Genomic DNA, 288,358 nt, shown 5'->3' on the forward strand with positions numbered 1-288,358 from the left:
TCAAGAAGCCTGCCTTGGACCCAGCTGTATTGAACAACTTTCGTCCTGTCTCCAACCTTCGCTTTCTTGCGAAGGTTGTTGAGAGTGTGGTGGCACATCAGCTCCCTCTGGTCCTGGATGAAGCGGATTATCTAGACCCGTACCAATCGGGTTTCAGGCCCGGGTACAGCACGGAGACGGCATTGGTCGCGCTGGTGAATGATCTCTGGAGGGCCCGGGACAGGGGGTATTCCTCTGTTCTGGTCCTATTAGACCTCTCAGCGGCTTTCGATACCATCGACCATGGTATCTTGCTGCGGCGTCTTGGGGGATTGGGAGTGGGAGGCACGGTTTTACAGTGGTTCTCCTCCTATCTCCAGGGACGCTCGCAGTCGGTGTTGGCAGGAGGGCAGAGGTCGACCGCGAGGTCTCTCATTTGTGGAGTTCCTCAAGGGTCGGTCCTCTCGCCTCTCCTGTTCAACATCTATATGAAACCGCTGGGTGAGATCATTCGTGGTTTTGGAGTTGGGTATCATCAGTATGCTGATGATACCCAGCTTTTCTTTTCGACCCCAAACCACCCCAGTGATGCCCTCACCGTGATGTCCCATTGCCTGGAGGCGGTTCGGGTCTGGATGGGGAGGAACAGACTTCAACTCAACCCCGACAAGACCGAGTGGCTTTGCATACCTTCATCCCGGGTTTATTCGGACATTCCACCTCTTACTATGGGGGGCGAATTATTACCCCCCGTAGATAGGGCTCGCAACTTGGGAGTCCTCCTAGATTCACGGCTCACCCTGGAAGACCACATAGGAGCTGTGACTAGGGGGGCTTTCGCCCAGGTTCGCCTGGTGCGCCAGTTGCGGCCCTATCTAAGCCGGGATGATCTATGCACAGTCACTCACGCGCTTGTGACCTCTCGACTAGACTACTGCAACGCTCTCTACATGGGGCTGCCCTTGAGGACCACCCGGAGGCTCCAACTGGCACAGAATGCAGCCGCGAGAGTTGTGTTGGGAGTTTCCCAATACTCCCATGTCACACCTCTGCTCCGTGAGCTGCATTGGTTGCCAGTTGTCTTCCGGGTGAGATTCAAGGTACTAGTCATGGTGTTTAAAGCCCTACATGGCAGGGGTCCGGAGTACCTCAGGGAACACCTGCTGCCGGCGTCAACTTCCCTCCGCCCTGTGCGTTCCCACAGAGAGGGCCTCCTCAGGGTGCCACCGGTCAGAGAATGTAGATTGGTGGCCCCCAGGGGGAGGTCTTTCTCTGTGGGCGCCCCGGAGCTATGGAACCAGTTACCGGTTGAGCTCCGGACGGCGCCCGATCTTCGCTCCTTTCGCCGCGATTTGAAAACATACCTGTTCGAACAAGCCGGCCTGGCCTGAGGGGGGATTGGTGGGGTTTTTACTATCATTTTATTGGGGTTCTATTAATGTATTTATTGTTTTTTATGGGCATGTATTTAATTACTTTTTAATTTTTGTAGCTTTGTGTTTTATTCTTGCCCTGTACACCGCCCTGAGTCCTTCGGGAGAAGGGCAGTATAGAAATATTAATAAATTAAATTAAATTAATTAAATTTCATTGAGGGCCGCATCAGCATCGCGGTTGCCCTCAGGGGGCCAGGTGGGTGTGGCCTACTGGGTGGGCGTGGCTAGAGTGTGTATGGCCTACTGGGTGGGCGTGGCCAGCTCTACATCATTCGCATCAAGGGTGCCTATGGGAGCCTGGGCAGGAGTGAGACAGATCTGAGGGCCTCTGGCAGAAGGAGGATCTCTGGGCCAGGGCCAAGGCAGTGGGGGCCATTTCCTCACTGTTTCCAGGATGGCTTCGTGGGCCGCATGAAACCACTTCGCGGGCCGGATCTGGCCCCCGGGCCTTGTGTTTGACATGTCTGAGTTAACAGAAAGGGAATGCCTACAGAATAATCAACCCTGAGATGGTCGTTTTGAGTGGCAATGTTGGTGATAGAGTTGAAGTTGAGGCCTAGACTTCAGGGCCAGCCTCAACACTGCTACCAAGTGCTGCTTTTCAGGGCGGTTTTGGAGAGATAGAGAATTGTTTCTGTTTTATGCTGGGGGGTACACACCAACAGAATCAAGTTGGGCATTTTCTGAATTTCTGATCTCCAATTTCTGATCTCCAAACGCCAACACTGATCTAGGGCAAGGTAGCAATCTTTATTTGAAGAAAGTAACCAAATTATCTGCAGGATGGAAAGCATGCTACTCTTATGCATTACTAAAAAGACAGGATGTCTTTCCCCAGCTTAATATGGTAGTAATTACTGGGCAAATTCTAGGAACCCTCCTGTAGTCATAGACATAGAATATCAGAGTTGGAAGGGACCTTGAAAGTCTTCTAGACTAAGCCACTGCTCAAGTAGGAGACCTATACCATTTCAAACAGGTGACTGTTCAGTCTCTTCTTAAAAGCCTCTAGTGAAGGAACACCCACAACCTCTGAAGGTAAGCCATTCCACTGGTTGATTGTGTGTTCCAGATCATGTTTAGTGATTATAGCCCTGAGATTACCTGCACTAATGTTCTAACTAAGTTGACTGGAAATTTACCAAGCATTCTGGAGCTTTCTGGTTCTGATATGTGGTCTGATAAAGCAGACCTGATGGACTCTTAGCTTGGAGAACCAACAGTTAAGTACTCAAGAAGAGCCATTTGAATATAGTGGTGAAGATATCAGGCTAGAAACCAGGAAACCATGTGTCCTAGTCTTGTGTTAGTGATAAAGTGACCTTGTGCCAATTACTCTTTCTCATTTCTAGGAAGCAGATGAAGGTAAACCACTTGCAAAATCTCCCCCCCCCAAGTCACCAAAACAATTCCAGAACTGCAAGAGCAGGGCCTGGCTCAGATAACAAACAGGTTGTGACAGAGGACTAAGCCCAATAACGAAGTAACAACTGAAGAAGACGGAGCAGAGGTGATCAGTGAAGAAGATAGGGAAGCAACTCTGGCTACTTGAGCTGTATGAGAGCAATATCCATGTTGCCTCCCTTTGATGGACAAAGTTCTCTGCTTCAGAAGCCCTACCTCTCCTTCTTGTTCCTTTTTCTGGGGTCATGTTCCCAGTTTGACTCTTGGACCAAGTTTGTGGATGTAGATGTTCAGATTGCATTGAACTATCCTCATGTTTCTGCCTCTGAACACCTCTTCTGAGTAATTTGCAAATGGTTCAGGATACAAAAGAGCTAAAAGTCTTTGAACACAATGAATCCACCATTATTATCTGCCTCAATATTTTCCTGCTCAGTAGCTGCCCTCAAAAGATTTATCACATGGTGAAAAAGACTCCCAGACTTGCCAAGACCTTATTTTGTGTTTCCATCAGCTTGCAAACACCAAGAAATTGCTTTTCACTGAATCAGACAACTTGGTTCAATTATTCTCAGTTGGCTGTGAACAATTCTCCAAATTCTTTGGTATGACATTTGATCAGCTCTGTTATCTTGATAGATACTTACCCATCACACTTCACAAGCCAAAGAATTGAAGAATGTGTGATTAAAAAAAGAAAATAGAGTTTAACCTAGTTTACACCATGTTATGTGGCTGCCAAAAAGGCAAATGTAGATTGGGGTTGCATCAAAAAAGACTTTTTTCCCCCTAAGCTATGGAAGGAAATAGCTGAAATTCTATGCTGCACTGATCAAACCACACCTTGAATACTTTAGATTCTTAGAAATGATTCTCCAAAACTTGAAAAAGATTTAAAAAATTGGAACAGAGCTAGAAAATAGTAACACAGGAGTCATCATTTAGTGACCATAATTGGAACTTGCAACTTGATCATTAAGAAAACTAGTCAGTAAGTGAAACTATGATTCTACTTACAATCTTACTTCAGCATTTCTTTCCTTCACAGATCTACAGTTGGTTGCAAAGTTCATTTTTCATTGCATCTATAACTACAAACAGTTACTAAATGAAGCAGTCGCTAAGCAAGAACTACCTTTAAATCTGAAATAAAGACTTTCTAGAAAAGATTTAAAGAATCTAGGATTATGGGAGGAGGGAGTGGAGAGCAGAATATGACAGCATTGTGTGGATGTACCTGAAGGGACATTACATAGAAAGTAATGCTGTAGTCTCCATTTGCCCAAAGTGTAGGAAATGGAATTATGGTTTTCAGTAAAAGGAGTACAGATTCCAGCTTGGGGTGGGTGGGTGGGGGTATCTCAGTCATAAAAGCAGCTATACAGCAATACTATCTACCTAGGAGGGAAGGGTATCCTTATTTGTTGAAGGTATTAGTCTAGAATTTTTTCAATCTTGGCAACCTTGACATGTGGTCTTCAATTCCCAGAATTCTACAGCCAACACCTCTTCTGTGTCCCCTGCAATGAGGACATCATCAAAGTAAGGGCATACCCCTGGAATGTCCTTTAGAGTCCGCTCCATTACCTCCTGGAATATTCCTGGAGCTACACTGACACCGAACTGCAAACGGTTAACTCTGAAGGCTCCTCTGTGTATGACTATTGTTTGAGCATCTGCTGTTTCCCGGGTAACCGGCAGCTGCTGGTACACCTGCGTGAGATCCAGCTTTGCGAAGATGGCGCCGCCTTAGAGGGAAGCAAGAATGTGGCTGACCGTTGGAACCGGGTAAGCGTGCTGATTAAGGGCCCGATTTATTGTGCACTTATAATCAGCGCAGATTCTCACTTCCCCATTGGATTTGAGGGGGGTAACTATGGGAGTCTCCCACTCTCCCCTTTCTACTGGCTGTAAAAACCCCTGTTCCACTAGCTTATCTAGTTCGCTCTCAATCTTATGTTTGAGCACGAAGGGGACTCTCTGGGGTTTGATCCTCATGGGTAGGACGTTGGGGTTCAGTTTAAAGGAGATGGGGGCCCCAGTGTACCTGCTTAATTTGTCATCAAATATGTCTGCAAACGCTTTGAAGACGGCTTCGATGCTGTTGGCCTGGGTGCTGTGGATGCCTGAGATCCCTATGCCTAGGGCCTTAAACCAGTCCAACCCGACTAGGCTAGTCCTCTGGCCCTTGACCACGAGAATATCCAAGTGCCCTTGGAAGTTCTTGAACCACACCGAAAGGGTGGCCTCCCCCTTGATTTTTACGGGGGCATGTTGTAAATCGGTTAAGGTTATGCTGAAAGGCCTCAATTTGGTCCAACACTTGCTCCGGCCGCACACACGTTTAAAAGTCTCATGTGAAATTACTGAGACTGCAGAGCCGGAGTCAAGCTCCATTTTGCAGGGAATGCCTTGCAAATGGATGTCCAGTTTAATTTTGGTGGTGAGCAGCCGGGGGACCCCTGTTTTGCAGATGGCCCTCCGGCTTTCAAAATAGTTTATGGTAGTGCACTGATGGTCCCCAGTACCTTTCAGCGACGTGTCCTCTGGATGGAGCTCGTGTAGGCCGTCTCGGGAATGGTTATGGCAGACCACTGTGATGTGGCCTGTCTTCCCGCAGGCACAACACGTGGCTGTCTGGAACTTGCAGGTCGCCCTCACGTGGTTCCCACTGCAACCGGCACACTTGGGGAAGGTTGCTGGCTTCTGCTGGGCCCCCTGGTTGCTGTGACGTTGCTGTCGATTTCGGCCTCCCCATCTGCTTCGCCATCCCCGCCGTATGCAGCATTCGTCAGGTGAATGGATCCTTCTGGGCTGCTGGGTCGGGGGGGTTGGACCGCATGTACTGCGCTGCCGGCTGCCTTGTTGGCCAAGACCTCGTCCTGAGCATCTTGGAGGGTCAAGTTGGGCCTCGCAAATAGTCGCTGTTGTAGGCGCTTGTTGCATAGGCTGCACATGAGCCGGTCGTGCAGCCTCTCGTCCAGGTTGCTGAACTTGCACAGGCGTGCGGCCTCTCACAAGGCCACGATGAATTCCGATGCCGACTCGCCCAGCTGTTGAAACCGCATTTCGAACTGGCCCCATCAGGCCAGCTCGGACATTTGTGGCTGGAAGTGAGCATTCAGCTTCTCAGCTAGGTCTCGGTATGCGACAGTCTTTATCAGTGTTGGCGCGAACAGGCTGATGGCCAAATCGTAGGTTGCGGGGCCACTCATGCAGAGCAGGGCTGCCGCTTTTCGGCCATCTTCTGTGATCCAGTTGGTCCGGAGGAACCCCTCGACCTGCCCCAGGTGTGAGGCCCATCATTCGGGGTGGTGGATGTCGAATTCACGGATTTGGCCAATCTGTGCCATTTTGCTACATCTGGTTCAGGAGTCCTGCTTCGGAGGTGGCCCCTAGCGTGGTGACTAGACAGTCGTTGATGGGGGGGGGAAGATGCCTCTTTCCTCCAGCAAGCGATGCCGTCCCCGAGTGAATTCAGCTCTTAGGTGAAGCAGGATCTCATCCTCGTCGCCATTATTGTGTAGTGGGTTCTGGAATGCAGGAAAGATGCCAGGTCGATGAGTACAGCATAGTAGCTCTTTATTGGTGGTAGAAACTGTACTGGGAAAATAGGGGTTACCTGTACCTTTATATACCTGGCCAGGTACGCTCTCAACCAATCAGTTTAAACCTTAGTTTCCCACCGAAACTAACCGGCCACAGCAGTTTTGGTACAGTGCCACCTGGTGGTATCGGCTATGCCACGGCTTACTGTATCTCTTAAACCCCCATACATAACAAGCACGCTGACTGGAAAATTCTGGAAATTGACGTCCACATAACTTAAAGTTGCCAAGGTTGAGAAACAATGTATTGGGGGCTAGAAAGACATTTGAAAGGCTTTGGATTGAGATGGCAATTGAATTGAGTACCTCAAATTATTTAGAGTCTAGCACTAATCAAGGCCAAGGTCTCAATTGCCTACATGACCTCCCATTCAACCTATTACTGTTTTCATAATTCTATGTTTTAATATAATTTTTATTAAATATTTTTTTAAAAAAAATAAACACAGTACAAATTTTTAAAAAGAAATAAAGAAGTAAAGAAGAAGATTAGAAAGAAAAAAGGGGGAGGAAGGAAGGAAAGAAGAAAAGAAAGAAGGAAGGGAGGGAGGGAGGGAGGGAGGAGATTGGTTTCTAATTTTTTTAACAGTGGTTAGAAATGCATTTATATTTTACCTTCTTTCCCTGATTACATCACAATTTCCTTCTTTCATAATCTATCCCTTTTAACTGTCACATCAGAAGTTGATCCTTGTGAGGTTCGTGAGGAGATTCCAGCCCCAATGAATATATTTATTGTCCCTAATCAGACAAGTCAATTTTGTCAGCTGTGCTAATTTTGTCATCTTTAACAGCCATTCCACCACTGTGGGTATCTCAGAGTCTTCCCGTTTTTGTGCATATAATACTCTGATAACAGTTATCATATGCAAAAATGATGTACCATAGCTCTTTCCTAACTCTGTATCAGGGGTCTCCAACCTATAGACTGCAGGTCAGTACCAGGCCATGGTCTGTTGGCCACCAGGAATGGCTGGTGCACTCCCACACACACTTGCGCTAGGACCACTGTTTGCACATGCATGCGGGCACTAGTGGCCCATTTGCAAATGCGCGTGCAAGGGCATGCAGACACACATTTCCCTGCTTCTCCCTTTTCCTCCAGGCCGCCAACTCGGAAAAGTTGGGGAGCTCTGCGCTATATCCATTAGTCCTAGCAAGAAAAGTTCTGTTTCAGTTGATCTTCAAAATTCTTTGTATTCCTGTGTGTATTTGAATCTAAAATTTCCTGGCTTTTTTTACAAGTTCACCAGGCACGAAAATGATAATTCTCCCTTCATGAATTCATCATTCTGTTATAAAGGCTTCCTGCTAGAAGGACCAAGAATTGAAATAGTGGCTTCCTTTGTCCACGGTTGGTGGTCTCCCAGTATATCCTATGCTGCAATAGCAAATTAGCCTCTAATCATTTCTATGGCAGACATTTTACATCTTTATCCAACTGAGGTCCAGAGAACAAATTTGATAATTGTTCAGACACAAACCCAGATTTATAGCCACATGCTATTAGAACATACGAGCATTTGACTGGGCCAGCAGATGTAGATGTATATCAGGGTGAACATGTACCGTATAGTAGTCCTCAACTGGCTTCACCAGTGACTTTGCTTGTCAGAAGGTCACAAACGGGGATCACAGGACACTGCAAGCATCATAAATGTGGGTCAGTTGTCAAGTGTCTGAATTTTGATCATGTGAACGTGGGGATGATGCAACCATTGTAAGTGTGAAAAATGGTCATAAGTCACATTTTTCAGTGCTGTTGTGACTTTGAACAGTCATTAAATGAACTGTGGTAAGTCAAGAATTACCTTTATTTGCATTAATATTTTTCCAGCTGGCAACATCCTCAACACTCAATAAAGTGGTAGGAAAACCACTTTGAGAAGAGGCATACAATATGTGTATATTCTAATGGAGACATTCACTCTCAGTAAATGGGATGGAATGTAGTAAGGAGCTGGAACCCCTGGAGAGAGGGAGTGCAGTTCAGAGGAGTAAGAGGCAATGCAGTATGATGTTAAGTGTGAGAGAAAGAGGGCGAGGACAGCCCCTCCCTGATATTTTTCAGAATATATGGTAGATGCAGATAGCAGAGTGCTTAGTCTGGCAAGATTTTTTCTTGGTATGAAGCAATAATAAATTCAACTTGGAAGAATCATCACATGTCATTCTTGATTTTGGGCCTGACAATCACTCAGCCAAAAGAGACTGTCCATCATCATATATGCCATGCAGTATCTCAAATGCCACATCATGGATATTTGCTGCTTCCCATTCCAAAATGGTGGAGCTGGGTTTTTGTCTTGCCTCTTGCAAGCCAAATACCTCTATCTCTTAATCTCTTTGCATACATGAAATGTTTATGAAATATGTTATAAATATTTCCTCCTCCCATCCCCCACCCCCAATTTTCTGGTTAAAAACAAGCTGCTATTCCATTTGTTCTCTACTGAGGCAGATACAGTGAACCAAGTTTTGATCCAAGTTTATGCCTGTCAGTCTATCTTTTTTCTTTTCTTTTTTTTTTTAAAAAAAAGAATTTTATTTACAGGCCTGTCAGTCTCAGAAGAAACACGAAGTTCATATTATTCTTTTCAGGGGGTGGGGAGGGGAAGACTACACTTAAAATTGTATTGACACAACTATGAGAAACTCTTGCAGTGTTAAATAGCATCCCCCGTGCATTGTTTATGTTCTTTGAAGCGCATGGTTTATTGCCTCCCAACTTCAGAAACAGAGAGATTGTTTCCCAGGGTCAGGCTAACAAAGCTTAGCTTGATTTGGCTGTGCATTGATGGTTTTTATGTCTTGCTATTTTTTAAAAAAAAATCATTCACATTCTTGCAGCTTGTTTCCTAAAAAGTGGCTCAATGTGTTTTACACATTACCACTTTACAAATCTCCCACTGTAACTCTGGGAAGTCAACTCCCCATAGAAGGAAATATTAAAAGGGCAGAAAAATATATTTCCTCAAAGGACGCAGGAAAACATGCCTGGTTTTTCTTGATAGCCGCAGGTCTCCTTCCCCCAAGCATAAACCAGCTCTGTAGAAATGCAGATGTAAATCCAGGATGGTTGCAGGCCCCATTTGGGAGATTAAGAAGACAAAGACACCTAAAATCTGCATATCTTACTGAAACTCTAAGAGTCATCAGCCCAGCCCCAGGAAAGCAGGACTTGACTTTTGGACATAATAGGATTAACCCATCACCATCAGAATACCAGAAAGGCACACTCAGACTCAAGTCAAAAGTTCATGACACAGGAAATAGTCTCAAACAGGAACAGGAAGCAGCTCCAAACAAAAGGCTCCAGAGGGTATAAAAACCCACTCCCTACATGTGTTCACTCTCTTTTCTGCCAGCCATCTTCCTGTCTGGTTGTCCTTTTCAATGAACTACAACCTTCTTCTTAAAATAGTCGCCATGTTTATTCCCAGCTTGGATGGAACCATGATGAAGACTTTTCTTCCAACAGTAACCTAGTTGGGCATTGGTATTTAAACTTTGTCATGTGATTAGTTAACAAAAGATGTTTAAGAAATCAGTTTATTTTTTTAATCCAATATTTCTCAACCTTGGCAATTTTAAGACATGTGTACTTCAACTCCCAGAATTCTCCACCAGCAAGGCTGTCTAGGGAATTCTGGGAATTGAAAACCATGTGTCTTAAAGTTGCCAAGATTGAAAATTCAAAGAAGCTCAGCATTTTCCCCACATTATAAGAATAGACTGATCTGATTTCATTCTGATAACATTTGATAGGAAGCACATTCAGATGGAACAAATTCAAAGTTTCAGTTTCAATTTTTTTTACTCTAGATTAAAATGGGACACATCCAAATGCCTGCAGGTTTATTTTTGTTTTATGTAGAAATAGATAAAAGTAGGAGAAACAACCAATGCTTTGGGGATCTGATCTTTGCAAAATTTCAGCCATAGGGCCACAAATTTCACTTTGATAAAGTCTTGAAATATTCCATCTGCCTGAGATAAATAGTTTCCAGATTGTCCAACAAACAGCCTGTAAAATAAAAATACACATAAAAGTATTGTTCGTGAACTGCAAATGTATTAAATACTTAATTGTCTTAACAGACATTTCTCAGACTTTTTAAAGGTTGCAAAACAGCACATAATACATCATTAACCAAAGAAGCTAACCCAACCAAGCTCGTTCAGAAAAGAAACTGGTAACAGGGTGGTTCATTCTTTGAACTTTACTAACAGTTTACTTTCAACATTGTGAAGGTTTTATTTTTTTAAAAAAAAATTGCAGGCTACTTCTTTCATTGTTCAGATAAACATTTATATTATTTGTGTATATAACTGCCCTGTGTGATCTGTTCCTGAAATACTACAATTTTCCCCTGGAAAAGTCCAACCTGCACCATTAATTATTTCCTGTTTTGGAACATTCACTTCCAAACTAAGTTCAGAACACTCATATCTGAACTTTCTGTAGGGAAAAAAAACACTACAACCTGATGAAAAGGTTACATTACTTGCACTAAACTAATAGAAGCACACTGTGTGAGAACCGCTCACCCTGTGAATAAATCTGAGTCAATCTTTCCCATCAAATATATGGCCTGACCAGGTTCTAGCAGAAGAGTTAGGTGTAAATAGTTCTTCCCCAATTGCTTTGATATGCAGGATTTGCAGAGAATATAAATATAAAAAAGCTTATCATAGCCTGAACTCAGTCATCAACATTTTTATGCATGCATGGAAGTAAAGCTCCAATATTGTCCAGGTCTGAATTGCTATAAATCAGGAGCACCATCTCCAACTGACATGTTTTATTAAAAGGCATAAGCATCTGATACTATGATTTCCTCCCACCAAAAAAACCCTATGCCTTTTTAATACAATTTGTTACAGTACAAGTAGTCCTCGACTTACAAGCATTCATTTAGTGACCATTCAAAAATACAACAGCATTGAAAAAAGCGATTTATGACCAATTTTCACACCATAACAGTTGCAGCATACCCACGGTCATAGGATCAAAATATGGGTACTTGGCACCTGGTATGTGTTGCATTGTCCCAGCAACATGTGATCACTGGTTGTGTAAGGCACTACCCAACTCACTTTGATTTTTGGCTATTATGTACTGACATGGTTGCCTTCCACAATGAAACACCTGTAGAATTCTCAAATCACTTGCAATACCTTATGGTAGGGCTTTTCAACCAGTGGTACGGGTACCACCTGTGGTACATTGGCACCTGGCAGGTGGTACGCAACCATCCTAGAAAAGTGGTAGTGTGGAAGGGGAATGAGCTGAATCAGTGGCAGCACCGCACAAGCCTCAGCGAGAGATGGCTGGAGCTGCAGGGCTGTCAGGGCTCAGCGGAAGTGCCAGGATCAACGCCAGGCTCCAGTTGGAAAGCAGCACTGATCCTGGCACTTCTGAGCCCAGAAGAAGTGCCAATCAGCTGGAATGTTGCAGCATCTCCAGGGTCTTGCGATTTAAATTCAGATGCTTGGCAACTGATTCATATTTATGATGGTCACAGTGTCCCTGGGTCATGTGAAGTGACCAAAACTTGCTGCAACCACCCAGTAGATGGGGGGGGGGAATAAAAACCAAACACCCCCCACCTCACCCCACCCCCTCTGCCAATCCTCAACAGAAATGCTGACAACAATGGAAACCTCAGACAGGAGGAAGAGTTCTGCCGGACGGGCAGGCAGTTCTCTTGCTCAGCTGTGGCTTGGGGGGTACTTTTTTCAGTGCCATTGTAACTTTGAACAGTCACTAAGTGAACTGTTGTAAGTCGAGGACTAGCTGTACTTCATCACTTTTTTCCTTTTTTTTAAGTCATCAAGTTTTTGACACCTTGCTAGGTGACTTGTGGTACTCGGATGTTGCCATATCCTAAAAGTGGTACAATGGGTAAAAAGGTTGAAAAGCCCTGCTTTATGGTCATCTAATTACATGCTAAAAGGTTCCCCCGCACATGCGTGCTAGTCGTTTCCGACTCTAGGGGCCGGTGCTCATCTCCGTTTCAAAGCCAAAGAGCCAGCGCTTGTCCGAGGACGTCTCCGTGGTCACGTGGCCGGCATGACTAGACGCCAAAGGTGCACGGAATGCTGTTACCTTCCCACCGGAGTGGTCCCTATTTATCTACTTGCATTTTTATGTGCTTTCGAACTGCTAGGTTGGCAGAAGCTGGGACGCGTAACAGGCGCTCACTCTGTTACGCGGCACTCGGGATTTGACCCGCCAAACTGCCGACCTTCTGATCGACAAGCTCAGCGTCCTAACCCACTGAGCCACCACGTCCCTTTTAATTACATGCTTCATGGATTACTGCCTTGTCGTGGCGAAGAGACTTGCGTAATTCAATGAAGCTATGAGCTATGCCGTGCAGGGCCACCCAAGATGGACAGGTCATAGCAGAGAGTTCTGACAAAACGTGATCCACTGGAGAAGGAAATGGCAACCCACTCCAGTATCTTTGCCATGAAAACCCTATGGACAGTTCCAAAAGGCAAAATGATATGACGCTGGAAGATGAGCCCCTCAGGTCGGAAGGTGTCCAATATGCTACTGGGGAAGAGCAGAGGGCTAGTACTAGTAGCGCCAGAAAGAATGAAGCGACTGGGCCAAAGCCGAAAGGACGCTCAGCTGTGGATGTGTCTGGTGGTGAAAGGAAAGTCCGATGCTGTAAAGATTTTTTCTCCATAGGAACCTGGAATGTAAGATCCATGAATCAAGGAAAGCTGGACATGGTCAAACAAGAGATGACAAGACTAAACATCGACATCTTAGGTATCAGCTAACTAAAATGGACAGAAAGTTGGAATTAAGATTGCCGGAAGAAACATCAACAACCTAAGATATGCAGATGATAACACTCTAATGGCAGAAAGTGAAGAAGAAATAAAGAGCCTCTTGTTGCGGGTGAAGAAGGAGAGTGCAAAACTTGGGTTGAAACTAAACATTAAGAAAACCAAGATCATGGCATCTGGCCCTCTCAATTCCTGGCAAATAGATGGGCAAGAAATGGAGGTAGTGACAGATTTTATTTTCCTGGGCTCCAAGATCACTGCAGATGGGGACTGTAGCCAAGAAATTAAAAGACGCTTGCTCCTTGGGAGGAAAGCCATGGCAAATCTAGACAGCACACTAAAAAGCAGAGACATCACCCTGTCAACAAAAGTGCATATAGTCAAGGCTATGGTCTTCCCAGTTGCAATGTATGGCAGTGAAAGTTGGACCATAAGAAAGGCTGAGCGCCAAAGAATTGAGGCCTTTGAACTCTGGTGCTGGAGAAGACTCCTGCGAGGCCCTTGGACTGCAAGGCGATCAAACCGGTCAGTCCTAGAGGAGATCAATCCTGACTGCTCTTTAGAAGGCCAGATCCTGAAGCTAAAACTCAAATACTTTGGCCACCTAATGAGAAGGAAGGACTCACTGGAGAAGAGCCTAATGCTGGGAAAGATTGAGGGCTATAGAAGAAGGGGACGACAGAGAATGAGGTGGCTGGATGGAGTTACTGAAGCAGTAGGCGTGAGCTTAAATGGACTCCAGAAGATGGTAGAGGACAGGAAGGCCTGGAGGAACGTTGTCCATAGGGTCGCGATGGGTCGGACACGACTTCGCAACTAACAACAACAAAATTACATGCTACAAAGGGGCTCACTTCCAGATTTTTTTCAAAACTGTCCCATAATGATCAATGAATTCGTACTTACAACTGCCACGTTCACTTAACGATTAGCATTCACACTTATGACTGGAGTGTTTCATGTAATGACCACTTTAAAAACATTGTAAAATTGGGTTGGTCAAGTCTTTGGGTTTCTCAGTTTTATGACCCTTATGACTTATTACCAGAATGGGCAGGCTCCATTACAGTCATAACTTGAGAACTATTTATAGTTGTTAGAGAATCAGAGAATAGAGCTGGAAGGGACCCCAGAGGTCTTCTAGTCCAGCCCCCTGCTCAAGCAGGAGATTTAAAGGATCAACAATCACTGTGATATCCGATATCAGTGTGATATCAGAGATGGATTACCACTCTGTCTACTTTGTGTCATTCCCACACCTAGGGAGGATTATCATTTTTCTCCAGCAATTTTCTCCTGAACTTTAGAAATATGTGTCTGCCAACCCTTAGAGGTAGCCCAGATGATAACTAGGAAGAATCAGTTCTGAGTTGCTTTCTCAAATTACATTGCCAGTTTGTCTAGACCAGGGGTCAGCAACCTGAAACAGTGAAAGAGCCACTCGGAACCGGTTCCCTCACAAAAGGAAAAACTGGGAGCCGCAAAAAATGTGTGCGCATGCGCGTACATGCGCGCATGCGCAGAACAGGGTTTGACTGAAAAGTGGAGCCAAGGTGAGATATGCACCTACCCTGCATATTTGAATTGATTGGTTGAAATTTTTAGTCCCACTTTTTTGGGGGGACTGCACATGGCAGAGGACTGGAAGCCGCAGGCTGAAAGAGCCGCATGCTGCTCCGGAGCCGCGGGTTACAGACCTGTGGTCTAGACCAGGGGTAGGCAACCTTGGCTCTTTTATGACTTGTGGACTTCAACTCCCAGAATTCCTGAGCCAGCTGGCTCAGGAATTCTGGGAGTTGAAGTCCACAAGTCATAAAAGAGCCAAGGTTGCCTACCCCTGGTGGTCTAGACTGTGGCTTTTCTCCTTTCTTTCAAAATTATTCTCTCAATCTATTACAGTGTGGTAGTAAGAAATTTTACATATGTTATTTTCACCTCATCTTCTCATGAAAAAAGTTTTGCCTGATGAGCACCAAAGTGTTCTATTAAAATAAACTCAAATCTACAATTGAAGATTGGAGAGATTGGATGGATGGATGGATGGATGGATGGATGGATGGATGGATGGATGGATTCAGCCATTCAGATTGTGGATTGGCAAGATAATAATAATAATAATAATAATAATAATAATAATAATAATAATAATAATAATAATAATAATAATAATAATAATAATTATTATTATTATTATTATTATTATTTTATTTATATACCGCCCTTCTCCCGAAGGACTCAGGGCGGTGAACAGGGCAGATATATAAAAATGCAAAAATACAAAAGTTAAAAAAGAATTAAACATGTGCCCAGCTAAAAACAATAAATACATATAATAAAATGAGAATAAAAAACCCAACCCATCCCCCATCAGGCCAGGCCGGCTTGTTCAAATAAGAATGTCTTCAGATCACGACGGAAGGAGCGAAGATCGGGCGCCATCCAGAGCTCAACCGGTAACTGATTCCATAGCTCCGGGGCGCCCACAGAGAAGGACCTCCCCTGGGGGCCACCAATCGACATTCTCTGACCGGTGGCACCCTGAGGAGGCCCTCTCTGTGGGCAGAGGGAAGTTGATGCCGGCAGCAGGTGTTCCCTAAGGTACTCCGGACCCATGCCATGAATGTAGAATTGTCTATCGAGGGTTTATAGGATTGCTTGGATAGAAAATTGTATTTGTTTTCGTAAGGGGAGAGGCAGAAGTAGCTGAGAACTACAGTCATGGATGAAGGGGGGGAAAAAGGAATTGTGTGGCTCATGTTTAGGATGGTATTTCCTTTTATTACTTAATCTATCCCTCCTTTTCATCTTTTCTTGTCAGCTGAGGATCAAATCAAAGAGAAGAGTCTGAATCTTGCACAAAGATTTGACAAGGAAGTCTCATTTCATTCTTTCTGTCTTAAATAAAATGCTATGATTATAGTAATATTTTAGTAGCACTTCTGAGTGCCCAAGCACAGCTTTTCAGCTCAGTTCCTTTGACAGAGTTGGAGAACGAGCTTTCAGACAATCATTTCTTGCACCCCCTCCTCCTCCTCCACTCCTCCCCTATTTCTCTCTGGATTATGGGCATGTTGCTAAGCAACCGTGGTACCTTTCTCCTCACCTCCACCAGCTTCCCTTTACCTTTCTGTTGCTCTGGGTCAGTTTTCCTTCCCACTAAGCAAACTTGGTTGAATTATTTATCAGAAGCAGAAGAAAAAACATCAGCGTGGACCCTTCTTGTAACATCAGCAGATGCAAAACATGGTTAGGGGAAATTCTGGGGCAATATAGAAGTCCTGTTGTACAAGACAGATTGTGCACACACACAAAAAAAGCCACAGAAAAGGAAGTTTATGGAGATGTTTAAAGTGATTGGGAGATCAAAGAATGGTAGGTATTGAACCTCAGGAGAATTCCCATCTGAATCAGATCATAGAGGTAGAAGCCACCCTAACCATCTGCTACAAATTGGGGAATATATAAATAGCTCATCTGAAGTGAGAAGAGAGGCTGAGGGCATATGCTTCTTTGAAAGCTCTATAGGTAATCTTCAAGTTACAACCATAATAGAGCCTGTCCATTGTGGTTGTAAGTTCTCGTGGTCATAAAAGGACCGACCCCATTTTACAATGTTTTTTTTTTCAGCAGTCATTAAGCGAGTGTGATGGTTGTAAGTGTAAACCCATTGTTCCATAGGAGCATGCTTTGCTGAAAACCAAAAATGGCAGTTTTCAGCAAAACCGTCATAACACAATCACATGAATGCAGAAATGGCCATAAATAAGGATGGGTAGCCAAGCACCCAAAGTGTAACAATCCAGGGGAAGGGGTGTGTCATTGGTAGTTCACATCTGGGTTGTAAGTCTCCTTTTTCAGGTAAGCTGTAAGTTGGCTAAGCAACTGGTCATAAATTGAGATCTAGCTGTAATTTTCCAGTCATTACTATGCATTGTGTCAATGTAAAGGATAAATAAGATATGACAAGGCTCAATACAAGCTTATTTGGTTAATTGTGGGCTAAAAGTGCTATGCAAACAACACATTGGTCAGCAGACAGATTGGTGAGAGTCAGTTTTCCTGCTCGGTGAAAGGAAAAGGCTGAGATGTTTATTTATTTATTTATTTTTAATTCCATTTATATCCCGCCCTTCTCCGAAGACTCAGGGCGGCTTACAAGCTTAGCAGTAGCCTTCATTCTATGTATATGCCTGCTTATTAGGGCTTTCACACACACCCCAAGCGGCATTATTACAAAGTCAGCTTAATTGCCCCCAACAATCTGCGTCCTCATTTTACCTACCTCAGAAGGATGGAAGGCTGAGTCAACCTTGAGCCTGGTGGGATGCGAACCTGCAATAATTGCAGGTAGCAGGTGTTACTTAAGGAGGCATTAGCCCACTGTTCCACCAAGGCTCTTGGTGTAATGAATTCTTGACAATATTCTTTGGGGGGGGGGGCTTATGAGATATAGGGGGGGCAGTTCCTGGGAAAAATAAGCAGCAACTTTGTTATTCTCAAGAATGGTAGCTTTTAATGGTAGTTTCCAGAAATATCCATAACATGATACAGGTATTCCTGACTTACAACAGTTCGTTTAGTGACTGTTCAAAGTCACAACAGCACTGAAAAAGTGACTTACAACTGTTTTTCACACTTATGACCATTGCAGTATCCCCCATGGTCATGTAATCAGAATTCAGATACTTATCAACTGACTCACATTTATGACGGTTGCAGTGTCCCGGGGTCACGTGATCCCCTTTTGCGACCTTCTGACAAGCAAAGTCAATGGGGAAGCCAGATTCACTTAACATCCATGTTACTAACTTAACAACTGCAGTGATTCACTTAACAACTGTGGCCAGAAAGGTTGTAAAATGGAGCAAAAAACACTCAACAACTGTGTCACTTAGCAACAGAAATGTTAGGCACAATTGTTGTCTCAAACTGAGAACTACCTCCATAGCTGGGTTGTGGCCAAATAGTATTAGCAAACAAGGCTAAATGATCCAAATTAATTTCATTTCCATGGGTCTTACAGCATTCAGCATTCAAAACATGCACTGCACAATTGGGCTGTCACCAAACCCATTGAAAGGTTGGCTGTTCTCAACTGCCAGGGCCCCAATGAAAATCAATCAAGCTGGGGAAGGGTGAAACTGTTCTCCATCATCCTCTTCAAGCCCTGATGTTAATCATCAATTTCTTTCCTTTATTTTCCTGCACCAGATTAATTTCTGTTTTGCAGAGGACTTCTCCCTTGCTCCTTGTTTAATGCTTAAGTGCTGAACAAAAGAATCTGTAATATTTTGCCCCATTTCAGCCAGACCTATTCAGAAATGTATGGAGGTTAAACATTAGCCTACTCAGAGTCGATAAAAGATGCTCTGGGTTTTATTTTTCCCCTCCCCAGATAATAGCCTGCTTACACTCCAAAAAAATACAGTATATATATATATATATATATATATATATATATATATATATATATATATATATATATATATATATATATATATATATATATATATATATATATATATATATATATATATATATATATATATATATATATATATATATATATATATATATATTACAAAGGTAAGAGAGGGTTTCTGAAACAATAAAGTTGATCATTTAATTAAAAATCACCTGATCCTGAAAGAAACTATATGCCAAAGGGGTTGCAGTTAGAAGCAGAAAGATCAAACCGTTTTATTTCTTCAGCCATTAGAGGCCAGCACATTGCAAAGACATGGCAGTTGCAACAATACAGTAAAATTCATAGAGGCACCCAGGAGATTGCAAACATGAAGTCTGATTTGGCACATCATCAGCACTTCCCATTTTGTCATTGTCCGCCTCCGCATGTAAACCACCTACAATTCCTACATCGTTATTCCTGGCAACAGTCTAGAGAAGAACATTAGGCTGATGGCTGAACTGGATGTCTAGCAGCATCTGAGTCTTGAATTCCAAGACTTTGCTTAATGTTTGTGTATGAATGTTACTTGGAAGTGAGAATGCAGGTGAAAAAAACGGCTAGCTTTTTATTTGTATCCATTCTTATCTCAAGATTTCTCTCTTCCTATACACACGTAGTCCTCAACTTACGACCATGACTGGGGAAAGAATTTCTATTGGTAAGCTGGTTGTTAAGTGAATCATGCTTGATTTTAATTTTTTTGCCACAATTTTTAAGTGAATCACTGCAGTTGTTAAGTCATTTATGCTAACTTTAAATGAATCCCTATTGACTTTGCTTGTTGGAAACCAGCAGGGAAGGTCATACATGGTGATTGCATGATCCTGGCAAGCATGCCAGTTGTCAAGTGTCCAAATTTTGATCATATGACCATGGGGATACTGTGACAGTCGTAAGTATGAAGACTGATTGCAAGCCATTTTTTCACTGCCATTGTAACTGAATACTCGCTAAATGAATGGTTGTAAGATACCTGTATTAACACACCACTTAATTTCCCCCCCCCCAAATAATCAGTGTTAACATGGGAGGCTGAATGCCTTTGCAGGTAAATCGGTCTTTGTGGCTTCTCTCCAAAGGAATACATAACTGGGTAAAAGCCCAATTTACAGATGTACATTGATGCTGAAGACAAACTTTCCGGTCCAGGCTCCTAAGTATAGGAGATAACACTGAATTGGTGGCATGTAATGCTAAGACAAGACACAGAAAAAATATCAAGGATTCCAATAGTTTAGGATAGGCTGCATATGGCAGAATTCGGCTCATTTACAGACTACCAGATCTCATCTGCAAAGCTCAGTTTACTGCAGCAAAGAGATATAGAGATATAGAAAGCTCTCTTTCCTGACATCTTGTGGTCATTTATATTTTTGCAGCTAAGATCATAATGGAGCTACTTAACAACCTCTATGTCTGCTCTCCCTAATGCAGTCATTAAATGAACTTTCAGATCTTTAAGCAAAGCACTTTTCCAGGGCTGGGGGAGGCCCTGGAAACCTAGTGCAAGTTCTACAATATAAAAGAAAGGGAAGACCTTTGTCTATATGTGGGAATGGCACTGCCTAAGAAAAGGTAGATAAGAGACAGCATAGCCCTCAAATAGATAGTGTGTAGGCCAATAAGCTGAGAAAAAAATTCTCCCTAAATTGTCAGGGTGCAAAGGAGACAAGAAGAAAATTGTTCTTGCAGGCTTGAAAGATTCTCCTAATGTATCTTTACTTTACAATAAATTAGCCCATCGGACTGTATTTCCGGTCTGATCCAGATATGATGCTGATACGGTCTAAGATCCCCACTAGACCTGCTGGTTCAAACTACAGCACCTGCACATTCATAACACAGAAATCAGATTTATCTCTGGCTGCTCTTTTCTGACACTGGGAAACCAGAAAGTACAAATCCATATCTAAGTGTTGCAAAGGGGCACTTCTGCTGAAGCATAGTAGAGGGAAAGAACTGCTTTTAACTGTGCTGCATCCTTATTTTTTACAGCAATGTTTTTTCAACCTTACTAGCTTAAGGATGTATGGATTTTAACTCTCAGAATTCTGGGAATTGAAGTCTACCCATCTTCAGGTTACCAAGGTTAAGAAACTACTGCTTTACAGAATTGGGAGGTGTATTTTAGTATACACTTAACCCAATCAGTTGCTAATCCAAAGAGAGCACTTTATTAGAAGTTCTGGTAGCATCCTATCAAACTGGATAGCCACTTCAGGGCTAGCATGCTCATTTCCTGATGGAAATATCTGGTCTAGTGGACAAATTCTGGGAAGACTTCATTATTTCCCCATTGGTAAAATAGAAGCAGTGAGTTTGACTTGGGCACAAAAAAACATACTTAGACATTCTGGAGCAGCCAAGTTCTGCCTTAAATTCTCTAATGAAAAGCTTTTTCAGCGCCTCGGTAGCTTCAACTCTTTTTCTTGGGGAACTAAGTGGCATTTTTTTTTTAGAATTGCTGTGCTTTTTCTTGGGTTACTATTGATTGTACATCAAAAATATTTACTGAATTAGAGTGTTGACACAACACACTTACTGTAAATGCATAGTACAAAATTAGGTAAACTATTGTCCTAAAATAAGAAAAAGGTCCCCAAACCTTTGGGGACCAGGGACTGGTTATGTGGAGAGAGGTTTTTCCATGGACAGGATGGGGCGTGGTTTGTGTGCTGCCTGCATCCTGTGGATGGGGCTTTGCTTGTTTGTGCGGACCAGTTGTTGGCATGTTGCGGCCTGATACTGGTCCACGGACTGGGGGTTGGGGACCCCTGACCTAGACTAAATAAGCTGATTTTTTTTAAAAATAAATAAATAAATAAAAAGAACAAGAAATATTTTGAAATGGCTTAGCCAAATGCCTTCCTAATAAACAAAAGTATAAGAAGGGAGAGGAAATATAGCAAAACCAGATTTGCAAGGTTTTGTTATTGTAGCTATTGCAAAAGTAGTTTCAGCCTTCTTATGAAGTTGTATTCCTGGTCTGGTCAAAACTGATGATGGGACTAATGTTACTGAAAAATAGGAGAAAAATGTATGGTGTTCTTTTTATCTCTGGATGCTGATTTCTTGAAGGGGAGGGTCTTGAACAGAATACAATCTGGGGAGTTTTTATAAATAACCCCTCCTTAAGAAAAGGAACTTGAGTGCATTGAACTTGAGTGCTGGTGATTTCATGAAACACATCCATGTACTTTTCTTGGCAACAGTATAGAAAAAAAATGCTTTCTTTTGGATTGTAATTTTTAATTTTTTAGTCTAGTCTATATGTGATGCTTAGCTTTATGAGATGTATACACATTTCTCTAAAATAATAATAATAATAATAATAATAATAATAATAATAATAATAATAATAATAATAATAATAATAATAATAATAATAATAATAAAGTTGGAAGGGACCTTAGAGGTCATCTAGTCCAACCCCCGGCTCAGGCAGGAAACCCTATACTATTTTGGACAAATGGCTGTCCAGTCTCTTCTTTAAAAACTCCAGTGTTGGAGCATTCATAGCTTCTGGAGGCAGGTTGTTCCACTGGTTTATTGTTCTGTCAGGACGTTTCTCCTTAGTTCTAGGTTGCTTCTCTCCTTGATTAGTTTCCATCCATTGCTTCTTGTCCTGCCATTGGGAGCTTTGGAGAATAGCTTGAGTCCCTCCTCTTTGTGGCAGCCTCTGAGATATTGGAACACTGCTATCATGTCCCCCCTCGACCTTCTCTTCATTAAACTACACATACCCAATTCCAGCAACCGTTCCTTATATGTTTTAGTCTCCAGTCCCCTAATCATCTTTGTTGCTCTTCTCTGTACTCTTTCTAGAGTCTCAACATCTTTTTTACATCGTGGTGACCAAAACTGGATGCAGTATTCCAAGTGTGGCCTTACCAAGGCATTGTAATGTTGTATTAATACTTCACGTGATCTTGATTCTATTCCTCCGTTAATGCAGCCTAGCACTGTGTTGGCTTTTTTGGCAGCTGCAGCACACTGCTGGCTCATATTTAAGAGATTGTCCACTGGGACTCCGAGATCTCTCTCACAGTTAGTACTATTGAGCAAGGTACCCCCTATACTATACCTGTACATTTGGTTTTTCTTGCCTAAATGTAGAACATTACTTTTTTTCACCATTGAATTTCATTTTGTTAGATAGCACCCAGTGTTCAAGTCTGCCCAGATCCTCCTGTATCTTAAGCCTGTCTTCTGGAGTGTTGGCTATTCCTGCCAGCTTGGTGTCGTCTGCAAATTTGATGAGTTCCCCATTTATCCCTTCATCCAAATCATTGATGAAGATGTAGAAGAGCACTGGGCCCAGAACAGAGCTCTGGGGCACCCTACTACATACTTCTCTCCATGTAGATGCGGTTCCATTGAGGACCACTGACCACGTTGAGTATGGCCGGTCAGCCAGTTACAAATCCATCTGGTGGTGATTCTGTCTAACCCTTATTTTTCTATCTTATCAAGTAGTAGTGATCTCCTGGATCACCAAACTAACAAATTTTGTAAGAAGCTGTGGCCTTCCTGTTTCTTGCGTAACAGGAGAACAATCTAAAAAAAGAGTTGCCCAAAGAATTAAGGATATAGAAGCACAAACTGATATAGCTATCCTTAGTAAGGTGGGTAACTTGAAATGGCTGAGTAAATACAAATGTACTTTTCAAGTGGACAGTTATTTGAAGTTACAACTCCCAAAACATCTTAGGGAGATATTTACGAGAGCGAGAGTCGAACAGCTTGATACAATGGTCAGATATGGGAGATTTCATGCTATACCGTACAATGAGCGTCTCTGCATTTGCGGAGCGGCAGAGGTAGAGGACCTGGCTCACATCCTATTTGACTGTTGTCTGTATAAGAGGGTGAGAGACAGGTATCTTGGTCTATATACCAAACGAATGACCCATTGGGATCCCCATATCAAAATAACTTACCTTATGTCCGGCCAGAACTTGAAAATAACATCCAACGTAGCACAGTATTTAAACAAAATGATCCGGTTAAGATCTGCATATGTGGAACTGATTGGGGTAGATTGTAAGGGCGACTCCGAAATATAATGTTTCCATATTTTATCTATATCTTAAATTTGCATTTTATTACTATTTTAACTTAAATTGTATTTTAATTCCATTTTAAATTGTATTTTATCAAATTCCATTTCGGATTGCTTTTATCTAGTTTTGGTGACGGTTTGTTGCTGGAACTTTGTACTTTGATATGGCCCATGGGCTAATCAATAAAGTTGTTGTTGTTATATCCACAGCATTCCTCTGATCCACGAATTTTGTCACTTGGTCAAAGAATGCAATAAGATTTGTCTGGCATGATCTGTTTTTGACAAACCCATATTGGCTTTTAGTAATGACTTTGTTTGCGTCTAGGTGCTCACTGATTCATTGTTTGATTATCTTTTCCAGAATCTTCCCAGGTATTGAGGTCAGGCTGATAGGTCTGTAGCTTCCTGGATCTATTTTTTTCCCTTTTTTGAAGATGGGAACTACATCAGCTCTTTTCCAATCCTCTGATAGTTCCCCAGTGCTCCAGGATCTTTGAAAAATATAGTTCAGTGGTTCTGAGATCACATCTGCCAGTTCCTTGAGAACCCTGGGGTGTAATCCATCTGGTCCTGGCGATTTGAACTCGTCTAGACTGGACAGGTGCTCACTTACCATTTTCTTGCCTATCTTAACTTGTGTTTCTATTCTGTTTTTTATGGCACTGGTTTTGATAGGTTGGTCTGTTTTTTCCCTTTGTGTAAAGACAGGTGCAAAAAATGTGTTAAATAGTTCTGCCTTCTCCCTGTTGCTTGTCAACTTCTTGCCACTTTCACCCACTAATGGACCAATCATTTCCTTCACTTTTTTCTTGTTTTTTACATGTTGAAAGAAGCTTTTCTGTTATTGTTGACTTTGGTCAAAAGCCTTAGTTCATTTTGAGCCTTAGCTTTCCTCACTTCATCTTTGCAGGCTCAGGCTATTTATATGTAATTTCATTTTAATCTGATCACCTCAATGCCAGCAAAATTTATCAGTATGTTTCCATCTGCCCTGCTGGTTTATGAAGGCAGATGTGCACCTAAAGAAGATGGTCAGCATGGTGAGTGAGTGGCACTAACTCTTCAATCTTTCTCCAAGGCTGCGAAGACAAAACTTTTCCATAGATCTCTATGGTCAAATTATTGTTGCTGCTGACCTGGCCTAAGATCACATTTCAATTGTTATTGTTACTGATTTTTGCTTTTAGTTTTACATTTTTTTGTGTATGATTTGTTTAAATTATGCATAATCCATCCTGAATCAATTTAATTATGGCAATTTATACTCTTATCAAGTACTGTAAGTCAATACATAAGCATGGAGTGCAAGTGGTTTCACCAACAAGAACAACAGAGGTGAATCCAACTTGTATGTACCTTTTTACCCATTTTGGCTACTTAGCCTGGCTATTTCTTGGCTTAATTGCACAATTAGAGTTTCTCTTTCAGTTGCTTCCAATAATTCTCCAATTCACCACTGGCATTTCTCTGTTTGCAGTCCAGGAAATCTTTCACATCAAGGTTTTATTTCATCTTCTCCAATGTCCCCAGTGTCATCTGTTCAACCATCATTCTATCCATCAATCATTATCTATCTATCTATCTATCTATCTATCTATCTATCTATCTATCTATCTATCTATCTATCTATCTATCTATCTATCTATCCATCCATCCATCCATCCATCCATCCATCCAGTGGTGGGATTCAAATATGTGACCAACCGGTTCTCTGTGTGGATGCCACTTCCAGAAGTCCATTCTGGGACTGGGCAACAAAAAAATAGCTACTGGTTTTGCTGAACTGGTGTGAACTGGCTGAATCCCACCACTATATCTATCTATCTATCTATCTATCTATCTATCTATCTATCTATCTATCTATCTATCTATCTATCTATCTCCTTTTTGTATGCAACTTTTAGGAAGATTTTTTTATCTATAATGGATGCAAAATATAGATCCTTACAGCATCTAGTTTGTGTTAATAATTGTAATGATACCTGTTTTGAAAATGTGGCAAATACACTTCCAATAAAATCCAGATTTGTTTTAGAATCCTTATTATAGGGTTTAGCTACACCCTTACCTTGTTTGATCAAAACAATATCATGAAATCTTGCAAGTTAGAAGCCTGGTACCAAGTTTAGAAAATCTATAATGGACCAAAATTCATTCCTACTACCTACAGGATGAACAAAGAAATTTCATATTAAACTTTGAGCTTTTTTATGATTCCATCACACAATCACGGATATGACAAGGAAATGAATGGTTTCAAGAAAGACTTCTGCAATTAAAACTATATAATACTAATAATAGTCTTGCAGCCTGACACTTGTTCTGAAAGAAACTTATCAGAAAAATTAATACTCTTAGTTTAGACAGAATTTTGATGAAAGTCTTTGAAATGTATACTGATGTTCAATAAACATCCAATATAACGGGCATATTACAATTGCACAGAATGCAATGTGTAATGTAAATTAATTTATTTTGATTAGCTACGTTGCCCAACTAGTAGTTAAAGATTTGTTGTCGAATCATGTTATTATAACTCTGATCATAATAGTAGTATTCCTGGTTGCTACAGATAATTCCTTATAAAATATTCTCTTGATTTCAAGCATTCAAGGTGGGAAGGAAAGGGAAGTGGGGTAAAGGCCATAGTGATATTACCATGTCAGTGACAAGTTGTATCCTTTGTGACTAATGCAAAGTAATGTAATCCATGACATTGTGCAATGACATCATGATTACTATGATATTGTTGTGGCTCATACCAGATACCTCTTCTTTGGCTTGCTTTAAAAGTTCTTCCTTCCCCATCTATACCACAAGTGCATTTATCCTGCCTTTGTCACTATTCATTTGGACTATTGCAAAACATTATTTTGAACATGGGGCTGCATTTGCAAATCACCTATAAACTGCAGGTGGTGCTGATTAAGCATATTAAATCTGTGCTGTGAGCTTTGTGTTACTCCCAACAGGATGCATATTCAACTAAAAGTCCTGGTTTTAATTTATAAAGCCTTCTAAGACTCAACATCTTTATACTTTTAGGATTATCTTCTCCAACCAAAATGGACCTATCTCATAGAGTGGATTCACCCTGGGGAAATACGTACATACATACATTTTCATGAAGCCTGAACATTGGAGATGGATTGTTCCATTGTGGTACCTGTTTTCTCCAGAGCAGCACTTCTCAACCTTTAAGAAGAGTGGATTTCAACTCTTAGAATTCCCCAACCTGCAATTTTATTTATATTTCTTTGCTGGTCTACTTTAAATTGAGTCAAATTATTTCAATGTGTCATATATTATTATTACTATGGTGGTTTTCCTTGTCGAGGTTATTATTCATCATCATTGGTTTCTTTTGCGTGAACAGCATAGGGCAACAAACTTCTTCCAATGAATCCTATCCATGGCAGCATCTTTGACATCTTCCCTTTGATGTCCACTATCTATAAGTTATCTATAAGTTATATTTTAACATCTGACACCACATTTTGTGTGATCTATCCCTCCGCTTTCCCTCTGGCAGCTCCCATTATGCAGCATTTTTTGGATATCGATGTTCTGGCAAGTGAAGAATATGGCCAGCTAGATGCATTTGATGTTCCATCACAATAGTCTGCAACTTCCTGTTTCCACTACACCTCAAAGTGTCTCTCATTGGTGCACAGTTCTGCCAAGTGACATCCAGAATTCTTTGTATGCGATGTTGATGGAACACATTGAGCTTTTGTGCTGTGCATGCTGTTATTGCCAATGTTTCATTTCCATAGATCGCTGTTGATACAACAATGGCTTATAAAGCTGTAACTTGGTCTTCTATTGTTGGAGCTGACCAAATAGGTAGTAAGCACTGAAACACTGCTGATATTATTATTGACTGTCATTATATATTGTTAAAACATATAGACATTTCTGGAGAATATAACAAAATATATACTTTATTAAAATAATAAATTATAACCAGCATTGCACAAGTCATAATATAGTTTATTTGATTGAATGAATTCCAGCTTTTGTGTATTGTAATAATATTTTTTGGCTTATTGTATGAACCCAGATAATTAAAATTTATTCTGCATGGTTATTATCATGGTTAAGCAAACTTGCTTAGCCTGCTGTGTAAAATATGCATGGAAAAGGTCAACCAATCAATATCCTTTATAGAATTTTTTTAAGTTTCATGGTAAGAATGGCAAAGTGCAAAGAGAAGTAAAAGAAAAAAAATACTAAACCAATTCTACATACCATGATAAAACTAGCAGAGTACAACATCAGTGCAAATAGTAAAATATTAAATATCCTAATAGAAATCTGACACATTTAAAAGCAAAATGGTTTAAGTAATCTATTAAATAAAGTACCAAAACATTAGGCTATTAAAGTCCTAAATTACTAAATTAATAATCTCCTAAATATTAAAACACTTAAATGTTAAAACACTATGCTATTTGTCAATTGATCAACCTGTCAGCTTTGTTGCAATCACAGACCAATATTGAAGATTTAAACTTTCATGAGATCAATATAAAATCCAATACAAGAAAAGGCCACTGATTTCTATCTCACTTGACTTTGTGTTCCACATTGCAGCAATGCTGTATCTGGCATGCTCTCAGACAAATTGATTGATCAATCGATTGATTGATTGATAGAATAGGGCTCCTACCTTCTTAATAGCAATTAAAGAGGCAGGAAGCTTTTTTGTTCTCTCTGGCCACCACATCTACATCACATACTCAGTGATTCTTGGCTAGGATTGTTCTTTTTAGTCCTTCAAATCCCTAGTTTAAATCTGTTGTTGTTGTTTTTAAACAAACTAGCCTTCTTCTGTGCATATAGAGTAGGAAAAAGCAACAGGATCCAGAAATGTCAGCCTTGCAGTTAGTCCAGACAGGAAACACTAGTTCTAATTTTATTGTAAATTTAGATTAACAGAACATTTGCAATTTACAAAGCACATATTTCCTACCTCTTCTTTACAGTCCAAAAACCTAGGGAAAACTAGGAAAATATCTCCACTGAGATGTTTGGTATGCCCACATTTCTTCTGGAGACTAAGTTGCATCTTATTTGATCATTGCCTACTCTGTAGCTTTTTCCTTTCCTTCCTTCCAAGGTCTTTCTCACCAACCAGTACAGGAAGGAAAAACTGGGAAATGCTATCATTAGAAGTAGAAATCAAAAAGACAACATCCTGTTCTAGGATGCGAGCTTTTGGAGTTATTTCTCACTTAACTCCTAATCAATTCAAATAAGAAATACTGCTTCCTGTTTTACAAACACAGAGAGAAAGAAGTAGGCTATTTAACCGAAGTGGCAAGTATGCTGCAGATTACTATGGTTTTGTTACTCAAGTGGGTGAACAAAGAAAGAATATTTGTACCATGTAGAGATGCTGATCCAGAACTTCAAGTATAGCAAGGTCCTTTTCTGATGATTCATTTATAGAGCAAAAGCTCCTTCTTTGTCTACTGACACAATAATGTTTCAAAACTCTGAAATACTTTGGCTGAATTGGATAGAGCTCATTATGTAGACAACCAATTGTCTAGGATGGTATAAGGATTCCTGCCTTGGGCAGGAGGTTAAACTAGAAGACCACCCTATAATTCTGTGATTCTGTATTGATCTATTATATTGTTGTTCCCAACTTAATGAGAAAGGAGTCACTATTTCTTTTTTTTTCATAAATGGCTCTGGGAATTATTGAAAATAATTTTCAGTTAACACAGGAGGAAAAAATTGCTTTATATACGAAAAGTTCTCCTGCACTGAACATATTTTGTCATCCAAACGTTCAGACTAGATTTGGCCTTTTTGTCTGCCTATAAAGTCCTTCCCAAGTAACAACAATAGGGAGATTTGGATGTTTGATGGTGTTACAGATATCCTGGCAGGATGTAAGTTATTCCAAGTAAAGCTGTCTTTTGCAGCTGACTAATGGTCAATTTATCAGTGATCTTCAAGTGTTTTGGGATTGCACCCAGGTAACCTACTACTATTGGTACTATCTTTGCTTTCTTTCTTTTTTCTGGAGTCTGTCCAAGAAAGATTGTTTAGTACACTCCTATCTTAGTGGGACTGAGCCTGTCAACAGCCTTTTATCAAGACTGAGCTTCAAGTTATGTATACTTCTCCAGATCGTATTTGGGCTGAACTCTTAGTTACTTAACATATGCAGATTATTATACTAAAAGTATCTTCTCCTACCTTTTACTAACATCACATCCTCATCGTGATGCTGCTTTGCAGCCAACTGGAATTATTACAGCTGCATATTCAAGGACAAAGTTTGCAGTTCTAATTGGGAAATGGATGGACCAAAAGATTGAGCACCATGATTCAAATCCAGACTTGGTCTTAAGTTGGACATAATGGATTTGCAGGCATCATTATCTTCTGCATAGCAAACTTGGCTCAGTTGACACTGGATAATTAAATGCTGGTGAAAGATAAATACACACTTTTTTCACTACGTGTTACATTAAATAGGAGGGTTTGATGGGTGGAAGTACCAAAAGTTCTATGGTTCCTTTTATAGAATCTTCCTCCTTATATCTAACCATATTCATCTGTTGTTGTTGTTGTTAGTTGCGAAGTCATGTCCGACCCATCGCGACCCTATGGACAATGCTCCTCCAGGCCTTCCTGTCCTCTACCATCTTCTGGAGTCCATTTAAGCTCATGCCTACTGCTTCAGTGACTCCATCCAGCCACCTCATTCTCTGTTGTCCCCTTCTTCTATTGCCCTCAATCTTTCCCAGCATTAGGCTCTTCTCCAGTGAGTCCTTCCTTCTCTTTAGTTGGCCAAAGTATTTGAGTTTTAGCTTCAGTATCTAGCCTTCTAAAGAGCAGTCAGGGTTGATCTCCTCTAGGACTGACCGGTTTGATCACCTCGCAGTCCAAGGGACTCGCAGGAGTCTTCTCCAGCACCATAGTTCAAAGGCTTCAATTCTTTGGCACTCAGCCTTTTTTATGGTCCAACTTTCACTGCCATACATTGCAACTGGGAAGACCATAGCCTTGACTATACGCACTTTTGTTGACAGGGTGATGTCTCTGCTTTTTAGTGTGTTGTCTAGATTTGCCACGGCTTTCCTCCCGAGGAGCAAGTGTCTTTTAATTTCTTGGCTACAGTCCCCATCTGCAGTGATCTTGGAGCCCAGGAAAATAAAATCTGTCACTACCTCCATTTCTTTCCCATCTGTTTGCCAGAAATTGAGAGGGCTGGATGCCATGATCTTGGTTTTCTTAATGTTTAGTTTCAACCCAACTTTTGCACTCTCCTTCTTCACTCGCAACAAGAGGCTCTTTAGTTCCTCTTCACTTTCTGCCATTAGAGTGGTATCATCTGCATATCTCAGGTTGTTGATATTTCTTCCGGCAATCTTAATTCCAATGTTTGATTCTTCTAGCCCTGCCATTCTCATGATATGCTCTGCATAAGTTAAATAGGCAGGGCAACAGTATACAGCCTTGCCAGACCCCTTTCCCAATTTTGAACCAATCAGTGGTTCTGTGTCCATTGTTGCTTCTTGGCCCACATATAGGTATCTCAAGAGACAAATAAGATGGTCTGGTACACCCATCTCTTTAAGGACTTGCCACAATTTGTTATGATCCACACAATCAAAGGCTTTAGCATAGTCAATGAAGCAGAAGTAGATGTTTTTCTGGAACTCTCTAGCTTTCTGCATGATCCAGCGTATGTTGGCAATTTGATCTCTAGTTCCTCTGCCTCTTCGAAATCCTGCCTGTACTTCTGGTAGTTCTTGATCCACATACTGCTGAAGTATACCTTGTAGGATTTTAAGCATAACTTTACTAGCATGCAAAATGAGTGCAATGGTGCGATAGTTTGAACATTCTTTGGCACTGCCTTTCTTTGGAATTGAAATGTAAACTGATCTTTTCCAATCCTGTGGCCACTGTTGAGTTTTCCAAATTTGCTGGCAAATTGAGTGTAGCACTTTTACTGCATCGTCTTTTAAGATTTTGAATAGCTCAGCTGGAATACTGTCACCTCCACTAGCTTTTTTGTTGCTCAGCTTTTCTAAGGCCCACTTCACTTCACATTCTAGGATGTCTGGCTCAAGGTCAGTGACCACCTCATTGTGATTATCAGGTATGTTAAGCTCATTCTTGTATAGTTCTTCTGTGTAATTTTGCCACCTCTTCTTAATCTCTTCTGCCTCTGTTAGGTCCCTGCCATTTTGGTCCTTTATCATGCCCATTTTTGCATTGAACGTTCCCTTCATCTCTCTTTCTGGCGCTACTATTACTAGCCCTCTGCTCTTCCCCAGTAGCATATTGGACGCCTTCTGACCTGAGGGGCTCATCTTCCAGCGTCATATCGTTTTGCCTTTTGGTACTGTCCATAGGGTTTTCATGGCAAAGATACTGGAGTGGGTTGCCATTTCCTTCTCCAGTGGATCATGTTTTTTCAGAATTCTCTGCTATGACCTTCCGTCTTGGGTGGCCCTGCACGGCATAGCTCATAGCTTCATTGAATTACGCAAGCCCCTTCGCCACGACAAGGCAGTAATCCATGAAGGGGATATTCATCTGTAGGGCAGAGCAAATAACATAATGTGAATAATAATGTCAGGAAGTGCACACCACAATTTATGTATGTTTCTCATACATTGTGTCATAAGTACATAACTGAGACAACATGTTCCAGCAACTTTTTTGTGCTGTTATCCTATGATCTTGCCTTTATTTCATTCCAGTTCATCAGTAAGAGAGACTTAGGCAGTGCATAATATTCTCAATGTTACAATAGCGTTTTCCTGAATAAGACAACAGTGTCCAAGAAGAGCAGCAAGGTGTGCAAACTCTATTAAGCTTTGGTGAGAAGCAAAGTCAGCTGACCAGAAGTTGGTGGGATCAGAATGAAATATATCAGCCACTTCAGGCTGATAAAGGCATGTCCCTTCCCTCCAATGTTTGTCAGCCTTAACAGGTAGCCCAGAGAAGAAGCATTGTCAGATAACCTAATTCTATTTTATTGTAAAGCTACATCAACAGAATCTTGCAAGTCTGTAAGTACCATTCTCCCACCATCACCTTTACTGTCCCATAATTTAGGGAGGGTCCACCCACTATGCAGCCATGGGCTATGCACCCTTTTATCTGACCTTATCAGGTCTTATCAGCATCTGCTCACCCTATCTCTCAAATTCATTCCCACGTACCATTACAGTTCTCTCCTAAAGATCTGGATGCAGAAGCACTACCCCAAATAGCCTATTAAAATCATGCAATACTATTATTCTGCTAAGCCAGCAATAATATAACTGCCTTAATTCTATGGCCCTTATTTTTCGACTTTAATGAAAGATGAACTAGCAAAAGAGTGGAATCATGGTGGGAGGACCAAGGCTGCCTAAACAGAACCCAGGAGAATCTGAAAATTAGTATTCCTTGTCTACCTAAACCTTGGAAAAGGACTCCAATACGAGTTTTATTTATTTATTTATTCAGTTTAGCTTCTGATAGAGCTGGGGTAGGAGGAAAGATCCAGAAGAAACCTGAAAATTATTGACAAGAGTTCTACAGCCACACTCTCCGTTCCTCCTGCAAAACGATGCTTTTCCAGCTGGCTGATGATGCATAGGAGGACAGCCAACTCAGACTCAACCCCGCTTTGCTTATCGCACTCACTGCACGTGCAAAATCAAGACAGCATTGTGGTAGTGAATCAGAGCAGAAGCAACAGAGGTGGGAGAGGAACTGATAACATGGGCAGTAAATTTCATGCCTGTATAACATTCTACCCATTCAAAGATGGGAGGATACTTAAAATCAAACACATGGAAAGGCTCATCTTCTCTCTGTATAAACTGACATGACTTGGTAAATGTGTGAATGCAATGCTTGATACTCATGTTAGCTGAGATAAAGACAAGAAGATACTTCCATTATATTTCTCCATTCTTTCCTTCTGAAGTTGCCACCAGGTAGTAAGATTCAGAGAACAGTACTTTTCAGCAGTCTAACTGCCTAATCTCATCAAGGGTAGATTTAGAAAGAAAAATTTCACTGTTCAAAACAGATGGGGAATGTTTCTTCACGTGAGGACAGGAAAAAAAAATAACTGAACTGGGCAGCATAAAAGTATCATAATATATACCAACCAGAAAAGTGGGTCTTGCTAAACGCACCCCCAGAGAATTTGGGGTACAACAAACAAGGAGTCAAACATTTTGTGAAAGACAAAATAGATCCCCAAACTTTCATTCTGTTTTAAAAGTTGCCCACTGAATCTTACTCCAACACTGGTATCTAGGGAGAGTCTCAATCATGGCTGTCCAAAAGGTGTTTTTTTGCAAAAGGCAACTGGACTTTCAGTTCACTTCTGACTGAAGAAGCTTCTTGGATGGGAAGTGAAATGTTTTCAAAGAAAAAAAACCCAAGAAACTCCAGTTGCCTTTTGGAAAAGCACCTTTGGTCCCACACTGGTGATGATATAAAATTTTCCACTCAGCAAAGAAGAGCAGGCCAGCCCAGAGGAAGCCTATGCAAATAGTCCTGCAGCGTAGTTGTTCACACTTTTTGATTTTCATCCTTTTTATCCATTTGAGGCCTTTGCCTTGTTGCATCAGCAGTGGATCAAGCATAAAAGAGTTAAGTTATGTTACCCGAATATGTATTAATTCATGGCTCCAGATTAATAGGGATCATTTCAAGTTTTCCAAAGCACAAGGTCAGTGTTATTTCCTAGAAATCCTTTGAAATGTTTTCCATTCATAAAACTTAAATCTCATTTAAATTCCTCTTAATGATTCTCACATCAATCTGTTAGTGCACCACAGTCATATCAATCTGTTAAAGTATCAGAGCAGAAGGGTGGACACTAGGACAACATCAAATGTTCTTTTCAATATCCAGTCTTTTCCTTAGCTTAAAGCCTTGGTGGAGCAGTGGGCTAATGCCTCCTTAAGTAACACCAACTGCCTGCAATTAGTGCAGGTAGGTAAAATGAGGACCCAGATTGTTGGGGGCAATAAGCTGACTTTGTAATAGTGCCGCTTGGGGGCCCCCCAAAAGCCCTAATAAGAGGCATATACATAGAATTAAGGCTATTGCTAAGCACATTGATTTGTGCTTCTTAGATTGTAAGCTGCCCTGAGTCTTCGGAGAAGGGCGGGATATAAATGGGATAAAAAAAAAGATTGGCTAGGCTAGGCTTAGACAAAAAGAATACAAAAATTTCAAGCCACACTATAGGTCATTATGAATCATATCCTGCTTACAAGATGCATTCTTGATTCAAAAGTAGAAAGCAAAGGACCACAATTCTTCATAAATGACATTAATTACAGACTCGCAATGGACATGTGGAAACATCAGAGGTAGGGAATTAATAAATTATCTGGAACCAGTTGAACCATAATTCTTGCACTTAAGAAGAGTTTATTTTAAAAGAAGAGGCCAGTGCAATTTTGTCCAAATGTCATCTTGGGAATTAAAGGGACAATAAATGACACCAGGTAGAACTTTTGGGGTGTCCGTGGTGCTTTGTCAGAATTACAGAAGATACTCCTGATAAAGTCCTTGTGCTTTATTTGGTGTAGAGATTCAGATTTGCAAATTAACATAGATTATGCAAGTTCTGGATGCCTTCCCATCAGCTACATGGGAACACAGGAAGTCCAAAGAAACCCAAATGCATACAAATCTGGAAACTGTAACTTTTCAGAATTTATTGGTGAGAATCATCAAGTGGATCACAGATCCCGCAGCACTGCTTTCACTTCTACCAGCAGTAGCTACAACCTGCATAGCTAATGGGGCTAAATGTTGGGGGATAGAATTATAGAGGACCACACTTTCCCATTATCCTGTAATCCTCAGGGTTAAGTGTAATCAGCCTGCAACCCTATTAACATATTCTCAAGAAACAGGTATTATTGAGCAAAGTACTTACATATTTTACTTAGAATAAATTGAAAATTGAATAGCAATTTCCCCCGTCTGCTGCCCTCAAGATGTATTTGGATTACATGTAGGCCATGAGTTCCAATTGTAGTCCTAATGAAACTTAAAGGCATCAAAACTAGGGATATAGAAAACTGGGTTCAGCCTTGCCTTATTAAAAGAAGGACTAAGTAGATTTAATCTGAGGAACATAGAAATCCACGTTGTGAGAACTGATTCTGTTCCAAAATGTTCTTGCATGTGTGGATCTATGTTACATCTTTTCTGAAAAATAGTCTTGCACAGAGTGGCACAGTGGTGAATATGGTCTCCTCCCACTCAGAAGATTGAAAGTTCAATCCTAGACAGCGACAGATGTTTCTCTACCAGGGTGTAAAGAGAAAATATCTGTTGTGAATTCTGCATAGGCATCAGGAAAGGCATCCAGCCAATAAATACTCGGCTCCATTCAGTTCCCCCAACTCCAGCTCAAATCAAGGGACTACAGGATGGTAAAACGAAAAAAAATGTCTTGTACTTTAACAGAATAACAGAGTTGGAAGGGACCTTGAAGGTCTTCTAGTCCAACCCTCTGCTCAGGCAGGAAACTTATACCATTTCCAATAAATGGTTGCACAATGTCTTATTTAAAAGTTGTGGAGCAGCACAATTTCTGGAGGCAAGTGGTTCCATTGTTAGGAAATTTCTCCTTAGTTCTAGGTAGCTTCTCTCCTTGATTAGTTTCATCCATTGCTTTTTGTTCTAGCTTCAGGTGCTTTGGAGAATAGGTTGACACTCTCTTCTTTGTGGCAGCCCCTGAGATATTGGAACACTGCTATCATGTCATCCTTAATCCTTTCATTAAACTAGACATTCCTGCAATCATTCTTTATATATTTTAGCTTCCAGTCTCCTAATCATCTTCATTGCTCTTCTCAACCCTCTTTATATATCTAACTCTTTCATACAAATATGCTCTATACCAGGAGTCTCCAAATTTGGCAATTTTAAGAGTTGTAGATTTCAACTCCCAGAATTACCCAGCCAGAAGGAGTTGGTTTAACCACAACTGGATCTGGACGTTAACCTACTTTTATGTTCTCATGACATACTATCGACTTCTACATAAACGATCCACTTAAGGAGGTGCAAGAGCAGACATTGCATTTACACAGTATGATAACCTTGCTTAGTGAAATATTATATATACTCATGTATAAGCCCATCTGTACTTAAGCCAACCCTTGAATATGTAAGCATAAAACTATGAAAAATGCACCATCTACCGATAAGCTGACCCTCAGGGCCTTATAATTTGAATGGCCTTACAATTTGTATGTCCTTGACATACAACAGCTTATTTAGTGACCATTTAAAGTGATTTATGACCTTTTTTTCACACTTTTGCAGCATCAAAATTCAGACATTTGGCAATTGACTTGTATTTATGACATTTGCAGTGTGGAAAGGTCATGTGATCACCTTTTGTGACCTTCTGACAAGCAATGGAGAAGGCAGATTCACTTAACAACTGTGTTACTAACAACTGAAGTGATTCACTTAACAACTGCGGCAAGAAAAGATATAAAATAGGGCAAAATTCACATAACAACTATCTCACTTAGCAACAAAAATTTTGGGCTCCGTTGGGGTCATAAGTTGAGAATTATCTGTATTACTGTATATATTTGTACAGTAGACAATTCTATCTATGGTTAAGTTGATCTCAATGTCTTGGGTGTATTTTGGCTACTAGTATTTTACTACAAATAATAAAGCAATCTCTCTTGGCCTGCTTCTCGCCAGATATTCTTGTACTATAATTGTCAGAAATGGCACTACAAGAAATCTAAGAGAACTCTGACTCATATGATTTTTGTCATGTTGCATTGTGATTTCAACCTGCTATAACCTTATAGAAAAGCTTAACAGTCAAAGTCATCAATATGATGTTGAATTACATTCCTAAAATAAAGTATTTGATATTGCAGGAGAAACTCTCATTATACTGAGCCTGGAGTTCAGTTAACAGAATTATCCATATAGAAAGAAAACAATATAGTAGAAGTCAAGGAGTGGAAATTTGGAAGGTGAAGTTCATATGTCTTAAAGTTACCCAGATTAAGAAATACTAGCAGAGATGAATAGGCTAAAAGATCAAGATAGATAGATAACCTTTATCTTCATTTTTTACTGTGGGCACAATGCCACACATTAAAAATGAAGTTTAGTTGCTTGCTCTCAAAGTCTACAATTACATAACACACATTTAAACATACTATATACAACATATGCATAGACCTACACCCTTACATATAAGTAACATATAAATATCAATCACTGTCCATCCTGAATACATAATGGAAGGAGGAAGCTTTAGAGTTCACAACATTAACACTAGGTGTATATTAGGTGTATATTAATATTCTATATTTTTTCCCCTTAAGTTTTAGTTAAGTTTTTATCACCACATTTTATATACATTTATGCATATAAATTTATCTTTGTTAAATTCCAATGTTAAAAAACAAATTAAAGGTAATTCTTGACATATGACCATAACACAATCATCCCATTGTGATTTTATGACATTTTACAGTGGTTGTTAAGCAAGCACAGTAGTCATTAGGCAAACCAATGGTTTGCAATGGACACAGTTTTGCCAAAGAACAGAAGTAAGTGCCAGTTTTCAGCAAAACCATTGTGAAACATGGCCACTTGTGCATGGTACATGCAGACAGTTGTAAGTGCAGTTGTGTGCCAAATGCCTAAAGTTTAGTCATGTGTCTGCAAAAAGGGGTGGGGGCAATTGTTGGAACTTTGAATCTAGATTGCAAGTCCCTTTTTAATAATAATAATAATAATAATAATAATAATAATAATAATAATAATAATAATAATAATAATAATAATAATAATGATGATGATGATGATGATGATGATGATGATGATGATAAAGTTGGAAGGGTCCTTGGAGGTCATCTAGTCCAACCCCCTGCTCAGGCAGGAAACCCTATACCATTTCACACAAATGGCTGTCCAGTTTCTTCTTAAAAACTTCCAATGTTGGAGCATTCACAGCTTCTGGAGGCAGATCAGTCACAACTTCAAACAATTGCTGACCAACAGGTTGTGAATCAAAGTTTACCTGTAAAAAAAAAAGAACTTCAGCTCCTAAGATTCCTTTCCACCACTCCGCCCATCCAAAGCAAGTTTAGTCACCTGTGGTTCCAAACCTTCCACCCTGATCTGTCCTGAGAAACACTTCTTGCTGTCAGTGTGTACTAGACTTATCAACTGCCCGAGCCATGCGTTCTTATATTTTCCCCTTCATAAAGCATCACTGGCAAGAAAGACAGTATATTAAAATCATTAATAAATGGTGACTGGGGAAACCCATTCACCATATTCATTTGCTCAATGGTAAGGATGAAGCTGTCACTAACAACCAGGGCTTTTTTTGTCATAGAACGCTCAGAACGGAGTTTCGGCACCTTTTTTGGATGGAACCTTGTAGGGTAGGCAAGGCGGGTGGTATGACATGTGTGAGTTCCGGCACCTTTTTCTTTTACAAAAAAAGCACTGCTAACAACTAAGTCAATATAACAAGCCTTTCTTGTAAAGACATTGCTGCTAAGGGCAGGGAGACAATTGGGAGGCCAAGAATTTCATTAACAAGCTGGATAGAGAACAAAGCCTGGTTCTTTACTGTCAGTATGTCCCAGGTCAACATCTACCTTGGTTTACTTACAAGATAAAACATATTGAAATTTCGCCAGGAAAAAAAAAATCCTTCACTGGTAACAATCTGCAGTTAAAGCTGAATCTGGCAATGTTGGCAAGGTAATAATAATATATTCTGAATGCTTTTCCTTTCTCCAGTTTTATTTGGCACTCTTATTCCCCAGGTGCTATTTCTTTAGCATTATTTCCTTCCTTTTTTTTAACGGCCCAGTTCTGGCTGCTTCCTTTCTTCAATAAGAAACATGCTCGGTCCCATCCAGTCAGGATCTTGTTTGAACATCTCAAGCCTCAGGTTTCAGTAACCAAAATCTCTCAGTCAGTATTACCGATGTGAGGGCAAAGGAGGACAAGTGATGGCAAAAGAGAGGAAAACTTGTGCAAAAATTGGTCCTGCCCCCTCCACCACTACCCCCCCAAAAATAAACAATAAAGAAATAAAAAGCAGAAGCATTTTTCAAAATTATGGAAATGGCAGATGTTCCAGATGAATTCCAGGTACAAACTAAGTGCATAATTTGTGGTGCTGAGTTAATATAGAAAAATGCAAATGATGCTACACAAGCTTTAGCTTGGTTGTGGGCTTAGATCAGGGGTGTCAAACTCAATTTCATTGAGGGCCTCATCAGCATTGCGGTTGCCCTCAGGGGGCCGGGTGGGTGTGGCCTGGGTGGGCATGGCCTACTGGGTGGGTGTGGCTAGAGTGCGTATGGCCTACTGGGTGGGCGTGGCCAGCTCTACATCGTTTGCATCAAGGGTGCCTATGGGGGCCCGGGCAGGAGTGGGACAGATCTGAGGGTCTCTGGCAGAAGGAGGGTCTCTGGGCCAGGGCCAAGGCAGTGGGGGCCGTTCCCTCACTGTTTCCAGGATGGCTTCGTGGGCCACATGAAACCACTTCGCGGGCCGGATCCGGCCCCCGGGCCTTGTGTTTGACATGTCTGGCTTAGATGAAAGAGAAGAGAGAAACTGAGGGACTGAGACAAAAATGTTGGTTTTTTTAAAAGAAGGAATTTGAAGGGAATTATCATCACCCAAATTATATTGGGCACCATCCCACAATGTATTTTTTGGCAGTACAGAACAAAGGACAGTCTTTCAGAAAGAAATTTCAGAAGGGGGTTTATCTAATACTTTCAAATAACTTGCATGTAACACCTGCCATATATTGCTAGATGGCATCCTTTTTTTAAAAGAAATTATAATATGTGTCCTGTTATTAGATGTGTTGCCCAGCTATATGTATTTTGAATAAATTGGCTCACCAACTGGCACACTTTGCCCACTGGGTACTTCTTGGAAACAGACTAATTTGGAATAGTGGTAGGTGAGTAGGATAGATATTTCTTACTGATAAAGAAGACTATTTGTAGCTCAGGGTTGAAATGAGGGGTCCTTGGTTGTTTTCTTGCAGACATTTTATTACCATTTTATTACCTATAAAGTATAGGTAGAAATTTCACACAGCGTGATACATAGGGATAGGCAGGTACTACTTGTTGGCTGATGCAATACAAAATATTTGCATTGGCAGGAAAAAGGTTAATAGGGCCAGAGATGGATGCCACTAGGAAGCCATTTTAAACCTCACTGCTCTTAAAGGTTAAGGAGATGAGCTATCTAGTCATAGAAATATGTGTGTTTATGTATTATATATGTACTGGCGTCTTCTGACTACAGGACAAGCCTGTGCAGCTTTCTTGGCAAGATTTTTTATTGCCTTCTTAGTGGTTTATAATTTGGTTTATATGGCTAGCTAATTACAAGAATGGCTCTGGATGACTTACAGTTTAAAGAAACATTAAAACAAGGAAGTAAAGTTGAATATAGTACAAAATAATATAACATTCCATATAACCCTAGAAATAAAGAGAAATTTCCTAATGGTGAGAGCAATGAACCAATGGGATACTTGCCTTCAAAAGTTGTGGGTGCTCAATCACTGGAGGTTTTCAAAAAGAGACTGGACAACCATTTATCTGAAATGACAATCGTTTATTTGAAATGGTTTAGGGTCTCATACTTGAGCAGAGGGAAACCTCCAAGATCCCTTCCAACTATATTATTTTATGTTAAATTTAAAATTCCTTGGAGCATAAAACAACAATAGGATAATGGAATCTAAACTTTTCACAAGTCAGGAAACCTCAAGGACTTCTGGAACTCTATTGTTGTAACAACAACAACTTTATTGATTAGCCCATGGGCCATATCAAAGTGCAAAGTTCCAGCAACAAACCGTCACCAAAACTTGATAAAAGCAATCCAAAATGGAATTTTTTTTAAATCCCATTTATATCCCGCCCTTCTCCGAAGACTCAGGGCGGCTTACAATCTAAAGCACAAATCAATGTGCTTAGCAATAGCCTTCATTCTATGTATATGCCTGCTTATTAGGGCTTTCACACACACCACAGCGGCATTATTACAAAGTCAGCTTAATTGCCCCCAACAATCTGGGTCCTCATTTTACCTACCTCGGAAGGATGGAAGGCTGAGTCAACCTTGAGCCTGGTGGGACGCGAACCTGCACTAATTGCAGGCAGCTGGTGTTACTTAAGGAGGCATTAGCCCACTGCTACATATAAATACAATTTAAAATGGAATTAAATAAGATACAATTTAAGATGAAATAGTAATAAAATACAAATTTAAGATATAGATAAAATATAACATTATATTTCAGAGTCGCCCTTACAATCTACCCCAATCAGTCCCACATATGCAGATCTTAACCGGATCATTTTGTTTAAATACTGTGCTACGTTAAATGTTATTTTCAAGTTCTGACCGGACATAAGATAAGTTATTTTGATATGGGGATCCCAATGGGTCATTCGTTTGGTATATAGACCAAGATACCTGTCTCTCACCCTCTTATACAGACAACAGTCAAATAGGACGTGAGCCAGGTCCTCTACCTCTGCCGCTCCGCAAATGCAGAGACGCTCATTGTACGGTATAGCATAAAATCTCCCATATCTGACCATTGTGTCAAGCTGTTCGAATCTTGCTCTCGTAAATATCTCCCTAAGATGTTTTGGGAGTTGTGACTTCAAATAACTGTCCACTTGAAAAGTACATTTGTATTTACTCAGCCATTTCAAGTTACCCACCTTACTAAGGATAGCTATATCAGTTTGTGCTTCTATATCCTTAATTCTTTGGGCAACTCTTTTTTTAGATTGTTCTCCTGTTACGCAAGAAACAGGAAGGCCACAGCTTCTTACTAAATTTGTTAGTTTTGTGATCCAGGAGATTTGTGATTGCAGTTTTATTTGCTCTAGTAGGCATAATTTGGGGAGTCTATCAGTCTCCATTTCATTAACTTTGCACCAGTAGTTATAAGCTCTAATTTTAGATAATGCCTGAATTGTATAAATTCCCAATTCAGCTCTAACTGCTGCAGCAGATGTTCTTGGATCTACACCCAAAATACATCTCAGGTGTTGGGACTGTGTTTGTTCTAAAACTGTGGTTGAGTAAAGATTCCAAATTTCTGCTCCATACAAGAGCATTGCCGTAACCTTAGCCTTATAAACCTTGAGTAATGGAGCTAGGGACCCTATTGTTGTAGAATAGAGGAACAGAATCTAGAAAGCAATACCCTATCTTAAATTATACAAAACCAAAGCGAGGCTACTTTTAGTCTTTATCTCACACTTCCATTTTTCCCAGGACTGTGTTTTCATTTGTGGTCTCTTATCTGCCATCTTCCATTCCTTTGTCAATATTATGACTGCCTTCTTCTACAAAGAGTAACAGAAATAGCCATCATAACAAGAAGGATAATATAGATGACTGAGACCAACAAATGCTAACTCATTCAAGATCTTACGTTTTAGATGTGGCCAACTCGCTATCTTGGCCCACTGCTTTGGGAAAGAGATAGCTTACAAATGAGATGCCTTGCTAGGGCCTTACAGAAGGACAGAAGAATTGGGTGTGTCCAAACTTCATGGTAATCATTTTCCATAGGGCAAGTGCCTGTAAAGAGAAGGTAAACTTCTTAAGTCCTGGCAGGTGACATTGTTTTGCTCAAAGGTCTCTGGTGCATCTCAGCAGATGTCAGAAATAGTTGTAAAGAGATGGTTGTATAAATAACCTTACCTGTGCCAGGAAAGACTTATAGGTGATAAGCTAGAAATTAATGTTTGTTGTTCTTAGTTGCAAAGTCGTGTCCGACCCATTGCGACAATGTTCCTCCAGGCCTTCCTGTCATCTACCATCTTCTGGAGTCCATTTAGGCTCACACATACTGCTTCACTGACTCCATCCAGCCACCTCATTCTCTGTCATCCCCTTCTTCTATTGCCCTCAATCTTTCCCAGCATTGGGCTCTTCTCCAGTGAGTCCTTTCTTCTCGTTAGGTGGCCAAAGTATTTGAGTTTCAACTTCAGGATCTGGCCTTCTAAAGAGCAGTCAGGGTTGATACCCTGTAGGACTGACCGGTTTGATCGCCTTGCAGTCCAAGGGACTCGCAGGAGTCTTCTCCAGCACCATAGTTCAAAGGCCTCAATTCTTTGGTGCTCAGCCTTTCTTATGGTCCAACTTTCACAGCCATACATTGCAACTGGGAAGACCATAGCCTTGACTATATGCATTTTTGTTGGCAGGATGATGACTCTGTTTTTTAGTGTGCTGTCTAGATTTGCCATGGTTTTCTTCCCCAGGAGCAAGCGTCTTTTAATTTCTTGGCTACAGTAACCATCTGTGGAGCCCAGGAAAATAAAATCTATCACTACCTCCATTTCTTCCCCATCTATTTCCCAGGAATTGAGAGGGCCAGATGCCATGATCTTGGTTTCCTTAATGTTAAATTTCAAGCCAGATTTTGCACTCTCCTTCTTCAACCACAACAAGAGGCTCTTTAGTTCCTCTTCACTTTCTGCCATTAGAGTGGTATCATCTGCATATCTTAGGTTCTTGATATTTCTCCTGGCAATCTTAATTCCAACTTTTGATTCATCTAGCCCTGCCTTTCTCATGATGTGCTCTGCATATAAGTTAAACAGGCAGGGCAACAGTATACAGCCTTGCCGGACTCCTTTCCCAATTTTGAACCAATCAGTGGTTCTGTGTCCAGGTCTCACTATTGCTTCTTGACCCTCATACATGTATAACAAGACACACAATCAAAGGCTTTAGCATAGTCAATGAAGCAGAAGTAGATGTTTTTCTGGAACTGCCTAGCTTTCTCCATGATCCACCATTTGTTGGCAATTTGATCTCTAATTCCTCTGCCTCTTGAAAATCCTGCCTGTACTTCTGGTAGTTCTCAAGCCACATACTACTGGAGTCTAGCTTGTAGCATTTTAAGCATAACTTTACTAGCATGTGAAATGAGTGCAATGGTGCGATAGTTTGAACATTCTTTGGCACTGCCTTTCTTTGGAATTGGAATGTAAACTAATCTTTTCCAATCCTGTGGCCACTGTTGAGTTTTCCAAATTTGCTGGCAAATTGAGTGTAGTACTTTTACTGCATCGTCTTTTAAGGTTTTGAATAGCTCCGCTGGAATACTGTCACCTCTACTAGCTTTGTTGTTGCTCAGCTTTCCTAAGGCCCACTTCAATTCACATTCTAGGATGTCTGGCTTGAGACCAGTGACCACCTCATTGTGGTTATCAGGGAAGTTAAGTTCATTCTTGTATAGTTCTTCTGTGTAATTTTTCCACCTCTTCTTAATCTCTTCTGCCTCTATTAGGTCCCTGCCATTTTGGTCCTTTATCATGCCCATTTTTCAATGAAATGTTCCCTTCATCTCTCCAATTTTCTGAGATCATTCTGTCATTTTGGGAATGGTATCCCAGTATTGCTTTTCCTACTCTTTTATTGACTATGAAGGCTACTCCGTTTCTTCTGAAGGATTCTTGCCTGCAGTAGTATACCTGATGGTCATCTGAATTAAATTCACCCATTCCTGTCCATTTTAGTTTGCTGATTCCTAAGAGGTCAAAGTTCATTCTTGTCATCTCTTGTTTAACCATGTCCAGCTTTCCTTGATTCATGGACCTTACATTCCAGGTTCTAATGGAGAATAGATCTTTACAGCATCGGAATTTCCTTTCATCACCAGATACATCCATAGCTGAGTGTCCTTTCGGCTTTGGCCCAGTCGCTTCACTCTTTCTGGCACTACTAACACTAGCCCTCTGCTCTTCCCAGTAGCATATTGGACGCCTTCCGACCTGAGGGGCTCATCTTCCAGCATCATATATTTTTGCCTTTTGGTACTGTCCATGGGGTTTTCATGGCAAAGATACTGGAGTGGGTTGCCATTTCCTTCTTCAGTTGGTCACGTTTTGTCAGAACTCTCTGCTATGACCTGTCCGTCTTGGGTGGCCCTGCACGGCATAGCTCATAGCTTCATTGAATTATGCAAGTCCCTTTGCCACGACAAGGCAGCAATCCATGAAGGGGAAATTAATGTACCCCTAGTCCATTTCCTTTATTATTTGATTAAACTGATTTTCAAATGAATATTCTTTGTATCTCCAATATGATGCAGATTACTGTAGTTTGCATATGTCAACTTTTAATCTTTTAAAGAATTCATTCTATTACCTACTCAAGAAAAAAAATGCAAGGCATAATTCACATATATTTATCAAACAAAACTTGCTATAATTTAATAACAATGTAATAATAGGTTTTGATTTCACCCACTCACCTCAGTCCAAACAGGGACCAAAGGCTCTGTTTCACACGCTTAATCCTGGCTCTGATTTGCACTGGATTTATGCATAGAATCAGAATCAGAATAGAGCTGGAAGGGACCTTGGAGGTCTTCTAGTTCTGCCCCCTACTCAAGCAGGAGAACCTATACCATTTCAGACAAATTACTAGGCCAGAAATCATGAAATCATGAGCTGAAATCATAGCTGTCTTAGGTATGAAAGACAGCTGGATGACCTCAGGCCAGGAAGACTTGTAAAATGTGCCAAGAAAACTGCAAAGATTGTCCAGGCAAGAGACCTGAAGGCACACACACACACACACACACCCCTTCTTAAAGACTTAAACCCCTTATTTTGTCTCTGAATTCTACTTCTTTCTTCCACCAAAAAAGCAGGGCTGGAAAAAATTCACTGCTATAAATTAGCCTTATGATCTAGAGACAACTCAAACATGAGGTTACAGTAACTTGCAAGCTACAAGTTTGTCACCCTCCAAAGTGATTGTATGGAGTCCTTTGATGTGAAAAGAGACCTGTGATTATAGAATAGAATAGAATAGAATAGAATAGAATAGAATAGAATAGAATAGAATAGAATAGAATAGAATAGAATAGAATAGAATAGAATAGAATAGAATAGAATAGAATAGAATAGAAGAATAGAATAGAATAGAATAGAATAGAATAGAATAGAATAGAATAGAATAGAATAGAATAGAATAGAATAGAATAGAATAGAATAGAATAGAATAGAATAGAATAGAATAGAATAGAATAGAATAGAATAGAGCTGGAAGGGACCATGGAGGTCTTCTAGTCCAGCCCTCTGCTCAAGCAGGAGAATCTATACCATGTCAGACAAGTGACTGTCTAGTTTCTTCTTAAAAACCTCCACTGATGGCGTGCCCATGATTTCTGGAGGCAAGCTGTTGCACTGGTTGATTGTCCTCACTGTCAGGAACTTTCTCCTTAATTCCAGGTTGCTTCTCTCGCTGATCAGTTTCCAACCATTGTTTCTTGTCCTGCCTTCTGGTGCTTTGGAGGATAGTTTGATGCCCTCTTCTCTGTGGCAGCCCTTCAAATACTGGAACATTGTTATCATGTCACCCCTATTTTTTCTAGTAGGGCTTAATCTAGTAGGGAAGAATATTATGGAGTAGCACATATCTCTTCTGGTGGAAAAGGAAAGCAGGGACCATATTGAACTCCAGAGTTCATTCCTAAACAATTGCCTGATGCGGTTGAAATGTTTAGTTGAAATATGCCCTCCATCACAATCCTTCTGCCTGCTGCATTGCTGAATTGTGGCCAAGATAATGCCTGTTTGGATTTGTTATAAGATTGCTGAAGCTGATCAGATGTTACCTGCTATAACAACCTTCAGTTTGCAGAGCTTGTTTTTTTATTTTATTTTAAAAGAAAAATCTTAAGGAAGGAAGTTGACTGCCTAGCATTTTGTCATTGTAAATCAGCTAAGAATTACGGAAGAAGGGGCATGTTTTCTGCATCTTCTTTTTTTTCCCTCTTCCTCTTCTCCTCTTCTCTCTTTCTTTTCAATCCTTGCAATTAACAGCTGAGGTTCTAGAATTTGGAAAGGCCACAATTTAAGGAAAAAAAAATGTGGGTGGGAGGGAATTGGAAGTAAGTGAAATTGTGAAATGATCTGTGCTTTAGGAAGACATCTTTTGCAGCTCATTATCTCTTCTCTCTCCTCTGCCTTTGGAATACTAACGCCTTCAAGGTGTAAATAGCTCTTGCAAGGGAAACAGCCTAAAGAATAACCTGGCCAAGAATATACCCATCTCTTCCTAATAAGCCCCATCTGAGATTCTAGCCTACTTGGGTCTCACCAGCAAATTAGGCACTCACTGAGACCTTAATGCTCTAAGTAACACTGAGGGCAGGCTAATGTGACATAATGCAGTTGCCATGGAAATAGAGTTCACCCACAGCATCCCAACAGCAGAGCATCAATCTGGCGTCCTGCTTAGATGCAACTTAATCCATCTCTATAATTGTGCTGTGGCTAGGATTTGCAAGGAGGTGTTGCCATCTTTTGTGAGCTGCAAATGAGATGATCTTGCTGGAAATATAGTCAGGTACATTCTATAGGACATATAGGGCAGGGAGCCCAAAGTCACACTTGCAAGTTGCCTCTTCTCTGGAATGGTCCTGGCAATTTGGTGTCACCTTTTCTTATGGCAAGCCAGGGCTTTTGCAGGGGAAAACTCTTCCAAGCCTTTGAAGAAGCTGATTGGTTGGGAATGCAGCTGCAGTTCAGCTAAAATCAGCTCAGGGCTAAGGAGGCCATAAATGCACAAATACATAAATACCATGATGCTATGCTGATCTTCTATTTGCAAAACTTGTTTTTCTTTCTTTTATTTTTATTTTTTTAAAGGCCTAAAGGAAAGAGATTGGATGTCTAAAGTTCACTCTTTGGAAATCAACTGAGAGATGTTGGAGAAAGGAATATTTTATTTGGATTGATTTCACCTCTGTGTGTGTGTGTGTGTGTGTGTGTGTGTGTGTCTGTGTGTGTCTGTGTCTGTGTGTCTGTGTCTGTGTGTCTCTCTCCCTCTCCTCTCCCCCCCCTGCACATGGTTAATAACTCACCCAGTCATCCCTATTCCCAGTCAACTGACTCACTTCTTCAGGCAGCAGATAATCTTGGATGACTTGGTTCCTCATTCATCAGCCGTATTTTTTTGCCTTTCTGACCACAGTGAAGGAGGATGAGACGGTTGTCACTTTCCTCCCCATTCCTGCCATTTTTATTTCCCACTTTCTTCAGATGAAAACTAGGTGGTGGTACAATTTGATCAGGTTCTGAGAACATCATGCATTTCTTCCAATTATTACTCTCTTTCCCCCCTTATGGCACAAACCTGGAGTGCCATAGAAATGAAAAGCTTAGAAAAAATAGGAACTCTCTAGGTTTGTACCTCAGTAATGAATGTTGGAAGAGAGAGTTAATCCTTTGGTAGTTCAGCCCAAAGCAAGACCATGCCTTTGAGGCTAAACTAACTCCATTAGTATTCATTGGATGAATTAGATATATCAACATATGAATGAATTAGATATATCAACAGCAACACTATGTCAACACTATAAAATGGCATTTTGTATACCTACTCTGAGATATGTAAGAAAAACTGAATAAGTAGGTGAGTGGATGAGCCACAAAATGTCACACCATAGGGTAGGCAGGAACTTTTGAAGTCTTGGAGAGTTGTCTATGGAGATTCTCAGTCAGTTATCCCAAAGATGATTTTACTCTAGGGGCAACTGGACTTTCTTGTTTTTAATTTGAAGATGTTTCACTTCTCATCCAAGAAGCTTCTTCAGCTCTGACTGGATGGTGGGGAATGGAAAGATTTATTCTCCAGTGCAAAGTCTCAGTCATCCAAAAGCCTCGGTGGAGCAGTGGGCTAATGCCTCCTTAAGTAACACCAGCTGCCTGCAATTAGTGCAGGTTCGCGTCCCACCAGGCTCAAGGTTGACTCAGCCTTCCAAACTTCTGAGGTAGGTAAAATGAGGACCCAGATTGTTGGGGGCAATTAAGCTGACTTTGTAATAATGCCGCTTGGGGTGTGTGTGAAAGCCCTAATAAGCAGGCATATACATAGAATGAAGGCTATTGCTAAGCACATTGATTTGTGCTTCTTAGATTGTAAGCCGCCCTGAGTCTTCGGAGAAGGGCGGGATATAAATGGGATAAAAAAAAGTCTCAGTCATCCAAATCATAGTTGTTTCAAAGGTGCTTTTTCAAAAGGCAACTGGACTGTTTGTTTCCTTGCCAAAGAAAAAGTTTTGCTTCTCATCCAAGAAGCTTCATCAGTTCTGGAAGAATGGTGGTCGTGATGGAAGGATTAATTCAAGTTAGTTTAGAAATAATCCTCCCATCGCCACCACCACCACCCCACACACACAGACACCATTCTGCCAGATCTGATGAAGCTTCTTGGATGAAAAGCAAAAGGTTTTCTTCTTCCTCGAGGAAAAATAGCCCAGTTGCCTTTTGAAAAAGCACCTTTGAGGTATATTGTTGTTCTTATGAGATCAGTGCTGAATGGAAAAGAACAATGCTAGCAAGTGTACTGAAAGACCAAAAAAAAAAAAAATAATCATCATGACTTAACTCTGAGTGTGTAACTAACTCCTGTGCCTTCCAGGAACATTTCACAGACATTTCTTAATAGCACAAAGAGGTTCTGTGCTCTTTTTCCTCCAACAGCCTGAACTTTTAATAAACAGCAAGATGAGCTGCAACAAAGAGGTTTTATCAAAAAATCAAGATGATGGTGGCAACAGTGCAATAAAAACCTTCTCCCTTTATTATATGTGGCAGATGTGCCACTCATTAAAAAAAGGTCACATTTCTATATGACGACTGTGGCCACTATCTTAATATTTTTTAACCCTCCATGGACACACCTCAGCTACTATATGCCTAATGCTGAATTAATCTATTTTCCGACTTTGTGTCATATACTCAATTATAAAGATCCAATAGTCTGAGTCCAGCTTAAGATGTTAAGTTGGGGAAAAAAGGAGCCTTAACTAAATTTAACACTACCAAATTTAGCATGTGCTAAGACTGGTTCAACAGATCTAGCAAAGTGTATTGTGTGACTCTAGCCACAGACAAGACAGATAGCTAAGGAGCAGCTCCCGAATCCCAGACTAAGTCCTTACTCATTTTAGTAGTTCCTTTTCATCACAAATGCAGTGAAGCAGTACAGATTGTTGTAGACATCTTCCTTTAAAGCCTTCTCTGAAACAAGAACGGTCAGACCTAATGAATACAAGCAGACAAGTCAATTCCATCCTTCCTTTTAAGTAGGATCTTGAAACAGTAAAATGGAGTTAATCTTTTTACAATGCAGGCAGGACTGTATTTTTTTAAACATTCTCCCTTTAAGCTGCAAAGAGCCAATGCAGTGGTTTAGAAGTTGGATTAGAATCAAAGAAATCTGTTTTCACAATGGATGATCTTGGGATGCCTTGGCCACACACTTTTTCTCTCTATGTGAGCCTGAAATCCTGGAGAAAAAGTAGGATGATAACCAAAGGTGGGATATAACCAAAAGACATTATTCTTGGATATGTCTTCTAGTTACCAGGATATTTCTTTCTTTTTTTATGAGTAAAAGTGGTTCCACTCTGTACATTCTCAAACAATATAACTCGTTCTATCATTTCAGGACATTATGTTTTGGGATTTGAGCCCTTTATTCCCCAATATGCTGGGTCATATTTCTGCAAAGAGTCTCGTGTGGTCATCTAGTCTTTTCCCAGCTCAACATAACAGGTCTAAAGCCTGACCGATGCAAATGGATTTTATTGCTAAACTGTATTGATTGTCAAGATGTTCCTATTGATGGTCAACTTTCTTGTAACATAAATCCATTGGATCTGATTTTGTATTCTGGATCTTTAAGCATCTTTAATTACGCAGTCTGAGCCTTTTTTGTACAAAAACAGTCTTTTTCTTCTCCAGAATAAACAAAGCTTTATTTTAAATCTTTAAGCATTCCTGAAAGGACTTGTTTTCATTATAACTGGTCCTCTTTGTGACCCATATTTGAACCTGTTTCACTTGTGCTGGATCAACAATTACTGTGTTCACATAACCAGCAAAGTGCATGAATAAAGCATATTATGGCTGAATACAGCAGTGTAGTTCACACCAATATGCTGAAATACGAACTCCCCAACCCCATTTTAGCCTTGTCTTGTACACCCTTTAAACTGAATAAATCTGACGAGGTGTAATTCTCCCTATCCACTGCAGCAGAAAAATGTAAGAGTTTTGCAGCACCTTAAATAGAAATAAATGTATTATAACCTAAGCTTCCATGAATAATAAACTTCATCAAATGCACTATGTGTTCATACTAAGTTATAATTACAATTGGAACTGAGATTGTCAAAGTTAAGGTCAGAAATAAACAAAGTATTAAAAGAGCAGGCAGGAAAATTAGCTTACTAAAAGCAACCATTCACAAAATAATTGTGGAGTAAATAACAACACAAACATCTTGGCATATAAGGCTAATTCTCAAATCACACACTATTTTCCATGCAGCCTTCCCCTATCAGATAAGCTATGTAATTTGTGTATTTTAAAACGCAGTATCAGTTTATTTTAAAAGATGTTATTTTCTCCAAAGCATCCCCTTTAAAAAAGATTTAAAAAACATTAGTATTGTCTTATATGATATAGAAGAGATTTTGAAGAATATGCTGACATCTAGTGGCTATGGTGAGTATGAAGGATATAATATATCTTGCTGTGATCTTTTAATTAAGACACAAGAATTATATATTTCATGACATTACAGCCAGTTTGAAAGATGTTGATGCTTGAATGAAAATCCAAACAACCCTAGCTTTCGTAACTAAATATGGGAAATATCTCACAAACGGAAATTTCCTTATTTAAGTAAACACAATTGGAAAAGGTCTACAGCTCAATGATAAAGCCCATTATTGAACACACAGAAGATTCCAGTAAACCCGTTTCAATCACTAAAAGTGGTCTTTGGCCCAAGACTCACCTGGCTTTCTTCACAGCAATTGCCTTCTAGATGCCCACTCTTGGATGATGATGATAATGATGATGATGATGATGATGATGATGATGATGATAGAAGGGACCTTGGAGGTCATCTAGTCCAACTCCCTGCTCAGGCTGGAAACCCTATTGTTCCACTGGTTAATTGTTCTAACTGTCAGGAACTTTCTCCTTAGTTCTAGGTTGCTTCTCTGTTTGGTTAGTTTCCAGCCATTGCTTCTTGTCTTGTCTTCAGGGGCTTTGGAGAATAGCTTGACTCCCTCTTCTTTGTGGCAACCCCTGAGATAGTGGAATAGTGCCATGTACAATCTCTACCAGTGCCAGAGTGTGTGTGTGTGTGTGTGTGTGTGTGTGTGTGTGTGTGTGTGTGTGGATTTTCAAGGGTACAGGTATGTAGGTCTTGGCATATTCGGGTCTTTTCCCGTGTAAGATTGAGAGTGTATATATACGTGTATATATATATATACACACACAAACACACAAACTAACCAAACACTGGGATGAATTAAGAAAAACTAAAAAAGTTTTTATTGCTGAAAGATCAAGCTTTTGTTGGCTAACTGCCAATGTTGTCAGGATGGAAACGATGGGGTGGGGAGATCGCGTTTATACTGTGGGTGTCTGCACTCTGCTCATGGAGCGCGTCACCGGTCTGTTTGTTGAGGTCGGCTGTATTTCTTTGAGTTGTCGCGCATCCATTTTGGGGGGATGTAGTTGTCTCTGAGTGTCTGTTGTCAAAAGTGGATTGCTGATAGTTCCATGTGTTATAGCCATAGCTCTAGTCATTGCCTGTGTTCTTATACCAGAGGTTCTAAATAGTTGTTGCTCTTCTTTCCTGTGTTCTACAATGCAGAGTGGTTGTGTGTTTGTGCAATCTTGATTTTGATACAATGAGGCGCTCTGTGAATGCTTGCGCTGTTTGCCTTCATATCGCGCACGTCGTTCCTCTTCCCAATTCCTTAGTGCCTGGTATGCAGTGGAGAGGTCTATGTGCCAGTTGATAGAGGAGTGGTTTGAAAATCAAGTGTCCTTAAACAAGCGGCCGCCTTTAGAGTTGTCACTGGCAATTGCCTTGGTCCCTGTTAGATTAAAGACGTGTTTGTGTGTAGCCATGTGTGCCCACACCTGTGAATGTTGTTCTTGTCTTCTAATAACGAGTTTGTGTTCATGCACCCTAGTCCTCAGTCGTTTTGCCATCTCCCCAGTGTAATTGCAATTGCAATTCTGGCATGACATCTTGTACATTACCCAGGATTTTTCTTCATTGGTGAGTGGATCTTTAGGGCACATAACACAAGCTTGTAAAGTCCGATCAGGTCTGTGGGAAACACTGACCTTGTGAGGGGCTAGTATGTGCGCTGTGGCCTCAGATACACCATGGATATAAGGCAGTGTTATCCGTGATGTTAAGGCATTTTCACAGTGATGGCGGGTAGGTTCACCTGGCCTGCTGTGTTGTCTAATGAAGTTGGGTGGGTACCCATTGTTTCTGCAGACACAATAAAGGTGGCGTCTTTCTTCCCTTTTTGCCTTATTCGTGCTGCAATGCATGTCTATACGTCTAAAGAGGGTCCTAATACAGCTGGCCGTATGGGTTGTGGGGTGATTACTTTCATAATGAATTATCCTGTCCATATGAGTGGATTTACGGTAGACCGATGTGTGTAATGAGCCGTCAGGTTGACATCTAACCAACACATCTAAAAAGGCCAAAGCCCCATTGGTCTCTTCTTACGCAGTGAAGCAGATATCAGAATAGATGGAATTGAGCTTCCTCATCAGCCTGTCCTTGTCCTGCCTTTTGAAGATCATAAAGGTGTCATCCATGTATCTTACCCAAAACTTGGGGCGATACGTGGACCTCACCCGGGTCTCTAACTGTTGCAGGACTGCCTCTGCAATGACACCAGAGATGGGGGACCCCATAGGGGTACCCTTCACCTGTTCATAAATGGTGCCTTGAAATGTAAAAAACATTTTCAGGCATAGGGAAGTAAGATGAAGCAGATCTTCATTGCTAAGTGAATCTTGATGCTGCCCCGCTCCCTGCTGTTGCAAGCAGTCCTCAATTACAGCAAATGCTAAGTCTTGTGGAATTGAGGTGAATAGGGAGGTGACATCATAGGAAACCATGATCTGCCTCTCCTCTATGCTGACAGATCTAATTTTCTCTAAAAATTCACTAGAGGAGTTCACAGTGGTATCATTGTTCATTACTAGATATCTTAACCTGCCATATAGCCATTTGGCCAGACCTGAGGTTGGAGTTCCCCTAAACGACACAGTGGGTCTCTGAGTGTCTGTTGTTAAAAGTGAATTAATAATAATAATAATAATAATAATAATAATAATAATAATAATAATAATAATAATAATAATAATAATAATAATAATAATAATAATAATAATAATAATAATTTAATTTCTATACTGCCCTTCTCCCGAAGGACTCAGGGCGGTGTACAGGGCAATACAATAAAAAATACAATGTACAAACTTTAAGAAGGAATTAAATAGTGTAGCCAAAAATTACAATAAAAATTAATAAAATTAATATTAAAATACCCCACTCCCATCAGACCAGGCCAGCTTGTTCAAATAAGTAAGTTTTTAGGTCACGGCGGAAGGAGCGAAGGTCAGGAGCCATCCGGAGCTCAACTGGTAAACGGTTCCAATGGTCTGGCGTGCCCACAGAGAATGCCCTCCCCCTTGGGGTCGCCAGTCGACACTCTTTGACCAACGGCACCCTGAGGAGGCCCTCTCTGTGGGAGCGCACTGGACGAAGGGAAGTTGATGCCGGCAGCAGGTGCTCCCATAGGTAGTCCGGACCCATGCCATTTAGGGCTTTATAGGTCATTACCAGCACCTTGAATCTCACCCAGAGGGCAACCAGAAGCCAATGCAGCTCGCGGAGTAGAGGTGTTACATGGGAGTATCGGGAAGCCACCACCACCACTCGTGCAGCCACATTCTGCACCAGCTGAAGCCTCCGAGTAGTCCTCAAGGGCAGCCCCATGTAGAGAGCACTGCAGTAGTCTAAACGAGAGGTCACGAGCGCATGAGTGACCATACGCAAGGCATCCCGGTCCAGATAGGGCCGCAACTGGCGCACCAGGCGAACCTGGGTGAAGGCCCCCCTAGTCACAGCTCCTATATGATCTTCCAAGGAGAGCTGTGAATCTAGGAGGACACCCAAGTTGCGAGCTCTATCTACGGGGGGGGTAATATCTCACCCCCCATAATTAGAGATGGAATAATCTGAATTTCCCGAGATGCCGGCACGTACAACCACTCAGTCTTGTCGGGATTGAGCCGAAGCCTGTTCCTCCCCATCCAGACCCGAACCGCCTCCAGGCAATGGGACATCACATCGAGGGCATCACTGGGGTGGTTTGGGGTAGAGATGAAAAGCTGGGTATCATCAGCATATTGATGATACCCAACCCCAAAACCACGAATGATCTCACCCAGTGGCTTCATATAGATGTTGAACAGGAGAGGCAAGAGGACCGACCCCTGAGGAACTCCACAAACGAGAGGCCTCAAGGTCGACCTCTGCCCTCCTGCCAACACCGACTGCGAACGTCCCAGGAGTTAGGAGGAGAACCACCGTAAAGCGGCGCCTCCCACTCCCAACCCCCTGAGACGCCGCAGTAAGATACCATGGTCGATGGTATCGAAAGCTGCTGAGAGGTCTAATAGGACTAGGACAGAGGAACAACCCCTGTCCCTAGCCCGCCAGAGATCATTCACCAGCGCGACCAATGCTGTCTCCGTGCTGTACCCAGGCCTGAAGCCCAATTGGTATGGGTCCAGATAATCAGCTTCCTCCAGGAACAAAGGGAGCTGATGCGCCACCACACTCTCAACAACCTTCGCAAGAAAGCGAAGGTTGGAGACCGGACGATAGTTATTTAAAACAGCTGGGTCCAGGGCAGGCTTCTTGAGGAGGGGTATCACCACCACATCCTTCAAGGCGGTGGGAAAACTGCCCTCACTCAAAGAAGCAGTTATCACTGCCTGAAGCCAGCCTCGTGTCCCCTCCCGAGCCGCATAAACCAGCCAGGAGGGGCACGGGTCCAATAAACACGTGGTGGAGCTCAGCTTCCCCATAATCCTGTCCACCTCTTCCAGAGTTACAGGATCGAACTCATCCCAGATGACATCACCAAGACCGCCCATGTCCTCACCTATCAACTATCAACTATTGCTGATAGTTCCATGTGTTGTAGCCATAGCTCTAGTCATTGCCCGTGTTCCCATACCAGAGGTTCTAAATAGTTGTTGCTCTTCTTCCCTGTGTTCTACAATGCAGGGTAGTTGTGTGTTTGTGCAATTCTGATTTTGATACAATGAGGTGCTCTGTGAATGCTTGCACTGTTTGCCTTCATATCGTGCACATCATTCCTCTTCCCAATTCCTTAGTGCCTGGTATGCAGTGGGGAGGTCTATGTGCCAGTTGATAGAGGAGTGGTTTGAAAACCAAGCTTCCTTAAACAAGCAGCCACCTTTAGAGTTGTCACTGGCAATTGCCAGTGTGTGTGGGGGGGGGTGTAAAGAAAAAATCTTCAGCAAATTATTGAGTGTTTTTAATAAAGCAAAAGTGTTTTCAATAGAAGAAAATGTATGTAGCTCAGAGTTGAATTGTGGAACTCTTTGTGCTCACTGAGATTGGTTGTTTTCTTGCAGACATTTCTTAAATGAACTAGGTAGTGATGATGTTGGGCAATGAAATATCCACAGGCAACCAAATTCTGAGAGCACATAAGGATTCCACAAAAGTATTTTGTTGTTGCCCAGTTCCTCCAATATGTACAAGTAGTTCTCAACTTACAGCCACAATTGAGCCCAAAATCGCTGTTGCTAAGCAAGATGATTATTGAGTTTTGCTCCATTTTATGACCTTTCTTGCCACAGCTGTTAAGTGAATTGCTGCAGTTGTTAAGTTAGTGACATGGTTGTTAAATGAATGTGACTTCTTCATTGACTTGCCATGTCAGAAGGTTGCAAAAGGAGATCACATGACCCAAGGACACCACAACTGTCATAAATATGAATCAGTTGCTAAGGGTCTAAATTTTGATCACATGACCATGGGGGATGCAGCAAAAGTCATAAGTGTGAAAAACAGCTATAAGTCACTTTTCCCAGTGCTGTTGTAACTTTGAATGGTCACTAAATGAACTGCTGTAAGTCAAAAACTACCTGTAGTTTATTCTGCTATGGCAGTCTTAAAGCTAGAAACCAATTATCTGAAGAGAGAGACTCTGTATAAAAGGCCTCTCCTGTTATGGTAAATATTCATAAATGGTAAGCCATAAAGTTAAAGGCCAGCTGATTTATGTGCATATACTGTATTAAGAGTCACCAGATTGAAGGAAGATGGATTTTCACCATGTTGAGCTCATTTATGAGAGCTGACATTCAGTACATTGTACTTAAAATAAAATCTCTTTTTAGTCAAACTCAAGTATCTCTATGTTGTCTTCTTAACAATACCACATAAATGGTTTGCTATACCTTCTTCTGGAACTGTTTATCCCACTAGCTTAGACCAGCCCAGAAAAATCAAGTTCACAGGAATTTGGAAAGCTAAAAGCATGGGAAAGTTAACTTTATATTGGAGGTAACAATAGACTCTTGCAAGTCTGATTTGTAAAGTCCAGTAAATAAGGGAGCCATCTACCCAAGACATTTCCAAATGTTATTTTGTTCCTTTGGAACATGACGCTGAGGGTGTTATCCATTCAGTCATGTCTGACTCTTGGCGATTCTATGGACCAGGTCTCTCCACATCTTCCAATCTTGTACTGTTTTGAAATAATAGGAAATATTTGTAGCTTGGGTTTTAGATTTTGGCTGTGGTTTGTTCTCCAAGCTTGTTTTAATATAATTCCTGTTACCAAACTAGGTAACATCATCAGAAGGATGTTCTTGTCCTATTCTCTTTAGCTCATAAGTGTCTTGTGTGCCAGTGTGGCCAGTTGTTTGGAGATATATTTGAATTCCTGGTACTGCTCCTTAGACTTGTTCTATGTTCTGGCTGGTGTCAGCTTTGATGGTACCTAGTATGTGGGCCTTAAAAAATGCTTTGCCCCTTTTTTCCCTGGATAACTATGTATATAGTAGTGCTTGTCTCAATCCTTGCTCATCTTCCTTGCTCTCTACAGGGATGCATTTGACTTTCTACTCCAGTCCAGAGACTTAGGATTTCCTGCTCATCTTCCATTTAACTATGTCTGGCACTGCTTACTCTTTGAGGATCAGACAAGAGTGTCCAATGACTGTCCTAGGGATCCAAGTTGAGAAAAGCTGGCTAGGTACATTATGACTCTTTTTATGGGGTGTCAAAGTTTTCACAAAGAATGCCAGGCAGAAGAATGACTACCAAAATCTCCAGGTTTTTTTTTTAAACAAGCCATTGACACCTTATCTTTTCCAAAGCTTTTTGGGCACCAGTCCAAAAAGCAATTGCTAGTGTGGCATCTCCACATTGTGGCTCAGAGGTTTCAAAATGCAGTGCATTGTTCTGTATGCTGGCTGACTCTGCATGAATGCCACTGCTTTTCGTACGACAGAAGCAGCCTGTGGCAAATCATCACATCATGCCTTGCTTAATTTCATTTCATGTTTGATTACACTGGGCTTTTACTAAATTACATTTAGCAATACCTGATTTATCATGATCCATTGAGATGCAAGTTTCAGCTCCTTGCAATTTTAAGTAGCACTTACTGCTACTGTTCTTTATCTTCTTACAGATGGCAGCACTGTGTCAGATCTAAGATAACTCAGTGGATTTGACTTGATTAACTCTGCTTTAATAAATCCTTACCAACTATCAGGCATATGCCATATTGCAGATTGGGTCTTCTGCAGCCAACAATCACCGACTTATTGTAACCATTGGACAACATCTACTATTATGCAATAGCAGTGATATGCTGGCCAGAGATTGCATCATTTCATCTCAGAGCTGAGTAAACCCCCCAAAAATCAAAGACCATTTGCCCTTGCTTAGCAATTTTTCATATAAATTATAAAGCAAAAACACCTATTATCTTATTTATTTTTTTAAAGGTTGATATACACATTTATTCAATTGTTGAGGAAAAAGGTATCCAAATCCTGCAGATAGATGACTTTTTTTTTTTGCTCAACATGTGCTCATTAGCAATTGTACACTAAGATGCCATTTTCAATAACTGCTTGTAGCTGTTTGGTTAGAGAGATGCCTATGTTTTGCATGGTACCTATCATTCTGTAGGATCTTTTGTGCTCTACCTTGCCACTCAATTTTCAGAAAGCAGATAGCATCGCAAAATAACATCCTATTAAGCTCTTAATGAAAGATCAACCTACTTTCTTTTGCTATTACAGGAAGCAACTCAACTGATTCAGCTGAACTACCGTATTTAAAAAACTAGAACCATGTAGCAAATTATAATAACCTACACACATATCACTGAATCTAAATTAAAACCAGAAAAACATGGTTTAATGTAGCCCAGCTTCACAATAATGGATTCAGAGTCACACTAACATCTCCAGTCAGCTTAGTCTCATAAAAACTGCTGGACACTTTTACAATAATGAAAACTCTAACTTAAATAGGACTTCTGTGCAAGTTGTAAAGCTTCTCTGAATTGATGTATCTGACATTCCAGAAGCATGCAACTTCAAAGTATTCGCTATTCTTTCTGGTGGTGTATCTGAATACACAAGACATTGTGCTTTCCAGGGTTATTTGTTTTAAGGAACTGCTGACCCAGCAGCAAAGAAATTGCTGAATCTTGATTGATTCTACCAGCCAGGTTGTTCACTGGTTGATTCTTAACAAGAAAGAAGAGTGGGGGAGTTCCCTTACACCACCACCACCACCACCACCACCACCACCACCACCACAACAACAACAACAACAACAACAACAACAACAACAACAACAACAACAACAACAATAATAATAATAATAATAATAATAATAATAATAATAATAATAATAATAATAATAATAATAATAATAATAATAATAATAATAATAATAATAATAATAATAATAATGTTGGAAGGGACCTTTGAGGTCATCTAGTCCAACCCCCTGCTCAGGCAGGAAACCCTATACCATTTCAGGCAAATGGCTGGCCAGTCTCTTCTTAAAAACTTCCAGTGTTGGAGCATTCACAGCTTCTGGAGGCAGGTTGTTCCACTGGTTAGTTGTTCTAACTGTCAGGAAGTTTCTCCTTAGTTCTAGGTTGCTTCTCTCCTTGACTAGTTTCCATCCGTTGCTTCTTGTCCTGCCTTCAGGTGCTTTGGAGAATAGCTTGACTCCCTCTTCTTTGTGGCAGCCCCTGAGATATTGGAACACTGCTATCATGTCACCCCTCACCCTTCTCTTCATTAAACTAGACATACCCAATTCCAGCAACCGTTCCCTATATGTTTTAGCCTCCAGTCCCCCAATCATCTTTGTTGCTCTTCTCTGTACCCTTTCTAGAGTCTCGACATCTTTTTTAGTTAGAATCACCAAAGCTTCAGTTGACTAATGCTTTGTGCTTTTGTTCTTTTCCCCTGCCTTATTTTTGAGCCCTTTCCTGTATCTTACTTCTCATCATGATTTGTCTTCAGGATCAGCTTCACTTCAGCAGAAATAGTCAACTAGCTTAGGCAGAAGATGTTAGAACATGAGATGGAAGGCATCCAGAGTATATCTGCCCCATTTGTTTGTTCATTCATTTATTCGTTCATTCATATCCCACCTTTATTGTTTTCATAAATAACTTAAGGTGGTGAAGAACTCTAATAATAATAACCCTTCTTCTATTCCCCCCCAACAACAACCCTGTGAGGTGGGTTGGGCTGAGTCAGTCACTGGTCAAAGTCACCCAGCTAGTTTATGGCAGCCCCACACATCAACTGGGTTTGTACCACATAGACCTTTACAGATGACAATCTGCACCTTGAATTCTACTCGGGAAGCTTTCATTCAATCTCATACCTGGAATTGGTTCTCACAACTGGCAGGTATTATGTTCTGACATAATTTGCTGCCTATTTGTAAGATAGCAGGGATTTACTTACCCTTCTGTTCTGCTGTAATTTAGCTGTTACTGTAGTTGTTTTAATTGTTCTGATTGCTGCTATTTTTGCTGAATGACTGGTAACTACCCAGAATCATTGCAGTGAATTGGGAAGACATATAAATGGTATAAAAAATACATACATACCGTATATACTTGAGTATAAGCCGACTCGAGTATAAGCCCCCCTAATTTTACCCAAAAAAACTGAAAAAAGTTATTGACTCGAGTATAAGCCGAAGCTGGGAAATGCAGCAGCTCACGGTAAATTTCAAAAATAAAAATACAGGTAGATAACAATAAAATTGCTTTAATTGAGGCATGTGGAAAAGAGGGTCAACAAAAACAATATATTATCAGTATATTCAACAAAAACAATATATAACATTAAAGTATTAACAATAACTTTAAATGTACAAAAACCTTAACTCAATAAGCAACCAAGCTAAAACACAAGCATCAAAATCCTTCAAAACTGGATTCCTCCTCCTCATCTGTATCTCCAAACAGAGCTTCAGCTGTAGCTGGTGTGAGGTTATTATCATATACATTGTCACAGAGTTCGCAGTCATCACTATCACAGCTGTCGTCCTCATACAAAGCACTGTCTTCACTGCCATCCATAGCATTACTTATGCCACATTTCTTGAAGGCGTGCTTCACCATGTCCTCTGGAATCTCTTCCTATGCATCACGAACCCACTTTGCTATCAGTTCTATGTCAGGCTTCATCATATTTCCACCTTTTGTTAGTCGGGCTTGACCAGATGACAAAGCTTTCTCAGACAGCTATTTTGCTTTCTTGCATTTCTTTTTCTTTGGGATGGTTTTGGTTGCTACCTCTTGTACAATGTTGTGAACTGCCGTCCATAGTGGCCAAAGTATTTGAGTTTCAACTTCAGGATCTGGCCTTCTAAAGAGCAGTCAGGGTTGATACCCTGTAGGACTGACCGGTTTGATCGCCTTGCAGTCCAAGGGACTCGCAGGAGTCTTCTCCAGCACCATAGTTCAAAGGTCTCAATTCTTTGGTGCTCAGCCTTTCTTATGGTCCAACTTTCACAGCCATACATTGCAACTGGGAAGACCATAGCCTTGACTATATGCATTTTTGTTGGCAGGATGATGACTCTGTTTTTTAGTGTGCTGTCTAGATTTGCCATGGTTTTCTTCCCCAGGAGCAAGCGTCTTTTAATTTCTTGGCTACAGTAACCATCTGTGGAGCCCAGGAAAATAAATCTATCACTACCTCCATTTCTTCCCCATCTATTTCCCAGGAATTGAGAGGGCCAGATGCCATGATCTTGGTTTCCTTAATGTTAAATTTCAAGCCAGATTTTGCACTCTCCTTCTTCAACCACAACAAGAGGCTCTTTAGTTCCTCTTCACTTTCTGCCATTAGAGTGGTATCATCTGCATATCTTAGGTTCTTGATATTTCTCCTGGCAATCTTAATTCCAACTTTTGATTCATCTAGCCCTGCCTTTCTCATGATGTGCTCTGCATATAAGTTAAACAGGCAGGGCAACAGTATACAGCCTTGCCGGACTCCTTTCCCAATTTTGAACCAATCAGTGGTTCTGTGTCCAGGTCTCACTATTGCTTCTTGACCCTCATACATGTATAACAAGACACACAATCAAAGGCTTTAGCATAGTCAATGAAGCAGAAGTAGATGTTTTTCTGGAACTGCCTAGCTTTCTCCATGATCCACCATTTGTTGGCAATTTGATCTCTAATTCCTCTGCCTCTTGAAAATCCTGCCTGTACTTCTGGTAGTTCTCAAGCCACATACTACTGGAGTCTAGCTTGTAGCATTTTAAGCATAACTTTACTAGCATGTGAAATGAGTGCAATGGTGCGATAGTTTGAACATTCTTTGGCACTGCCTTTCTTTGGAATTGGAATGTAAACTAATCTTTTCCAATCCTGTGGCCACTGTTGAGTTTTCCAAATTTGCTGGCAAATTGAGTGTAGTACTTTTACTGCATCGTCTTTTAAGGTTTTGAATAGCTCCGCTGGAATACTGTCACCTCTACTAGCTTTGTTGTTGCTCAGCTTTCCTAAGGCCCACTTCAATTCACATTCTAGGATGTCTGGCTTGAGACCAGTGACCACCTCATTGTGGTTATCAGGGAAGTTAAGTTCATTCTTGTATAGTTCTTCTGTGTAATTTTGCCATCTCTTCTTAATCTCTTCTGCCTCTGTTAGGTCCCTGCCATTTTGGTCCTTTATCATGCCCATTTTTGCATGAAATGTTCCCTTCATCTCTCCAATTTTCTTGAAAAGATCTCTGGTCCTCCCTTTTCTATTGTTTTCTTCTATTTCTTTGCACTGTTCATTTAAGAAGACATTCTTATCTCTTCTAGCTATTCTCTGGAATTCTGCATTCAACTGGGCGTATCTTTCTTTTTCTCCCTTGCCTTTCACTTCCCTCCTTTCCTCAGCTATTTGCAAAGCTTTCTCAGACAGCTATTTTGCTTTCTTGCATTTCTTTTTCTTTGGGATGGTTTTAGTTGCTACCTCTTGTACAATGTTGTGAACTGCCGTCCATAGTTCTTCAGGCATTCTCTCTATCAGATCTAATTCCTTAAATCTATGTGTCACCTCTACTGTATATTCGTCAGGGATATGATTTAATTCATACCTGAGTGGCCTAGTGCTTTTCCCTACTTTCTTCAGTTTAAGCCTAAATTTTTCAACAAGTAGCTCATGGTGTGAGCCACAGTCAGCTCCTGGTCTTGTTTTTACTGACTGTATAGAGCTTCTCCATCTTTGGCTGCAGAGCACATAGTCAATCTGACTTCTGTGTTGACCATCTGGTGATGTCCATGTGTAGAGCCGTCTGTTGGGTTGTTGGAAAAGAGTATTTGCTATGACCATCGTATTCTCTTGACAAAATTCTATCAGCCTGTGCCCTGCTTCATTTTGTACTCCAAGGCCAAACTTGCCTGTTATTCCGGTTATCTTTTGGCTTCCTGCTTTAGCATTCCAATCCCCCATGATGATAAGGACATCATTCTTTGGTGTTAGTTCTATAAGGTGCTGTAGGGCTTCATAGAACCGGTCAATTTCATCCTCTTCAGCACTGGTGGTTGGGGCATAGACTTGGACTACTGTGATATTGAATGGTTTGCCTTGGATTCGAACTGAGATCATTCTGTCATTTTGAGGATTGTATCCCAGTATTGCTTTTCCTATTTTTTTATTGACTATGAAGGCTACTCCATTTCTTCTGAGGGATTCTTGCCCGCAGTAGTATACCTGATGGTCATCTGAATTAAATTCACCCATTCCTGTCCATTTTAGTTCGCTGATACCTAAGATGTCAATGTTTAGTCTTGTCATCTCTTGTTTGACTACGTCCAGCTTTCCTTGATTCATGGATCTTACATTCCAGGTTCCTATGGAGAAAAAATCTTTACAGCATCGGACTTTCCTTTCACCACCAGACATATCCACAGCTGAGCGTCCTTTCGGCTTTGGCCCAGTCGCTTCATTCTTTCTGGCGCTACTAGTACTAGCCCTCTGTTCTTCCCCAGTAGCATATTGGACGCCTTCCGACCTGAGGGGCTCATCTTCCAGCGTCATATCGTTTTGCCTTTTAGTACTGTCCATAGGGTTTTCATGGCAAAGGTTTGCCATTTCCTTCTCCAGTGGATCACGTTTTGTCAGAACTCTCTGCTATGACCTTTCCGTCTTGGGTGGCCCTGCACAGCATAGCTCATAGCTTCATTGAATTACGCAAGCCCCTTCGCCACGACAAGGCAGTAATCCATGAAGGGGTCCTATGACTTAATACACTGCTAACTTAGTGTAGAAGTCTTGTTGATTGAGGTATGGGCAAGCCCCACGTCTTCAATGGGGCTTGCCCATTATAATAGTATGTCATAATGGTTGCAGCAGTCATTAAGTGAATATGGTTGTTGTTAAGTGAGCACGGCAGTTTTAAAGTGAACATTATAACTGTTAAGTGAACCCATTGTATGTTATGTTATGGTTTTGCTGAAAACTGGAAACAAATGCTTTTTTTTGGTAAAAACAGTCATAAAATGTAGATAGATAGATAGATAGATAGATAGATAGATAGATAGATAGGCAGATAGATAATGTTTATTGACATTTTTACTGTGGGCAGAATGGCACACATTAAAAATGAAATTTAGTTGCTTGCTCTCAAAGTGTACACATACATAAAACACATTTAAATATACTATATATAACATATGTATAGACCTACACACTTACATATAAGTAACATATAAATATTAATCACTGTCTATCTTGAGTACATAACAGAAGGAGGAAGTTTTAGAGTTCACAAGGTTAATATTGTATGGAACAACTGTGACTGAATCTGGATGTTCTGCTTTGGATATATAGCTGGAAATCTATAGACTGATGTAAATGAGGCTGTGATACTGAACACCTAAGTGAAGTCATGTGACCACAAGGAAGGGCAACAATCAAAACTTCAGATCCAGGTCATATGTCCCCTTTTTGGGGACCAGTTGTAATTTTTGAACAGTAGCTAAACTATTGATCATAAGCCAAGAACTATCTGTAGATTGCCTTTGATCCTTTGTTGGTGTGGAGTAATGTGCACAACGTTACCAACTAATCCTAGTTTTCAGAACAGTTGAATAAGGATATTGTATCTAAAAAAGAATAATTGGTTATTAAATAAAATTTCAGAACCATTCTTTGCTAGGAGCTGCAATGCTTTTATAACTTGCTTTAATCAGCTGGTTACATCAGACCAGTCCTTTTTTTTGTAAAAGAAAAAGGTGCCGGAACTCACACATGTCATACAACCCTCCCTGCATACCCTACAAGGTTCCATCCAAAAAAGGTGCCGGAACTCCGTTCTGAGCGTTCTATGACAAAAAAAGCCCTGCATCAGACTATTTATAAACTTTGATTAGATTACATCTTCCTTGTAATTAAGGTTTATTTTTAAATTATATTTTTGGGGCTGGGAAACGGGATATTCATAGCATCCAAAGAATTATGACAACTCTGGAGACCCTTTGGGAGTCCTGAGGTGAACTCACAGATGATGTCAAGGTACATTCATTCTGGCAGAAAGCTTATCCAGAGGAAACATTTCCTCTTTACTGACCAATTGGGAAGGAGGGAAAGACAGTTTCATAAAATAATATCCTTAAGATACAGGAAGCTGAATTCCAATAGAATATTAGGGAAAATTCCTATTAATGTGTAAAATCTAATAGTGGAACCAGTAACAAATTCTCAATCACTGATTGCATTCAAAGAGAGGTTGGGCAGACACTGAATGTCAACATTTTCATTGGGATTCCTGAATTTTGCAGGGGGTGGACTTGATAGAACTCATAATTTGGTACTTTGCTTTATAACCAGCCATTTACTATTATGTTATTTTTTTTAGAAAAATGAATTTAAGTAGATACTGTGTTCTGGTGGGCCTCAAAGACATTGAGTTACCTATTTCTGTTTAGAAGCAACACAACATCCATAGTTAAAAGGATTCCACTTTATTACCTGATTTCCTTATTAAGTTCTCTAGTGAAGTCACTCTTCTTTCATTCTGTAACTACGTTTCAGTCACTGAAAGAAGCTATAAAACTGGGCACTGCCACCCCACCTGAAGTGTCCAGTCAGTCATTCTCTGAAGGACTTTCCCAGGTATTGAGGAAATCACAGCAGTGCTTAATATTCCTGAGAAATGAGAAGGTGGCAAGTGTCTGAGAAGGGAAAGACAATTGGGAAGGGAATAGACAGCAAAAGAGGCAGAAGCTGCAAAAGCAAAAAAAAGAAATAACATATTTATTAGAAAGACTGCAGAACACAGACTTCTAGTACAATGCAGTATAAGTAGAAATAATTGTGATCCATCAACTAACCATCTTTTCTCTTTTAGCAAACACAAACAGATCTTTGTTTTAACTCCTGCCAGCCCATGCACTTGTCATATTATATTACAAATAACAAGGCAACCAACCTGATTTAGAAACTGCTATAATGTGATTCTGGATTTTTGGTTACAAAACAAGGCACAGAGTGAGTCTGAGATGCTTACAAATGATGTTGGAATCTTAAGTCTAATCACAAATGAGTCTCTGTTTGTGTGTGCTCTGCAAACAACACATTGCAGGCAGATTATCAGAGCTGCCTGTTTTAATACTGTCTTTTTGGCTGCATACACACACACACACACACACACACACACACACACACACACCTGGAACAGATGGAAGCAAAGCTGAGAGGGGTGAGAATGATACTCCTATAAACGCTAATCTCAGATTCAATTACAATCCTGCAGTACACCAAGTGTCAGACAAATTTACTAAACCTCTCAAGATTCTTGTTTCCTGGAGTAACACACATATTTAGACAGTCTAGCTTTTAAGAAAGATGTCAGACTTGTGTGGTACTTCATTCTAATGAAATGTAATGAACTGTGTCCTTGACCAGTAATGGGGCAACCCCCTAGGTATTTATTTATTCAATTTGTACAGCTACCCATCCTACCAAGTCACTCTGGGTGGTGAACAATTGTAAAATCATTTAAAATCAACATTTCCAGCATAATACAAAAAAAATTAAAACAGCTCAAGAAAATAGTATAATCCATGGTGTTAATACAACCAGGAGAAAGAATGCTTTACACACTCAGGGCTGCAAGCCTGAGGAGATATTTTATTTATTTAAACATTTATATAGCCACCCATGAGGGGTCCTTGGTGCTTTCTGAACTTAGGTGATGAAATATCTGCAAGATAATAACCAAGTTTATTGTTGATGATGTTATAAGAAAACAACCAAGCTCAGAGAGTAGCAAGGACCCCACAGTTCAAACCTGAGCTACAAATATTGTCCTTTATTGATAGCCACCCATATTACCCCAAACTCTGTATGGCTCCCAATCCATATTAAAGTAAATAAATAAATATTAAAACCATAAACATTAAAAACAAAAAAAAACTGGCACCAGGTTTTTGACATGCTGTCATGTCATCCCATCCTAGCACTGAGGGAAAAGACAGGTGTTCAGTGCTTTTTGGAAAACTAGGAAGTGGGTTGCCTGATGAACTTCAGGGGGAAGGGTGCTCTGTAGGATAGGGCTGCCATAGAAAAGGCATGCTTTGTAACTCCCATCAGATGACAATGTTTAAGGGAAGGAACTAGGACAGGGGTATCAAACTCAATTTCATTGAGGGCCGCATCAGCATTGTGGTTACCCTTGAGGGGCCAGGTGGGTGTGGCCAGGGTGGACATGGCCTACTGGTTGGACGTGGCTGGAGTGGGTGTGGCCTACTGGGTGGGCATGGCCAGCTGCACATCATTCGCGTCAAGGGTGCCTATGGGGGCTGGGCAGGAGTGGGACAGATCTGAGGGTCTCTGGCAGAAGGAGATGGGACTGGGGCAAGTGCCAAGGCATGGTCCACTGGAGGAACCTCACTGTTCCTCTCAGGCCATGTGTGTGGGGGGGGCCTGGATGGTGGTGCGGAGGTCAAATGCCCAGCCTAGCCCTCAAGCACCCACAGCACTAAGCCCACCCCCACTTCCCCAAGAGGGTGCCCAGCTGCTGTGCTTGCTCTCCTAAGCCAGGTTGCTCATGATGGTTATGAGGGCAACGTCAAGAGGGAGGCCCACTTCTTCTTCATGTGAGGAGACCTGGCTTTGTATCCAAAGCTTCCTTAGCAATAGGATGGGAGACCACCCAGTTTAGGCCAGGAGGAGGGGGCAAGGGGATGGTGAAAGGGCAGCAGGGAAGGACTAAGGCAGGACTTCCCTCAGACCCTCCCTCTCCTTCCTTCCTTCCTTCCTTCCTTCCTTCCTAAGAACAATGATGGGAAAATATTTGAGATGAGGGAGGGGGAAAAACAGGCAAGAAATGCAGCTGGGGAAGTGCCATTCTTTATGAGGAATGAAGAAATGCACCATCGCCTGGAAGTGGCCAGCACATGGCCCTCCTCACAGCACCGAGAGGCTGAGCCGGTGGCACAAATCTGAAGAGAAGCACAACACTGCCCAGCCCCTAGCCTGCCCGAAGTAGACAGGGCCATGTGCTGGCCACTTCCAGGCGATGGTGCATTTCTTCATTCCTCACTAAGGGTGATACCTCCCCAGCGTGCACCCAGGGGGCAGGGACGATGCGGCAGGGGCCGGTCCCTCACTGTTTCCAGATGGCCTTGTGGAGCATAGATGACCACCACAAAATTGTACATTGGCTCCTGGCTGGCCTGGGCCAGAGCCAAGGCAGCGGGGGCCTTTCCCTCACTGTTTTCAGGATGGCTTCGTGGGCCACATGAAACCACTTTGCGGGCCGGATCTGGCCCCCGGGCCTTGTGTTTGACACATCTGAACTAGGAGTATGCCCACTTATCTGACCTGTTAGGATCTATAGAAGTCCTCTTGTTAAGGAGAAGTAGTCCCAAAGATAATCTGGCCCTAGATCACATAGAGCTGGGTGATCATCTACAAGGGAAGTGGAAGTAGTGCAGCTTGCACAACAGAAATGTTACATGGATAAACCTAGGGGAATCCACCACAGTGTAGGCAGCTACATTCTGGACCAATTGAAGGTGCCAGGTGATCTTCCAGGCAGCCCCATGTTCAGTAAGGAACCCCCACGGAAAGGCGAAAGCCACTAAAAGACCATGTCTCCCATCTCAACCCTGAAGCCACAACAAAAGGATACAATTGTTGATGGCATCAAAAGATGCTGGAAGATCCAGGAGGGCCACTATGGTTACACTACCCAATCCTGAGTCTTCAGAAGTCATTGACAATTGTGTCCAATGTGATTTCAGAATGATGTTGGCTCCATCATGAACTTAGACTGATAAAGGTCCAGATAATCCATATCATCCAGGCTGTGCACCACCACTTTCTTAATAACCTTCCCTAAAAAGGGAAGCCCCTTCATGGATTACTGCCTTGTTGTGGAAAAGGGGTTTGCATAATTCAATGAAGCTATGCGCTATGCCAGGCAGGGCCACCCAAGATGGACATAGCAGAGAGGTCATAGCAGAGAGTTCTGACAAAACATGATCCACTGGAGAAGGAAATGGCAACCCACTCGGACAGTACAAAAAGGCAAAAAGATATAACGCTGGAAGATGAGCCCCTCAGGTCAGAAGGCATCCAATATGCTACTGGGGAAGAGCAGAGAGCTAGTACTAGTAGCACCAGAAAGAATGAAGCAACTGGGCCAAAGCCAAAAGGACACTCAGCTGTGGATGTATCTGGTGGTGAAAGGAAAGTCTGATGCTGTAAAGATTTTTTCTCCATAGGAACCTGGAATGTAAGATCCATGAATCAGGGCAAGCTGGACGTGGGCGAACAAGAGATGACAAGACTGAACATCAACATCTTAGGAATCAGCAAACTAAAATGGACAGGAATGGGTTAATTTAATTCAGATGACCATCAGGTATACTACTGCGGGCAAGAATCCCTCAGAAGAAATGGAGTAGCCTTCATAGTCAATAAAAGAATATGAAAAGCAATACTGGGATACCATTTCCAAAATGACAGAATGATGTCAAAAAATTGGAGAGATGAAGGGAACATTTCATGCAAAAATGGGCATGATAAAGGAACAAAAGGGCAGGGACCTAATAGAGGCAGAAGAGATTAAGAAGAGGTGGAAAAATTACACAGAAGAACTATACAAGAAGGAGCTTAACTTCCCTGATAACCATGATGAGGTGGTCACTGATCTTGAGCCAGACATCCTAGAATGTGAAGTGAAGTGGGCCTTAGGAAAGCTGAGCACCATCAAAGCTAGTAGAGGTGACAGTATTCCAGCTGAGCTATTCAAAATCTATTTGCCAGCAAATTTGGAAAACTCAGCAGTGGCCACAGGATTGGAAAAGATCAGTTTACATTCCAATTCCAAAGACAGTGCCAAAGAATGTTCAAACTATCGCACCATTGCACTCATTTCACATGCTAGTAAAGTTATGCTTAAAATCCTACAAGCTAGACTTCAGCAGTATGTGGACCGAGAACTACCAGAAGTACAGGCAGGATTTCAAAGAGGCAGAGGAACTAGAGATCAATTTGCCAACATATGCTGGATCATGGAGAAAGCTAGGGAATTCCTGAAAAAAACATCTACTTCTGCTTCATTGACTATGCTAAAGCATTTGATTCTGTGGATCACAACAAACTGTGGCAAGTTCTTAAAGAGATGGGAGTACCAGACCATCTTATTTGTCTCTTGAGAAGCCTATATGCGGGTCAAGAAGCAACAGTGAGAACTGGACATGGAACCACTGATTGGTTCAAAATTGGGAAAGTAGTCTGGCAAGGCTGTATACTGTCGCCCTGCCTGTTTAACTTATATGCAGAGCACATCATGAGGAAGGCAGGGCTAGATGAATCAAAAGTTGGAATTAAGATTGCCAGGAGAAATATCAACAACCTACGATATGGAGATGATATCACTCTAATGGCAGAAAGTGGAGAGGAACTAAAGAGCCTCTTGTTGCGGTTGAAGAAGGAGAGTGCAAAGGTTGGCTTTAAACTTAACATTAAGAAAACCAAGATCATGGAATCCGGCCCTCTCAATTCCTGGCAAATAGATGAGGAAGAAATTGAGGTAGTGATAGATTTTATTTTCCTGGGCTCAGAGATCACCGCAGATGGGGACTGCAGCCAAGAAATTAAGAGACCCTTGCTCCTGGGGAGGAAAACCATGGCAACACCATTACTAACAAAGGTGTTAGTAATGACTTACAAAGCCCTACATGGCATGGGTCCAGATTACCTACGGCAACACCTGCAGCCGGTGTCAACTTCCCTCCGTCCAGTGCGCTCCCACAGAGAGGGCCTCCTCAGGGTGCCTCCGATCAAAGAATGTCGATTGGTTAGAGATCAATAAGGACAATAGGGATAGGCGCTCGTGGCGCGTAAATGAGAATTTGTTTAGAAATCAGAGAAATGTGGAAGAATGTAAACAGCGGATGAAGGATTTTTTTGAAATTAATATGAATAAGGATACTTCTATGGACATGGTTTGGGATGCTAGCAAGGCCTACATGAGAGGGGTGTTGATATATATGAATAATAAATACAGACGTACTTTGGAAGCCAGAAGGAAAGAACTGGAGAATGAAATTAGGGAAAAAGAAAAGGTCTTAATTTTGAACCCATCGGATGTAAAGACTAAGGAAGTTATTAAGCTATTAAGAGGACAATTCGATAAATTGATGGCTGATCAAGTGGCAACCAACTTGCGGTTTGCTAGGCATAATACTTTTTGCAATGCTAATAAGCCAGGTAGATGGCTAGCTTATAGACTAAGGAAAAAGCAAAGGGCTTCTAATATAGATAAAATTGAACATAAGGGAAAGGTTGTGTTTCAACAGGATCTTATTAAGGAAGCCTTTGTGGATTTTTATTCTAAATTATATGCTAAGGAAAAGATTAATGAAAAAGACATTGATGTATATTTGGAGAATGCTAGCATCCCGGTTCTTACGCAAGCACAAAAAGAGGAGATTAACCAGTTGATAACAGAAGAAGAAATTCTTATAGCAATTAAGGAATTGAAGTTGGATAAAGCGCCAGGTACGGATGGTTTGACTGCGGTTTACTATAAAAATTTACAAATGGAGTTGATAAAGCCGTTAAAGGAACTGTTTCAGACAATTCAGAGAGGGGGAAAGGTGCCTCCGTCTTGGAGAACTGCTTTTATCTCTTTTATTCCGAAGGAAGATCAAGATGCTACTCAAGTTAAAAATTATAGACCGATATCACTTCTAAATACAGATTATAAAATATTTGCTAAGGTGTTGGCTAACAGATTGATGAGGGTTCTGCAACAGGTGATTCATGGGGATCAAACTGGGTTTATTAGTGGTAGGCAAATGAAAAATAATGTGAGGCATATAGTTGATGTGTTAGAGTTTTTGGAAAGGAACAACCAGATCCCTGCGGCGCTAATTTTATTAGATGCTGAAAAAGCTTTTGATCAATTGAATTGGCAATTTTTGATGAAAGTTTTAGATAAAATGAATTTTGGGGATAAATTTTTGCAATCAATTAGGGCATTATATCAAAAACAAACTGCCCGAATAATAGTTAACAATAGTTTGACTGAAGCATGTAATATTGAGAAGGGCACAAGACAAGGGTGTCCGTTATCACCTTTATTATTTGTTTTAACATTGGAGATATTATTGATAAAAATTCGGAACTCGGAAAAAATTAAGGGTATTCAAATTAGAGATCAGGATTATAGATTGAGGGCATTCGCAGACGATCTGGTTGTTACAGTGACCCAGCCATAAAATTCTGTTGTGGACCTGATGGAGATAATAATGCAATATGGGAGGGTTTCTGGATTTAAAGTTAATGCACAAAAAACTAAAATTCTGGCCAAAAATATGACAGTATCGCAAAAGGCTCTTTTAGAAGGATTAACTGGATTTGAGATTGCTAAAAGGGTCAAATATTTGGGGGTGTTTTTGTCACCCTCTAATACAAAGTTATATAAAAATAACTATGAAAAACTATGGGGTAAAATTCAAAAAGAAATGGAGAGTTGGGAAAAATTGCAATTGTTTTTGTTGGGAAGAATCGCAGCAGTGAAAATGAATGTCCTGCCTAAATTTTTATTCTTGTTTCAAATGATACCGGTTCTTAAGAAAGATTCTAATTTGGAAGAATGGCAACGGAGTATCAATAAATTTGTTTGGGCAGGGAAAAGGCCACGAGTTAAACTTAAGATTATGCAGGATACTCGTGAAAGAGGTGGTCTTAAAATGCCCAATCTTAAATTATATTATGAAGCTGCTGCGTTAGCAGGGATAAGTGATTGGATTAATTTGACACAAGAGAGATTATTAAATCTTGAGGGCCACGACTTGTTATTTGGCTGGCATGTGTATTTGTTGTATGATAAGAAGGTAGATAATGTGTTTAAAGTGCATATTTTAAGACAGGCACTGTTGAGAGTTTGGAAGAAGTATAGATACAAGTTAGACTGTAAGATACCATTGTGGGCAATTCCAAAACACGCAATAGAAAACATAAATGTTGGTTTTAAACATGACATGACTACGTATAAGGAGATTTTAAGCTTGGAAAGAAGTGTATGGTGTTTAAAATCATATAATTTCTTGCGAGATGAGAAGATTGTTCAAACCTGGTTTCAATATACTCAATTACGGGCCAGGTGGAAAGAAGATCAGAAAACTGGTTTTGCAATGACTGATGAAAATTTGATAAAGCAAATTAGAAATCAGGGTCCAGCACATATCAAACGGATATATCTTGCATTGATAGAAATTGATTCAGAAACAGAACTGGTTAAAGACTGTATGATAAAATGGGCCCAGAACATCCAAGAAGTTATTACAATGGATACGTGGGAAAAGATCTGGGTGAGGAACGTAAAATTTACACAAGCTCAAAACTTAAGAGAGAACTTTTATAAAATGTTTTATAGATGGCATTTAGATCCTAAAAAGCTTGCAAGTATGTATCCGAACTATCAGCCAAAATGCTGGAGGTGTGGTGGTGAAGATGCAACATATTTTCACATATGGTGGACTTGTAAAAAGGTCAAGGCTTTTTGGATAAAAATTTGGTGGAATATGCAGAAGATCTTCAAGCAAAAGATAAAGTTTTGTCCGCAATTCTTTTTGTTGGGTATAATTACAGATGCTACTGTTGTGGACACTAAGTTGATGTTAAATTTAGTTACAGCAGCAAGACTTTTAATAGGTCAGTATTGGAAGAAGGAGGAACTGCCGGCTATAGAAGAATGGACTTTAAAGGTTTCTGACCTGGCAGAAATGGCAAAGATTTCGGCTTATTTGAAAGATCATTCGCAAGAACGTTATATTATGGAGTGGGAAAAATGGATTGAATATATCCAGAAGAAATACGGGACTAAAAAGTTTCACTTAGCATTTGAATAAATCTTCCTTTCTTTTTTTTTCTTTTTTTTTATATGTAATATTAATATTGCTTGTAGTTATTTTATATGAGCTAGAGAGTGATAGATTTAAGAATTTATTGTTGGTAGCATATGGATGTTTATGATTGTTCTTTGTTTTTATACCCTGTACTTAGCTCTGGGAAGTCGGGGGGGGGGAGGGGGGAAAGGGGGGGGAGGGGGAGGGAGGGATAGGTTGGGGAGGGGGAGGGGAGATTGTTAAAGATAAAATGTATTTTAAAACTTTTCAATAAAAAAAAGAATGTCGATTGGTGGCCCCCAGGGGGAGAGCGTTCTCTGTGGGCGCGCCAGACCTATGGAACCACTTGCCGGTTGAGCTCCGGACGGCCCCCGACCTTCGCTCCTTCCGGCGTGATCTAAAAACGTATCTATTTGAGCAGTCTGACCTGGTCTGATGGGTTAGGGTTGGGGTTTTAAATATGTTTTAATTATTGTTTCAACCTTGGGCATTTATTTAATCACTTTTAACTTTTGTAACCTGTTTTGTATTTATTGCCCTGTACACTGCCCTGAGTCCTTCGGGAGAAGGGCGGTATAAAAATATAATTAAAAAAAATCTAGACAGCACACTAAAAAGCACTGACATCACCCTGCCAACAAAAGTGCTATGGTCAAGGCTATGGTCTTCCCAGTTGCAATGTATGGCAGTGAAAGTTGGACCATAAGAAAGGCTGAGTGCCAAAGAATTGAGGCCTTTGAACTATGGTGCTGGAGAAGACTCCTGCGAGTCCCTTGGACTGCAAGGCGATCAAACTGGTCAGTCCTAGAGGAGATCAACCCTGACTGCTCTTTAGAAGGCCAAATCCTGAAGTTGAAACTCAAATACTTTGACCACCTAACGAGAAGAAAGGACTCACTGGAGAAGAGCCCAATGCTGGGAAAGATTGAGGGCAATAGAAGAAGGGGATGACAGAGAATGAGGTGGCTGGATGGAGTCATTGAAGCAGTAGGCATGAGCTTAAATGGACTCCAGAAGATGGTAGAGGACAGGAAGGCCTGGAGGAACATTGTACATGGGGTCATGATGGGTCAGACACGACTTCGCAACTAACAACAACAACAAACAAAGGAAAATTACAGACTGGATGTAAGTTGTCTAACATTATGGGGTCCAAGGGTGGTTTCTAGAGAAAGGGGGTGCACCATTGTCTCCTTGCCAGAGCAGGCAGTAGCACTTCTTTCTGTACAAAGAGCCTTGGTGGAGCAGTGGGCTAATGCCTCCTTAAGTAACACCAGCTGCCTGCAATTAGTGCAGGTTCGCATCCCACCAGGCTCAAGGTTGACTCAGCCTTCCGTCCTTCCGAGGTAGGTAAAATGAGGACCCAGATTGTTGGGGGCAATTAAGCTGACTTTGTAATAATGCCGCTTGGGGTGTGTGTGAAAGCCCTAATAAGCAGGCATATACATAGAATGAAGGCTACTGCTAAGCTTGTAAGCCGCCCTGAGTCTTCAGAGAAGGGCAGGCTATAAATGGAATTTTTTTAAAAAATCATTTCTTGGATCCACCACATGCCAACTTGGGGAGGGGCTTGATCAACCATGAGGGTCATGGGTCTAGAACACATGTAGCCAAGGTCACAGCCCCAAGGAACCTGACCATTTTTTTCAAGCACACTGGCTCAGTCTCCTCCCAGAGAATAAGGCTCAAGCAGGTCTCCATCACCTCTAATGGATCAGCCCAGCCAGAGTCAAACTTCAAGCAAAGTTGAATGTTTTATCTGACAGATGCCAAAAATGTTCCTCACAATGATCCTGGTAAGGGTCTCTGGTCCTTCTTTATCTAGGAGAGACTGGGTTACCCAAAACAAAGCTGTTGGTTTGCTACCAGCAAATGCAATAAGGGCAGAGAAGTACTTACATCAACAAGGTAGCAGTAGCAATAGCACTTAGACTTATATACCATTTCACAGTGCTTTACAGCCCTCTCCTCAGAGTCAGTGTATTGCTCCCAACAATCTGGGTCCTCATTTTGCCGATCTCGGGAGGATGGAAGGGTGAGTCAAACTTGTGCTGCTGAAAATTGAACTGTCGAACTGCTGGCAGCTGGCAGTCAGCAGAAATAGCCTGCAGTACTGCATTCTATCCACTGCGCTACCTTGGCTCTTAAGACAAGGTAAGTCTTAATATAGGCTCTTACCTATTTTCTATCAGCCTCACTCTTTGTTTTGCTCCAGAGGCGGGTGCTCTATGCATTTTCTAATTTCCCATAACCATGTCTTTAGGACCTTACAAAAGTTCAGAAGGGTTGGGGGCCATCCTAATCTTTAAAGGAAGGTGGAAAAGGCATGCCTCTTGGACTCTGCCAGCTGTCATTGCCTGGCTGATAGGACTTGGAGTATACCCATTCTTTCAGACCGGATGAGATTAGGAACTGGTTCCTCAAGTACCCAAATCCTGAAGGGCTTTAACAGTAACGATCTGTACCTTGAATTACATCTGGAAGCACACTGGCACCATTGCAGCTCACACAGAACATGTGTAACATGCCAAACAACTGACAGCATTTACCTACCCCTTCAGATGCACCAGGTGAAGTCCTGAAAGCTCTTCAAGGGCAGCCTTGTATAGACAACATTTTACCAATCTAGAAGGGTGATAGTTTCTCTTAGAGTCTCCCAAACTGATCCTTCAAACAAAACATGTTTTAGTTGTTTCTGCTTCCAAAAACTGGTTCCCCCCCCACTTATTTTACACACAAAATCTGTGAACTATAGTTGAATAAATAACTATTTAGAACAATCTGTGAAAGGAAGCCGACACGTGATCTGTGGATTTACACAAATGTGTACATAAACACCCTATTGGAAATATTTTGGCCCATTCTTGATAGATAAAATTTCTTCCTTCTGTTTCTTACATAAGTAGAAACTCATGAAATACATGAGAAAGTTACTTTGGCCCAATTAGCTCTATTTTGTCTGGTCTTTGTAACTGCAAATGTATATAATCTCATGGTTCTTCTGATGTCTCTTTTAAAACACTGAGGCAAAGTTCCACTCTGTTGCAGGAAATACTCAGATGGCTTCATGGTTATTGCATGCACTTTTAGTGTAGTGGTTAAGACACCAGACTGAAAACCAAGAAACCGTAGTTAGCCCAACTCACCTCACAGGATTGTTGTTGTGAGAAAAATAGGAGGGAGTAATTATGCCTCGTCACCATCTTGAGTTACTTATAAAATATATTTATAACATTATAAAATAATATAGTAAAGGTAAAGATTCCCTTGCACATGTGTGCTAGTCATTTCCGACTCTAGGGGCCGGTGCTCATCTCCGTTTCAAAGCCGAAGAGCCAGTGCTTGTCTGAGGAAGTCCCCGTGGTCATGTGGCCGGCATGACTAGACACCAAAGGTGCACGGAACAATGTCACCTTTCCACCATAGTGGTCCCTATTTTTCTACTTGCATTTTTACGTGCTTTCGAACTGCTAGGTTGGTAGAAGCTGGGATGAGTAACAGGCGCTCAGCCATGACTTTAGGACCTTACAAAGGGTCAGCAGGGTTGGGGGCCATCCTAATCTCTAAAGGAAGGTGGAAAAGGCATGCCTCTTGGCCTCTGCCAGCTGTCATTCCCTGGCTGATAGAACTTGGAGTATACCCATTCTTTCAGACCTTAGTGGTCCCTATTTTTCTACTTGCATTTTTACGTGCTTTCGAACTGCTAGGTTGGCTGATTAAAATAATATAGGCAGAGTTAAAAAAAGTCTTTAAAAAACACCAGAAGTAATTGTACATATAATAGTTGATGGGTTTGCTCAGCTATCAGCCAGTTAAGATTTTGTAGGCCTTGTCTGCAAAAAGACAGATGAGTTGATCTTTTCAAGTCTTCTAAACAGAAGAAAAAAACCTTAGCAGAGGATCCCAAAGTTGCTTTTTTCCCCCCACAAGGCAACTGGAGTTTCTTGGTTTTTTTGAAGACATTTCGCTTTTCATCCAAGAGGCGTCTTCACATCTGCTTTTCAATTTCAGCTTCTTGGATGAGAAGCGAAATGTCTTCAAAGAAAAACAAGAAAATCCAGTTGCCTCATGGGGAAAAAAAAGCATTTGGGGGACAAGTATGACCTGGATGACTGAGAATCTCCATAAACACTTGGCAGAGGATTTGTGCCAGAATCAGTAATCAGTCTCGACTCGATAATAGAGTAGCTATCCAACCCATGAGAACAACACTACCAGTGAGTCAAAATCAGAAAGCAGAGAGGCAGTAAAATGCTTGATTATAAGGGTGCATGCCTCAGAAATAGAAGCATATTCAAGAGTAATTCAGTACATCTGAATGACCTTGCAGACAAGTCAGGCTTGATGAATTCCAGCTGAGTAAGGGCAAGGTTGCTAGGCCTCTAATCTAAAGTTTTCTGTTGACGATCAACTCATTGTTGAATACCACAACACCTATTAGTCATGCTTATCCAATTCATCACCCTTGAACCTTGATTTTAAGGCACACCTCCTTAGTATATTGACTCTTCGCTATTAAGCCTCTATTTGTTGTTCTCTGGAGCCTCAATTAGGATATGGGCTAGTTTAATATCTGGTGTGACATCTCTGTCTTTTAGGCTACAGATAGCAATAGCACTTAGATTTATATACCGCTTCACATTGTTTTACAGCTCTCCCTAAGTGGTCAGCCTATTGCCCACAACAATCTGGGTCCTCATTATACCGACCTTGGAAGGATGGAAGGTTGAATCAACCTTGAACTGGTCAGAATCCAACTGCTGGCAGCCAAGAGTCACCAGACGTAGCCTGAAGTACTGCATTTTAACCACTGTGCCACCATGGTCATTGAAATATGTCTATAGTGAACCTTGCCCATTAGGGTTTTATGTCATAAATCAGGTTGTTCATGTGAAACAAATGCTACAACCAATAAGTGAACCCATTTTTTTTGCTATGGCGTGGTTTTGCCAAAACTGGAAGTCAGTTCAGGATTTTGGCAAAGCTGTCATAAAATAATAAAACATGGTCATGTGACATAAATGCAGCCATCTTGCCAAGCATCCAAAATGCAGTCATATGACCTTGGAGGATGTCAACCTAGTCATAAACTCCATGGTTCTCCAGCTAGTTCGTAAGTTAAGGACTATCTAGCTTTGGCCTCTGTCTTTTGCCATACAGACCAGGACATAGTATATGGCTGATTACCCAACTGTTGCTGATCTCAAGACAGTGTTCAGGTCATCTATAAATTTTAGCAGCTCCTAAAGAATGTTCTGAGCTTGTCCAAAGGGCAAAGGTGGAATAAATAGGCTTTGAACAGCATTCAGTCTTCAGAATACTCTAATTTTGATCAAGACAGTGTGACAGCTATTAAAGTTCTGAATCTACATTTGTATTTCAGACCTTGAACTGGTTGTTCCTATCGATGCAGCTATAGGATGTCCTTGTGACTCAGAGGTAAAAGTCCACAGCCAACACATAAACATGTCAAAAGGAAGCTACATTAAACCTACTTTATTACATTGGCACTCAAAGCAGTAACTCGGGAACTGGTGCTAAGGCTGAATGTGGTTTCAGGGTAGACAAATGTACATAAATATACAGCTTTCTTTTCTTTTTCTTTTCCATGGCCATTTGCCATTGACTTCATGTCATCTTGACTCTGACTGGCCTCCTTTTGGTGCAATGTCTCCAAAATTGGTTGACATCATTCTTTTTAAGACAGCTTTTATTACTATTGTCTGGGCTGGGTGGGGGTGAGCAGCATGGTGCAATTTCAGCTTGGATATAAAAAGGAATTTTGTGTGTGTATGTGTGTGTGCTAAAACAATGACAAAGGGACTATTAGCTACAGAAGCAAGAAGAATTAAAGTTGTCAGCGATAAGTTGTTACCCTGAAAACACAAAGGATTTATCATAAAAGTTTGCAATAATTGTTCATTGGGATAGATTACTACATTGGAATGAATTTTCACCTCTTTCTTTACAGGATTTCTAAGCTGGAAAGATTTTAAAATCTTGCATTATGTCCCATTTTGTATTCTGAACCTTCTTGCTGAACCTGTTGTATAGTTTTAACTATTGGGGTATGAATAAGTAAAAATTAAGTGATAAAATCAACAAAGACATGTCTGTCTTCCTCCTTCCTTCCATTATGTTTCACTTTGCCCTTCTGCTTGTAGTGACTCTATAACCTTAGCAAATCATTGTGAGTTGCTGTGTTATTTTGGAGTGAGTTGAATAATGATGTCATTGTGATTTTTAGGCACTTATTTAATTATTTGAATTTAGCAACCCCCTCCATGAATCCCAATGTCTCTTCGAAAGACTGCAGAAAACATTGCAATAAGGATTTGTCAGTCATTATTAAAGTAAGTTTAATAGACCTTCTTGCACAGTCTGTTCCAACTTCATGCTCTCAAGTTGTGTTGACTGGCTGCCATTATCCCTGTCCTTATCCAGTTTGTTCCATTGGATTGGACTGGCTTAGGACAATAACTCCCCTCCTAAATTGTAAGCAAAAGAATGGTAGCCTCAACGCTTTGGCAAAGTTGCTCCCCAAAACATACCTTGCATTATTATTGACATATATTCAGTAGTTAAGTAAGAACATCTAAAGAACAGCTTCCAGTGTTGTGCTTTCTCCATCAATGGAGTTTTTCTAAAATACATTGGGCAAACATTTATCTGGATGGTAATAGGATTCCTGCCTTAAGGAGGAGGACACCTCCACAGTCCCTTCCAGCCTTATGATTCTGTGATTCTATGAATTTAATATGGAAAGTAAAGTTTGCTGTGTGTACATATAATGCTGGAATGCCACCAAACAATCTTAAATGATCTCACCTGTGATATAAATCAATATTGTAATTATCATCTGCATGTTGTATATGAGGAATCAAGGACAAAGGCAATATTATCTTTCTAGTTTGATCTTCTTCAGATCTGTTGTTATTGCAACTCAGAGAATTCCCTACAAAGTATGCTGCAAAGAATTCTGGGAGTTATTCTCCAACCTATGTAGATAGTGGAATAAAGACTAATTTAATGCATAGCAAAAGCTAGAGCTAATTCACAAACTTCCTGGGATCCCTGTAGCACAAGGGTGTCAAACTGCCAGCCCAAGAGCTGGTTGCATCATACGGAGGCTACACCCATCCCAGCTCCGGCAATACAAAGTTGCAATACATTGTGACACGTCACGTGACATGGAGAGTTTGACACCCATGCTATAGCTGAATAAGAGCCCCATCAATTTAGTGGGGTTTTTTCATAGGAATATAGGCCTCCATTCCCACCCAAATAGTATACAATAAGTTCTAACCTCAGATGTTTCTAAAATATTGAGTCAGAAGTGATTGGTTTCTAAGTCCTTCAAAAACACCCTGACAGCAGATGTTCTACATCTGAACTTTAAAGAACTTTTTTAAAAAATGGCTTCACAATATGTTAGTAAGCTTTGTAATTAGCCCTTTATCAACCAAAGTCAGCATTTTTCCTTAAAAGTACTTCTTTTGCAGCACATGTTTCTTTGTTTTTTTCATGTTTCTTAGTTGGATCTTTGGTGAGGCTGACCAACCTTTCTCTTAGCAAAGCAATAACCATGTGTTCAGAGTAAACAATTACAGAGCATCCTTAGTTGTGGCTTTGATTGCTATTTGGTTGTTTTATTCTAGATGAAAACTATATTTTGGAGGATAGGAACCCTTTTAGGAGATATCCTAAATACTGTAAGATTCAAAAGGTGGAACTCAAGGCATTTTGCATTACAACAAACACAAGTTTAAGCAGAATCCACAACAAATACAAAAAAGAGGTGGAACGTTGATCATGCAATCACAATTGCCTTCTTGACTTTTTTTTTGACCCACACATAAATATCATGATAAAATCCCAAACAAACTTCTGTCAGTGGAGACTTCTTGAAACTTAAAACAACAGTTTCCATTTACAAAATTGCTAATCTGGCAATTCTCATAACAGTTGATGCTGTCAAAAAGTGATCAGTCTACACTAGGGATTCCCAAATGCTTCAGCTCATTGTCCCTTCATTAAGTTTCAGATTATTCATTGACCCCCCCCAAACATTTATTTTAGAAAAATAATAAATATTTTAACTAATAGTACTGCAAGTAATTACAACAATAACAATAGATAGTTGCTCTCACTGATATCTATTGCCCTAGTTAACAATATCTCACCATTAGCCACTTCACTCATAAGACTAGGGACTATATGGAGCTCTACAGAGACCTCAACGGATAAATTGACCCCAATTGTCTTGCCATCATGCATCAATCACCTACTGAGCTTCAGACATTTACTAACACCCTTTTTGACCCCCAGCCATTTAACAAACCCTTGGATACTCCCTGTAAGGATCTGCCCCAGTTGGTCCCTCAGGAAAGCAAAACTATTGACTCCATTGAGGTTTAATCAAGAGAAATTTTACTAAGAGATAGTGGACACAGAGAAGTCAGGTGGAATATGAAGGTCCCGCATGAAGCACAAAGCAATTCTTTCATTTTCCTCAAACCCAACCCTCCTAACCAGTCCACCAGCAGGAAATGTGATGCTGTAGAAATGTTATGAGAATGCTGAGGTGCTGGGTAGATAACAGTCACTTTCAGGGCACAACAGCCTTGGAACCAGGCTGGAACTGGCTGGAAGGAGTCTGATTCATTCCCAAAGATATCACCCTCCTAATTTCCAAGTGTTTGTAGCAAAAGCAAAAGCGTACAAAGAATGCCAGAAACCTTCCTTCCTGCACCCTCCAAACGAATGGCAGGACACCAGCATGGTGGACCTAACATTCCCATTGATCCTGGAAAGGGGGGAGTTGATAATGATTACTTTGGGGGATCCCAATTCTACACAAAAGGTGTTCAAGTCAGTTGACTTTATGGAATGATTTTATTGACAGGAACCACTATCTAATGTTGTTAGTTCAATATTTTTGTTTAATTGGAAAATTGTGATATAGTCTTAATTTAACAAAAAGGTCCTTTTTGTTCTTTGAAGTATCCCTAACCACAACCAAATCAAGCTGCACATTTTGACCTCATCCAAGGTGTGATCCCAAGCTATAAAAGATTGCCTTCCTTTCTTCTTTTGAATTCTCTGAATACATCTGAAATACAGAGATCCCAATGGTTGATCAATATTTTACATATAAGGTACCAGAGCTTAAAGGTAAAACTTTCTCCTGTCCAGTCATGTTCAACTCTAGAAGGTGGTGCTCTGTGGTCATGTGACCAGTTTGGTTATATGTCTAAGTGCACAGAATGTTATTACCTTACCACTGAAGTGGTACCTATTAATCTCTTCACATTTGCATGCTTTCAAACTGCTAGATTGGCAGGACCTGAGGCAAGGACGGGAGCTCACACCATCACACAGTGCCTGGATCTTGAATTGCCAAACTTACAGTCAACCAGAAAGGTCCAGTCCAGCATCTTAATCACTACATCACTGTTCACAAAAATCAAAGCAAGTTAGATCTTGATAGCTGGGGAAAAACTAGGAAACACAGTGATGTAGGTTAGTGCCTGGAAGAAGCTAATAGTAAATAATTTCCACATTGTTGCCAAAAGGGGGATCTGTTCATCCAGAGCAGCAGTTCAAATTAGAGAGTCTTAGTTTTTGTTATTATATGATGAAATAATTGTTACTGAACAACACATGGAAGGAAAAGCAACGTAAAAGAAGTAGTGAGCTGGAATCTGAATTCTTCAGTGACTAGGCTCAGTAAAGGCCCACCAGGAGTTCATAGGCCCTTTGAAGCAATCCATTTGCAGCCGCTATAAACCTTAATATGGATCTTTCTGCCACAAACCAGAGGGAGTCAAGCTATTCTCCAAAGCACCTGAAGGGAGGACAACAAGCAATGGATGGAAATTCATCAAGGAGAGAAGCAACCTAGAACTGGGGAAATTTCCTGGCAGTAAGAACTATGGTGCTGGAGAAGACTCCTGCGAGTCCCTTGGACTGCAAGGCGATCAAACCAGTCAGTCCTAGAGGAGATCAACCCCGACTGCTCTTTAGAAGGCCAGCTCATGAAGCTGAAGCTCAAATACTTTGGCTACCTAATGAGAAGGAAGGACTTACTGGAGAAGAGCCTAAGGCTGGGAAAGGTTGAGGGCAAGAGAAGAATAGGACGACAGAGAATGAGGTGGCTGGATGGAGTCACTGAAGCAGTAGGCATGAGCCTAAATGGACTCCAGAAGATGGTAGAGGACAGGAAGGCCTGGAAGAATGTTGTCCATGGGGTCACAAAAGGTCAGACATGACTTCGCAACTAACAACAACAATAACAACAACAACAAAGAACAATCAGCCAGTAGAACAACTTGCCTCCAGAAGTTGTGGGTGCTCCAACACTGAAGTTTGCTAAGAAGAGACTGGAAAACCATTTGTCTGGAATGATATAGGGTCTCCAGCTTGAAAAGGGGGTTGGACTAGAAGACCTCCAAGATCCCTTCCAATTGTGTTATTCTGCTCTTAAATTTGACAGCAGACAGGAATATTGCAGATATGTGATTTCCTGCTAATTTTGCAACAGAAAGACACAGAGGGGAAAAATCAGTTTCTAAGCCTTCAAATTGTGTTCATTTTTGTGAATGAAACCCTTCCCCAATTCACCTGGCCAACCCATTTGGCAAGACCCAATGCCATCTTTGTCCTGGCCAAGTGATTTTTCTTTTAAAGAAATAAAGTGTTATGTACTGGGCTTTTGGTACCACACCACGTGCATTGCAAGAGAGCTAACAGCTCTCCAGCAACCCAGACAGGCCATCTCCAGTCCTGCAATTGGTCAGTCCCAGGCGGCAAGTGCAGGTTCAATCCTATTGGCTGCTACCATAGGGCTTGGCTATATATTGTGGCTGGGTGCGGCCCAAGCTCAAGTACAGTTACAGCAAGAATAAAAGAATGAGCTTCTCTGTACTCAACCGTGTGTCTTCATTCCTGCTCACCAGAGCCCACAACTTAACAATGGCGACGAGGATGGGATCCTGCTTCACCATTTAAAGGGCTGAAGTTAACGAGGGGTTGGCAATACACGCTGGAGGGAAGAGGCATTCCCCCCCCCCAGGCTGGCTAGTAAAGCCACAATAGCAGCTGCATGCTCTTACCATAGGGTCACTTCCTTGGAAAATTCTCAGGTACTCCTGATATTTATGGGAATTTGTAAATATCAAACCTCATAAGACCAAAAACATCAAGAGGTCAATTCACGTTGACACTATTACCATCGTCATGAGCCTAAGAATAAGGATCCAAGAACACAGGAATCGAGGAAAGATGCCGAAGTTTGGCAAACTCAGAGAGTTCGATGTAAAACATCCAGAAGAATGGCCGTCTTACCTCTCGCAAGTGGAGAACTATCTACAAGCAAACCAAATTGCAGAGGAAGGCCTAAAAGCTGCCACGTTACTGTGCATGTGAGGACTAGCAACTTTCAACCTAGCAGAAAACCTTTTCGTGCCGATGCCTATCGAAGCAGTATCATTCGCAGATCTTAAGAAGAAGCTGACTGGGCATTTTCAGCCCAAGATGTCGGAGATGGTGTGGTGTTTTAAATTTGACCAAAGAGTGCAGCTACCCAGAGAGACAGGTTCAGAGTTTATCACGGGCCTAAGGCAGGCTGCACGCCTTTGCAAGTTCTCGAACTTAGAGGAACGACTGAGAGACCGGCTCATCTGTGGCCTTCGAGACAGAACCCTCCAGCAGAGACTGTTTGCTAGACCCAATCTCACATTCTCCGAGGCACAGGACGAGGTCATCGCCGACGAAGTCACCAGGGGTGCAGTGCAGACAGTGCAGCCCACCAAACCTTCAAAGGTTGAAGATTCCGTCCATCTTGAGGTTGCCAAATGCATTGAAGAATCGTCAGAAGATGAAGAACCCAAAATCAACAAGCTCCAAAGGCAACCAAATGTGCAAAACTGTGGAAACCACCAACGAGAGAATGATTACAAGGCAGTTCTCTTACCTAGATGTAAGGGGTGTGGAGGCAACCATCTTCGCGCCAATTTCAGATTTTGCTTAGCCACGTGTAGAGCTTGCGGAAGGACCAGCCACATTACAGTGGTTTGCAGAGCCCGCCAGAGAGACAGGCCACCCAAACACCAGTCGGAGGAACCGAGTAGGAGAGGTACTAGGGCCCAGGGTCCAGTTAGTGTGGGGTTCTTCAGAAGCCAGAGAAGTGTTTGCCGCACCAGGGCTTGTCGTCCCCTCAAGCCTAAACTCAAGCTCTCGGTAGAGCTACAAGGAGTTCCATGTAAGATGGAGTTGGACTCCGGCTCGGCAGTATAAATCATTTTACAAGACACATTCAACTTTGTGTGTAGGCATAGTAACAATTGGGCTAAACTAAGGCCCTCAGATATTATTTTTTACAGATTTTCACGTTAAAGTTAAGGGTGAAGCCACATTATTGGTAAAATTTAAAGGGTTTTGGGGGCACCTGGATGCCATAGTAGTAGAGGGCCAAAGAACAAGTCTTATTGGACTTGATTGGTTTGATGCTTTAGGCATTCAAATTACAGGCATTAATCAGATACAAACAGCAGACCTCATGACTGTTTGCGAGGAATACGCGGAGGTTTTTGAGTCAACCCTGGGGACGTACACTGGCCTGCCAATTTCTTTTAAGTTAGATCCTAACGTTGTGCCAATTAGGATTAAGCCTCGCAGGGTCCCCTTTGCCCTAAAGCACAAAATCGATTCCAAAATCAATAAGCTAGTAGAACAGGGCATATTACAGCCTGTTGATTGGGGGGAGTGGGAAACTCCTATTGTCACCCCACTGAAGTCCAACAGGGAAGTTCACATTTGCGCAGATTATAAATGCACATTAAATAAGGCCCTTAATCAACATGCTTACCCAGTTCCTGTAGTCAGCCATATTTTAGCCTCCTTGCAAGGGGGAACCATTTTTGCTAAACTTGATTTAGCACAGGCGTATCAGCAATTGCCAGTTGATGAGGCCACAGCTGCGGCTCAAACAATAGAAACTCACAGAGGGGCATTCAAAGTCAAACGCTTACAGTTTGGAGTCAGTGTTGCACCGGGTATTTTCCAAGGGATTATGGAATGCACACTTAAGGGTATTCAGGGTGTCTGCCCTTATTTTGATGATGTTCTCATTGCCAGGGAATCCCCAGAAGTGTTGGCCAATAGGCTCAGGGCTGTTTTGCAGAGGCTCCGCGATGTGGGCCTCAGATTGAAAAAAAACAAATGTAGTATTGGAGTCTCATCAACGGAATTCTTGGGGTTCCGTATCAATGCTAATGGAATTCACCCTGCTGATTCAAAAGTGAAGGCCATCAAAATAGCTCCAAGGCCAAAAGATGGCTCCAAGCTGGTAGACCACAAAGTGAGAGGAACTCCAAGGCATTCCTCCAGGCCACACAAAACTCCGGCATATCTCACAGACTATATTGTAAAATAAAGTGATGTATAGTGTTGTGACAATTGTACCACTACCTACAGAAATTGGGGCATTTTGGAACTGCCTGTACTGCTTGTAAGCATGTTCATTGAGACATTTTTTAATCTCTTGTAGTTCTTACTGCATTGGCAAGCTGTTTAGCTGTTGTTTAATCTTATTGTAGTCCCTACTGCAATGGCACGTCTGTAAAGGTCACTTAATGTCATTCTAGCCACCTTGATTTCATAAGCATTATTATTTATTATTTTGTTATTATGTATTTTGGTTGTTGGGAGTGATTCATAAGTCTTGACTGTTGTCAAGTTTATTAAGGGGATTATAGCCTGATTTTAGGAGGGAGGGGTTTTATGTACTGGGCTTTTGGTACCACACCATGTGAGTTGCTGGAGAGCTAACGGCTCTCCAGCAACCCAAACAGGCTGTCTCCGGTCCTGCAATTGGTCAGCCCCAGGTGGCAAGCGCGGGTTCAAACCTATTGGCTGCTACCTTAGGGCTTGGCTATATATTGTGGCTGGGTGTCGCCCAAGCTCAAGTACATTTCCAGCAAGAATAAAAGAATGAGTTTCTCTGTACTCAACCGTGTGTCTTCATTCCTGCTCACCAGAGCCCACGACTTAACATAAAGTATCACCCCCAGCTGCCCTCTGACTCGGAGATGGCTGCATCCGACTGAGCTCTGACAGGCAGGTTGGATGAAATCATCATTACTATGCTGTGGTTTCACAATCAACAGTTCATCTAAGCTTGGAACAGTTTCTTGAAGCCTGACAGAACCCTGGGGGCATAACTCTGACCTCCTGACAACCCCAGAAGCTCTCTTTTTCTCGGTCCATTCCTTGCAATTCTTTAAATGTTTTGTTCTCCTTCAAAAGATATTTCTGTTTCCTGACTGGTTCTCAAAGGGACGGTTTTATTTCTTTTGAATTTTCCTTGGAAGGGAAGTGCTTCTGAGCTGAGTGTACAGGTAATCCTTGACTTACAACCACAATTGAACCCAAAATTTCCCTTGCTAAGCAAAACATTTACATGAGTTTTGTCCCATTTTATTATCTTTCTTGCCACAATTTTTAAATGAATCACTGCAATTGTTAAGTTAGTAACAGGTTTTTTAAAGTGAATCTGCCTTCCCCATTAGCTTTGCTTATCAGAAGATCACAAAAAGTAATCACATGACCACGGGACACTGCAACGGTCATAAATACATGCCAATCAGCAAGTGCCCAAATTCTGATCATGTGACCATGGGGATACTGCAATGGTTGTAGGTTTTAAAAAAAAGGTCATAAGTCACTTTTTCCAGTGCTGTTGTTAACTGTAAATGATCATTGAATGGATGGTTGGAAGTCAAGAATATATTGGGAGAAAGAGAGATCAGCCTTATGGTGGGGAAGGTGTTTTTTCATAGACATCTTTCGGTCAGTAAAACCGCCCAATGCTTTCTGATTTGAAGACGATCCATGGGAAGTCCTTGAAGGCTGGGATTGAACTCAAGGGTGAGAAACCAGGAAGTTTGTAAATAATGGAAGAGAAGACTCAGACACCTTGAGTGTCTTCAAATCAGTCCAAGAATATACATTCTGCTTTCTATCTTGAGTAATTTCATTTGGTCTTCCAAATGTTTAAGGTAAAAGGTAAAGTTTCCCCCGCACATGCGTGCTAGTCATTTCCAACTCTAGGGGCCGGTGCTCATCTCTGTTTCAAAGCCGAAGAGCCAGCGCTTGTCCGAGGACGTCTCCGTGGTCATGTGGCCGGCATGAGTAGACACCAAAGGCGCACGGAACGCTGTTACCTTCCCACCGTAGTGGTCCCTATTTTTCTACTTGCATTTTTACGTGCTTTCGAACTGCTACGTTGGCAGAAGCTGGGACGAGTAACAGGCGCTCACTCTGTTACGTGGCACTCGGGATTCGACTCGCCAAACTTCTGACCTTCTGATCGACAAGCTCAGCATCCTAACCCACTGAGCCACCACATCCAAATGTTTATGAGTGGATAATAAGACAGCAGCTGTGCCAAATGGTCCTTCCTGGACATTGCGCACACTCACTCACCTTCTCCGTTACCTGGGACCCTCTCCTCCACATTCTGTCTATCAAAACCATCTGCAAGCATTCAACCCCTTGCAGAAAAAAATCTTAACTCAACCTTAACTCAACAGTTGTACCCAGCTGTCCATCAAAGTGGTAAATGGATGCCTCTGGTGCTTATTGGAAAGGCAGCGAAGAGTTTAAAATTAGCAGTTGGACCAGTAGAAAAGCAGACCAGCATGCTACTCCCTGCCAAGGTTTCCTCTCTCTTCTGTCCCTCAACCACTGATTTTTCCTCCATTGCTGTGCATATGTAAAAGAGAAAGAGTGTGTGTGGTAGAGTTGCCTAGCAACTGATTGATTTCCCATTTGATGTGATGACTGATTCTTTCAGGGGTCACAAATATAAGCCCTTGGTCCTTATGGGGTGATGGACATTTTGGGAAAGTAGCCAAAAAATATATCCAAAGTGCTAGGTCAGGGCTCACTATCTGTGAAGATTTGGGGGGGGGGCATCTGTGTCGGGGGGGGGGGAGAGGAAGAGACCTTCCTCTCTTGCTTTTTTGTTCCTCTCATCCAATAGTCTTCTCTTGCAAAAGCAGCTGCATTGCACCATTGTAACTGTGAAGAGCATCGAGAGCTGTCCTAAGTTTCATTGCTGTTTGACGGTTGCTGTGGGCCTATGCTCACAGCATCTCATAATGCACAATTTTACGATTTGAAGGCAATAATGTGTTGGCTTTTATAGTTGCCTGTTTTACTACAGCAGAGCTGTCCCCAGAGCAGGGGGAAAAAACACGTGGCTGATTCATGGTGCTAAGTAACCTTGCCTATTATAAATGACTGCCATCGTGTTCTGTAATAGCTGGAAGAGTTGTCAGCCCAGGCGGGTGTATTTGTAGGGGTCTGTGTGTGTGTGTGTGAGATTGGCTTTAGGGGATATTGGAGAAGGAGAAGTGGGTGGATGGGAAGAAACAGCAGGAAAACTGTTATTTCTTCAGAGCGCTGTATATTTGGCACTGTCATTTCTCCAAGGGCAAAATTGCCAGCATAGGTTCAAAAGCAACAAGAACATTTAAAAATATTTGCATCCACGTGCTACATTTAGGATTGGGCTGGAAACATTTGCATCGTTCGGTCACAGGTCTTGCAGAGGTCACTGGCCATCATAAAAAAATTCAATATAATGCCTCTTGAAAATAAAGGGAAGGAGTCCTAACTTAAATATCAAAACAATTAGCAATTAAGAAGATCTAAATTGGAGAACTCCTTCAAGCTTGTGACCCTTTTGTCAGCCCCACTTCTACTTGCAATGCTGAATTATAAAGGTTAAATAACAGAGTTGGAAGGAACATTAGAGGTCTTCTAGTCCAACCCCCTATTCAAGCAGGAGACTCTGCACCATTTCAGACAAGAGGCTGTCCAATCTCTTAAAAGCTTCCAGTGATGGAGCACCCACAACTTCTGGAGGCAAGTCATTCCACTGATTAATTGTTCTGTTAGGAATTTTCTCCTTGTTCCTTCTCTCTTTGGTCAATTTCCAGCTGTTGCTTCTTGTCCTGTCTTCAGGTGCTTTGGAGAATAGATTGACCCCCTCCTCTTTGTGGCAGTCCCTCACATCCAATATGTTATTATTCAAACCTTACCCTTTGTTTGGTCTCTGGATGAAGCGAGCCTCTGTTCTGGCTCTTGTATTAATTTGTATCAGGAAGAAAGTAAGACATAGCTAGCCAGTAAAATGGATGAGCTGAGTGGTAAAATAAATCCATAATTATCACTTGACAGGGAAGTGGTGGAACTGGGGAGGGGGGGAAACTTGGATTAATTCTGCTGACCTTCTACACAGGGTCATTATTCTTTAAGGGGATCAATTGGAAGGGAGTCAGGAAACCATTCTGAAGATGCCTGTATTTTAGGACCGAGCATGGGGGGAAAGCATCATAATCAATTTTGTTGCACTGCCAGGGTTTGCAAAGAAAATAGCAATGAAACTATGATACCTCTTGAAAGATGGAGCTGGAATAGTGACTACTTAAAAAGAAAAATCCCAAACTGGAACATAAAATAGATGCAGGTAGTCCTTGACTTAACAACTCTTTGTTTGGCTACCATTCAAAGTTACAACGACATTGAAAAAAAATGTATATAATTGGTCCTTGCACTTACAACCGTCACAGGTTCAATATTCTGGCTGGGCACTGAAAAATGACTAGGGGGGCCATAGATGATCTCTCTCCTGAGACTGCTCCATTCCTATCTAAGAGACATAATAACTTCAGCAGTATAAAGCAAAACAAAAGAATTTTCTGGAATACTTATGTTCCAGTAAAAATTTACTCTATGTTTTCCAGTATTCAAAATTCCTGGTGAAAAGCATTGAGGCTTTGGATATCCATGCCTTGCTGTTCTTACATGCTGGGTTCTTAAATTTCTACTTGGGTATTTATTGTCATCTCTGTGAGTGTGCTGCTGCCTGCTGGTGATGTGAGAACAGTGATCAAACCAACTTTCATAGGAGCTTAGTGTGAACCTAATTTTTGTTTAAGCTTCCCACAGATTATAATCTGCTCTTTATTTCATTTTTTATGTGGTTTCAAAGTGATAACTACACATTCCAAAGTAATAAACCTAGGCTTTCTTGTGCTCAATGAGTAAGTAGAGTCTGTCAACATTGCTGCAAGGATAAAGGGCATAATTCATTGTCATTATTTTTCTAGTCTTCCTATCCAGGGCTTTTAGTTCTGCTTAGGTCCAGCCCACTATTCCAGCTGTGTATCTAATGACTGGAATTGCCCACATGTTGATTTCCTTCATGGTATTTCCTCCATTGAGTTTAGACTTTAATATCTTCTTCACTCTCTTGATGTATACTCTTCTAACCTTTTTCTTATTATTATTTTAATTACTCTTTACATTTTATTTAATATCCAAACATGTTCCTTCTTGACAATCTGAATTTAAAATCCTAGTTTCCACTTTTAAACTTGATCTTAGATATATAGTTCTTTGTAAGCTTGTCCCATGAATAGATTCTATGTCTCAATATTGCTCAAAACTGACTTCTATTAGAATGGTAGCGCTTATTGAAGGATATCCAGTGGTGAGATTCAGCTGGTTCGCACCAATTCAACAGAATTGATACTTAATTTTTTGTTGAGTTCGGCGAACCAGTTATGATAAATCTATGATGCATGTCACACTAGTGATACCACTGTTGCCATGAGGCATGTTGCGCTGGTGATGACATCAATGTGACATGCATCACACTGATGATGATGTCAATGCAACATGCGTCATGCTGGTGATATCAACACGATGCACGTTGTGCCGGTGATGGCATAAATGTGATGTGCATTATGTCGGTGATGACGACAATGCAGTGATGACAAAAATGTGAGGCATGTCACGCCAGTGATGACAACAGACAGAACCAGAATCCCACCACTGAGGCCATCTATGTAGCTTTTAGATGGAAGCTTCAATCTGTTGTCTGTTTTGTTGTTCTGTAAATTGGAATACACATCTCCAACCATATTCTAGTTCTGGGGATGTTATGCCTAAATTTTCCAGGATTTATTTTTCCTCCTAAAGCAACATTACTATAAATTATGGAAAAAGAAAGAATTTACTGTAAAGTTATATGGCAATGATCTGAATACATACCCTATATTTCACAGCAATTATTTGATCCCGCCCATTTTAAAAAGTGTCCCTTGGATATTTATGGTTAAATGCTTGCTGAAAAATATTTTAATTTGTTGATGAAAATTCTTTCAATGCATTTTGATGTTGTGTTCATTGTTAAAAATGCAGTTGCATGGAGTTTCCCAATACAGAATAAGTATGATAACAACAACACATGAATTTGATAGATCATAACAAAGTTCATCTGTTTCCAATAATGACTAGCCAGAAGTGGCAGAAATATACAGAGGAGCTATTCTTCATTTCTCTCTTGCCATTTGGTATTCAAATGTCCCAAAGGAATCTGAAATGAAATGTTGTAACACAAAGTGCTTCAGTTCAGCCTGTTAGTCATGCCTTGTTGATGTTCTACTCTATTTCCAATCACCCCATTTACTTCAACATTCTATGCCTACTGATCATCCTCAGTTCTTCTTGAGCTATTTTTAGGATGCACCAAAGTTATTTTTTCCGCTAAAGTTGATTTGGCAATAGCAATAGCAATAGCAATAGCACTTAGACGTATATACCACTTCACAGAGCTTTACAGCCCTCTCTAAGTGGCTCACCAAGTCAGCCTATTGCCCCCAACAACCTGGGTCCTCATTTTACCAACCTTGGAAGGATGGAAGGCTGAGTCAACCTTGAGCTGGTCAGAAGCGAACTGCTGAACCGCTGACGCTGAGCAGTCAGGAATTTAGGAGGGCAGAGCAGAAATAAGCATAAGAGGGGCTCAGCAGCAGAAAGTAAAACCTTCATGCAAAAAATCCCAGCTTCCATTTCTACTAACGTTTGATAGATCTGAGAAACTAAGTCTACACATCCTAATGACAACACTCAAGGTGACCACTCAATGGTAGCAAAGTGTACATGTTTTCTGAAGCTTTGCTTTACCACCCAGTGGTAGTCTTGAATTTGCAATTTGGATCTAGCCGCCCTATGGGAAATACTTCTATGTTCTATCTACAGTTTTGGAGAGCAAGAATTAATGGCTTTACTTGTTGACTTTGGTATAGCTTGCTGATAGAGATCAGGGTAAGGGGACTGAGAACTAAGTCTTCTATGGTATGGTTAAAGGAGCTAGACTCATTAGCTTACAAAAGGAAGACTACGGGCAATTATAGCAGCAGTCTATAAATATCTATAAGACTGTTAAGTTCAGGAGGAGGAGGAATCTTTTCTCTGTTGAAACTGAGGAAAACAATTTTAAGACCAATTGGTTGAAATTAAGCAATAACAAGAAAACACCGCTTTACTGTTAGATGAAATTTCCTAGCAAAAGAGCTGTTAAGGAGAGGAATCATTTGCTCAGAACAGAGGTGACACCTCCTTGCTGCAATTTTTCAATAGGAGTTGGATAACTATCTATAGTGATCAGTCCTGAGCATGGTCCCTTTCAGCTCCTACATTCTTTGGAGCTTTGAAAACAAATGTCAGCAAGCATAAACAAGACTCAACCAGGAGTTTGATTCAGCATTAGGCAGCTTCAGATGTCTCTTGCCAACTGTGCTCAAGAACCTTGTGACTGCACAAATCGTTGGCTCCTTCAAAAGTGAATAGTGAATGCCTGTCTCTTTGCAAGAAGCCAAGAGAGAAAGTTGGACATGTGCATGGCCCCAAAGAGGTTAGTAATAATTAACCTTCTTTCATTCATGCAAAGCTGTGTCAAGTGAGGCTAATGGGCTGGACACAATAATGCATAGTGTGTAAAAAAAATAAAATCTCCAATCTCACATTTGCACTTTATTTTGAAGTTTTGTTTCTTCCCCCTCCCCCCTCATGCTAGTCTGCCTCACTGCTCTCTGCTGCCATCTAGTGTGGTTCTATCTGAGCAGACTTCAAGTGTTCTGCTAAGTTTTTCTTTCCCAATTTTCTATTTAAAAAAAGAGGATAACTAGAAGAAAAATGCACTAGAAGGAATTAAATTTGTCCAAGAGTCTGCACAAAGAATCTTCTGGTTAGATTTATTTTTTTAAAGCCATCAACTAATTATGATTATCATAATAGCATAGGTAGTCATTGACTTACAACCACAATCGGGAAATGTTGCTAAGGCAATCAAGTGAATCACAGACAATTTTATGATCTTTTTGCCATGGTTGTTAAGCAAATCACTGCAGCTGTCAAGCTGTTAGGTGAATCAGCTTCCCCCATTGACTTTGCTTATTGGAAATCAGTTGGGAAACCAGTTGCATGATCCCCAAATACTGCAACTGTCATTGCAATATCTATAGCAATAGCACTTAGACTTATGTACTACTTCACAGTGCTTTACAGCGATCTCTAAACAGTTTACCGAGTCAGCATTTTTTGCCCCCAACAATCTGGGTCATTTTACCGACCTCAGAAGGATGTAAGGCTGAATCAACCTTGAGCCGGTGAGAATCAAACTGCTGAACTGCAGGCAGCTGGCAGGCAGCCAAAGTAGCCTGCAGTACTACATTCTAACCACAGCATTACCACAGCTCATAAATACATGCTGGTAGCTAAATGTCCAAATTTGATCATGTGACTATGGGAGGGTGCTGCAACGGTCATAAATGCGGAGATCAGTTGTAAGTCACTTTTTTTCTCCAGTGTCCTTGCTTGAAAAAAATGCTAAGCTAATGGCTGTAAGCTGAGGACTGCCTATGTTGGTTAAAAAGGTGAAGGTAAAGGTTCCCCATGCGTGCTAGTCGTTTCTGACTCTAGGGGCAGGTGCTCATCTCCGTTTCAAAGCCGAAGAGCCAGCGCTTGTCTGAGGACGACTCCGTGGTCATGTGGCCAGCATGACTAGACGCCAAAGGCGCACAGAACGCTGTTACCTTCCCACCGTAGTGGTCCCTATTTTTCTACTTGCATTTTTACGTGCTTTCGAACTGCTAGATTTGCAGAAGCTGGGACGAGTAACAGGCGCTCACTCTGTTATGCAGCACTCGGGATTCGACCCGCCAAACTGCCGGCCTTCTGATAAACAAGCTCAGCGTCCTAATCCCCTAATTTCTAGTAAGCATGCCAATCCTTGCTAAAGATTATGGAAACTGAACTCCAACGTCTCTGAAGAAGGTTGGATAGAGGGCTCAAAGAGGCCATGTATGTCAAAACTGAACAGGTGTCTCTCAACAGAGTGGGAGGGATACGACTCCACCTATCTCCTGTTTACAACACAGTGCTTGTAATGGTCCCAAGAAGGTTCCACACCTGCATACTGTTATGTATGCAGGCATCTGCATAGCAACAGCCCTCAGGGGGCGTTGGCCTGGACAGTTTCGGCGGGAAACCTAGGGCCAACCCCATTGGCTGTTAGCTTGCCTGGCCAGGTATATAAGGAGGCCAGGTAGCCCTCATTCCTCAGTTCACTTCCCCTTCCAATAAAGAGCTGAACTCACACACCGGCTGGCGTCTCTCTTGCGTCAGACCCACTACACAATAGTGGCGACGAAGGTGGGATGCTGCCGACCAAGAGCTGAAGTCACTGGGGAAACGGTCCGCGAGCTGAAGGGAAAGGCATTTTTCCTTCTTCCCCCCACGACCGCCAGCCGAACCGGCAATGCCAAGCGCCACATCCACGACCAACTGCCGCCATGGCTAGAGCCGGACAACCCCGCGAATTCGAGACCCGCCGCCCCGAAACCTGGACCCGTTACCTGGCTCACGTTGAACTGTACATGCGGTTCAATCAGATATCCGAGGACGGTGCAAAGGCGGCCGCCCTGCTCTGCCTTGGGGGACCAGCGCTGCTGGAAGTCGCCGTGAACCTGTTCCCCCAGGAGGCCATCAACAACGTCGCGTACCGAGACCTCGTGGCCAGGCTCAACGCACATTTCAAGCCCCGGCGCTCCAAGGTGGCCGCACGGTCACAATTCGAGAAAAGGGACCAGCGCCCCGACGAGACCAGTGCCGACTTCCTCGCCGCCCTGCGGGAAGCTGCCGTCGCTTGCAGGTTCACAAATTTGGAGGAGCGACTACGGGACCGGCTGATTTGCGGCCTACGCGACAGGCGGTTGCAGGAGCGCCTGTTCGAAAGAGAGGAGGTCTCTCTCCAGGAAGCCGAGGACGCCATCCTAGCCCACGAAGCGGCCTGCGGGGCTGTCCAAGCCTGCCAGGAAACCCGGCCCGGCAACCAGGCAACCAGCGTCCACCGGCAAGGGGCCACAGAGGAGGACGACCTGAGCATCGACCTCCTCCAGCGGAAGTCGACCCCCGACCAGCGAGCCAGACGCCCAGACAGGACCAGGCCTCCCAGCAACACCGCCGTTCCCCAGAGGTGCGCAGGGTGTGGTGGGAACCACGTGCGCAGCCTCTGCAAGTTCCGGTCCGCCACGTGCCGGGCCTGCAAGAAAACAGGCCACATAGCCGCCGTCTGCTGTAGCCGCCGCCCCCGAGAGGAGATCCACGAGCTGCAGCCGGAGGAACCACCGTTCAAAGGTACTGGGGCCCCCACCAAAACAAAAATTGGCTATGTCGAGAGCCGGCTGGCCATTAACCATACGGGTAGCCGCCGGCTGCTCAAACCCAAAATTAGATTAACAATCCGTTTGCAAGGTGTCCCTTGCAGCATGGAGCTTGACTCCGGATCAGCGGTCTCGATTATTTCGGACGAGACCCTTAACCACATAATTAGCCGGAGCAAGCAACGGATTAAATTACGGCCTACTAAATTAACCCTGAACGATTTTCAGAATTCGCCGGTCAAGGTGAAGGGGGAGGCCACCATTTCAGTGGGCTTTAAGGGTCGCGAAGGGCACCTGGATGTTGTAGTGGTAGAGGGCCGCAGAGCCAGCCTGGTCGGGCTGGACTGGTTTGAGGCCCTGGGAATCTCAGTATCCGGGATCCATCGGATCCAGGGGGACTCCGTTGAGGCCGTTTGCCGGGAGTTCGCCGACGTCTTCGACGGGTCATTAGGCAAGTACACTGGGGCCCCCATATCGTTCAAGCTTAACTCGAACGTCTCCCCCGTTAGGGTCCGGCCGCGGCGAGTCCCGTTTGCGCTCAAACACAAAATCGAGCGCGAACTAGACAAGTTGGTTGCCCAGGGAATCTTAGAGCCTGTAGATGGAGGGGAGTGGGAAACCCCCATTGTGACCCCCCTCAAGCCCAACGGGGAAATAAGGATCTGCGCCGACTATAAGTGCTCGGTGAACCGCGCCCTAAACCCGCACGCTTACCCGGTTCCCGCGGTCAGCCACGTTCTCGCTTCCCTCCAAGGCGGCGCCATTTTTGCAAGGCTCGATCTTGCACAGGCGTACCAGCAACTCACGGTCACTAGGGAAACAGCGGACATCCAAACCATAGTAACCCATAGGGGGGCGTTCCGGGTGAACAGGCTGCAGTTTGGAGTCAGCGTTGCTCCCGGCATTTTCCAGGAGGTTATGGAAAAGACACTCAAGGGCATTCCAGGAGTCTGCCCCTATTTTGATGACATCCTGATCGCAGGAGCATCAGCAGAGGAACTGGCAGGGAGGCTTAGGGAAGTGCTGGCAAGGCTGCGCACAGCTGGCCTCAAACTCAAAAAGGAAAAATGCAGCATAGGCGTTCCTTCCACAGAATTTTTGGGGTTCAGAGTAGACGCCAGGGGAATCCACCCCACAGAATCCAAGGTGAGGGCCATCAAACTAGCACCCACACCCAAGAACAAAGCAGAGCTTCAGGCATTCCTGGGTCTGCTGAATTTCTACCATACATTCCTCCCACACAAGGCAGCCATCGCTGAACCGCTCCACAGGCTGCTAGACAAACAGGCAACATGGGCCTGGACGGCCACCCATGATCAGAGCTTCAAGGCCCTGAAGGCATTGCTGTCGGACAAGTCCACAGTAACCCATTTCATCGAGTCCAAGCCCATTTGTATCGCCTGCGATGCATCCCCTTATGGTGTGGGCGCTGTCCTAAGCCACCTTGAGCCCAACGGGGCACAAGTCCCCATAGCATACTATTCTAGGACACTGTCTGGAGCAGAAAGAAACTATGCCCAAATAGACAAAGAAGCCCTGGCAATCGTGGCAAGAATCAAGAAATTCCACAATTACTTATATGGCAGGGAGTTCACTGTCTTCACGGACCACAAACCACTCCTGGGCCTGTTCACCACAGACAGGCAAACCCCCCAGATTCTGTCCCCCAGGATGCTCCGGTGGTCCATCTTCCTTGCAGCATACAATTGCAAGCTGGTACACAAGCCAGGGAAGGAGATGGGCCACGCAGACGGTCTAAGTAGGCTCCCCCTAGACACACACGACCCAGACCCAGCACCAGCCACACAGATCCTAGCCCTGCAGGAACTACCCGAGTGCCCAGTTCTTGCCAAGGACATTGCCAGCCACACAGCCACAGACAACATCATGGGCAGGATGCACTCATGGGTTTGCACAGGGTGGCAGGACAAATCCCCGGGACCAGAGTTTCAGGCCTATTTCATTAGACGCGATGAAATCTCCACACACAAAGGGTGCCTCCTTTGGGGTAGCAGGGTCATCATTCCACCTGCACTACGCGCCAGGGTATTGGACTCCTTACACGAAGGGCACCCGGGGGTGGTCAGGATGAAGGCACTGGCTAGGAGCTACCTCTGGTGGCCCGGGTTGGACAAGGAGGTTGAGGATCGGGTCAAGGCCTGTTATACGTGCCAGAGATCCAGGCCAGAAGTGCCACATGCACCAGTACACCGGTGGGAGGCCACACACACGCCATGGTCCCGCATTCACATTGACTATGCGGGGCCATTCCAGGGTCAACTATTTTTAGTAGTGGTGGACAGTCACTCCAAGTGGTTAGAGGTAGTCCCTGTCCCCAACATGACCTCGGGGAGGACAATCCAGGTGCTCAGAGCTCTCTTTGCCACACACGGCCTCCCCGACGTAATTGTGTCTGATAATGGGCCTCAGTTTACTGCTGCTGATTTCCAGGCGTTCTTGAAGGCGAACTGGATTAGGCACGCCACCTCTGCGCCTTTCCATCCATCTACCAACGGGCAGGCCGAACGGATGGTAAGGACGACCAAAGACGCACTCCGGCGCATCATCAGCGGGGACTGGCCAAATTTTTACTAGCCCAACACACAACACCATGCGTGGCTACCGGCAAGAGCCCAGCAGAACTGCGATGGGGACGGCGCCTCATCACCAAGCTGGACCGCCTACACCCAGACCGGGTAGCAGCCGAAATCGGTAGGGCAACATCACCATCATCACCATCATCACCATCACCACCAGCATCACTACCATCACCATTGCCATCATCATCCACACACAGGGTCCTCAACCTGGGGGACCTGGTCTGGGCAAGGAACTATGGGGCTGGACATCCTTGGGTTCCGGGGACAGTGGTCGGGAAAACAGGACCCCTTTCGTACATTGTAGGGGTGGAGGGGGACAGACGCATAAGGCGACACATCGATCAGCTCAGAGGAAGAGTCCCTGAGCACGTCACACACGCCCCTGAGCGCGTCACACACGTCCCTGAACTCAACGCACATGATCAACAGGAGGACCACACTCCAGGAGGGGTCAACCCAGCTGAGGATGTCACAGGGCAGGGACCAGAGGAGGAGGACTTCCTGATGCCGGCTCCTTGCAGCCCTGCACAAAGGCCTCAGAAACCCACGGTCCAAGCCCAGGGGCCAAGCACACCCAGACGATCCACCCGTCCACACAGGACACCAGCCTACCTGTCGGACTATGTGTGCAAGTGATCCTCACACAAGGACACCACTGTTTTTTTTATATATATAGTCATAGTTATAGTAGTTGCATGTTGTTGTTGTTATGTGGGTCTTCTCTAAGGGGGGAGGGGTGTTATGTATGCAGGCATCTGCATAGCAACAGCCCTCAGGGGGCGTTGGCCTGGACAGTTTCGGCGGGAAACCTAGGGCCAACCCCATTGGCTGTTAGCTTGCCTGGCCAGGTATATAAGGAGGCCAGGTAGCCCTCATTCCTCAGTTCACTTCCCCTTCCAATAAAGAGCTGAACTCACACACCGGCTGGCGTCTCTCTTGCGTCGGACCCACTACACAATACATACACTCTTATTTAGGTGACTCTGAGGATACAGATAACCCCCCCCAAGTGAAGGTTTATCAACGAGTCTCAAAGAGTTAATGCTTATGACCAGATGACTGCAAAGAATATAAATCCTTCCATTCCCCACCATTCAGTCAAAATTGAAGAAGCTTCTTGGATGAGAAGGGAACATTTAAAAAAAAATAAATCAAGAAAGTCCAGTTGTCTTTTGAGACTGAAGTTGGGAGAAATTGACACACATCACTGAACTAACTCATACTTAAGGCAGAGATCTGTGTTTGTAATAGTAACTCTGCATTCAATTTTTGCTGAATTTTGAAAGTAGGAAAAGTGTAGGCTGTCATTATGGCAATTACTGTAAATAACTATGAAGGGCTTCTGTTTCTGTAGCAACTTTATCAGATAGAATATACTGTTTTGTTCACCAATTAGGTGGTTTCTGACTGTGTTATGACCTAATAGATTTAATTTTCCTTGGATGTCTGCTATTAACTTCTTCTTTGAGTCCTTCTAAGATCATGCTTTGTCATCAGTGATAATATCTACTTACCTTGACTTCTGTCAAACTCTTTTTCAGTTGCTTCAATTTTTCCAACTATCAAGGTCTTGTCCAATGACTTTTGCTTCAAAACATTTAAGTGTTAGTTTCATTATTATACACTTATGATTGTGTATCATCTGACCCATCCACTGCGATAATCAAGTTCGCAGATGATACAACTGTGGTGGGTCTTATTACAGGTGGGGATGAGACAGCATATAGGGCGGAGGTACAAAAACTATCCATATGGTGTAGTAACAACAACTTGCACCTAAACATCAGCAAGACGAAAGAGATAGTGTTAGACTTCCAGAGAAAAAAGGAGGAACCTGCCCCACTTTACATCAGAGAGAACTGTGTAGAGAGAGTTTCCTCCTTTAAATTTCTGGGAGTCTGCCTCTGTGAAGATCTGACCTGGAAAGTTAACACAACTCAGGTGGCTAGAAAGGCCCAACAGAGGCTTCACTTTCTTAGGGTCTTGCAGAAGAACAGGGTAGAACAACAGCTAATGACCCTCTTTTACCGGTCTACTATAGAGAGCGTCCTCTCATATGGTATTGTGGTTTGGTATGCTGGTCTGACAGCCGCGGATAGGAAAGTATTACAGAGGTTAGTGAGCACAGCACAAGACATTGTGGGCTGTTCCCTGACACCACTGGATGACATCTCCAGGGCTCGTTGCCTTGGAAGAGTGAGGAAGATTCTCAGGGATGACTCACACCCTGGACGGTATCTCTTTACCCTCCTACCATCCGGTAGGAGATATAGGAGTATAGCCAGTCATACCAACAGGCTGAAAAATAGCTTTTATCCGTGGGCTGTTAGGCTTTTAAATGGGACATAATCTTATGCAGAATTGACTTGGGAGGCCGGTGTGTGGTGTAGTTGGTTCACATAGTGTGGTGGGATGGAGGGTTTGTTGTCACTGTGTGTTGGGAGGAGAGAGCACGGGGGGGGGGGGAGGCTCAGCTAATCTCAATGTACACATGTTGTACTTTGACAATAAAGGTTTATTTATTTATTATTTATTATTAGCATTCTGTGGAACAGTCTGATTTTACTTCAACATGCAGCTATTGGTTCTTCTTCCTATCCAACATACTATCCAAACTTTTCCCCAAGAACACAAATCAAAAGGGAGAAGGAGATGGCAGATGGCTTTTTTTCATTCAGATTTTCTGATGGTTTAGTTTTCACAACCCTATTTTGTAGTTGGAAAACCATGGTCTTGACAACATGTTTGTTGTTGTTGTACAGTCACTAGTTTGTTTCTGAGTCTTTGTGATCCCATGGACCATAGCACATCAGCCTCCCCTGTCCTCCACTGTCTCTTGGAGTTTGCCCAAACTCATGCTCAATGCATCAATGACACTATCTAACCATCTCATCCTCTGCCATCTCCTTCTTCTTTTTGCCTTCAATCTTTCCCAACATCAGCAACTTTTCCAATGAGTCCTCACTTCTCATTAGGTGGCCAAAGTATTTGAACTTCAACTTCGGTATCTGTCCTTCCATTCAGGACTGGACTTCTGGAAGCCAGCGGGTTTATTTATTTATTTGTTTTATATACCGCCCTTCTCCCGGAGGACTCAGGGCGGTGTACAGAGCAATAAAGTAAGAATACAATAAAGCAATAAAGTGAGAAAATTTTTAAACCCAAATCCATCAGGCCAGGCCGGCTTGTTGGAATAGATAAGTTCTCTGAATACAGCAAAATTTAGCTACCAGTTCTGCTGAACTGGTGCGAACTGGCTGACTCCCACCACTGGCTGGATCAGCCAGCTCTGCTAGCCAAATGAAACCTGCTGTGTGGGAAGTGGGTGTTCTTTCCGAGCAACCCCAATTCATTCTTAAATATTGCTATGTGTTGGGACCTCAGTGATGCAGCATTTCCATGGTTGTCCTTTGGACAGTCACCTAAGATTTGGGGTGTCCCCTACATCTTATTAGCCTTCTGGAGGCTGTAAATACTCAGCTCTCCACCCCAGCATTGGGCTAGGATGGAAGTTAGCCCAGCAAAAAGGAAATTTGGAGATACTGGAATGATGCAGCACAGAAATCTTATGGTGAGGTTTTAAAATTAATGTTTATTCTGGTTTTATGGATTGTTGTTGTGAGCTACCTAGGATTTTCATGTACAAGACAGCTGTACAAGTAGTCCTTGATTTAAGACCACAATTGGACCCAAAATTTCTGTTGCTAAATGAGATAGTGGTTAAGTGAGGTCCCTTCCAACTCTGTTATTCTATATTCTGTAAATGAGGGATTGCCGAGGATTCTTTTTATATTTCTGAAACTTGTGGATCAGTCAAGACAAAAACTAACATTTCTTCAGTTTCCCCAAGAGCTTTGTCTGTCTTATCTCAACTGTCCTGCTTTCCAAACTCTCTTTAGAAAAAAAAAACAAGGCTGTAAGGAAAAATTTAACAAACTCTTGCAATCAGTAGGGTATGTTGGCAGAATGCAGTGTAACTAAAGGAAAGCTTAGCGAAATCCCGTCTAACTAACATGGTTTCTGCAGTTAGCCTTTTTTTTCTCAAACAGGATTAACTGGGCTTATAATGTCATGATGTTTTGCCTTCCAGGACTTGAGGGGGTGGAATTTTTAGAAGAGCAGTTGTTCTGAGAAACTGAAAAATTCGGCTTGCTATCTAGATATATTTGCCACTAATCAAAATAGTTTCTGCATTCCTATAGTACTTGCTAACTGTTCAGAAGGGGATTACCCTCCAAATTCTGTTTTTGAAGTAAAGGCACTTTGAATTGATGGGATTTAATTCCCCAGAAAATATTTGAAAATATCAGACAGGATGCTAGATATAAGCAAATGGGTCTGACTAATCAATGCCTACAATCACTTACCTACAAAACAGGGGCGACTATGTATGTACAGTATGTGTGCATGCACATGTATGTACGCATGTATATACATATATTAATAAGGGCCTCTAGAGAGAACTGATGATCTACTGGTTTGTTTTTTTGGTTGCCTAGATACAGGTAGTCCTTGGCTTATGACTACAACTGAACCAAGATTTCGGTCGCTAAGCAAGACAGTTGTTAAATGAATTTTGCCCCATTTTAACAGCTTTTTTGCCAGTTGTTAAAACTGTGGCAAAAAAGGTGTAAAAATGGGGCAAGATTGACTTAACACTTAACTTAGTGTTAGTGACTGTAGTACTTAATAACACAGTTGCTAAGTGACTTTGACTTCCCCACTGACTTTGCTTGTCAAAAGGTCGCAAGAGATGATCACATGATTCTAGGACAGTGCAACTGTCATAAATTCATGCCAGTTGCCAAGTGGTTGCATGACCATAGGGATGTTGCAATGGTCATTAAGTGTTAAAAACGATCATAAGTCAGTTTTCAATGCCATTGTAACTTCAAACAGTCACTAAACAATGATTGTTCCACTGATTAATTGTTGTAAGGCTTAGGAAATTTCTCCTTAGTTCGAGGTTGCTTTTCTCTTTGATTAGTTTCCATCCATTGTTTCTTGTCTTACCTTCAGGTGCTTTGGAGAATAGCTTGACTCCCTCTTCTTTGTGGCAGCCTCTTCTTTGTGGAACACTGCTATCATGTCACCCCTCGCCCTTCTCTTCATTAAACTAGACCAGGGGTCTTCAAACTTGGCCCTTTTATGACTTGTGGACTTCAACTCCCAGAATTCCTCAGCCAGCGTGCCTGGCTGAGGAATTCTGGGAGTTGAAGTCCACAAGTCATAAAAGGGCCAAGTTTGAAGACCCCTGAACTAGACATATCCAATTCCAGCAACCATTCTTTATATGTTTTATCCTCCAGTCCCCTGATCATCTTTGTTGCTCTTCTCCTCATAAAGGTACTTATGACACAGTTTTGAAGTTTCAATGGCTGCCCCCACCGTCATATGACCATATTTTGGGCTCAGCCACAGGGGTCCATTGCTACTGTATATGCAGCATTCTGTGGTTGCATTACTATGATTTACTTCTGACAAGCAAGGTCAATGATGAAAGCCAGATTTGCTTAAGGACCACAGGATTCACTTAGCAAATCACTGCATTGATTTGCTTAACAACTGTGGAAAAAAGGTCATGTTAAGTGTGATTCACTAAACAACCACCTTGCTTATCAAGAGAAATTTTGGTCCAAATTGTGGTTGTAAATCAAGGACTTCTTATATGAGTTTCCTGCCACCCCCAAATACTCCAAGTCAAGTTTGTTCCATTCTTGCTAATCTTCTAGATCAGGGCTTTTCAACCAGTGGTACGGGTACCATCTGTGGTACATTGACACCTGGCAGGTGGTACGTGACCATCCTAGAAAAGTAGTAGTGGGGGAGGGGAATGACAGCACCACACAAGCCTGAGTGAGAGACGGCTGGAGCTGCAGGGCTGATCAGCTGGAATGTTGCAGCATCTCCAGGGTCTTGTGATTTACATCCAAATTCTTGGCAACTGATTCATGTTTATGACGGTCACAGTCCCCCAGGTCATGTGAACTGACCAAAACCTGCTGCAACCACCCAGCAGAGGGGGGGAATAAAAACCAAACACCCCTCCACCCCACCCCTGCTGCCAATCCTCAACATAAATGCTCACAATGATGAAAACCTCAGACAGGAGGAAGAGCACCACTGGGCGGGCAGGCAGGCAGGTGTCTTGCTCGGCTGTGGCTTGGGAGGGGCACTTTTTTAGTGCCATTGTAACTTCGAACAGTCACTAAGCAAACTGTTGTAAATCGAGGACTACCTGTACTTCATCACTTTTTTCCTTTTTTTTTTTGGTCATCAAGTTTTTGACACCTTGCTAGGTGACTGGTGGCACTCAGATGTTGCCATATCCTAAAAGTGGTACAATGGGTGAAAAGGTTGAAAAGCCCTGTTCTAGATGTCCTTCAAAGCCGGGTGAAGTCACCAGGACTGGATGCTCCAGCTCAACATCTTAAGATGGCTCCACTATATATTCACTCTTTCCATGCCTCTGGTTTGTATACCGTATTTGTTAATATATTTTAATTTTTAATAATGATCACGTTATATTTTTATGTTCGTATTTATATAATTGTTTTTATTTCATATTTGTACCCGGCTCTGAATCTATTTTTGTGAAGTGGGTAGTTATGAAAATTTGATAAATAAATAACTTTGCTGATAAAGTTTTACATATAAAATTGAGAAAATAATGATGTCTTTATGTTTGCATTTAATGTTTGGATTTTTTTGTTAAAGATGAAAGTAAAAGCTACCAATACCAAGTAGTGTATTTTTTATTTATTTATATGCCTTTTAGAACAAAATAGGCAGGATAACATGTACTCCAAGAAAGCTCATTATGCATTTTCTAAAAGTCACGTATTTTAGATTTTATCATTTTCTATACAGGAAGAACACCTTTCACCACAAATATTCCAGATAAAATGAGCAGAACAAATTTCGGAGACATGTTTTGTTTTGAACTGTTTTTAAAAGTCATCATATCTCTGTCCCTTTTCTTCCCCCACTGTCCCCCAACCTGAATTTCTTATGATTACAAAATGCTTATTTTTTAAAAAAACAACTGTTTTCCTTTTCTCTAGAACAGGGGTGTCTAACTCAATTTCACTGAGGGCCGCATCAGCATTGCGGTTGCCCTCAAGGGGCCGGGTGGGTGTGGCCAGGGTGGGCGTGGCCTACTGGGTGGGCGTGGGTGGGCATGGCCTACTGGGTGGGCGTGGCTAGAGTGCGTATGGCCTACTGGGTGGGCGTGGGCAGCTCTACATCGTTCCCATCAAGGGTGCCTATGGGGGCCTGGGCAGGAGTGGGACAGATCTGAGGGTCTCTGGCAGAAGGAGGGTCTCTGGGCCAGAGCCAAGGCAGCGGGGGCCGTTCCCTCACTGTTTCTAGGATGGCTTCGCGGGCCACATGAAACCACTTTGCGGGCCGGATCCGGCCCCCGGGCCTTGTGTTTGACATGTCTGCTCTAGAATGACATGCTTTTAAATACAGGACAGGCAAAAGAAGGCAGGACACACTCCTGGTGTATAAAGATAAGTGCAGCAATAAAGATATTTCTAAACACATGGTGCTTGAAGCCATCTGTAAAAGTGACCTTAAAATGGTATTTATAAAGGTAAAGGTTCCCCACACATGTGTGCTAGTCGTTTCCGACTCTAGGGGCCGGTGCTCATCTCCGTTTCAAAGCCGAAGAGCCAGCGCTTGTCCGAGGACGTCTCTGTGGTCATGTGGCCGGCATGACTAGACGCCAAAGGCGCACGGAACGCTGTTACCTTCCCACCGTAGCGGTACCTATTTTTCTACTTGCATTTTTACGTGCTTTCGAACTGCTAGGTTGGCAGAAGCTGGGACGAGTAACAGGCGCTCACTCTGTTACGCAGCACTCAGGATTTGACCCGCCAAACTGCCGACCTTCTGATCGACAAGCTCAGCGTCCTAACCCACTGAGCCACCGCGTCCCATGGTATTTATAACTACTAATAATTCCAATATAGGCATATGCACATAGAACAAACAATATGTTTGGGTTGAGCAGCTGCATTATCATCCCCCAGTTTGAAACACCTTGTCACTTTCAAAACTTTAAGTCCTCGACTTAGAACAGTTCTGTGATTGTTCAAATTTACTGACAAGTGACTGTATTTCACACTTGAAGCCATTGCAGCATTTCCATGGTCACAAGATCAAAATTCAGACACTTCACAACCCACTCATATTTATGATGGTTGCACTGTCCTGGGGTCATGTGACCACCTTTTGTGACCATATTCACTTAACAACCACACTGATTCACTTAACAACCACGGAAAGAAAGGTTGTAAAATGGGATAACATTCACTTAACAAATACCTGGCTTAGCAACAGAGATGTTGGGCTCAAGTGTGGTTGTAAACTTGAGGACTTACTTGTATTAACACGAAAACCAGTTTTAAAGGACTACTCTTTGAAAATGGAAACGTGAACTCATCGGGGGATACCCATTCGTCATTGTCTTTCCGCAAGCAAAGCTCAAGGATCCCGAGTAAGCATGCTGCAGGAATTGCCCCCAACCCAAGAATTAGACCGCGGTCGCCGAAGACAAACGACGCCACCAGCGATCTTTCAAGCACCGGCGCAAAGCCTCGCTCTTTTTTTTCTTTTTTTTAGAAAGGCGGAAAGGGGCGGAGCCGCGCGAGCGCGGAACATTCCGCAACCGCGCTGGAGTAAGCTAGAAAAGGTCCACGCATGCGCTCTCCAGGGGTCCGTCCAGGTCAGAGCAGCAGCAGCAGCAGCAGCAGCAGAAGCAGCGTGGTCGCCTCTGGCTTTGCTTTCTGCCAGGAAGGTCGACATGTGGGGCCTGTGGCTGGCTCGGACGGGCCTACCCCGGTGAGGACAGGAGTAGGAGGGGCTGCTGGCGGGAGGGCAAAGCCTGGCTTCTTCGTGGGACGCCGCCGGAAACCGCTTTGTCCATGCTCAGGGGCTCTTCTTTTCCCTCCGACCCGTTGCTACTTCCCATTTGGGAATGTCCTCAATTTGGAAACGTCGGAGCCGTCCTGGAAGACTGGGGCTTTGGAAACCGCGGTTATGTAGGGTGTGGGGCAAGAAAAGAGGGCTCTGAGCATGTGCAAAGTGCTTTCTGTTCCGACCTGATAAATTCTGCTGGGCGTACGTGCTGTTTAGTTCTGGTGGGTGTGGACAGAGCCTCTCGTTTATTGTTCCCGTAGGTACGTAGAAGAAACTAAAGGGAACTAGTTGGGGAACCACGTTTATAGGCGCTACTTTGTATCTTTTTGCTTACATTGTTTTTAGGCCTTGAGCATTGGCCATACAGACGAACTAGCGAAATGGTCAAAGATTTATCCCTGCACCAAGTCAAATAATAGTCCCCTTGCATGCCCCCTTTGGCTGCAGTTTTCCTTATCTTTCCTGGTTTTTTGAGGCCCTAGAGGTGTCCTCTTAAAGAATAATTTGTAACAAAAGATTCAGGGATGACATGGAAATAAAGAATGCTTTTATGGATAACATCAAGACAGCGGTGTTTTCCTTTCTTGAGGACGGTGAGATGACTTGCTTTCATTTTCTTTGATTTCTTTTGAATTGGCTTTAATGTCATCCCAATGTTTACCTTGTGGTCACCCCACATGATTTATTATCTATTGAATTCTGGGGCCAAACAGGTTTTGAAAATAGATCCTGCTGTGATCCAAATCCAGCTCTACTCTCTTCTCTTTACAAAGCATCATGCTGTCCTCAATATATATCTCATACAACTTCACTTACAAAATAGTATTTCTCAAACATGGCTGGTTTAAGACTCCTATGTTTCAATTCCCAGAATTCCCCAGCCAGATGGGGAATTCTAGGAATTGAAATCTACATGTCTTAAAGTTGCCAGGGTTCAGAAACACTGTCCTTAAAAGCTGACCTTTGTTTTATTCCTCTTTGTTTTTTAAACCTTACACAGTTCTGGGTTGTTTGGGCCAAGATTATGGCGATGGACAAGTGGTTCTGCAAATGAAAGGGCACTGCAATTCAAAAGTGGAGATAAAATCCATGGATTCACTGTAAACCAGGTAAAAGGTTTTGTTTGCAAGCCACCTTCTTTCAACTTGAACTCAGGATTTCTGCTAATTTAGGCTTTTCAGAGCTCATTTCCGTGATAGCTCGCTACCTCAGAAGTTAACACTGATTTCAGCCTTCCCTTAAGGTCTCTAGAATACAGGTAAAACTCGAAAAATTAGAATATCATGCAAAAGTTCATTTATTTCAGTAATGCAACTTAAAAGGGGAAACTAATATATGAGATAGACTCATTACATGCAAAGCAAGATAGTTCAAGCCGTGATTTCTCATAATTGTGATGATTATGGCTTACAGCTCATGAAAACCCCAAATCCACAATCTCAGAAAATTAGAATATTGTGAAAAGGTGCAATATTCTAGGCTCAAAGTGTCCCACTCTAATCAGCTAATTAAGCCATAACACCTGCAGAGGGTTTTTGAGCCTTTAAATGGTCTCTCAGTCTGGTTCAGTAGGAATCACAATCATGGGGAAGACTGCTGACCTGACAGTTGTGCAGAAAAACATCATTGACACCCTCCATAAGGAGGGAAAGCCTCAAAAGGTAATTGCAAAAGAAGTTGGATGTTGCCAAAGTGCTGTATCAAAACACATTAATAGAAAGTTATGTGGAATGGAAAAGTGTGGAAGGAAAAGGTGCACAAGCAGCAGGGATGACCGCAGCCTGGAGAGGATTGTCAGGAAAAGGCCATTCAAAAGTGTTGGGGACTTTCACAAGGAGTGGACTGAGGCTGGAGTCAGTGCATCAAGAGCCACCACACACAGACGGATCCTGGACATGGGCTTCAAATGTCATATTCCTTTTGTCAAGCCGCTCCTGAACAACAAACAACGTCAGAAGCGTCTTACGTGGGCTAAAGAAAAACAGACCTGGTCTGTTGCTCAGTAGTCCAAAGTCCTCTTTTCTGATGAGAGCAACTTTTGCAACTCATTTGGAAACCAAGGACCCAGAGTCTGGAGGAAGAATGGAGAGGCACACACTGCAAGTTGCTTGAAGTCCAGTTTGAAGTTTCCACAGTCTGTGTTGATTTGGGGAGCCATGTCATCTGCTGGTGTTGGTCCACTGTGCTTCATTAAGTCCAGGGTCAACACAGCCATCTACCAGGAGATTTTGGAGCACTTCATGCTTCCTTCTGCAGACGAGCTTTATGGGGATGCTGACTTCATTTTCCAGCAGGACTTAGCACCTGCCCACACTGCCAAAAGCACCAAAACCTGGTTCAGTGACTGTGGGATTACTATGCTTGATTGGCCAGCAAACTCGCCTGACCTGAACCCCATAGAGCAGACATGTCAAACACAAGGCCCGGGGGCTGGATCCAGCCCGCGAAGTGGTTTCATGTGGCCCGCAAAGCCATCCTGGAAACAGTGAGGGAATGGCCCCCACTGCCTTGGCCCTGGCCCAGAGACCCTCCTTCTGCCAGAGACCCTCAGATCTGTCCCACTCCTGCCTAGGCCCCCATAGGCACCCTTGATGCGAACGATGTAGAGCTGGCCATGCCCACCCAGTAGGCCATACGCACTCTAGCCATGCCCACGCAGTAGGCCACGCCCACCCTGACCATACCCACCTGGCCCCCTGAGGGCAACCGCAATGCTAATGCGGCTCTTAATGAAATTGAGTTTGACACCCCTGCCATAGAGAATCTATGGGGCATTGCCAAGAAAAAGATGAGAGACCTGAGACCGAACAATGCAGAAGAGCTGAAGGCCGCTATTGAAGCATCCTGGTCTTCCATAACACCTCAGCAGTGCCACAGGCTTATAGCTTCCATGCCACGCCGCATTGAGGCAGTAATTGCTGCAAAAGGGGCCCAAACCAAGTACTGAGTACATATGCATGCTTATACTTTTCAGAGGTCCGATATTGTTCTACGTACACTCCTTGTTTTATTGATTGCATGTAATATTCTAATTTTCTGAGATTGTGGATTTGGGGTTTTCATGAGGTGTATGCCATAATCACAATTATGACAAATCACGGCTTGAACTATCTTGCTTTGCATGTAATGAGTCTATCTCATATATTAGTTTCCCCTTTTAAGTTGCATTACTGAAATAAATGAACTTTGCACAATATTCTAATTTTTCGAGTTTCACCTGTATACCCAGTTAGAGCTTGCTAATGTAGAGATTGCTAATGTCTGTTGGAGCCTTTGATGGAGGTTTTGACACAAACCTGGATTTGCATGGTGCAAAGACAGAGGACGAATGGGGTGGTCTAGGACCAAGGGTCAGAACAAACAGCATGAAAATTCACTGACTTGTGATATTTTTGCAGCAAGCATCCCTTGCAGAAAAAAACAATTTAAGAGAATTTTGGTATAAACTGCCTTGAGTCAAATCTAGGAAACTAACAAATGCAGATAGTCCTTGTTTAGCAATGGCCTAATTGAGAGATGTTCCCACTTATGACTCAGCTCTGAGACAATCCTCATATTGGCAATTTTTGCAGGTGACAAGATGATATGCCCAATTGTGATTTTTCCTAGCAACTGCTTTACTAAGCATTGCCAATCCCAATTGTGGTCGCTAAAAGAGGATTACCTGTAAATGTAGAACAGTAAGGTGGACAGGGGAATATTCTTGAGAAAGCTCAGGATGCTTCTGAGAAATGATTTTGAGAACCATCATCCTGATGTGCTACATGTGTTTCAGTTTGGGGTACACAACTGGCTTGAAGCTGGTCAGCCAAACATGATTGTCCTTCCAGCTGACCTTCTGGGGCAGTCTGGTTGGGCATGGATTGTGAACTGAAGCTTTGCAGAAGTGCTGGTAGCTTAATTTGTGTTAATTCGTAGAGATGTGTGTGTGTGTGTGTTTATTTATTTATTTATTAGGTGACGGTAGTTCCTGAGTTTTTCTTGACGGCTGTTAAACTCCACCATGACAAGACCGGAGCCCAGTATTTGCATGTGGCACGAGAAGACTCCAACAATCTATTCAGGTCAAGAATGCTGAATAATGGATTTTTTTGTGGATCATCTGGTCTTCAAAGCCTTTGAGGCCATGCATCATATCTGCTCTTAAAATGTCTGGTATTTTTGTTATTCACCTTTGGTTTAGAAGTATTAAGTTACAGCACCAAAGTTTTGAATTCATTGGGGCCTTAAAGTAATTCTTGTTTTCTGTCAGAAATCATGGTTTCAGACATCCACTCGGGAAGCTGACTTTAATGGCATGTTGGTTGGTTCTGCTTCTCGAGAGAGTGGATTAGGAGAGATGTGCGTGAACATTTTTCCTCATGCATTCGGTAGCATGCATATTATAAGCTGTTCGCTTATTAAATTTAAATGCTGCCCATCTCACTATTGAGTGACTTTGGGTGGCTTACCACATCATAAAAGCAACAGTATAAAAGCGTGAAAAGATTAAAATGAACAGAAGTTGGGTAAAACTAGAAAAACAGTATATGCACAAGGGTAGGCCTTACAGCAATATTATGCTGTTGTGTTTTACTAGTGTTTTGCTTTTTGATTGTACACTATCTTGAAAGAAAAGGTATCTGAGAAGAAAAATTAAAACACAATTTTTTTCCCTTGTTTGTTTTATAGTGTTCAGTTCCGGACCACCCCCATGGACAATACAGGGGTTCCCCACATCCTTGAACACACTGTACTGTGTGGGTCAGAGAAGTATCCTGTCAGAGATCCCTTTTTCAAAATGCTGAATCGGTCGCTCTCTACCTTCATGAATGCATTTACAGGTGAGGAAATGGAAACCGGCAGCTTTGTGAATTTTCCGGTCTGTTTGTGGCATCTCATTTGTGCAACAAAATCTGTAATGTCAATTACTTTTTTTCTAAGGTAAATTCTGCATCTTGAATGCCAACAAGACAGTTGTCAAAACAAGGTTGCTAAGATACACACAAACCCTCAAGCTGACAGAACAAAGAAGAGCCTGACTTGCTTAGTAGTTAACAAACGTATAGTGACAATTAGAACTATCAACATTGTATAGGGCAGGGGTAGGCAACCTCGGCTCTTTTATGACTCATGGACTTCAACTCCCAGAATTCCTGAGCCAGCCAAGCTGGCTCAGGAATTCTGGGAGTTGAAGACCATGAGTCATAAAAGAGCCGAGGTTGCCTACCCCTGGTATAGGGTATGATGGACAGCAGGAGAGTAAACTGCTGATTACAAATGACACCTTGCTAAGGCCTTACAGAATAACAGGTACATTGGGAGGGACTTGGAGGTCTTCTAGTCCAGCTCCCAGCTTCAGCAGAAGACCCATTTCAGACAAATAGCTATCCAATCTGTTCTTGAAAACTTCCAGTGATGGGAGAACCCACAACCCACACCTGTTCCACTCATTAATTGTTCTCATGTCATGAAATTTCTTCTTAGTTCTAAGTTGGTTCTTTCTTAATTAGCTTCCATCCATTGCTGCTTGTCCTGCCTTCAGGTGCTTTGGAGAAAAGCTTGATCCCCCTCTTCTTTGAGACAACCCTTTAAATATCGGAAGACTGCTATCATGTCACCCCTGGTCCTTCTCTTCACTAGACTAGTCATGCCCAGTTCCTGTAACTCTTCTTCATATGTTTTTGTTAGACAAGACATACCCAATTTTAACTAGCAGTCCTTGAGTGGGAGGCAGTAGAGCAGGGGTGTCAAACTGCCGGCCTGCGGGCCGGAGCCGCACCCATCCCATTGCCGGCAATGGGAAAAAGTTCCAATACATCGCACGACGTCACGAGTTTGACGTGTCTGCAGTAGAGTGTTCACACTTGCTCCAGCAGCAAGTCATACATAATCTTTCTTGTAGGGTACCATTTTTCTATCCCCTTTCATAATTTTCTAGTGGCATTTTATGACACAGTGAGCTGTGATCTCAGATTTATATCCTGTGGTCTTCCAATCAATGTTGAATTTGATCCTCAGTAGCCCAAGACAGCCTGGGAGCAGCTGAAGGATGCTGAAAGCTGGTACCATCCCCTTCTTGCAGTTTTTTTTATCTCTCTTTTTTTTCTTGCATTTTGTACAGGTAGTCCTTGACTTACAACCATAACTGAGCTCAAAATTTATGTTGCTAAGTGAGACATTTGTTAAGTGAGCTTTGCCCCATTTTACAACTTTTCTTGATGGTTGTTAAGTGAGTATCTGCGGTGTTGTTAAGTTAGTAACATGCTTGTTAAGTGAAACTAGCTTCCCCATTGACCTTGTTTGCCACAAGATCTCAAAAGCTGATCACATGACCCTGGGACACTGCAACCATCATAAATATGAACCAATTGCCAAGCATCCAAATTTTGATTGCATGGTCATGGGGATGCTGCAACGGTCGTAAGTATGAAAAAAGTCGCTTTTTCACTGCTGTTGTAACTTTGAATGAGCACTAAATGAACTGTTGTAAGCCAAGAACTACCTGTATTTATTTCTCAAACTTTCCATAGAATTGGGTCTCTAAGAAATGGCACATGTTATCAAAACGTCAGAAATAACATGAATAACATTGGAATTATTGAACAATTAATTAAAAAAAAAGCCATGGAAGATTATTTTTAGACATGATTATTGTTTCAGGACTATTATATGTACAAAGCTATTATTAACAGCTATTTAATTCTTACAATTTTAATTGTTACAGATTTAAAAATATAAATATCTCATATATTTGTAATTGTTTTTTATTTCTATTTTTATCTTGCAAGACACCAGTGTCCATTTGGGTAGTTAGATGGGCAGCAAACAAACAAACAGACTGTGAAATAGTGGAGGATTGGTTGATGAAGATGATAAATAGCAGACATAGCAAAATTAACTTGTTTGGTTAGAGATTTATAAGTGACTGAAAACCAAAAAACTGAACATCCTTGTGGGCTTTTTGTTGAAAAAAGAAAATGAATTTGTGATTTATGTATTTGAGTATTAGAAAAATAGCTTATAGAAAGAATTATGTAACGAGGGAGAGAGTAAAATATAAACACATTTATAACTGCCATCAAAAAGATCAGAAGTCACTCCTTTATATTCTTTTTCTATTTTTCCTATTCTTATTACCTTTGTTTATTTTTCTAATATGTGTAGTGTCTGTCTGGTTTAAAATTGCTTCAATAAAAATAATACGATAGAGGGCTCTATTTGAAAATGAGATGAAGATTGCAAAGCATTCATCACCCTAAATGAGCTGTAAAACTCATGGATTTAATTTTGAACCATTTCATTTTTTATTTTTGTCATCTTACGCAGCTAGTGATTATACACTCTACCCGTTTTCTACCCAAAATCCCAAGGACTTCCAGAATCTTCTTTCTGTTTACCTGGATGCTGTGTTTTTTCCTTCTTTGAGGCTTCTAGATTTCTGGTAAGATTTTGTGATCCAGCTGATGGGACAGAACTGTGATGTATCATCCAGAAGAATTCTTAACTCATGTTTTGTGTGTTTGAAATCTCTTCAGGCAGGAAGGATGGAGACTGGAACATGAGAGCCCAACAGATTCTCGGACTCCGTTAACTTTCAAAGGAGTTGTATTTAACGAAATGAAGGGAGCTTTTGTAAGCCCTGTTTTATTGTTACACTTTTGGCTTGTTGAAAATTCCTGGGGTGCTGCTGTAAAATAATTATTTGAGTGATGGCAAGCTCAAATGAGAGACAGATAAGGAATTATTATGAGGCTCAAAACTCGCTGAGATGGTAAAGGGTGCAGGATTCAAACGTTCTTGCACTGGTTAACATTTATTTTATAAATGACTTGTTGGGTGAATTCATTTTCAGCCAGCAAGGTGGTTTTTAGGAGTCTCCTCTTTGTTTGGCAGGTTTAGACATGATGTTCCTACTGTGTAGCAAACCATGGCTTGTTTTAAGTATGTTTTGTCAAACACGTTTATAAAATGATACCGAATCCAAATCAAATACAGGTAGTTCTCAACAATCACAACTGAGCACAAAATGTCCATTTCTAAGTGAGACAGTTAAGTGAATTTTGCCATTTTATGACCATTTTTGCCACAGTTCTTAAGTGAATCACTGTGGCTGTTAAGTTAGTAACAGTTGTTAAGTGAATCTGGCTTCCCCCGTTGACCTTCCCCCGTTGACTTTGCTTGTCAGAAGGTCATAAATGGTGATCACATGACCCTGGGACACTGCAATATGAATGGCTGAATTTTAATAGTAATAATAATAAAGTTGGAAGGGACCTTGGAGGTCATCTAGCCCAACCCCCTGCTCAGGCAGGAAACCCTATACCATTTCGGACAAATTCTTAAAAACTTCCAGTGTTGGAGCATTCACAGCTTCTGGAGGCAGGTTGTTCCACTGGTTAATTGTTCTAACTGTCAGGAAGTTTCTCCTTAGTTCTAGGTTGCTTCTCTCCTTGGTTAGTTTCTATCCATTGCTTCTTGTCCTGCCTTCAGGTGCTTTTGATAATGTGACCATGAGGATGATGCAACGGTCATATAAGTATGAAAAATGGTCATAGGTCACTTTTTCAGTGCCGTTATAACTTCGAACAGTCACTAAACAAATGGATGTAGGTCGAGGACTACCTGTATCTTTGCAGCCCTAGAGATCATCAGTCCCCAGAGGTGTTCTGATAGTGTTTGACGATAGATGATCTGTTCATTTATTCTTATTCAATAAAATATTTATTTTAAGGCAGATAATGAGAGAGTTTTCTCTCAGCACCTTCAAAACAAAATGCTTCCTGATCACACATATGCCGTTGTGTCTGGTGGTGATCCATTGAAGATCCCTGATCTGTCCTGGGAACAGCTGAAACACTTCCATGCTACTCATTATCATCCCAGCAATGCAAGGTATTGGAAGGAAAGAGGAAAGGAAGAGAAATTTGGGCCATTAATAATAATTGCACAACAACTGCTTTGTTATTCAGCTAATGACAGAACTCAAGATAGCAAAATAGCTTTGATTTTTGTATTCTGCTATCCTTTTTTTCCTAAATGTGCAGCCCTTCTGATCTAACAAAATTAAGTCAGGAAGTCTCTTATTAATCATAGCTAAATCTCTTTAGAACTGGAAGACCAACTGTCTAGGATATTAAGAAAAGATGAAGATTGTTTAAAAAGTCTGGCCTGGAAGTTAATAAAATTCTTGTTTAGGGAAACTGTGATTAATTGAGACTATTTAATTGCAAGGACGTGGATGACTTGAATGGGCTATTTGAAGAAATGCCAGTACAGAGACAATAAATGGCTTTCTTTTTTTAAAAAAAATAGCAATTAATTCTGCTTTCTCCCTTATACAAAGGGCCACCAAAATTGAATTGGGTCTTCTTACTGTCTTAGGTTAACTCAAAACATCTTTACTTGACCAGCTTTTTCAACCTGCTAATGTGTCCATTTCTGCTTTTTATTATTTCATATATATTTTTCTTTTAATTATGTTGTGATTATGATTATTTTTTACAATCACTTTGCAAGCTATCTAGAACCATTAAGGGAGAGGGAAATGTGTGTTTATTTCTTTTCCAAATGAATAAGTAATGAACATGTTGATTTGTATACGCAAAGATGTTCTGGAATGTCTCTCTGTTCCTTCTGCATGTGTCTGCAGTAAAAAAAGAAGCTGCTCTTAGACAGAGGTCATAGCAGAACTGGAAATTTTTGACTGGCAAAGTATAGCCCTCACATCCCTTCAGCAAGACCTGAAGGCCAAGGGTTTCAGCAGCTCTTCTAGAGGAGTGTTTTAAGATGTGTGGACTTTTAACTCCCAGAATTCCTTGCCCCAGCATGCTAGCAAGGGAATCCTGGGAATAGAAGTCTTAAAAGTTGCCGAGGTGGAAAAACACTGCTTTAGAGCAATATTTAACATGATAGTATAGAATAAGCTATCAACACGCTATCTATCCTGTGATATCTGCTCTCTCCTATATACATGAATGGGGTTTTCTAGGGTTTCCCTCCCTCCTTGGCCAGAAATAATGAATAAATTTACCTTCCATTGTAGGTTCTTCACTTACGGTAACTTCCCATTAGAGCAACATTTGAAACAAATCCATGAGGAAGCCCTGTGTAAATTCCAGAAAATTGAACCCAAGACTACTGTCCCATCCCAGCAAATCTGGGACAAGCCTGTGAGTTTTGTTTTCTTTGCTGTGTTTTGAATGCCCCGGGATTTCTGTGGAATCTCTTGCCAGAGGAGAGTTGGCTTCATTGGTGGTAGATCCAGTCCAGATACAAATGTCTGTGATTCCATCCTTTGTGCGTGGGCAATGTTCTTAAGTTCCATATCTGTAAGTTCAGTTGAGAAAGGTCAAATAGCAAGAGAAGGAAGGAAGGAAGGAAGGAGGGAAGGAGGGAGGTGGGAATGAAAAGGAGGGAAAGTAAGAGGGGAGGAAGAAAGGAAGAGAGAAAGAAAGAAAGGAGATGGGAAGGAGAAGGAGGGAGGCAGGATGGAAGGGAAAAAGAAAGGAAGGAACACACCCCACCCCACCCACCCCCACAGTAACCACAATGCTGATGTGGCCCTCAATGAAATTGAGTTCGACACATTGCTTTTCAAAGATATAATTGTAACATTAGAAAATCAATAAAATTAAAAAGAAAAAAAGAGATTGAGTTTGACACCCCTGATATAAAAGGTTAAGTGAATCTGCCTTCCCCATTGACTTTGCTGGTCAAAAGGTTGCAAAAGGGGATCACATGACCTTGAGACACTGCAGCCATCATAAATATGATTCAGTTGCCACGCGTCCGAATGTAAATCACATGACCCTGGAGATGCTGAAATGCTCATAAATGTGAAAAATGGTCATAAGTCACTTTATTCAGTGCCATTGTAACTTCGAACAGTCCCTAAGTGAACTGTTGTAAGTCGAGGACTACCTGTACTTTATCACTTTTTTTTCTTTTTTGTCATCAAGTTTTTGACCCCTTGCTGGGTGACGTGGTACTCGAATATTGCCACATCGTAAAAGTGGTACAATGGATGAAAAGGTTGAAAAGCCCTGTCCTAGAGAGCCCCACCCTCCTGGGTTTGTCCATCTTATCTTACAGGAAAAATATGCCAGTTGCAATTCAGGGATCAAAAAGACTTGACTACCTGGAATCAGAAATTGGAAGGGGTCTGGAAGTCTTCTACAATAATGTAGAAATACATCATTCTGGACAAATGCCAATCCAGTCTTTCCTTGAAAATCCCCAGTGATGGAACTCCCATAATTTTATGAGCCAGGCTGTTCCGTTGCTTTAATAGTCTTATAGTCAGGAAATTCTTTCTTAGTTCAAGTTTGGATCTCTCAATGCAAAGCTTCTATCCTTACATGCTAAAGTGAATAAATATACTTCCTCTTCTTCCGTCATGTTTTCCCTTAGCCTTCTCTTCTTTAATTTCCTTTAAGCACACTTCATGGGATTTAGCCCCCTTTACCCTCAGGGACGTGGTGGCTCAGTGGGTTAGGATGCTGAGCCTGTCAATCAGAAGGTCGGCAGTTTGGCGGGTCGAATCCCGAGTGCTGCGTAGTAGAGTGAGTGCCTGTTACTTTTCCCAGCTTCTGCCAACCTAGCAGTTCGAAAGCACATAAAAATGCAAGTAGAAAAATAGGGACCACTACGGTGGGAAGGTAACAGTATTTCGTGCACCTTTGGCGTCTAGTCATGCCGGCCACATGACCACGGAGACGTCCTCGGACAAGCGCTGGCCCTTCGGCTTTGAAACGGAGATGAGCACCGGCCCCTAGAGTCGGAAACGACTAGCACGAAAGTGCGGTGGAACTTTACCTTTACCCTCTTTACTGCTCTTCCCTGGACTCTTTCCAGTTCCTCAGTATTGCCTAGCTCTAATGGACTAAAGGCTGGAACCAGATAGGATCATTTCCATGCTTGGCACTTTGAAGTGCCTTTTGGCTAAGAACATACAGTTACAGTCCTCAAGTTACAACCACAGTGGAGCCTGCCCATTACATAGCAGTCATAAGAACAGGTTGATCACGATTTTACATTTTTTGCAGTGACTGTAAGCAAATGTGGGAGTCATAACTCTGAATTTCACAGTTATTAAGTAAACCCATTATTCACTATGGCACAGTTTTGCAGAAAACCAGAAGTAAGTGCTGGGTTTTGGCCAAACCATTATAAAATACTTGGGATAAAGACAATGTCCTGTTTGTTAGTTGTTGTGTCTTTTTGCAGAGGGAACACCATGTGACGTGTGCCGCAGATTCATTGGCTGCTGACTCTAAGAAGCAGACAACGGTCAGCGTCGGCTTTCTCCTAGCAGAGTACGTAACTGGGATTAGCAGAGTTATTTATCTGAACAGAATCATACTAATCTATGCAGCTGAGGATTCCATTCATCATTTTCTGCTATGAAAGAACCTGGAAAGTAGTTAGGGGGATCTTCCTGCCTTCAATTGCATATCCCAACTTTAATCCGACTTAATGCCCTAAAGTTGTTCAACCATACAACTCTCCAGTTCTTCCTGCTGTGTCAGCCATTTCTGTATTCTTCCTAACCAGCGCTGAGTTTCTTGTGCACCCTCCCTGACCCACACTGCATTCTCTCAAACGCACTTTCTCTGACCTAGACTTTCCCTTTCCCTTTGGTTGTGGGAAGCCAGCAAGAAGTTGCTTCGCCTAACAACCATGGGATTCAGTTAACAACAGTAACCGGGACTGCAAAGATTACTGTCATTAAGCAATGCAAGTATACTTTATGACTGCATCACTTAACAGTGGAAATTCCTGTGCCAGTCGCCATTGCAAGTTGAGGGCAACTTGTATATGAAATTAGTACAGGTAGTCCTTGACTTGCAACCACAATTGGGCCCAAAATTTCTGTTGCTAAGCAAGACGTTTGATAAGTGAGTTTTGCTCCATTTTACCACCTTTCTTGCGATAGTTGTTAAGTGAATCTCTGCAGTTGTTAAGTTAGTAACACAGTTGTTAAGTGAATCTGGATGCCTCATTGACTTTGCTTGTTAGGTCATAAAAATTGATCACATGATCACTGGACACTGCCATTGTCATAAATATGAGTCAGTTGCCAAGCATCTGAATTTTGTTCACGTCACCGTGGGGGTGCTGCAGTGGTTATAAATGCGAACAATAGTCATAAGTCACTTTTCGATGTCCTTTTTAACGGTCAATAAACGAACTGTTGTAAGTTGAGGAGTACCTGTAAGGAGTCAAAAGAACATGAAAAGTGAGTAAATGCACAAGATATGTTTTGTACTTCACCAGACTACATTGGTTATATTTAGTCATATCAGGAATTTTCCATATTCAAATTCACTGCCCTCACCAAAAGGCCTTTGGAACACTTAGCGTGCTAATAGCCAGCAACGTGGACTCCCTACACATCATAAGGATCCAGATATCCATGAAGAGGAGAGCTGGCTAACACTAAAAATTTGAGACTCTTAATTCTTCACTTCTTTTATTCTATCAAGTGTTGGGGTCTTCTCAGGATAAACACATTGGATGGGTCAATTCTAACTTAGAGAAGATCCTGGTAAGGTGCCAAGCCATGTTGGTTAAAATCAGCACCTTGAATTTGACCTAGGAGTCCAACGCACCAGGTTTAGGAAAATTATAACGCTATTAAACCTTCTTTCTCTCATTAACTAAGCCGCTCCACTTTGAATTTTGGAGGGAACAATGAAATGTGTTTCTTCTCCAGGAAAACGGTCTGGCACTTTTCTAAAACTTCTGTAACAAGAAATGATATCTCTGCTACATATATGGGTAGTCCTTGATGTATGATTGCCATAGAGACCAAAATTTCCATTGCTAAGCAAGGCAATTGTTAAGTCAGCTTTGCCCCATTTTATAACCTTTTTTGCCAAGGTTGTTAAGCGAATCACATTTAAGTGAAATATGCAGTAATTAAGTGAATCTGGCTTTCCCCCATTGACTTTTGGGAAGATTACAAATGGTGGTCACATGACCTCAAGACTGCAACTGTCACAAATACATTCCAATTGCCAAGCGCCTGAATTTTGATCATGTGACTATGGGGAAATGCTACAATGGGCATGTGAGAACCACTTGTAAGTCACTTTTTTCAGTGCTGTTGTAACTTTGAATGGTCATTAAACGAATTGTTGTATTGAATCCTACAGTATCCAATTTTTTTTCTCTTATGTTTAGTATTACAGATAATTTTGAAACCTTCATGCTAAACTTTTTATCTTCTCTATTGGTTGGTGGGCCAAATTCTCCATTTTATAAAGCTTTGATTGAAGCCGGTCTTGGAACAGATTTTTCACCAGATGTTGGGTAAGTATTTTGCTGGTGGCTTTCTATCTATCTCAATGGTGTAACAGAAATTTACTATGATTTCTTAGATGGGGTGTTTAGAAAAAGGGCTAATCAAGCTTTGGAGATGTGAAATAAATGGAATTTTGTGTGGGAGTTCAGAAAGATTAAAATAACAATAGCATGTAGACTTTGTATACTGCCCCATAGTGCTTTATAGCCCTCTCTGAACGGTTTTCAAATGTCAGCATATTGTCCCTAACAATCTGGGTCCTCATTTTACCAACCACGGAAGGCTGAGTCGACTTTGAGCCCATCAGGATCAAACTGCTTGCAGTGAGCAGAGTTAGCCTGCAATATCGCATTCTAACCACTGTGCTACCACAGAATAAGAACATAGGTGAATGTAATCTTGTATATAAAATTTCTCTTAAGACTTCAGCCCCCCTGCATTGAATTAGGAGACCAAAGGAATGTGTCTGCTGAAATGTGGTTTTGAGCTTTCTCCCAGCAAATTAGCTTCTGTTTAGCTGCCCACTGATCCATATTTGTTGTTTAGCCATATTTGTTGTATAAGTCTTGGGAGCTTGGCTCATCCCTGACACTAAATCATATTAGAGGGTTCCCACATTCATGTTAAGCCACAAATAAAACCCATTGTGGTTTATTGCAAAACGTGAAATGAGCTTTTTCTGTCAAGATCCAGCTTTCCAATGTTTAAATTCTAATAAGATTTTTGTATTCTGTCTGTTTCTAGGATTAACTTATCTACCCGAGAAGCTTATTTTACTGTAGGCCTTCAAGGGATTTCTGAAGAAAGCATAGACACCATAAAACAAATTATTGCTAAAACTATCGATGAAGTTATTGAGTAAGGACAATCAATTTTTTAATTGTTGCACTATTGTAAAAAGAAATAGCTAGGATGCTGCTTACTTTAAACTTGTGGCAGTAGTGATGATGGTTCATAATTTCTGTGCGGGTAAAGGAAACCTCTTAAATTTATACTCTATTCCCAGCTGTTGTAAAAGATTTGAGATAATTTTGCTGTTTATGAACCTCATTATAAAAAACGAATGTGTAAACTTTTGAGTATCCGTTTGATGTACAATTAACACCTAAAAGCTGAAAATTGAACCTTGAAAGAAAAAAAAGAATGAAAGCCAAGATGGAGGAATGCAGATCTTTATGGCTAAAATGTAATATTGAGTAGTTCTCAACTTACCGCAGCTGAGCCCAAAATATCCATTGCTAAACAAGACAGTTAAGTGAATTATCCCATTTTATGCCTTTTTGCCATAGTTCACTGCAATTAAGTTGGTAACATGGTTGTTAAATGAATCTGGCTAACTTTCTTTGTCAGAAAATTGCAGAAGGTTATCACATGACCCTGGGACACTGCAACCATCATAAATACCTGCCAATTTGGAAGTGTCTTAATTTTGATCACGTAACCACAGAGATGCTGCAGTGTTCATAAGTGTGAAAATGGTCATAAGTCACTTTTTTCAGAGCTGTTGTAGCTTCAAATGGTCACTAAATGAATGGTTTTAAGTTGAGGACTACCTGTAAGGTTGTTTTTTTGCTGAAACATGATGCAAGCTTTGGTGTGTCTTGTCTTTTAATGTTGCTGTCAAAATCCATTTATATCCCATTCATAAATCCCTATCTGTATGTTCTAAAATCTTACATCCCTCACTGGATTCTGCCATTCCCAAGGAGGAGAAGAGAAGATGTTAATTGGCCATCCTTATCCATTTGTTGCAAGGGTGTTTATTTCAGCCAGCCTGGAGGCCCCAGGGGAAGAACCTTTGAACTGAGAAGAACAAAGAAAGGGAGGGGGGGAGAGATCTGGTTTGTATCTCCGATTAGAATCTGAAAGGGAGGAAGGAAATGTCCTAAGGGCATGGAAGATCCCTTTTCCCTTGGAAGGTTTTGACACCTGAACCTTAATTGATCTGGGACTGACCAAATGGACTGAGGGGAGGGGGTTTCACTCGGGCACACTTTAAAAGTACCAACCTGTAACACAGTTTTCAGATCCTGTCTAGATTTCCCACTGACAATTATGTTTTAGTAAAAGTTCCTTTTTGGACAATTCTGTCTCCAAGAGTTCTTCTTTCCTAAGACGTGGATTGGGGTGGGACCTTACAGTTGCTATACTTGAGCAACTAGATGGTTGGTGGGGGATAAGTAGGGAAGCACCACATCTGAGTCATCATGTAGTAAGGGAATACAAAATAATCATTACAGGAATTCCTCACTTAACAACCACTCCTTTAGCAATTGTGTTGAGTGAGACTTATGACCTGTTCTCAAAAGTTCTGGCCATCACGACATGTGAACCTAAATCAATGGGGAAGCCAGCAGGAAATTACAGGTTGAGGTCATGTGACATCTCACTTAAGGACTTTGCTTAAGGACGTGAGCTGGAATTGTAGGAACTGCTGTCATAAGCTGGTGTAGTCATGTGATTTTCCCCCCCTATTATTATCACATTGTTTAGTGATGGACTTCCTAGTCCCAGTTAGATCCGTAAATGAAGAGTGCCTGAAATTAATTCCTTTGTTTTTTTTTAAAAAAATCAGATCCATCCCCACCTTCCATGTAATTTCTATAGTAGTTGAATAGTCTATGCCATATGATTAAATTTCATTCAAAAACTTGAGTCCCTGTTATTCTGGAACAAAATTAAATGTCTTCTTTTCATCCTCAGGAATGGATTTGAGAAAGAAAGGATTGAAGCTTTACTCCACAAAATTGAGATCCAGATGAAGCATCAGTCAACCCGTTTTGGACTTGTCTTGGCTTCAGTAAGGGATGCTTCTCCCCTAGAATCAGCCATAACATGTGCAAACAAGCCTTTTGAACATTCCTTGTATGGGAAAGTCCCCGCTGCACACTTCTTAAACATTTACAAAAGGATTTTAGGATGCAAGTCTAGAGTGTAAATAGTAAAGATGCATCACAGAATCTCTTGTAAGACAGTCAAGATGTGTTGGGATCCATGATCGTGATGTTCTTCTCTGTGGAATTGCAGAAATCTCACTAACTTAAGGCTTGAATATAAGGGAAACGCTTCTGAACAAAATGGAAATTTCCAGTCAAGAAGAATAAAAAAGTAGAACATTGATTGACTCAAGCCCATAATAATTACTTCATCTGGAGCATCTAAGTCAATATTTCTGATCTTTTCTGGATTCAAGAACCACACTTGAGACGCTGTAGTTGTAAAGTGGGTTTTGGTGGATTGGGATGAATTTTAAAAGGGAGAAATGGATGCCTTAGATTAGGGGTAGGCAACCTTGGCTCTTTTATGACTCGTGGACTTCAACTCCCAGAATTCCTGAGCCAGCATGACTCAGCTTGGAAACCTCTCCCTTTTCCCTCAGCATAGCTGACTCAGGAATTCTGGGAGTTGAAGTCCACGAGTCATAAAAGAGCCAAGGTTGCCTACCCCTGCCTTAGATGTTTGCAAAAAATATTTTTGCTCCTCGATTACTATCCTGTACCTCAAGTCCACCCATTCTGGAACAGCCAGAAGGGCTGCAGAAGGAATGCTGAGACAATCCTTGCGTTATGTATCCCCAGCCCCTATGAAGCAGCTTGATACTTAAATCAGAGCCTAGTCCTTTTCAGAAGTGTCATCAGTCTGAGTTCTATATTTTGAAAACCTGAGGTTTCCCTTCCCATTTAAAAAGGGTCAGATGATCTGGGATGGGAAGACCCATGACCTAAGGCTTTAGAGTGCTGCTGCTAATTAAAGCTCCAGTTTGTATTTTACAACTCTCTACAGACAAAAGTCTCAAGAGTTCCTAGCCAGCATGGAATTGCATTTAAAACATAGCTGGAGATGCCAAGTTGAGATAATGTTGGATGTTCTCATTTTAGGCCAGACTGTTCCTAACTGGGATTGACTTTGAAATTGCCCGTCTTCACTCTTCTTCCTCTTTTTTGGGGGGAAAGGGGAGCTTTTCTCTGAATTGTTGAAAATGTGCTGGAATGTGTAGCTATCTTTAGGTACCACTAGTGGCAGCTGCTGCAGACAAAAAAAAAACACACACACTAGCTCGCTCTAGAGCAAGCGGTGTCAAACTGGCGGCCCACGGGCTGGTTGCATCTCATGGAGGCCACACCCATCCCACCTCCATGTGACATGACTTGATACATCATATGACATGATCATGTTTGACACCCGTGCTCTAGAGAGACAGTAGTCTTAATATCCTTCATGTGGAATATTTTCATTCTTTTTTCTAACTCTCCTTTTTTTCTGTAAGAATATTGCCTCCTGCTGGAACCACGAAGGAGATCCTGTTGGTCTTTTGAAAATAGCAGAGAAAGTAACTCAGCTCAGGCATTGCCTTGAGGAGGACCCCCATTTCCTGCAGAGAAAAGTAAAACAATATTTCAAGGTAGGACTCAGTTGAACCTGCGTAGGCTGGTTTTAACCCTGTTTCCAACAGTGATTAGCCAGGCAATTAGTAGCCCAACAGCAGTCATACGGAATGGTTTCTCTGCAATCCAAAGCATTGGGGTTTTGCGTTGCATAGAGATTATCCTGAAAGCTTGCGTGATTTCTTGCTTGTGCTAGACTACTCTAGGCATTAGTGATCTTTGGTGCATCTTCTGGTTTTCTTCCCTTTAGTAGAGGTTTTCTTACAAAGGGAAGGCTGTAATTCGGCATACGTAAGTCTTCAATTTACTATAGTGGCTTAGTGACTTCAAAGTTCCAGTGGATCCCCTATAACAGAGGTCCCCAACCTTTTGGGCACCAGGGATCAGTTCCATGGATGGAGGTATTTCCGCAGACTGGAGAGTGTGTGGTTTTGTGTGCTGCCTTCATCCCACAGATGGGGCTTTGCTTGTTTGTGTGGACCGGTTGCTGGCATGCCGTGGCCCGGTACCGGTACATGGACCGGGGGTTGGGGACCCCTGCCTTATAAGATACTTACAATCCTGTTGCAAAATTTTGATTCTCCCACTCACGTGACCCCATTTATGGCCATGGGGCTACCCTTAAAAACCACCTGGAGACTTCAGCTGGTGCAGAGTGCGGCCGCGCGGGTAGTGATGGGAGCAACCCGATACTCCCATATTACACCCTTCCTGCGTGAGCTGCATTGGTTACCGGTTGTCTTCCGGGTGAGATTTAAGGTGCTGGTACTTACCTTTAAAGTCCTACATGGCTTAGGCCCGGGATACTTGCAGGACCATCTGCTGCCGGGAACGACTTCCCATCGCCCAGTACGCTCACACAGAGAAGTCCTCCTCAGGGTACCGTCGGCTAGAGACCCCAGGGGGAGAGCCTTCTCTGTGGGAGCGCCAGACCTATGGAACCAGCTCCCCCCTGAGCTTCGGATGGCCCCAGATCTCCAGTCCTTTCGCCGCGGCCTCAAAACACTCCTTTTCCACCTGGCTGACCTGGACTGACAGGGATTTTAATTATGTTTTTAATTTTTAACTCTAATTTGTAATTTATTTTAATTTTAATTTTTATTTATTCTACAGGGGCCTTTAATTTTAATTTTTATTTTAACTTCTGTACTTATTGTACATTATTGTTGTTAGCCGCCCTGAGTCCTTCAGGAGATAGGGCGGCATATAAGTCCCAATAATTAATAAATAAATAAATAAATAAATAAATAAATAAATAAATAAATAAATAAATAAATTTGCAGAGTCCTGCAGTCACATGACCACAGTTTATGACATTATTGCCAAAGCCTAGATTTTACTTCCAGTTTTTGGCAGAGATGCCCTGTAACAAATAATAGGTTCAATTAATGATCATGGCATTCACTTAACAATAGTGGATTCACTTAGGAACTATGGTGAGTCTTATAACCACCACAAAGAAGGTCTTAAAAATTGGGTCAGTCACATGGTGACCTTTATGATCAGCATGACTTACAAGCTAATTGGGTAAGCTCTATTAGGGTTGTAAGTCGAGGATTACCTGTAATTAATAAGGCAGTTGATGTCAGTTGTTGAACAGCATCAGGCACAAAGAGAAATTGTTTTTACACTGATTAGAATTCTTCTTTCTTGGCCAAAGGACAATCCACACAGATTAACACTCACTATGAGTCCAGACGCGGCTTTCCATGACAAGCAAGCAGCGATGGAGGCAGACAAATTGAAAGAGAAGGTTGAGGCCCTTTCTGAAGAAGAGAAGAAACAAATCTATGAAAAAGGTCTTCTGAGTCATTAAAATGTGGCCTTGTTTGATTGATTAATGTTTCTTTTTCAAGTGGGAAGTGGTCTTCAGTGTCTTTTCTAAGACTTTTTTCTTTTTACTGTTTTTCTATTATCTGGATTCAACACTTGATATCTTGGTCGCTTCACCTACTCTCTAAATGCCTGGTCAGAGCACATAATCCCTTCAGATGACAGAGAGGGGAGGAGAGATTTGAACCTGGTCTCCCCAGTCTTGATCTCTTACAACCATGGGTACACCATATGCTTCTTTTCCCCAGTGAATGCAGAAAGTGGCAGTAAAATTAAATCATTCTAATTCCTCAGATGAATTCCATGTCTGCTTACCGTATTTTTCGGACCATAAGACGCACTTTTTTTCCCAAAAGTGGGGGGGGAAACGAGGGTGCGTCTTATGGACCGAAGGTGATCCGTATGGCCAGCCCTAACCTCTGCAAGTGGAGCACGAATCGGCACGTGCTGAGAAACGCCGATCTCACGCTCCTGCACTCTCCCTCGCTCGGTTTCAGCTTCCCTTGCTACAAGAGAAAGCAGGCTGAAACGGAGTGAGGGAGATTGCCAGGAATGCGAATTGGCTGATCTCGCGCTGCTGCAATCTGCCTCATTTCAGCCTGCTTTCTCTTGTAGCAAGGGAAGCTGAAACCGAGCGAGGGAGTTTGCAGGAGCGCGAGATCAGCCGATTCACATTTCTGGCAATCTCCCTCACTCCATTTCAGCTTGCTTTCTCTTGTAGCAAGGGAAGCTGAAACCGAGCGAGGGAGTTTGCAGGAGCGCGACATCGGCCGATTTGCATTTCTGGCAATCTTCTTCACTCCGTTTCAGCTTGCTTTCTGCAAGAGAAAGCCGGGCTGCAGGGCCGCCTCCACGGGTACTGCTCTAATGCAGAGAGGGAAGGACAAAGAGGGAGGGAAAGAAGGAAGGAAGGAAGGAAGGAAGGAAGGAAGGAAGGGACAATGGGAGAGGGAAGGAGAGAAAGAGAGGGAGAGAGAGAGAGAAGGAGAAAGATTTTTTTTTCTTGTTTTCCTGCTCTAAAAACTGGGTGCGTCTTATGGTCCGGTGCGTCTTATGGTCCAAAAAATACGGTAATTCTATCTGCAAGGGGGCTTTTCCCAACTTGCATCTCCCAGAAAGCATTTCCAACAAACTTGCCTGGAATTCTGGGTCTCGTAGACTAATACAGTTTTGCTGGAAGAATCCTTTTGAGCATTGCCAACCTCAAAACCCGTAGAGATTCTGACCAATTAGCTCTTGATTTTAAAATGGGTTAAAAGCACCATCACGTAACAAAGAGGTAAAAAGTAGGCTTTTAAATGGTTTTACTATTAGAAAACCACCAAAGGTTTGGAAGCCAGTGGGTGCTGTGTCATGCTGCAGCCTAAGTGTTGTTCCCCCCCCTCCTCCTCTTCTTTGGGTACTTAGCTGATTCTTGAACACCCTGCAGCTATATTTTTCACTTGGTCTTTGACATAATCAGTAGCCTTTTTAAAGACCTGAAATGGGTCCCTGGAGGACATTATCAGGTCCTTAACTAATGCTACAAGGCGGGGGAATTTGAGTAACTGGTTTTGTTGGAATTGCTAAATTGATGTTCCCTTTGATCTGCTAGGTTTGGAATTGCTTGATCTGCAAAGCAAACCTCAAGATACTTCCTGTCTTCCTGCTCTGAAAGTTTCAGATATTGAACCAAGGATTCTGTATACTGATCTGGAGATGGCGTTTACAGGTTAGGGGAACTGAAGTATGGAGGCTGAGGGGATGAAAATAAAATGATCAGATCAAATTCCCTTAAGTAGAAAATGGAGAGCCTAGACTTCACGAACTCCTGGGTAGATTTCGGTTCCAGTAATCCCCAGCCTCCAATTTTTACACAACATGTGCTAGTGTATCAGTGTAGTAGAGTTATAAACAGTCCTTTGAAAGTATGGGTAATTCTCACCTTAACAACTGTTTGTATAGCAATAATTCAAAGTGGTAAGGGACTCAAAAACTGATTTAAGACCCCATCCTCACCCTTACGACCATAGCAGTGTTCCATAGCGACATGATAAAAATTTCGAGCGCTTGGTAGCTAGGATGTATTTGTGATGGTTATAGAATCCCAGGGTCACATGATGTTGTTTGTGACTTTCCTAGATGGCTCTAAGAAGCAGTGGGAAAACCCAGATTTAATTAATGACTGCTTGATTCATTAATTGTTTGCTTAATCTTGGCAAAAATGGTTTTAAAATTGGATGTGACTCATTTAGCAACTGCCTTGTTCCCAGTTGGGGTTGTAAGCTAAGGACTATGTGTGTATCATGATCATTCTTCCATATATACAAACCAGCCTAGAAGGACAGTGCTCAGACATTCTTACCAAGGTAATCCTTGATTTTAACTCAATTTGTTCAGCAACTGTCCAGATCTGCATAGGCACACTGGGGGAAAAAAAGGATGTACAACCAATCCTTGAAATTCTGGTAATCACAAGACCCCTACAATATCATGATTCTGATCCAGGTGCTCTGATGCCAGGCTAGCAATTGTGATGTCTCAGGAAGCTGTGGTCCTGTGACCTGCATTGGTACTTCCCTGGCCTTTCACAACTCGCTTGCATTCAGCCTGTGCCAGCCCTCTTAGGCCCTTATCCCTCCTGAGCATACTTGGGTTCCTTACCTGAGACTCTCAGGTCCTCATCCCTACTGGGCATACCTGTGTTCCTTACCTGAGACTCTGGCTTCTTCCCTCTTAATAACTCATGCATTTTAGAGTTACAACAGCAACCTGGACTGCCCAAATTTGCTCTCCTGGGAGGTACCGTCACGTGATTTTGCACTTTATGTTTGCATCTTGCCCTTTATGCCTGTATCACTTAGCAAGGCTAATCATGGCCCCAATTGCCATCATAACCCAAGGGAGTTACCTATACTGGGAAGTTCCATCACTTTGTGCACCTGTGGCCCCTTTCCCTCTTGTTGGATGATAGATTTGAGGGATAGGAAAAAGAACATGAATGGCAAAACAGCTTAATGTGAGTTGAATTAGTTCTGACATCATTTGATGAAGTTATCTCTTTTCTCTGTAGGTGAGGATGTCCCTGTCCAGTATTGTGCTCAACCTACAAATGGCATAGTTTATTTCAGAGCCATTTCCAGCCTGAATACACTCCCTGAAGAGCTTCGGCCTTACGTTCCACTTTTTTGCGGTGTCATCACCAAGTAAGAGGGTTATGTCTGAAGCTTTTTCAGCAGTCTTTGCCTCTGTCCAAGAATTTTCCTGCACTTCCACCCAAATCATACTCTCCATCAACTTATTTTGTGCCAGAATTGTCAGGAGTGACTTGGCTTAGGAGCTAAGTTGGATTGCCAATTCTGGCCACAATTTGTTTAGAGGGATAGCATCAAAATCATGTGAAGTGTTGGTACCACTTTATACTGCACTGGTAAGACCAGACTTGGAATACTGCATCCAGTTTTGGTCACCATCAAAGATACTGTGACCCTAGAAAAAATGTATAGAAGAGCAATGAAGATGATTAGGGGCCTGGAAGCTTAAACATATGATGAATGATTGAGGGCCAGGTATTTCTAGTCTAATGAAGATAAGAACTTGGGGTGATCTGATAGAAATCTTTCAATATTTGAGGGGCGGTCACCAAGAGGAGCAGGTCAACCTATTCTCCAAAGCAACTGAAGGCAGGACAAAAAGCAATGGATGGAAACTAATCAAGGAGAAAAGCAACCAAGAACTAAGGAGATATTTCCTGACAGTGAGAACAGTTAAATCAGTTTTGCCTCCAGAAGTTTTGGGTACTCCAACACTGGAGGTTTTTAAGAAGAGATTGGACAGTCATTTGTCTGGAATGGTATAGGGATTCTTGCTCGAGCAGGCGCTGGACTAGAACTCTAAAGTCCCTTCCAACTCTGTTATTTTGTATTTTTAGTGCTACCACATTTGTGTATCTGCACTATAACTGACATGGCTCTGTCACACTTCACATAAGAGCCAAAGTGCTCTGAGCGTCATCTCATCAGTCAGAATCCAAAGATCTCTGTGTAACTAGGAGTTGCTTCTCTTAGCAAAAGCACAAGACAAAGGGAGGCAGTTGAGATGCCGAGCTCCAGGGAAGACTGGATTATACAGGGCCACGTACGGCTGCCTTCTTGCCATTAGAATGGGTATAATTTATTTATTTATTTTATTGGATTTGTATACCGCCCTATTCCCGTAGGACTCAGGGCGGTTTACAGGGCAGTTAAAACCATGAATACAATACCTAGGATGGAAGCCCAGTTATCTAGAGTGAATAATTTGCAGACCCACACAAGTCTGTATGAGAACCCAGTTTCTTTTCTCTTTTCATAAGGATGGGGTGTGGAGCACTCAACTACCGAGAACAGGCTTTGGAAATAGATCTGAAAACAGGTGGCCTTTCTGTTAGCCCACATATCAATGTAGATGACTCCCACCTGGACATGTATGAACAGGTGAGTCCATCTCTAGTTAAGGTCTGGTCAGTTGCATAGGTAAAGGTTCCCCCGCACATGTGTGCTAGTCGTTTCCAACTCTAGGGGCTGGTGCTCATCTCCATTTCAAAGCCGAAGAGCCAGCGCTTGTCTGAGGACATCTCCATGGTCATGTGGCCGGCATGACTAGACGCCAAAGGCGCACGGAACACTGTTACCTTCCCACCATAGTGGTCCCTATTTTTCTACTTGCATTTTTACGTGCTTTTGAACTGCTAGGTTGGCAGAAGCTGGGACGAGTAACAGGCGCTCACTCTGTTACGCGGCACTCGGGATTCGACCCGCCCAACTGCCAACCATCTGATCGACAAGCTCAGTGTCCTAACCCACTGAGCCACCGCGTTGCATTTATAAAGGCAAAATTAAATCTTCAAAGTATTGGTGTCTAAATTTTCCTCAGACAGAATTACTAATTAGGAAATTTCAAGACTAAATTCTTACTCTAATTTAGGGGTGTCAAACTCATGTCGCGACATATTGCGACTACTCCCCCATTGTTGGAGGTATGCCCGGGCCAGCAGTTTTGACACCTCTGCTCTAATTCAATAAGTGGCATCCTTCTCTAGCTAGCTAGCTCTTAACCTTTTCACTTGCTTTTTTTCTCTCTCTTTGTTTTCTAATCCATTCACTATTTGAAATATGAGGAAAATAACTCCGGTCCACCAGCCAGCATTGTTATAACAATTATTTTGTAAATATATGGGACAAATGCATTTGGAATAGAAAATACAGTATCCGTAGATGCATTTCGGTAAAATCAAAAAAGTTGAAGGGGAGTGTTTTAAGTTCTTAAGACTCAAATGCTCCTCTAGGCAAAAATTTTAAGTTACTCTTCCCTCCAAATCCAAGAAGTAAAGGACAATTCGCCATTTATCTGAATAATTAGTTCTATTGCCAGTTCACTCTTACAGGTAGGAAAGCAAATAATAAATGGTGTGGAATTGCTTTGATTATTATAATACTGAGAGAAGAAAATATTTGTAGCTCGTGTAGAAATGAAGGGGTTCTTGGTGCTGCCTGAGCTTTGTGGTTTCCTTGCGGATGTTTCGTTGCCCAAACTTGGTGCACTGATGATGTTACCTATTTTAGATAATGAAACATCTGCAAGAAAACCACAAAGCCCAGGCAGCACCAAGGATCCCTCATTGATCATACTTTTCTTAAAGCTGAGATGTATAAAAGGAGAGAAGAAAGCTGCTTTTTGATTATAAAGAACCTGATGCACTTGTTTTCCAAAATGCAAGCTCTACACTCCAAAGGCAAAATTTCAGAAGGACAGCTTAGCCCAGCACAGACTTTTTGCTGCCTTTTCCCCTAAACTTAGGAAATAGTACCAAGCAGGGAAACTTGGATCAAAGTTGCTTCCCCCCCTCTCCAACTGATGGATCCAACACGTTTTGAAGAAGTGGGGGGAGGGGGTTTCAGGGCTTTGGGAGATTGGATGTCAGTTTCAGGAGATGAAGTGACTGACACACGTTAGGCAGAAACTGTCTCTACTCTTCATTAAGATCTAAGCTGAATTCCTATTGAAATACTGATGATTCTTTATTAGAATTTGTGTATTGAACTGGGGAAACCAGAGATTGGACTTGGTGTAAATAAACCCTTCCAGTTTTAAAGGTGGAGATGTTCTAAAGGTGTGAAGTGAAATATCTTAAAGTAAGTCACTAGTGGATAGGAAATTTGCATCTACAAAGTACATCTACAAAGGACTAGTATCTTTTTTTGTGTGCTTTGTTGAGTTGGATTTCAGTTTTGGATTTAATTTCACAACTGCCATTGACAATTTAAAAAAAAACCACCAAGAATCCCATGTCAGTGTTCTTTAAGTAATTTCCCTTGGTATTAGCACTTTGCCTTACTTTTTTCATTCATTCCTACAATTTTTCTTTAGGGTGTGATCTTCTCTTCGTTGTGCCTGGACAGAAACTTGCCTGACATGATGCATCTCTGGACTGAAATATTCAACAAGTATGGTCCATTTTAGGGAACAATATTTTGAAGATGTATATTTCCTTGTTTGTATATTTGAATTTATGAGCTGTCCAGCTGCAATGGATAGCTCCAATGGCAATACTAAAACACCTTAATAAATAATTTCATATTGGTTAATTGGTTAAAAATGCTTTTGGCTGATGTTTTAATTAAGAGGAAGAGAAGGCCAATAATTGTCTTGTATGGAGAATTGCTGGTGCTTTGAGCTCCTTTCAAGACTATATAAAAAGAATGAATGGAATTAGATCTCCATTCATATGGCTCCATCCATAATGGCTATTAGTTTGAGAGATATGGTTCGTAAACATTTGAAGAACCCTCCCAATTTACTCCTGCATCTTATTTTAACAGAGGTCCCTTTTTTTCTCCCTTTTCTCTTCGCAGCCCTCATTTTGAAGATGAAGATCATTTCAAAGTCTTGGTTAAAATGACAGCTCAAGAGCTATCAAATGGCATTCCTGATTCTGGACATCATTATGCCTTAATTAGAGCAAGCAGGACTCTGAACCTTGCAGGAGAATTACAAGAAACGTTTAATGGGATGGAGCAGGTGAAATGACATTAAAAAGTGGGAAAGTGCCCTTATTCTGTGTTGCCCAGTTCTGCCCATTAAGATTGACCACTCTGAGATTGTTTCCAGTGCCTGGTTTTTTATATTATTGAACTGGAGATGCTCAAGATTGAATGGACCTTCTGCATATAAAGTGGATCTTCTATCACTATATAATAGTTGAAGCTTAATAAAACGCTCCAAGTATCCTCATAGAGATACAGTGATACTGTCTCCTTTACACTATAATTTCTCTCTCGGATAGGACAGGGGTGACAAACTCAAAACGTCATGTGACATATTACAATGTATCACAATGGGGGTGCGGTTTTGGCATGATGCATCTGGCCCGCGGGCCAGCAGCTTGACACCCCTGTGATAGGGGATGTGTTGCTGATCTTTTCAGGGGAAATCTAAAGTCTCAGCTGCTAGTCAGCCCAATGTAGGCACGGAATTAGTGATTAAGGTCCTCAAAACATTTAAGCATTCACTGTAAACATTAGCCTTGCTGTGATAATTTTCCTTGTATTGATGCAACACAGATAGTCCTAAGCCTACAATCATTCATTCAAAGTTTCAGTGGCATTGAAAAAAGTGACTTACAACTGGTTCTTAGACGTAACAATTGTTACAACATCCCCATAATCACTTGAACAGAATTCATTTACTAGGCAACCAACACACTGGGGGTCATGTTACCATTTTTTCCAATCTCAGTGGGCTTCTGAAATGCAAAATCAGTGGAGAACTTATCTAGGCTTTTGCTCTTAAATCCCTTCCAACCTTTTTCTATTCAGGTGAAACTGATGAAGCGAATTGCAGAAATGGCAGACATTAGGTCTGTGCTCCGAAAACTGCCACGCATCAAGAAATACCTTTTAAATAGTGACAACCTGCGGTGAGTCTGGATTCATCCTTGTAATCCTTGCAGGCACCACTGAATATGCATGATTTCTAACTGAATACTAAAAACTAGTTTTTAAAGAACTAAAAAAAAATCACTGTCTTGTTAAGTCAGTACCACAAATTTGGAGTCATCATCATTGGAGTCTGTGCCTAGATGATAAAAGCTTGGTTCCTAGACTTCAAGTTTCAAAAACTACTAATTGATTGTAGATCACAATTGCATAGCTGCTTTATGCCCAGATATTTCCATCAGTGAAAATCTAATATCTAAAATAAAATTATTTGACTAAAGCTTCTGAAGAAGCTTCTTGTGTTGTTATATGTAAGACTCCAGACTGAAGAGAAAATAAACTCAGATTCCATTTTAAGATTATTTCCTTGAGAATGTAAATGCCAGAGGTCTACATTTCTAGGCAGACCTTTCTAACTAAACTCAAACTTCATGACTTCCAATTCTGCTGGCTTTCTGCAAAGACATATACTCATTTAGGAGATGAACTATGAGGACTTGAATACCATCAACAATAGCTTTAGCCTGTCTGTCATTCAGTCCACTGGAATTTGCTCTTTTCTGGAAGCAAGTATCCTTGGGAGTATGTTTGTTGGCTTTGAAAATGTTGGCCTGTGTATTCAAGGCTTTTTGGGAATTTTGGCCTCAGAGCTGCCAAGTAATCTCTAGATGTGCTTCTTCCTTTGGAACTTAAAAATAACAGATATATCTTCCTCTCAGTCATCCTTGTTCTTTGCATCTTTCAAGATGGAAGAAAAATTGGCTTCTCGTTATATTCACCAGAGGCCAAGTTGTACTCACAATGGCAGGTATGGCATAAGGAATAGTTGAAGCTTCCCTAAGATTTGAAAGAGCCACCATACTTACTTGGAATCCATAATTTTACATGTACAAAGGTGTTTGAAAGAAGCCTAGAAGCCCTCCAAGTTTCAAAAACAGACATTAAAATATAAACTAACATAAAGAGAAAAAAATTGAGGGGAATAAAAGAACAAATTTAAAAGTGAAAAAATATATCAGATATAAAACAAAAATGATCAGCTTTTTTTAGTAGAGATAATTAATATGGCATTTTAAATTTAAATAAATAATATTAAAATACTAATAATACATTAGTGTATTAGTACTAATTAACGTTAGATAAATGCATTAGATAATATTAACCAGTACCATTAGAAATACACCATTCTAAGAGACCAATATTGATAATACATTTCTCTTAATTTTAATGTAGCTCATGGTAAATTGTCAAATATGAATAAATGTTTATTTGAGTATTTGTCTAATCAAATCAGATGGCTGCATTTCTTTAGTGAAAATATGCATTCCTCCTACACAGATGTGCGGTGAATGCTACACCTCAGCAGATGCCAATTGTTGCGAAAGCTGTGGAAAAATTTGTCCTGGGAATTGCCAGAAGTAAAAAGGAACGGAAGCTTGTCCGTCCCCGCATAATTGAGGTAACGGTGGGAACTAAATGAAAATATGTTTATGCAAATGTGAGATTTATTTTTATTTATTTTTATTTTAATTCCATTTATATCCCGCCCTTCTCTGAAGACTCAGGGCAGCATACAAGCTTAGCAGTAGCCTTCATTCTATGTATATGCCTGCTTATTAGGGCTTTCACACACACCCCAAGCGGCATTATTACAAAGTCAGCTTATTGCCCCCAACAATCTGAGATCTAAAGGGAATGGTAGTAGGAATATCAGAAATAAATGGCTATGCCTCTGTGATAAATTTCAGCAGTTTGCAGGAAGCCCCTGGTCCTACATCTCTAGTCAAAAGTAGGAGTGCTATATTGGAAACTAGTTTTAATCCATATTTACTCAGTTTTAATCCATATTTACTCTGATTAATACAGAGACTTTTAAAACAGCCAGGGAAAAGTGGTTTTGTCACTGATTTTTGCTTAAAATCAATGAGAAGAAAACACCTCAGTCAAGTAGCTTTTGGAAAAAGGGCAGAGGAAGAGAATGCTAATGTAGTACTTGTGTTTTTACCAATAGAAGATAATATTTGTACTTGGGGGTTGAATTGTGGAGTCCTTGCTGCTTTCTGAGTTTGGTTGGGTGTCTGTGTTTTTTTTTTTTTTACAGATATTTCATTAGTCAACTAGTTAACGTTATCGCTTTCTAGAAGTACTGATGGGTAATGAAATGTCTGCTAGAAAACAATCAAGCTCACCAAGGACCCCATTTGTGTTTTTCCCCAGCAATGTTAATTGTCAGTTTTTATAAATTAATAAGTAATAGACATTTAGCAGGAAAATTATGTAGAGGTGGGTAGTTCATTAAGCATCTGCTACTTTGATCAGGCACAGGCCACTGCTCCCAGTTGTATTAAGATTAAATAATGAAGGAGATACATGAACATGCTTCTTATTTCCTTTCCCTACAACAGCCTACTTCAGTTTAAGGCCTATGGCCTGCTGCTTTGAGGGTATAGGACGGGTAGGCAACCTTGCCTCTTTTATGACTCATGGACTTCAACTTCCAGAATTCCTGAGAAGTCCACCAGTCATAAAAGAGCCAAGGTTGCCTACCCCTGGTCTAGGACAATTCCCTGGCCATTTCACCATGGCCAGTTCGATGTGGCCATTTCAATGCAGCCAACTTGCCACGGGAAAGCTCACTCTGGCCAACTCGCCACAGAAAATTCCACGCAGGATAACAGTGCGATAAATATTATGTGCCACTGTTTCTTTGACATTATTTCCATTCACAAAAATGGAATGGACAACATTTATTTTGTTGAGTTATCCCCCATGGAATTTTCTGTGGTGAGTTGTCCTGTGGCAAGTTGAAATGGCTAAGCAAGGCACAATTTTGTCATAATTGTTAAGGAATCACTGCAGTTTTCATGTGGTCATTAAGCAAATCTGGCTTTCCCCCCCCCCATTGATTTTGCTTGTCAGAAACCAGTTGGGAAGGATATAAATCATAATCACATGACCCAGGACGTTGCAGCTGTTATAAATTCATCACAGTTGCCAAGCACATGAATCTTGATCGTGTGGCCATGGGGATGCTGCAACAGTCATAAGTGTGAAACTATAACTCATTTTTTTCAGTGCCACTGTAATATTCACTAAACAAATGGTTGCAAGTCGAGGACTGTCTGTACAAGTCCATACCTGTCATGGAGAGTCTTCATCTTTAATCCTAGCTATAAGGATGTCCAGATCTTGGAAGACTAATCAAGGTTGCACACAGTTCGTATTTGAGTTTGAGACCACCAGGCAATCTCGCGGCTGTAAGTTAGTCTGGGAAGTTAAAAAGCCAAACAAAAGCTAAAATAACACTGGCAAGCCAATTCTCTACTGCTGTGGAAAAGGACTATGTGATGTGTTGATATAAGGAACCAAGCTTCACTTGAGAGAGACTTTTGCTAGACGATCTGCTTTCCTACAGGTGGAAATGTGAATCAGATAAATTGCTCAGTAGGACTGGATTGTAGCTATACCATTTCAACCAAGTCTTGTATTTCTAGAAACCTTCAGATTCCAAAACTGCTAGCAGTGAAGCAAGGGCTGGTTCCCAGATCACAAGGAAGCTAATTACGGTGAGGCTTTTTTCTGTGACCTAAGTTATAATTACCTGATCCTTTGGGGGAGAGAGGTAGGGATTTGCAGAGAGGATATGCAGCTGGTCTTGCAACAATATCTTGATCAGTAGTATCTGTAAAACCTGCCATTTCTTTTATTATATTTCTGTGCCACTTTCTTATCCTGTCAAGGGCCTTCAAAGTGGCCTTAGAGGCTGACAAGCCTGATGGATGGCATAGAAATTTGGTAAATAAAATGTAAAATATTTACATGTTTATATGAAACATGGGTATCCATCCATACTTCCAATCCTGTGGGCAGGAAAAGACCAAGATATCTATTTAGAGGTATTTGCTGTATTTGCATAGGCATAAGCCATAACTCAATATATGTGTTCAGGAACAAAATGGGAAAGCTTTTAAAATTACAGGAAAGCTGAGAGTGGCCAATTAATAATATTAATTAGGAACTGGAATCCTTAAAGATAATTCTTCAGTTTTGAAGGTGGAGGGACCACATGAATTTTAAAGTCCTGGCTCAAGACAGCTGCTGAAAGAAAAATGATGTTTTTTTTCACAGACAAATTCCTTGTCTCAAGGAGAGGCGGGCAGTTCTAGCAGAGAAGAGTCAGATTCTGGCCAGGACACTTTTGCTAGATTTTTTTGCTAGAAGTGAACTAATCAAGCATACTGTCTCTTCTCCTTTAGGATCCCACTTTTCAACCCTGTCAGATGAAGACCCATTTCCTGCTTCCCTTCCCTGTAAATTATGTTGGTGCTTGTGTTCGCACTGTGCCTTTCACAGCCCCAGACTATGCAAGGTAGGCAGAGAGATGTGTTATCCGGTGATACATGTGCAATGAAGTTGAAGGTGGAATGTAAAACATCGCTTCTTGTGACTCTGCTGAGAATATAAATATAGATAAAAATGATGATGCTCTCTCGATTATTCATACTGCAAATTGCAGCCTTTGGACTCTTTTGGGAGACAAAGAGCATCATGTAGTAGATACATGTTTTGGTTTATAGCCAGTTTGGTTCCAAACCTGCTTAAAGGTTAAATTGAATTCACACAGAGTAAAATTTTACTTGAAGCATCATGGAAATCCTTAGCTATTGATTTCAGCATTTAGTTCCCTGGTTACCACACAGAGATCTGGAGCCATAACTTGATTGTCTCTTCAGCAAAGACATAACACAAATTTCTTGGCTTGAATTTGGTTTATTGTATGGAGTCAGTTTTATTAGTAAATCATTATTTTAATTATTTACTTTGACTTGTGTGTTGCTCATTGCAAAGTGAGGAATTAGAAAGATTTAAGAAAGAAATACCCCAAAATCATTCATAAAAGGGAAGGAAGGAAGGAGCCATTTGCAAGCTCTCCTTCTACACTTGATGGAACAATCAGACCTTAACTCCAAGAGCAGACTGTATCTCTGAAGAGGGATTCCAGAATGTGGGAATGGCCATTGCAAATGTTGTCTTCCAAGGCCTTATCGGATAGCATTTTTATAGAGATGAGACCAGGAGATAGTTGACCCTGCTTGATCTCATTGGGTAGACAGATCAATAAGAGAAAAGGTGGCATCACAAATAACCTGGTCCAGAGCTACATAAGAACCTAAAAATGATCACCAGCACTTTGAATCACACCCAGAAACCCAAAATATTAGGGTCATATGTTATAGAACAGGGGTGTCAAACTCAATTTCACTGAGAGCCGCATTAGCATTGCGGTTGCCCTCGGGGATCTGGGTGGGTATGGCCAGGGTGGGCGTGGCCTACTGGGTGGGCGTGACTAGAGTGCTTATGGCCTACTGGGTGGGTGTGGCCAGCTCTACATCGTTCGCATCAAGGGTGCCTATGGGGGCCTGGGCAGGAGTGGGACAGATCTGAGGGTCTCTGGCAGAAGGAGGGTCTCTGGGCCAGGGCCAAGGCAGTGGGGGCCGTTCCCTCACTGTTTCCAGGATGGCTTTGTGGGCCGCTTGAAACCACTTCACGGGCCGGATCTGGCCCCCGGGCCTTGTGTTTGACATGTCTGTTATAGAAGGATAAAGCCATCAAGAGTCTGGGTCTTTTTAAAAAAGTCTTTAAACTTGTGAGTGAGCGCCTGTTACTTGTCCCAGCTTCTGCCAACCTAGCAGTTCGAAAGCACGTAAAAATGCAAGTAGAAAAATAGGGGCCACCACGGTGGGAAGGTAACAGCGCTCCGTGCACCTTTGGTGTCTAGTCATGCCGGCCACATGACCACGGAGACATCCTCGGACAAGCGCTGGCTCTTCGGCTTTGAAACGGAGATGAGCACCGGCCCCTAGACTTGGAAACGACTAGCACACATGTACGGGGGAACCTTTACCTTTACCTTTAAACTTGTATTTAATTTTTTTTCACTAAGTATTGAAGAAAACGTACTTGGTGTTTTCAGACATATCAATCCAAAGGTTCCTAATATCTGAAAAGCAGTTAACAATCAATTTCAAAAAGTGATTAGAAAAGGAATCATGTAAACGTTTTAAAGACACTGGCTTTGGTTTGAGCAAGGTAGCGTTCCTTCATCTCCCAGAGCTCTACATCTGCTGCAGACTTGCAGTTTTCTTGTGAGGAGAAACTATCTGGAGTATGTGCGGTCAATCTCAAGTCCTCCAGTTTGTCCAGAGAGGAATTACAAAGAGTAGGTCTACTCACCAGCTCTTCATTCTGCTACATTCATTGGTTCCGCTTTTGTCTTTAGCTCACTTTTTTTCCCCCCAGAAGTCAATTGAGGCTGAACTTTTGACAAAGATTTATCTGGTATTCCTTGATCTCTCTCCTTTCAGCCTTCGTCTCCTGGCCCGTTTAATGACAGCAAAATTCCTGCATACAGAAATCAGGGAGAAAGGAGGTGCTTACGGCGGTGGTGCTCATATCTCTCATAACGGCATATTCAATTTCTACTCCTATAGGTAACAACCAGACCTGGGTAGGGGAAGGGTTAGAGTGGCACAGACCATGTTTTCCCCCCTAATTTGGTATGGTGGATACCAGCCTTCTTTGCTTTTTTCAGGATGTCAGAGAAATGGGCTCCAAATGGGAAATTCATAAAGAAATTAGAAAAACAAGGACAGTTTATGGTCACCTTTCCCACCCCACCATTCACACTTCTCAAAAGCTGAATATAGTTTAATTCAAAAGTTGGCCTCCAGATTAAATAAACCTGGAAGAAACCATTGTCTAGACACGTAAAAGCTCCCGGCATACTGTATTAATTTGATATGTGTGTGGAATCAATAAATCAAGGGTGTGGTTCTTTTCATTAGTCACAACCACATAAAAGCAGAAAATTAAGAATCTGTTTCCCTAAGGCCATGCAGAAAATGTATCTATTCTGTCAACAGGAAAACAGGTGGTATTTTGGGTTAATCCAATTCAAGTAAAAGGGGAATGTTATTTGGCTGTAAGCTTATCTATAACATTACAGGGATCCAAACTCCATGAATACTTTGGCTGCTTTTGAAAAGGCTGCAGAATGGGCCAAGATGGGCATGTTTACTGACCAAGACATTGATGAAGCCAAACTTGCTGTGTTTGCATCAGTCGATGCTCCAATTGCTCCGTCTGACAAAGGTAGGTAAACTTGTCTTCTTGGTCTGAGCTCATGAATGCAAGTAGCTTCCCCTGAAATTTAGTTGCTCAAGTTTTGTCATTGCAAGCGTTTTGATGGTTGGCTCAGCCATAGTTCTCCTACTTAGCTTCCGAAGAACATTTGCTTATGTGTAGAGCAGGGGTCCCCAACCCCCGGTCCATGGACCAGTACCGGTCTGTGGTATGCCAGTAACTGGGCCGCACAAATAAGCAAAGCCCCATCCACGGGATGCAGGCAGTACACTAAACTACACACCCCCAGTCCACGGAAAAACCTCTTTCCACAGAACCAGTTCCTGGTGCCCAAAAGGTTGGGGACCTCTGGTGTAGAGGAAATAAAATGGGCAGAATAAAGGCCGGAACAGTAAATATTGCATTGCCTTAAAGGTTTCACTGTATGGCAGAGGCTAGAAGAAAAACATCCACTTTTGTTCATAAAAAGTGTCCTGAAAGATCAGACCCCTGATCCATCTAGTCCAGCAGTCTCTTCTTGCAGTGGCCAATCACTGCATAATGAAGTCCATTAGTCTCTCAGCAAATGGCCTTCAGATGTAATCACGCTGGTAACAGCCTTGATTCCCGTGACTTCCACAAATCAGTTTAGTCCTTTTTGAAACCAAGATGGTAGACAGCAATCTCTTATTCCAAGTATTTTGGAAAGGTGAAATAACTTCTACTTGCCCAGTTTATCCCCATCGTGCATAATTTTGTACACCTTAATAATGTCCCCTTTCGTATGCTTCAATTCTGGGCAAAAGAGCTTCAACTTTCTCAATCTTTCTTCATAGGGAAGCTGCTCCAACCCCTTCATTATCTTAGTTGTTCTCCTCTAGGCTTCCTTTTTAATGCCATTCACCCTACAGACACGGCTGATGCACACTGTGTCTTCATCTTCACTGAACTGTTTGCCATTACTCCAAGATCGGTTATGAATCATTGCTAGCTCTGATTCCATTAGTTTGTATAAGTAATTAGGATTTTTGGCACCACATTAGGACACTGAGATGAAGTGCAGATAACTAACATAATTCTCATAAAATAAGAATCTGGCGGCTTTAGGGTTTAGCGTGCTAATCTCTTTATTAGGGTTCCTCCAAGCATGACAAAATGCTTGGTAGCTTTGAAACTAAAATGAACTTCAATTAAGCAGAGATTGAGTGCAGCCATTTAAATACCCATAGAAGCTTTAAATAACTCTAGATGGTTGATAGTAAATAAACCAGAATTCTGAAAATTGTGATATTACTTTGCAAGGGAATTCACTTATCTTTATTACGTTTTTGAAGAGAGAAATCCATTTACTGTTTCAGTTAAGGCAAACAATTGTTCTGTGTGTTTACATATTGAGCTGTTTGCGTTTGATAGAATGCAAATGTACCAGTAATGGGAGGAATTACTTAGAACTGATTTGCATAATGTTTGGATATGCATATTGTTCCAGACAAATAAATTAAAAGGGAATGCATGTTAACAAATGGATCCATTTAGTTTATGAACTGAGGAATCAGAGTGTAAGATTACCATCTGGCGCCGTTATACTTAAGACTGATATGAATTATTAGCATTTGTGATTTCTGCTTTTAGGGATGAATAATTTCTTATATGGAATCTCTGATGAGATGAAGCAGAGGCACAGGGAACATCTTTTTGCTGTCTCCAGGGAAAGCCTGATAGATGCATCCAACAAGTGAGTTTGAGTTCCTGTTGAGAAGTGCTAGGATTTTGAAACACTTGCAGATGCAGTGAGAGGAAGCCAAGGCATTTGCTACGTGGCCCCTTTAAATTTGGCATCTACTTTGCTGGGCACCTGAACATTTCTCTTTCCTTCTGAATCTGAAAATTGATTGAGGCCCATATCAGATTTTATTTGGTGGTTGTGTTTTGTCAAGTGTCAGGGCAGTGATCAAGGTGCAATTGGTTCTTTTGGATCCTGAGAAAATGCACATGCCAATGAATAAAGAGATTTTTAAATTTTGTTATTAGCTCCAGCAAACAGAGTTAAAAAAAACATAACATAAAAAACCATACCAAGCAAGCTGATAGCCAGCTGCCAGGAGATTTTTAATAATGATAACAAAGAGTCTATGGAGATTCTCAATCAATCAGGACATGACTGTCTCAAAGTTGCCTCTTCCAAAATGCAACTGGATTTTATTTTTTTATTTATTTATTTATTTTGGAAAACATTTCACTTCTCAACCAAGAAGCTTGTTCAGTTCTTCAAAAACATTTTCAAAAAAAGAAAAACTCCAGTTGCCTTTTGGAAGAGGTTACTTTGGCATACCGACAGCAAAGATAACCCAAGGGGGAGGCAATTTACACAATACCTGGTGCTAGGTTCCATGCAGAAGCTCCCAACAAAGCTCCCAACAAACAACAACCCCAAGATTTTTATCAAAGCCTGGCACTATGACTTCATGGACCTATGATGGCCATGAAGCCGCAAGATCTGATCATGACTGGGTGGTTCTTGACTCAGATGGGAATAAAAAATCAGATTTTTTGCAGTAAGAAAAGCTCCTTTATTCAGTAAACAAGAGTAAAAAGAAATAAGCAGATTAGCTCAGAATTAGTTCTAGTCTTTTCTTAATAGGAAGGAAAAGTCAAAACATATCACTAAACTCCTTGAAATAACAATGGCCTTCCTCATTGCCACTACAGGTTGTAAATGGAACCAGAAGACTACTGTGATGTATTCTGATTATTGTGAAAGTCAGGGCAGGGAGAAGATCACATAACTTAAGTCCAGATAGCATTGCGCTGTCTGCTGAAATTAGAAATAAATGAACTTCTTGAACTAGTGGGCAATGTATCCAAGCTCAGAAATCTTCCCTGTTTTGCTGTCTGGAGTCTAAAGCTGGCTCCAGATGTGTTGGAATTACAGCTTCTAGAGTTCTCCACCATGTGGTCGTTCTTAATAATCTTGACAAAAATTGTTTGTATACAGATTATAAAATACAAATGTGTATGCTTGTCTGACACACTCATATAAACATTTTAGTAAGAGAATGCAGAAATCTGTGTCAAGTGTTAGATGGTTTTGAGCTCTCTCTCTGCATTTGGCCTATTTCACTGCTCCTGAATGAATTGGATAGAAGGAGCACATTGAAGCTAATGGCTTTTTCTAGTTCCATTTTAATTCCTTTTTTTATGATGTCTGCTGCTGGGAGAAAATCCAGGGTCTTCGTTCTGTGTCAGGATGAGATTGATAATAATTATTATAATTTCTTTTATTGTGAACCACCTAGAGGCATTATTATTATTATAAACATAGAAATGGAAGGCCCTTTCAGCAATACAGTGTGATTACAGGTAGACCTCAATTTATGACAATTGGGATAAAAATTTCCATTACTAAGCCAAGGCATTTATTAAATAAGACACACTCAGTTTGATAACCTTTTCCCCATGATTGTTAAGCAAATCATTGCAGTTCCCAAGCGAATTATGTGGTTGTTAAACAAATCTGGCTTCCCCCATTGACTTTGCTTTCTGGAAGCCATCTGGGAAGGTTACAAATTGTGATCACGTGATCCGGGGACATTGCAATGGTGAGAAATTCATGGCAGTTGTCAATCACTCAAATTTTGATAATGTGACTGTGGGGAACCTTGTAATGGTTGTAACTGCAAGGACTGGTTGAAAGTCACTTTTTCAGAGCTGTTGTGACTTTGAACAGTTGGCAAATGAATAGTTGTAAGTCATGGAGTACCTGTAATGCATTTCAGGTCCTTTGCTTACATGCTGAACATTCTTGTGTATCAAGAAAACAAAAACAGCCCCCCTGATCTCTCCCATATAACCAAAATACACACATATCAAACCTTCTAATCATTAATTTCAGAAGGCCGAGGCCAATCTGTTAAGTGTTTTATTAGTCTGTGTTAAGCATTACTTGGCAAATGCTAAGACAGTAGATAATTGTTCAGCATTGTTTTAAGACTAGAGCACTGGAATTTGAGTGTGTGCTCATATCATGGTCTTATCTTTCTCTTTCCATTGTTTATCCTAATCTTCATCTAATACTTTGCACTTCTCCTTAGTCACACCTAGGACCTCAGGCCTCGATAAAGCAGCGTTTCTCCACCTTAGCCATCTTAAGATGTATTCAACTCCCAGAATACTCCAGCTAGCATGCCTGCTCTCTCTCTGGCTGAGATGTTCTGGGAGTTGAAGTCCACACATCTTAAAATGGCTAGGGTTGGGAAGCATGAAAAATACAAGTAGTGTGCTAAACAGCCTGATCAGGGAGCAACAACAAGGGACATGGAGAAGAAATACTGAGGTCAGTTCAGATGGAGATATGAATGATATGAACTTACGCACCAGAGACAAATTCCTTCTGTATCCGATTACATTGGTCGATAAAGAATTCTTTTCTGTTCTGTCCTTGTTCTGTTCTGTTTTCTATTCTACTCTACTGCACTCCTAATAATAATAATGATGATGGTGATGTTGGAAGGGACCTTGGAGGTCTTCTAGTCCAACCCCAATATTCTATTTCATTCTATATCCCTATCCCACCAATGTTGTTTCCGCTAATTTGTACTCTATATCTGCATTTCAATACATCCAAAGGAGCATCATTTAAACTTGACAGTTTGAACTGTTTGAACCCTATTAAGGACTAGATATATTTAATAATTTGGGATAAATTATTAGACAGTTCAGAATTTCAAGAATAGCCTCCCTTTTCAGTGTTTCCCTATCAAAGGAGAAGAAATTCCTCCCTCCATGATTTCTGTTCCACCCTGATCAGATGAAGACTAGTCTTCAGGAATTCCCAGTTGGAATAACAGATGCCTTTCTACTTTCAGATTCCTCATTGCTGGGAAGAGCACAAGGGGATTGGCTATTCTTGGACCAGAGAATCCAGAAACAGCCAAGGATCCTTCCTGGGTTATACGATAATGCAGCCTTCTAGGGCTTGCCTTAGAAGGAAATCCAACAGGTGCAACTCATGTCACGACTATCATAGTAGATTTTGTGAAAAAGGACTTATTACTTGCATCGTGTCATCCCCAAAGAGCCTGATACTGCAGTAGTGTCTTTATTTTGAAAAAAATAAGTGGATTTGAAGTCTGTCATAAGTCCACCAACTGGCCCCACCAATTTTTGTCTTAACTCCAGCAGTTATGAAACAAGTACAAGTCAAGCCATTCCTGGCTGTGAATGACAGCTGGTTCTAATTTCAGTTTGATCTCTCCAAAAAAACCCACGCTGTAGTATTTATTTATAAAATCGTAGAATTGTTTTCAATCTATTTTCTTTAGATCATGGTCAGTTAATAAAATATTTTTGAAAACCGTGTATAATTGATTTTAACTTTCCTGTTTTGCATTTCAATCTTGGGCAAGTCAGTGCCTCATCTTAAGAATACCTTGCCTTATGGGGCTGTTATAAAGGATTTTAAGTAGCTCTAACTGTAGGAAAGAGATGATTCAGGCATGGGATTTTCTGTGTCACAGTGAACATGTTGCAAGTTGTTCAGCTTCAGTTTTGTGTTTTGTGTGAGCATCAGTATACAAGATGGAGCATTGAACATTCTAATTGTGTCCACACTGCTTGTTCTATAATTCAAGTGTTCTACTTTCTTTGCAGATAGTGCAAAGAATGAATCCTGGACAGATAAAAAAATTCTTCATGTGGGAGCCACTTGAATTTCAAAGCGAATCTCACTGCAGTAAAAGAAATATCTGAAAATAGTGACAATTTGCAGCAGTGCTTCTCAACCTTGGCAACCTTAAGGTGAATGGACTTCAACTTCCAGAATTCCTCCGTTGCTTCAGAACTGGGATCTGGGGAATTGAAGTCCATGTATCTCAAGGCTGCACAGTTGAGAAACACCGGTTTATGCTGTGGGAGAAGCTTGAGGCTTACCTCAAGGCCTCCAGCAGAAAAGATCAGAAAGAGACTAGCCCATCTGGCAGAAATCTTTTGGTTCTAAAATTGGAGGCAGCACAACACAAAGAAACACTGCCAATTTGGAGGAAAAGGCAATGGATGTATAGGTAGTCCTCATTTAGTGGCTATTCAAAGTTACAACAGTATTGAAGCATTGGGATTTACAGTGGGTTCTTGTAATTGCAGCCATCACAGTGATTTAGGAGCTTGGTAATTGGCTTGCAGCCAGCATTCCATGGCACCTTCACTGCCAGTTTATAGCCGTGGTGCTTAGCAACAAGGCTACCAATTCCAAATAACATCATTAAACAAGGATTATTTGTATTGCTTCCTGAAGCAATTCTGCAGCAATGCTTCGGGAGTATCATCAAAGCACTTGTGAAAGTCTGCAGGCCTGTAAGTAATTGTTTACTGCTTTTAGTCATTCATTTTTGCTAGAGCTGCCTTAGTCCTTGGGGTGAAAAATGATGGCAACAAGCAAGTCTTGAAAGAACAATTTGGCTTGCGCACAAGCTTCATCCCAAAGTGACCTTACTAAATACCTACATAAGAGCCTCCAAGCAACAATGCTCTGAATGACCTGGATGTTGGACAGTCAGTTCAGCTTAAGAACAAGGTGGAAAAGTTAAGTGAGGTGAAAGCTTTAGGAGAACAAAGGACACGAAACCGTATGATAATGCAGTATTTATTATGGCTGGATCACATGTATGTCTCTCAATATTTATTACGCAAAACTATGCTTCTGAGTGTAAACACTATCTGGTAAAAGTGCAAAAGACAAACGGCATCACACTGAGTGCATAGAACAGGTTTTGGACAATTATTCATAAGGAGCACATTGGTAACTGGGTTTTCTTTGTTATGCTAGGCGCTGGAGTGTCCCATTCTGTAGATGAAGCCTAAAAATAACGAACAGATAACATTGTGAAGTTTTTGTTTCCCACGTAAAGTGCTGGTACAATAACTTACATGTTACAAAAAGAAGCTGTAACACATATTCTAAAGCACTGTTGATGCACAATGGAGGGGAAAAAAGTTCCACTTAGGGACATCCTGGCGTTGCACTCAGGCTTCAGATGCGTTTGGTCTGACCACGTGTTCTAGCTGGCCTGAATCAGAAATATCATAGCTGGCCTTGTATTTGGCCAGGATCTTCATCAGAGGACGCAATTTTAGCCACCACTGTTCCTTAGCAATTCGGTGCCTGTGAACCAAAAGGGGAGAGAAATTGTCATTAGAAGTTTCTGTTAGGACAGCTATGAGCAGCTAAGGCCCCTACCCAAGCTGAAACCAAGAAATTTTATTTATTCATTTGATTTTCATGAGAGCTTATCTTATATGCAATAATCCAAATGGGCTCAAAACAAAGCCAATTAAAACTAATAAGAACCATCCATTCACACAGCAGCACATGTGACAATGTTCAGCTGAATGTTTGCTAGTGAGATGGTTTCTTGATAAGTAGAAAATGGCTTACAGAGCAGCAGAGCTAGAAGGGACCTTGGAGGTCTTCTAGTCCAACCCCCCTGCTCAGGCAGGAAACCCTATAATGACCATCATATAGGAGACTTAGTTTATTACTGTAAAGGGGTTTCAGTAAATCATGGGTCCCCAAAATCTTCAGCTCATAACGTTTCAAATTGTTCATTGATTCCCATTTATTATACGACAATTATTTAATAAATATAGGTATTCCTTGATTTACCATTCACAATTGGGATCAGAATTTCTATTGCTAAGCAAGACGGTTGTTAATTGAGTTACACTCTATTTTATGATCTATTTTGCCATGGTTGCTAAGTGAATCATTGACCCTGCTTGTGGGATGCTGGCTGCCAAGGTCACAAGTGACGATCACATGAGCCCAGGATGCTACAACTGTGATAAATACTATCCATTGCCAAGAGCCTAAATTTTGATCACACGACCACATGGGGATGCTGTAACACTCTTTAAGTGTAAATCCCAATTGTAAGTCACTTTTCCATGCTGTTGTACCTTTATAACAGTCCCACACATAACATTAAAAAAGGTAAAGGTTCCCCCGCACACGCGTGCTAGTCGTTTCTGACTCTAGGGGCCGGTGCTCATCTCCGTTTCAAAGCCGAAGAGCCAGCGCCGAGGACGTCTCCGTGGTCATGTGGCCGGCATGACTAGACGCCAAAGGCGCACGGAGCGCTGTTACCTTCCCACCGGAGTGGTCCCTATTTTTCTACTTGCGTTTTTACCTGCTTTCGAACTGCTAGGTTGGCAGAAGCTGGGACGAGTAACAGGCACTCACTCTGCTACGCGGCACTCGGGATTCGACCCGCCAAACTGCCGACCTTCTGATCGACAAGCTCAGTGTCCTAACCCACTGAGCCACCGCGTCCATTAAGAAGGGCTTATTCCATCCATTCTGTGAATTACAGGTAATCCTCAACTTAAGATCACAACTGAGCCCAAAATTTCCATTCCTAAACAAGATACTTGTTAAGTGACTTGCCCCATTTTGTGACCTTTTTGCCAAAGTCATTAAATGAATCCCTTAAGTTAGTAACACAGTTGTTAAATGAATCTGGTTTCCCCACTGATTTTTCTTGTTAGAAGGTCACAAAAGGTGATCAGATAACCCTGGGACAGTGCAACCATCATAAATGCATGCCAGTCTGAATTTTGACCATGTGACCATGGGAATGCTGCAACAGCCATTAAGTGTGGAAAATGGGTATTAAGTGGCTTTTTTTTCACTAGTGTTGTAACTTCAAATGGTCCCTAAACGGTTTTAAGTCAAGAACTACCTGTAATTTACAGAATGGACGGAGTAAGCCCTTCTTCACGCTCTATGTATGAATCCAGGCCTGTCCTGCTCCATGGTTTACCCATCAGGCTGAGCCAAATCACTGGTTGTTCTGACACTGGCCAAAGTTCTGAGGAAGCCCAAGTGAAGACTTGCATGTAAACAAGAGATGAGGCTTCAAACACATGTTCCTGACCATCTCCTTGACTTTGTTGTCCTTCTGCTTCCCCAGGGATTATCATTTCAAAAGCCTGTTCAACCATCTGCAGTGCAAACATTATTGTGACAACTGAATGACTTCAGGACCTATCTCTGCAGTGCTTTCTGATGTTGCAATTAACATCCTTCAGTGAAGGACAACTCTCAACTCTTCCACACAAACAGCACTGGCAAGAGAAAAGTGCAGCCTCAGAGAAGCACGAATTAACAAGAATGTTACCGTGGAGAACTTGGGCGGGTAGAAAAAGTAACACACTTTGCTTACATAAAGTTGATGTTGCTGAAAAACATCCCCATCTCAATCTAGAAGCCATTTGTACTGTGGGGAAATCTGCACAAGATATATCTCAACTGATCTGCCATGGGTACTTCATACGGAAATCTGAACTACTTTATGGTATGTACAGCAGTCTTTGAAATCAACTGAGGAATAATGCTGTTGAATATATGCTATTTTGTCGTCTTTTCCACCTCTATGACCTTTCTTAACTCTGACCTGCAGACACAAAGGACTTCAATCTTGCTAACTGGGAATTAAAGATCCTGGTGGGGCATCAGGTCTCGGCTGGCTGTTCTACAATTATACAGAGATCTTTGACCTACACAAAGTCTGTTTCATCCTGTAACTTGATCACTGGCTGGAAGTCCAGATTTCTCTTACGCATTCCTAGAAGGCACACAGTTTCTGGAGTATTGGCAAACACCCTTCCTATGGAGGGGGAAAAATAGTTTTAATCACAAGAAGTATAACAAAATAGTACATATTAACTGGAAAAGACTACATAGGAAAGGGGAAAGTGTTAAGAGAATTCCTCTCTGTGTGTTTAATCTAGGTTAGTTATTAAAGTAGTATAACAAAGAGTGTTAAATGAGAATTATGAAAACTTGGAAATTAGGATGAGCCAAAAAATGAATGAATGCTCAACATTAGTATTTTAAAAAAACAAAACAACAACCAACAACATAACTTTTTCAGCACGTTACCTTCTTCTGTGTTCCACGAAGCCATTGGAAGCAGGGAGAAACAAGAAAGAATATTTGTGACTAAATAAATGTGGTTGCCTGTAATTTATAACACATACTCAGGAACCTAAAACCTGGGGAGAAGGAGAATCCTGGGCAATGAGCATCTTGGTATCACAAATCTGAGGACTTTGGAAGGACAGTAATTTTCATTCCACTCTTAAAGCTGGAGCAGAGTTCTCCAGCATTGTACATGATGGAATGTAGGCATAAGGGATGGTTGCATAGGTGTTTTTTTAATATACATAAGCAAATTTTAAGGTTCTGGCTCAAACAGCAAACCACAGAACAGGAACCCAGATCAACCAATAAGCATGCAGGGTGGGCACCGCCACAAAATGCATGCGGTTGGGATCTTGAGGTGTTTATGTTGGCTTGTCTGCAGCCCTCTGCAGCATCCGCTTACCTGTCAACCTTTTCATTTAATTTCATTTATTATATTTGTATACCGCCCTTCTCCCGAAGGACTCAGGGCGGTGAACAGAGCACATAAAAAATACAGAATACAAAAATTAAAAAAAAGAATTAAATAAGAGCCCGAGCTAAAAACAGTAGAATAATATAAAAATCCCCAATAAACACCCCAGCACATCCCCCATCAGGCCAGGCCGGCTTGCTCAAATAGGTAGGTCTTCAGACCGCGTCGGAAGGAGCGAAGGTCAGGTGCCATCCGGAGCTCAACCGGCAGCTGATTCCATAAAGCCGGGGCGCCCACAGAGAAGGCCCTCCCCCTGGGGGCCACCAGCCGACATTCTCTGACCGGTGGCACCCTGAGGAGGCCCTCTGTGGGAACGCACAGGGCAGAGGGAAGTTGACGCCGGCAGCAGGTGATCCCCGAGGTACTCCGGACCCATGCCATGTAGGGCCTTGAAAACCATTACCAAAACCTTGAACCTCACCCGGAAGACAACCGGTAGCCAATGCAGCTCGCGGAGCAAAGGTGTAACATGGGAGTACCGGGAAACTCCCAAGACAACTCTCGCGGCTGCATTCTGTACCAGCTGGCATAGGTATGCATTGATGGATATTGGCAGTTATGGGCAACTCTAAATTCACCTTAACTCAGGATTATGGGGGTGGGGGAAGGAAGGGGCACTTTGTATGCCACCTTGAGCTCCTGAATGGAAGGCAGGACATAAATCTAACAAACAAATGCATACTTTTATGGAATTCTATAACATTTTATAGGATTAAAAACTACAAATACATAAAAGGGCATTCTATAGACTAATATTTTTAAAACTTGGCAAATTAAAGATATATATATAAAAGATGTTTGAGACTCTAGAAAAAAATGCAGAGAAAAGCAACAAAGATGATCAAGGGATTGGAAGCCAAAACATACAAAGAACGGTGGCTGGAATTGGATACGTCTAGTTTAATGAAGAGAAGGACTAGGGGTGACATGATAGCAGTGTTCCAATATATCGGGGGCTGCCACAAAGAGGAGGGAGTCAAGCTATTCTCCAAAGCACCTGAAAGCAGGACAAGAAGCAATGAATGGAAACTAGTCAAGGAGAGAAGCAAACTAGAACTAAGGAGAAATTTCCTGACAGAACAATCAGCTAGTGCACAGGTGTCAAACTCAATCATATCATGTACTGTATGTATCATGATGTATCACAATGTTTTTTTGCCTTTGCAGAGCTGGGGTGAGTGTGGCCAGTGCGTGGCGCATCCAGCCCACAGGCCATCAGTTTGATACTCCTGAGCTAGTAGAACAGCTTTCCTTCAGAAGCTGTGGATGCTCCATCACTGGAGGCTTTTGAGAAGAGATTGGACAACCATTTGTCTGAAATGGAATACGGTTTCCTGGTCTGAGCAGTGGGTTGGACTAGAAGACCTCCAAGGTCCCTTCCAACTCTGTTATTTTGTTAAGCATGATACTGGAAGTTGAAGTCCACATATCTTAAAGTTGCGAAGCCTGAAAAACACTGCTCTAGAATGACAGAAGTAATTCAGAAGACCTCTGGTGTACATGAAAATGCTTTTTGTGGTAGACTTCTATTTTTTGAAGGCAAGTCTTCAGATTATCACTCCTCAGTTACACAACTAAATATATAGTTCCTTTTTTAATTTTAAAATCTCTCAGCTGAAAAAATATCCCATACCAGGATGTCAAACTGCCGGCCCGCGGGCTGGACACTTCATCAGGAAACCGCGCCCACCCCATTGCTTGCAATGAAGAAAAAGCTCCGATACGTCGTGCAACATCACGTGATGTCGTGAGTTTGACATGTCTGGGCTATACTAAGGAAGTCAGTAAGGAAATGGATCTTTGGTGCAGGTACAGCAGTTTTCCAGATTTCCTGGCTAGCTAATTCCATCACTCCAATCATCATAGTTGTTGACCGTATCATATCAGTTGTGGGCATGAGAGATTAGCACTGGGTTGCAAAGGTTGATCCAGACTATTAACTACAAAACCCAACACTGTTGCAAGCAACAACAACAACCAGGTTTCCAGGTGCTGCACCAGCCTCGGACCCATGGGAGGGGCGGGGGAGTGGCAGTTATCATCAGGGAATCCCTTAGCCCGCGAGAGACCACCGTCCCTCAGATGGTCGGGTGTGAGTCTCTCCTACTGAGATACGGCCCGGGGGCGCAGTTGGGCCTGCTGCTGGCGTACCTACCACCTAATCGTGCAGCGGCGGCCCTGCCCGAGCTACTCGATGTCCTCTCAGGGTTGGTAGTTGAATTCCCAAGACTCATGGTCTTGGGCGACTTTAACCTACCGTCCCTGGGAGGATCGTCCGAACTGGCTCGGGAGTTCATGGCTTCCATGGCGGCCATGGACCTGTCGCAAATAATTTCTGGACCGACTCATGAGAGAGGCCACACCCCAGACTTGGTGTTCTTGTCTGGACGGTGGCGTGATGATATCGGTGGGGGTGCCACGACTGTTACGCCCCTGTCATGGACCGATCACCACCTCCTGTGGCTAGACTTCCCCTTTGCCACCCCCCACCGTGGGTGCACAGTGCCAGCCAGATGGTACCGCCCTAGGCGCCTAATGGACCCTGATAAGTTCCAGGCAGCGCTTGGGGACGCACATGCACTCCCTGCTCACAGCTCGGCGGATGCCTTAGTGGAAGCCTGGGAAAAGGCAGCCACGGAGGCTCTGGACCGAGTTGTACCCTTGCGGCCTCTGACCCGGCGCAGATCCCAGCGAGCCCCATGGTTCACCGCGGAGCTCCGGGAGATGAAGCGTCGGAGACGGGGCCTAGAGAGCCGTTGGAGATCCAGTCGATCCGAATCCGACCGATTGCAATTAAGAATCCTCACCAGGTCTTATCTCGCTGCGATAAGGGTGGCAAAATCCAACTACTTTTCCACCCTCATCGCGTCCGCAGATAATCGCCCGGCTGCCTTGTTCAGGGTGACTCGCTCCCTACTGAACCAAGAGGTGAGGGAGGAACCCTTGCAGGGTCGAGCCGAGGAATTCGGTCAATATCTGCTGGATAAAATTGCTCGGATTCGAACCGGCCTGGACTCCAACTGGGCTGAGCTGGAAGAACAAGACATGGACAGTCTTGTCGACGTTATCTGGGAGGAATTTGATCCTGTGACTCCTAAGGAAGTGGACAGGATTATGAGGAGGTTGAGCTCCTCCACATGCTTACTGGACCCGTGCCCTTCCTGGCTGGCTTATGCAGCTCGAGAGGGGACACGAGGCTGGTTCCTGGCGGTCATCTCTGCTTGAGGGTCACTTCCCCACCGCCTTGAAGGAGGCGGTGGTGAGACCTCTCCTCAAGAAGCCCACCTTGGACCCATCCTCTTTGAATAACTTTCGTCCAGTCTCCAATCTTTGCTTCCTTGCGAAGGTTGTTGAGAGCGTGGTGGCACACCAACTTCCTCAGATCCTGGATGAAGCGGTTTATCTAGACCCGTACCAATCGGGCTTCAGGCCGGGCTACAGCACGGAGACGGCATTGGTCACTCTGATGAATGATCTCTTGAGAGCCCGGGACAGGGGCCATTCCTCTGTCCTAGTCTTATTAGACCTCTCGGCGGCTTTCGATACCATCGACCATGGTATCTTGCTGCGACGCCTCAGGGGACTGGGAGTGGGAGGCACGGTTCTGCGTTGGTTCTCCTCCTTTCTCCAGGGTCGCTCGCAGTCGGTGCTGGCAGGGGGACAGAGGTCGACCCCGAGGCCTCTCGCTTGCGGAGTCCCTCAGGGGTCGGTCCTCTCGCCTCTCCTGTTCAACATCTACATGAAACCGCTGGGTGAGATCATTCGCAGCTTTGGAGTAGGGTACCATCAGTATGCTGATGACACCCAGCTTTTCATCTCAACTCCAAACAACATCAGTGATGCCCTCGACGTGATGTCCCGCTGCCTGAAAGCGGTCCGGGAATGGATGGGGAGGAACAGGCTTCAACTGAACCCGGACAAGACTGAATGGCTGTACGTACCGGCAAGCCAGGATACTCAGAACATCCCATCCCTTAACATCGGGGACAAGTTACTACCCCCTGTTGATAGGGCCCGCAACCTGGGTGTCCTCCTAGACTCGCAGCTCTCCCTGGAAGATCACATAGGAGCTGTGACCAAGGGGGCCTTCTCCCGGGTTCGACTAGTTCGCCAACTACGGCCTTATCTGGACCTGGATGCCTTACGTACAGTCACCCATGCCCTTGTGACCTCTCGCCTAGACTACTGTAACGCTCTCTACATGGGGCTGCCCTTGAGATCCACTCGGAAGCTTCAACTGGTGCAAAGTGCAGCGGCACGGACACTCTTGGGAGCCTCCCGATACTCCCATATCACACCTCTCCTCCGTGCGCTGCACTGGCTTCCGGCTGCCTTCCGTGTGAAGTTCAAGGTGCTAACAATGACATACAAAGCCCTACATGGCATGGGTCCGGACTACCTACGGGAGCACCTTCTGCCAATGTCAGCACCCCACCGTCCTGTGCGCTCCCACAGAGAGGGCCTCCTCAGGGTGCCACCGCTCAAGGAATGTCGGCTGGTGGCCCCCAGGGGGAGGGCATTCTCAGTGGGTGCGCCAGCCCTCTGGAACTGCTTGCCAACCGAAATCCGGATGGCCCCCGACCTCCGCACCTTCCGGCGCGACTTAAAAACTTACCTGTTCCAGCAGTCCGGCCTGGCCTGATAGCTCTAATTGGGGTCCCAGTTTGCTTTTACTATTGTTTTTCACTATTGTTCAATCTGTATACCTACCTACTCTGTACACCGCCCCGAGTCCCTCGGGAGAAGGGCGGTTTATAAAAACAAATAAATAAATAAATAAATAAACCTTGAGTTCATCTATATTAAAAATGCAGCCTGTTTAGGTGAAGATCAATCCAGCCAAAGGTGAAGACAATTAATACTCCTCTTATTACTGCCTCCCCACTGCCCAGGATTCTTGACTTGAATTTCCTGAAATAATGAAAGGTTAGCTAACTGAATGCTATACCACTCAAACTTAATTTAACTCATTTGAGGTTGCTTAAAAGAAGCATATTTTGAGCCTTTAGCCCTTGTATATGTGAGCAAGCAACTACTCATAATGTAGTCTGAAGACTGAATTATCCCTCACAAATATTTTCAACAGCATTATAAAGAAACCCCAATTCTGTGCACAAGTGAATGTGTTTGCATTCATAGGTAAAGGTAAAGGTAAAGGTTCCTCCGCACATGCGCGCTAGTCATTTCCGATTCTAGGGGCCGGTGCTCATCTCCGTTTCGAAGCCGAAGAGCCAGCGCTTGTCTGAGGACGTCTCTGTGGTCATGTGGCCAGCATGACTAGACGCCAAAGGCGCACGGAACGCTGTTACCTTCCCACCGTAGTGGTCCCTATTTTTCTACTTGCATTTTTTACGTGCTTTTGAACTGCTAGGTTGGCAGAAGCTGGGACGAGTAACAGGCGCTCACTCTGCTATGCGGCACTCAGGATTCAACCCGCCAAACTGCCGACCTTCTGATCGACAAGCTCAGCGTCCTAACCCACTGAGCCACCGCGTCATAGGTACATATGCATAATTAAAATTCCTGACTCTATAGAACTGGAGTTGAATACTAAATATTAGAAATGTGAGAAACGTTCTATGCATAAAACAGGTGTTCTGTGCCCAAACCAGAGGTTTGGTTGATAAATAAAATGGAATAGAGAGAATGGTGTTCTGTAACAATGCTGAGGAGAGGCAGGGGAAGAAAGGAATGGGAAGACAGAGGCAAGTGACCCAGTGCTGGGACATCAGCAGAGATGACCGAAGGGAAGACCAAAGCCAGATCAGAGCCAGATGGGTCAACTCAAACCCCATAAAAGGAAGATGGCAGAGAAGAGTGATGACATACTTGCCCATTCTGGGTTCTTGCTGATTTTTATTTTGATCCAAACCCAGAATAATATCCTGTGCTTTCTTGTTTCTGCTAAATTTTAGCCAACCTGAAAAGGTCTAACAGAACTTCTAGAATGCTTTGGATTTGGAATAAAGTATCTTACCCTTTTTCATGGACATTCCTAACTAGATGCTATGACATTACAATAGAAAAGAATATTTTTGTAGCTCAGGGTTGAATAGAGATGGTCTTTGGTGCTCTGTCTGAGCTTGGTTGTTTTCCTGCAGACATTTTCTTATCGGTGAAATGGAAATTTTAAATATAAATTTAATAATAAAACAATTTTATAAAATAATTTAATTTCCAACCATGGTCTCCCCCCCACCCCACCCCGCTTCCCAGGTCTAGTGGCAATTTGCAGCTGGTTCGCTACTCCTTGCCATGAAATGCATCTAATATTTCCTCACCTCTTCGGTAGCTTTCTTTCAGTTGCTTTGAGATCCACAGCACAGCTTTTGCCGCTATTTTTGTCCCAAAGTTTCTATCAAATGGAGAAGGAGCGCCACCCTGTGAAAATCAACACAATTTAACAATGAAGTCGCCTTCGGGATTTTTTTTTTTAGAAGGACAGTGTAGGGAAAATAATGAGGAGGATGTGTTTATGAGTTAAAACCGTGTACAACTGTAGAAAAAGAACCACATTCATTCATACTTGTCAAACTCGAGAATAGCTGGCAGCACCTTTTTAGACTAATTTTATATGCCTCGCTTTATCCGATGCAACAGAGTGGATAGACTGATCCCAATTTAAATCCTACATTAGGTATAGCTACTCCATCGCATCTGATAAAGAGAACCTAGTGACTAAATTGGAGCCAGAATTTCCTTTGCTAAACAAGTAAGGTTGTTAAAGCTGAGCAAGACGGTTGTTAAGTGAGACATGACCAATTTTGTGAGTTTTTGCTATGGTTACTAAACAAATCACTGCAGTTGATAAATGAGTCATGTGGTCATTAAGCAAATCTGATTTTTCCTATTAATATTGCTTGTCAGAAGCGGGTAGGGAAGATCATACTGTGTTTCCCCCAAAATAAGACTGGGGCTTATTTATTTATTTGTCTCCAAAAGAGGCACCAGGTCTGATTTTCGGGGAGGGGTTGTCTTTTATACTCACCTCCGGCACCAAGAGTCCCACCCAGCTGGTCCACTTCTTCTGGGGCAGAAGAAGCAGCTTCATTCTGCAGGTGTATTCCGATCTGCATTTTGCAGTCAGGACTTTCCAGAAGGCCTCTGCAGCAGAGTACTGAGCTACGGATTGAATCTACAACTCAGTTCTCAGTTGCAATGGCCTTCTGGAAAGGCCCGTGACTGAGAAATGCAGACCTGGCTGCAAAAGATGCCACAAAAGAAGAGCTGGGCCAGCAAGGAAGAGGCTTGGCTGCAAGGTAAGCAGGTGCAGGGCGGGTGGGGCAGCTCCGCCCCCCTACCCCTGCCCTAGCTTGATTTTTAGGTATGTGCCTCACCCCAAAACTAAGATTTGCTTTGGGGGTAGGGCTTATGTTAGGCCCACCCCCAAAAATCAAGCTCGGGCTTATTTTCAGGGTAGGCCTTACTTTCGGAGAAACACGGTAGATGGTGATTATACAAGGGCAATTCGGAAATCAACCTCCATTTGGTTATGAATGACAGACACTCACAGATAGAGAACTTTTATTATACACATTAGAAAACTGCAACATTACATTACTTTTCCACATAATCACCATTCAAATTGAGGCACTTGTCATAACGTCTTACAAGGTTTGAAATTCCTAAGTAGCAGTCGCTTGGTGCCAAATCAAGTCTATTGGGGGGGGTGTGATCAGAAACATCCCAACCGAACTGCATCAAAAGTTCTTGGGTGTGTCTAGCGGTGTGCAGGTGAGCATTACTGTGAACCAACACCACACCGGAAGTGGTGCCATAGAAAATCCCGCCAAATGTGAAGATGCCAAAGGAGCACTGCTAGTGAAGTTCATGGAGCCTGGTTCGATCATCAATTCAGAAGTTACGAAAACTCAGACGAGCCATCCATAACAAGCATTGACTTCTGGAGTAGTTTTGGTTCATGATAATGCTCGCCCGCCCACAGCTAGATGCACCCAAGAACTTCTGAAGCAGTTCCGTTGGGTTGTTTTTGATCACCACCACCCCATAACCCAGATTTGGCACTGAGCGACTGTTACTAAGAAATTTCAAACCTTGAAAGATGTTGTGACAAATGCTTCAATTTGAGTGGCGATTATGTCAAAAAATAATGTAATTTAGTTTTCTAATGTGTATAATAAAAGTTCTGTATCTGCGAGTGTCTGTCATTGATAACCAAACAGAGGTTTATTTCCAAATTGCCCTCGTATGACTCCAGGACTCTGTAACTATTGTAAAAACATGCTAGTTATCTCATGACCATGGGGATGTTGCAATGGTTATATAACTGCAAAATATGCAGGATATAAATTTGTCAGAGATGATAGATAGATAGATAGATAGATAGATAGATAGATAGATAGATAGATAGATAGATAGATAGATAGATAGATAGATGATAGATAGATAGATAGATATAAAAATGATTGATAACATATTTACACACACACCACATAAACACACAGAGAGAAAGAGAAGTGTGAGGGCTGATTATAAATCATTTTTGTAAGTTTGAGCAATTACTAAACAAGTGGCTGTAAGTCAGGATTATAGTTTAAGAACTTTTTGTTGGTAAATATAATGAGATAATATATGGTGCTACAAGACTCTTTCCGATTTTAGACTTGCACAAGATTCATTATCTCACATTTAGGCACAGAATGAGGCATAGCCCAGTGCATGCCTATTTTCCACCAGAGGATGATGCATTTGCGTTCTTTATTCTTCATTCCAATTTAGTGCCTGCCTCCTCCTCCCCTCAGCGATCCTGAAAAGTTCAACTCCTACAATTCCCAGCAGCACTGGCTGTTGACAGCTCTAGGAATCAGTAGCAACAGTACTTAAGATTTATACACCGCTTCATAGTGCTTTACAGTCCTCTCTAAGCATTTTAAAATGTCAGCATATTGCCCCCAACAATATGCTGAGTCCTTGAAAGGACGGAAAGCTGAATCAACCTTGAGCTCATCAGATCAGACTCCTGGTTGTGGGCAGAGTTAGCCTGTAATACTGCATTCTAACCACTGCACCATCATGGCTCTTTCAAAGTGGGGCATTAGTAGTGTTTTAACTTTTAATGTCTTTTCCAGAGTTTGTTAGCCATCCTGATTACCTGTGCTAGATCTGAAGGGACATAATCAAATTAGTCAATCAACACATACAGCCTACAGAAGCATGCTACTTCAGTAAAAATCATGATCAGATAATCATTGTGGCTTTGTGGGTCATAGAATATTTACCATGCATACACTGCTAATTTTCATTTCTTCTTATTTATTTTCTTAATAAAAATTTGTATCTGGTCTCTTACCCCAGGAGCTACATTCATTTGGGTTGTTTATGTCAGCTGGGACTTAAATTAGGCTTCAGTAAAGTCACAAAAGCTTTTGTAGAATGGCTTCTATTCAATGACAAAATCTTTACACCTACTTAACAACTGCTCCTCAAAAAAGGACTGAAATTACTGGAGGAGATTAAACTTCTCTAATGCTAACTTAAGCAGCAACAACTAACAGCCTTTTACTCTGCAGAGTGGAAGTGGACACACTGCTTGCTGCTAGAGATATAGAAACCCAACTGTCACAAGTGTGATGGATAGCTGCTTTTGTATATCGTTCCAACCTATTAGGGGCATTTGTGCTGCTTTGTTGTTGGGTTAAAAGAAGCATTCCAACCCACTTGTCCCCACCTGGAGTACTTAGCCATTCTCACCTGCTGCATATGACCCAGCACATTCTTTCGACAATCAAAGACCCCTTTGCCTTCTTCCGAATAGAGCTGATAAATGAAGTCAGTTGTGTAGTTCTCGCTACTATTTTCATTCCTGTGTGATCCCCAAAAAGCATGGCTTATTTATTTGATACAATTTTTCTATACTGCTGTATTTCTGTACAAGTACTTGGGAAGGTGAAAAGGGATTTCTGATTAGGTTTCTGTAATGGTATGCGAGAAAGAGCTTGAGAGACAGGACGGTCAGATAAGAGGTCTGCAAAATGGGCAGAGAAAGAGAAAGGATCTTCCCTCAAGTTGTAAAGCAGATGGTGGGAGGTTTGCATTTTCAAACTTGCAAAAATCAGTTAAGGTAACAAAGCTGTCAGCCTTATTATGAAGTACAATTAGCTCACCTGGTCTTATTACCTGACTAGTCTACCTGTGAAGGCTGACATCAATGTTGCAAGTCCGAAATTATAATTCCCCCACACCCAGTCCCAGCAGTTTGGAAGGGTTCTCTCTGAGTCTCTCTTTCCATCCATTATGCAGCTGAGGGTTATGCCCTCTCTTATTTGACAATCCTTTAGGAAACAATATTTGCTTCATCTCTTACATGCCATTACCATTTTCCATTCAAACAATGTCCTGATAGAGACCTGCCTAGCTTTAAAGAGCAAAAAACACAGCAAATGTCAATTTACAAGGTAATCACTCTTCAGATACTGTATATAATTGATTCAGGCACATTCTTCACCTTTGATGAAAACATTTTCATCTTCTGCACCTACTTCTCTTCAAGAGATAAGTTTATCTCTTTGCGTATAAAAAGATTGGCCACAAAATGAGCATGAGTCAAAGCAAAAACACCCAACCTAGCATCAGCGCCTGACCAATCTGAGCTATTGCCAAAGGATCACAGGGTTCAACCCTTGTGATTGAAAGAGATCAACCTGCCCACCCTACCGACTTGTTTTTTTACACTGTGTACCACATACCATTGAACCAGTTCAGGAAATATCCAGAATTACATCTAAAATAGTGTTTCTCAACTTTAGCCGCCTTACAATGAGTGGTCTTCAACTCCCAGAATTCAAACACATCTTAAAGTCCACATTTTCTGGGAGTTGAAATACACACATCTTAAATTCTGGGGGCTGAAGTCCACATACCTTAAAGCTAAGGTTGAGAAAAACTGTTCTGAAATAAAGGGAGTCAAGAAAAAAAAGAGACAGATTTCACCTCCACCTGTTATACATGTCAGTACTTCGGCTTCAGGGTTCTGATGCTAAGGAATGGGATTTGTATTCAGAGTAAGTTCTGCCTACCTGAAGTGGAATTACCAAATGATCCATCCAGATATTGTCTCCTTTGCCAGCCAGGAAACGTTGAAGCATCATTTATGTAGACCTAACTAATTCTAGATCATGATTGTGCAAAAGATGGACTTTGTTTTTGATGTATTGCACTTTAAAAATAATGGGTTGAGCCAAGACAGAAACTAAACTCACATACAGGTAATTTTCGACTTATAACCACAGTTGAACCCAAACTTTCCATTGCCAAACAAGACAGCTGTTTAATGAGTTTTGCCCCATTTTACAACCTATCACCACAGTTGTTAAGTGAATTACTGCAGTTGATAAGTTAGTAATGTGGTTGTTAAATGAATCTTGGCTTCCTCGTTGACTTTGCTTGTCAAAAAGTGATGCCATGACCTAGGACAGTGCAACTATCATAAATACATGCCATTGCCAAGCATTCAAATTTAGATCACGTGACCATGGGAACACTGCAATGGTCATAAATGTGAAAATGGTCAAAAGTCACTTTTTCCCATGCCATTATAACTTCAATGGTCACTAAATGAATGGCTGTAAGTCGAGGACTACCTGTAGTTGCATTGACAATTCTATTAAACTGAAATTAAATACTGGGATTGTGCAAAAAAAAAAAAATCAACCTGAAATGTTATCCTGAGGGTGGTTCAGTTAAACCTGTGGAACAAATTGCAATTATATTGCTTTTGAGCAGGTACTTTTTTTTCTCTCCAAAATCCGAGGGTTCAAACTAATACGCTCAGATTGTCCTGAACAAGAACATTCTATTTTGAATTGAAGCAATTCAAATATTTTGAACTGAATCAAAGAACTGGATTGGATTATGAGAACATCCATCCCATTTATTAATTATAAAAGACAATCTTTTTTTTTCCTTCTGTCTCCCTGAAAATTATATTTTGGTAGTAATTTTTGGAAATGCTTAGCTTTAGACTTGTGGCTGTAGTAATAATAATAAATAGATTGATTGACTTATGGAAATCCTAAAATCTCATATGATGCTCCTGTGCCCCACATCCTTTATTATGAAATGCCAAAGGCTATGCCTGCACTTTTTGGATGTTTTTAGAAGACAATCTATTCCTTCATATTGGAAAAGTATTTGCTTCTTTCCCTCCTTTTCCTGCAACATGCCAGGTACCACATTCACAGGATCTGAAAGTTATACCTATGAATGTTCACTTACCTGAGTACCAAACCTCTCTGGATGTTGGTTTTCATCTTTTCAGTTAGATGTTCCACATTGGCCTACAAAATAAACACCATTTTTATTTTTATTTTGCAAACTGAGAAAAGTATCATGTCTTTCTTTTGAACACAAAGAAGCAATAATCATCCTCTTCACAAGAAGGAATAATCTTCCTGTTCAATTTTTTTTAATCTTTAACTGGCTGTACATTAAATCTCTCCAAAGTTTTATAGGCTCTCCAAACAATATTGAAGGAGTAAATGAGAAACTTCAATTTTAGGTTCCTGGATCAGCTAGAGATCTAAGGAATGTTGACTGTAGACTGTTCTTATGAACTATCAATTTTGGTACATTACTTTATTTTATTTATTTTATTTTATTTTAATTCCATTTATATTTAATTTAATTTAATAATTTAATTTGTATACCGCCCTTCTCCCGAAGGACTCAGGGCGGTGAACAGGGCAATACATAATAAAAAACAGGATACAAAAATTAAAAAGTGATTAAATAACTATGCCCGTAGTAATTAATACATATTAAAAATTAAAACTAATTATAAAAAACCCAACCCCATCCCGTCAGACCAGGCCAGCTTGTTCAAAAAAGAAGGTTTTGAGATCGCGCCGGAAGGAGCGAAGGTCGGGGGCCATCCGGAGCTCGACCGGTAAGCGGTTCCATAGGTCTGGCGCGCCCACAGAGAACGCTCTCCCCCTGGGGGCCACCAATCGGCATTCTTTGATCGGAGGCACCCTGAGGAGGCCCTCTCTGTGGGAGCGCACTGGACGGAGGGAAGTTGACGCCGGCCGCAGGTGTTGCCGTAGGTAATCCGGACCCATGCCATGAAGGGCTTTGTAAGTCATCACTAACACCTTGAACCTCACCCGGAGAGCAACCGGTAGCCAATGCAGCTCGCGGAGCAAAGGTGTAACATGGGAGTATCGGGAAACCCCCAAGACAACTCGCGCAGCTGCATTCTGCACCAGTTGAAGTCTCCGGGTGGACCTCAAGGGCAGCCCCATGTAGAGAGCATTACAGTAGTCTAGACGAGAAGTCGCGAGCGCATGAGTGACTGTACGCAAGGCATCCCGATCTAGATAGGGCCGCAACTGGCGCACCAGGCGAACCTGGGCAAAGGCCCCCCTAGTCACAGCTCCAATATGCTCTTCCAAAGAGAGCTGTGAATCTAGAAGGACCCCCAAGTTGCAAGCCCTATCTACGGGGGGTAATAGCTCACCCCCCCATAGCCAGAGATGGAATAATCGGAATTTCCCGGGATGCCAGCACGAACAGCCACTCAGTCTTGTCAGGGTTGAGTCGAAGCCTGTTCCTCCCCATCCAGACCCGGACCGCCTCCAGACAGTGGGACATCACGTCGAGGGCATCACTGGGGTGGTTTGGGGTTGAAATAAAAAGCTGGGTATCATCAGCATATTGATGATACCCAACTCTGAAACCACGAATGATCTCACCCAGCGGCTTCATATAGATGTTGAACAGGAGAGGCGAGAGAACCGATCCCTGAGGAACTCCACAAATGAGAGGTCTCAGGGTCGATCTCTGCCCCCCTGCCAACACCGACTGCAAACGTCCCAGAAGGTAAGAGGAGAACCACTGGAAAACTGTGCCTCCCACTCCTAACCCCCTGAGACGTCGCAGCAGGATACCATGGTCGATGGTATCAAAAGCCGCTGAGAGGTCTAAAAGGACTAGGACAGAGGAGCAACCTCTGTCCCGAGCCCGCCAGAGATCATTCACCAGCGCGACCAATGCCGTCTCCGTGCTGTACCCGGGCCTGAAACCCGATTGGTACGGGTCAAGATAATCAGCTTCATCCAAGAACAAAGGGAGCTGCTGCGCCACCACGCTCTCAACAACCTTCGCCAGGAAGCGAAGGTTGGAGACCGGACGATAGTTGTTTAAAATTGCTGGGTCCAAGGCAAGCTTCTTGAGGAGGGGTCTCACCACCGCCTCCTTCAAGGCGGCGGGAAAACTACCCTGACTCAAAGAGGCCGTAATCACTGCCTGGAGCCAGCCTCGTGTCCCATCCCGGGCCGCATAAGTCAGCCAGGAGGGGCACGGGTCCAACAAACACATGGTGGAGCTCAGCTTCCCCATGATCTTGTCCACTTCTTCAGGAGTCACAGGGTCGAACTCTTCCCAGATTAAATCGACAAGGCTGCCCGTATCCTCATCGTCAGACTCTGCCCAGTTGTAGTCCAAACCGGTCCGGATCTGAGCGATTTTGTCTGACAGAAATCGACTAAACTCCTCGGCTCGACCCTGCAAGGGTTCCTCCCTCACCTCCTGATTAAGGAGAGAGTGAGTTACCCTAAACAGGGCGGCCGGGCGATTATCTGCGGACGCGATGAGGGTGGCAAAGTGGTTAGACCTTGCCACCCTCAACGTCGCGAGATAAGTTCTCGTAAACGACCTTAGTCGTAACCGGTCGGATTCGGATCGGCTGGATCTCCAACAGCTCTCTAGGCCCCGTCTCCGACGCTTCATCTCGCGGAGCTCCATGGAGAACCATGGGGCCCGTTGGGATCTGCGTTGGGTCAAGGGCCGCATGGGTACAACTTGGTCGAGTGCCTCTGTGGCTGCCCTTTCCCAGGCTTCCACTAGGGCATCGACCGAGCTGTGAGCAAAGGAGGCAGGTGGGGGCCCAAGCGTCTTCTCCGAAGACTCAGGGCGGCTTACAAGCTTAGCAGTAAGCTAAGCACTTTGAGCTCTTTTTCATTTAACAGCCATACATATTGTAGGAAATTCTGGAGGAACAGGAGGAGGAGGATGTGGTGGTGGTAGTAGTGGAGACTACAGGGATAGTCTGACTTTTGACCAATTCTGCTGCTCCATAAACTCTTACAACCACGATCTCTAGGAGCTACAAGTAAGCCACCACTAACATATGCCAAGTACTGCAGGGACTTGTTGTTATTGCGTCTTTTCTATTCATGTATTTGTTATAGTTATGGAACCTCACAAATAATACACGCTGAAAAGCCTGCAGGCATAGACAAGGCAGCTAAATAAACCGGCTATCACTGCTCTCCTTATCAGACACTCATACCGGCAAGGGATTTGGAGAAACTTAGGTGTGTTGCATAAATGTGTGGAAGAGAAGAATCTTGCAAATCTGAAAGTCCATTTCTCTCCTGGCCTCATTTACAACTCGAGAAACTTGGAAAGGTCTCATCTGAGCCTCTTGCTACACCCACCAGCTGCAGATTAAGCGGTCTTTAATCTGACCATTGTCTCAACTGTGTCTTGTTGTCCTGCCTCCCAAGGTTTTTCTCAACATACTATCACAAACATTTAAAACCAGCCAAAATAATAAAATATTGGCGTACTTATCCTCACTAGTCCCAGTGAAGTACAGGCAGTCATCCCCTTAACAGCCACAACTGAGCCCAAAATTTCTGCTTCTGAGAGACAGATGTTTTGCCCCATTTTACAAATTTTCTTAACACAGTTGTTAAGTGAATCACTACAGCTATTAAGTTAGTAACATGGCTGTTAAGCAATGGCGGGATTCAAAGATGTGAACCATCAGTTCTCTGTGTGGATGCCGCTTCCGGAAGTCCATTCTGGGCCTGGGCAACAAAAAATTAGCTACTGGTTCTGCCGAAGTGGTGCGAACCGGCTGAATCCCACCACTGCTTGTAAGTGAATCCGGCTTTCCCATTAATTTTGCTTGCCAGAAGGTCTCAAAAGGCAATCACATGACCCCAGGACTACTGCAACTGTCATAAATATAAGCCAGTTGCCAAGCGTCTGAATTTTGATCATGTGACCACGTGGATGCAGCAATCCCCTTTATATCCCATTTATATCCCACCCTTCTCCGAAGACTCAGGGCAGCTTACAATTTAAAGCACAAATTAATGTGCTTAGCAATAGCCTTCATTCTATGTATATGCCTGCTTATTAGGGCTTTCGCCGCCCCTCCCAAGCGGCCATAACTCACTTTGAGTGGTCAGTGAATGAATAGTTGTTAAGTTGAGAACTACCTATGTAAACTCACAACCAAATTCTGGACCAATGAGAATTCATATACCATTCATAAAGATCATCTGAACAGAAGGTTCCCAAAGGACCTCTCAGTAGTTATCACATAACACTTATCATACACACAACCCTTAACCCTTGATGGGTGGGTATCCTATCAACTGATGACTTGTAGATGAAAGTCAGCTCGAATGTAACCAAAGAGGTAGATCTTGTGGATTAATGTAACCATCCACATCCAAGTAATAAAACACTATGGAGTAGTACGTGAAAGTATGAATCAGCCCATCAATGTGGAATAAGACAATGATGGAGGAATTGCCCACCTGTAGCTCCCGAATGTCAAATTTTTCTTCAAAAATATATGCAGCATCTGCACCTGCAGCCAAAGCCCCCATGTTAGCCAAGTAGCCACAGTAGCCTCCCATGGTCTCAATGATGAACACGCGTCGTTTTGTCCCACTTGCCGATAGCTTGATTCGGTCACAGGTCTATCAAAGAAAAATCTGTTAGCGACCAACACAAAAACATGCTTGTTGTCTTTGAAAGTGTCATCTAGGCCAAATGGAATTCCACTTGTGGACATGTTATAAAAGCATAAAAAGCAAACATTATTTTAAAAGTGCTTAACTTTCGCTTCCTGGCCTTTTAGACTCCAACTACATTTTTTAAACCATAATGTTAGTTATGAAATTCTTGGCACAAAATGGGCTTTTTTTCCTTTTTTTTTTTTAGAAAAAACAACTAAATGACCACATTCTGATCTGTCTTTTTAAGACAGCTAGGAAAAAAAATCTTGTCCTCTTAACACAGGGTGATTAATCACACTCTGTAAAACATAAACAAGCCACTGAAATATTCAAAAGGGATGAAACTGCAGCAATGCTGACTCAATCCCAACCTGTAAAAGGCATCCCAAACAAACAAAACAAAAATATGTTGAGAGCTTCTGGACGATGCTTCTGGACTAAGGTCTTTAATAGCCCAATGTGGGAGACCTGCATTTCATCCTTGGAAATTGCTGCACTCTGGGGTCAAGATCTAAATCTTCAGAAGTTAGTCTGGAAGAGAATGTCTGATCATCCTGGGAAGTTTTGAAATCATTAAATAGGCACTGTGAAGCTAAACTCCAACTGAGTATAGTTCAGCCATGAAGGTCTGTTTCCTTCCCTTGTTCTACAGTATGCTGGGAGAAAAAGCTGCCCAAGGAAGTCAGCTAGGCACCTAGTTGAAGTATCTAGAATCCAGCTTAGCATCTATCAAGCTACAGATTCAATTCAATTAGATCTATGTCAACCACTTGTCTAGTTTACACTTGTTCTTCATAACCTGAATAATAAAATAACAGAATTGGAAGGGAGCTTGGAGGTCTTCTAGTCCAGATCTTTCCAACCAGTGGTACGGGTACCACCTGTGGTACATTGCCACCTGGCAGGTGGGACGCGACCATCCTAGAAAAGTGGTAGCGGGGGAGGGGAATGAGCTGAACTGGTAGCAGCACTGCACAAGCCTGAGCGAGAGATGGCTGGAGCTGCAGGGCTGTCAGGGCTCAGTAGAAGCACCAGGATCAGCGCTAGGCTCCAGCTGGAGCTCGGCGCTGATCCTGGCACTTCTGAGCCCAGAAGAAGCGCTGATCACCTGGAACATTGCAGCATCTCCAGGGTCTTGTGATTTACATTCAGATGCTTGGCAACTGATTCATATTTATGATAGTCACAGTGTCCCAGGGTCATGTGAAGTGACCAAAACCTGCTGCAACCACCCAGCAGATGGGGGGAATAAAAACCAAACAACCACCCCTGCTGCCAATCCTCAACAGAAATGCTCACAACAATGAAAACCTCGGGCAGGAAGAGGAACGCCGCTGGGCAGGCAGGTGTGTTGCTCGGCTGTGGCTTGGGGGGCACTTTTTTCAGTGCCATTGTAACTTCAAACAGTCACTAAGCGAACTCTTGTAAGTCGAGGACTACCTGTACTTCATCACTTTTTTCCTTTTTTTTGGTCATCAAGTTTTTGACAACTTGCTAGGCAACTGGTTGTACTCGGATGTTGCCATATCCTAAAAGTGGTACAATGGGTGAAAAGGTTGAAAAGCCCTGTTCTAATCTAACCCACTGATCAAGTAGGAGACCCTATACTATTCCAGACAAATGGTTGTCCAATCTGTCCATTCTGAAAGTCTAATACTAAATAAGGAACTGGTGGGAATTCTTGCCCTTGTAGAAGCAAATGGAGCTCCAACAGATCAGGGAGGGACCTTCTGTGAATATGCTTCATCTGGCATTTTTCATTCCAAAGCCATATTTTTAAGCATCTGCCTGACAATGGAGAACTAAAATTATATGGTTCCAGCAGGATTGCACATTTTGTCTGCTTCAGGTTTCATACATCTTCTGCACTATTCTTTCTCAAACTGGGCAATGTTAAGATGTGTGGACTTTAATTCCCAGAATTTCCTAGCCAGCAACTCAACACCTAATACATTTTCTGGCAACTTAAGTCCGTATCTTAAAACATGTTCTGGAAGTTGAAATCTATAGATTTTAAAACATCTTCCAGGATTGAAGTCTGCACGTCTTAAAGCTGCCAAGTTTGAGAAATATTATTCTAAGCTCTACCTATGCATGTAGCACATCAGCAATGGATTCTGCAGGCTAATTTGCATGGAAAAGCCAACCTGGGGGAATCTTAGGATTTTACCTCCATACCATGAAGCATAAAATGCTTCTGAATGCATGCCCTCTGTATAAGCATTCAGGCTTGTTCTCCTGCATCTGTGCGAAAATATTTGCTCTCTTACCTCAACAATAGCATTCAAGGAAGTGTCAGCACCAATACTTAAGTCAGTGCCTGGGACATTATTGCTGATAGTGGCAGGCAAGACACAAATTGGGATGCAAAATTCCTCATAGCGGGCCCGGGCTTCAGCTAGCATCAAGCAGCTCTCAAAGGCCTGAAGCAGTGGGACAAGGAATGATAAGCAACATACTAAGGCCAAATCTGGATACTTATTAAGTATTCTACTGGTGACTGCTTGTGTGTCGCAGTGAAAAGTTTGACCAGCCAGGGCTGCAAATCCCACGGCGCTACTGATTTAAGGAACGAGACTGGTTGACTTTATTGTCAACTTAAAACAGAATGTTGGATTTGCATTGGTGCAGAAGATCAGCAGGAGTTAGTAGAAAATTGACAAAAGCAAGAAAGAGATTAAAGTACAGAGGAGAAACCACTGGTGATTAAAGTGCATTTTTGCATTCTAAACATCAGGAAGAAGTCGACATTGGCTTCACTGATTTATACTTTGCTTTTCTCTTAAACTGGATTAGGATTAGGCCAATAACCCAAAGATGATGCCTGAAGCCAGATGCCGTTCAACTAGCGAGAATCGTTCATGGTCACCACCAATATTATCCCACACTACTTCGGCACCATTTACAAGGCCAAAGAGGACAGAAAGATATCAATTGTTTCATTTTGAGCTTGGGAGGAGGCAGAACCATGTCAAAGATAAGCATTTATGAGAAGATTCTCCTTTCACTTTTGGTTAGGCAATGAGGGGCTAGCTTCTCTTTTCAAAGTCAATAGAAGGTGTTTGAATGCAAAGGAATAGCAGTATTTTTCATAATACATCCATCACTCATGTTTATTGTTTGTATTTATGTAAAGTTGAATACGTGTCTTTCATACCCACAGGGCTTTCACTGCATTTCAATCTGAACCTGAAGGGTCAATGTAAATTTTACATTGAAATTCACATTTCCACTGTAATGATCTGCTAATTTTGTGCAGCAAATGCTTTCTGATAGGAATCTTTCTTATTTCTGCATAACTCCTGGGGATGTAGGGAGCAAACATTTCATCCTTCCCGAATAATAGTTACAACTGAGTAATAGCAACAGCTAACACTGTTTGGGCTGGTGTTAATAAAAGGTATTGCCAAATTAAAATGGTGTTTTTCAAGATTGTGTGGGTTACTGTTTTATTTCTTTCACTCCACTCAAAACCCTTTACTCTGAAAAAAAAGTTTTCTGTTCCCCTGTACATAGAAATATTAGCTGACATTTTTAGCTTCTTGCAGAGAGCCAGTGACTATCATTCATCAGTCATGGCAGCTATAAGCAAAGGTCCTCAGCTTCTGGGCAGGCTGAAGGAAAGAGCTGTTTTTTTTATGATTGCCACCCTGAAAACCATCTGCATGCAGAACGAGAAAGGAGCAACATAGCCACTTTCCTGAATGTATTCTTTTTCCACCCATAGGAAAATGTTCAACGTGCAGGGTCACTACTGAAATCTAAAGTGGGTTTTTTTTTTTTGGGGGGGGGGAATATTTAGCCACCCTAAGCAAAAGAAGAAGATAATTCAGTGCAGCTCATGTTTGTTAGGCTGGGCTTCTGGGAAATGCCCGATTACAGACACGGGACAATGTTAGCGGGGCTGATAGTTTTAGATTGCACAATATGTAGGTTACTTTCCCTTGATATACAGGTAGTCCTCACTCAAATTCCACTGGTTCATCTGCTATTTAAAATTAGGATGGTGATGAACAAGGGGGACTTATGATGAGACCTCCCAGCTGCAGCCACCGCAGCATCTCCATAGTTGTGATTGTGATTGGTTCACAATTAAGATGTGGTAGCATCCTGAGGTCACAGGATCACAATTTGCAACCCTTACTGGTGACTTCCAATAAGCAAAGTCAATGGGCAACTGGGACGGCAGAAACTGTCATCATAAGTCAAGGTAATCATATGACATCACATCATATGACCATATCTCTTAGCAACAGAGTTCCTGGTCTTAATTACCATTTTAAGCAAAGACTTACCCAAATAGCTCATTTCAGAAAAAGTGAAATCTGATATAAACAAGCATGCATGGTTGGTCTTCAGAAGGGAGAATTTTTAAAAGTTAATTGGAAACCCCATATCATGGCACCTTTATGTAGTACACAGCTTATACACCAATTTGTTTGTGTTCAGAATACCCATTGTCGCTTTCTGAGTCATCTCTTACAAGACATGTAAGAGCCTTACAATCCCTTTAAAGGAGACACAGGGGTATTTTCAGGCTGTGTTATCTCAGCTGCATTATCTGTATCCTTTTGCAGCTGCCTAATGATCATCTGATGTTTTTCAGTCCATATATGGTATCATTAACACTGATGGTGTTACCTAGTTTGGATAATGAAAGGTCTACAAGAAAAAAACCAAGGTCAGAGAGCACCAAGGGTCCCTCATTTCAATCCTGAGCTACAAATATTCTCTTTTATTAATACCATATATGGTAGCCCTAGCACTTAATCTTAAATACATAAACACAAACACACATTTAAACAGCCTTATTTCCAAGAAGTATAGAACTTGTCCTGTTCACATACTCGCAAGCTATTAGCAGGATATAGTTAAAAGGCAGTCAAAAAGGAATCTGCTATCTTCCCAAGATAATCAGGTGCTATTTTAATCCACAAAAAAGAGAAATCTAACTGGATAATCTACTACAAATTATACAAGATACAATCCCTAGAGCACAACGCGACCATTAAACAGAACTTGACAATAAAGCAAGGGAGGGGGGGGGTCTATAAATTCCATTGCTGGAATTTTATGGAAAATTATTTATATTCCCATGCATTTTCACCAATATTGGGGGAATCGCAAAGAATATAGATTTGATCCAATACATACTTGGATTTCCAAAATCTTTTGACAAAATCCTTCTTCAAAAATACTTGATGAAGCTTACAAACATGGAGAAATATTAAAAATTGTCTCACTTTGGAGGCTGTGGGGGAAAAGAAACGTATTTTCCTCTCATAGTTTAGAATTAGGGTAAACTATTGGCACAGGTACAGAAGATTGAAGATATTAAAAAGTTTTCATGCTAAATGTATGGGACTGACTTCCTAAAATGTTAATGACTATTGGTTTGGACTGTTTATAAAATTCTTAAGTTTGTTGATGATTGACTGTTGAGGTTGGGAGACACAACGGAAGTAAATGGTTTCACGTTAAGATAAATAAGCAACTTATACTAATAGAAAATTATAGAAAAGTGATCAAAAAATTAATCTGTCCTTAAAATTCCTCTTAGACCTAAGTTTATACAGTCTCATATACTCAGTTTGGTCTAATGATTAAGGCCCTAGGCCAGGGATCAGCAACCCGAAACAGCAAAAGAGCCACTCGGAACCGGTTCTGTCATACACACAAAAAAGTGGGACCCACAAAATGTGCGTGCGCATGTGGGCACGCACACACATGCGCAGAACAAGCAAAAACATACACCACCCCGATGCCCACGCTGCATCCTGAGCTGCACGCACCTGTCGCTGCCCAGTGCCGCCAGCTTACGGGGGGGGGAAGAGACGGACTTGCAGGCCAAGGAAGGAAACGGCCTTTCAGAGGATCCCGCCCGGCCCCCCTTGGAGGCAACGGGCCCTTCCCCGGCCAAAGGAAGCCTCGCATCTCCTGCAGCGCGGCTCCCTCGAGCCGTGAGGCACCTGTGCGATGGCAGCGATTGGTCTCCCTGGCGACGGGCACTGGGTTGCGGTGGTGCCTTCAGCCCGGGCGCCGCCGGAGCCACCCGAGCACCCTGCCCTTCTCCCGTGACCTCCAAACTTCTGTGTTTGATGAACGCAGCAGCTCTCCAAACAGGGAGGCGGAGGTTTGGAGAGCTGCGTAGCTCTCCAAACTGCCACCGCCCCATTTGCAGAGCTGCTGCGTTCCTCCACGTTTGAAACACGGAATGCAGCAGCTGTGCAAACGGGATGGTGGCAGTTTGGAGAGTGCGCGCGCACCTCTCCAAACCTCCACCATCCCATTTGGAGGTCTGCCGCGTTCGTCAAACATGGAACAAACGCAGCAGCTGTACAAACGGGATGGTGGCGGTTTGGAGAGTGTGAGCGCACCTCTCCAAACCTCCGCCGCAGGCAGCAGTTCTGCAAACGGGGCAGGGGCGGTTTGGAGAGCTGCACGTGCAGCTCTCCAAACCGCCGCTGCCCCATTTGCAGAACTGCTGCCTTCGTCAAACATGGACGAAGGCAGCATCTCTGCAAACGGGGCAGTGGAGGTTTGGAGAGCTGCGTGCGCAGCTCCCCAAACCTCCGCCGGCAGAGGAGGACTGGGAGCCATAGGGGACGGCTTAAAGAGCCGGATGCGGCTCCGGAGCCACGGGTTGCCGGCCCATGCCCTAGGCTAAACCAGGCACCCAGCAGGGGTGTCAAACTGCTGGCCCATGGGCCGGATGTGTCATGGCGAAACTGCGCCCACCCCATTCCAGCAATGGGAAAAAAGTTGCAATACGTCGTGAGATGTCACTTGACATTGCGAGTGTGACACCCCTGCCTTAAAGCCTGCTGGATGATTTAGGACCAATCACTAGGAGACTGTGAGTTCTAGTCCCACCTTAAAGCCAGCTGGATGACTTTGAGCCAGTCACTCACTCTCACAGCCCAACCCCCTCACATAGTTGTTATTGTGGGAAAATTGGAGAAGAGTATTAAGTACATTTGCTGCCTTACATTATTTACAAAAACAATAAAGGTGGGATAAAAATAAATACATAGAAGCCCTACATTATTAATTTTGATTACCAATGGTCAGAAACCTACATATAACCTTTTACAGCAATTTACTGAAATACTATGGATTTTTCTCAATTTAGAAAAAACAACATACTGTACATCCTTTGGAAAACTCTAAAATGGCTTGAATAAGAAAGTGAATGATTTTGTGTCAGTCATTCTCTCTCAATCCAAACAACCTCATAGATTTGTTGATGTGGATGAAATAGGAAGCAGGAATATTAGGCATATTTGTTATCTTCAGTTATATATATATATATATATATATATATATATATATATATATATATATATATATATATATATATATATATATATATATATATATATATATATTGCAGTAGAATTTGGGGACAAAGTCATTCCTATGTTTGTTTCTTTTAATTTCTTCTCCACACCAGCTCTTCATTTAGCAGGGCTGAGATTTTTCATTACACAAAATATACAAATTCACATGTGATGCAATTAAAGCATAAATTCAAATCTGAATCCCATGCCTCCGTGGTTGCAAATAATAACAGAAGATCAATATGGGTGTCTTTCGAAAAAGATTACTTAGATATTGCTGGGATAACAAATTCAATCAACAAGCAAAACAAGCAAAGAAACAAAATCAGTAATGATGCTTCCTTGGCACTGAATATGATTTGTGATTTTAATATGGAGCAATTATTTTGGTAGAAGAGAACCGAGAACTACCATCTAGTCAATAGAATTAAAGGAAAATCCACAAGTGTAATTATGATCAGTTAAGACAGACAAGAAAATTGGTAAAAGAGAGAAGGACAGTAAGAAGCATGCAGGAAATACTCTCCCCCCCCCCTATGAAAATGGCAGTGGAGAATCTTTTGTATCAGAACTAGAATCAAGGTTCCCACAATCTTTACTATAATTAACAGGGGTAGGTTAAAAAAAAACAAGATGGCAGCCACAGTAATACTTTAAGCCCCTCCCCTAAAAAGGGCTTGGCTTTAATTGTGCATTTATGGCCACCATCTTCACTTTTTGACCCATCTTAATTTTTTTTACTCCTCTCCCTGTAAATACATTGTCAAGTGATTATTTAAACTGCTGTCAGGTTTTTTGCCATGGCTTTGGCAAAAAAAGCCATGGCAAATCTAGACAGCACACTAAAAAGCAGAGACATTACCTTGTCAACAAAAGTGCGTATAGTCAAGGCTATGGTCTTCCCAGCTGCAATGTATGGCAGTGAAAGTTGGATCATAAGAAAGGCTGAGCGCCAAAGAATGGAGGCCTTTGAACTATGGTGCTGGAGAAGACTCCTGTGAGTCCCTTGGACTGCAAGGCGATCAAACCAGTCAGTCCTAGAGGAGATCAACCTTGATTGCTCTTTAGAAGGCCAGATCCTGAAGATGAAACTCAAATACTTTGGCCACCTAACGAGAAGGAAGGACTCACAGGAGAAGAGCCTAATGCTGGGAAAGGTTGAGGGCAAGATAAGAAGGGGATGACAGAGAATGAGGTGGCTGGATGGAGTCACAGAAGCAGTAGGCGTGAGCTTAAATGGACTCTAGAAGATGGTAGAGGACAGCAAGGCCTGGAGGAACGTTGTCCATGGGGTCGCGATGGGTCGAACACGACTTCGCAACTAACAACAACAACAACAGGTGTTTTGCTTCAGGCAATATTTTTCTGAGTTTTTGTTTGTCCTTGTCAGCTACAGCCTAAAAAAGCTTAAATCACAACCACTTTCAACCATCATGAGATTCTTAAAAAAAAAGTGTGTGTCATGTAAAAGGCACTGTCTCTAAAAAAGAGAAGAATCAACAGAATCTGTGAACTGAGGCTTAAATGCCAAATGGAATTATTGTCTCCTAGAACATTTTTCTCCAAAGGTCCATGCTAAATCATGCCCAAAATATTCCATGCAAAGAATTGCTTCGTGCATAACAGCTGGTTTCAGTAGAAACCAGACAGAAAAACAGATGTGAACAAAGGTGTCTGGTTTGATCCAAGAAGGAGAGGCCAAGGAAGGGAAAAAGGAAGACATTAGACAGCCAATTTGGTCTAGTGGTAAAGGCACAAGGCTAGAAACTGGGAGATTGTGAGTTTTAGTTGCACCTTGGTCAGGAAAGCAAGTTTGGTGACCTTGGACGAATCACTAGGCAACCATGAGTTCTAGTTTCACCCTAGACTTGAAAGCCAGCTAAGCGATTTTGTGCCAATCACCAGGAAATTGTGAGCTCTGCCTTAGACAAGACAGCTAGCCAGGTGACTTTGAGCTAGTCTCTCTCTCAGCCCAACCCATCTCATGGAGTTATTAAAGGGAAAATAGGAGGAAGAAATATTAGATATGCTTGCCACCTTACGTTGCTTATAACAAATTATAAAGGTGGAACGTAAATAAATAAATAAAAAGTAGCAGCTAAGGGAAGGTGTGGCAGTGGAAAACTGGAGGGCTGGGCAGGATGATGGGACCTGCCTCAATGGCCAAGAGGACACAGGGAAATAAAGAATTGAGAAGATGGGAAATGGCAAGATATGTTTCATCGGGAGGCATAATGATGGAAGATGCAGTGAAGTTCACCAGCACTAACCTACTCACCCCATTGAGATTTGTTTCTCCCAAACCTTAAACAACCAAAGCATTCTGGCTCTCAGTTCTTCCCAACTGTGAAGTGAAACACTTTGTCACAACCTTTGGAATTTGATGGCTTGTTTCTGGTTTGAAACAAAACATTTTTCCCATTCCATGCACACCCCTGCTTGTGGAGCACCAGTCAATTATAAACAATTGGTTATAAAACATGGAGGGATTTCTTGTTATGGGATTGTGTTTCATCAATATTCTGCTTTATGTTTCACAAGCCTGTGAGACAATAATATTAAAAACTCATTTTATTACATTTATAGGTGCGTTTAGGATGCAACAATCTTCAAAGTTGCATTGGAAACTTAAGGAAAGCAAACCAGATTTTTTTTCTATCTTCACACAGAACAAACTAGAGATTTTGCTACACTAAAACCCTTTTACATACTATGGTAATCATTCACTCTTAGATACCGAATCATCTTCCAGTTTTTTAACATCTCAGCAGGAGGCAGCACCTAGCCAGCCTTTGCTCAATCCAAAAAAGTAATTAAGAGTTTTATATCAGAGTTAATATGAATGGGAGAATACCAGGACATTTCAGGGATAGAGTTTAGGCTTGAAACATGAAAAAAGTATATCAGAAAAAAGCAAAGGGGAAACAAATTCCACACTGCTGGGGAAAAAAAATGCTTGTATAACCATTGAAAAATTGTGTTTTTGCAGGTTGTTTGTCTTTGTTTTTAACAAACTGTATCTGTATTTTTATATTGTTTTAAGAAGTAGCTTCACTGAAATCATATGTTGGATCAAACACTGGGTGTGCACTTTTTATGAACAAATAAATAAAATATTTTCACATTTTCTGAATCTGGTCAAACTGCCTGTGTGTGTGCATAGGTGTGTACATGCCTGTGTATGCCTGTATGGATATGAGTTGCGTGCATGTGATTTTAAGTGTACGTCTGGTTATATGGTGCAATCTTGTTTCCTACCGTTCTGGTCCAAAAGAAACTCCAGTGTTAGGTCTGTTAAACAACATACAGGGATGGTTATATTAGTAAACCACAAAGGAAGGAAGGAAGGAAGGAAGGAAGGAAGGAAGGAAGGAAGGAAGGAAGGAAGGAAGGAAGGAAGGAAGGAAGGAAGGAAGGAAGGAAGGAAGGAAGGAAGGAAGGAAGGAAGGAAGGAAGGAAGGAAGGAAGGAGAAACTTACATCAGTGATAGTGTTCAGAGCAGTATCTGCACCAATGCTGAAATCAGAACCGGGTACATTGTTGGATACAGTTGCAGGAACCATAACCATGGGAATACAGAATGCTTCATATTTCTCCCGGGCTGAAGAAAGCTCCAAGAGTCCCAGGTATGCCTGATGGTCACATATAGCAATTATGTAAAATTAAACGGAAGGAAAACAAAACTTGGATTGCAGCAACAGATAATGCAGTGCAGGTGGGGATTTACAGCCAGGCTGGTTCTCTATAGACACACACAGATGCTGGTGACAGATGGTACAGTAGCGATCTATTTCAGGGAATCAGAGGTGATTTGAAAGAGGGATCACGGCTCATGAGTATAAGTTATCCTGCCTTTTATCTGTGTTAATCAGTCTTTTGGCACTTTTTCAAAACTTGGTTTGACTTCAGGCAGGCGTTCCTTGTAAAAGGAAAGCAGTGCCGTGCACCATGAGAAGGGATGCCTTTTTCAATCTTTTCCCCATCTCTTAATATTTACTGTCCATCTACATTAGAGAGTCACCAGGAACACCTCAGCAATATATAAAGAATGATATATGTTACAATATTTAACAAAAAAACAACAACAAGCAAACGCAAACAGCTTAAAAACTTTCAGGGTAAATACTAAACATTTCTTCAAGTTCAATTGCAGAATATATAACAGTAGAGAAAAAATAAATCTTATTCTCTCTTATTAGCTGCATTTATATACTGTACATTAGTTTAAACCATGAATGCCAAATTGCCAGCAAGGATTTAGAAGATGGGGGGAAACAAAATTATATACCTCAAAGCCACCAATGACAAGCAGGGCACTGATGTTATGAGCACGCATGTGCTCTGCAATCTTCTCCAAATATTTTCCAGGGAGTGTACTACAATACATTTTTAAAATAACACAATCAGGAGAGTATGTGCGGTAAAATTAAATATACATTTAATTTTTCATCTCGTTTAATTGTGCTCACCTGGGGCACAGATATGTATTGTAATGGATACAATTGGTTTTAAAATTATTCTAAAAAGCTTTTGTTTTATCTGTAGTATATATATATATATATATTAAAACTGTAAGTCACCCAGTCATGGATTGAGATGGGCAGCTACAGAAAAGAAGGAAGGAAGGAAGGGTGGGAGGGAGGGAGGGAGGGAGGGAGGGAGGGAAGAAGGAAGGAAAAAAGGAAGGAAGGGAGGGAGGGAGGGAGGGAGGGAGGGAGGGAAGAAGGAAGGAAGGAAGGAAGGAAGGAAGGGAGGGAGGGAGGGAGGGAGGGAAGAAGGGAGGGAGGGAAGAAGGGAGGGAGGGAAGAAGGAAGGAAAGGAGGGAGGGAGGGAAGGAGGAAGGGAGGAAAGAAGGAAGGAAGGAAAGAAGGAAAGAAAGGAGGGAGGGAGGAAGGCAGGTAGGAAGGAAAGAAGGGAGGGAGGGAAGAAGGAAGGAAGGAAGGAAGGAAGGAAGGAAGGAAGGAAGGAAGGAAGGAAGGAAGGAAGGAAGGAAGAGATTTACACTTACATTTCCTTTTAATCAGCTAGTGATTAACTCTGTTCTGTGCAACTGTATGGTAATTTCAGGGTATGTGCACTATTGCCTCTATATGATTTCTAGATAGATAATATATAATAGTGTTGGAATTACCGTTTGGTGCCAAGTATTGACCCTCCTTGGCCAGTCCAACCTCCAACATCTCCCCACTTGATTTCTTTAATCTGTAAGTCAGAACCACAAAAAGATGGACTGATTAAATGATGTTTATATTACTGACATAACTTAAGAGATAACTGTTTCCACAGGGAATGACAAAAATCATACTTAAGCATGGAAGCTATGTCATTTGAGCCAAAGATGTCATGAAGTGCGATGTAAATCCATTGTGATGCATTTACCATGGTTTGTCTCAAATACAATTCTCATTTGTTCATTGTACAAGTATATATGTAATTTCCAGTACATACTAAACTCCTCTGGCCAAACATCAAATCTAAAAAATCCTTAACTCAGTGACAGCTTAAGCAAAGCATGGGGGGAGGGGGGGCAGGAGGGTTATAAAGCTGCTTAGTTTATGGGATTCTAAACCAAACAGTAGCTTTTAATTAAACTGGAGCAAGTGGAAAAGCTAAGAAGTGCAGATCAATTGCACAAAAGCTTATATGCCTTTAGTCTGAAAAAACAGAGCAAAATTGAGACAAATCGGACAGTCTGCTGAGAGACTGCCACTTCCTCAGGTAACTTTGAGTAGTTTGGTTAAGAACAAAACATGTCAACAGGATTGCTTTTCAGATTAGCTGGAATTAAAAAAATTAGAATCTTTTAAGTTTCCTGAACATAAATCACCATTTGTGCCCAAAATAAGATTGGGCCAGAAATCTAAAGGACTTTGGGATTAAATCCTGCAGTTCTTGTAATTGTCACAATGTAGTAAAGGGATGGAGAAAAGTCATAATGAAACAACTAAACCACTATAATAGTTAACTATCTGGGTTGGCAATCGGCTTTCTTTTAAACTGAAGTTATTTTAAGGCTTTGTAAATCTGCTGAATCAGAAGTCTTAGGACAGAATCCGCCCACTGCATTTCATGTCATAAACACCTTCTCAAAGGAAAAATACTAAAACCCAACGTGACAACAGAGCCTGTGATATAATTGGCTTTTGTCTGTAGCTACTCAGCTGGAATTCTTATCTACACGTAATGCAATCACCCTTCATTGTTCTTGTAAAATCAAGATCACGCGGCAGCTGAACAAGATACAGAATCTGATCATAAAGATTTCTCACAAAGCACTCAGGGAGCAAATGCTTCTTCAGAAGTAAGGGAAAACATAAAAATAGGATAGAATTATATAAAAACTAAATGAAAATGGGCTACATCCCTTTACAGTATCTTCCAACCTCATTGTTCTTATGTTACAGCCTTTCCCAAATTGAGGTTTTCCATGATGCAATGGACCACAGTTTCCCAACCCATGTAGATTAAAACCCAGAACATATGGAGGGGGAAAGGTAATAAAGGCCATAAAATATCTATCTCCAAAAAGTATCATTACATTCTCTTAATATATCAGTTATGTCCAATTAAGAATACTGCTACCTCTCGCTCTTCTGCAGAGGGACATTGAACAGAACAGAACAGAACAGAGTAGAATAGAATAGAACAGAGCAGAGCAGAGCAGAGCAGAGCAGAGCAGAGCAGAGCAGAGCAGAATAGAATCGAATCGAATCGAATCTGAAAGGCACCTTGGAGGTCTTCTAGATCAGCCCCCTGCTCAAGCAGGAGAACCTATACCATTTCATACAAGTGACCTTCTAGTCTCTTCTAAAAAACCTCCAGTCATGGATCACCCATGATTTCTGAAGGCAAGCTGTTCCACTGTTCCAATTTTCCTCACTGTCAGGAAGTTTCTCCTTAATTCCAGGTTGCTTCTCTCTTTGGCCAGGATTTTGGTAGAATTATAATGATAACTCTTATGATTTCTACCTAAAAAAGTAAAGATGAAGGCTCCCTTGACTCCACAAATCCTTATGGCTATGTAGATGCAGCCATCCGGTTTTCTGTTTACTGTTTATTAAATTTGTATACCGCCCTTCTCCCGAAGGACTCAGGGCGGTTAACAGGGCAACAATATGGAAATGTCATTGCCACCTACTCCAAAACATGGCTAGAACAGTTCATGAAGCTCATGGAGATCAATGGCTATTAGCCTTGATGGCAGCATGACTCTCTCTACTGCCGGGAAACTAGTAGGGTTCTTTGAACAGTTGGTTGGTCACTACCAGAAAAGACTGCTGGCCTCAGTGGGCCAGGGGGTCCAATCCAGAAGACACTGTTTATGTTCCTATGAGTTTTCATCTGTCTTTCAACCCTGGGATAGCCTGAGGGAGGGGGCTTACCATCCAAGTTCTAATGTAGCACCTGAACCTAGGCAAGACTGGCCAAGTGTATCTTCCTGTTGAGACTATTTCCATAAAATTGTGACAGCAGACAAACTTAGAAAATACTGACCTGCCCTCTAGCAAAGCCTTCAAAGCCATCAGTGACAGCTAACATTTTGTGTCCTTCAGTGATTCCAAGTCGCACTGCAGAACGGACAGCAGCATTCATCCCAGCCGCTGGAGCACCCACATTTAGGATAGCGACAGTAAAATTGCTCTGCAGAAGAAGTGGCAAGGTTGTTTTTTTTTTTGGAATAGAGAAGAACTCACAAGGCACAGCAGAATGGCTTTAGAATAAAAAAAGTGAATTCAGACATTTTAAACAATTCCTGGTGTAAGCAATTAAAAAACCGTCTCCCAATTTTAGAACCCCTGTGTTTTTTTTAAAAAATAGAGTTGATATAATAATCTCATTACCTCTACATTAATTTCTGTTTGAAGAAGGCTGCAACTACCTAAACTTTATTTTAGAAAACCAGGAAAACATGTGATGTAACACAATTGATTTGAATGCCAGTGTTGATTTTAATCTAGCCAATACACACATACAAAAGAAGAAATACATTTTCTTAAAATGAAATAAATAAATATCAAAAGCAAGTATCACACCTGTCCTCCTAAAAGTGATTACCTCCTTTCATATGTAGTAACTATATTGTGCTGAAAAACAGCCGATAACTAAACATTATAAAACAGCAAATCATTAAACACTGTCTACAAACCTTTCAATCAGTCCACATCCAAAGGGCGGTATACAAATCCAATTAAAATAAAAATAAATAAATAAATAAAGCCTTTTGCTCAGCAGTAAACCACCTTTTACTATCCGCAATATATCCAATGAAAAACCCCACATTGTGCTTTAGAGACTTTTTATCCAACATAAAAAGTCAACCTCTTATTATCTGCTGTAAGGTATTTTATTCAGAAATATTGATTTATGTGGACTCAATTCTTATTTCCAGTGGAAACCCTGTTCTTGCAGGATTGTGTCCTAAGTATTAGCAAGCAATTTATGGAGTGCAATAAGTCACTCTGCCTGAACATTTTTGTTAGATTGGCATTTGACAATCATTATCTTCATCTCTGTAACATCATTAGCATGCCAGTCACTTCTTAATCCTATAGGGCAGTGATTCTCAGTCTGTGGTCTGCCAACCCCTGGAGGGGCGTGATGTCATCACAGGGGGTCTGCAAAGGCTTGACGAAATGTTATGATTTAAATCTTGAATTAAATCTTGGTCCATGGCTACAAAAAGTATTTAAAGGGAGTCCATGGTGAAGAAAAGAGAATAACTGTGGTAGGCAATTTAAAGTTCACAACATGCTTTGAAATTGCCTGGATAAGGTAGGAAAAAAATATCTCAGAGGGGATAGAAGCCAACATTGGAAATGCTTTCCATCTAGCTGTTCATGATCCTTGAAATATATCATCATAGTCCTAATACGGGTAGTCCTTGACTTACGACCACAATTGAGCCCAAAATTTCTGTTTCTGAAAGACAGTTCTTAAGTGAATTTTGCCTCATTTTATGAACTTTCTTGCCACAGCTGTTCATGAATCAGTGCAGTTGTTAAGTTAGTAACATGATTGTTAAATGAATCTGGCTTCCCCATTGACTTTTCTTGTCAAAAGGACACAAAAGAGATCATATAACCTAGGGAGACTTCAACCATTACAACCAGTTGCCAAGCATCCAAGTTTTGATCACACGACCGTAGGGATGCTGCAATGGTCATAAGTATGAAAAGCAGTCATAAGTCGCTTTCTTCAGTGTCGTTGTAACTTTGTACAGTCACTACACAAATGCTTTTAAGTCAAGGACTACCTTTATGGGAAAAATATATAGACCAGCCTTCAGCAATTTCCCTAAAACTGTTTTATCGAAATTCACAGGTCTAAGGTGAACAATTTGAAGGGATGTAAGACATGCAAACACATTTCCATCCTTTTTTTGTCAACAGGGTGTTGAGTTTCATAAAGTGCATTATGGGGTTCACCAAAAAGAAGCAACGTTTATTGTTCTAAACCACGGGTAGGCAACCGATGTGATTCAGGGTCAGCCTGTGGGTTCGGCAGTTGGGTCAGACGATTCAGAGGAGGAGGAGGGGGGTGTTGGAGAGCCTGCAGAGGACAGCCCTGAGGCTTCGCAGAGCCCTCAGCCAGGCCCCTCTCATCTGGTCACTACGCAGACCCAGCTGTGTGAGCCTGACAGCGTGGATGAAGATGACCCACAGCTGGCCCTGTTCAAGGACGCCCGACGCAGGAGGCAGTCAATCAGGAATAAACAGAGGAAGGCAATGGGGCACCTCAGAAGGAGGCAGAGAGAAGCCACGCCTTGAACTGTTTAAAAGGGGAATGTGTGGGAGGGCTGGTTTGCTGAAGGCAACCGTTTGAATAGCTCCTGTTTCATGGTTCGTGTTTTGGTTTTGCTCTGTTTGCGTCGATAAATTTGGCAGGCTTAGTTCCAGCCTCTCTTGCCTTTTTGTAAAGGGGTTGTCCCTGCCTTTTCTGCAGGGCCGGTAGTAGGCTGGTACAGAACAGCAACCTTGGCTCTTTTAGACTCATGGACTTCAACTCCCAGAATTCCTGAGCCAGCATGGCTCAGTATCTAATTTTTCATGTATACCCCTGCCTTCTTAATACTCTTAATCCTCAGAGATACACTTTTTAAATGTAAAGTATTAATTAGCTATGATACAAATCTACAAAGGTGATCTCTAAATACATGGTTTAAAAGCTCCAGACACAACCAGATAAAAAAATGAGCAAGTTAAGTCAGTTTCAGCAATAGCCAAATTTTGATTCAGTGGACTTTCTTAAATATGGAAAGGTATACGCCAAACCTAAAACTAGTCTATCAAAACAGTGTTTCGCTGTAGTTTTTCCAAACTCTTAATCTGTTTCCTTTTCTGACATAATTGCAAACGATTGGCAAGCAAACTAAAATGAGAAATAACACAAAAAATGCAAGGCCTTTATGAGGTGTACCTTAGGTAGTTCATCTTCTGGCTTTTTGTTAGACAGGAGCTTGTAGGTATTCAAGTTGTTGGTAAAACTCCTATAAAAACAATTTCCATTTTTTTCATAACATTACTGGCAAACATAGTGGCACTGTATTGTTATGACAAAATAAAAGAATTCCTTGATATAGATTTGCTAAATAAATAAGTAGATCATTAAACAAACAATGAGCAAATATAATAATTAGTCCATTTTATTTTTGTATATTTTTGCCATCCTTCCTCAGCCTAATATTCTACAAATAGATTGAGCCTCAAAATGATGTCCCTCTTCCAAAAGACTGCTATTTCTGCAGGTGATAAATGCCATCATGTAATTTTGCATGACTTTGCAAAGAGAAAGTATCCCTTTGCAATAAAACTGGGAGGTAGGGATAGAGAGAACTTTTTATCTTGTGCAGATTTTTAGAACAGTAACCTGCCCCCATGGCACACAGCCAACGACAGCTGTGTATATACCACTTCATAGTGCTTTAATAGCTCTCTCTAAGTGGTTTACAGAGTCAACATATTGCCCCCAACAATCTGGGTTTTCATTTTACTGACCTCAGAAGGATTTAAGACTGAGTCAACCTTGAGCCATTGAGAATTGAACTGCCAAACTGCTGGCAGTCAGCAGAATTAGCCTGCACTATTGCATTCTAACCACTGTGCCACAACGGCTCATAACATCATGGTTACTCCATTATCTCCTCGTTTAGGTGCAATTCAAGACCTAAGATTTTATCCCAGTTGAGTAGAATTTTACCCCACATGGATAGAACTGAGAAATTATTAGGAACAGAAACTATTTTTCCCATGATTACCTACAAGCAGAAGCCTTTGATATAATTATAATTAGTATATTTTCCCAAGATGGTGGCGCCTTGCTTGGCTGAGCTTGCTTCAGCTCTCAAAAGTATCTTATCTATAATTAATCATCACTGTTCAATGGAAAGCAACCCAACAATTTCTTCCAGAAGATGAAAAAAATAATAAAGTTGCACCTTCCGCGGAGTTCTACTGCATCTTTGAATCTTCTTTCATCCATAGCTTTCTGTACATCTTGAGTCTTTGGAATTAGGGAAAACAAAACAAATCATATGTAAGGCAAGAAGTGGATGGGCTACCATTGCAGTTCCACAAATGGGATTACGAATTTTAAATGATTTTGATGGGATTAGAATGAAATTTTGTATACATTTACCCCAGCGTACAAGCCCCTTATAATAATCAGTCCTATTCAAGGCTATACTTAACACTACAGATAGACATATTACCACAACTGAGGCCAAAATTTCAGTTGCTAAGTGAGATGTTTGTTAAGTGGCTTTTGCTCCATTTTATAATCTTTCCTGCCACAGTTGTTAAGTGCATCTCTCCAGTCATTAAGTTAGTCTCGCAGTTGTTAAGTGAATCTGGCTTTCTCACTGACTTTACTTATCAAAAGGTCACAAAAAGTGATCACACATCCCCAGGACACTGCAACCATCATAAATAAGAACCAGTTACCAAGCATCCAGATCTTTATCATATGACCATAGGCTGATATAACAGTTGTAAATGTGAAAAAAATGTGAAAAGTCAGTTTTTCAATGTCATTATAAGTTTCAATGGTCCCCAAACAAATGGGTATAAGTTGAGGAATACCTGTAATAAAAGTGTTGTCTTATTAGCAACCTAGATGGTCTTATACATGTAGCTGTTAATTTGACTCATTCTTTTGTGAATTATTCTGACAAACAGCCTTGGCTCAATATTTTTGTAAATTAGGACTGATATTTAAACTAGAAAAACAAACAAGGAAAGGCAGATTTTTTTGAAAGTATGCATTAATATATTTCATCCTAAGGAGTGCTTCTGCATAGTTTTACTTTGGAAGCTTGGAGCACCAAGAATGATTTCAGCCATTCTATATGCCCATGCTCATGAGAGTGTACACATACTATGGTATGCCAAAACAAACAGGAAGAACAAGGCCTAAGATAAACAAACTCCTTTATCAAAGTCCTCTGGGTTATCACAATCCAGCATCCCAGTTTGCTATCAAACTCCCAGCAGCCATTTGGCCCAATTATTCCTATTGCAAGACGGACTGGAATCAATTGTCCACAGTGCTGATAAGCATTTCTCTTATGTCACTGCAAGTGTTCCAGCTGACAACAGACTATTGATTGCTAGACCATACTAGCAAATGAATGCAGCCACTTCCTTGTGGAAACTCACCATTTGAACACATTCCATTAAAGGCAGGCGGACAGCCTGGTTCCCGGATAAGGTCACCACACAAGCAGGTGTTTCAGGGGTAGCTTCCAGAAGGGCAAGGACAGCCTCTACTCCCATACGGCTGGCCTTTTAAAAAAAAGGAAACACGGTTGGTTCTTTTACGGGCATTAGAACACCTGGTAGTAGATGGTTTTGTAGCATGCCAACAGTCCCCTGTGAAACCCATCTTAAGAAGTTCTATAAAATTAAGAAGAGAGGGAGATCAATTCTAATATTATCAGCACAGAATTTAGTGGGTTTTTAAAGGCTTGGAAACCTTCAAGAGAACAAAGTATTTGCTTTATGATACTAGAGTTAACTAAGTACTTGTTTATTTACATTAAATATGTCTTTTAAAGAAGCTAAATTTGAACAAGGATGATATCTACCAGGCAGATACCCCAAAATCATCTGTCTATTCCAAGTATTGCCCTGTTTTGTAGCTCATCCAATTTCTTGAAGCTCTCAGTCTTACCCAACTATGGGGATTCACTCTGATTTTCTAGGTCATTGTATGGGCCTCTATGTACACAGATTAGAGTCAAGTAAAGATGGAAGCTAAGCAACCCCGAATTGCAACCAATCCCTCTACTGCCTCTACCTCTCTTTCCTTGTGCCTTTTTTTTGTGAATGAACCACTTTTGGACCACTTTAGACTGACGGTTCTAGCATAATGACTAAAAAAAATCTGAATAGATTTGAAAGTATCATTTGCCTAAGAGAGTTTTTAATATTCCCATTTCCTTTACTTGAGCACCTTTAACTTTTGTAGGATAATTATCTAACTATAGAAATTGGAAAGACTTACCACAGTTTTATTTCTCCAAAAGGAGACAATTTTCCCAGTTTTATATATCAAAAGGAAGTAGAAATTAAAACATTTATCTACATTGTTTTAAGGGATCATTTTTTCTCCTCTGTTTTTTTTTAATAATTAATGGAGATTTTGCTATTTTCAAAAGGAAGGAAGGAAGGAAGGAAGGAAGGAAGGAAGGAAGGAAGGAAGGAAGGAAGGAAGGAAGGAAGGAAGGAAGGAAGGAAGGACCTTTCCAACTTTGTCTAGCAACTGCATGGCTGAATAGAAATTTAACCATAGCCCTTAGGTTATGACCTAAGTTCAAACATTTTTTTCCATTAATTCCTACCATGGTTCAAAGGATAGAACAAGGAAGAAAAAATCAAGTAATGCCATCTAAAACTAGGTTGTGGTGGAAAGGCTATTCTTCTTTGGATACTCAGAAACAAATTGGTTAGCTTCACTCACCAAAATCCGATCAAAAGCAGAGGGTGTGCCTCCTCGTTGCACATGGCCAAGAATGGTTACCCGTGTGTCAAACCCTAACCGCTTCACTACAAGCTGCAAAAGAAGACCAAAGGTGAACCCAAAGAAGAAGATGGATTAGGAGCAACTGTGCAGATATTTTCCTTACATGAGCACTGAGTGGAAGATCTAATGTAAGCCTTGAAAAATGCCTCTCGCAAATTCAGTTCTAATTCTATTTCTTTCACCATCAAATTTAAATCTCTGGGTCTCTTCTCTGTCTGATAGGGAATGCCCTCTGATAGGTCCAGAAGTGGACCTTTTCGGTTGCAGCAATCTGGAACACCAATCCACTCCCTTCTAAACATCCAGCTACTCTAACTCTACTAGCATTCTGAAAAGCCTTACACACGTGGCTGTTGACCCACGTGTGGGAATCAGGGAACTAAGGAGAGCCCATGGGATGGTTGATAGGATTGTAACTATTGTTCTTATCAGCTGCCTCCAGATCAAAGTTCTCCAAAATGGTCAAAGTTGATCCCCAAGAGTTGGTGGGACTAGTCAAGCTATCATTGCTGTTAGGTATATTCTATTATTTATTTATTTATTTATTTATTTATTTATTTATGGGATTTATATCCCGCCCTATCTCCCGAGGTACTAAGGGCGGCTAACAACAACAAAAATTAAAGGTCTCTGTACAGTAAATTAAAATTAAAAATTGAAATAAATTAAAGATTAGTGTTAAAATTGTAAACATAATTAAAATCCCTGTCAGTCCAGGTCAGCCAGGTGGAAAAGGAGTGTTTTGAGGCCGCGGCAAAAGGACTGGAGATTTTGGGCCATCCAAAGCTCAGGGGGGAGCTGGTTCCACAGGGCTGGCGCTCCCACAGAGAAGGCTCTTCCCCTGGGGGTCGCAAGCCGACATTGTCTAGCCGATGGTACCCTGAGGAGGCCCTCTCTGTGTGAGCGTACTGGGTGATGGGAATTCGTTCCCGGCAGCAGATGGTCCTGCAAGTATCCCGGGCCTAAGCCATGTAGGGCTTTAAAGGTAAGTATCAGCACCTTAAATCTCACACGGAGGGCAACCGGTAGCCAATGCAGCTCACGCAGGAGGGGTGTAATATGGGAGTATCGGGGCGCTCCCATCACTACCCGTGCAGCTGCATTCTGCACCAGTTGAAGCTTCCAGGTGGTCTTTAAGGGCAGCCCCATGTAGAGAGCATTGCAGTAGTCTATACGGGAGGTAACGAGTGCGTGGGTGACTGTACGTAGGGCATCTCGGTCCAGAAAGGGGCGCAACTGGTGTACCAGGCGAATCTGGGCAAATGCCCCCCTAGCCACGACTCCAATATGATCTTCAAAACTGAGTTGTGAATCCAGGAGGACGCCCAGGTTGCGTGCTCTATCAACGGGAGGTAACATCTCTCCTCCTATAATCAAAGATGGAACCTCTTGGACTAAACGAGATGTCGGTACGTAAAGCCACTCAGTCTTGGCCAGGTTGAGCCGGAGCCTGTTCTTTCCCATCCAAATCTGTACCGCTTCCAGGCAACGGGACATCACATCGAGGGCATCACTGGGTTGGTTCGGGGTGGAGATGAAAAGCTGGGTATCATCAGCATATTAATGATACTTCACCCCGAAGCCACGGATGATCTCTCCCAGCGGCTTCATATAGATGTTGAACAGGAGGGGCGAGAGCACCGATCCCTAAGACACCCCACAACTAAGGGGCCTAGGGGTTGACCTCTGCCCCCCTGCCAACACCGTCTGCGAACGGCCCGAGAGGTAGGAGGAGAACCATCGTAGAACGGTGCCTCCCACTCCCAACACCTCAAGACGACGCAGCAAGATACCGTGTTCGATGGTATTATTATTATTATTATTATTATTATTTATTAAATTTTTATACCACCCTTCTCCCGAAGGACTCAGGGCGGTGAACAGGGCATATCTTAAAACTACAAAAGTACAAAAGTTAAAAAAGAATTACATTATTGCCCACAATAAAAACAATAAAATATATATATATAAATATTAAAACCCTAAGTGATTCCCCATCAGGCCAGGCCAGCTTGTTCAAATAAATGGGTCTTTAACCCGCGCCGGAAGGAGCGGAGATCCGGTGCCATCCGGAGCTCAGCCAGCAGCTGGTTCCACAAAGCCGGAGTGCCCACAGAGAAGGCCCTCCCCCTGGGGGCCACCAGCCGACATTCTCTGACTGGAGGCACCCTGAGGAGGCCCTCTCTGTGGGAACGCACGGGGCGGAGAGGAGTCGATGCCGGCAACAGGTGGTCCCCGAGGTATTCCGGACCCATGCCATGTAAGGACTTAAAAACCATCACTAAGACCTTGAACCTCACCCGGAAGACAACTGGTAACCAATGCAGCTCGCGGAGCAAAGGTGTAACATGGGAGTACCGGGAAACTCCCAAGACAACTCTCGCGGCCGCATTCTGTACCAGTTGGAGTCTCCGAGTGGTCTTCAAGGGAAGCCCCATGTAGAGAGCATTGCAATAGTCAAGACGAGAGGTCACGAGCGCATGAGTGACCGTACACAGGGCATCCCGGTCTAGATAGGGCTGCAACTGCCGCACCAGGCGAACCTGTGCGAAAGCCCCCCTGGTCACGGCTACTACATGATCTTCTAAGGTAAGCCGTGCATCCAGGAGGACTCCCAAGTTGCGAGCCCTATCTACGGGGGGTAAAAACTCACCCCCCATAGAAAGTGATGGAACGTTTTGAATGTCCCAGGATGCCGGAATGTACAGCCACTCAGTCTTGTCAGGGTTGAGTTGAAGTCTGTTCCTCCCCATCCAGACCCGAACCGCCTCCAGGCAACGGGACATCACAGCGAGGGCATCACTGGGGTGGTTTGGGGTCGAAATGAAAAGTTGGGTATCATCAGCATATTGATGATACCCAACTCCAAAACCACGAATGATCTCACCCAGCGGTTTCATGTAGATGTTGAACAGGAGAGGCGAGAGAACCGAACCCTGAGGAACTCCACAAACGAGAGACCTAGGGGCCGATCTCTGCCCCCCTGCCAACACCGACTGCGAACGTCCCAGGAGATAGGAGGAGAACCACCGAAGAACTGTGCCTCCCACTCCCAATCCCCTGAGACGCCGCAGCAGGATACCATGGTCGATGGTATCGAAAGCCGCCGAGAGGTCTAATAGGACCAGGACAGAGGAATGTCCCCTATCCCGGGCCCTCCAGAGATCATTCACCAGAGCGACCAATGCCGTCTCCGTGCTGTACCCGGGCCTGAAACCCGATTGGTATGGGTCCAGATAATCCGCTTCATCCAGGACCAGAGGGAGCTGATGCGCCACCACACTCTCAACAACCTTCGCAAGAAAGCGAAGGTTGGAGACTGGACGAAAGTTGTTCAAGACAGCTGGGTCCAAGGCAGGCTTCTTGAGGAGAGGTCTCACCACCGCCTTCTTCAAGACGGTGGGGAAATTACCCTCACTCAAAGAAGCAGATATCACCGCCTGGAACCAGCCTCGTGTCCTCTCCCTGGCTGCATAAACCAGCCAGGAAGGGCACGGATCCAATAAACATGTGGTGGAGCTCAACCTCCCCATAATCCTGTCCACTTCATCAGGGGTCACAGAATCAAACTCCTCCCAGATAACATTGACAAGACCGCCCGTGTCCTGATCGTCAGACTCTGCCCAGCTGGAGTCCAAACCGGTCCGAATCCGAGCGATTTTATCCGACAGATGTTGACCAAACTCCTCGGCACGACCCTGCAAGGGATCCTCCCTCACCTCCTGATTAAGGAGGGAGCGAGTCACCCTAAACAGGGCGGCCGGGCGATTATCTGCTGACGTGATGAGGGTAGAGAAGTAATTACACCTCGCCGCCCTCATCGCTGCGAGATAAGACCTAATATAGGTTCTTAACCGCAATCGGTCGGATTCAGATCGGCTGGACCTCCAGCAGCTCTCTAGGCCCCGTTTCCGACGCTTCATCTCCCGGAGCTCCGCGGAGAACCATGGAGCTCGATGGGATCTGCACCGGGTCAGGGGCCGCAGGGGTACAACTTGGTCCAGTGCCTCAGTGGCTGCCCTTTCCCAGGCTTCTACTAAGGCATCCGCCGAGCTGTGAGCGACGGAGGCAGGTGGGGATCCCAGCGCTGCCTGGAACCCGAGAGGGTCCATTAAGCGTCTGGGGCGGTACCATCTAGTTGGTTCCGCATCCCCACGGTGGGGGGTGGCAAAACGGAAGACCAGCCGCAGGAGATGATGATCGGTCCATGACAGGGGCATAATAAATGGAGAGCCCCCACCAAGATCATCCAACCACTGTCCAGATAAAAAAACCAAGTCAAGGGTGTGGCCTCCCTCATGAGTTGGTTCAGAAATTACCTGCGTCAGGTCCATGGCCGTCATGGAAGCCATGAACTCCCGGGCTAACTCAGATGACCCTCCCAGGGATGGCAGATTGAAGTCACCCAAAACTAGAAGTTTGGGGAACTCAATCGCCAAACCAGAGAGGACATCGAGTAGCACGGGCAGGGCTGCCGCTGTGTGACTAGGCGAAACGTACACCAGCAGCAAGCCCAACTGCGCCCCCGAACCAAACCTCAAAAAGAGAGACTCACACCCGACTATCTGAGGAACGGTGGTCTCCCGCGGACATAAGGTCTCCCTAATAACAACCGCCACTCCCCCGCCCCTACCTTGAGCCCGAGGCCGGTGTAACGCTCGGAAACCTGGTGGGCAAAGGTCAACCAAAGGGACCCCACCCTCTGGACCCAACCAGGTCTCGGTGATACAAGCCAGGTCCGCATGCTCACCCTCCACCAGATCCCTCACAAGGGGAGCCTTATTAACCACGGACCTGGCATTCAGGTACACCAGCCGGAGCTCAGGAGGCTGCACATCCTCGCTCCCGGCACCTCGGGGAAGAACCAGAGGGTCGGAGCACCTCACTGCTTGCAAACAGCGGAGACGGCCCTCCCGGTAACGATACGGCCCTCTGTCCATACGCCTGCTGCCATACCCCAGTGTCGTGGGAATCGGTAATCCCACGACCCGCTCCCGAGCCCCAGATGTAACCACAACCCGCTCCCCCCGAACGCCGTCAGACCCAGGCCTGGCCTGCAACACGGTTGTATGGCCACCCCCCACAGCCAGACAACCACTACCCCCCACCCCCCTCCCCAACCCCCTAAAAAATTTGACTAAAAAATTAACCAGGGGCCGCTTATTAAATTTATATCGAGAGCCCCTGGTCTTACCCGGCCATCAAAAGCCACTGATATTATTTGCATATTATAAATGTTTGGGAGTTGATGAAGAATCTGAAATTTGTGAAGGGTTAAATGAGCTGAAAAGTTTTTTTGAGGGGGGTGTCTCTGCTCTATATGTACATTATTTGTTGCTTTTTTATTGATTTTTAAATTTCTGTCATGACTCAAAGTCACTACTTGAGAAACAAGTGGTGACATAAACTGAAATAATGATAGATAAATAAGCTGACCAAACTAGTTTACATCCTTTTATAGCAGTTCTGATTTGCTGTATGGCTGAAGTCCACAAATTCAGTGTAAAAGTTTGTTTTGACAAGAGTTGCTGATAACTGTCACGTTTGTAAAACACCAGATCAGTTTTATGTAATGAGCTTTTAATCAGATATTTATTAACAAACCACAAAAAGGAAACAAACTGAGAATGGTATGTTTAAAGCAGCAAAAAGAATGGAATATTTTCCAGGCAGGTTTTAATGTCGCTGACAAAAAAGCAAAAACAGAGGGAGTCAAGCATGGAACAAATGAAACTGAACCATGCTGCATTAAAAATAAAATAAGGGCAAATTACACAATATTTTAATCATAACCTTTAAAGAGTATGTGCATAACTAGCTGGTAAAATAAATTTCCATGAATGTCCAGTTAAAAAAGGAAAGAAAAGAATCCTACATCAATTCGTTAAATATTTGTTGTTAGTTGCGAAGTCATGTCCGACCCATCGCGACCCCATGGACAACGTTCCTCCAGGCCTTCCTGTCTTCTACCATCTTCTGGAGTCCATTTAAGCTCACGCCTACTGCTTCAGTGACTCCATCCAGCCACCTCTTTCTCTGTCGTCCCCTTCTTCTATTGCCCTCGATCTTTCCCAGCATTAGGCTCTTCTCCAGTGAGTCCTTCCTTCTCATTAGGCGGCCAAAGTATTTGAGTTTCAGCTTCAGGATCTGGCCTTCTAAAGAGCAGTCAGGGTTGATCTCCTCTAGGACTGACCGGTTTGATCGCCTTGCAGTCCAAGGGACTCGCAGGAGTCTTCTCCAGCACCAGAGTTCAAAGGCTTCAATTCTTTGGCGCTCAGCCTTTTTTATGGTCCAGCTTTCACAGCCATACATTGCAACTGGGAAGACCATAGCCTTGACTATACACACTTTTGTTGACAGGGTGATGTCTCTGCTTTTTAGTGTGCTGTCTAGATTTGTCATGGCTTTCCTCCCCAGGAGCAAGCGTCTTTTAATTTCTTGGCTACAGTCCCCATCTGCAGTGATCTTGGAGCCCAGGAAAATAAAATCTGTCACTACCTCCATTTCTTCCCCATCTATTTGCCAGGAATTGAGAGGGCCAGATGCCATGATCTTCGTTTTCTTAATGTTTAGTTTCAACCCAACTTTTGCACTCTCCTTCTTCACTCGCAACAAGAGGCTCTTTAGTTCCTCTTCACTTTCTGCCATTAGAGTGGTATCATCTGCATATCTTAGGTTGTTGATGTTTCTTCCGGCAATCTTAATTCCAACTTTTGATTCATCTAGCCCTGCCTTTCTCATGATGTGCTCTGCATATAAGTTAAATAGGCAAGGCGACAGTATACAGCCTTGCCGGACTCCTTTCCCAATTTTGAACCAATCAGTGGTTCTGTGTCCAGTTCGTTAAATATATTTTGAACCAATTGTAGCCTTGCCTTTTAAAATGTTTATTTTTTAAAAAAAATAAAGCGTAGTGACTTCAGCCAAAGAAAAGAGGAAAGTTATAGAACTGGGTATCTAATCTGTGCAGATGGCCATATTTCATCAAAGGCTGAATTTTCTAAGAGTTGGTAATTTCACTACCTGGATAAATACAAATGTTTATGTTTACGTTTACGTTTTATTAAATTTGTATACCGCCCTTCTCCCTAGGGACTCAGGGCGGTTCACAGGGCATATAAATAACAATACAATACAATACAAAAGTTAAAACAAAGATTAAATCAATGCCCAGTTAAAAACAATAATACAGTTCTAAAACAACAATTTAAAACCCAAATCCCCCGTCAGGCCAGACCAGCTAATTCAAATAAATGGGTCTTCAGGCCACGACGGAAAGTTCGGAGGTCTGATGCCATCCGGAGCTCCACCGGCAGTTGGTTCCACAAAGCCGGGGCACCCACAGAGAAGGCTCTCCCCCTGGGGGCCGCCAGTCGGCATTCCCTGACCGGAGGCACCCTGAGGAGGCCCTCTCTGTGGGAACGCACAGGGCGGAGGGGAGTTGACGCCGGCATGTATGATGACCATGTATCAAGTGGCAAATTGCTACTGTAAAAAACTGAGGCATTATCTGGCTTGATTTGTGTTTTTATATCAACACAGTAGTAAAACCAAAGTTTATTCGTTCATTTTATTTCTTTATATCATAAATTTAGAAACCATCCATCTCATTCAGTGTGACTCATCCCACCTCTTGATCACAAAAAAGCTTTAAGGATCAAATGTGTTCCCCAGGCTTCCAACAAAAACAGATAAAACGGGCAGTTTTTAAAAAGCTGGCACTTTTTTCAACTGACATGCTTGAAATTGGGAATGGGATTAAGACCTCTACCAAGGGCTGCTTTGAGCAGACTGACACAGTGACATTTCCCACATAGCAGACAGGGGAACTTGCACTAGAATTCAAATTAAAGTATCTGCAGAATCAAGCTTTATCAATATTGCTGAACATTCTACACAGTAGATATTTGCTCAATATGTATTATTTAGTTTAACACAGAAGCTAATAACATGAAAGTGAATTTTCTACAGTATGTATGTACGTATGGTTTTCAAAGGCAATCTTGATTGTAACAGTACTTAACAAACACTGCATTTTAATTACAGGACACAACATTCGGCAGAAGTCATGATGGACAGCTACTTACATCCTTAACTTGTTCAGAAGTGATAGGCTTGTTGAAGGAATCAATTGCTCCTTCTGACACAATTATAATATTCAATCTTTTCTTTCGGGCACGGTTCTAGGGTGAAAGAAATTTAACACAGATCGGTAAAGCTACAGAAGCTGAAATAAACAGTGGAAGACTGAATTCTGAACATAGCTAGGAAAGCTTTTATTTACTGCATGAGATACAAATATTCTAAATATGCATATAAGACATTTTGGGTCAGGAATTCTAGGAATTGAAGTCCACAAGTCATAAAAGGGCCATCATTCCCTACCCCTGGTCTAGAATTTGTTGGAATTCAAGGCCCACACAGAGCAAGGCTGGACATTCTGGGAACTGTAGTGAACCATGCTTCCCCAAACCAAACCTATTCATAATCACAATTCCTGAAGGTTGTTGAGATTTCTTGCTGTCTCATGATAAAGTTGAGCGTAAGAATTAAGGCAGACAACTCTTCTGACACAACAAGTTGAAAGAGAACAGCCCATAGTTTTCAGAAATAAATTCTGCCATTAAAATGAATTTTTGAGGCCTTATTTTGGGGGGAAAGATGTCAACAAGCCCAATGTTTAGTGACATTTTTGTGCATCTGTGCTATTTGAGCAAACCAACCTCCTGCTTTCAACAGTAACTTAACCATATTGTTTTGCAAGCTGCCTAGAGCCATTAAGGGAATGGCCACATTTTTTAGCTAAAAATAATTGGACTGCAGCGTGCATCATGGGGCTACCCTCCACTACAGTGCTCCATTTTTAGAAAAGAAACACAAGAAAGATAATCTAAGAATGCCAAATGAAACAGCTTTCAAAGGCCATGTTGTCCCTTTTGGTCCAGTTGTTGTTTAGAGACTGGAAATTTGGTTGTTTGTGCTCAGCTTTCACCGGGGATCTGATAATCTCCTAAGGAAGCCCAAAGCTGAGAAAAATTACCTCAGAAAGCCTAGCACACATGTGATCTTCCCATCCTTCCTCAGGTGGATATTCAGGGATAAATACATAGTCTGCACCGCAGGCTAAAGCACTAACAAGTGCCAGATACCTAGGGCAAAGAAGAAATTCCCAATCAATATCTGAAGTGTACACCACAACGTTTTACTAAAAATGGTTTATCTTGCTGATACGTACCCACAGTGTCTTCCCATCACTTCTAGGACGAAGGTCCTCTGATGGCTACAGAAATCACAAGATAGATCAACAACAAAACGAACAGTAAGATACTATCCAAATGTACAAATCTTGAGTTTGCCATTAAGTGGATGACTCCTATGCTTATTTTTTGTTTGTTTATTTCTTGTTTCCTTCTCATCCTTTCTCAGATGGACTTTCCTTAATTCATGGTCTAGCTGGCAACAAGTCTATAGTATCATTTTATAAGAAATACCGAAGTATTTTTTCCCCTCATATTTCTCCACAATTACTACTGGAAACCACCACATCACTCTAAAGTTTAAGGAAAAGTTATTATTTACAAAGGGGCTGCAGGTTATTCTTTATGTTTGCTATTACCTTTCAATTATGGATACTACCAGAACTCAAAAGTAGATTTGCACAATTTTTTTTCTCCCCAACATGTTTCTTCTTATTGCCTTGCAGAACTATGCAATAGACAGTGAAAGCACAAGAAAAGGAAAGTCCAGTTTCTTCTTTCCCCTGTCATATATTTGCGTGCCACATTCTTATCACAGCACCTCTCTAATGATGTGACAAATTCCACTGAAAGTGATGAAAAGGCTCAGCTGCCGGTTTTTAGGAGTTCATGCATGCCTCCCAAGGCTCATTTTCCATCACTCCCACAGCCAGCCAAAGGTTGCAAACTTCCAAAGAACTGCTTCCAGCTCTTTGACAACAACAGGATTTATACAAAAGCTCAGGTTGAATGACATGCTAAGCCATGAAGTAAGATCATGAAGATTAGATAATAAACTACAGTGTGATCCTGGCATGCTCGACAAAGTACTTTTTTATGGGTGAAATGCAAGAAGGAAGCCCCCATTTGCACTGGGCCCTAATTTTCCTTTCTTTACTAGTTCCCATTCAGCTAAATGAAAAGGGGTATTTGCCTTTAAAATTCTTTTCAAAGAAGACAATACGGAATGTTCTTCTATTAAGTTAATGATAAAATTCTAAGAGGATGTTTATGATTAATTAAATAATATCTGTATGGAGAATCTGCACTCTCCCTTCCACACTCCTTCAATGCCAAGAGAAGATATCATGGGGGGTGGGGGGAAATCCTCCCATTAAGCTTTTTAAGATTGCATGGTATAAAAAAGTTTGGAAGGGCATCTGCCTGATTGGTAAACATTTAATAATAATTTTAAAAAAACACAGTAATACCAGCTGTAGCATCTGTCATAATACCAAGTATGGAGTAAACTCCTAAATATCATAAATATCTGGGAGACAAAAGGCAACTATCTTGACAATAAGGTTAAGAAATAGAGTGTTTTTCTCAAGAAACAAATTTCTATACAGGTAGTCCTCAACTTACCAAACCCAACTGAACTCAAAATTTTTGTTGCTAAGTGAGACATTTGTTAAGTGAATTCTGCCCCATTTTATGGCTTTTCTTGCCACAGTTGCTAAGGGAATCATTGCAGTTGTTAAGTTGTTAAGTGAATCCAGCTTTCCATTGACTTTGCTTGTCAGAAGGTTGCAAAAGGTGATCCCATGATCCCAGGACACTCAACTGTCATAAATATGAGTCAGTTCAAGTGTCTGAATTTTGATCATGTGACCACATGGATGTAATGGTCGTAAATGTGGAAAAACAGTCATAATACACTTTTTCCAATGCTGCTGTAACTTTGAACAGTCACTAAATAAACTGTTGTAAGTAATGGACTACCTGTACAGCATTTCCATGTAGCTATTTTGAAGCATCTGAAATAAAGGAAGAATTTTCTTATGTCAGGGAATCATATATTGAAATGTACTGCATCTTTTTTTCACTTTTTTGGCTTTCAGCATTTTTTTTAACTTAGTTGTGCTTTATTGCAAAAGGTTCCAGGTTGCACTAACCACAATTTGGTCTTTTGAGGTACAATAAGCCATTGATAGCTTTAAAAGGGAAATAAATGCTTCCAAAGGCGTGATGGGGCAGGAGTGGGCAAAAAGAACAGTTTTTTTGCTGTCCATATGGAGGACCTGAAATGGATTTCAGAGATGCTCAGAAGCTAAATCAAAAAGTATGCTATGATAAACCGCATTAGCCCATAAATACAAATTATTATTATTACAGTATGGAATGCCCTATCCCAAAAATGTTAATATGAATTAAATCTTCCAGAAAAGACTGAGAACTGTAGAAGTTCTTCAGCTATGATAAACCTTCCTGAAGGAATCCATACCAATTGGTTTTCTAAAAAGGGAAAGGAAAAGAGAATTTTCTAGCCAACACAAATACCTTCCCTGTCTTCTCTCTGGAAAAAGTGTGTGAGGAAAGGCCATCAGAGTCTGGATTCATACATCAATTTGCTTAAGTACAGACTTGCTGAAGCTTTTTCACACAACACCTAACCACAGACCATAGTTTATAAAGCAAAATGAATAAATGCCTACAAGTTGTTACTCTAAATCAGCAAATTATCTTTTGGCTTAGTGCAATCTATGAAGACAACTTGTTTGTGGCAAGGTAAGTTTTTACTGAAGGAAAGGCAGAAAAAAACACAAAACCATGGTTTCATGGCACAGTTTTCTAAAGTATGAAGTAGGAATATTATTTTCAGGAGAAAGTCCTCCTTGATATTGTAACTACTTGCTCTTTTGGTCACAAAATATAATACAGACAACGTGGTATATGATCATTTTAGCAGAAGATTGGAATCAATGAGATTTTGCGTTTCAGTGTAACTATTGAACTATGGATTTTTAGCTTTTACTTGAATTTTCTTGATGTCATCTCAATCTTTCTGACATTTTTTCAGTGAATAAAATACCTCTGAGCAGTAGTCATGATGGCATCCACAACTTCAATGATTCTATGCAGGGCAGAATCTGTGCCAATAGTCATGTCTGTCCCACAGAAGTCATTGTCAATAGACCCAACCATTCCCACTATGTTGAGGTAAGCATAGTTCTTTACAGCTTCTTCTTCAATCTCACCTGACCAAAAAGGAAAAAAAAAGAAAGAAAAAGAAGTAATAAACTGTTCTGTACCAGCCTACTACCGGCCCTGCAGAAAAGGCAGGGACAACCCCTTTACAAACGGCAAGAGGCTGGAACTAAGCCTGCCAAATTTATTAACATAAAACAGAGCAAAACAAGACACGAACCATGAAACAGGAGCTATTCAAACAGTTGCCTTCAGCAAACCAGCCCTCCCACGCATTCCCCTTTTATACAGTTCAGGGTGTGGCTTCTCTCTGCCTCCTTCCAAGGTGCCCCATTGCCTTCCTCTGTTTACTCCTGATTGACTGCCTCCTGCCTCGGGCGTCCTTGAACAGGGCCAGCTGTGGGTCATCTTCATCCACGCTGTCAGGCTCACACAGCTGGGTGGTCTGCGTCGTAACCAGATGGGAGAGGCCTGGCTGAGGGCTCAGCGGAGCCTCAAGGCCATCATCAGCAAGCTCTCCAACACCCTCAGCAAGCTCTCCAACACCCCCCTCCTCCTCCTCTGAATCGTCCGACCCAACTGCCGACCCCACAGGCTGACCCTGAATCACAACATAATATATCCAGAAGTACTCAAGAAAAATCCCTTCCCTTTGAGTCTCAGAGACATCTTTAGGACGACCCTAGTCTCAAGATATACATAATATCACTTTAGCATTGTATAGCCCTATAAGAACATGATATGAAAAGAAAGAAGTTAATTAGACCTTTTAATTCAGAATATAAACTGTATGCTGTATATAGAAATTTCCTTTTGGCTGTTTTTAGGAAGGATGAAAAAAATAGATTGGACACCATCAATATACCAGCCTCATTGAATACCCTCTGGAATGTCTGAGAAGCTGTATTTTTTTCAACATGGGTGTGAAAAAATTCAGGTACCAGATTTGAATAAGACCTCTGTTCAAACTTTGGACAACCATTGCTCAATAGGAAGGAGGAGGAGGAGGAGGGGGGGAGGGGGAGGGGGAGGAGGAAGAGGGGACGGGAAGGGAAGGAGAAAGAGATGGGGTAGGAGAGAGTGAGGACAAGGGGGTGGGGGAGGAGAGAAGGAGAAAGAGGAGGAGGGGAGGGGAGAAAGAGGCCATTTTAGATTTGTAGATAGGACTCTGCACATTTTACCATATTATTCGTATTTAAATGAGAGTAGTTATGCTTTACCAAGAATGGCCCAATTGGTGAATCTGAGCCACTTTTACATGACCTTGCAATTTTAACCAAGAAATGGCAAATCACAGATATTTCTCACTGTGCTATTCACAAGGAAAGGCAAATATTTCCTGAAGTCGAAAGGGAGCAACAAGCTCTTTCAGTTCTGAATGCTAGCTTCTACCATACATGGCGAAGCTTTACCAAAATGAGCACAGTTTTCAGAGAGGAAAAAAATATTCTTGTAGGCTGAAGACCTGAAGAACAAGACAGCTTCACAATCAGTACTGTAATGCTGGTTCAAATGGATCTTCGTAGTCATTTTTCTTACCACAAATAGAGGGTGTTTTTCAGAACTGCCGTTTTCATAACTGAGAGGCAAACAAGAAGCTTAGCAGAGAGAGGGGGGGAGGGAGGGAGGGAGGGAGGGAGGGAGGGAGGGAGAGAGAGAGAGAGAGAGAGAGAGAGAGAGAGAGAGAGAGAGAGAGAGAGAGAGAGAGAGAACGAAAACAACCTTCTGGCAACTTTACTTTTCCTTCTCATGGGGTGAGACCTTGCAGATGCCTGTTTGGAACTCAACTACTGCAATAGCTTTCATTTGCAGAATATCACAGCTTATAGAAATAAGAAATAAAATTGGGGGGGGGAATATGAAAGTGAGAAAAGATCTCTAGCAACTGGACAATTTCATGTACACAAGAACAAGCTTTGAGACATTTTGTGGGCTCTGGGTGTTAGATATGTTTATGATGGTTCCAGTGTCAAGTGTTCAGCTTCCCCATTTCTTAACATCCATCCCAAAAATAGAAGTCAGCTAAAAATAACAACAAAAATAGCCAGTTCATGTCATGCTCTCCATCCTTCTTCGAACTGAAGAGTTCTGATACTGAGGCTGCCTCTCAAATCTTCTAAAGGATAAAATTGCTGGCTCTAATTCATCCTCTTGACCTACTGTATTTATATTTTTCCTTGCTTCTCCTAGAAGGTGATTATTTTCTCTCAAGAAAAGGAATAAGTTCCTAAAATACATGAATTGAAAGGGGTCCTTTAAGCCAATCCTCGATCTGAAAAAGCAATCCAAATTATTCCGTCTTTGTCCAGCTTCAACTGGTTATTGATATAAAAGGAGGGATCCACAACAGGAAACTTACAGTCCCCTCCAGATCTGACACTGGAAAAAGAACTCAAAGAAAGAGGAAGTGAAGGCAGGGATAAATAGATCAGGTACACTGACTTTGTTTGGCTAACAAATAAAGTGGGGAGATTAGTTCATCTAAAGATTTCACAGATAAGATGCTGGGGATTGACTACATGTAAAAAGACTGACACAAGTGATCAGAGGACAAGAAAAATGGAATGGAATGGAATTAGAGACCAATGACAACAGAAGCCTGGACAGAAGAAAACTGCAACAAATGAGGAAAGCATGGACCAGTGAAAGTTGGAAGGGATGACTTTGTGCAATGTTGGAAGTGATCAGACTTGGCAATGGATTAAAAAACAATGAGGGGGTGAGGGGGAGTGAAAAGAGAAAGAGATAAAAGTTAAAGCTATGTATCTATTCACCAGGGTGGATGAAGAACTGTTTATCAATGGATAAAAAAAATATTGCAGGAAGATGCATGAAAAATGTGCATAAAAAGGAATTTAAAATGACTGCAAAGTACCCAAGCAGCAATATCAGAGAAGCTGAGTAAGTAAAAGTGATTGTGTTACGAGCACTAGTACACAGTATGTTGACCACACTGTTGGCCACTTACTTCCTTGCCTCATTTGCAAGATGTGCTTCATTATCAGTGAATCTATTCATCCATAAAAGCAAACAAAAGCAAGACATCAAGACAATGCTAGTACAGTTCACTGCATGTGCCTCCTGCCAGGCAATTCAGGAACAAATTGCATGCTGTTCTGACAAGAGCGACCCATTTGAAGAACCTGTATCTGTGGCTGATACCAGAATTATGGTTTATAAAGGACATCAATTAACTTCATGACCATTTAAGAGCACAGAATCCCTCTGTGAGAGGGATGGGAAGTTCTCAAATATGATTAGATAGATAGATAGATAGATAGATAGATAGATAGATAGATAGATAGATAGATAGATAGATAGATAGATAGATAGACAGACCATTAATTATTTCCAGTGCAATTGAAATGCCACAAAGCATTTCAGCACACAAATGGAGGATGAGAAAAATTAACAGGAGGTACAATTAAAGCCCAGAAAAAAACTCAGAGTATTGCAGACAAAGGAACTATGTAGAGAAATGAGGTCAGCAAGATAGCTGAAAATCGGAACTGATAAAACTAATAAAAATGCCCAAACAGGAGATAATCTCTGGAAATGTAGCTGTGATCTGTAAACAAAAGAAATTAAAGACCACAAGAAAACTGATGTATTTCCCAAGGGGGAATAAAGATGACCAACACTAAAAGAAACATGTAAGTTTGCAGTTACACTTACTCTTAAGTGTGTACATAGCAACTCTGTGCCCAACAGTGTTGGGATCCTATTTGTGAATCTCTCTGCGTGATAGACACCACATATTTAGAAAAATTAACACATAGCTTCATATATAGAGCTAGAACAATTAATCAGTGGAATGGCTTGCATTCGGAAGTTGTGGGTGCTCCATCGTTGGACTCTTTCCAAAAGAGACTGGAATTGTATAGGGTCTCTAACTGAGCAGGGGGTTGAACTAGAAAGACTTTCAAGGTCCCTTCCAACTCTATTGTATTTGTTACAATGACATCTGCAAAGCTAATCATTTCATCCTGTCATGCTGCTATGTATTCGTGCAATACCAAAAGATTTTTCCTTATCCTTTCATGTGAAGCACCAGGAGAACCAATCTGGCATAGGATGATGGCTCAAAACATTCCACAGGGATGCTTCCAGAGTCCAACTTTTTCATTCCCTCCACTTGTCTCCATTTTCTAGACTCAGAACATGCCTGAATTCCAAACAATTGAATTTGGGATCTTCTGCAAACAAACCAGGTCTCCAACCACCAAGAGCCTTGGTGGAGCAGTGGGCTAATGCCTCCTTAAGTAACACCAGCTGCCTGCAATTAGTGCAGGTTCGCATCCCACCAGGCTTCAAGGTTGACTCAGCCTTCCATCCTTCCAAGGTAGGTAAAATGAGGACCCAGATTGTTGGGGGGCAATTAAGCTGACTTTGTAATAATGCCGCTTGGGGGGGCGGGGGGGGGCAAAAGCCCTAATAAGCAGGCATATACATAGAATGAAGGCTATTGCTAAGCACATTGATTTGTGCTTTAAATTGTAAGCTGCCCTGAGTCTTCGGAGAAGGGCGGGATATAAATGGGATTTTTTTAAAAAAAACACCTTTCTTTGGATATCTGTTCTATACTAATTAGATATCCCAGCTGTCACTAGTTTAAATTGCTTTAAGGCACAACTTGGGTTGAAAATATGGAGTTTAGGAATCACTGCTAGATTCTCATGATTGGATAGTATCAGCACTTTGGAAATGAAGTAACAGTATGGAAAATACAGGCAATCCTTGAATTATGACCATAATGGAAGCTGTCCATCATAATCATCACTCATGGCTATAAAGCAACGCAGTCCTGGGGCCAACCTGAAACCCCTGGGTGAGATCATTCGCAGCTTTGGAGTAGGGTACCATCAGTATGCTGATGACACCCAGCTTTTCATCTCAACTCCAAACAACATCAGTGATGCCCTCGACGTGATGTCCCGCTGCCTGAAAGCGGTCCGGGAATGGATGGGGAGGAACAGGCTTCAACTGAACCCGGACAAGACTGAATGGCTGTACGTACCGGCAAGCCAGGATACTCAGAACATCCCATCTCTTAACATCGGGGACAAGTTACTACCCCCTGTTGACAGGGCCCGCAACCTGGGTGTCCTCCTAGACTCGCAGCTCTCCCTGGAAGATCACATAGGAGCGGTGACCAAGGGGGCCTTCTCCCGGGTTCGACTAGTTCGCCAACTACGGCCTTATCTGGACCTGGATGCCTTACGTACAGTCACCCATGCCCTTGTGACCTCTCGCCTAGACTACTGTAACGCTCTCTACATGGGGCTGCCCTTGAGATCCACTCGGAAGCTTCAACTGGTGCAAAGTGCAGCGGCACGGACACTCTTGGGAGCCTCCCGATACTCCCATATCACACCTCTCCTCCGTGCGCTGCACTGGCTTCCGGTTGCCTTCCGTGTGAAGTTCAAGGTGCTAACAATGACATACAAAGCCCTACATGGCATGGGTCCGGACTACCTACGGGAGCACCTTCTGCCAATGTCTGCACCCCACCGTCCTGTGCGCTCCCACAGAGAGGGCCTCCTCAGGGTGCCACCGCTCAAGGAATGTCGGCTGGTGGCCCCCAGGGGGAGGGCATTCTCAGTGGGTGCGCCAGCCCTCTGGAACTGCTTGCCAACCGAAATCCGGATGGCCCCCGACCTCCGCACCTTCCGGCGCGACTTAAAAACTTACCTGTTCCAGCAGTCCGGCCTGGCCTGATAGCTCTAATTGGGGTCCCAGTTTGTTTTTACTATTGTTTTTCACTATTGTTCAATCTGTATACCTACCTTACTCTGTACACCGCCCCGAGTCCCTCGGGAGAAGGGTGGTTTATAAAAACAAATAAATAAATAAATAAATAAACCTCATTTCACAATCTTTTTTGCAGGTGGTGGCTAAGCAAACATGGTGGTCATAAAGTACGAATGCAACAGTCATTAAGCAAACCAATGGTTTGCTATGAGTGTGGTTTTGCCAAAAATTGAAAGTGAATGCCACTTTTCAGGAAAACCACCATAAAATGTGTACACTGCAAATGGCCATAAATGCAGTCCAGTGGCCAAGCACTGAAGTGCAGTCATGTGATCAGAGGGTGGGGCATGAGAACATGAGGACCTCAAATACAGGTTGTAAGTACCCCCTCCCCATGTAGCTCCATTAGAATTTCAAACGGTTGCTAGGCAACCACTTGTAAGTTGATCACTACCTAGAGATGTTCTTGTGGCATACATTGGTGATTCAGTGCTTTGACAGCCACAAGATAACCTACCATTTTTTGCCAACTCTTCCAACAGGCCATTCCACTCTTTCCGAAAGAGATTAGCACCGGTTAAGCTGCCATCTCCCCCAATCACACAAAGGTTTGTGATTCCACGCTTCACCAGATTGCAGGCTGCTTTCAAACGACCTTCGCGAGTCCGAAAAGCTTTACAGCGAGCGCTGCCAATAACAGTCCCCCCCTAAAAGACAGAAGGAAAAGTTCAGCTAAGAAAAACAGATCTCGTTTCAGTGGCCGTAAATCATCCATAAGCAATATTTAGTGCCCATTGGAATAGGGGGAAAAATTCTCTTCATTATTACTAAATATAGGCAGATAATAAAAGTTGCTTACAATATATATGACAGCCTTTCACAACTAGCACCCTCCCTCCAAAGATGCAGAAATTACAACTCTCACAACAGCCAGGCATGGCACTCATCTTAATCCATATCACACATATATTACAAACCGATTTTCAAAAATGAAAATATTAGCTGTTGTTCCACTTTCCTGGCTTTGTTGAACTTACTATTCTCTTCTACCACACCCTCGGCATACCCTGTAGATGTGTAAACACAGTAGGATTAAGGAGGCAGGAGGAAATTTGAGTGCTGGCCAAATCTTGTGAAACAGAGAATCTGTATTGTGTATGATTGCAATATGCCATTTCCTTTTATCAAATGCTTAATCACAGGTATTATGCTGTGACCTGCCCATAGAGGTGAAATAAAATTTGTTTGCACTGTTGGAAGACCTGAAAACCAGGTTAGAGACAGATCATCATGGAGCAAATCTATCCTTGTGGTTGTTAAGAGTCAACACCAAATTGATGGCCCATAATCAATCAAACATTAAAAAGGTAAAGGTTCCCCCGCACATGTGTGCTAGTCGTTTCCGACTCTAGGGGCCGGTACTCATCTCTGTTTCAAAGCCAAAGAGCCAGCGCTTGTCCGAGGACGTCTCTGTGGTCATGTGGCCAGCATGACTAGACGCCAAAGGCGCACAGAACGCTGTTACCTTCCCACCGTAGTGGTCCCTATTTTTCTACTTGCATTTTTATGTGCTTTCGAACTGCTAGGTTGGCAGAAGCTGGGACGAGTAACAGGCGCTCACTCTGTTACGTGGCACTCGGGATTCAACCCACCAAACTGCCGATCTGATTGACAAGCTCAGCATCCTAACCCACTGAGCCACCGCGTCCCTAATCAAACATTATACCAGCACAAAAGAAAATAGTTATGTAACTTGAAAACATTGCAGTTTTTCCAGATATTGTACTGATTCCTCAGTAGGCAGAAAAGAGCCATGGAACTGATATTCAAGAGCAGCACCCTCAATCCAAAAGCAATTTATAAAAAAAAACAAACCCAGCATGACAAAGCTTTGTAAAGGGTCTCATTATTAGACAAATGAAAAGCAGCATATAAAAACACCAGACTCAAGACTTGGTGCAGAGTTTCTGTTGCAAACACACTGGAAAAAACTGGAGAGCAGCAGAAAACAAGAATGTCAGTAAGTCTTAATATCTATGGACATTCTCAGGCATCCAGGTCAGGGAGTTGTCTCAAAGGTTCCTTTTCAAAAAGCAACTGGACTACTTGTTCCTTGAGGAGGAGGAGGAGGAGGAGGAGGAGGAGGAGGAGGAGGAGGAGGAGGAGGAGGAGGAGGAGGAGGAGGAGGAGGAGGAGGAGGAGGAGGAAGAAAAAGTTTTGCTTCTCACCGAAGAAGCTTCATCGATTCAACTGATGAAGCTTCTTGGGTGAGAATCAAAACTTCTTCCTCCTCCTCAAGGAAAAAACAGTCCAGTTGCCTTTTGAAAAAGCACCTTTGAGTCAATAGGTCTTCTTGATCATTCAAATATGTACATTATTTTATCTCTAGTCTTTTGGGAATGATTTAGTACATTATCAGGTAAGTATCTGTATTAACATTCCCCTTAATTTGGTACCTACCACTTGGAGGATACTTGAAACACTCTCCCATGTAACTTCAACAATATGTTCAGCCCCATCAACCATACCTTGGTATCCCTGTGGGGGAAAACACAGTTTATATGAGAGAGAGGGAGGGAAGGAAGGAAGGAGGAAGAGGGAGAGAATATATAAATCATGCAAGAACCTTTCCCCCCCCCGCCCCCCAGATAATGAAATTTTAAGGTTACACTCTAGAAATGCAAGCAAGTACATGCACAGGAAAAATCTCAGAGAACTGTGAATTTCCTTTGCTGTCGATCACGTTCAACCATCTTTGTCTCATCTTGAAAAGCAATAAGCAGGATCAGACTTCTATTGCATAGCTGCATTTGACACCCCAGGAAACCCCATGGCTATAAGCTAAATGTGTCATTGCTGTGCCGAAAAACCTAAATGGACACATGTATAGCTGTCAGCAGGGTTAAGCCTAACATTTTTGGTTTTCTTTTATTGAAAGCTAACATAATCAGTAGTATTAAATAGTGCAAAAGTTGATAAAATCTTCAGTGCTTATATTGAAGTTCCAATCCCTGGAACTACTTATTTAACTGGACAACTGCAGCTCATTAGAAGACCTTTGTCCTGTTAAGGTAAAGGTAAAGGTTCCCCCGCACATGTGTGCTAGTTGTTTCCGACTCTAGGGGCTGGTGCTCATCTCCGTTTCAAAGCCGAAGAGCCAGCGCTTGTCCGAGGACGTCTCCGTGGTCATGTGGCCAGCATGACTAGACGCCAAAGGCGCACGGAACGCTGTTACCTTCCCACTGTAGTGGTCCCTATTTTTCTACTTGCATTTTTACGTGCTTTCGAACTGCTAGGTTGGCAGAAGCTGGGACGAGTAACAGGCGCTCACTCTGTTACGCGGCACTCGGGATTCGACCCGCCAAACTGCCGACCTTCTGATCGACAAGCTCAGCGTCCTAACCCACTGAGCCACCGCGTTACTAGGAGACAAAATGCCAACATTAAGATTATATCTAGGGCTCCCAGTGGTACAGGCAGGCAGCTACATGCTGTGTTACATAAAATATTTGAAGCGTGTTTGTGTGTGCGTGCATGTTTGCACTCACCAACATTCTAAATTAAATGCCAAATGTCTACCAACAGATAGAATCTCATGTAAAACAGGAAATGTTGCAATGGGTTTCCCATTTTAGCAGTAAGTCTGTAACTACTAAAGAGCAGGAATTCATATAACTCAACGGAGAAAGATGGAATAAAGTAAGATTAGGGGCAAATGTAATCCTGGAAGAAAAATGTGACTTTTATTATTAAACCTGTATTTGCAAACTAGACATCTGGCACGTATGCCATGCCTGGGTAACCCCAGGAATGCCTAATCCCAGGGCAAGGTAGACAGATTTTGTTACATTATCCACGTGCGTATTTATGTTCTACAGTAGACAGAAGCCATGTGATCAGTACAACCTAGAACAAAGGAGAAATTTCCTGGCAGTGAAAACAATTAATCAGTGGAGCAGCTTGTCTTCAGAAGTCGTGGGTGCTCAGTGACTGGAGGTTTTTAAGAAGAGATTGGACAGCCATTTGTTTGAAAAGATTAAAGGGTCTCTCACTTGAGAAGGACTGAACTAAAAGACCTGCAAAGTCCCTTCCAACTCTGTTACTCTATTCTGTTCTGTTCTGTTCTGTTCTATTCTACTGCCATTGTACTCAAGATATAAATATGGAATGGGGAATCATCTGTCCTTGCTAAGAAACTTCTATAATACAGTAACAATTTGTCCAATTATGTTCCAGTATGTACAACTACTCCTCCTTGACATCAAAAATCATGCATTACAGGGCATGATATCTCTTATTCATTTTTTTCCAGTTAACAAAACAATCGAGGTGAACCAAAATCACTAGAGCCTGTTCCTAAAGAGGCATTTGAGGTTTTGGTCTCTACTTTATATCCTGAAATGGGGGAAAGAGCATTTTAACATCTGCACCTCTGAGTTAGTCATAATTCCTTAATTTTCAGCTCCTTTCCCAAAATCTAATAGCATTAAAACCTCTGAATTTGAAGCTCAGATGTTTCTAGCATCACCTGGGTACACCCTATTTAATGGAGAGCTGACACATTTAATAAAGTACAGGTAGCCCTTGACTTACAACCGTTTGTTAAGTACCATTTGAACCTTACAGCAGCACTGAAAAAAGAGACGTATGACTGTTTTTCACACTGAACAACTGTTGCAATATCCCCATGTCACATGTTTAAAATTCGGGTGCTATGCAACTGGCTTACATTTATGATGGTTGCTGTGCCCCAGGGTCACATGATCACCTTCTGTGACCTTCTGACAAGCGCAAGTCAATGGGGAAGCCAGATTCACTTAATAACAGTGTTAACACTTAACAACTGCAGTGATTCACTTAGAAACTGTGTCACAAAAGGTCACAAAATGGAGCAAAACTCAATAACTATTTCGCTTAGCAACAGAAATTTTGGGCTTAATTGTGGTTCTAAGGACTACTTGTATTGCTTGAAGAGATGCATATTGCTTTACAGCATAGGATTAACTGTTCTATTGGGCTTTCCTTGCCAAATCACTTATTTAAAAATACAAATAAATCACCCTTCCCCTACTTTCCCTGGGGTTTAAGAGAGGCGAGGGAAACATGGGATCTATCCAGAAGAAAGATGGATATGTTTGAACTGCAACTAGACCTTTTTAAGGTTAAAGGTTAACAATCTACTCATTCATTAATCAAATTTAATACAATCTAAGTGCTGCTGCCTAAAATAAACCCTCATAAATCAGGTTTGGGACATAGCAATATGGTTGGAAAATTTCCATAGAAAATCAGGTACTATTGAATCACTGAGAACAGGGAAGTTACCCAGGTGTGACGGAGAGAGTAAAATAAAAGGAGGAATATGTTTTCAGCCTTGCAGTTTCCTGACCACAAACAGCTTCATCACAGGGTTAACTACCATTTCAAAAGCCCTCCTTTTTCTCACATACAGTGGACAACTCCAGTTGTCTAAGTCTAACTTTCAGAAAAGTATTTACAGCAGAAAAGTGCCATTTCAGCTGACCTCTAGCCACTGTTCTCCAATCTCATCCTTTCCAACTGAGCTGGGATCACAGATTCCAGGCTTCCCATTCAATCCTAGGAACTTCAGTCTCAGTCTACATACAAGCTGGCCAAGGCTGTTAGGAATAAAGGCCTGTTTTCTGTGACACACTTTGGTATCTTAAAGCACTGGAATCAGAGCGATAACCTAATCTTTTACTGGAAGAAATATATCCATGCTGAGTTCTGTTTGCTAAATACCAAACTTAGCACGCATTGCACTGACCGAGAGCAGACACAAAAGAGCTATCAGAATAGCAGTTTGGCTGACAAGGAGGGGGGGGGGCGTGTTCCATTCTCCCACAACCTCAGAGCACATATAATTGCTTGGGAAACCATGTCAAACTGTAGCAGAGGGGTGAGGGTGGGAGATGAATGGGAGAAGCCATTAGCTGAATAAAGATGAGGGACTTAGTACTCACTCACTACCCCAAACATATAAAACAATTCCAGCACCATTATCTGTCCTATCTGGCACAAAAACAGAAGCCACAGTTAACATGGATTAGATTGCACTGTATTGCATAGTAAACCCAAGCTGAGATTTTAGTGGACAATTACATCAGCTTCCTTCTAAGTGACATTCTCTAAATGGATATAGATGAGTGTATCACATCTCCTATGATTCTCAGCTAACAGTGACTTTCACAGTACAAGTATTCCTCAACTTACAACCATTTGTTTATGATCGTTCAAAGTTCAACAGCGCTGAAAAAAGTGACTTATGACCATTTTTCATAGTTACGACCTTTCCAGCATCCCCATGATTATGAGATCAAAATTCAGGTGCTTGATTCATATTTCTGATTGTTGCTTATCTTTTGTGACAAGGAAAGTCAATGGGGAAGCTTAACAACCGTGTTACTAACTTAACAACTGAAGTGATGCACCTAAGAACTGTGACAAGAAAGGTTGTAAAATGGGGCAAAACTCACTTAACAAATGTCTCACTTAACAACATAAATGTTTGGCTCAATTGTGGTCAGAAGTCAAAGACTCTCTGTACAACATGAAATTCTTCACCATCCAGTCAGGATCAAGTTTGAAATAGTGAGGTGCAATTGTGAGTATACACAAATGCAAATCAAACATGTTTCTGTTGTGTTTGGGGTCATTTTGAAGCAAAATAATACACAGAGGATGAAATTATTTCAACCACAGATTAACATTTTGGACAGGTACAGGTATGGCCTCAGTCCACAATTTTGCCAAAACCATGATCAGTTGATTTTTCAATTCAACCAAGAGAGAAGACATTTAAACTCTGTGAGGTACCTTGGTGCTCTCTGAGCTTGGTGGTTTTCTTGCAGTTTCATTTCCAAACTAGTAACACCACTATTTTTTATTTTATTTTATTTTAATCCCATTTATATCCCGCCCTTCTCCAAAGACTCAGGGCGGCTTACAATTTAAAGCACAAATCAATGTGCTTAGCAATATCATCACTAGCATTGATGATATTACCTAACTGGTTAATAAAATGTCTGCAAGAAAACCAAGATCAGGGAGCACCAAGGACCATGTAGTTTAACCCTGAGTTACAAATATTCTCCTCTATCAATTTAAACACTATCCACTGGTATACCAGGCACTTTAATGGATCTCTCCCTCTCTTCAATTCCACGCTATCTCCATAATGAAACAGCAAACCTCAACCAAACTTTCCACTATGAATCAGGGGAGAACTAGCCAAGATCCTCCTCAATTCTTAAATCAGGACTGACCATGAACAGCCTTGGATCCATTACTTCCTCCTCATCTTGAAGTAAGTCAGGAGACAATGGAAAAGAAACCAATAAAAGAGTCTGCTCCTCTTAAGCAAAACTGCTCAAAAGGTGTGGACTGAAGAAAAGCTTTCAGCTCTATCATGCTGTACTGAACAAGTTGCCAGTTGCCCTGGCAATAGCAGAAAGGATTGAGAAACCCAGCAAGGATTTGCAGAGCTGTTCTTTGATAAAAGAATTACAGTATTAGGCAGGAAGGAAGGCGCAAAGGACTAGATGGACAATGAAAGGGCAGGACTTGGGCAGGGCCAGTGTTTATCGATTCTGATAAATCATAGAACATTTTATTAGCTCAGGAACTTTTCAAGTAGGGTGGAAAATGGCTCTTAATTTAATTTTCAGATGCATTGGGCACACAAGCGATCTCTTTTAGCCTGCAGAATTTTAGGGAGAGTACTACATACAGGCATTTAGTTCAGCCACTTACTGTATTTCCAATAATATGCATATAACACACTGCATACAGGCCATTTGGCAGGCTATGTCCTGAGGGTGTATGAATCAGCAAAGCTCCAACTTGATTCAAAGAAGGCAAGTTTTGATTTCAGATATATTAAGATTCAATTAAAAATTCAACTGCCGACTACAAAAAGAAAGTCTCAAAAGGCCTGGAGTGAGTCATTTGGGAGCAGAATAAGTAAAACAACAACAGTGAGCTAGATCTTTAAAAGAACATTAATTCTGGGAAGTGACCACTAAATACTTTCAGGTTTTTCATTGCAATAATTTGAAATATTTTTCCCCACATATTTTTTTTATGCAGAGAGAGCAGAGATGAGGAAAAGACAGCACAGGGGCATTCAAAATAACTTGAAAAAATATTTTGGGAGAAGCTGTGCTGAACCAATACTGGAAATGTCTCAAACGTTCTTCAGCTAGAAAGCTCTTGTTAAAGATCAAAGGCGTTCTTCAACTAGAAAGCTCTTGTTAAAGATCAAAGGATTCACTGTCCTTCAATGGAAAGCTGATTCATTGGCAAAGTCAGGGAATGCCAAACTTCCAAATTACTTCGTAACAACTGAAATAAAGAGGTTGGAGAACTCGAGTTTGGTTATCACTGTTATGCATAGAATATGCAATGATACCAAGAAATATTCTGCATTATACCTAATATTCTAACAGGAAGCTCATTGAGGCAAATCTACTTGCAATGAAGAAGTTCCAGCATAAAGCAGAACAGAGAGAGGTGAAAATAAAACAGAGGAATCTAATTATTTTTATGTGAAGAGGTTAGGGACGATAAAAGGAAATGAAAGGAGAAAGTGCAAAAAAGCTGCAAACCACAGAGACTACATTACAAATGAGAGAAAAAGGCCAAACTTTAAGGAATGATAAAAATAAAAAGGTACTTATTGCAGAAAAGGTAAAATATCATAAAAAGGGAGCAAACCAAATAAAACTAAAGCAATAGAATAAATACTATTTCTTTCTTTCTTTTTCTTCCATCATTAAAGCCTCCTAAAAATACTCTAGCAGAAGAGTTAGATGCAGACAGTAGCATAGCATTCATCCAGGTATTTCAAAGGCAAAGTTGACAGAGATGAAGAAATATTATCAACCAATCGCTCATATCAATGTGTCAGAAAGTGAATCAGTCAACCTGCATTCAGCTTTTTCCTTATCTGCAAGAAAAGTTGCAAGAAAGTTGAGATTTTGCAAAGCCAGAAGATACCAGAAATATTTGAATCATCACTAATCTGTCCAAATATCGTGGAGAGTAGAGTAGAGTAGAGTAGAGTAGAGTAGAGTAGAGTAGAGTAGAGTAGAGTAGAGTAGAGTAGAATCTGGAAGGGACATTGGAGGCCTTCTAGTCCAGCCCCCTTGTAAAGCAGGAGAACCTATACCATTTCAGACAAGTGACTGTCTAGTATAATAATAATAATAATAATAATAATAATAATAATAATAATAATAATAATAATAAGAAGAAGAAGAAGAAGAAGAAGAAGAAGAAGAAGAAGAAGTAGTAGTAGTAGTAGTAGTAGTAGTAGTAGTAGTAGTTGTTGAAGTTGGAAGGGACATTGCAGGTCATCTAGTCCAACCCCCTGCTCACACAGGAAACCCTATACCATTTCAGGCAAATGGCTGGCCAGTCTCTTCTTAAAAACGTACACTGCTGGAGCAGTCACAGCTTCTGGAGGCAGGTTGTTCCACTGATTAATTGTTCTAATTGTCAGGAAATTTCTTCTTAGTTCTAGGTTACTTCTCTCTTTGATTAGTTTCCATCCATTGCTTCTTGTCCTGCCTTCAGGTGCTTTGGAGAATAGCTTGACTCCCTCTTCTTTGTGGCAACCCCTGATATATTGGAAGACTGCTATCATGTCACCCCTCATCCTTCTCTTCATTAGACTAGACACACCCAGTTCCAGCAACCGTTCTTTATATGTTTTAGCCTCCAGCCCCCTGATCATTTTTGTTGCTCTTCTCTGTAAGATGGCAGCTTTAGAAATTGGATGAACAAATGAACAAACAAACATTAAATAATTAAATAACTAAATTGCTTTCTTTTCTTCTCTGTTATATTCAATTTTCCTTTTTTTAATATATTAATGTTAAATATCTGTGGGGCTGTAGGTCAACTAGATAATAAGATTATTTCCCAGTTTATTCTCTCTCATCCTACATTTTGATAGCTAGATTTTTCTCTTCAAGCTCTGGTGATTATCAGAGCTTCTGCAGAATAATAGTAAATACTAACCTCATAGACAAAATACACTTTCGCTTCAACATAGATCCCCATGCGCACCACTGCACGGACTGCGGCATTCATACCTGGAAAAAAGAACATGGAAAGGCATGATTATCATCTAACATCAGCTGGAAATGTATGTGCAAGTGCACAAATCTATAATCATCACATAATGATACTAATTAAATAATAATTAAACATTATTTTTAAAAGAATAGTTAGATGAAGCTAATAAATGCTTGAAACAATACACCCATCAAATACACCCATTAGTAATCTAACAAAAAAGTTGATTTCAAAAGTGCCAGAAAAATTATCATCTCCAACAACTAAGTCAGGGGTCTTCAAACCTGGCCCTTTTGTGACTTGTGGACTTCCAGAATTCCTCAGCCAGGCACACTGGCTGAGGAATTCTGGGAGTTGATGTCCACAAGTCATAAAAGAGCCAAGTTTGAAGACCCCTGCACTAAGTAATCAGGGGTCCAGATAGTTCGTTATGGACAAAAAACCTGCTTCAAATCACCATTCACCCATCAATTCATTGGGTGATCCTGCACCAGATGGTATTCCTTGTCTTACGCTTGATTTATTCACTTGTATCTACAACTGTACAGGTAATCCTCAACTTATTACTGTAATGGATCCTGTTTATTATGTGCAGAGAAGACATTTTGAGGTTCAGACCTATAGTTTATCCATTTCTACGGGAAGGTGTTGCTGGCATTTAACATTTTTGGGTTGGATACTGAAGAGGGTGTATATAGAGGAAGACATAGCATAAGCACAGGAGCAGGATGGGGGCAGTGCATCCATCCTTGTTCTACTTGGTCTCCCTGCAGCTTTCAAAAACATCGTCCATGGTATCCTTCTGGAGCGGCTTCGCAGGTTAGAAGTGGGAGGCGCTATGCCAGTGGTGGCGAACCTATGGCACACGTGCCAGAGGCGGCACTCAGAGCACTCTCTGTTGGCACGCGCGCCACTGCCAGCAGCAGCAGGTCCATCAGGTCACCACCACCACCCGGAGCAGAAGCCCCGCCCAGCACAAAGGAGGCGAAGCGGCCGACTAGCAAGCTCAAGTAGAGATGGTAGAGCAGAGGTCAACAACGATTGTCGATTGGCGGACTGGAAGAAAAGGGAGGGGGAAGCATTTTACATGTGTGCGTGTGCGCATGGGGCCATGAGCATGCATGCACTGCAAATGGGGCGGGGCTAGTGCCTGCGTGATACTCATTAGCCCTGCCCCGTTTTTGCATGGTGCAGTGCCTTGTATCGGCGCCATGCAGCACTGTGGCCCATTTTTGCACCCCTGGTTTTTGCATGCCAGAGGCGGCACTCAGAGAGCACCATAATGCTGATGTACCCCTGGCACTTTGCAATAAATAAGTGGGTTTTGGGTTGCGGTTTGGGCACTCGGTCTCTAAAAGGTTCACCATCACTGCTTTATGCTATACTGGTTAACCTCCTCCCTCTGTGGCCACTCTCGGTCAGTGTTAATAGGAGGCGAGAAATCCAGCCCTTGCCCACTGCTTTCCAGGGTCCCTCAGGGCTTGGTACTCTCTCCGCTCCTATTCAACATCTATATGAAGCCATTGGTGAGGTCATCAACACCATGGACTGAGTTATCATCAATATGCTGATGTTAGTCAGCTGTATATCTCAGCTCATGGTGAATTAAGCAATGCCCTGACTTCCCCCTCGCAGTGCCTGGGGGCTGTTAGGAGTTGGATGGGGAGCAACGGGTTGAAACTGAACCCTGGCAAAACCGAGTGGCTCTGGGTTTGGGGTTCTTTGGCCCATGGAGAATTGCTACCTGTGGCCTTGGGTCGGGCAGCTCTGCCCCAAGGAGACCCAGTGAATCATCTAGAGGTTCTCCTGGATTAGTGACTCCTGCTTGAAGAACAGGTGGCAGTCGTGGCCAGGAGGGTCTTTGCACAACTGCGGGTTGTGCGCCTGTTATGCCCTTTCCTGGACCAACAATCCCTACTCACAGTCACTCATGCCCTAGTTACCTCCCATCTTGACTACTGCAACGCGGTCTACATGGGTCTGACCTTGAAAAGCATCTGGAAGCTCCAGTTAATGCAAAATGCAGCGGCCCACATGGTTTTGTGCAGATCTTAGTGTGCACATGTATCATCTCTCCTGCAGGAGCTGCAATGGTTGCCAATTTGCTTCTGGATGCATTTCAAGGTGCTAGTTGTCACCTTTAAAGCTCTTCATGGCTTGGACCATGTTATCTGAGGGACCATCTCTTGCCGGTTACATCTACCCAACCCACTAGAGATGAGAGGCAAGGAATGTTGTGGGTCCCGTCCCCTAAGGAGTTTCATCTGGCGGGACTCAGAAGAAGGCCCTTCTCCATGGTGGCTCCCTCTCTCTAGAACATAATCCATGAGGAAATGAGACTAGCCCCCACTCTGACACTCTTCCGGAAGGCCCTTAAGATGTGGTTCTGCCAGCAGGCCTGAGGAACCCATGGAAATGAGCCCAATGAATGGCTGGTATGAAAGTGTATTGTTGCCAAGGTGGGCGGTTGTTATTTTATTACTTTTATTTTGCTACTTTTATTTTAATTTCTTGTATGTTTTGCTTTTAAGCTGCCTTGAGTTGCCATGTGTAAGTAAGCAGCAATGTAAATTTTCTAAATAAATAAATGAAATTTATTATAGAAATCCCAATATTTATAGTTTCCGAGAGATTCTTCCCAGAGTACACACCATGAACCAAAGGAGAGCAAGGAAGACAATCCGTGAAATCAACTCGTTTTCGGGAAACTTTATAGCTGTTCTATCTCTCCCCTCACCCTAATGGTTTTGCTTAGTTTAAGCATCAGCAAGGGAAGGTTACATATTAATAAGGATTAGCTGTGTTGTTAAGTGTCCGGTAGGCACTGGGCACCTAGTTAAGACAAAAGTAGAAAATAATTATCTAACTGGGCCTCGAGCAGAGGGTTTGTTACCTAGCAATTCATTGGGAGCACAAATAGGAAGAGCCAGTTTGTCTAAGTGTCCCTCTCCCTAGGGTCAAATAAAAAATGTAGGTCAATCACAGGAGAGAAAGAATGTAGGGAATGTAAAGAGTCTCTGATGGGTATAAAACACTCTCAGGAAAATAGAAGAAGCACAGTAGGTGGATTTGAATTTGTTTATACATGCTCCATTGTCAAGTGTTGATCATTTGTCTTGACTGGCCCCTAATCTGCTTGCAGTAAAACACAGTACTCAGCTGTGTTGTGTGATTCACTGAAAAGATTCCTGAATTGGTGACACAAAAATCCACATCAAAAATAATGCTATGGATGTTTTCCGGTAAAAGTGAATAATTTTTTAAAAGAGGATACCTCCTTTTAAAGTTCATGTACTTTTTATTCTTTAAACTCAGTTGATTTTGGATGAATCTTGAAGGAATAAAAAAATGATCAAGTGAGGGGCATTATCTAAGATGCAAGATAACAATGAACAGTTTGTTGATAGTTCTTTTGCATTAGGGATAATCAATCTGTATGTCCCCCTATAGATTTCATGAAAACCCCAACTCCATTTCTCGAGGTGCCCCATGTTCGCTCTGCTATAATTCATTAACAAATTGCCTGTTTTCAGTGGCACATTTTTTGCCCACATTATTTTTAATTTGTTTCTAAACTTTTAACTGAAGACAAAATTCAAACAAAACAATGTAGAAAGTTCAGCCGCTCGTTCAGGTCACAGGTGATCTTTGATTTACAACTGGTTGTTCAGTGGGCATTCAAAGTTATAATGGTACCCAAAACTATTGGTGGCTCTCTCTTCATTGTCACATGACCACAATTTATTTTATTTATTTATTTTATTTTAATTCCATTTATATCCCGCCCTTCTCCGAAGACTCAGGGCGGCTTACAAGCTTAGCAGTAGCCTTCATTCTATGTATATGCCTGCTTATTAGGGCTTTCACACACACACACCCAAGCGGCATTATTACAAAGTCAGCTTAATTGCCCCCAACAATCTGGGTCCTCATTTTACCTACCTGCTGAAAACCAGCATTTACTTCCAATTTTCGGCAAAAAAATGATCCACAGCGAACAATGGATTCACTTAATGACCACAGATTCCCTTAATGATCATGGTGGTTCACTTAATGACCACTGCCAAAATGTTATAAAATTGGTTAGTCATGTGATGACTGCAGACTGCATTATGGTCCTAAGCCACGGGCTATCTTTATTACTGTGATATTGCTATAACCTCTGCTGTCATCAGAGGCTTAATAAAAAAACACCTTGATGTTCCTCTCAATAAGTTTTCTCATCAGTGATTTATAATTTGCATTTGATTTAAACTCCCTGGAGGATGCCAAGTTCCCCATTCTGATACAACTGAAAAGCAGATGGCTTTGAATATGCATCTTTTCCTGATTATAAAACCAAACATAAAGTGCTGAATTCAAAGATGGCTGTTCTTATTATCTCCCAACCAATTTCAACCTGTCATTATCAGCTGTTAGTTTTCTATTATCTTTTTCAGGCGAAATTCTTTCACTGCTTGGCCTAAAAATTGCTTGTGGTTCATGTACAAAATGCTGAAAAAAATCATATATTATCCATTAATTGCTATTATTCATCAATAATAACAGGACAGCAAAACAAGAGGCTCCTGTTATTACTCCATTAAACGAATCTGAAAATGCATTGATTTGTAACATGTAATGTGAAGAAAACAGCTTAGCAATTTGAATCATAAATGATCTCTACTCCATCAAAAACAGCCCCAAACATCTTTGTAGATATGATAATCCTATAAATCAATAGTCCAGGTGCTTAATTTACAACTCCCACGTGGAATTCAAAAACGTGTGAGCAATGTTCTTGCTCTAATAGAAATGTCCTAGAATCCTTTTTTTTTAAAAAAGTCTCTTCCCACGCAATGGGGAAAAAAAGAAGAAATTGCTTGTTACTGTGGGAAGTCAGCTCCCCAGAGAAGGAAATATTGAAAGGGCAGGAAAATACATTTCCAAAAAAAGAAGTTAAAGAGGCAGAAAAGCATGCCCAGTTTTTCTTAATAGCCCCAAGTCTCCCTTCCCCAAGCAGAAACCAACTCTATAGAAATGCAGATGTAAACCATTCAGGAAGGTTGAAGCTAAGAAGACTTCAGACATCTAAAATCTACATACCCTGCCCCCAGGGAGGTGGGCTGGGACAGACAACCAGCAAGAATCCTAGAGGGGCACACCTGGGCTCAGGACAGAATACGTGACAAAGGAAATACCAAGCTTGAAACAGGAAATAACTCCAGACAATAGAGTCCAGGGGGTATAAAAACCCACTACCCACATGTGCTCTCCCCTTCTTTTTCTGTTGGATCCATCTTTCTGTCTGCCTTTCCTCTGCAATAAACTACAACCTTCTTCCCAAAGCAGTTGCCATGTTTATTCCCCGCCTGGAGGAACCATGATGAAGACTTTTCTTCCTACATTACCATCATGGTGTTCTTTTTTTTAGTATTCTTACTGTACTTAATATCCACTATTGTCTAGATTTGTGGTTTTGATTGACTGTTCTAATCATCAATTAAAAGGACCATCTATCTTGCAGGTATCTTTATGTTCACAGTATTGTCCACTGACTCTGACCAATTTTATTAAAGCTGCCCACCTGCCCACCCAGCAGTTTGAAAGCAAGTAAATTCAAGATTAATAGGTACCTTTTCAGCAATAACATTCTGTGTGCCTTTGGCATACAGTGATGGTGGCTGGCCACATGACCACAGAAATGGTCTTCAGACAACGCTTGGCTCCCTCAGCCAAGAAACAGAGATTAGCACAGTCTCCTAAAGTTGGACATGACTGACAGGGAAAACTTTACCCTTTGCAGATCCAATTTTCTGGGTCAACATTCAGCAAGAAGAGTATTTCTTGAATAGGGAGGCCCTACAGGGACCATGCCTGGTCATCTCTCATTTGGATTACTGAATGCGTTCTACATGGAGCTATTTGGAAGCTACAACTAGTCAGAATGCAGCAGCGTGAACCGTTCTGGGGGCCTCTAAGATGGCCCATGTATCATCACCAGTTTTATGTGAGCTACACCAACCTGATTCCAGTCCAATTCAAGATGTTGGTCATTGCTTTATGTCAGGGGTCTTCAAATTTGGCCCTTTTATGACTTGTGGACTTCAACTCCCAGAATTCCTCAGCCAGGAATGCTGGCTGAGGAATTCTGGGAGTTGAAGTCCACAAGTCATAAAAGGGCCAATTTTGAAGGCCCCTATCTTGCCCCAATGGAATCAGCCCATCTCACACATTCTGGCAGAAAGGAATTTAGGCTGGTTGGGTCTAGGAAAACAGCCTTTTCTGCCATGGCCTCCACTCTTCGGAACATCTTGCCCTGGGACAGGCGATCTATCCCCACCCTTCTGGCCTTTATGAAGAGCCTTAAAACAACCCTAGAACGATTGGTGTGGGGCCCTTAAGAAGCAGCTAGGCTGGAAGTGGTCAATAGCAGTGATAGACATCACTGCTGCTCTGTTCTAAGCTCATCTTTTACTTTGTGTTTAATCTTTGGTAATTTTAGTTGGTTTTTATATTTACAATGGCTTTTATATTTCTATGTTTATTATATTGTAAGCCACCTATCATTGCCCCAAATAGTGAGGGGGGCGGTATATAAATTTAATAAGAGATAAATAAATAAATAATTGTCAAGAAGAAAAAAAGGCTTTTATGCAAGTCCTTGCCACACAGTAACTGAGGCTGTATCCTTAATAATTCTTAACTAGAGATAAGTCTGAGCCCTGACACTTCCCAGCTTACAGTTTGATCACACTATTGTTGTTGTTAGTTGTGAAGTCGTGTCCAACCCATCACGACCCCATGGACAATGTTCCTCCAGGCCTTCCTGTCCTCTACCATCTTCTGGAGTCCATTTAAGCTCACGCCTACTGCTTCAGTGACTCCATCCAGCCACCTCATTCTCTGTCGTCCCCTTCTTCTCTTGCCCTCAATCTCTCCCAGCATTAGGCTCTTCTCCAGTGAGTCCTTCCTTCTCATTAGGTGGCCAAAGTATTTGAGTTTTAGCTTCAGGATCTGGCCTTCTAAAGAGCACTCAGGGTTGATCTCCTCTAGGACTAACCAGTTTGATCACCTTGCAGTCCAAGGGACTTGGAGCAGTCTTCTCCAGCACCATAGTTCAAAGGCCTCAATTCTTTGGTGCTCATCACACTGTTACATAGGGATAAATACTCTACCTACAGTAAGAATCTATAGTGCCTTCTGCTGGACCAGAGTTCAGTGTTTTTCAACCTTGGCAACTTTAAAGTGTGTGGACTCCGGTTTTAAGAATTCAAGTTGCCAAGGTAAGAAAACACTGGACCAGATTAACATGACATCTGTTCCTGCCTGTTTTATCCCCTACCAGGAGATTCCTGAAGATCACAATCAGGGCAGAACTAATAGCCTTGGCTTATGAAATGTTCTCGCCATATTCTTGAAAGGTTCAAGTAGGATCTCCACTGAAGGATTGCCTTAAAGTCTCACCCCATACATGCTCTGATCTGACATCACTCTTTGCTGTCAGGCATCTGATTGCACTACAGGTAGTCCTCAACTTATGACTACTTGTCCAAAGTTACGATGGACCTCCCCAGAGCTACCTATGACCCAGTTTCAAAGTTCCAGCGGCCACTCCCCTCTGGTCACATGATCACATTTTGGGCACTTAGAAACTGGCCAAAAGTTGCGGCCGTTTGCAACATCCCGTGGTCATGTGATCAAGATTTTAAAATGTTTTGCCAGCTTTGACTTCCAGTTTCCAGCAAAAAATGCCCATTAGTTAAAGGAATTTGCTTCACCGCCACGGCATTCACATAATGACCAGAGCAAAAAAAAAGGTCATAAAATTGGGTACATTTACATAGTGACCAGCTTTACAACTGAGACAACTTACAACCATAATTCTGGGCTCAATTACCATCAGAAGTTGAGAACTACCTGTCTTAAGAGATGCAGGACTATTCCTTTCAGATGAAAAATTATTTTAGCTATGGGGGCCCAGGGGTATCTCCATTATCTCCAGGACAGCATTAGAACGGTAGAATCCTAAATTCACACAGCTGGAAGGGGACTTTCGGCCTTCAAGTCCAGTCACAGATAGATAGCCATTTAGCTGCAGCTTGAAACATCATAGGAAGGAGAGCTTACCAGCTCCCTGTGTGACTGATTTTACTGCCACACTGCTCTATTAGAAAGTTAGGAGTACTTCTCCCCCCCCCAACATTCGATCTGTCTGTCACTTACATCCATTATTCCATGTCTGTCACACTGCCATGAGAAACAGGAGGTCCTGACCTTCTTACGTATAATATTCTTCAAAATCGTTGAAATGTGCTATCTTGTTCTTCCCCACTTTCTTTAAACTCCTTCCACGTTCTCAGAAAAAAATTAATGGTAGGTATCTAGAACAGAAAGGGACGTGGTGGCTCAGTGGGTTAGGACGCTGAGCTTGTCGATCAGAAGGTCGGCAGTTTGGCGGGTCGAATCCCGAGTGCCGCGTAACAGAGTGAGCGCCTGTTACTCGTCCCAGCTTCTGCCAACCTAGCAGTTCGAAAGCACATAAAAGTGCAAGTAGAAAAATAGGGACCACTCCGGTGGGAAGGTAACAGCGTTCCGTGTGCCTTTGGCATCCAGTCATGCCGGCCACATGACCACGGAGACGTCCTCGGACAAGCGCTGGCTCTTCGGCTTTGAAACGGAGATGAGCACCAGCCCCTAGAGTTGGAAACGACTAGCACGCATGTGCGGGGGAACCTTTACCTTTACCTTTTATCTAGAACAGAGGGCAGGACTTGAGATGGGGCCTGATTAAAGGCTAAAGACAGCAGAAATGATTATTTTCTCTGATCTCCAAATTATACTGCCTAAAATTATACTTGCCTTCTTTCAAGTCACATCACTCTGTTAGTTTGTATGCTATCAGTTACTAATTCAAGATCTTTGCTGGAAGTATCCCTGCTTAACTGGATATCCCCCAGCTTCTACTTATGCATTTGTGTTCCCTAAATAAAAACACTGCAGTGTCTGCTAATTTTCATTCCATTATTTTTACCCATTCTAAACTTTCTTTCTTCTGGGCTATTAACCAGAAGTTAACACTTACTAATTAATCTCATCCAATTCAGTATCTGCAAATTAAAAAGGCATTTCAACTCTTCATATAAATTATTATTATTACTGGATTATGGTTTGTGGCATAGTCAGAGAGATGTTTAGATTGGATTTGGCATTTTTATCCACCTTTCGAGACCTTCACAAGGACCTGGGATAGGCAGAAGTTTTTAATGATGTCAAACAAGTGGAGTGGAGTGGAGTGGAGTGGAGTGGAGTGGAGTGGAGTGGAGTGGAGTGGAATGGAATGGAATGGAATAGAATAGAATAGAATAGAATAGAATAGAATAGAATAGAATAGAATAGAATAGAATAGAATAGAATAGAATAGAATAGAATAGCTGAAAGGGACCTTGGAGGTCTTCTAGTCCAACCCCTGCTTCGGCAGGAAACCTTATATCATTTCAGACAAGTGGTTGTCCAATCTCTTCTTAAAAACTTCCAGTGTTGGAGCATTCACAACTTCTGGAGGCAGGTTGTTCCACTAATTAATTATTCCAACTCTCAGATATTTTTTTTTCTTAGTTCTAGGTTGCTTCGCTCCTTGATTAGTTTTCATCCATTGCTTCTTGTTCTGCCTTCAGGTGCTTTGGAGGCAACTCCTGAGTTATTGGAACACTGCCATCATGTCACCCCTACTCCTTCTCTTCATTACACTAGATATATCTAATTCCAGCAACCATTCTTCATATGTTTTAGCCTCCAGTCCCCTAATCATCTTTGTTGCTCTTCTCTGCACTTTTTCTAGAGTCTCAACACCTTTTCTACATTGTGGTGACCAAAACTGGATGCAGTATTACAAGTGTGGACTTATCAAAGCATTATAAAGTGGTATTAATACTTCACATGATCTGTCATTACAGTATATAAGTTGTTGCAAGCGCAGTTGTCTTTTGTAATTGACTAATGGTGATTTTGTTAATGCAGATGGTATTCTATTATTATTAATCATTGCACAGTCAGCCAGATGTTCAGACTGGATTTGGCATTTTGTCTACCTATCAAGTCCTTACCAAGGACCTGGGATAGGCAGATGTGGATATTTGATGGTATTACAGATATCATCGTAGGATGGAATACCGCCTTTTGCAATTGACTAACGGTAAATTTGTCAATGCCAATGGTGTTCAAGTGGTGCTCCAGTTTTGGGATTGCACCCAAGGCTGCTGCTGCTGCTATTATTATTATTATTATTATTATTATTATTATTATTATTATTATTATTATTATTATTATTTATTAAATATCTATGGCCCAAGACTGATCTTCTTGGGACCTCATTCAGTTCTTCATTCTAGTTTGATGAGGACTGAATGACAAGTACTGTACGCTGGATTTAATTCTGGAACTCATCATATATCCCTTTCAATGCCAAGACAACCAGACTACACTTAACTTGCTTGCTAATCTCCATGGAGTACTATCTGTGCTGAAGTCAAGATGCATGATTTCCCCAGCATCATTATATGAGTATTCACATGAATGCTTTTATCAATTTCCAAGGCAGGAAGGACATGTAAAAATAAATTTTAAAAAATAATCATAGTGCTCACTGATTAGGGCACTTCCAAACAGGCATTAGCTTGTCCCCCAAAATCTCAACAGCAATTTTGAGGCTTCTTTCCCTTCCCCCTTGCCTCAAGCTGGAGAGGCAGAACAGCAGAGGAAGTATTAATGCATAACATTTGGCTTGTGCCTTTTTTGCTTTAACATTTATGTTAATAGGGTATTTGGAAAATAAATCAGTCTTAAAGAAGCTAATGTTGCAACCATTAATAAAATCCTAAATTCTATGCCTAACATTTGGAATATAATTATCTATGAAGAACTCTAGATTATCATGTATGGGGCACAATTAAAAAATATACCCTGTTACACCTGGGTTTCAATTTTGGATCAATGAAATACGTTCACTCTCCACCTAGGAGGTGTTCCATGCAGTTTGAGTTGAATTGGTTAAAAAGCAGAGGATACCAAAGTCTTCAATGTTAGGCTGCTGAACAAACTAGGATACTCCGGTATAGCAGAAGTTCGATTTAGAGAGGGCCTTGGGAAGGCAGTGTCCAGCTTTGGAAAGGAAGGCAAGAGAATGACTGTCACCCTTATAACTTCCACCATGGAACTGCTCGACAGAGGGGCCCAGCCCTAACCCATAGCTTGCAAAACTCTATAACTGAATTTATACCATGCCTGAATCAAATTATCTGCATGATGGGAATCAACAAATAAAGCCTCTGCTGTTACTAGAGATGGCAAAATGTGATTAAAGCCCAGTCAGTGGACTTCTCCTTGGGAACAAGCTCTACTGAATGTCAGAGGGCTAATTCTGGGTCAGCATTTTTCAACCTTGGGAATTCTAAGATGCATGGACCAGAATTCTCCAGCAAGGATCCACAAATCCTGAAGAATGGGTCCACACATCTTAAAGTTGCCAAGTTTGAAAAACACTGACCTAGGTAAATTGAGCTAAGATCACCATTATTGTCGTGTGTTTTTTTTTACTGTGAGCACACTGGCCCACATTAAAAATGAAATTCTGTTGCCTGCTTTCAAAAGAAAGTATGTATCTACCCATACACACATATACAGATACACATTATACACACACACACATATATATATACACATATAAACATTAATCTCTGTCCATTTTAAATACATAACAGAAAGAAGAAACTTGAGAGTTCACAAGGTTGATGTTATATGGAATAAAACTGTTAACTGAATCTGGAAAAGGGAAGAAGCCGCAAAATTGCTGTTGAGACTTTGGGGAACAAGCTAATGCATGTTTGGAAATGCTCTAATCGGTGAGTACTGTGACTAATTTTTTTAAATTTATGTTTACATGTCCTGCCTGCATGCATGTGAATACTCCTATAATAATGCTGGGGAAATCATGCCTCTTGACTTCAGCACAGAAAGTACTCCATGGAGATTAGCAAGCAAGTTTAAGTGTGGTCTGGCTGTCCTGACATTGAAAGGGATATATGCAGTCGCCAGTGGTGGGATTCTAATAGGTGAATAACCGGTTCTCTGTGTGGATGCCATTTCAAGAGGTCCATTCTGGGCCTGGGAAACAAAAAATTAGCTACCGGTTCTGCCAAAGTGGTGCAAACTGGCTGAATCCCACCACTGGATATGTGATGGGTTCCAGAATGTAGGCAAATCTGCAGGGATGTAGACTACAGAGGAACAAGTCCAACCCTTTGTGGAAATGAAGGCCTAGTAACAAAAGCAGTAATGAGCTTGTAAACTATGACTCCAAACACAGACAGTAAGGACAAATTCCAAGTCCTGCCTTGTTATCAAACTATTCTTTTTTTTGTACAAGTCCCAACAAGATACACTGTTCTCCTTAAAAGGCCTTTATTCTCCTAAAATGTATTTCTCAAAGTCTTCTGATTACAAAGACTTTGTATTGTCCCACAACAGGGCATTGACAATATTTACTGGCATGTATAACAGGTAGTCCTCGACTTACAATCAATCACTTAGTGACTGTTCAAAGTTATGACAGGCACAAAAGGTACTTACGACCTGGTTTCAAAGCTAAGACCACTACGGCACCACCTGTGGTCATTATGACTGGCCACAAATGCTGCAGTGCCCACCTGCCTTTTCCCCCCACCCATCCTGCCCCACTTGGTCCCTGCAGGCCCTGGACCTCCTTTGCCAACCCACCGTGTTCCATATGTTTCTCCCTGTCTTGTCCACCTATCATTCACTTACATTTCGAGGGTCTCCAGAGCTCAGGAAGTTGGGGTAGGGAAGAAGGACAGGCCGCTCAGTTGCTGAGCCATACGGCACAGTCCCACAAGCAGCCATCTTTTTCTGAGTGCAGTGGTAAACTGCTTCAACCCAGGAACCCATGCAACCCAGCAATAGAGCTGTTTATGCCTGCACAGCATGATTGTAGAATCTGGCTTGGAAAATAATAGTTGCTTATGAGAGCCAAGCAAGGGAGACCTAAGCCGAAAGGTTTGATGTGTGGGCTAAGTACCCCAAGGGGCAAGAAGTGGGCCACGGTGTAATTCAGGGAGGCGGAGCTTTCAGAGGCCTGAGGCGAGCCTGCACTAGGCCTCCCAAGATTTCTCCCACCCCATGATCCACTTAATGACCTGCACGTTCATTTAATGAATGCACTGGGAAGAGCAGAGATGGTTGGTTGTTACTTGTAACAGTTATCCCAACTAGGTTCCATTACAGTTGTAACTTGAGGACTACCTGAACAACCACAATTTAGAGCAGAGGTCCCCAACCTTTTGGGCACCAGGGACCAGTTCCGTGAAGAAAGGTTTTTCCACGGACTGGAGGGGGCATGGTTTTGTGTGCTGCCTGCATCCCACGGATGGGACTTTGCTTGTTTGTGCGGACTGGTTGCTGGCATGCTGCGGCCTGGTACTGGTCCACGGACTGGGAGTTGTGGACCCCTGTTTTAGAGGACACTTGGTTAAGACTATAATCTATCAGAAGGCTACTCACGCATGACAGACTAACCAAGGCTGGAAAGGATTTGTTTTGGTCTCAGTGAATAAATCTGATATTGCTGATATAATCTGAGCATAGTTCGTTACATTAATACAGCAGTTATGTTCTTCTAACCCATTGTTCAAACATTTAAAAGCGTGTATGAACAAAGTCTAAGCTTATGGAGAGCTATTCTCAAATTCAGTAGGGATTATGTACATGTGCATCCACATGAATGCATGCATGCACACATATATATCAATCATATGCTGCAATGAGCCCCAAAAAAACCACGAATTTCTTTTCATTTTAATTTATTTAAAACTTTGCTTTCCAACTAAAATGGCAATTTGTGGAAGAAACAAGGGCAAACAAGGAAGGCTTTCCTTAGTTGCAAACAATCTTGGGGGAAAGAAAGTGAAAGCCCTAATAAGCAGGCATATACATAGAATGAAGGCTACTGCTAAGCTTGTAAGCCGCCCTGAGTCTTCGGAGAAGGGCGGGATATAAATGGAATTAAAATAAATAAATAAAATAAATAAACAAAGACGATGAATTTCTCCCCCTCCCAGATAGGGCGGTTGGCCAATGTCCAGAAAAAGAAATCTCCTGGTTCAGCTAAGCAGCTTCACACAATTTCCCTTCAGTCTTTTTTTGTTCTTTTTTTGAACCTTCACTTAGACATTTCCACACTTCAGAATCTCTTTGGGCACCACCTTCTCTCTGTGACCTTTTAACTGGGATTCAAAAAGCGAGCCTTGCAGACACACATTCCTTGTGGAATATTAATAGAAAAAGAGTTGTATTTTCCCAGGGCTGGCTTCTGTAGATAATAATAAACCAGGATGCCCTCTCCCCATGTGTCTTTTATCCAGAAGAATATCTTTGATGGCCCTCCAGACAGAAGCCACCTTCAAAGTCTTTAAAAGGGATTGAGTGCTTTTCCTCTCCCCGCCCACCAAGGGAAATAAGCAGGCTTGAAGTCCAACTTTTAGCTCTGCTAGCTTAACTAATGCAAAGTTTCTTTTTGCCTCCTCTTCTGACTCATGGTTAGAATGTAAATGCAGCCATTTTCAAAAGGTTGCTTAGGCAAGTTGAGTATACTAGAAGGAAGTTGGGTTGTTTGAATGCAGCAATGTCTCAGGCTATGGTCCCCACCCCAAATCGTTTTCATTTTTCTCACAGACACAAAACTGTTTGGCCTTGCTTATTTAAGACCAAACTATGCAGCAGAACTGTGCCAAGGCTCACTCTCTGGATAAACTACTTCCTGAAGAAAATTAAAAATTTTATAGATTTTTTTTTGCACAGAGCAAGGACTAAGCCCAGTATTTGACCCTGCAACCTCCTTCACCCTAAAGTGTGATTCAGAAGTTAGCTCCAGTCAAGCTCCTTTCTTCATAGCTACCACACATCAGAATTGGAGAATTAGGTGTGGAAGATGTTGTAAACCTCATCTGCTTCTCCCTTAAGAATGATGCCTGGAGGGCCCTCAGATAATTCAAAGCAAGAGCAAAACTACCAAAGGCAGGGAAGAGCATCGGATTTAAACACAGCCTCAAAATAAAACTTAGATTCTTATCAGAGATATTCACCCCTTCTCATTACTTGCCCGTTCTCAACGCCAAACCAAACCGCTCAAGAAAATGGAAAATATCAAAGCTAAAAAAAAAATAGCGTAGGAAAACAGACCTAGCCCGCAGCTAAACCGTGACGTCACAGCACCATACTCGGCGGCCTCTGCCTTTATCGCCGGAGCCCACTAGCGCCCTCCCTCACCGGCAAGCAAGGACGCGCTCAGTCTTCGCACCTGGGCACGACGCCCAGGGCGGTGGCTTGCTGTTTCGGAATCCTTTTGGGATCCCGACAGTTTGATCGATTCGGAAAGAATTGTTGTTGCTACTGGTGCTGTCTCCACCGATTCGTAGCGGTCACATCCTGTCGCTTCCTGAAAGCAGCGCACACGTGCGTAAGCAACGTTGGCGATTTCTTTCCTCTTCGCCGGTTACCCCAGACGAAGGGAGCGATCGGTGGTCCTCCGGGCACCCGCCCACCCCCCATCCCGCAGACATGAAAAACCGCCACCCCGCTTTCCCGTATTCGCGTCCTATCTGGCTTCTTTCCATGCGCCATCATTAAACCAAATAACAGAAGGCTAAAGCGGATGTCGACGCAGCCAGCCTTTAACCGGCATATCCGAAGGCGCGCGTCTAAATAGGCCTCCCCTACGTGATGCTAATTTCACACGTGGGAATAGGCCAACACGATTTCCGCATACTAGCGTAGCGTATGAAGGGTTGGCGCGGTGGGAACAGGCAAATTTGTTTTAAAATTCAGGCCAGCCGAAAATAGTCAAGCACAATTCCCAGTGGAAGTACAGAACCGAAAGGCAGAACGCGCCTTTTACACTAGAAGCGTGTGGCATTTCAGGGCACGATTTCTGCGCGTTCCAATTATTCACTTTGGTTCATCCTGTAGGATAGGATGCTGAAGCCTTTTAACGCAAAAATGCGCTCATCATCTTTTTTGTTCTTTCAAAAAGGGTGTCATAAAACGAAGATGGGCTATCAGGGCCGGCCAATTTTTTTTCTCCGATATCTGCTGTGCAGAAACCCGATGGGTTATTTGACATCAACACCCCCCCCCCAGCGCCACAAGCGAGTTTCTCCTATCCCCCAGGACAAGGGCAAAGGGACTCCTAAAGGGCAAGGGCGAGGAAGCGCTCTGCTGCCCAGCACGTTTGCGCCTCGAGGTCCATCTGTGCGCTGTGGCTTTCCCTCTGGCCGCCTGTTGCAAAGAGCAGCCGAGAAGCAGTAGCCCTGGCATCCCTTACTCCGCGTGCCACGATCGCGTTGGTGTGAAACAGACGGGTCGACCTGTGCGCAGCCCCAGAACCTTTAACATTCAGAGGACAAATCGAGGCCGGATTAGCCAGGACTCAGTGCGTCCTGCCAGCGCCGTCTTTATCTCCCCCCCCCCGCTCCCGTCTCTGCAGCCCCCTTCCCTATCCTGATAAGCCAGAAATGATGGGTGCTAGAGTTACCCTAGCAAACCGCTCCCACCCCGTCGGATCATCAGGTCTGCATAGCCTGCAGACTCCAGCATCCCGACCGCACGGCATCCGCGAATTCCCTACCTTTTGCCCCGAACCCCAACGCCCCCCACAAGCCTTCCGCCTGGTAGCTCGTTACCCTGAGCATCGCCGCCACTGGTCAGGACTCCGATGGCTTTGCCTCTGCCCGAGAGGTCCTCGAACAGCTTCTTGTTCGACATAGTTTTGGAGATTTCGAGTGTGGGCGAGGGTGCCGATTTCCGCGGAGAAGGAGGAGAAGACGGCGGTGGTGGCGTCTCCGGCTGCTGCTGGACGGCGCCCTGGGCTGCGGGGCTGTGCGTGGCGCGGACGCTGACGCTTTGGATCTTGACCTTGCACACGATCTGGTTCTTGCCTGTATCGTGCGAGAGAGGAGGAAATCATGCACGCCCCCCCCCCCCCGAGAGGTACGAGCTCTCTCTGCCCCTCTGCGCAGTTCTGGCTGCAGCAGCGAACTCTTCCTTCTAGCCGCCGCTGACAGCGCTAAGCCGAGCCGCTTTGGCTCCGCCTTCCCTTTTGAGAAAGCCGTCCGTCGGCAATTTTTACAGGCAAGAGAGGCTACCAATAGTGAAGCGCGGGCAGGGCGGGAAGAGGGGTTGCAAGCCTTCGGTAGGTTGCGAGAAATTCTCAGGGAGGAGGGCACAAGATTCCTGGAAGAACAAACGCGAAGGGAGAAGAGGAAATTGACCTCTAGAGGAACGCTCACCTTGTGCTTGCCTGAGTTCTGCTACAATTGGAGCTCCTGTGTGTAGGGAATTCAGCCGGTGCTTGCGTAAAACACGGCTTCTTTACGTTTGGATCAGCTGCTGTGGCTACTTTCGTGTATCTTGCTAAGCCAGGCAGTTTATTGCATAACGACCGATTCTTGCTTTGTACAGAACACTAAGCCAATGCCGACGTTGGTAACCAGCCGGTATAAGATTACAACTCCCAGGGTTACTCTTAGTAGCTATAGTAGCTAGGCATTCTGGGAGTTGGAGTCCACACATCTCGAAGGCGGGGAAGGATGGAGCTATCATAAATCAGATTCACATTTGTGCAGAACTGTGAATACAGCTCTGTACAAATGAGCCATAGTGCACCGTGATGTGTTTACCTTGCCAAAATTATTGTTTGTTGTTCATAAATGCACAGAATTATTATTATTTTTATGGATGATAAACTAGCTTTTATAAATCAGATGGATTCACAACCTCCAAAACTAAGCCAAACAGATTACATCTCTAGTTGGATTGCATACACTGTCTCTATTACTATTGCAATATGAAAAACATATAGTAGTCCTCTCTTAGTGACCACTATTGGGACTGGTAACCACTGGTGGGATGCAGCCAGTTCACAACACTGTGGCAGCTGATTTTTTGTTGCCCAGACCCAGAATGGACTTCCGGAAGCAGCATCCATACAAAGAACAGTTGTTGACATATTTGAATCCCACCACTGCTGGTAACTCTGTCGCTAAGCTCTGCGTCACTAAGCAAAGCAGCACATGACTGTGATGGACTTACAACATCACTTCTGCAATTGCTAAACAAGTCACCATCATGATCATGATTTGCAATTTTCCTATCGGTTTCTCCAATGACTCTGCATGTCAGAAGCCAGTTGCAAAGCACTCAGATCTTGATCACAAGGCTGCAGACATATTGTGTTGGCATAAATGTGAGCACTGGTCATAAAGTTACTTTTCAGCAACATCATAACTTCAAATGGTAGCTAAAAAAAACTGTTGGTAATTGAAGTCCACCAGTACGGCCATTTCTATGTAGTAATTTCTTACACACAAATAGATGCACATGTACACATATGTGCACCTGCACACTTCATTTCTTTGATTACATCCTCTCTAAGTATTTTCATTTTTTTTAAAATTGAGTCCATCGTTTTCAGAGAGGGGATCCAATCCTATAGCAGTTGATTCAGGGTTAACTTCTGCTTTTCTGTTGCAGATAAATTAGCTAGAAATATTTGCATACTTAATTGCCAGCCTTATCAGCTAGGAACAGAGAGGCTAAGGTTACAATATTTTAGTAATTAACCCACCTTATGGCAGGGTAATCCTTTATTAAGGGTGAAAATATTTTGCTGCTTGTTGTTTATTGCTTGTTAATAATTATGTGCCCTTGTTTTCAAAAAGTGCATAAAATGTATGCCGATTTGTATGTTGGGAGCTCTCAATTTGTGATGTAATCTCTTTGTGCTGTACAGAATAAACTGGTTGCAATTTCCCGCATTGTGTGATTACCTACTTTGGGGGGGGTCAGCTTTCAAATAGAGGGTACCCTGTGCCCTTGGCTTATGTGTCCTATGAGATTACTTTCTGACTTCTGTACTTGTTCATTCATTTTCTTTCTTTTATACAATATTTCATTATTTTTTTCTTATGGACTTACGTTCCGCCATCGCCCGCAGGTTTTCTTGAGTTTTGGTAAAACGTTGGACCCTGTTTCTTTGTAGTTTTGTTCTCGTCTCTTTCAAAAAGCTGCACCCTGGTTCTGTCTGCAACCTTGTCCTCAGTCACAATATTCTGACTTTTGAACTGGTTTCCTCCCCCCTCTTTCTCCCTCAGATCAACTGTCATCAACTGCCATTTGGAACTGGAATTGGAATATTCTTTATTGGCCAAGTGTGACTGGACACAGAAGGAATTTGTCTTTGGTGCACAAGCTATCAGTGTACATACAAACCACAAAATGATGTCATAGATGATAAATAGAATAGAATAGAGCTGGAAGGGACCTTGGAGGTCTTCTAGTCCAGCCCCTGCTCAAGCAGGAGAACCTATACCATCTCAGACAGGTGACTGTCCAGCCTCTTCTTAAAAACCTCCAGTGAAGGAGCACCCACGATTTCTGGAGGCAAGCTGTTCCACTGGTTGATTGTCCTCACTGTCAGGAGGTTTCTCCTTAATTCCAGATTACTTCTCTCTTTGATCAGTTTCCAACCATTGTTTCTCGTCCTGCCCTCTGGTGCTCTGGTGAACAAAGTGTCCCCCTCTTCCTTGTGGCAGCCCCTCAGATACTGGAATACTGCTATCATGTCTCCCCTATTTCTTCTTTTCTTTAGCCAAACCCAAGTACTGCAGCCTTTCTTTGTATGTTTTGGTCTTCAGGCCTTTGATCATCTTAGTTGCTCTTCTCTGATTTTTTTTCCAAACTCTCAACATCTTTTTTGTGATATGGCTGCAGTATTCCAGGTGTGGTCTTACTAGGCTTTTATAAAGCAGTACTAATACTTCACATGATCTTGATTCTATGCCTCTGTTTATACAACCCAGGACCGTATGAGCTTTTTTGGCTGCTGCTGCATACTGCTGGCTCATAGTCAAGTGATCGTCCACTAGGACTCCAAGGTCCTTCTCACAGTTATTGTTTTTAAGCCAGGTCTCACCTAATCTATCATTAGACCTTTGATTTTTTTTTCTGCCTAAATGTAAACTGCTTTTCTCCACATTGAATCTCATTTTGTTGGATAGGGGGCAAGTTTGTCTAGATCTTTTTGGATCCTAAGTTTGTCTTCTGGGGTGTTTGCTACTCCTGCCAGTTTGGTGTCATCTGCAAATCTGATGAGTTCCCCTTCAATTTCCTCATCTAAGTCATTGATGAAGATATTGAAGAGTCCTGGGCCTAAGATGGAACCTTGTGGTACCCCACTGCTTATTTCTCTCCATGTGGATGTAGTGCCATTGAGGACTATTCATTGAGTATGGTTTGTCAGGCAGTAATAGGATGCAATCATAAGATATAAACTACAAGTGATAAATCATAAGATACCAATAAGAAGAAGGTAGTAGGAAAGATAGGAAGAAGAGAAAGATGAGAAGATGAGAAGATGAGAAGGATAATAGCAGTAGAGCCCGACTACATGGGTAGGCATTCTTTAGACATAAGACAGTGCTATGGGGATTAGGTGTTTAGCAGAGTGATGGGGGAAAAACTATTCTTGTGTCTAGTTGTTTTGATATGTAGTACCCTATAATGGTGTCCTGAGGGGAGAAGTATATGTGTAGGATGAGGAGAGGAAAAAAATTATGTCCAAGGTGTGAGGGGTCTGTAGATATTTTTTCAGCCCTCTTTCTAGCTCGTGCAGTATACAGGTCCTCAATGGAAGGCAAGCTGGTTGTACCTGTCCTGTGCCAAACCAAACAGTTATAGTGGTACAAATGACAGACTAAATAATTCATCTGCAGAACTGTATCAGCAGACCCTTGGGCAGTCTGAGCTTTCTGAGTTGACGCAGGAAGAACATTCTTTGTTGTGTCTTTTTAATGATGGTTCTAATGTTAGGCATCCATTTCAAGTCCTGGGAAATTATAGAATCTGGAAACTTGAAGCTCTCTACTGTTGACACTCTGTTGTCCAATACTGTGAGAGATGGTAAAATAGGAGAGTGTCTCCTAAAATCTACCATCATCTCTACAGTTATAAGGGTGTTCAGCTCCAGATTGTTCTGGCTGCACCACAGGGCCAATGGTTTAACCTCCTGTCTATATGCAGATTCGTCATCATTATCTTGAGTGAGACCAATGGCTGTTGTATCACCTGCAAATTTCATTACTTTAATAGAGGGACCTTTTGAGATGCAGTCATTGGTATAGAGAGAAAAGAATAATGGAGAGACCACACAGCCTTGGGGGTGATGGTCCTGTGTTAATTGAACAGGTATTCAATGTATTCAATCTGCTTCTTCCAATCTGTTAGAAAACTTATAATATCCATCTACAAGTGTGGTCAGGCAAAGCTAGCTGAGTCAGTTCAGAGAAAAGGATTTCTCTCTTCTATATTTGCAGGCTGTGTACTGTCTAAAGTGTTCTTTTCTTATCAAAGGGATATGTCTGTCTATGCTTTTCCATCAGTGCATTTTGTTGTTGTTGTTGTTGTTACAAGAAAATTGTAATGTATTGGGCTTGCTTGTAACACCACGTGGTAATGGCTGGTAGGTTGTTTAAGCTGGGAGCTAGCTAACAGCTCCCAGCACCTCATACAACCCGTCTCCAGCACTGCTATTGGCTGCCCCTAGGCGGCAATAGGTTGCTTCAAACCTATTGGCCACCGCCTAGGGGCCAAGGTATAAATTGCAGCAGCTGCAGCCCTGTTCTCTAGTTCAGATCCTGCGAGAAATAAACCATGATCTTTGCTGAACTCACTCGCCTCGTCTTCATTCCTGCGCAACGAACCCAGTACACAACAAAAATGTCTGTCAAAGTTATTTTTAAAGACATGTTTTTTTCTGATTAGAAGAGAAAAGACAGGTCCCTTATTTATAAGAAGTCCAGTTTCTCTGTTCTAATGGCTAGTTTGGGGGGGAGGAATCACTATGTTGAGTTAGGTTTTTTTCAAAATTAGGATTATTAAATATATATCTGATGGATTTGTTTTCAAATAATATATTAATTTGTTGCTTTAAATTATAATATATTAATTACATTATATGAAAGGATTTTTGTTCTCAGACATTTGATCCAAGCTTTTATTTAGTATAAATCAGGGGTGTCAAACTCACCACGTCATGTGATGTGTCACGACATATCATGACTTTTTTCCCCTTGCCGAAGCTGGGATGGACGCAGCTTTCACATGACACATCCGGCCTGTGGGCCGGCAATTTGGCAACCCCGGTGTAGATTGAGGATGTTATTATGTTTGAAAGTATGAAGATATATAACTATATTTTGTATTTTGGCTTTAAAACTCAGGCAAGTGTGTTTGGTTGAGCTAATATATATTTAATCCCTAAATTTGGGAGAGAGAATAACTTTGCAAATTGTCCTCTAAACAGTATGTACAAACCATTTCAGGCAAAAAGAAAGAGTTTAGCATTTATTGGAGAGGAATAAAGTCTTTTTATAGGACAGACATGTCAAACACAAGGATCCGGCCTGCAAAGTGGTTTCATGTGGCCCATGAAGCCATCCTGGAAACAGTGGGGCAACGGCTCCTGCTGCCTTGGCCCCGGCCCAGGCCAGCCAAGAGCAAATGTACAATTTTGTGGTGGTCATCTATGCTGAAATGTATTCAGTCTTAGCTCCACAAGGGCATCTGGAAACAGCGAGGGATGGGCCCCAGCCATGTCGGCCCCACCCCCTGGGCACTAACTGGGGAGGTGTCACCCTTTGTGAGGAATGAAGAAATGCACCATTGCCTGGAAGTGGCCAGCAAAGGGCCCTCACCTACTTCACATATCTGGCTTGATGGGCTCTGAGGGAGAGGTTTTGGCAGGCAGCAGGGCGCTCTCCTCACAGCCCCAAGAGCTAAGCTGGGTGACATGAATCTGATGAGAAGTGCAATGCTGCCTAGCCCCCAGCCTGCCTGGTTTCAGCAGGCAACAAGGTGCAAAGCTGGCGAGCTTCGCACTGCCTGGCTCAGCCTCTCAGGCAGCCTGAAACTGGGCAGGCTGGGGGCTGGGCAGCATTGCGCTTCTCTTCAGATTAGCGCTGCCCGGCTCAGCCTCTTGGCGCTGTTAGCAGAGCACCCTGCTGCCTGCCGAAACTGGACAGGCTGGGGGCTGTGTGGCATCGCACTTCTTTTTGGATTTGCACCACTCAGCTCAGCCTCTTGGTGCTGTGAGGAGAGCGCCTCGCTGCCTGCTGAAACTGGGCAGGCTGGGGGCTAGGCAGCATTGCACAGGTAACATTGACTCTCCTTCTGCTCATGGCATCCTCTCCCCCAGAGCCCATCAAGCCAGGTATGTGAAATAGGCGAGGGCCATGTGCTGGCCACTTCCAGGCAATGGTGCATTTCTTCATTCCTACAAAGGGTGACACCTCCCCAGCTGCATTTCTTGCCTGTTTTTCTCCCTCCCTCATCTCAAATATTTTCACACCACTGTTCGAAGGAAGGAAGGAAGGAAGGAAGGAAGGAAGGAAGGAAGGAAGGAAGGAAGGAAGGAAGGAAGGGAAGGAAGGAAGGAAGGAAGGAAGGAAGGAAGGAAGGAAGGAAGGAAGGAAGGAAGGAAGGAAGGAAGGAAGGAAGGAGAGGGAGCGTCTGAGGGAAGTTCTGACTTAGTCCTGCCCTGCTGCCCTTTCACCATCCCCTTGCCCCCTCCTCCTGGCCTATCCTGGGGGTCTCCCATCCTATTGCTAAGGAAACTTTGGATACAAAGCTGGTCTCCTCCCTTGGAGAGGGAGTGGGCCTCCCTCTGACTTTGCCCTCGTACCCATCATGAGCAACCTAGCTAAGGAGAGCAAGCACAGCAGCAGCAGCCTTAAGGAGGAGGTAAGTGCACCTGGGCACCCCCTTGAGGAAGTGGGACTGGGCTTGGTGATGTGGGTGCTTGAGGGCTGGGCTGGGCGGTTGACCTCTGCTGCCTAGGGCTCTGGCAGACCGCGGCACCATCCAGCCCCCCCCCACATGGCCTGAGAGGAACAGTGAGGCTCCTCCAGTGAACCATGCCTTGGCACTTGCCCTGGTCCCACCCCCTTCTGCCAGAGACCCTCAGATATGTCCCACTCCTGCCCAGACCCCCACAAGCACCCTTGATGCGAATGATGTAGAGCTGGCCATGCTCACCCAGTAGGCCACACCCACACCAGCCATGCCCACCCAGCAGGCCGCGCCCTCCCTGGCCACACCCACCTGGCCTTCCAAGGGCAACCGCAATGCTGATTCGGCCCTCAATGAAATTGAGTTTGACACCCCTGTTATAGTAGATCTTATATTACAGAAATAAAGGTTACCTATATTATATATGATGCATCAGAAAGCAACAAATCAAGCACCAAAATACATTCGTTAGATGTGAGAATTAAATAGAAAACATTGATCCTAGAACATTCCATAAGTGGTGAATTTATGGCAGGGGTCATCAAACTTGGCCCTTTTTTGACTTGTGGACTTCAACTCCAAGAATCCAGCATGCCTGGCTGAGGAATTCTGGAAGTTGAAGACCACAAGTCATAAAAGGGCCAAGTTTGAAGACCCCTGATTTATGGTCATTCCCCTTTCCTAGATAGTTTGCATCTTTCTTAACACTTGCAAGTGTAGTCAAGGACTTCCAGAAAAAAACTCTCTATTGTTTAATTGATGAAAAGACTTGATGTTACATATGGTATTAAAAAAAGAAATGGCTTTGGCTAAAAAAACCCACACAGTTTTTAAACTTCTAAAGGAGGCATGGACTGCATGCTAAAATGCTAACATCACTTTTATGAAAAAGCCAATTTATAAAATTCCAGATAACATATATTTATACTAATATTTACTAAGCTATAAACAAAGAAGCTAAATTATAATCCAGTACATCCTGTGAACACAACCATCAAAATGTATCAACTATGTCAGCAAGTTGTGCTGTCATTAATGCAATTGTCATTTATTGAACAAAGAACAGTTAAAGAAAATAGTGTCTAGTACACAATCCTGGTCTACAGATTGGTTGAATCACACATTACACTAAGCATGGTTTGTTTAAAATATGGGTGTTGAATAAGCCACATTGCACCAAACCAATACTAAATAAGCAATGTTGTAATTCACCATCATGGGTTAAATACACCAATGGAGTTATGTGTTTATCAGCTTAAAAAATTTGCTATTTTGGGTTAACTTGCATATTATTTTTGCTTGTTTTCAATTCAACTGATTTTGAATCCATAAAATATTTTGGGGATAGTTTTTGTCCCATAATATAAAGATACTGTTAGCAAACAAAGTAGTGTTCTACCTAAAATATGTACCTTAGGCTAGATGGGATACAGTTCTGGGCTATTTTAGTAAGTATACTCAACAGATTAGGAAAAACAGAAAAAGAAAGAATGTTGCCATCTTTCTCTTCTATTACAGATAGTCTTCAAGTTATCACCATATTTGAGCTCTGAAATTATGGACATTCATTGTGACAGTTGTAAAAGAGGTCATCGCATGGGTAGACATGAATTTATGACCTGTTTTGCTATGTTGTTACCTGAATACAGAGGTTGTTAACTGAATGCAATGGTCATTAAGCAAACATGGTAGTCAATTAAGTAAATACCATAGTTGTTAGGTGAATGCCACTGTCATTAAGTGAAGCCATTGTTTGCTAAAATAAGGTAAAGGTAAAGGTTCCCCCGCACATGCCTGCTAGTCGTTTCCAACTCTAGGGGCTGGTGCTCATCTCCGTTTCAAAGCCGAAGAGCCAGCGCTTGTCCGAGGACGTCTCTGTGGTCATGTGGCCGGCATTACTAGACATCAAAGGCGCACGGAACACTGTTACCTTCCCACCGCAGTGGTCCCTATTTTTCTACTTGCATTTTTATGTGCTTTCGAACTGCTAGGTTGGCAGAAGCTGGGACGAGTAACAGGCACTCACTCTGTTACACGGCACTCAGGATTCGACCCACCAAACTGCCGACCTTCTGATCGACAAGCTCAGCGTCCTAACCCACTGAGCCACCGCGTCCCTATGGGGTGGTTTTTGACAGAAATGGGAAATAAATACCTTTCAGTTATTCAAAGATGGCTACTATATCACTCCTAAATCTTCTCTTTGATATTCTAAACATACTTAATTCTCTTAGCTGTTCATCCTACATACTGTACAGCTTAGCCCCAGATCCCTTATCATCTTTGTTGCTCTTCTCTACACTCTGTCTAAGGTCTCAGTATCTTTTTTTGGTATCATGGTGACCAGAATTTGACACAATTGTCCAAGTGTGGTCTCTCTGATGCACTATTGCAACAATGAGATGGCTGTAATGCAACAAAGGGATCAAAATTATGAATTCAGTTGTTACTTGGTTACTGTGACTTACAGTTAAAGAGAATGAGAAAACCACCAATGCACTAAATATTATAGGTATCAAAATCTTATAAACCCTGGATTTATCCTGCTTATTTTAGATTTTTTTTAAAAAAAGATGCATACCCTTGGGAAAATAGTAATGCATATTCATACTGTCAATAAAAGTGAAAGACTAAAATACATTCATTCGCCCATCGAATAAAATAACTTAAAATAAATTGGTTTAATTCTAGAAATCTAAAATAGATTTGTTTTGGTTTTACAATGCTCTAGATCTGGGGTCCTCAATCTTGGCAACTTTAAGACTTGTGGACTTCAACTCCCAGAATTTCTCAGCCAGGCTTGCTGGCTGACGAATTCTGGGAGTTGAAGTCCACAAGTCTTAAAATTGCCAAGGTTGAGAACCCCTGTTTTAGATGGAAGCCTGTGTTTATAGTGATGAAAAGTCCTCTTGTAAGAATAGTCAGTGATAAAATGTATATGTAGAAAGGGTCTATGACAATTCGCCACAGCCCACTTGCCACAGGAGTTGTGGGATAAGAGTTATACTAATATCAAAGAAAGGATGGAATAGAATCATTAAAGAAAGGATGCAAAAGGAGGGACAGAATGAAAATTATATTTATTTTAAATAATTAAATAGAATTGTTAAATTGTTCCTCAGCAAGTTTTCCCATGGCAAGTTGCCCCATTCTGATGTAGAATGTTTCATATTTTCAAAACAATATGGTGTCTTGTAGATATGGGCATTTTCATGATCTAGCAAAAAAATGCTTATGTAAAATATGTTGGCCCTGATAAACTTTTTCCCATTGGCATTTGAATTTCTCTGTCTCTCTATATTTTTACTCTGTGGTTTTCAGTGCATGTCTTCTGCATACCTGTTCATGTCTACTTATTTCATCTTATAAACCCCATTCTCTCCTTGGAACATTTGGTTATCCCCAGATCTTAATTTCCAACTCTTACTAAGTTTTAAGCTGTTTTTTCCTTCCTACTATCTTTCCTTCCTTTGTCCTTCCTTCTTCTGGAAAACATAATACAAGGGAATGGATGTAGTTGGTGTGTGTCCCTCTTGGGCAAGTATTGGGCAAGCATAAATAACCTAGATGAGGGAATAGAAGAGGAACTCATCAGATTTGCAGATGACACTAAGCTGGCAAGAATAGCCAACGCCCCAGAAGACAAGCTCAGGATCAAAAAAGATCTTGACAAACCTGAACAATGGGCCCTATCCAACAAAATGAAATTCAACGTAGAGAAAAGTAAAGTCTTACACTTGGGCAAGAAAAACCAAAAGTACACAGATAGATTGGGTGAAATCAGACTTAATAGCAGCAACTGTGAGAAGGATCTTGGAGTCTTAGTGGAGAATCAATTAAATATGAGCCAACACTGCGCAGCTGCCGCCAAAAAAGCAAATGCAATCCTAAGATGCATTAACAGAGGAATTCAATCAAGATCACGTGAGGTACTAATATCACTCTATAAAGCCTTAGTAAGACCACACCTAGAATACTGCAATCAGTTTTGGTCTCCACACTCTAAAAAAGATGTTGAGACTCTAGAAAAAGTGCAGAGAAGAGCAACAAAGATGATTAGGGGACTGGAGGCTAAAACATATGAAGAACGGTTACAGGAACTGGTCATGGCTAGTCTAGTGAAGAGAAGGTCCAGGGGAGACATGATAGCAGTGTTTCAATATTTGAGGGGCTACCACAGAGAGGAGGGGGTCAACCTATTTTCCAAAGAACCTGAAGGCCAGACAAGGAATAACGGATGGAAACTGATCAAAGAGAGATTGAACCCAGAAATAAGGAGAAATTACCTGACATGAGAACAATCAACCAATGGAACAGACTGCCTTCAGATTTTGTTGGTGCTTCATCACTGGAGACTTTCAAGAAGAGACTGGACTGCCATGTGTCAGAAATGGTGTGGGAACTTCTGCTTGGGCAAAGGGCTGTACTAGATGACCTACAAGGTCCCTTCCAACTCTCCTATTCTATTATACTTTTAAAAAATATGGCCACAAACTTTAAGACAAGATATGGAGCAAACTTTCCAAAGGAGGCATAAGGACTATTTATTTATTTTATTTCTATAGCCATTCATCTCAACAAGTTTCTCTATATATCTCAAATGGCAGATTTTTGACTTATGTGAATCTTCTTCTTTGGGCTCAGCCTCTTTCCATTTCCATTTACTTACATTAGTAAATCTGAAGGTCTGTTGGGGATGCTGCACTTGTATTTATCAAAATACACTCATGTTGGGCCAAGTACAGGAAGTCCTCAAGTTATGACCACAGTTCAGCCCAAAATTTCCATTGCTAAGCAAGGCATCTGCTAAGTTAGTCTGCCTCCATTTTACAAGCTTTCTTGCCACTGTTGCTAAGTGAATCACTTCAGTTGTTAGATTAGTAACCCATTGACTTCGCTTGTCAGAAAGTTGCAAAAAAGGGGGGGGGAATGACGTGACCCCTGGACACTGCACCAGTTGCCACGTGTCTGCATTCTGATCCTGTGACCATCCAGGATGCTGCAATGGTTGTAAATGTGAAAAACGGCCTAAGTCACTTTCTTCTGTGTCGTTGTAACTTCAAATGGATCAATGAATGGTTGTAAATTGAGGACTATCTGTAGCGAGAAGCATCTTGCTTGGCTGCTTATGTCCGCGGGAGGCCACCACAGTCCAGATAGCCGGGTGTGAGTCCCTCCTCCTGAGATGCGGTCCCAGAGCTCAGTTGGGCTTGCTGCTGGTGTACGTTTCACCTAGACACGTGGCGGCAGCCCTGCCTGAGCTTCTCGATATCCTCTCAGGGTTGGTGGTTGAGTTCCCCAAACTTATAGTTTTGGGTGACTTCAACCTACCATCCCTGGGGGGATCATCTGAGTTAGCTCGGGAGTTCATGGCTTCCATGACGGCCATGGACCTGAAGCAGGTTATTCTGGGCCCAACTCACGGGGGGGTCACACGCTCAATCTGGTTTTTCTATCCGGACGGTGGCTAGATGATCTTGGGGGGGGTTTCCCCAATTAATTTACCCCTGTCATGGACCGATCATCATCTACTGCGGATGGTCTTCTGTTTTACCACTCCCTGCCGTGGGGTTGCTGAGCCAACAAGATGGTTCCGCCCTAGACGCCTTATGGACCCTAAGCGGTTCCAAACGGCGCTTGGGCCCCCACCTGCCTCCTTTGCTCACAGCTCGGTCGATGCCCTAGTGGAAGCCTGGGAAAGGGCAGCCACAGAGGCACTCGACCTAGTTGTACCCATGCGGCCCTTGACCCGACGCAGATCCCAACGGGCCCCATGGTTCTCCATGGAGCTCCGTGAGATGAAGCGTCGGAGACGGGGCCTAGAGAGCTGTTGGAGGTCCAGCCGATCCGAATCCGACCGGTTACACTAAGGTCGTTTACGAGAACTTATCTCGCAGCGTTGAGGGTGGCTAGGTCTAACCACTTTGCCACCCTCATCGTGTCCGCAGATAATCGCCCGGCCGCCCTGTTTAGGGTAACTCGCTCTCTCCTTAATCAGGAGGTGAGGGAGGAACCGTTGCAGGGTCGAGCCAAGGAGTTTAGTCGATTTCTGTCTGACAAAATCGCTCGGATCCGGACCGGTTTGGACTCCGACTGGGCAGAGTCTGACGAAGGGGATACGGGCGGCCTTGTCGATTCAATCTGGGAAGAGTTCGATCGATCCTGTGACTCCTGAAGAAGTGGACAAGATCATGGGGAAGCTGAGCTCCACCACGTGTTTATTGGACCCGTGCCCCTCCTGGCTGACTTATGCAGCCCGGGATGGGACACGAGGCTGGCTCCAGGCAATGATTACTGCTTCTTTGAGTCAGGGTAGTTTTCCCGCCGCCTTGAAGGAGGCGGTGGTGAGACCCCTCCTCAAGAAGCCTGCCCTGGACCCAGCAATTTTAAACAACTATCGTCCGGTCTCCAACCTTCGCTTTTTGGCAAAGGTTGCTGAGAGCGTGGTGGCGCAGCAGCTCCCTTTGTTCTTGGATGAAGCTGACTACCTAGACCCGTACCAATCGGGTTTCAGGCCCGGGTACAGCACGGAGACGGCATTGGTCGCGCTGGTGAATGATCTCTGGCGGGCTCGGGACAGGGGTTGTTCCTCTGTCCTAGTCCTTTTAGATCTCTCAGCGGCTTTTGATACCATCGACCATGGTATCCTGCTGCGACGTCTCAGGGGGTTAGGAGTGGGAGGCACAGTTTTCCAGTGGTTCTCCTCTTACCTTCTGGGACGTTCGCAGTCAGTGTTGGCAGGGGGGCAGAGATCGACCCTGAGACCTCTCATTTGTGGAGTTCCTCAGGGATCGGTTCTCTCGCCTCTCCTGTTCAACATCTATATGAAGCCGCTGGGTGAGATCATTCTTGGTTTTGGAGTTGGGTATCACCAATATGCTGATGATACCCAGCTTTTTATTTCGACCCCAAACCACCCCAGTGATGCCCTCGACATGATGTCCCGTTGCCTGGAGGCGGTCCGGGTCTGGATGGGGAGGAACAGGCTTCGACTCAACCCTGACAAGACTGAGTGGCTGTTCGTGCCAGCATCCCGGGAAATTCCGATTATTCCATCATTGGCCATGGGGGGTGAGCTATTACCCCCCGTAGATAGGGCCTGCAACTTGGGAGTCCTTCTAGACTCACAGCTCTCTTTGGAAGAGCATATTGGAGCTGTGACTAGGGGGGCCTTTGCCCAGGTTCGCCTGGTGCGCCAGTTGCGGCCCTATCTAGACCGGGATGCCTTGCGCACAGTCACTCATGCGCTCGTGACCTCTCGTCTAGACTACTGTAATGCTCTCTACATGGGGCTGCCCTTGAGGTCCACCCGGAGACTCCAACTGGTGCAGAATGCAGCCGCGCGAGTTGTCTTGGGAGTTTCCCAATACTCCCATGTTACACCTTTGCTCCGCGAGCTGCATTGGCTACCGGTTGCTCTCCGGGTGAGGTTCAAGGTGTTAGTGATGACTTACAAAGCCCTTCATGGCATGGGTCCGGATTACCTACGGCAACACCTGTGGCCAGCGTCAACTTCCCTCCGTCCAGTGCGCTCCCACAGAGAGGGCCTCCTCAGGGTGCCGCCAATCAAAGAATGCCAATTGGTGACCCCAGGGGGAGAGCGTTCTCTGTGGGTGCGCCAGACCTTTGGAACCGCCTACCGGTTGAGCTCCGGTTGGCCCCCGACCTTCGCTCCTTCCGTCGCGATCTCAAAACATTCTTCTTCGAACAAGCTGGCCTGGTCTGATGGGATGGGGTTGGGTTTTTAAAACTAGTTTTAACTTTAATATGTATTGATTTTATGGGCATGATGTTTAATGGTTTTTTAATTTTTGTATTCGATTTTTATTGTGTATTGCCCTGTTCACCGCCCTGAGTCCTTCGGGAGAAGGGCGGTATAGAAATCAAATTATTAAATTAAATTAAATTAAAGGTAAAGGTAAAGGTTCCCCCGCACATGCGTGCTAGTCATTTCAAACTCTAGGGGCCGGTGCTCATCTCCATTTCAAAGCCGAAGAGCCAGCGCTTCTCTGAGGATGTCTCTGTGGTCATGTGGCCGGCATGACTAGACGCCAAAGGCGCAAGGAACGCTGTTACCTTCCCACTGTAGTGGTCCCTATTTTTCCACTTGCATTTTTACGTGCTTTCGAACTGCTAGGTTGGCAGAAGCTGGGACGAGTAACAGGCGCTCACTCTGTTACGCAGCACTCGGGATTCAACCCGCCAAACTGCCGACCATCTGACCGATAAGCTCAGCGTCCTAACCCACTGAGCCACCGCGTCCCTTGGCTGCTTGAGCGCAGTGCAACAATTCTCTCTAGATGAGTGGGCGGTACCAGATCATCAGAGGAAAAGTCTTTGTTCTCCACAAGTCCAGGATCAAATACTTAAGCAATGTTTTCATTTGAGATATGTGCCGGTTGAGAAGTGGTGGGGGGGCATTGGCAGTCAACTCCTGGAAGTGGGAAAGTCACATTGGCTCTGATTTGAAGCATGTCAGCCTGAGAGAGCATCAATTCACATTGAAAATGTGGGAAGGAGAAAGCTCCTTATATAAGGCTTTCTGAGTGAAGTGTATGTTACTATAAATACACAAAGCCGTAGTATTGGATGGAACCCAACAACCAATTTAATATTCCTTGGGAGCCTTCGAGAAGAAAATTTTCCCAGGCATGTACTTAATGTGTTTTGTTCTCTTTAAATTGTCCTTTGCTTTGAAAATTCTTTCTGATCCTTAAGAAAGAAAACACAGGATGGATAATTTCTAAAGTGTGTATCCTGAATACTGGTACCCTGTAATTGTTTCTGTCTAGTGATCAGGGTTGTGTTTGCATAAAGAGTTTTATGTGTCTGTACTACAGTTTTCATAATGGTCCTTCAAAGGCATTATTTGATGTTAATATGGCATTATTTCGAGAGAGTAAATTTGAAGGGTCCTTCCTTCCTCCCTCTCTCCCTCCCTCCCTCCCTCCCTCCCTCAGCACTACAACCAGAGGGGGGGGGAAATGAAAACAATCATATAAAATTATTCATAGAACCATCTTGTTGAAGGTGTTATTTAGCAAAGTGTCATCACTTTTTTTCATTTAGCTGAAGAAGACCAGCCCTCCCTAGCCTGGTCTCTCAATCCAAGAGGCATCATATTGGAAATGTTGGATTTACCCTTGTGCAATTCGCCCACCGGCCCCTAGAGTTGAAAACGACTAGCACGCATTTGCGGGGGAACCTTTACCTTTACCTTTTTTAATTCTCCCATTCAATATTTTTTTAGAATTTATTAGCCTGGCATATTATAATAATTGGAATTACAGGCATTCATTGAACGTTATTACTCTAGTATCTATATACACCTCATTTGCACTAATGCACTTTTTATACATTCTGAAAGTACTGTGCCCTTTCCCTATAAATTGTGTCCAAAGATCTGGAATCAATAATGTGAGAGCTGTGTAGCATGGTGAGACCAAGCACACGAAACTCAGAAGATGGGTGTGTGGAAGTGAGAAAACTTTGGGGAAGAAAATAATGATACCAGACAGGTGGGTGAGGGAAGACATGAGACCAGATTGTACATATCCCAGTTGAAGTTTTGAGTTCTGTGTACTGGAGAAAGAAGGACTATTAAGTGGAAAGGATCTAGTGAACTCATAAGCAACCCAGTGCTAGACAAACAGAAGAAGTATCACAACAGGAAATAAGAGAAAATCCCCCCACCCAGAAGTGAGATCCCCCCCCACCCACTCTCCTGGCCTTTCCAAAGAGTTTGAAGATCTGCTCTGCCAACTGGAATGGGATTTGCAGAGCGACCCGCAACCTTGAGATTGTTTAATGCTTTATGTTCCCTCCTCCTGCGTTTTAACTTTTAACTTATCTTATCCCTGTTTTTACTTGGCTCTTTTTACTTTTTTTTATTAAAGAGTTTTACAAAAACAGAATTTTACAATATATCCCCAAATCCCTCCCACCCCAAACCCGCCCACTTCCCCCCCCCCACTTCCCAGAGCTAAATACAGGATTATAGTTACAATAATCATATTCTAAATAAAAATTATGCATAATATACAATTAACCAAATTCATAATGTGCTTTAACTCCCCTTTAACATAACTACAAACAAAGTACCAATAACAATATCCCACTAGAATCTACTCATAGGCTAAATGGAACTTTTTAGTCCCATGTTTGTTCTGAATTTAATTTATCCATCTCCTCCAAACTGAAATATATCTTTCCTGTGAATGATCTTTCAAATAAGCAGAAATCTTAGACATTTCTGCAAGATTCGAAACTTTAAACACCCATTCTTCTATAGTGGGCAAACTATCCTTCTTCCAATATTGTCTCACCAGTAACCGTGCTGCTGTTATTATGCTCAACATCAAGTTAGTTTCTTTAACATCACAATCTACAACAATACCCAATAAAAACAACTTTATCTTTCTCTTAAAAATCTTTTGAATGTTCCACCAAATGTTGATCCAAAAAGCTTTTATATTTCTACAAGTCCACCACATGTGAAAATAGGTAGCTTCTAAACTACCACATCTCCAACATTTAGCTCTTTTTACTGATGTGTTATATTTTTATATGGTTTTGTTTTTTGTTTTTTTTTTGCTTTTGGCTATTCACCGCCTGGAGTCACTCTGCAAGTGGGATGGGGGCTCGCTAAATTTGATAAATAAATAAAAAAACAGCCTCCGTGGAAAAATAACTTAGTTGGTTAACTTAGTTGGTTTGGACTAAGATTTCCATTATTAATTATGCACAATATTAAAATAAAGAAGGTAGTCAAATATTGCTCTAAGCTTTGATCAAAACCCAGTTGTGTTATCTGGCTTTATAGCTCAACAAGTAAAGCTGTAATCATGATTTTCTAGCCTGGAGGTTATACTATACAAGAAGATTCAGTTGAACTTATTTCTCCTTGAGCTCAGAAGGTTTTCAAGTCATTGTGTCTAATAGCAGGGTGTAAAAAATAACAATAAACCAATGGTCAACGTAATAATTAAGTTATTACTGGAGACAAGCCACTGATATTTAGGATGTTCTCAGCCATTGAAACTCACTGGGTGATTTTGGATGACTTATCTCTTTTATCCCATCATACTTTATGAAGTGGTTATCATGAGAAAATAATGCTAATCGTGCTTTCTAGAGAGAGGAAACAATAAGACATAGTTCTTATTTTCACCACCATCATTACTAAACAAATACTCAAGATCAGTGCTTTTTTTGTAAAAGAAAAAGGTGCCGGAACTCACACACATCATACAACCCTCCTTGCCTACCCTACAAGGTTCCATCCAAAAAAGGTGCCGGAACTCCATTCTGAGCGTTCAATGAGAAAAAAAGCCCTGCTCAAGATGCAGCTAATGCAACATTTTAAATGCTTGAATTAGCATACCGCAGCCCCAGTCTTTGAAGACCATGAGGCAATGAGATTGGGGGCAAAATCCCCTGTTCCCAGATCCTACATTGTGGGAGGCCATGGGGTTTGGGTCTCTCTCTGCTCCTGCTTAATATCTGCAGTATATGAAACCAAATGACATCATCCCTAGGCAAATGTCAGTAAGCTTATGATACCCAGCTACGTATCTTCTGCCATTGATGAAAATAATACTGCCAGTGTTGTGTCGTGGTTTCTGGCACTATAGGGTTTGGACAGGGGGCAATTTTGGCTCAACCCTGGCAAGATTCAGTGATTTGGAATTTCAGGGCCATCTGGATCTGGGAATTTATCATTTTTGATTCTGGCTGCAGTTGCACTTCCCCCAACTGATCCTGTGAACAATCGGGAGGTCCTTGTGGACTTGAAGAGCAGATAGAAGTTGTGGACAGGTGGGCTGGCTCAACTTCAAATTATGTGGCATTTGTGCTCATTCCTGGCTCAAAAAATGCTGTCATTCGTGCCCTGGCCACTTTCTGTATGGATAACAGAAAGTGTTCTACATGGGGCTGTCCTTGAGCTGTATCCTGTTTCAGTTGATGCAACATGTAGCAGGCTGTCCTTGAACTGTATCCTGTTTCAGTTGATGCAACATGTAGCAGGCAGACAATTATGTATGCACCTACATATGCACATACTACACCTTTGCTCTGTGATTGCCAGTTGGTTGCCAATTTCCTTCCAGGTTCAATTCGTGGTTCCAGTGATAACCTATAAAGCCCTACATGACATTGAGCCAGGTTAATTGAAGCAAAAGAGGCCTGTGGTAAGTTCTACCCACTGGAGATTGTCACCTGATAGGTCTTTTCTGCTACTATAATTACCTTATGGAACTTCAGTTCCCCCCAAGGTAAGACTGAACCCAACATTGACGGTCTTCTGAATGATATAAAGACCTGGCTTTGCCATCTGGGCTGGGGATCAGAAAATGGTGCATAGCCCAAACGGCTATATTGTTCTTGAATTACTATGCTCTCTAAGTGACTGTATGGTTTTCAATTGTTTTAGCATTTTGTGTTGTTAATATGGTGGTGTGTTTTAATGTAAGCTGCCCATCATAATGTAGTTTTCATGCATAATTTGGAAACAATTTGTCATTGTCTTCTTCCTGGCTGCTTAAAGCAATGGCAAAAAGGACAGCTCTTATCTAGGTATGTCTTTGATGCATGGGTATATTCAATGGGTTGACCATAAATTATTTTCCCACACTCATTTGGATCTCACTTTTCCTTGTCTCAGTAAAATTAGAGGAAGCAACTTGCACTGTTCCAACTGATGAAGAACTCCAAGTTTTCCCAGTATGACCAGTGATAAATGATACTGCCCATTTCTACAAAGTCAGACATTTAATTTGAGCCAAGGATCTGGGGGTAGCTTTGTTTTCTTTTGCCTGACTTCCTGGTACACTTTTGAAGGTATTGTCCTTATCCAGTGCCTAGTTCCTATTAAAGGCTTCCAAGGAAATCCTGTAAGCACCATGAAGCTGGTAAGATATACATCTCCATAATAAACAATATTTAAAACCTAACTCAACTTTACAAGGGTAACCATTCTTCTTGGTTCAGTTTCGGACACATCTAGTATTTGTTGATTATTTACTAATATTTGTGGAGTCAATGCAAAAGTTAGAAAGTCAGTTCTTTCCATGGGACTATAAATTGTTTTAATCTCGTACTTAAAAACTAACCTTCCCTGAAAAGTTGATTTTATTTTTGAGGAAACCAAGGCAATATAAAGAGTTTTTGAAAATATATTTCCAACTCCTTTTAGTGAGAGGCGAAAGTGGAATGTAGGCAGGCAAATAGATAGGCATTTACATGGGTGGAAGGAAATGGGGAGGCAGGGAAATAAAAATAACAACTTGAAAATGATAACAGAAAAGAATCAATATGCACATCCCTTTAATCTCATTTCAAAATAAACATTGAATGCTTGGAAATATCTCACTTCACTGGAGATCTTCCAAATCAAAGTATGTGGAGCTCTTTGGAGTTATTTTGATGAAAGAAGTAATTACTTCTAAAGTTTGGGGAGAATCAAAACAATACCTTTAACGAGCAATTGAGTCCAGAATTGATTCTGAGGGATCCTTGGTGCTCTCTGAGCTTGGTTCTTTTCTTGCAGATACTTCATTACCCAAACTAGGTAATATCATCATTGCACTGATGATGCAGAGAGAACCAAGGACCCCTCATTCCAACACTCAGCTACAAATAATCTCTTTTATCAGAATTATTTCCAGAGAGGCAAACAATTGTCTGAACCATTTGCCACACATGTGGGTGTGATCACGGAAGCTTATGTGATAATCATATTAGTAAGCCTTTTCAGTGCCATGTAATTCTCTCTTCCCTCTGCCTGTGCTGTCTTTTGCAAATCTGATTTTTTTTAGAGATTATCTAATCCATAATCATGCTCAATGTATGTTATTGCAATGTGAAATCTGTTTCTGGATTCCTCATATATGACTCTGCTTAAATCCATTGTTTCTCCAGATAGCCTATTCAACTGATAAACAGTTCCAGGTGTTCAACTGGAATCTGCTTCCTTTCACTTTCCCTCCAATAGTTCCATTTCTGCCATAAGGAATCATCCCCCAGCTATGACAACATCTTATGCAGGGCAAATGCTAAGATTTATTTAATGCCGCAACCTATCAGTACAATAGCTGTTATGGTGAGTCATTCTACAAGTGACTATGAATCTGGATTCCCAAACGCTATTCAGATGCTATATAAATGAACCAATCTAAGCCCGAATTCAGTCTGCTTTATTTTCTTTTTGACCACCTCCTCATAGAATCTTAAATTGGAAGGGGCCATTTAGTTCTTCTTAGTGTTTGTTTCATGCTGTGATTTGTACACTTTAGTTTTCCAGAAAGCCAAAAGAATAATATGAGATGGCTGTAGATTCAGCATCCATGGAATACCTCCACTCTTTATTTTTGGGTTAATAGTGCTTATGGCTGCCAAGGCATATTGAACAATATGTACAGGGAAGGAAGATTATTCAATTAATGTAATGTATCATGGCTGTTTTCAGTGCAGAATTTAGATTGCTTTTCCAAAGGAGGATTTCTTAATGCAGGCAATTTGCACACAGTAGTAGCAAGAGATTTTAGAAATATAACAGACTTTCCTCTTAAAATGGTAATTAACAGAGGGATAGAATCAAGATCACATGAAGTACTAATACCACTTTACAATGCCTTGGTAAGGCCACACCTGGAATACTGCATCCAGTTTTGGTCACCACAATGTACAAAAGATGTTGAGACTCTGGAAAGAGTACAGAGAAGAGCAACAAAGATGATCAGGGGACTGGAGGCTAAAACATACAAGGAATGGCTCCTGGAATTGGGTATGTCTAGTTTAATGAAGAGAAGGACGAGGCGGACATGATAGCAGTGTTCTCGTATCTCAGGGGCTGCCACAAAGGAGAGGGAGTCAAGCTATTCTCCAAAGCGCCTGAAGGAAGGACAAGAAGCAACGGATGGAAACTAATCAAGGAGAGAAGCAATCTAGAACTAAGGAGAAATTTCCTGACAGTTAGAACAATTAACCAGTGGAACAACCTGCCTCCAGAAGCGGTGAATACTCCAGCACTGGAAGTTTTTAAGAAGAGACAGCCATTTGTCTGAAATGGTATAGGCTTTCCTGCCTAAGCAGGGGGTTGGACTAGATGACCTCCAAGGTACTTTCCATCATCATCATCATCATCATCATCATCATCATCATCATTATTATTATTATTATTATTATTATTATTATTATTATTATTAACAAAAATTATGGTAATGATGATCTTAGTCCCTCTCATATATGACAGCTATCCTGCCAGATTTGTATGAATGCCCATCTATTGCAGCCATAAATAGTGAAGGCATATCCTGACTATTTCATGTATGATCATATCTGAATAATACTTTAGAATATTTGGGATTTAAAAGAAACAGAGTTCTTCACTTTGCAGTGTTATTTTATGTCTAATTTTCAAATGTGTTTGTCTCCTGGCTTGGCATTCCCCACTTCTTTTTCTGCTACAAAAAGCAGACATGCACAACACACCTCTCCCCTCCTGCTCAAAAAAAGTATGGAAGTAGACAGTATAACAAATGAGGGTGAAGATTCGTTCTCCGAGTTGTGGGTTGGTTTGCAAACGTTTCATTACCAGGCTAGGTAACATCTTCAGTGGCATTTAGGGGGTGACTGTGTCGGTGCTCTTCAGAAGAGCAGTGACACTGGCATTCCCTAAACTCCGCTGAAGATGTTACCTAGCCTGGTAATGAAACATTCAGAAACCAACCCACAAGCATGGAGAACGAACCTTCACCCACATCCTACACCCGAGCTACACACATTTGCCACTATTGCAAGCAGTATAACAAGGTTTAAAACCTTTTGATATTCTTTGCAACACATAGTGACACTGGGCTAATCAAGGAGTTTGGGGCTGGGTGGGTTTAAATTTCCAGGAAGAAGTTGTTTACTTTATCTTTGGCTTCTGGAATTTGCTGGGATGAGAGTTTTATCTCTATAACTGCTAAGCATAAATTTTGTAATGTACTGTAAATTAAAAGTGACATTTCTAATATGTTTTTTTTAAAAAACTTGTTGCAAGTCTTGAACGTACATTGAGCATTATGTATATAGAAAATGCATCCATCTTTTATGAATTGCAGTGTAGACAGGCTAAAACTAAGGGAGACCCAAGTAATCTCCACATTTTTCCCCACTCACTGTTTTTCCCATTCACCCTCCTTGCCAATAAGGTGGCAACTCCACCTTATTGATCAACCCCATCAGGTGGCTGATGTTGACAAGCTAAGAAGGGTTGGATTTGGTTTCCTTCTGGTCAGGAAACCACCAGAAAACATTCTTGTGGATATTCTTTCAATACAAACCATTTCCATATTGTTGTTCCCCCTCCCCCCAAAAATGTCAAAACCAAAACAGATGAATGAGTCCTAAGTGGGTACAAGGAGTTGATAAAATGAAACTTTTATTCCGTATCTCTTTGTTTCCTGCCTATAGATCCATCTACCCATTCATTCAACTAAACCTTTATTATTTATTTATTTATTTATTTATTTATTTATTTATTTATTTATTTTAAACAAGTTTTGTTGGTTTTTCAGTTAAAATCTACGTATTTAGAAAGCATCATGATGACTGGGTAATCAGAGATTCAATAACAGAGTTTTCAGTACATAATTCAGGTTACCTTATCAAAACATCCTTCTCAATTTCCTTAAAATTTCATACAACCAGTTTAAACTAATAAATTTCTAGAAATAGCATGGTCGGTTGAAGAATTTGCCAATTCAATTTCATTGAAATATATCTATGCCCTGTTATTAAAATTTACCTAATTTTAATTTTAATTATATTATTCAAATTTAGCCTTTAACATCCCAAATAATATTCACAACCCAAATTTCCTTTATTTCATTACAGCAAAAACTATAGCATCTAAAATGTACGCAGTGACTGAGTAGTTATGTTCTACCTAATAAACATTGTCTGTTTCACATCCTAATACGTCACATGTTACTGACAGGACCACAGCCTATGTTTATCAATCTAGAACTATTTATACACGACCAGATTCTGTTTTAAATTTTAGCTAATTCTTAATTCTTAAATAGAATAATCAAATGTCTTTTAACAACAAAAGTGGGATCTATAAACCAAATTTCCATTATGTCAGTGCACAAATTATGTCTAAAATAAATTTTATTATTTAAAACTTTGGACAAGGTGTTAACGGTCTGACAATCCTTCTTGTCTTACATCATTTTTGTGTTTTATATACATATATACACTTTATGTACATATCATTTATATATACTTATAGAATATTCAATCTTATCAACCACCTTATTCTAGTAATATGTGAAATCAGCATCCTGTGTGTTTCTGTTGTGGCCTTCCTTTCTGTTCCCACCATGAGTAAAACTTATTCCAAATTTTGTAGTAATCTGACTGATCTTTATTTTTATTTTCCAAAGTTAACTTGTCCTTTTCTGCGCACTCCCAAATTTTATTTATCATTTCACTCTCATCCGGTATTTCAGTTTTTCCATTTCTGGGTGAACGTCATTCTCACTGCTGTGATGATGTGTATCATTATATATAACTCTTCTTTGATATGCTTCTCTGTTGTTATGCCTAGTAGGAAAAATTCTGGTCTATAATCTACACTCCATCCTGATATTTCTTCTAACCATATCCGAATCATTTGCCAATACTACAAAACATGAAAATAAGTACCTAATTCTTCGGAACACTTCCAACAGCTAGAGGATATTGTCTTGTACATTTTGGCTAATCGTGCTGGGGGGAGATGCCACTGGTAAAACATTTTATATAAATTTTCTTTATAAGCTGAGGCCAGCGTTATCTTTTTATTTCTGTCCCAGAGAGTTTGCCAAATATCAAAATCTATGCCATGTCTCAAATTTTTAGCCCATATCAGCATTGGTTCTTTAACTTGTTCCTCAAACATTTTGTACCCCAATAGCAAACTATACAATTTCCTTATTTGTTTCTCATCTGGCCCCAATAAAATTTTATCCAATGTAGTTTCTTGAATATTTTTTTAAATCCCATTTATATCCCGCCCTTCTCCGAAGACTCAGGGTGGCTTACAATCTAAAGCACAAATCAATGTGCTTAGCAATAGCCTTCATTCTATGTATATGCCTGCTTATTAGGGCTTTCAGCACCCCCCCAAACGCCATTTTACAAAGTCAGCTTATTGCCCCCAACAATCTGGGTCCTCATTTTACCTACCTCGGAAGGATGGAAGGCTGAGTCAACCTTGAGCCTGGTGGGACGTGAACCTGCACTAATTGCAGGCAGCTGGTGTTACTTAAGGAGGCATTAGCCCACTGCTCCACCAAGGCTCTCCCCCACTCTTTTTTATCTTTCCCATATCGTGTTTGTATCTGTAGGTAAGCCCACCATTCCAATTTTATCCCTTGTTCTAATTCCTGTCTAGATTTCAATTCTCCCATTTCATTCGTAATATCTTTGTATGTAGTACTGTTTTCCAAATTAAACAAATTTGGGTATCCTGATAGATCACTGATTACTAAAAGGATAACCTTTAATGGTTCTCTAAGAACTCACTTTTTAAATCTAACTCTGGGTTTCTTTTTTTGCCAGTCAGGTTTCCAAACCAAGGACTTGGAATTGCCAGATAGGTCTCCCTTCGCTCCAATACATATTATTTGAATCGAAGGAGGCCATCTAGCCATCAGTGATCCACAAAAACCAAATCATTTGTAATCATTATGTTGTCGCCCTGTTAGTTCTAGTCTCTGTATTTGCTCTAAAAACTTTATCTTCAGTTCAGTCTGGATTTCTTTTCCATCTGGGTTCATCTGCTTTAAGTAAAGAGTCTTGTCCAATTTTGTAATTAATGCTTGGCTATCCAGGCTTTCAGAAAACTGTCTTTGTTGATCTTTCATGTCCTCTATGTTAGCATCACTATCTTGTACATAGTATACTTCTAAAGTCATAGGTTCTTTTGATGGAGTCAAAAGTTGAGTATTAAGTTTTCCCATAGTTTGTTGTTGGTCCTTAAGGTTATTTGCCATAGTGATAGTTCCTTGTACTTTTAGAGTTGTCGGTTCTTTGGATAGTTGTTGCTAATATTCCTCTGTCTCAATTGTAATATCTTCCAAATTTGTTATATTCTGAAGTATAAATTCTTTAGTTGCAGTGTGGGTTTCAATTTGTGACTTAAGGTTGGCATGTAAATTATTAAATCTGGAGATAGACATCTCAGTGACTCTGTAGATTGTTTCAAGAGTGAGGTTATAATCAAGCAAGGTTTGTGGCTGATCCTTTTCCATTTTGTAATAATTATAAGTAGTCCTTGGTGGAGGCTATGTTTCAAACAAAAATCAGTAAGAGTCCACCTCCACAAGTCTAAGCCAAATTCATCTCCAGCTGTTTCAGGTTTTTATCTTAATGCCAAGGTCAGTACAAAATGTAAGCAAGCTTGTTTGCCGATAATATTCACTAGATGTCACCAGAATACTTCAAATCCTTTTCAGACAGTATCTTTTTATTTATTTCTTTTTTTTGTCCCCTTTTTTAGACTAATAGGTAGAATAATCCATTTCTGTAAATATAGGAACTTTGGGCCAAAAGTAGAAAGGCTGTAAGTCCAATAAATTAGTATAATTTAGTAGAAGGCTGTTTCTTTTCTCTCCCAGTGTAAACAAAGGCCGCTTTTAAGGAGGGTGTGGGGGGGGAAATCCCTTCCCTCTCTCCTCGCAGGGGGAAGCAAATTCAAGAAGCTTTTGACAGGGAAAGTAGACAATTAGGAAAACAAGAAGGCAATTCTCACCCAGTTTTCAAGTGCTTTCAAGTGCTTTGTTGTGCTTTTGGCTTCGGCAGGAAACGGCTAAATGATGGGCCATGGGAGTGGCCGATCCTTTCTTCTTCAGTTCGGAGAGTAGCTCCAAGCCAACGGGAGGGCTGCCATCCTTCTACCACTGACTGGAGAGACCTCTTCCCCGCTCATCACCCCTCCAGGGTGACTTTCAACCCCTTCACAGGGGCCCCCCGATGAAGAAATCCAGGCAACACGAGGAGCGATTCCCTCGCACGTCTGGGAGCACTGAAAGTCCGGAACCGGAAGCCTAAACCTTTCTTTCTTGAGTTCCCATCTATCCATCTTGGGTTTTCTTTCCCGTCACCACTTGTTCCTCTTTCTGGGAGGGAGAAGAGGTGTGGTCACATCCAACTATATTTATAGGCCTTCCAAACCTGAGATCTCATTTGTACCCTGATTTCACTCAATTTATCAACATATTCTACCCTAAACATAAGTATCACACCATTTCACTTTCACTGAAGAATTTTTGTTTACAAAGTTAAAAGCTACAAAATAGACCAGAAAGTGAACAAAGAAAAAATAAAATAAAGTGACTTCCGATCTTCTTTGCAGCAGTTACAAATGTAGTTAACTCTATTTTCATCCATCAAAATTACATAACATAATTCCCTTCTTCCCATATATATATCCTTTTTAATTAGTAAATCCAGAAATCACCATTTCATTTTTATTCATTCTCAGCAAAGAGTCCATGAAGGGTTTTCAGTCCTTCATAAAAATGATTAATGTTCTCTCCTTGATGAAACAAGTCAGTTTAGACATTTCCACAAGGTCTGTTACCTTGATGATCCATTCTTCCATTAGGTATTTCTGTATTCTTCTGCCTTTATGCTTATAGTATCCTTACTGCTGTTACCATATATAGAATCCATTATCCATTTGTCCTAGTGAGACAAACTCCAGTTTCATAATTATCCTATATTAATGTTGATCAGTTCTGCTTTTGGTACATTGAAAAACATCAGCCTAATTGTGGGATTCAAATATTTGAACAACTGGTTCTCTGTGTGGATGCCATTTCTGGAAGCCCATTCTGGGCCTGGGCAACAAAAAATTAGCTACTGGTTCTGCCAAAGTGGTGCGAACCGGCTGAATCCCACCACTGCATCAGCCTCAATCCACTAAGGCAATACAAAGGTTTGCAACACAATGCATTGACAGTGTTGTGATTCAGGGTCAGCCTGTGGGTTTGGCAGTTGGGTCGGATGACTCAGAGGAGGAGGAGGGGGGGTGTTGAAGGCCTTGCTGAGGGGGTTGAAGATCTTGCTGATGAGAGCCCTCAGCCAGGCCCCTCCCACTTGGTCACCACGGAGACCCAGCTGTGTGAGCCTGACACGTGGATGAAGATGACCCACAGCTGGCCCTGTTCAAGGACGCCCGATGCAGGAGGCAGTCAATTAGGAGCAAACAGAGGAAGGCAATGGGGCTTCTCGGAAGGAGGCAGAGAGAAGCCACGCCCTGAACTCTATATAAGGGGAATGTGTGGGTAGGGCTGGTTTGCTGAAGGCAACCGCTTGGATTGTTCCTGTTTCTTTAAGCTCCTGTTTCTTGGTTTGTCTTGTTCCGTTTGTTTTTGTAGTAATAAATTTGGCAGGCGTAATTCCAGCCTCTTGCCTTATTGTAAAAGGGGTTGTCCCTGCCTTTTCTGCAGGGCCGGTAGCAGGCTGGTACAGAACAGATATTTAGGGCATCTTGGGACTGGGTTTTTGAAGATTAGTCATTTCTTTGTATACTGAGCCATTAATGCCAGTTCAAATGAGGATCAGCATGACTCAGCTTGAATAGAGTCATATTGACTCCAAAGTGCTTGGAGACTAAGCCAAACAAACACAGACAGTGCTTTGCTTGTGGCTGAGCATACTGCTTGTGGAAATTTCACTGAGTGTTGGGTTTGGCACAACTGTCAAAATATATTTTTGCTTATAAAAACCTCAGGGTGATAGAAATGAACTTTTGTGCTATGGTAACTGTTAGAAATTAAATTGTAATGCAGAACAGCCTCATGTCTCCAGTTCCTAGACACTTGGACAAGGACAAGTAAAAAATAGATGCATGTCAACAAAATTTTTGATGCATGTCAACAAAAGCTTGGTTGAATTTTAACACCTGGATTACAAGCCAACACAGCATTGAGAGAAAGTACACTCCCAACTATGGAAGACCAAATGTTTACATGAACCAAGATCAAAGTCTGAGATTACTTCATGTCCTGATACACTTAAGGCAAGCATTCTGATATTCTAGCATTTAATTCTAAGTCTCTAATTCTATATTACTGCAAGGTTTTACCCAGTGCTTTTTTTTTTGTCATAGAAGAGTACAGGAATAGAGTTCCAGCACCTTTTTTGATGGATTTTCCAGGTTTTAAAAGTAACTTTTGAAAATTTAATGTTTGGTCTACATGGACTTGAATCGCCCTGTCGAGCATGGCAGGTGGGCAGCAACATCATTAAAATGGTACATGTGGGCTGCTTGTATGTCGGGTCCAATGCATGTGTACTTCATCTGCACTGGTTTTGACGGCGCTGCTTGGCTTGTGGTACTGCTCGGCTTGTGATTGGTTGTGTGGTCGCACGCTGAGTGCTTACTGCGGGTGGCGACCGTTATGTTTCATTACACAATTGACATGTGTGGGTGTGTGTACAGTGATTGACTACATGCGAAAGGTAAATAATTTCTTTATTTTAAAAAATTGATGGTGAATTGAAAATATTTTTTAAAAAATTTTTAGTGTAAAAGTGTGACCCCAAATTTAAAAATGAAAAGAAAAAAAAAGATGTGAGTTCTGGCATCTTTTTTCTTACAAAAAAAATCACTAGTTTTACCTAACAGTTGGGGTTTCATCTAACTCTTCTTGTTAAACATTTTTAGGGATAGTTCAGGAGCAACAACAGGGGATGCTGTTGAAACTTAACAAAACTTGGTGGGCCACAGTTTTCTATTCCTAATTTAAGTGGTTTTGTTGTTCTCCTAATTGTCTTTCTTAATGGAAGTCATGTAAACTCTCTCTGATCCTAATGATTCAGTTTTTTCTGCTTTGAGAGCTCAGATCTAGTTTTGGGATATTAGAAAAGAAAGGCCCAATAACGTCTGCTTCAGCTGAGTCCTCACTGAGTTTTGGCTTCTTACAGGTATTTTACCTTGAGAATAATATCACTCAGCTCTTATACCGGTATTTTTAGGGAACTATAGAGAATTCTGAAGGGTAGTAATAATTGTCATAGCAACCAAGTTGCCTCAGCAAATGACCCATTTTTATTGCCTCTTACTAAAATGATCTAAAAGGGCAGAATTCCCATCTAGCCTTCCTGCTATTTGATTGGGAATACTGGGAATCCAAGTCAATAAGTGCACCAGGTTGGGTAAGGCTCAGTTAAGTGGACTCAGGAAAGGTATATTTCCACACATTAGGAAATCATCCCATCGGAAAAGGTAACTCATTAGTGCGTTCATGCGTTCCCACAGAGAGGGCCTCCTCAGGGTGCCTCCGGTCAGAGAATGTCGGCTGGTGGCCCCCAGGGGGAGGGCCTTCTCTGTGGGCGCTCCGGCTTTATGGAATCAGTTGCCGGTCGAGCTCCGGATGGCACCTGACCTTCGCTCCTTCCGACGCGGTCTGAAGACCCATCTATTTGAACAAGCCGGCCTGGCCTGATGGGGGATGTGTTGGGGTTTTAATGGGGATTTTTATATTATTATTGATTATTTTAGCTGGGCTACTATTTAATTCTTTTTAATTTTTGTATTCTGTATTTTTATATATGCCCTGTTCACCGCCCTGAGTCCTTCGGGAGAAGGGCGGTATACAAATATAATAAAATAAATAAATAAATAAATTAGTAAAGCTGGGTAAACAAACCTATGAAATTCATCTGTGGCCACTGTGATTTACTCTGATCGTATGAACTGATAATCAGGGATGGGGTTTCTTGCCATTTTACTGGGGGAAATATGAAAACTAAACAATAATCCCCAACTCCTAATTTAACACAATTTAAATTTCAATTAACCAGTACAACAGTTTGCCTCCAGAAATCGTGGGTGCTCCATCACTGGAGATTTTTAAGAAGAGGCTAGATATTCCCCTGTCTTAGATGGGATAGGTTCTCCTACTTGAGCAGGGGGCTGGACTAGAAGACCTCTAAGGTCCCTTCTAGCTCTATTCTATTCTAAACACATACTACCCAACTACAAAGGACTTCTGTCTCAGGCTTCCCCCTGGCCATTTGGATACAATTTCCCACTGAAATGCCAGAGGTCCATCCTTTGAGAATATGCTTGATGCATTCAAGTACATCTAAAGTTCTTGTGTGATTTACATCTTGTCTTTTGATTCCATCGTACAAGAACTTTCAGTTATGTAGCATTCATAAATCAGTCCATTAATGTGTTTCAAAGAGCTGCTAGCCCTTATCTGGCCATTGTTGTGAAAGAACATGACCAAAGCACCCATCCTTTAGAACAGTAACTTGGCAAATGACTCAGATCTTCTTGGCACTCAGATGCCAAAGAATCCTGGTTCTCTAACTGGTGGGAAAAATGAAGAAAGCTTATCTGCAACTCTTGGATCACTTTCCTATGAAATGAAAGATATACAATATTAAACTCTTTAAAGATCAAAATGTTCTGATCTTTCTGTTTCTTTATATAAAGTTCTTGAGCAGGAAGCAACTTTCCTGTTTCCAGCCAGGCTCCAGATAATTCATGGCAGTAATTTCAACCTTGTTTCTATTGGCATTACAACACAACCTTTATTCACTTTCTCCTTTCTTAAATGCCATTCAAGCAACATCTTTAGATGATTTCTAACTGAGTCTTAAAATTGGTGGCTTATAGGATGGGTTCTTAATTATATCAGTTCTAGATTGTTTTGTTTGCTTTTGTTTTAGAGATTTATGTTTATTTCTTCCATAAGCTCTATTAAGTTCTATTTACCATGTCTAGTTGTGTGTTTCTGATCTGGTAGGAGATATTTTGATTGCTTGAGAAAGTCAGTGAGCTAGAAGACAGCAAAGACACTGGTAACACAGATTTTAAGGAGATTCTAGGAGGTCATAATTCAGATCAAACAAGCAACTTTATTTAGTGTAGTAAGAGAGAGAAACCACAAGAGGAACAATGTGCACAATTCTACTAGATGGCAGTCAAGGATGTCCATTTTAAAGGACCAGATACTTACAAGTCAGCCAAATCTTTCAAGTCCTTTTATTAATTTGACAATCTACAGCTATAATAAATAATAAACACACTGCTGTTTGTATAACATTTCTTCTGAGGTTTTAGTTATTTTACTTTATTATGAACATTTCAATTTTAAAAAATGAATCCACAGCACAATATGGAATTTTGCAAAGGTAGGCATCATCTGAAAATAGGTAGTGTGCCAGGGTGAGGCCAGAAAGGCTGAAACCACCTGTCATAACTCAAATCACCAAGATAAAGCCAGTTATCCATTAATTTAAAATCCTGGTGAATAGATATATAACTTCTCCAACTTCTTTGTACTGTGATGGACAATCAATTATCTTTGAGGCTTCATTCTTGTCTGTAATAAAGATTCTAATCTACCTGAGTTTTATCAGAGATTCTTTTGCCATTCTGGACTAATAATAATAATAATAATAATAATAATAATAATAATAATAATAATAATAATAATAATAATAATAATAATAATAATAATAATAATAATAATAATAATAATAATAATAATAATAATTTTATTTGTATACCGCCCTTCTCCTGAAGGACTCAGGGCGGTGAACAGGGCAATAAATACTAAAATACAAAAATACAAAAATTAAGAAAAGATTAAACAAAGTGCCTAATAACTTACAACAATAAGTTAAAATACGTTAAAACAATAATAAAACCCAAACCCATCAGGCCAGGCCGGCTTGTTCAAACAAGTAGGTCTTTAGATCCCGTCGGAAGGAGCGAAGGTCGGGTGCCATCCGGAGCTCAACCGGTAAACGGTTCCACAAATGGCAAAGGTTAAATGTCTGGCATATTATGGTTTACTGTTAAAATTAAAAAATGCAGACAGATAATTGGAATGGACCTTTAGGGTTAGTCAACAGATATGATAGGCTTCTATGACTTATTTTTCAGGGTGAAATAGGGGATCCAATTTAATAAAACATAGGTTAGTAAGGAATTTAGCATAATGAAAAATTAAGCAAATGAGCACATTTTGCAATAATATGAAAAAAACAGGAAAAAGCCTTGTCTCTTTTGGAAATTAAGCAATGAATAGTTTGAGTGGTAATTTGATTAGAGCCAATGTTTGTGCTACAAAAAATAGATAACCTGGAAGCACCATCAGAGTTTTCTAACCACAATGCCATTATTAAATGTAACTTATCTGTAACAAGAGCTGAAATCTGACTTGCCAAAAAAAATCACATTTGACAAAAACAGAAGCTTCTCAGACTTAAAAAGAAAGGTCAGGGGCTGAACACCGCGAGGAGACTTTTGTCTTTTTCAAAATGCAACCTGAGAAGAAGTTATCTGCCAATAGTTCAGTAACAGAAATATTAAAGCTGAACTGACAGTTTTTCTCAACCAAGTATTTTAAAAGCCTAATGTTATTTTCTAAGTAGGGAATTTTAAAAATCCATCTAGGGTAGAGCTATCATAGTTGAGATGCAAAATGACCACTAGAAGGGAGAAAGTTAGTTTTCAATGTTTTTTGCTGCCATCTATCCAGAGTTTTGGAACATAGTCTTATGAGAATGTTATTCCTCCTTCTAAAGTGCTCCAGAGAAACCAAAACCATGTTGGTGAATGAAAACAGAGAAATTCTTGCTTGAAGGTTGTACAGGTAAATGTTGCTATTTTGTAAAATAGTGTCTGCTATAAGTTGATGGGAAATTCCTTTGCTTGCTTTCTGATTATATGACTTTATGATAGAAATTGAGGTAAGCAAGATGCAATATTATTATAATGGATGAGAAGATAGCTCCTTGCACTTGCAACAGTGGACATAACTAGTCCCCACTCTTGTTCCTGAGAACTATATAACCACATAGCATAAAGCATTGCAACACAGACATAGAATAATAGGAATGAATGACCCTGGAGATCTTCTAGTCCAGCTCCCTACCCATCACACGGGATCCTATACCATTTTGGACTTTCTTTGGGCCTGATGGGGTGGATACACATAATCATAGAAAGAATAACAGAATAACAGAACAGAATAATAGAGTTGGAAGGAACCCCAGAGATCCTCTAATCCAACCCCCACCCTTACTAAAGCAGGAAGCAGGTTTTTTGGAGAATAGGTTGACTTCCTCTTCTTTGGGGCAGTGCCTTAAATGCTGGAACACAACCCTAATCCTTCTTTTCACTAGACAAGACATACCCAATTCCTGCAACCATTCATTTGTTTTAGTCTCCAGCCCCACTAATCATCTTTGTTGTTCTTCTCTGCACTCTCTCTATCGTCTCAACATCTTTTTTATATTATGGTGACCAAAACTGGATGCAGTATTCCAAGTGTGGCCTTATCAAGGCGTTATAAAGTGGTACTAACACTTCACTTGATCTTGATTCTATCCCTCTGTTAATGCAGCCTAGCACTGTGTTGGCTTTTTTGGCAGCTGAAGCACACTACTGGCTCATATTTAAATGGTTGTCTACTTGGACTCTTAGGTCCCTCTCACAGTTGCTACTATTGAGCCAAGTTCCATCTATTTCTGTATTTCTGTATTTAGTTTTTCTTGCCTAAGTTACTTTTCTCACCATTGAATTTCATTTTGTTGGATAGGGCCTAGTGTTCAAGCTTATCGAGATCCTTCTATATCTTGAGCCTATCTTCTGGAGTATTGGCCATTCCTGCCAGCTTGCTGTCATCTGCAAATTTGATGGGTTTACCTTCTATCCCCTCTTCTAAATCTTTTATGAAGATATTGAAGAGTACTGGGCCTAAGACAGAAACTTGAGGTACCCAACTGCCCCCTTCACGTAGATTAGTTCCATTAAGGACTACAGGTGGAGTGTGGTTTGTCAGCCAGTTATGAATCCATCTGGTGGTGATGCTGTCTATTCCTATATTTTTCTAACATGTTTCCTAACATTTGCTTTTAGATTATAATACTCTCCCTTCATCATAGAATCTGCAATCCTGAAAATTCAACAGATTAATATTAATGGTAGAGTTTTAACGTTAAGGCAAAGTCTGTGGAAGTCATCTTAGATTTCTAGCTGCCATCTCTTCAGTATTTATTTATTTATTTATTTAATACTATTTCTATACCGCCCTTCTCCCGAAGGACTCAGGGCGGTGAACAGGGCAAGAATAAAAATACAGATTACAAAAGTTAAAACAAGATTAAATAAATGCCCACATACTAAAATACATCTTTAAAACTCAATAAAATAACCATAACAACCCCCCCCCAATCCCTTCATCAGGCCAGGCCAGCTTGTTCAAAAAAGTATGTTTTTAGCTCGCAGCGAAAGGAGCGAAGGTCGGGCGCCGTCCGGAGCTCAACCGGTAGCTGATTCCATAGCTCCGGGGCGCCCACAGAGAAGGCCCTCCCACTGGGGGCCACCAGTCGACATTCTCTGACCGGTGGCACCCTGAGGAGGCCCTCTCTGTGGGAACGCACAGGGCGGAGGGAAGTCGATGCCGGCAGCAGGTGTTCCCTCAGGTACTCCGGGCCCCTGCCATGTAGGGCTTTGAATACCATTACTAGTACCTTGAATCTCACCCGGAAGGCAACCGGTAACCAATGCAGCTCGCGGAGCAGAGGTGTAACGTGGGAGTATCGGGAGACTCCCAACACAACTCTCGCGGCTGCATTCTGTACCAGTTGGAGCTTCCGGGTGGTCCTCAAGGGCAGACCCATGTAGAGAGCGTTGCAGTAGTCTAGTCGAGAGGTCACGAGCGCATGAGTGACCGTGCATAGATCATCCCGGCTTAGATAGGGCCGCAACTGGCGCACCAGGCGAACCTGGGCGAAAGCCCCCCTAGTCACAGCTCCTATGTGGTCTTCCAGGGTGAGCCGTGAATCTAGGAGGACTCCCAAGTTACGAGCCCTATCTACGGGGGGTAATAATTCGCCCCCCATAGCGAGAGGTGGAATGTCCGAATAAACCCTGGATGAAGGTATGCAAAGCCACTCGGTCTTGTCGGGGTTGAGTTGAAGTCTGTTCCTCCCCATCCAGACCCGAACCGCCTCCAGGCAACAGGACATCATGGTGAGGGCATCACTGGGGTGGTTTGGGGTCAAAAGGAAAAGCTGGGTATCATCAGCATACTGATGATACCCAACTCCAAAACCACGAATGATCTCACCCAGCGGTTTCATATAGATGTTGAACAGGAGAGGCGAGAGGACCGACCCCTGAGGAACTCCACAAATGAGAGACCTCGCGGTCGACCTCTGCCCTCCTGCCAACACCGACTGCGAGCGTCCCTGGAGATAGGAGGAGAACCACTGTAAAACCGTGCCACCCACTCCCAATCCCCTGAGACGCCGCAGCAAGATACCATGGTCGATGGTATCGAAAGCCGCTGAGAGGTCTAATAGGACTAGAACAGAGGAATGCCCCCTGTCCCGAGCCCTCCAGAGATCATTCACCAGCGTGACCAATGCCGTCTCCGTGCTGTACCCGGGCCTGAAACCCGATTGGTACGGGTCTAGATAATCCGCTTCATCCAAGACCAGAGGGAGCTGATGTGCCACCACACTCTCAACAACCTTCGCAAGAAAGCGAAGGTTGGAGACAGGACGAAAGTTGTTCAATACAGCTGGGTCCAAGGCAGGCTTCTTGAGGAGAGGCCTCACCACCACCTCTTTCAAGACGGCGGGGAAGCTGCCCTCACTCAAAGAAGCCGATATAACTGCCTGGAACCAGCTGCGTGTCCTCTCCCGGGCTGCATAGACCAGCCAGGAAGGGCACGGGTCCAGTAAACATGTGGTGGTGCTCAGCCTCCCCATGATCCTGTCCACTTCCTCCGGAGTCACAGAATCAAACTCCTCCCAGGTGATATCGACAAGACCGCCCGTGTTCTGCTCGACAGACTCTGCCCAGTCAGAGTCCAGACCGGTCCGAATCCGAGCGATTTTGTCCGACAGATGCTGGTTAAACTCCTCGGCACAACCCTGCAAGGGTTCCTCCCTCACCTCCTGATTCAGGAGGGAGCGAGTCACCCTAAACAGGGCGGCCGGGCGATTATTTGCGGACGCGATAAGGGTGGCGAAGTGGTTAGACCTCGCCTCCCTTATCGCAGCGAGATAAGACCTAGTATAGGTTCTTAGTCGCAATCGGTCGGATTCGGATCGGCTGGATCTCCAACCGCTCTCTAGGCCCCGTCTCTGACGCTTCATCTCCCGGAGCTCCGTGGAGAACCATGGAGCTCGACGGGATCTGCACCGGGTCAGGGGCCGCAGGGGTACAACTCGGTCAAGAGCCTCAGTGGCTGCCCTTTCCCAGGCTTCCACTAAGGCGTCTGCCGAGCTGTGAGCAAGGGAGGCAGGTGGGGACCCCAGCGCCGCCTGGAACCTCTGGGGATCCATTAAGCGTCTGGGGTGGTACCATTTGATAGGTTCCACACACCCACGGCGGGGGGTGGCAAAACGGAAGACCAGCCGCAGGAGATGATGATCGGTCCATGACAGGGGCATAACAATTGGGGAGCCCCCACCAAGATCATCTAACCACTGTCCAGATAAGAAAACTAGGTCAAGGGTGTGGCCTCCCTCATGAGTCGGTCCCGAAATTACTTGCTTCAGGTCCATGGCCGTCATGGAAGCCATGAACTCCCGAGCCAACTCAGATGATCCTCCCAGAGATGGTAGATTGAAGTCCCCCAAAACTATAAGTTTGGGGAACTCAATCACCAGCCCCGAGAGGACATCAAGAAGCTCAGGCAGGGCTGCTGCTGCGTGACTAGGCGAAAGGTACACCAGCAGCAAGCCCAACTGCGCACCAGGGCCGCATCTCAAAAAGAGAGACTCACACCCGACTATCTGGGGAACGGTGGCCTCCCGCGGGCACAAGGTCTCCCTCATAACCACAGCCACTCCCCCACCCCTACCCTGAGCCCGAGGCCGGTGTAGCACCTGGAAACCTGGTGGGCAAAGATCAACCAGAGGAATACCGCCCTCTGGGCCCAACCAAGTTTCCGTGATGCAAGCCAGGTCCGCCTGCTCACCCTCGACCAAGTCACGGACGAGAAGAGCTTTGTTAGCGACAGACCTGGCATTCAAGTACACCAGCCGGAGCTCAGGAGGCTGCACATCCTCACTCCTGGGACCTCGGGGCGGAGCCAGAGGGTCGGAGTGCCTCACCGCTTGTAAGCAGCAGAGAGACCTTCCCTGAGATCGATACGGCCCTCTGTTCCTCCACCTGCTGCCATTCCCTAACGTCGTGGGAATGGGTAATCCCATGACCAGCCCTGGAGCCCCAGAAGCAACCGACCCCCGCTCCTCCCCCCCACGATCCGCCTCGGCACTGGCCTGAACAGAGGTTGTTGGACTGCCCCCCTCGTCCAAACAACCAAAAGAAGTACCCTCCCTCCTCCCTAACCCCCGAAAAAATTTCGAGAAAAAACTAACCAGGGGCCTCTTGTTAGGTTTACGTCGGAGGCCCCTACCCGTGCCCAGCCATCTCTCAGGGTCCCAATAAGTGGGCCCTTCCTCGAGATTGTACGCGGCTAGAAAGGCGGGTCACCCCCAGGAAGGGGGAGCACCCCTGAGGGCGAGCAAGTCCGTGGAGGAATACCTAAGATAAGGCATAAGAGCAGTCCAGATGCAGGCAGTCCATAGTCAGTAAGGAGGGTCTAAGCAGAGGGCAAATAGGTGTCCCGACCCTCCACCCAGCCACTGCCACTCGGCTGGGTGCACCCCCAGGACAGGCCAACCACCGTCCTCTCACGACGGTCGCAAGGCCTATTCCTGGGGGGGTGGTCTGAAGCACCCACCCTGGGTATAGCATGTCCCCTAGAGCTCTCACCTCTAGGGGCAGCAGATGTAAGTTCAAGCCACCCTCTCACGGTGGCTAATACCCAGGGAACTCTGAATCCTTTGGGGATGATATGTGGGTGACAATAAGCAATAGTCTGAAGGCAGAAGTATAGTAGTATAATAATCCATCGTAGTATGCCATCATAGTCTGCACTGCTAAACAGCCGAGTCCTCCGTTGCTCTGCCGTTCCAGAAGATTGTTCATGGCCACAACTCCATGGGCCCTCAGTTCTGCAGTCATTGGGGCCTTCCAGATTGTGGTCTACAGAGTCTAACTCCCTTAGGTCCATTGATTTCCCCCGCGCCCCGTCAAAATCCATTGGCACCGACCGGATCACAACAGGTGCCACGGAGAGCATAGGTCTTTCAAGGGACCGCTGGGCTCCATTGGGATCCACCGGAATTAACGGGCTAACCCAGGAACCTTCGGGGCCACCAGCAACAGTGAAGGTGCCAGGCCATCTGGAACCAGCAAAGCAAACAGGGGAGAAGACAAGTCGAGTGCAACACCACCGCTGAGCCACCAAGGCCGCTACCACCGCCGGAGCGCCGCTGCAGACGCCGCCGCCATCACTGCCGCCACCAGTAGCTTGCTCCTCACTACTAAAATGTATCAATTTAGCTAATATCTGCTGGTCATTATTGCCCAATCAACAGCAATTTGTCACAGATTTATATCAAGAGGTTTTTTTTCCCCTCCCCTGCAAACCAGTTACAAAATGTGTGATACATCAAGGTGCTTTGATTTTATCCTGATTAGTTGGATATGAGCTCAACCCAGACTTTTTTCCCCTACACTTTCAGATAGACTTTTAATTCTTCCTGACTGAATTAAAATGCAATTCACCATCAATATAATAAAAACAATATGTCAAGGAAAAGGATATTGACTTTGAAGCCTTGTTCCTATGGGAAGATTTTTTTTAACTGTCTGATACAGTGCTTTTTTTGTAAAAGAAAAAGGTGCCGGAACTCACACATCTCATACAACCCGCCTTGCCTACCCTACAAGGTTCCATCCAAAAAAGGTGCCGGAACTCCATTCTGAGCGTTCTATGACAAAAAAGCCCTGGTCTGATACCCTAATTTCAAAAGGAATCTATATAACACATTCTTTAACGAATAAAATCAAAGACCCTTTCCTAAAACTTTGAGGGAACAGATGCTAATAGTCTAATTTGTCTATGTCTTTCTCCTCCCACCCAGTAGGGGAAAATGAACCGTTATAGCAAGAAAAAAAGTGAAAGATGAGTCAAGGCTTATATTTTCTTTTCAAACAGTCTCTATTCTCAAATGTGTCCTGCCTTGAGATTCTAGAAAGAAGAACAACAAAGATATTTGTTGCCGGCGTCAACTTCCCTCCGCCCTGTGCGTTCCCACAGAGAGGGCCTCCTCAGGGTGCCACCGGTCAGAGAATGTCATCTGGTGGCCCCCAGGGGGAGGGCCTTCTCTGTGGGTGCCCCGGACTTATGGAATTGGTTGCCGGTTGAGCTCCGGATGGCGCCCGACCTTCGCTCCTTCCGACGCGATCTGAAGACCTATTTATTTGAACAAGCCGGCCTGGCCTGATGGGGGCTGTGTTGGGGTTTTTATTGTGGTTTTTTACATTATTATTTATTGTTTTAGCTTGGGCTTTGTATTTAATTCTTTTTTAAACTTTTGTACCTTGTATTTTATATGTGCCCTGTTCACCGCCCTGAGTCCTTCGGGAGAAGGGCTGTATACAAATATAATAAACTATAAACTATAACTATATTTAGGGGGAATACAATTTACATAAAGCATACAATGATTAAGGAAATTAGATATGTCTAGCCTAACAAACAGAAGGACTAGCGGTAGCAGTCTTTCAATATTTGAGGGTTTGTCACAGACAAGAGGGGTTTAATTTATTCTCCAAAGCACCTGAGGGCAGGACAAGAAAAACAAAACCAAAAACAAAAACTGATGGAAACTTATCAAAGAGAGATCCAACCTAGAATTAAGGAGAAATTTTCTGACAGTGGCAACAATAAACTAGTGGAACAGCTTGCATTCACAAGTTGTGAATGCTCCATCACCGGAGGTTTTTAAAAAGAGATTGAACAGCCATTTGTCTGAAATGGTACAGGGTCTCCTGCTTGAGCTAGTCGTTGGACTAGAAGACCTCCAAGATCCCTTCCAACTTCCTCATTCGGTATTCTCTTATCCTTGTTATCCATCTCAAGCTAAATTTTCAGTAGACAGCATCAGGGTGCTCTCCTGTGTTGAACTAAAGACATAGCTCTCCAAATGGCTGTATTTATTTCCTTTCCAGGTTATTTGGTGGCCACATGGTGGCAGCATGAAATCTCGAGTTCTTTTGCAGTCTGCAATCCAGCAGATTTAAGTGATTTTTTCACTCGAAAGTGATTGTTGAAGATTCTTTTTTTTTGAACCAAATTGACCCAGATTCAATAAAGAACACAAAGCACTGGCAACTCGGATAGTTGCCTTTTTTCTGTTTTCTAATAATTTCTGTCAATGGCTGGGCAGTGGTTAAATTTTACAATAGAGAGAAAGCTTTTTTAAAAAAAATAACAGATTAATGGAGTTGGAAGAAACCTCGGACGTCTTTTAGTCCAACTCTCCCAGGCTCAAGCAGGAGATCCTATACCAGTTCAGACATACGGCTCTGCAATTTCTTGTTAAAAATTTGGGTGGTTAGGAGAACCTATAACCTCTGGAGGCAAGATGTTGCACTAATTATTCTCCCTGACAGGGAATTTCTCCTTAGGTTTCGTGCCTGAGCAGGAGTTGGATTGATGACTCCAAGGTCCCTTCCAACTTTTATTGTTGTTGTTGTTGTTGTTGTTGTTGTTGTTGTTGTTGTTGTTGTTCTTCTTCTTCTTCTTCTTCTTCTTCTTCTTCTTCTTCTTCTTCTTCTTCTTCTTATTATTATTATTATTATTATTATTATTATTATTATTATTATTATTATTATTATTATTATTATTATTATTATTATTATTATTTTGGCCTAACCCACCTCAGAACTGTCATGGGGAAAACAGGAGGGAGATGGTGTGTGGGATATGTTCAAAATCTTGAGTTATTTGTAAACAAGATATAAATAAGTAAGTAAGTAAAGTTTCAAATACACATGGCACCAGGAGCAAATGGTTCATAGTTGCAACTTTATTCAAAGGCATCTATTATATTAATCTTAGAAAAAAAGCAACACAGTGATCTATTCAATACTGTAATTTATCTGAAGGCAGCAGTTGCTTTGTAGACATGTCTTAATGTTTTACTTTCTGCTGGTCTGACTCTAGAAACTTCAGTGTAAAGTTCAATTTGGTGAAGAATTGCCAAGCTGAATGACTTCCCAAGCACAGCGACTGTTTTCCTGCTAAAGGAAAATAAATAAAGGTTATTCTTTTATAAATTGTATAAAATGTAACACCAATGAATTGTATAAAATGTAACACTAAGATGTGGGGCTATCTATTTCCTGCTTAGACAGAGAATTCACACATGGTAATCAACAAAGTTCTTTTGAAATGTTAAAAAGGATAGGAACATCTCAAGGTGGTGAGTAAAACAAGATAGTGTAGTGACAGATGTAAGGAAGTTGTTGCAATAAGTCTTTTGGATGTAAAAGTTCAAAGAAGATCTTTTAGAAATGTAAATGACTTCAAAGACTAACTTAAGTTTCTTAGGGGGGCATGTATGGAGAAAAGAAAGTATAAATGCCTAGTTTGAAACTTGCTCAGCGCGCTCTTTGAACCCAATCCAATTTGGGAAGGGTCTAAGAGGCCGTGTTTGCAAACACTTTCTTTCTTCTTTCTTTTATTTATTATTTTCAATTTTCTTTTCAATAAATCTTTGCCTTTGTTAACCAGACTTGTCTTAGAGTTGTGAGTATCAGATTTTGGGCTTTTAAATCTCACACTGCTAAAAAACAAGGACGGTATGTTTATGACACTTAATATTCCAAACTACAGACTGAAAACCCTTATAGGTATTCCTCAAGTTATGACCAAAATTGAGGCCAGAATTTTGGTAACAACAACAATAACAACAACAACAAAGTTGGAAGGAACCTTGGAGGTCATCTAGTCCAACCCTCTGCTCAGGCAGAAAACCCTGTACCATTTCAGAAAAATGACTGTCCAGTCTCTTCTTAAAAACTTCCAGTGTTGGAGCATTCACAGCTTCTGGAGGCAGGTTGTTCCACTGGTTAATTGTTCTGTCAGGAAATTTCTCCTTAGCTCTAGGTTGCTTCTCTCTTTGATTAGTTTCCATCCGTTGCTTCTTGTTCTGCCTTCAGGTGCTTTGGAGAATAGCTTGACTCCCTCTTCTTTGTGGCAGTCCCTGAGATACTGGAACACTGCTATCATGTCCCCCCTCGTCCTTCTCTTCATTAAACTAGATATTCTAGCAATTCCAACAACTGTTCCTCATATGTTTTAGCCTCCAGTCCCCTAATCATCTTTGTTGCTCTTCTCTGTACTCTTGGTTGGTAAGCAGGATGGTTGTTAAGTATCCAATTTTACAATCTTTTTGCCATGTTTGTTAAGCAATTCACTGCAATTAAGTGACTCACACACAGTTGTTAAGTGAATCTAACCTCTTCCATTGACTTCACAAGATCCCAGGAGGCTGCATCCATCATAAATATAATTGCCGGTTGCCAAGTACCAAGTTTTAATCACATGATCACAGGGATGCTGTGATGGTTGTAAACACAAGGAACGGTTGTTGGTCACTTTTTCTAGTACCGTTGGAACTTCAGGCAGTCACTAAATGAATGGTTGTAAGTCAAGAACTACTTGCAGTTTCTGAGCTAATTGGGTTTTCTAACTCTACTGTTTAAAAAATAGCTCAAAGATGATACCAACTATTTATGCAACTGGTTTTAAGAGAAAAGGCTGATAGCAATTCAACCATTTTAAAATAAGCACTCCATCCTCTTACCTGGTTCAAAAATACTTGCATCCTTTCAAAACATTGTTCTGCTATGTTCGTAGTCATGGGATGCTGAAGTCTGGCTGGCACCTATATATGAAATATAAAGAACATGTGAAGCAGAACATGGACAGGCATGGGTGTGCAGTTATCCTTGCAAGAGAATTGGCAGAAAGGATTGGGATTTTAAAAAATTTAATGGCTCCAAACAAACCACTAATTTGAATGAATATATTATATAAAGCAATTAGTGTGCTCCAAATTCAGTTCTCAGATAGTAAGTGAGAACTATATTTGGAACATAACAACTATACTACTGAGTTAAGAATCCCTTGGTGTCCTGTTTCTCAACCTTCACAACTTGAAGATTTGTGGATTTCATGCCCAGAATTTCCCAGTATGCATATCCAAACTATGCAAGTTGCAGATGGTAACATTTCCATTTGCACAATTTGGTTTGGGTTTTTTTTTGGTAAAACAAAATCAGAGTAAATGTATTCTGCCTCATGGAAAAGGTTATGTGGCTTGACTAATTATTTCAAAAATTCTTCAGAAAAAAAAATATGGATACTTACACAGATCTTTAGCTCATGCTGTGTCAAAGGATTAAACTCTAGAACATCTCTCACATTAGGGAAGGGAACACCTTTCTTTTTGAAAGAGCTTAGCGATTTCATTAAGGATTTGAAGAACAATGCCTTTCTCATCAGAGACAACCTGCACTTTTAACAGATTTATTTTTGAGCAGAAAAATGTAGGACAGCGCTATCAAAAAATTTAGCTGCTTTGTTCTCAAAGAGTCAGAGAGATGAGAATTCTTTGATCGTACTGTTTTATAGAGAAAATTAAAGTATGATCTCATGCCAATGCATAAACTTTCTCCGTGGAAAACATTATTACAAGTAGTCTTTGACTTGCAAACTCAGTTGGGGGCCAGAATTTCTATAGATAAACAAAACAGTTATTAAGTGAGCCCTGTCTGATTTTGTGACCTTTCTTGCCATGGATGTTAGGCAAATCACTCCAGTTAAGTGAATCAAGTGGTCATTAAGCCAATTTCCCATTGACTTTGCTTGTTGGAAGCTGGTTGTAAATGGTAATTACACAATGCTGGATTGCTGCATCCATCATAAATGCACAAGGCTTGCCTAGTGCCAAATTTTGATCACATGGTTATCAGGATGCTGTGACAATCATACGTGTGAGGACTAAACATCTTTTTTCAGTGCTGTTGTAAGTTTGAATAGTCACTAAAGAAATTAATGTAAGTCAATACACTGGATACATAATACATGGCTGATATTTAAAATTCAATAGCAGAAACAGTGTTAATGTATAACAGACAGGTATTTGAGTGGCTGCCACAAAGAAACGTGGGTCAACCTTTTTTCCAAAGCACCAGAAGGCAGGACAAGAAGCAAAGGATGGAAATTAATCAAGGAGAGATGCAACCTAGAACTAGGGAGAAATTTCCTGAGAACAATTAATCAATGGAGTGGCTTTTCTCCAGAAATTGCACAGCCATTTGTCCAAAATGGTATAGGTTCTCCTGCTTGAGCAGGGGGCTGGACTAGAAGACCTCCAAGGTCACTTCCAGCTCTATTATGTTCGAGATGGTTCATTGTAATGCAAACCTGACAAGGCAGATTTCTCCAATTTGATGCATTCCAGAGGACTGAACCTCAATGTATCTGGAGTATGCATGATTGTAGAAAACTGGAGTGGATTATTGAAAATATACTGCTCAAAAAAATAAAGGGAACACAAGATAAGACATCCTACTATTAAATACAGTACATTGTGTTGTTTAAGTGTTCCCTTTATTTTTTTGAGCAGTATATATAGGATATTTTGATGTACATACAGTATGATAGTTCATATTTCCATCCAGAATAAAACACCCTCTCTGTGTTTTTTGCAGAGTGGTCTATGACTGGTTTCACAATTCAAAACATTGGTTTTATGATCAGGAGGCCATGTTTATGTAAACAACTCATCAATATGTTGATATGGATGATGCTGAGCCAGCAGATATGGCATTTAATCATGGTTTAAATGTATTGTTTAGGGCATTGTGCAGATCCAGCCAATTATGGTTTATTCTATAGAGCATGGTTATAAAAATTTAGTATGAAGGTTGAAGAGTCATGGCTGACAAAGAATCGCTATAATTATCATAAATTTGAGGGAGAGAAAAAAAAAGGAGGCGGGGTGGGTTTACAAAGCCTAGTTCAGACCAGAGCTTCTTCTTAGGAGAAGGATTTAATCTTTCTCTCCAGATTACAGTCATTAGTTTAGATCTTAAGACTGCACATTTTCAGTGTTCAAGGCTTAGAGCTGCACTTGCGTACAGTGCTTGCAAAATTCTGACAGCTGGCACAGACATAACTCTGAAATGCACTTCATTTTCACATTTTATTCTGAAAACATTTACTCTATGAGCACACTAGAATAAAAATTACACAGGAGTTGTCCTTCAGTTTTTAAATACAGGTTATGGATTTATGGTTAAATAAAATATGCAGATTTCTGAAAAGATTGCTGCATTGCCAATAAAATCCACAGGAGGCACTAGAATAAATCATTTTTTCCATACAAATCAGAAAATATAAAGCAATGAAAAGTAACAAAACTGCAACAAATACCCCAATCGATAGAACAATGGATTTATTTTTTTAAAGAAGCTTAGCAGTTGTCTAATGTACAAACACCTTTCTTTTTGTATGGTGTTTTTCTAAATTTTAGCATTGCCTTAAAGTTCAAAAAATCCCACATCTTTCAAAGGAAATTTGGACTTGGATTAAATCATGTTTAAAAAGCAAAGGACATCAAATTATAGATTATAATTATAATTAGAGATCTATAGTTTGAAATATCAATGGAAGCCATGAAATCTAGTCCTCTACTCAATGCAGGAATTGAAGAGTCACCAACAGATGTTCAGCTTCTGCTTAAATATTTCTAGTAAAAGTTATGCCACTTCCTTCAGGTATTCTTCTACCCTCAAATTATAATTATAAAATTCTTCCTAATTCAACTTCCCTTTAATTTAACACATTTCCTGAAAGGTAAGTTGGGTTTCACTGTTATTTTGATCAAACTTTAACAACTGTTCTTTATGAAAACATCTTTTGGAAAGAGGGTCACAGTGCATGAATTAATTTGCTTCCTCATACATGGCTATATTTTCTGGTGCTTTCTTTATGATAAAGATATTGCTTGAATGGAACAATCATCTTTTACTATTATTTCCTTTTGGAAAAATGCATTTAGGAATTTTGCAAAATTTTAATTCCATCTCAATCAGAGCAGGAACAAGTTAGTTTCTTTTGTATTTTCATACCTGGTTGGTAAGAATTCCTGGCAGCATTATGTATTCACAGGATGGGACTTTCTCTTATTTATCACATTTTAAGGTTGGTCTCTTAACTGTCATCAGTTACCAATTCAATACCTGCAACAATTCTTCCTATCTAATAGTCTTCTATATGGGTAGGACTATACACCCATCATTGCTAGTCAATACACATTATACTTTTGCACACTGGAAAGCATCACTTTGGGAAAGCTGACTAAAATAAACAACAAATTTGGTTGAAACAATGTCTGTTTCAAGGGGATATGCTTATAAAAGAAAATGAACATGGTGCCAAAACCTTATTAATCTACATAATATGAAAAATCTAGAAGACTTTTAAAGGTGAAGAAAATTTTTCAGTACTTCTAAGCTAAACTTTCACAAATTCTCATTTCTCTCCTATTCCCAGGCTTATTTCTTAGCAAATATCTGAGCTTTCAATAGACCAGCTAGCAAGTTGTTTTATTCTCGTTTTGTGAGTGAACAATCCAGGAAGCGAGGCAGAGATATTGCAGAAGCCTATGGGGTCCAACTGCTACATATTCTTTATATAAATGTAAGATTTTATCCATATATTTCACCTTACCCTTCCCATCCTTACGACTAAAAGATGATGAAGATATAGAATTTATATCTTATATAAAAATTTAGATAGATAGATAGAAAGAAAGAAAGAAAGAAAGAAAGAAACAGACAAACAGACAGACATTCCTCAGAAGAAGGAATATGAGGTATTTAATAATTTAATTTAGTAATAAATAAATAAATTTTGTTTCACTTTCACAGCAGTCTTCAAAAGTAGACTAAACTGCCATAAAGTAAGTAGCTTAGAATCAGCTAATAAACCTGGTCTTAGATTCCAGTTTGAACCCAGGTCCTGAATCAGGGGGAATAACTGCCCTGATGCTTTCATTACAACCCTAACCTCATCCTGGAGATGGAAGAATGGTTATTCTGCATTAGATTTTGAAAATAAGAGTTTGCAATCTCTTGCCTGGATGAGCAGCTCTTGGTGGATCACTTTGGTGGAGATTTGGATAATCCATTTTGTGTGCCACCTGAAGGACCTTATAAATGCTGTTATCGAACACTCTCCTTCCCATTTCACCACCACCCAAAACAGTTCCTCCTGTTCCTCCTTGGATAAAATGATTTCTAGGCAAAAGATAAAAAGATCTTATATGTGTGTCGCAAGGCTGATCAAAAAATTAAAATAGAAAACTCAGTTGTTAAATCTCTCAGTTGTTAGATCTCAGCACAAGCAGAGACAACTTTCAAGTGAGGACTCTGCTTAATTTCATGTCAGATATTGAGGAAATAGTGATAATAGTTGTAGTAGTAATTATTATTTAAAAAAACACCAACCCAAAATTGCATACCGGTAGTCTTC

The 288,358-nt window shown here is 42.0% G+C and overlaps 2 protein-coding genes and 1 long non-coding RNA gene across 9 annotated transcripts; 2 read left to right on the forward strand and 1 right to left on the reverse strand.

Annotated features, from left to right (window-relative positions):
- The first annotated feature begins 110,591 nt into the window (after positions 1-110,591).
- PITRM1 (pitrilysin metallopeptidase 1) lies at positions 110,592-151,733 on the forward strand. 2 transcript variants are annotated; one of them, XM_081343786.1, is made up of 27 exons: positions 110,592-110,716; positions 111,795-111,903; positions 114,752-114,858; positions 115,466-115,617; positions 118,103-118,217; positions 118,312-118,408; positions 119,508-119,668; positions 120,819-120,945; positions 123,002-123,090; positions 124,961-125,089; positions 125,826-125,939; positions 127,785-127,881; positions 129,349-129,483; positions 131,127-131,265; positions 132,894-133,010; positions 134,352-134,484; positions 135,633-135,753; positions 137,687-137,763; positions 138,172-138,337; positions 139,135-139,235; positions 140,593-140,713; positions 142,749-142,820; positions 143,511-143,623; positions 145,620-145,745; positions 146,261-146,406; positions 148,009-148,111; positions 151,242-151,733. In XM_081343786.1, exons 1-27 carry the CDS (start codon positions 110,679-110,681, stop codon positions 151,333-151,335), a joined length of 3,099 nt encoding a protein of 1,032 aa, XP_081199912.1. In that variant the 5' UTR covers positions 110,592-110,678; the 3' UTR covers positions 151,336-151,733. The 2 variants fall into 2 exon arrangements, with proteins under 2 accessions (XP_081199912.1, XP_081199913.1); XM_081343787.1 differs by lacking the exons at positions 110,592-110,716; positions 111,795-111,903; positions 114,752-114,858; positions 115,466-115,617 and having other exon boundaries at positions 118,122-118,217; positions 119,512-119,668.
- Positions 151,734-153,003: 1,270 nt separating this feature from the next.
- PFKP (phosphofructokinase, platelet) lies at positions 153,004-240,073 on the reverse strand. 6 transcript variants are annotated; one of them, XM_081344457.1, is made up of 23 exons: positions 239,708-240,073; positions 222,921-222,994; positions 215,337-215,414; positions 213,394-213,583; positions 207,010-207,175; positions 204,197-204,241; positions 204,002-204,110; positions 203,049-203,144; positions 194,899-194,991; positions 193,596-193,721; positions 192,377-192,441; positions 191,359-191,428; positions 188,437-188,583; positions 186,074-186,144; positions 185,231-185,318; positions 184,422-184,574; positions 175,873-176,025; positions 173,399-173,563; positions 169,062-169,123; positions 166,539-166,650; positions 163,109-163,208; positions 155,930-156,035; positions 153,004-153,532 (listed from the first exon to the last, which is right to left on the reverse strand). In XM_081344457.1, exons 1-23 carry the CDS (start codon positions 239,787-239,789, stop codon positions 153,394-153,396), a joined length of 2,490 nt encoding a protein of 829 aa, XP_081200583.1. In that variant the 5' UTR covers positions 239,790-240,073; the 3' UTR covers positions 153,004-153,393. The 6 variants fall into 6 exon arrangements, 5 of the variants coding, with proteins under 5 accessions (XP_081200583.1, XP_081200580.1, XP_081200579.1 ...); XM_081344454.1 differs by lacking the exon at positions 184,422-184,574; XM_081344453.1 differs by lacking the exon at positions 175,873-176,025.
- LOC308677763 lies at positions 162,249-166,389 on the forward strand. Its single transcript, XR_014028564.1, has 3 exons — positions 162,249-162,327; positions 163,465-163,539; positions 165,917-166,389. It is a non-coding gene; the product is annotated as an uncharacterized lncRNA (long non-coding RNA).
- Positions 240,074-288,358: the final 48,285 nt, after the last annotated feature.

This window comes from Vipera berus (genome assembly GCF_964194415.1).
Source record: "Vipera berus genome assembly, chromosome: Z".
In the NCBI taxonomy this organism is placed as follows: Eukaryota; Metazoa; Chordata; class Lepidosauria; order Squamata; family Viperidae; genus Vipera; species Vipera berus.

Coding starts and splice junctions, on each gene's coding strand:
- PITRM1 (XM_081343786.1), top strand. CDS start 110,679: ATGTGGGGCCTGTGGCTGGCTCGGACGGGCCTACCCCG. Junction 120,946..123,001: donor AGCAAATCTGGGACAAGCCT/GTGAGTTTTGTT, acceptor GTCTTTTTGCAG/AGGGAACACCATGTGACGTG. Junction 143,624..145,619: donor ACAGCCCCAGACTATGCAAG/GTAGGCAGAGAG, acceptor CTCTCCTTTCAG/CCTTCGTCTCCTGGCCCGTT.
- PFKP (XM_081344457.1), bottom strand. CDS start 239,789: ATGTCGAACAAGAAGCTGTTCGAGGACCTCTCGGGCAGAGGCAAAGCC. Junction 222,995..239,707: donor CAGTGGCGGCGATGCTCAGG/GTAACGAGCTAC, acceptor TCTTTTTTCCAG/GTATGAATGCCGCAGTCCGT. Junction 213,584..215,336: donor TTTCAAGTATCCTCCAAGTG/GTAGGTACCAAA, acceptor TCTGTCTTTTAG/GGGGGGACTGTTATTGGCAG.